This window comes from Pseudophryne corroboree, chromosome 11 (assembly GCF_028390025.1).
Source record: "Pseudophryne corroboree isolate aPseCor3 chromosome 11, aPseCor3.hap2, whole genome shotgun sequence".
Classification (NCBI taxonomy): domain Eukaryota; kingdom Metazoa; phylum Chordata; class Amphibia; order Anura; family Myobatrachidae; genus Pseudophryne; species Pseudophryne corroboree.
In genome coordinates, this window is record NC_086454.1 from 15618646 (window position 1) to 15907003 (window position 288358).

Consider the following 288358-nt stretch of genomic DNA (forward strand, 5'->3'; position numbering starts at 1 on the left):
ATTCCAGCGGGCGTTTCTGGAAGCGCAGTCTCGTGAGGCGGTTCTGTTGCATTGCATTGCGAGAAAAGACACAAAAGAGACACTCAAGGCAGAACAAGTCGCACGGGACCTGGCGCACTGAAAAGGGATGTTCTGCGTGTGTGCAGCGACAGTGTGTGAGGACACATCTGATGGAATATAATTAGTATTATGCGATGTAACCTGTGTGACCTGTTCCCTGTTCTCTTCCTCGCAGATTTTCCTTTTTCCAGTGTGGTTGGTATAGTGTACGTGATGGGGGAAATTTAGCCCCATTTATTATGTGTTTCTGAATGATGAATGAGTAATAAATATTGGGGTCACCCCAATAACCGTAACTATGACACAAAATGTTGTCTTATGACTGACGTGATGGGTAACGAGGCAGAAAAGGTCCCCATATAATTTACTTCTGCCCATCAACATGAGAGAGATACAGGAGCCTATGTATCAAAGCTTGGAGAGAGAAAAAATACAAACCAATCAGCTCCTACCCGTCATCACACAGGCTGTGTTTGACACATGACAGTTAGGAGCTGATTGGTTGGTATTTTATCTCTCTCCGTTTTATTACTCTCCAAGCTTTGATAAATATGCCCCACAGTTCCTTCCATGCTGACAGATCTCTGGTGTGTCTCGTGCCTCCTTCTAACATGTTGCTGTATCTCATTGTGTTGCAGTGCCAACAACACCCCCAAACAGGTAGAAGTTCGCATGCACGAGAGCCAGCTGACCTCAGATGAAACGCATACCAGATCGCCATGCCTGAGAATGTGCGACAAGCTCCTAGGGAACCTCCTGCTGACTCTCACAGTATTTGGTAAGTCTATGATATGAATACCCGTTCTCCACCACTGTGTTGACAGGTTGAGAAAATGGTTTCTGGGTAGCCTGCTCTTATAGAAGATTCTCAGAGTACACACTTGTGTTTTTTTAGGGACTGCCATGGGTGCAGGTAAAGCACCCTTTATCTATATACCCTAGAAGGATTGACTGCTGTGTCTACAGATTGACTAGTGAATATGAAATATATTTTTTTCTGAGCTGCTTAGATATTTCTAAGTGTGATTTGGCTGGAAAAGCTCATTAGCAGAATTAAAGGTGGGCAGACAAAACAGCATTATGGTATATTCAAGTATAATGAAAGTAGCTCTAGAGGGAATTACTGTAGACCAAGGGGACATCTGTAAAGTTAATAAAACCCTACATAAATATGCATAACCATTTCAGGATCTTATCAGAACTAAAGATATTTGGTTAAATTATTATAGTGGGGGGATACTTTCCTATGCACAGCAGACTTTCTGCCTGTAAGCCCTTTGACATATGCTGCAGTCAGCTACTACAAGATAGAAACGTCAGATAACAGAGTACTGTAGCTTGCACTCAGCTGCATACAAGTGTATCTACAATGTGAATGATCTTAGGTAACTCATCCATAGGCTAGCCCGCTGTTAGTGCCCCCAGGTGAAACGTGCACGTGGGCTCCCTTGTGCGATGTCTTGAAAATAATATCAGCTGTTGCGCAATGTATACAAGCCGTATAAGTCTCTCTGCCTTGTCCACAGGTGTTATCATGGGAGCAGTCTGCGGGGGGCTCCTTCGGATGGCAGCCCCCATCCACCCGGACATTGTCATGGTCATCGCCTTTCCGGGAGACATTCTCATGAGAATGCTGAAGATGCTGATTCTGCCTTTAATCATCTCCAGTTTAATCACAGGTAAGTAAGTTGGGACCTGGGGCTTGATTCAGGCTTGTACGCAATTATGAGATTTACGGAGTTGAGCGATTATCAGTTGACTGCGCTTATGTCATATCGTGTCAAAGAGGCACAGCCCCCCCCCCCCAACATGATAAGCCACACCTTCCTTAGGATCATGCTGCATTGAAGGTGGGGATCTGTAATTACCAAAGTTTCATGGCCACACTCCGAACCATGATGCGGCCCTGCCCACTTTACATTGGGGACACAGGGGTGATGTATCAAATCTTTTAAGGAAGACAAGTGGAGGTGTTTCCCATAGCAACCAGATTTTAGGGTGCAAATTAATGTTGGGATTCAGGGATTGACTCACACAATTATATTTCAAAATCAATATAAAAAATCATCAGTTAGTAAATGTGCGTTTTAGCCCATGAAACCCAACAATGAGTAAGTGCAATTTAAAAAAATAATATATAGTTATAAATAATAAAAAAGTAACATCATGAACACAGGGCAAAATATTGTATTGTCAGTGCCCAGAGCCAAATGTGAGTAGGGGCCAAAATATACTGTTCTCATGTCATAGTGAGGCAGATAGTACAGCGCTGTCTGTAAGTTACATTACAGATACCTCATTAGTGAGGCAGATAGTACAGCGCTGTGTGTAAGTTACAGTACAGTAACCTCATTAGTGAGGCAGATAGTACAGCGCTGTCTGTAAGTTACAGTACAGATACCTCATTAGTGATGCAGATAGTACAGCGCTGTCTGTAAGTTACAGTGCAGATACCTCATTAGTGAGGCAGATAGTACAGCGCTGTCTGTAAGTTACAGTACAGATACCTCATTAGTGATGCAGATAGTACAGCGCTGTGTGTAAGTTACAGTACAGATACCTCATTAGTGATGCAGATAGTACAGTGCTGTGTGTAAGTTACAGTGCAGATACCTCATTAGTGAGGCAGATAGTACAGTGCTGTGTGTAAGTTACAGTGCAGATACCTCATTAGTGATGCAGATAGTACAGCGCTGTGTGTAAGTTACAGTACAGTAACCTCATTAGTGATGCAGATAGTACAGCGCTGTGTGTAAGTTACAGTACAGTAACCTCATTAGTGAGGCAGATAGTACAGCGCTGTGTGTAAGTTACAGTACAGTAACCTCATTAGTGAGGCAGATAGTACAGCGCTGTGTGTAAGTTACAGTACAGAAACCTCATTAGTGAGGCAGATAGTACAGCGCTGTCTGTAAGTTACAGTACAGATACCTCATTAGTGATGCAGATAGTACAGTGCTGTGTGTAAGTTACAGTGCAGATACCTCATTAGTGAGGCAGATAGTACAGTGCTGTGTGTAAGTTACAGTGCAGATACCTCATTAGTGATGCAGATAGTACAGCAATGTGTGTAAGTTACAGTACAGATACCTCATTAGTGATGCAGATAGTACAGTGCTGTGTGTAAGTTACAGTACAGATACCTCATTAGTGAGGCAGATAGTACAGTGCTGTGTGTAAGTTACAGTACAGATACCTCATTAGTGAGGCAGATAGTACAGCGCTGTCTGTAAGTTACAGTACAGTTACCTCATTAGTGATGCAGATAGTACAGTGCTGTGTGAGTTACAGTACAGTAACCTCATTAGTGAGGCAGATAGTACAGCGCTGTGTGTAAGTTACAGTACAGTAACCTCATTAGTGAGGCAGATAGTACAGCGCTGTCTGTAAGTTACAGTACAGATACCTCATTAGTGAGGCAGAGATAGTACAGTGCTGTGTGAGTTACAGTACAGTAACCTCATTAGTGATGCGGATAGTACAGCGCTGTGTGTAAGTTACAGTATAGTAACCTCATTAGTGAGGCAGATAGTACAGTGCTGTGTGTAAGTTACAGTACAGTAACCTCATTAGTGATGCAGATAGTACAGAGCTGTCTGTAAGTTACAGTACAGATACCTCATTAGTGAGGCAGATAGTACAGTGCTGTGTGAGTTACAGTACAGTAACCTCATTAGTGATGCAGATAGTACAGCGCTGTGTGAGTTACAGTACAGTAACCTCATTAGTGATGCGGATAGTACAGCGCTGTGTGTAAGTTACAGTACAGTAACCTCATTAGTGATGCAGATAGTACAGCGCTGTGTGAGTTACAGTACAGTAACCTCATTAGTGATGCGGATAGTACAGTGCTGTGTGTAAGTTACAGTGCAGATACCTCATTAGTGATGCAGATAGTACAGCGCTGTGTGTAAGTTACAGTACAGTTACCTCATTAGTGATGCAGATAGTACAGCGCTGTGTGTAAGTTACAGTACAGTTACCTCATTAGTGATGCAGATAGTACAGCGCTGTCTGTAAGTTACAGTACAGTTACCTCATTAGTGATGCAGATAGTACAGCGCTGTGTGTAAGTTACAGTACAGTAACCTCATTAGTGATGCAGATAGTACAGCGCTGTATGTAAGTTACAGTACAGTAACCTCATTAGTGATGCAGATAGTACAGTGCTGTGTGTAAGTTACAGTACAGTATCCTCATTAGTGAGGCAGATAGTACAGCGCTGTGTGTAAGTTACAGTACAGTTACCTCATTAGTGAGGCAGATAGTACAGCGCTGTATGTAAGTTACAGTACAGTAACCTCATTAGTGATGCAGATAGTACAGCGCTGTATGTAAGTTACAGTACAGATACCTCATTAGTGATGCAGATAGTACAGCGCTGTATGTAAGTTACAGTACAGTAACCTCATTAGTGAGGCAGATAGTACAGCGCTGTGTGTAAGTTACAGTACAGTAACCTCATTAGTGATGCAGATAGTACAGCGCTGTGTGTAAGTTACAGTACAGTAACCTCATTAGTGATGCAGATAGTACAGCGCTGTGTGTAAGTTACAGTACAGATACCTCATTAGTGAGGCAGATAGTACAGCGCTGTGTGTAAGTTACAGTACAGTATCCTCATTAGTGAGGCAGATAGTACAGCGCTGTGTGTAAGTTACAGTACAGTTACCTCATTAGTGAGGCAGATAGTACAGTGCTGTGTGTAAGTTACAGTACAGTAACCTCATTAGTGATGCAGATAGTACAGCGCTGTGTGTAAGTTACAGTACAGTTACCTCATTAGTGATGCAGATAGTACAGCGCTGTATGTAAGTTACAGTACAGATACCTCATTAGTGATGCAGATAGTACAGCGCTGTGTGTAAGTTACAGTATAGTAACCTCATTAGTGAGGCAGATAGTACAGCGCTGTATGTAAGTTACAGTACAGTAACCTCATTAGTGATGCAGATAGTACAGCGCTGTATGTAAGTTACAGTACAGTAACCTCATTAGTGATGCAGATAGTACAGCGCTGTGTGAGTTACAGTACAGTAACCTCATTAGTGATGCAGATAGTACAGCGCTGTGTGTAAGTTACAGTACAGATACCTCATTAGTGATGCAGATAGTACAGCGCTGTGTGTAAGTTACAGTACAGTAACCTCATTAGTGATGCGGATAGTACAGCGCTGTGTGTAAGTTACAGTACAGTATCCTCATTAGTGATGCAGATAGTACAGCGCTGTATGTAAGTTACAGTACAGTAACCTCATTAGTGATGCAGATAGTACAGCGCTGTATGTAAGTTACAGTACAGATACCTCATTAGTGATGCAGATAGTACAGTGCTGTGTGTAAGTTACAGTACAGATACCTCATTAGTGATGCAGATAGTACAGCGCTGTGTGTAAGTTACAGTACAGTTACCTCATTAGTGAGGCAGATAGTACAGCGCTGTGTGTAAGTTACAGTACAGTTACCTCATTAGTGATGCAGATAGTACAGTGCTGTGTGTAAGTTACAGTACAGTTACCTCATTAGTGATGCAGATAGTACAGCGCTGTGTGTAAGTTACAGTACAGTTACCTCATTAGTGAGGCAGATAGTACAGCGCTGTGTGTAAGTTACAGTACAGTAACCTCATTAGTGATGCAGATAGTACAGCGCTGTATGTAAGTTACAGTACAGTAACCTCATTAGTGATGCAGATAGTACAGCGCTGTGTGTAAGTTACAGTACAGTTACCTCATTAGTGATGCAGATAGTACAGCGCTGTGTGTAAGTTACAGTACAGTTACCTCATTAGTGATGCAGATAGTACAGTGCTGTGTGTAAGTTACAGTGCAGATACCTCATTAGTGAGGCAGATAGTACAGCGCTGTGTGTAAGTTACAGTACAGTAACCTCATTAGTGATGCAGATAGTACAGCGCTGTGTGTAAGTTACAGTACAGATACCTCATTAGTGATGCAGATAGTACAGCGCTGTATGTAAGTTACAGTACAGTATCCTCATTAGTGAGGCAGATAGTACAGCGCTGTGTGTAAGTTACAGTACAGATACCTCATTAGTGAGGCAGATAGTACAGCGCTGTATGTAAGTTACAGTACAGTATCCTCATTAGTGAGGCAGATAGTACAGCGCTGTGTGTAAGTTACAGTACAGTAACCTCATTAGTGATGCAGATAGTACAGCGCTGTATGTAAGTTACAGTACAGTAACCTCATTAGTGATGCAGATAGTACAGTGCTGTGTGTAAGTTACAGTACAGATACCTCATTAGTGATGCAGATAGTACAGCGCTGTGTGTAAGTTACAGTACAGTAACCTCATTAGTGAGGCAGATAGTACAGCGCTGTGTGTAAGTTACAGTACAGTAACCTCATTAGTGATGCAGATAGTACAGCGCTGTGTGTAAGTTACAGTACAGTAACCTCATTAGTGAGGCAGATAGTACAGCGCTGTATGTAAGTTACAGTACAGTAACCTCATTAGTGAGGCAGATAGTACAGCGCTGTGTGTAAGTTACAGTACAGTATCCTCATTAGTGAGGCAGATAGTACAGCGCTGTGTGTAAGTTACAGTACAGTAACCTCATTAGTGATGCAGATAGTACAGCGCTGTGTGTAAGTTACAGTACAGTAACCTCATTAGTGATGCAGATAGTACAGCGCTGTGTGTAAGTTACAGTACAGTAACCTCATTAGTGAGGCAGATAGTACAGCGCTGTATGTAAGTTACAGTACAGTAACCTCATTAGTGAGGCAGATAGTACAGCGCTGTGTGTAAGTTACAGTACAGTATCCTCATTAGTGATGCAGATAGTACAGCGCTGTGTGTAAGTTACAGTACAGTTACCTCATTAGTGATGCAGATAGTACAGCGCTGTATGTAAGTTACAGTACAGTAACCTCATTAGTGATGCAGATAGTACAGCGCTGTGTGTAAGTTACAGTACAGTATCCTCATTAGTGATGCAGATAGTACAGCGCTGTGTGTAAGTTACAGTACAGTTACCTCATTAGTGAGGCAGATAGTACAGCGCTGTATGTAAGTTACAGTACAGATACCTCATTAGTGAGGCAGATAGTACAGCGCTGTGTGTAAGTTACAGTACAGATACCTCATTAGTGATGCAGATAGTACAGCGCTGTATGTAAGTTACAGTACAGTAACCTCATTAGTGAGGCAGATAGTACAGCGCTGTGTGTAAGTTACAGTACAGTATCCTCATTAGTGAGGCAGATAGTACAGCGCTGTGTGTAAGTTACAGTACAGTTACCTCATTAGTGATGCAGATAATACAGCGCTGTGTGTAAGTTACAGTACAGATACCTCATTAGTGATGCAGATAGTACAGAGCTGTGTGTAAGTTACAGTACAGATACCTCATTAGTGATGCAGATAGTACAGAGCTGTGTGTAAGTTACAGTACAGTAACCTCATTAGTGAGGCAGATAGTACAGCGCTGTATGTAAGTTACAGTACAGTAACCTCATTAGTGAGGCAGATAGTACAGCGCTGTGTGTAAATTACAGTACAGATACCTCATTAGTGATGCAGATAGTACAGCGCTGTGTGTAAGTTACAGTACAGTAACCTCATTAGTTAGGCAGATAGTACAGCGCTGTGTGTAAATTACAGTACAGATACCTCATTAGTGATGCAGATAGTACAGCGCTGTATGTAAGTTACAGTACAGTAACCTCATTAGTTAGGCAGATAGTACAGCGCTGTGTGTAAATTACAGTACAGTAACCTCATTAGTGAGGCAGATAGTACAGCGCTGTGTGTTGTGTGTAAATTACCGTACAGTAACCTCATTAATGAGGCAGATAGTACAGCGCTGTATGTAAGTTACAGTACAGATACCTCATTAGTGATGCAGATAGTACAGCGCTGTATGTAAGTTACAGTACAGTAACCTCATTAGTGATGCAGATAGTACAGCGCTGTATGTAAGTTACAGTACAGTAACCTCATTAGTGAGGCAGATAGTACAGCGCTGTGTGCAATTAAAGGCAGAACATGTGAACTGGATGGGAACATCTGTATTCCTAGTTCTGAGGCGCACAATTAAATCCCTTGTGACAGCTGGAATTAAACCACATAATAATCTGGTAATGAAGGAATGCGAGCCGGGAACAGATATACCCCAGACTGGATAACCCTTTCCCTTACAGGGGATTAGGATCATTTCTTTTGTCTATATCTAGAAATATATAGAAGTAAGCGATAACACAGCAGATGGGATATCTCCTGTGCCACACAGCCAGCTTCCTGAGCAGGGCAGAGCAGTCGCTCCATATCTCCATGGCACTGATTGGTGGCACAGCATCAGTGGTGCAAGTAGAAATATTTTCTTAGTGGTACTGAGTGCCGAAAAATGGGCGTGGTCATGTGCTGTGAGGGGGCGTGCCCACATTCTGCTAGTGGGAGTGGCTACATGACACTAGTGGCGTGGCCACACGACAGCCCTCTTTTTGGGGGGAATCTGGAGACAAGGCTAAACATATATAGTAATGCCTCCAGTATAACAGAAATATATAGTGATACCTCCAGTATAATAGAAATATACAGTAATGCCCCCAATTTAATAACAATATATAGTAATGCCTCCATTATAACAGGAAAATACAGCGACTGTCGCACTCTCAGTAACCCTGACAAAGTGGGAGGAGCCGTCATGCTGCCAAGCACCATGGTCTTGTTGCTTTGTGGCGCATTATAATTGTGGTAATGGCAAAGTGTGTGGCAGGTGGTACTGCGTACCCGCTGCCAAATTCTTAAGGGTACTCCATACCCAAGCGTACCCGCATACTTGCACCGCTGCACAGCATGTAGCATGACTGGTACCTTGAGGTCACATACCCACATGGGTCACCAGCCATCACACCATCTACAGTGCACGATCCCATTCGATCATTATTGAATTGCTCTTGTGCGTGACTTGTAGTAAGGACGTTCCATGGTGCAGGAACTGATGTGCATGCATAACAGTCTCTGTACAGCGCTACGTAATATGTTTGCACTATGCACATAAACGGCATTTAGCCTTAAGTTCAGAGGAACTTGCCAGTGTGCACTGTAAGGCCAGAGGAGGGATCCTTTTCCCACAGGTACTAGCCGGCTAACGCCATCTTAAGATGTGATTATTGAAAATTATGCTCCGGAACCTTTAGTCAATGGGTCTTTAACCTACGTCCCTCCAGCTGTTGTGGAACTACACATCCCAGCATGCCCTTCCTCAGTTTTAGCATGCCATAATAGAAAAACTGTGGCAGGGCATGCTGGGATGTGTAGCTCCACAGCAGCTGGAGGGTCGCAGGTTGAAGACCTATGCTTTAGGCCATAGTGTACATTGTATGGTGGACTGCTGTGCACCACCAAGCTTACATTGACACGGGAGATAGTTTAACCATCTTATCCATTCGGAAACTATTGATCTATAGGACCCCACATCTTTAAAAGATTTTTTAAAAAAGTTTTTAAAAATAAAATTGTTACCGGCAGGCAAGTGGCATTCAATTCTGGGGCCTAATAAAAATAATAAAAACACTTTAACTACAAGAAATGAGTTACAGGTGGGCACTCCCATAACTGTTATTTTCCCTCAACAGTGAACTAATATTATATACTGTAGATCTACACATATTGTTGCTGTACTGGGTAATTTGCTAATATGTACTCACCATGTGAATATGAAGTAACTAATAGCAACCAATAAGCAATACATTTCACTCAGTGCAACAACAGTTGCAGTAATGAAAACAAATATCCGCTATCCCTTTTTTCTCCCTCAGGTCTCAATTTTCTGCACTCATGTTTTTTACTTCCTTATTTAAAAGGCTTCTTCCCCCAGAGCTTCTCTTTCTCTGGCACTCTCGTCCCCTCCCCCAGAACTCTATTCTCCTCCCCCGGAACTTTCTTCCTTTCTCGAAACTCTATTTCCCCACTCCATAGCTTTCTTCCTCTCCCCCACGGCTTTCTTCCCTTCTCTAGTTCTCTGTTCCCCTCTCCCTAGAGCTCTCTTTCCCTGCCCCTAGAACGCTTGTCACCTTCCCCCAGAACTCTCTTCCCTTCCAGAGCTCTTTTCCCTTCCCCCGATGCTTACTTCCCCTGCCTGGAGCTCTGTCGCCCCCTCTGAAGCTTTCTTTCTTTCCCCAGAGCTCTCTTCCTCTCCTTTAAATCTCTTCTCCTTCCCCAGATTATTCCCCAGAAATCTCTTTCTCTCCTTCATAGCTCTATTCCCCTTCCCAGAGCTCTGTTCCCCTCCCCCAGAACTCTATTGCTCTTCTCCATAGCCCTCTTCCCCTCCCCCCAGAGCTGTCTTCCCCTCCGCCAGAACTCTATTGCTCTTCCTCATAGCTCTCTTCCCCTCCCCCCAGAGCTTTCTTCCCCTCCCACAGAACTCTATTGCTCTTCTCCATAGCTCTCTTCCCCTCACCCCAAGAGCTCTCTTCCCCTCCCCAGAACTCTATTGCTCTTCTCCATAGCTGTCTTCCCCTCCCCCAGAACTCTATTGCTCTTCTCCATAGCTTTCTTCCCATCTCACAGAACTCTATTGCTTTTTTCCATAGCTCTCTTCCCCTCCCCCCGGAGCTCTCTTCCCCTCCCCCAGAGCTGTCTTCCCCTCCCCCAGAGCTCTCTTTCCCTCCTGTAGAGCTCTCTTTCCCTCCTGCAGATCTCTCTTCTCCTCCCCCAGAACTCTATTGCTCTTCTCCATAGCTCTCTTCCCCTCCCCTAGAAATCTATTGCTCTACTCCATAGCTCTCCTCCCCTCCCCTCCCCCAGAACTCTATTGCTCTTCTCCATAGCTCTCTTCCCTTCCCCCAGAACTTCTTCTACATAGCTCTTCCCCTCACCCCAAGAGCTCTCTTCCCCTCCCCCAGAACTCTATTGCTCTTCTCCATAGCTGTCTTCCCCTCACCCAGAACTCTATTGCTCTTCTCCATAGCTCTCTTCCCCTCCCACAGAACTCTATTGCTCTTCTCCATAGCTCTCTTCCCCTCCCCCCAGAGCTTTCTTCCCCTCCCACAGAACTCTATTGCTCTTCTCCATAGCTCTCTTCCCCTCACCCCAAGAGCTCTCTTCCCCTCCCCAGAACTCTATTGCTCTTCTCCATAGCTGTCTTCCCCTCCCCCAGAACTCTATTGCTCTTCTCCATAGCTTTCTTCCCATCTCACAGAACTCTATTGCTTTTTTCCATAGCTCTCTTCCCCTCCCCCCGGAGCTCTCTTCCCCTCCCCCAGAGCTGTCTTCCCCTCCCCCAGAGCTCTCTTTCCCTCCTGTAGAGCTCTCTTTCCCTCCTGCAGAGCTCTCTTCTCCTCCCCCAGAACTCTATTGCTCTTCTCCATAGCTCTCTTCCCCTCCCCTAGAAATCTATTGCTCTACTCCATAGCTCTCCTCCCCTCCCCTCCCCCAGAACTCTATTGCTCTTCTCCATAGCTCTCTTCCCTTCCCCCAGAACTTCTTCTACATAGCTCTTCCCCTCACCCCAAGAGCTCTCTTCCCCTCCCCCAGAACTCTATTGCTCTTCTCCATAGCTGTCTTCCCCTCACCCAGAACTCTATTGCTCTTCTCCATAGCTCTCTTCCCCTCCCACAGAACTCTATTGCTCTTCTCCATAGCTCTCTTCCCCTCCCGCCAGTGCTCTCTTCCCCTCCTCCAGAGCTCTCTTCCCTTCCTGCAGAGCTTTCTTCTACTCCCCCCGAACTCTATTGCTCTTCTCCGTATCTCTCTTCCCCTCACCCCAGAGCTCTCTTCCCCTCCCCCAGAACTCTATTGCTCTTCTCCACCGCTCTCTTCCCCTCCCCCAGAAACCTATTACTCTTCTCCATTGCTCTCTTCCTCTCCCCCCAGAGCTCTCTTCCCCTCTGCCAGAGCTGTCTTCCCCTCCCCCAGAACTATGTTCCCCTCCCCCAGAACCCTATTGCTCTTCTCCATAGCTCTCTTCCCCTCCCCCCAAAGCTCTCTTCCCCTCCATCAGAGCTGTCTTCCCCTCCCCCAGAGCTCTCTTACCCTCCCACAGAACTCTGTTACTCTTCTCCATAGCTCTCTTACCCTCACCCCAAGAGCTCTCTTCCCCTCCCCCAAACTCTATTGCTCTTCTCCATAGCTGTCTTACTCTCCTCCAGAACTCTATTGCTGTTCTCCATAGCTCTCGTCCCATCCCCCCAGAGCTCTCTTCCCCTCCCCCAGAACTCTATTGCTCTTCTTTATAGCTCTCTCCCCCTAGCCCAGAGCTCTCTTCCCCTCTCCCAGAACTGAATTGCTCTTCCCCATAGCGCTCTTCCCCTCCCCCAGAGCTTTCTTCCCCTCCACAACTCTATTGCTCTTCTCCATAGCTCTCTTCCCCTCCCCCAGAACTCTATTACTCTTCTCTATAGCTCTCTTCCCCTCCCTCAGAACTCTATTGCTCTTCTCCATAGCTCTCTTCCCCTCCCCCCCAGAACTCTGTTGCTCTTCTCCATACCTGTCTTCCCTCGCCCAGAACTCAGTTGCTTTTCTCCACAGTTCTCTTCCCCTCCCCCAGAGCTATCTTCCTCTCCCCCAGAGCTCTCTTCCCCTCTCCCAGAGCTGTCTTCCTCTCCCCCAGAGCTCTCTTCCGCTCTCCCAGGACTCCTATTGCTCTTCTCCATAGCTCTGTTCCCCTCCCGGCAGAGCTCTCTTCCCCTCCCACAGAACTCTATTGTTTTCTCTTCCCCTCCCCCAGAGCTCTCTTCCCCTCCCCCAGAACTCTATTGTTCTTCTCTATAGCTCTCTTCTCCTCCCCCCAAAGCTCTCTTCCCTCTCCCAGAGCTGTCCTCCTTCCCCCCTGACCTCTCTTCCTCTTCTCCATAGCTCTCTGGCCCTTCCCCAGAGCTTTATTCCTGTCCCAAAAAACTCTCTTTCTCTCCCCCTCTCCCCCAGAGCTATATTCCCCTCCCCACAAAGCACTTTACCTATCCCCCAGAGCTCTCTTCCCCTGCCCAGAGCTCTCTTCCCCTCCCCCAGATCTCTATTGCTCTTCTCTATAGCTCTCTTCCCCTCCCCACAGAGCTCTCTTTTCCGCCACCCAGAGCTCTTTTCCCCTCTCCCAGAGCTGTCTTTCTTTCCTCAAGAGCTCTCTTCCTCTCCTCCATAGCTCTCTGCCCCTTCCCCAGAGCTCTCTTCCCCTCCCCCAGAGCTCTATTCCCCTCCCCCAGAGCTCTATTCTCCTCCCTGAGAACTCTATTGTTCTCCCCCATAGAATCTCTTCCCCTCCACTGGAGCTGTCATCCTTCCCCCAGAACTCTATTGCTCTCCCCCATAGCTCTCTTCCCCTCCCCCAGAGCTCTCTTCCCCTCCCCCAGAACTCTATTGCACCCCCCCATAGCTCTCTTCCCCTCCCCCAGAACTCTATTGCTCTCCTCCATAACTCTTTTCCCCTCCCCCCAGAGATCTCTTCCCCTCCCCTGGAGCTGTCTTCCCCTCTCCCAGAACCATATTGCTCTCCTCCATAACTCTTTTCCACTCCCCCCAGAGTTCTCTTCCCCTCCCCTAGAGCTCTCTTCACCTCCCCCATAACTCTCTCCAGCTCCACCAGAGCTCTCTTCCCTTTCCCAGAACTTTCCCCCACAGAGCTCTCCATCTAGCTTTTTTTAGTTAAAAAAAACCTCTGTACGTAGTTTCCAAGCTCTTTCTCTACTACTCTGCCCCCTCCCCAAGCTCTCTGCATGACCGTGCTCCTTGTGTGTCACCTACAAGCTTTCCTTCATCTCTCCATTGACCGTTGCTCTCCTCCACTCTCTCCCTCCTTCCCACCCTCCTACAGTAATGGACCCCCTGGTCTGATAACTGAGTTCCAGTCACTTGGCAGCAGGCATTTTATTCTGTTTTGACTCCTCAGTGGACTATTACTGCAGGAAGGGGCTAATAGGTCGGCCATGCAGGATGAGGGCTCCACTGGAGCTGTCATCCTTCCCCCAGAACTCTATTGCTCTCCCCTATAGCTCTCTTCCCCTCCCCCAGAGCTCTCTTCCCCTCCCCCAGAACTCTATTGCACCCCCCATAGCTCTCTTCCCCTCCCCCAGAACTCTATTGCTCTCCTCCATAACTCTTTTCCCCTCCCCCCAGAGATCTCTTCCCCTCCCCTGGAGCTGTCTTCCCCTCTCCCAGAACCATATTGCTCTCCTCCATAACTCTTTTCCCCTCCCCCCAGAGTTCTCTTCCCCTCCCCTAGAGCTCTCTTCACCTCCCCCATAACTCTCTCCAGCTCCACCAGAGCTCTCTTCCCTTTCCCAGAACTTTCCCCCACAGAGCTCTCCATCTAGCTTTTTTTAGTAAAAAAAAACCTCTGTACGTAGTTTCCAAGCTCTTTCTCTACTACTCTGCCCCCTCCCCAAGCTCTCTGCATGACCGTGCTCCTTGTGTGTCACCTACAAGCTTTCCTTCATCTCTCCATTGACCGTTGCTCTCCTCCACTCTCTCCCTCCTTCCCACCCTCCTACAGTAATGGATCCCCTGGTCTGATAACTGAGTTCCAGTCACTTGGCAGCAGGCTTTTTATTCTGTTTTGACTCCTCAGTGGACTATTACTGCAGGAAGGGGCTAATAGGTCGGCCATGCAGGATGAGGGCAAGTTGGGAGGGGCTATTACTGGCATTGTGAAGTAGGGGAAAGGGCCACGCCTAGGGAGGCCAATACCTGGCCCTTTTTTTCAATCACGGGTATCGGGATCGAAAAATGGATACCCGGAATTGGGTTGAAGACCCGCCCACCCCACACATATACCATCGTGGGTGGGAACCAGGCTCGTGGGCAGCGAGGTGCGGTCTGGGCGGTCAGACTCACCATTGTGGCTGGGAGGGCTCGCAGGCTGCTGGCGGCGAGGTGCGGTCCAGCCGGTGCGGACGACTGGCGTCAGACTGCTCAGCGTGACTTCTGACATTATGTCACGCTGCGCAGTATGCACTGCTGGGGGCAGGGGGAGCTGGGAGCCAGTAGTGGATCTTGCTACGGGCATGCAGGATTTTTGCCCGGAGGGCGCCTCCACCGTGGCAAGATCCGCTACTGGTGCCCCCAAGTGCTCGGTAGATGCAGTGCTGTGCGGTGCGCGATGAAGTTATCGCACACTGCACTGCATTGTGGGAGCGGCACATAGACACTAGGAGTCATAATTGACCTCTATTGTCTATGCGGTGCTATGGGAGAGACGTCATAACGTCTCTCCCATAGATCAGAGGAGCGGCGCCGGCGGCCGGAGACGGAGGCCAGCAGCGGTCGAGAAGCAGGAGCGGGGATTGTAAGTATTAATTTATTTTTCTTTATTTTTTTATTTTTTAAGCGGCGCAACTAGGGGGCACAACTTTACAGGGGGCACAGTACTGTGGGCACGGCGCTGCTAGTGGGCACAACTCTACAGGGGGCACGGCACAACTAGGGGGCACAACTCTACTGGGGGCACAACTCTACAGGGGGCATAACTGACCACACCCCTTCTCCGTGAAGCCACACCCTATTTTTTCGCCCGGGGCGCCACAAAGTCTAGATCTGGCCCTGCTGGGAGCCTGGTGGCGTCTGAGCATCCTGAGGACGCTCAACGCTGCCTGGCATTAAAAAAACAATGGGGCAAGTAAATCCCAGGATTGAATCCTGGGATTGGCTTCCCTAGCCATGCCCCCTTCCCATCGCTGACCTGGCTTCCCCCTGGAAACGGCAAAGATACCCATTTATTTCCATGCACACACAGCGGTTAACTTGCATGAAAAGCTGAACTACAGTAGACTATATGGGCAGCAATTGGTGAGGGATCTGTACAATATGGTGTCCATAAGTAGGAGAACCTCTGCCATAAATGGTCAGCAGAGACAGTAGATTCCCGGGTAAGATTTACACCCTTCTATTATTGTCATGTTCACATGTAAAAGCATGTTACATCCATGTATTACACAAATAACACCACACCATTTACTGTAGAATACAGTTGTCTTGTCACTTCCCAGGACTGGCCGGTTTGGATGCAAAGTCGAGTGGGCGTCTTGGAACCAGGGCTATGGTGTATTACATGTCCACTACCATCATTGCGGCAGTTTTGGGAGTAATCCTCGTCTTGGCTATACATCCAGGAGACCCCAAGCTGAAGCAGCAACTTGGAAAGGGGCAGGAGAACGATGAGGTCTCCAGTTTAGATGCCTTCTTTGATCTTATCCGCAACCTTTTTCCTGAGAACCTGGTGCAAGCGTGTTTCCAGCAGGTAACCCGTGTTTTCAACCTGGCTTTACCATGTACGTCACACGCGTGATGCTATCTTGCAGTACATTTGTAATCTCTTGTGTTAGATGGGCCTCACAGGAACTAAGCCATCTCCTAGTAGATTTGATGCAACTGGCAGCTGTCTGTGTTATTTGTAGGTTGAATTGGTACGAAAACAAATGACTATATATTATGATAGTAATAATATCAGGGAGACAATCAATAAGTATAGAGAAGGCCAGCCTCCCCGGCTCTGAGAATGGGTTGGGTAACATTGTAGTGGTTAGGATACCAACTACATCCCTTTAATCTAATGAGCAGGCTGATGGAAGATCTATCGGGCCCCAGCTCTAGGGGTGTGGCCCTGTGTAAATGCCAGGTCCATCGGTATGTGTTGCTGAAGGGGGCTTGGCGTCATTTTTTTTATGCATGGCCTGGCACTTTGTACCTTTTACCCCCTCCTCTCAGTGACCCTGGTAATGGAATCCCACCAGCTGGAAGTTCCATAATCTAAGTAGAGTGGAGTGAGATGGATCTCATCACTGCACCAGACCAGGTGCTTAATCCAGCTGTTACGTTACTCTAGGGAAACATCAGTGCTTGATTGCATAGCCTGATCATCGTATGATGGTGATGCTCTCGCATGTTTAGGATTGCCCTGTCCCTACGCAGCCTAGTTGCGAAGTCAGACGGCTACCCACCATGTTTAGGCTCGCAGCAGCTACGTGTGACAAATGGTCCGGACACATCTGCGTTGTCCGGACCTCGCCCCTAAAACGCCACCACAATGCCCCTCCCACCCTGCGAACGCCTCTGCAGAATCTCACTGTGTGCGCATGCGCAGTGCGTCTTCTGCGCATACTGCAAGGGGCTGTCAGAGCAGCGTTCCATGCTGAATTGGGCCCTTGGTCTCGGGAGCATGTTGTCTAGGGCCTTGTGAGATCCTCAGTTGGACACAACGGAGTTCATGAATGGAATCTGCGATTTTATTTTCCAACTTCGCATGTGTCTTTGTCCGAGATTGCACTCTGTGCGTGTATCAGATTAGCAGTCCTAAATCGCATGTATCTCTGTCCGTATGCATTCGCGAGCGGTAACAGATTAGCGTGGAAAGGGCGGATCATTTACACCAAGCAGGATGTAAATACTGATAATGATGGCTACATACATGGACGCTAGCAAAGTGGGCAGGACAGGCTTAGCGCACTCAGTCGCAGGGACTTCTGACACGCCAAGGCAGAGTGTGACAGTCATTTCCTACGATACCCTGAATCTGTGAAAGGGGTCCTGTTAGTCCACCATCCCAGCTGTCTGTAATAGAGGTATGAAGTCATTATCTAGTACACTTTGGGGGTCATTCTGACCCTATCGCACGCTGCAGTTTATCGCAGCGGTGGAATCGGGTCAGAACTGCGTATGCGCCGATGCTGCAGTGCGCCGGCGCATGCCAGACAGCCAAAGGCCATTGGGCCGCTACGATCGCCTCTGCCTGATTGACAGGCAGAGGCGATCGCTGGGCGGGAGGGGGCGGAACGGCGGCGTTTGCCCGCCGTTTCGTGGGTTTGGTCCGGCCAACGCAGGCGTGGCCGGACCGAACGGGGGGCAGGCCGCAGCGGCTGCATGACGTCACACGCAGCCACTGCGGGCTGGGGAGCGATGAGTAGCTCCCGGCCAGCACGCTAAAGCTGCGCTGGTCGGGAGCTACTCTTGAAGTGCAAAGGCATCACCGCTGTGCGATGCCTTTTCACTTCTGCGGGGGGAGGGGGGGCGGCACTGACATGCGGGGTGGGATAGCCCTGCGCTGGGCGTCCCCCCGCATGTCAGTGTGAATGAAGTTTAGAAGTCCCTTGTACAACACATGACAGTTTCGCTGTGCGGCACTTGCGCTCGGTCTATACATTATTACAGAGCAAATGTCCATTATATAGAGCGTGTCTGTGGACAGATGAAGAAGCTATTTATTATCATACCTGATCCTGGTGATACCTGGGTTATTTCAGGAGTAAGAAGACACATCTTAGCACATAGCGTGTGTCCAGCAGTTGGTGCATTCGTTCACGCTTGTTGTCTCTCTGCTTCTAGATTCAGACGGTGACCAAGAAGGTTATCGTGGAGACTCCCACCGAGGAACCTTCCAACGTGACAGACTCCGTCTTCTCCATGATGAACGACACGGTCGTGACCACTACAGAGGAGATTAGTAAGAAACTGGAGTTTAAAGACGGCATGAATGTCCTAGGTATGAAACTCATCATCATCATCATCATTTTCCTCTTCTGGATGGTTATACCTGAGCTCACCTGCCAGTCACTCTTAGCAATGAATGGATGCCCAGCACACTGCCCGCTGCCGATGTTACAGTTCCTTTATAACACAGGTTCTCAAACTCGGTCCTCAGGAGTCAGGACCCCACACGGTTCATGTTTTGCAGGTCACCTGCAGATTTTTAAAATGTGACAGTTGGTGATACACAGTGCACCTGCCAGGTAACCTGGAAAACATGAACCGTGCGGGGTGCTGAGGATCGAGTTTGAGAACCACTGCTCTATAACATTGTAACAGTAACACTTGTATGCTGTACCTGTAGCACAGTCCTCATGGAACTGTAACACGGCATGCTTTCCCGATCATCTAGCTGGGGCACAGGTGTGTCAATGGACTAAAGATACAGGTGGTGCTAATTATTCCTGAGTATACCTTGATAACATGCTCTGTTAGGGTTCTTGAACACAGAGATTGCGAAACGCTGGTGTAGTGTGATAACCACGTATACAGTATTGTTACATGTTTGCTCCTATGTCCAATACACAGAAACAACACTAGAAATATAGGGGGTCATTCCGAGTTGATCGCTCGCTAGCTAGTTTTAGCAGCCGTGCAAACGCTATGCCGCTGCCCACTGGGGAGTGTATTTTAGCTTAGCAGAAGTACGAACGCTTGTGCAGCCGAGCTCTGCAAAATCAGTTTGTGCAGTTTCAGAGTAGCTCTGAACCTACTCAGCGCTTGCGATCACTTCAGCCTATTCGTGTCCGGGTTTGACGTCATACACCCGCCCAGCGAACGCCCGGCCGCGCCTGCGTTTTTGCAGAAACGCCTGCGTTTTTGCAAACACTCCCTGAAAACGGTCAGTTGACACCCAGAAACGCCCCCTTCCTGTCAATCTTCTTGCGGCCGTCAGTGCGAAGGAAAACTTCGCTACAACCTATGCACAACCACAACGGGCTTTGTACCCGTACGACGCGCATGCGGATTGTGGGCCATACGCATGCGCAGAAATGCCGTTTTTTCACCTGATCGCTGCACTGCGAAAATCGGCAGCGAGCGATCAACTCGGAATGACCCCCATAGTTGTAATAATGATTTTTTAATTTTTATTGCCATCCAGGGAACACAGTTTTATGATTATATCTTGCCACTCCTCCCCGAAGTACAATGTTTTCTACCCCAACACTGGGGTAAATTTACTAACATTCGTAATTTTCGGAAAAAGGTCAAAGTTCAATCACGAATGACATCGAAAGTGTAAAACTGCAACTTTTTGAATTGATTACGACTAATTTACTAAGCTGTCGTATTCGGGTTTTTCTTTTGTTCCGATGTCGATGTCATTCGTGTTTTTTTTTCTATTTTTACGGCAGTGATTAGCAAAACACTGCCGACTTTTTAAAAATGAATCTCGGCCGGATCTGTGTGATCCGTGCTGGGGTTCATTTTTTTTTTTTTTTTTAATTAAACAGTGTAAAATAAAAAAAAAATTGCGTGGGGTCCCCCCTCCTAAGCATAACCAGCCTCGGGCTCTTTGAGCCGATCCTGGTTGCAGAAATATGGGGGAAAAAATGACAGGGGTTCCCCCATATTTAAGCAACCAGCATCGGGCTCTGCGCCTGGTCCTGGTTCCAAAAATACGGGGGACAAAAAGAGTAGGGGTCCCCCGTATTTTTAAAACCAGCACCGGGCTCCACTAGCTGGACAGATAATGCCACAGCCGGGGGTCACTTTTATATAGTGCCCTGCGGCCGTGGCATCAAAAATCCAACTAGTCACCCCTGGCCGGGGTACCCTGGGGGAGTGGGGACCCCTTCAATCAAGGGGTCCCCCCCCCAGCCACCCAAGGGCCAGGGGTGAAGCCCGAGGCTGTCCCCCCCCATCCAATGGGCTGCGGATGGGGGGGCTGATAGCCTTTGTTGTAAATGAAAAGATATTGTTTTTAGTAGCAGTACTACAAGTCCCAGCAAGCCTCCCCCGCATGCTGGTACTTGGAGAACCACAAGTACCAGCATGCGGCGGGAAAACGGGCCCGCTGGTACCTGTAGTACTATTACTAAAAAAATACCCAAATAAACACAAGACACACACACCTTGAAAGTAAAGATTTATTACATACATGCACACAAACATACATACATACTTACCTTATGTTCACACGCAGGTCGGTCCTCTTCTCCAGTAGAATCCAAGGGGTACCTGTTGAATAAATTACACTCACCAGATCCAGGGTCCCAGGGTCCGCGGGGCAACCATTTGTAATCCACGTACTTGAATAAAATAACAAAACGGATACCCGAGCCACGAACTGAAAGGGGCCCCATGTTTTCACATGGGACTCCTTTCCCCGAATGCCAGAAACCCACTCTGACTTCTGTCTAAGTGGGTTTCTTCAGCCAATCAGGGAGCTCCACGTTGTAGCACTCTCCTGATCGGCTGTGTGCTCCTGTACTGAGTGACAGGCGGCACACGGCAGTGTTACAATGTAGCGCCTATGCGCTCCATTGTAACCAATGGTGGGAACTTTCTGCTCAGCGGTGACGTCACTTTAGGTCAACCGCAGGGCAGAAAGTTCCCAGCATTGGTTACAATGGAGCGCATAGGCGCTACATTGTAACACTGCCGTGTGCCGCCTGTCACTCAGTACAGGAGCACACAGCCGATCAGGAGAGTGCTACAACGTGGCGCTCCCTGATTGGCTGAGGAAACCCACTTAGACAGAAGTCAGAGTGGGTTTCTGGCATTCGGGGAAAGGAGTCCCATGTGAAAACATGGGGCCCCTTTCAGTTCGTGGCTCGTGTGTCCGTTTTTTTATTTTAATCAAGTACGTGGATTACAAATGGATTTGAAGAGGACCGATCTACACTGGATTTTGTGAGTATCATTTTTTCTACAGGTACCCCTTGGATTCTACTGGACAAGAGGACCGACCTGCGTGTGAACATAAGGTAAGTATGTATGTATGTTTGTGTGCATGTATGTAATAAATCTTTACTTTCAAGGTGTGTGTGTCTTGTGTTTATTTGGGTATTTTTTTAGTAATAGTACTACAGGTACCAGCGGGCCCGTTTTTCCGCCGCATGCTGGTACTTGTGGTTCTCCAATTACCAGCATGCGGGGGAGGCTTGCTGGGACTTGTAGTACTGCTACTAAAAACAATATCTTTTAATTTACAACAAAGGCTATCAGCCCCCCCATCCGCAGCCCATTGGATGGGGGGGGACAGCCTCGGGCTTCACCCCTGGCCCTTGGGTGGCTGGGGGGGCCCTTGATTGAAGGGGTCCCCACTCCCCCAGGGTACCCCGGCCAGGGGTGACTAGTTGGATTTTTGATGCCACGGCCGCAGGGCACTATATAAAAGTGACCCCCGGCTGTGGCATTATCTGTCCAGCTAGTGGAGCCCGGTGCTGGTTTTAAAAATACGGGGGACCCCTACTCTTTTTGTCCCCCGTATTTTTGGAACCAGGACCAGGCGCAGAGCCCGATGCTGGTTGCTTAAATATGGGGGAACCCCTGTCATTTTTTCCCCCATAATTCTGCAACCAGGATCGGCTCAAAGAGCCCGAGGCTGGTTATGCTTAGGAGGGGGGACCCCACGCAATGTTTTTTTTGGAAAAAAAACACTTTCCCACCCCTTCCCACTGATAGACATGCACGGATCTCATGGATCCCTGCATGCCTATGCAATCACGAATATAAAAAGCAGGTCTGCTTTTTTTTAGCACTTTTTTGCGATTTGTAATTTTTCATGCCAGTGTTTTCCTCTTTGGAGATTTGCACTTTTTAGTAAATGACCGAGTTCTACTAATTTGCTGGTGTATTTTGACCGATGGTGTATTCATTCGTATTTTTTTACAACTACTTCCAAAAAAATACGAATGCCCTCATCTCTGCCGTGATTTGAGTTTAGTAAATTACCGAGATGACACTTTGAAGAAAAAACGGCATCTCGGTCAAAATCGGGACCTTAGTAAATTTACCCCACTGTGTCCCTCTCCCACTCTCTTGTCACCCACCCTGGATTTCGGTACGTCTATACAGATGTGTCCTCAGACATCTAGCCGCAATATGCCACGTATTGCGAGATTCCTGGCGGTGGGCAAATATGTGCCTTAGGGGGACATTTACTAAGCAGTGATAAGAGCGGAGAAGTGACCCAATGGAGAAGTTGCCCCCTCAACCAATCAGCACTGAAGTAACATCTATAATTTGCATATTATAAAATAATACAGAGCTGCTGATTGGTTGATGGGGCAACCACAGTGTTGGGGTAGAAAACACTGTACTTCAGGGAGGAGTGGCTCACTTCTCCGCTCTTATTCTCACTTCTCCGCTCTTATCACTGCTTAGTAAATGTCCCTATATGTCACAACGAAATGTGACTAGGACGCATCAGGAGGCTGTGCTGATTAGTGTGATATATGACACCTGTATACTGTGTGTGTCTGAGGCTGTATATGGAGCACAACGGAACTTGGCGTAGAAAAAAGCCGCGCCCGCTGCATCATAGCATTTTATATAGAGATTGACCCCTAAGTCACAAACGGGGTTGGGCCGAAGCCATTTTCAGGGCAGCTGCGTGATGTCAAAAAAATGGCAGCCGACCACCTGACAGTGCAGCCAGGGGTCAACCTTAGTTCCAATGCGTCCGCAATCTAGTTGCAGACGCATCGGGAGGCGCCTCACACATGCTGGATGGCCTTGTCCTGTGCTGGGCGGCCACCAGCATGTGAGGAGATGAACGCAGATCTGGTTGTGTATGCAGCGATCTGCGTTCATCTCTGAATAAAGGGGGTCATTCCGAGTTGATCGTTAGCTGAATTTATTCGCAGGGCAGCGATCAGGCTAAAAAATGGCAGTTCTGCGCATGCGTATGCGGCGCAATGCGCACGCGCGACGTACAGGCACAACGAACGATGCCGTTTTGCACAGGGTCTAGCGATGCATTTCAGTCGCACTGGTGGCCGCAGAGTGATTGACATGAAGTGGGTGTTTCTGGGTGTCACCTGACCGTTTTCAGGGAGTGTTCGTAAAAACGCAAGCGTGCCAGGAAAAACGCAAGCGTGGCTGGGCAAACGCAGGGCGTGTTTGTGACGTCAAATCCGGAATTGAATAGTCTGAAGTGATCGCAAGCGCTGAGTAGGTTTTGAGCTACTCTGAAACTACACAAAAAATATTTGCAGGCGCTCTGCGATACAACCGTTTGCACTTCTGCTAAGCTAAAATACACTCCCAGTGGGCGGCGGCATAGCGTTTGCACGGCTGCTAAAAACTGCTAGCGAGCGATCAACTCGGAATGACCCCCAATGTCCTAAATCCGCATATTAAGGGGGGAAGTGGCAAGCGGGCAGCTTTCGTACGGACGCACGGAATTGATCAGTTTCATGACAGTATCGTGGACATGTAGCCAGAGTCCGTACGTACTCAGCTGGGACGCCCCTTTTAGACGGATCTTTTGCACCCATACCAGGGAGGGCGTTAGTGCAGACATTAGTGATGCCGTATTAGCATGAGATAGTAATCCTGGCAACCACGGATGTCCACACATGCCGGCACTTTGCGTCCGACGCAGGCCCTTATTGTTTACTCATCACCAACACACTACGGGGGCAGCCATGTTGTGGTCTGAGTAATCTTTCATCCCCTCTGTTCACTAGTGACATAAAGCATGTTTGGGGCACCGAGGCACTAGTGAGGTGTTTGGCAACATTCTCGTGAATGGTTTATCACACAAGATGGCTGCCTCACGTGTGTGAACACATTCAATAATTATATCAATTATATATAATTAGAAAACACAAAACTGCACCAGGGTGACCATGTAACACCCTATTAGTGCTGCAATATAATATTATACTGTATTTCCCATCAAAGCAGAAAGCACAGTGAAATAATTATAAAATACTTCCACCATCGAGCAGTCAATGCAGTTTTGGGTCTTTCCCTGGCTGCCATATTTGAGATGTCCGGCACAACATACAAATACTGTATATATCGGTTAAATCCCAGTCACCTAAACACAGAAAGGCAGCCATCTTTGACTAGGCATAAAATGGGCAATGCTGAGTTTGAACCTTGACCTCTGTCATGACCTTTAACACCACTTGTACGCAGGCTTGATTGGTTTCTTCATCGCATTTGGCATCGCTATGGGAAAGATGGGGGAACAGGCCCGGCTGATGGTGGAATTCTTCAGTATCCTGAACGAGATCGTCATGAAACTGGTCACCATGATAATGTGGTGAGTGGACATGGGAGACGTCTTTGCACACTTGTGTGGTAGGAGATTTGGAGGGGTATTTATCAAAGCTTGGCCAGAGATAAAGAGGTGACAGATAAAGTATCAGCCAATCAGCTCCCAACTGCCACGTCACAGGCTGTGTTTAAAAAATGACAGCTGGCAGCTGACTGGTTGGTCCACTTTATCTTTCTCCAAGACTTAGTAAATAGACCCCTCTAGCTCTCTCCACGTTATCTTTACTAGCTTTAATAAATCTGTCCCATAGATTGTAAGCTCCGCAGGTGACACGGACTGATGTGAATGATTAAATATTCTCTGTACAGCACTATTACAAAAACGGTTAATACATTTATAGTATCAAATATTATGCTATAATCCAGCGCTGGAAACATGACATGATGGGGGTTGTAGTACCCCATGCTCAAGCAATGTTGACCTGGCATGCAGAATATGCTGAGGGTCCTGGGACACCTCTTCGGAAAGACGCGTTGGCAGGATATTGTGACAGGATCTGTCTGTTACACCCGGTAGCGCAGAATGCGTTGCACAATCTGTGTCACAGCCTAACAATGACCGTTCTGTCTGCTCCAGGAGCCGCTGCCCATTTTACAGCTTTGTGTGAAACCCGCAGCCCAAGATTCTGGGAGACAATGAGGTCTCTGGGGAAACCTGGACCTGGTACAGGTGGACTGCGTCCATGGTCTGGGAGGAAGCGCTTTCAAGATCTGTCACAACTTTTCTGATGGCTCCTTAAGAAAAGAGCCATTTGGGGAACAGTTTAGCTGGAACAATGAGTTCCCAGTGTAACAAATGACAGCTCCTTCTCTTCCTCCTGGAAGCCCATCTGGTTCCTCGTTGCTGTTTTGATGTTTAGGCTGCGGTTTGTACTCTGTGTCACTTGTTCATTTATTACAGCCGAAATCGCAGACACAGGGAATATACAACGCCTGCCAAATTAGCTGAAGGATAAACTGAATCAGCTGCGTGTTTTGGAAATACAGCAAAATAATAGATGCAGTCCAACCTGGGTTCTGCTGGATGCACGGAATGCTGCAGCGTTACAGCGGTGTCCGCTATGGTCCGGCTTCTCTTAGCATGACCTGTACCCTTATGCAGCAAGTATGGGGGGCTTGGTCTGTCCCTCTGCTACCTAAAGCCAAAAACTGTCTGGTCCCCTTCAGTACAGCTATAAATGTAGATATATTGAGGCGGGATGAATCGAAACCTCCAACGCTATGGGTTGCGCCACAAGGTCGTGGATGAGGAAGGGGAACGGAGAATGGGTATATACAGTAGAGGGAGGGTGGTGCAAATGTGGACATTTTTTTTTAGGAGATGTATACTCATAGCATAAAGAAATATACCCTCAGATCAGTAAGATTAACGGGAAATCTTTTTTTGTTAATTTTCTTTTGTTGTCTTACGGTTGAAATTGATTATTAACATTTATTTATATAGCGCTACTAATTAAACAGCGCTGCACAGAGGATATCTGTCACTCTCGTCAGTCCCTGCCCTATTGGAGCTCTCAGTCTGAATTCACACTCACAATAGCGCACATTTTTAGTAAGAAGCCAATTAACCTACTAGTATGTTTTTGGGGTACAGTAATGGGAGAAACCACGGCACCCCAATTAAACTCACGCAAACACATGACATAAAGAACATATAGACTCCACACAAATAGAGCCCGGTCAGGAATCTAGCTCACAAACCCCAGTGCTATGAGGCATCAATGCTAACCACTGTGCCACTGTGTTGATAGACAACAAGTTGATGCATCAGGTTATTTAAAATACAAAGAGTACGCCGTTTTACTGATTGCTTCTACAACTAATAAAGGATCTGAGGGGGACATTTACTAAGCAGTGACAAGAGCAGAGAAGTGAGCCAGTGGAGAAGTTGCCCATGGCAACCAATCAGCACTGAAGTAACATCTATAATTTGCATACTATAAAATGATACAGAGCTGCTGATTGGTTGATGGGGCAATTTCTCCACTGGCTCACTTCTCCGCTCTTATCACTGCTAATTAAATGTCCCCCTCAGTCTGCTGTTATTCTAGTTTAATGGACATCAGTGAAAGCGCCATACATTGTAAAATGACAGTTAGGAGCTGATTGGCTGGTACTTTATCTCCGTCCACTTTATCTCTCTCCAAGGCTTAGTAAATAGACCCCTAAGTGCAGTCTCTAGTGTTGTGCCCGGAGCGTGATGTTGTGTATGTTGTATGTTCAGCGCACGGTAAGGCTTCACATGTTACTAACCGGAGGTGTTTCGCTGGTCTCCAGGTATTCCCCTCTAGGTATCGCTTGTCTGATCTGCGGGAAAATCATCGCCATTAAAGACCTGGAGCAGGTTGCTAGGCAGCTGGGAATGTACATGATCACCGTCATTGTCGGCCTCATCATCCACGGAGCCATCTTCCTGCCGTCTCTGTACTTTGTGATTACCCGGAAAAGCCCGTTCCCCTTTCTGGCTGGGATTTTCCAGGCTTGGATCACAGCTCTTGGCACAGCTTCCAGGTATGGCCGTCAGCTCTGTAACATGGCTCTGGTATGAATGGTCGACCATGTTAAGGTGGACATTCATTAGGTCGACTACTATTGGTCAACATAGACATGGTCAACATGGACTAATAGTCGACATATGAAAAAAAGGTCGACACGGGGCAGGTCGGCACATGAAAAAGTCGACATGGATTTTTCAACTGTTTTTGGTGTCATTTTTTCCGTAACATGACGAGGAACCCCAATTAGTGCACCGCGTTCCCTTGCATGGCTCACTTCGTTACCGCTGCGCTCGGCACAGGTTACTATTCCCAATCGTAGTCTACGTGGATGCTAAAGTATGAAAAAGTAAAAAATCTATTTAAAAAAAAAAGCCTTTTCATGTGTCGACATGTCGTGTTTCGGCCATTTTCATGTGTCGACCATCCAAACGGATACCCTGTAGCACGTAGCCCCAAAATTACAGTATATCCAGTTATTTGCTGCCATCAACATGAGATATATTCTCTCTGAGACGATGGGTCTGATTCTGCGTGGGAAATGCAGGCGGGTCTGGCAGACCTCTGCGCACTGCACATGCACCATAGGATGAAACCGGCGACTGTGCCGGATCAGGTGTGCAGACGGATTGATCTGTCCATTGATAGAGTACATTATCGGTTAAATTAGCATTTCTGGGACGGTTACTGGGTGGCGACAATGCAAACTGTTCCGCCTCCTGGGCGTGTCCTGGGCGTGTATGCTCGACCGTAGCATTGCAAACAGAAATTGGACGCCGGTGTCAGGTGGATCTCTTGTACGGACCACATGGGGTGGGCACAAGTCACATACTTTTGATGGCGGCAGCGGCCTCGCAAGTAAGAGTGCAGATCTCTTGTATACGCCCGTCGGATTCTCGCATTCCATAAGGAAGTAATTACGCTGCCGCGGCCAGATGGGTGCATCCAGTGTGTATAGGACCATGATATTTGGCTATGACATAAACATCACAGTGTAACTTATCTCCCAATCTCTGGGGGCCTGTGAGGCAGAGCCGGCCCTAGGCATAGGCAAACTAGGCAATTGCCTAGGGCATCTGGTATGCCTAGGGGCACAAGCAGCTTCTGCTGATTAAAATATGTGGCGTGACTATATTCTATGTGTAGCATTTCGTATGCAGATTCAGCTACAGTCGCACACAGTATATATGCACGCCACATATCATTTTAATCAGCAGAAGCTGCTTGTGCATCCTAGCCACATAGCAATGCAAATAAGATGCATTTTCATAAAAAATAGGCACCCGACGTTAGCAGTGCTGCCAGTTGACTCATGCCAGGAACTATATGTGGCATTATGTGTATAAGGGCATTAATAATGTGCGGCATATGTGTAAGGGGCTTTATGTGTGTCATTACGTGTATAAGGGCATTAACAATGTGTGGCATATGTGTAAGGGAAATGATGTGTATAAGGGTATTGATAAGGGTTGGCATAATGTGTAAGGTGCATTATGTTTATAAGGACATTAATAATGTATGTCATATGTGTAAGGGGCATTACTGTGTGGTATTATGTGTATAAATGCATTACCAATGTGTGTGGCATTATGTGTAAAAGGTGCTCTACTGTGTGGCGTAACGTATAGAAAGGGCACTACTGTGTGGTGTAACATATAGAAAGGGCACTACTGTGTGGTCTAATATGAATAAAGAGCAATATGGTGTGGTGTAATGAGAATAAGGAGCAATATGGTGTGGTGTAATGAGAATAAGGAGCAATAAGGTGTGGTGTAATGTGAATAAGGAGCAATATGGTGTGGTGTAATGAGAATAAGGAGCAATATGGTGTGGTGTAATGTGAATAAGGAGCAATTCAGTATGATGTTATGTGAATTAGGGGCACTACTGTGAGGAGTAAAGTATATAAGGTAAAGTGGTACTACTGTGTGATGTAATGTGAATAAGGGACACTATTGCATTATAAATTGTGAATAAAGTTGCACTACTGTGATACATAAGTTGAATTGGGGGTACTATTGTGTGGCCATGCCCCTTGCCAGCAAAAACACATACCTTTTTGAGATGTGCACCGAATGTGCACACTGTTCTTATTTAAATTACAGGGGGTAGGAAAACAAAAAAAGGACTGCTATGGGTGGGGGGTGATGGTGCTGGGAAAAGGGTGCAGGGTCAGAGGCAGAACTAGCGGTGGTGCTAGGGGGCATCAGCCAAAATCTTGCCTAGGGCATCATATTGGTTAGGGCCGGCTCTGCTGTGAGGTGTAAGGTGTAAGTGAGTGTGCAATGTGCTGCTATCAGTGAGGCTGCGATGTGCTGCAGTCAGTGAGTAGTGTCTCTGTGAGTGACGCTGTTGGTCGCAGTTGGGTTTGGTAGCAGATGGTAGTGTGACAGTGGGAAGTGTGCAGCTATGCTGGGAACTGTGCGCTTGTTGGGAAATAATGCATGGTCATGTGACCTAATGTGTCCAATCATGTTAGTGAGTCTTCTGTCATTATACCATGCAATTTCATAAATAAACACAAAAAAATTTTCAAATATATATATACATATACACTAGATGTTCTGGTAATCCAGATGTTCAGACCTAAAGTGCGCACTTATACATGGGTCAATGGGAATGCACACCCGTCACATTGCCGGCGCTGGAATCCCGAAATGGTCAGGACCTATGTAACTATAGCACCTGGGTTAGGTTGAGGGCAGGAGGGTGTTAGCTTAGCCGCCTCCCCCCCCCCCCACCCCCCCCCCCCCCCCGGGAGATTAGGGATAGGCTGCAGGGGATGGTGGGTTAGGGTTAGGCTGCAGGGAGAGGGGGTTAAGGTTAGGCATCCACGGGGACTGTTAGGGTTAGGCTGCGGGGAAGGGCAGGTTAGGGTTAGGCACCACCGCAGGGAGGTTAGGATTAGGCACTATAGGGGAAGGTTAGGATTAGGCTGCGGAGGAGGGGGAGGTTAGGTTTATGCACCGTCGCAGGGAGGTTAGGGTTAGGCACTATAGGGGGAGGTTAGAGTTAGGCACTATAAGGGTAGGCATTATAGGGGGAGGTTAGAGTTAGGCACTATAAGGGTAGGCATTATAGGGGGAGGTTAGGGTTAGGCACTGCCGCAGGGAGGTTAAGGTTAGGCACTATAGGGTTAGGCTAGGGTTAGGCACTATAGGGGGAGGTTAGAGTTAGGCACTATAGGGGGAGGTTAGGGTTAGGCACTATAGGGTTAGGCTAGAGTTAGGCACTATAGGGGGAGGTTAGGGTTAGGCTTCAGAAAGGGAAGGTTAGGGGGTAGGGGAGAGGGTAGAACAGCCCTAACTCCACCCTGTCGGCATTACAACCTTCGGGATCCCGACGTCAGTCTTCTGACCGCAGAAATCCCAAGCTCCGGCATATCATACTGAATCCGGGATAAAGAGATGTATTTATAGTACATACCACCTTTTTTCCATGTTTAAATGACCTTCATTTACTGGTTTATGTACAGTGCGCCCTCCTGCAACTTTACTAAACACAGCGATTTTTGTGGCTTTTGGTATCTTTGAAGTGATATAAAAACACAGACCCCAGTCTGGATCCTGCAGAGCCGGGTCATCCCCCAGGGCACAGACGTAACACAGCTATGTCTGATGATAGTAGCAGATGTATGATAGAGAACAGATGGAAGAGAAGAAGACAGAGCATTGCATCTAGTGGAAGCTACAGAAGATCATGTACTAAACCTCCTAACGGTTGAGGAGAGCGGTGTGTGCAGTGATCATCACCAAATAAAGACACGGACGCATGCATTTGTCAGATAAACGTTAGATGTTTTATTTAAATGGACTATAACTGTCCGCTGTCAGAAGTGATGAGATAGTATGGTGGCCACGAAAGAACAGCTAGAATCAGCCCAAACCAAAGGCACTGTAACCACTATTAACCAGGTAAAAACCTAATAGACTAGACGCAACAAAAGGTATCCACTCCAATCTTCTAACCTGACAATCCGCCCGGTATGGTGCTGAAGTTGCCCCCATCAGGGTGGTGCAGTAGACATAAACAGTCAACGAAGGTGACCACAAATCAAACTACCATATTCTGCCCCATAACAGGCAACCTGCCATTCTTCCCCCCCTGAAAATAGCCAACGAAGAAACCACCAAAGAGTATAAAAGCAGGGAGGAAGGATGGGAAGACAGGAACAGAAGATCCCAGCCTTTGAAGACCTGAGATACTGTTACATTGACCCCCACAAATTCTATAGGACCAGCTGATCCCCTGAAGCCACAAAGGCCTCCAAGGTTTAAAACATTGCATTCTTATACGATCACTCCGTTCCCCAAACTAATGAATTAAAATAATGTTAAAGTAATAACTTTATTTTCAACCACATTAGCCTAATATTATTTTGGATGACCCCACACCATAGTCCTGAGGGGTGGAATTCAGTATACTGGTTGTTGGGATCCCGGCGCACAGTATACCGGCGCCGGAATCCCGACAACCGGCATACCAACACCTTTTAAACCTTTTGGGGGTCCACGATCCCCTTGGAGGGAGCATAGATAGCATGGCGGGCGGGATCCCGAAGTCTGTATGCTGGCCGCCGGCAACTCATACTACACCCGTCCTGCGCAGTGGGGGAACTTGAGAGTGGTGGGCATTGGTATATTACTAAAATGGTGTGGTTGGTGTGTTGGTATATTAGTAAGATGGTGTGGTTGGGGTGTTGGTATATTAGTAAGATGGTATGGTTGGGGTGTTGGTATATTAGTAAGAGGGTGTGGTTGGTGTGTTGGTATATTAGTAAGAGGGTGAGGTTGGGGTGTTGGTATATTAGTAAGATGGTGTGGTTGGTGTGTTGGTATATTACTAAAATGGTGTGGTTGGGGTGTTGGTATATTAGTAAGATGGTGTGGTTGGTGTGTTGGTATATTAGTAAGATGGTGTGGTTGGGGTGTTAGTATATTAGTAAGATGGAGAGGTTGGGGTGTTGGTATATTAGTAAGATGGTGAGGTTGGTGTGTTGGTATATTAGTAAGAGGGTGAGGTTGGGGTGTTGGTATATTAGTAAGATGCTGAGGTTGGTGTGTTGGTATATTAGTAAGATGGTGTGGTTGGTGTGTTGGTATATTAGTAAGATGGTGTGGTTGGTGTGTTGGTATATTAGTAAGATGGTGTGGTTGGGGTGTTAGTATATTAGTAAGATGGAGAGGTTGGGGTGTTGGTATATTAGCAAGATGGTGAGGTTGGTGTGTTGGTATATTAGTAAGAGGGTGAGGTTGGTGTGTTGGTATATTAGTAAGATGCTGAGGTTGGTGTGTTGGTATATTAGTAAGATGGTGTAGTTGGGGTGTAGGTATATTAGTAAGATGGTGTGGTTGGTGTGTTGGTATATTAGTAAGAGGGTGTGGTTGGAGTGTTAGTATATTAGTAAGAGGGTGGGGTTGGGGTGTAGGTATATTAGTAAGATGGTATGGTTGGGGTGTAGGTATATTAGTAAGAGGGTGTAGTTGGGGTGTAGGTATATTAGTAAGATATTGTGGTTGGCATGTTGGTATATTAGTAAGATGATGTGGTTGGAGTTTTGATATATTAGTAAGATGGTGTAGTTGGGGTGTAGGTATATTAGTAAGATGGTGTGGTTGGTATGTTGGTGTGGTTGGGGTGTTGGTATATTAGTAAGAGGGTGTGGTTGGGGTGTTAGTATATTTGTTAGAGGGTGTGGTTGGGGTGTTGGTATATTAGTAAAATGGTGTGGTTGGTGTGTTGGTATATTAGTAAGATGGTATGGTTGGGGTGTTGGTATATTAGTAAGAGGGTGTGGTTGGGGTGTTGGTATATTAGTAAGATGGTATGATTGGAGTGTTGCTATATTAGGAAGATGGTATGGTTGGTGTGTTAGTATATTAGTAAGATGGGAGGTTGCAGTGTTGCGGTGTTGGTACATAAGTAAGATAGTGTGGTTGCGGTGTTGGTATATTAGTAAGAGGGTGAGGTTGGGGTGTTGGCATATTAGTAAGAGGGTGAGGTTGGGGTGTTGTTATATTAGTAAGATTGTGAGGTTGTGGTCTTGGTATATTAGTGAGAGGGTGTGGTTGTGGTGTTGGTATATTAGTAAAATGGTATGGTTGCGATGTTGGTATATTAGTAAGATGCTGTGGTTGCGGTGTTCATATATTAGTAAGAAGGTGAGGTTGGAGTATTGGTATATTAGTAACAGGATGTGGTTGGGGTTTTGGTATATTAGTAAGGGTGTAATTGGGGTGTTGGTATATTAGTAAGATGGTGAGGTTGGGGTGTTGGTATATTAGTAATAGGGTGTGGTTGGTGTGTTGGTATATTAGTAAGATGGTGAGGTTGGGGTGTTGGTATATTAGTAAGATGGCGTGGTTGGGGTGTTGGTATACTAGGAAGATGGCATGATTGGTGTGTTGGTATATTAGTAAAATGGTGTGGTTGGTATGTTGGTATATTAGTAAGATGGTGAGGTTGGGGTGTTGGTATATTAGTAAGATGGTGTGGTTGGGGTGTTGGTATACTAGGAAGATGGTATGATTGGTGTGTTGGTATATTAGTAAAATGGTGAGGTTGTGGTGTTGGTATATTAGTAAGATGGTGTGGTTGGGGTGTTGGTATATGAGTAAGATGGTATGGTTGGGGTGTTGGTATATTAGTAAGAGAGTGTGGTTGCTGTGTTGGTATATTAGTAACATGGTGTGGTTAGGGTGCTATTATATTGGTAATATGGTGAGGTTGGGGTTTTGGTATATTAGGAAGATGGTATGGTTGGGGTGTTGGTATATTAGTAAGAGGGTGTGGTTGCTGTGTTTGTATATTAGTAACATGGTGTGGTTAGGGTGCTATTATATTGGTAATATGGTGAGGTTGGGGTTTTGGTATATTAGGAAGATGGTATGGTTGGGGTGTTGGTATATTAGCAAGAGGGTGTGGTTGGTGTGTTGGTATCTTAGTAATATGGTGTGGTTGGAGTGTTGGTATATTAATAAGATGGTAGGGTTGCAGTGTTGGTATATTAGTAAGATGGTGTGGTTGGGGTGTTGGTATATTAGTAATATGTTGTGTTTGGGGTGTTGGTATATTAGTAAGAGGGTGTGGTTGGTGTGTTGGTATATTAGTAAGATGGTGTGGTTTGGGTGTTAGTATATTAGTAATATATTGTTTGGGGTGTTGGTATATTAGTAAGAGGGTGTGGTTGGTGTCTTGGTATATTAGTAATATGGTGTGGTTAGGGTGCTATTATATTGGTAATATGGTGAGGTTGGGGTTTTGGTATATTAGGAAGATAATATGGTTGGGGTGTTGGTATATTAGTAAGAGGGTGTGGTTGGTGTGTTGGTATCTTAGTAATATGGTGTGGTTGGAGTGTTGGTATATTAATAAGATGGTAAGGTTGTGGTGTTGTTATATTAGTAAGATGGAGAGGTTGGTGTGTTGGTATATTAGGAAGAAGGTGTGATTGTTGTGTTGGTATATTAGTAATATATTGTGTTTGGGGTGTTGGTATATTAGGAAGAAGGTGTGATTGGTGTGTTGGTATATTAGTAAGAGGGTGAGGTTGGGGTGTTGGGTATATTAGTAAGATGGTGAGGTTGGGGTGTTGGTATATTAGTAAGATGGTGTGGTTGGGGTGTTGGTATATAAGTAAGATGGTAAGGTTGCGGTGTTGGTATATTAGTAAGATGGAGAGGTTGGGGTGTTGGTATATTAGGAAGAAGGTGTGATTGGTGTGTTGGTATATTAGTAAGAGGGTGTGGTTGGTGTGTTGGTATATTACTAATATGGTGTGGTTAGGGTGCTATTATATTGGTAATATGGTGAGGTTGTGGTGTTGGTATATTAGTAAGATTGTGAGGTTGGGGTGTTGGTATATTAGTAAGAGGGTGTGGTTGGTGTGTTGGTATATTAGTAAGATGGAGAGGTTGGGGTGTTGGTATATTAGTAAGATGGAGAGGTTGGGGTGTTGGTATATTAGTAAGAGGGTGTGGTTGGGGTGTTGGTATATTAGTAAGAGGGTGTGGTTGGTGTGTTGGTATATTAGTAAGATGGAGAGGTTTTGGTGTTGGTATATTAGTAAGATGGTGTGGTTGGGGTGTTGGTATATTAGTAAGAGGGTGTGGTTGGTGTGTTGGTATATTAGTAAGATGGAGAGGTTGGGGTGTTGGTATATTAGTAAGATGGAGAGGTTGGGGTGTTGGTATATTAGTAAGAGGGTGTGGTTGGGGTGTTGGTATATTAGTAAGAGGGTGTGGTTGGTGTGTTGGTATATTAGTAAGATGGAGAGGTTTTGGTGTTGGTATATTAGTAAGATGGTGAGGTTGGGGTGTTGGTATATTAGTAAGAGGGTGTGGTTGGTGTGTAGGTATATTAGTAAGATGGAGAGGTTGGGGTGTTGGTATATTAGTAAGATGGAGAGGTTGGGGTGTTGGTATATTAGTAAGATGGAGAGGTTGGGGTGTTGGTATATTAGTAAGAGGGTGTGGTTGGTGTGTTGGTATATTAGTAATATGGTGTGGTTAGGGTGCTATTATATTGGTAATATGGTGAGGTTGGGGTGTTGGTATATTAGGAAGAAGGTGTGGTTGGTGTGTTGGTATATTAGTAAGAGGGTGAGGTTGGTGTGTTGGTATATTGGTAATATGGTGAGGTTGGGGTGTTGGTATATTAGGAAGAAGGTGTGGTTGGTGTGTTGATATATTAGTAAGAGGGTGAGGTTGGTGTGTTGGTATATTGGTAATATGGTGTGGTTGGGGTGTTGGTATATTAGGAAGAATGTGTGGTTGGTGTGTTGGTATATTGGTAATATGGTGAGGTTGGGGTGTTGGTATATTAGTAAGATGTTGTGATTGGTGTGTTGGTATATTAGTAAGATGGAGAGGTTGGGGTGTTGGTATATTAGGAAGATGGTGTGATTGGTGTGTTGGTATATTAGTAAGAGGGTGTGGTTGGTGTGTTGGTATATTACTAATATGGTGTGGTTAGGGTGCTATTATATTGGTAATATGGTGAGGTTGTGGTGTTGGTATATTAGTAAGATTGTGAGGTTGGGGTGTTGGTATATTAGTAAGAGGGTGTGGTTGGTGTGTTGGTATATTAGTAAGATGGATAGGTTGGGGTGTTGGTATATTAGTAAGATGGAGAGGTTGGGGTGTTGGTATATTAGTAAGAGGGTGTGGTTGGGGTGTTGGTATATTAGTAAGAGGGTGTGGTTGGTGTGTTGGTATATTAGTAAGATGGAGAGGTTTTGGTGTTGGTATATTAGTAAGATGGTGTGGTTGGGGTGTTGGTATATTAGTAAGAGGGTGTGGTTGGTGTGTTGGTATATTAGTAAGATGGAGAGGTTGGGGTGTTGGTATATTAGTAAGATGGAGAGGTTGGGGTGTTGGTATATTAGTAAGAGGGTGTGGTTGGGGTGTTGGTATATTAGTAAGAGGGTGTGGTTGGTGTGTTGGTATATTAGTAAGATGGAGAGGTTTTGGTGTTGGTATATTAGTAAGATGGTGAGGTTGGGGTGTTGGTATATTAGTAAGAGGGTGTGGTTGGTGTGTAGGTATATTAGTAAGATGGAGAGGTTGGGGTGTTGGTATATTAGTAAGATGGAGAGGTTGGGGTGTTGGTATATTAGTAAGATGGAGAGGTTGGGGTGTTGGTATATTAGTAAGAGGGTGTGGTTGGTGTGTTGGTATATTAGTAATATGGTGTGGTTAGGGTGCTATTATATTGGTAATATGGTGAGGTTGTGGTGTTGGTATATTAGTAAGATTGTGAGGTTGGGGTGTTGGTATATTAGTAAGAGGGTGTGGTTGGTGTGTTGGTATATTAGTAAGATGGATAGGTTGGGGTGTTGGTATATTAGTAAGATGGAGAGGTTGGGGTGTTGGTATATTAGTAAGAGGGTGTGGTTGGGGTGTTGGTATATTAGTAAGAGGGTGTGGTTGGTGTGTTGGTATATTAGTAAGATGGAGAGGTTTTCGTGTTGGTATATTAGTAAGATGGTGTGGTTGGGGTGTTGGTATATTAGTAAGAGGGTGTGGTTGGTGTGTTGGTAAATTAGTAAGATGGAGAGGTTGGGGTGTTGGTATATTAGTAAGATGGAGAGGTTGGGGTGTTGGTATATTAGTAAGAGGGTGTGGTTGGGGTGTTGGTATATTAGTAAGAGGGTGTGGTTGGTGTGTTGGTATATTAGTAAGATGGAGAGGTTTTGGTGTTGGTATATTAGTAAGATGGTGAGGTTGGGGTGTTGGTATATTAGTAAGAGGGTGTGGTTGGTGTGTAGGTATATTAGTAAGATGGAGAGGTTGGGGTGTTGGTATATTAGTAAGATGGAGAGGTTGGGGTGTTGGTATATTAGTAAGATGGAGAGGTTGGGGTGTTGGTATATTAGTAAGAGGGTGTGGGAGGTGTGGGTTTATTAGTAATATGGTGTGGTTAGGGTGCTATTATATTGGTAATATGGTGAGGTTGGGGTGTTGGTATATTAGGAAGAAGGTGTGGTTGGTGTGTTGGTATATTAGTAAGAGGGTGAGGTTTGTGTGTTGGTATATTGGTAATATGGTGAGGTTGGGGTGTTGGTATATTAGGAAGAAGGTGTGGTTGGTGTGTTGATATATTAGTAAGAGGGTGAGGTTGGTGTGTTGGTATATTGGTAATATGGTGTGGTTGGGGTGTTGGTATATTAGGAAGAATGTGTGGTTGGTGTGTTGGTATATTGGTAATATGGTGAGGTTGGGGTGTTGGTATATTAGTAAGATGTTGTGATTGGTGTGTTGGTATATTAGTAAGATGGTGAGGTTGGGGTGTTGGTATATTAGGAAGAAGGTGTGGTTGGGGTGTTTGGTAAATTAGTAAGAGGGTGTGGTTGGGGTGTTGGTATATTAGTAAGAGGGTGTGGTTGGGGTGTTGGTATATTAGTAAGAGGGTGAGGTTGGTGTGTTGGTATATTAGTAAGAGGGTGAGGTTGGGGTGTTGATATATTAGTAAGAGAGTGTGGTTGGGGTGTTGGTATATTAGTAAGAATGAGAGGTTGGGGTGTTGGTATATTAGTAAGAGGGAGGGGTTGGGGTGTTGGTATATTAGTAAGAGGGTGAGGTTGGTGTGTTGGTATATTAGTAAGAGGGTGAGGTTGGGGTGTTGGTATATTAGTAAGATGGTGTGATTGGTGTGTTGATATATTAGTAAGATGGTGAGGTTGGGGTGTTGGTATATTAGGAAGAAGGTGTTGTTGGGGTGTTGGTATATTAGTAAGAGGGTGTGGTTGGGGTGTTGGTATATTAGTAAGAGGGTGTGGTTGGGGTGTTGGTATATTAGTAAGAGGGTGAGGTTGGTGTGTTGGTATATTAGTAAGAGGGTGTGGTTGGTGTGTTGGTATATTAGTAAGATGGTGAGGGTGGTGTGTTGGTATATTAGTAAGAGGGTGTGGTTGGTGTGTTGGTATATTAGTAAGATGGTGTGATTGGGGTGTTGGTATATTAGTAAGATGGAGAGGTTGGGGTGTTGGTATATTAGTAAGAGGGTGTGGTTGGGGTGTTGGTATATTAGTAAGATGGTGTGATTGGGGTGTTGGTATATTAGTAAGATGGAGAGGTTGGGGTGTTGGTATATTAGTAAGAGGGTGAGGTTGGTGTGTTGGTATATTAGTAAGAGGGTGAGGTTGGGGTGTTGGTATGTTAGTAAGAGGGTGAGGTTGGGGTGTTGGTATATTAGTAAGATGGAGAGGTTGGGGTGTTGGTATATTAGTAAGAGGGTGAGGTTGGGGTGTTGGTATATTAGTAAGATGGTGAGGTTGGTGTGTTGGTATATTAGTAAGAGGGTGTGGTTGGGGTGTTGGTATATTAGTAAGATGGTGTGATTGGGGTGTTGGTATATTAGTAAGATGGAGAGGTTGGGGTGTTGGTTTATTAGTAAGAGGGTGTGGTTGGGGTGTTGGTATATTAGTAAGAGCGTGAGGTTGGTGTGTTGGTATATTAGTAAGAGGGTGAGGTTGGGGTGTTGGTATATTAGTAAGATGGAGAGGTTGGGGTGTTGGTATATTAGTAAGAGGGTGTGGTTGGTGTGTTGGTATATTAGTAATATGGTGTGGTTAGGGTGCTATTATATTGGTAATATGGTGAGGTTGGGGTGTTGGTATATTAGGAAGAAGGTGTGGTTGGTGTGTTGGTATATTAGTAAGAGGGTGAGGTTGGTGTGTTGGTATATTGGTAATATGGTGAGGTTGGGGTGTTGGTATATTAGGAAGAAGGTGTGGTTGGTGTGTTGGTATATTAGTAAGAGGGTGAGGTTGGTGTGTTGGTATATTGGTAATATGGTGTGGTTGGGGTGTTGGTATATTAGGAAGGTGTGGTTGGTGTTTTGGTATATTGGTAATATGGTGAGGTTGGGGTGTTGGTATATTAGTAAGATGTTGTGATTGGTGTGTTGGTATATTAGTAAGAATGAGAGGTTGGTGTGTTGGTATATTAGTAAGAGGGTGAGGTTGGTGTGTTGGTATATTAGTAAGAGGGTGAGGTTGGGGTGTTGGTATGTTAGTAAGAGGGTGAGGTTGGGGTGTTGGTATATTAGTAAGATGGAGAGGTTGGGGTGTTGGTATATTAGTAAGAGGGTGAGGTTGGGGTGTTGGTATATTAGTAAGATGGTGAGGTTGGTGTGTTGGTATATTAGTAAGAGGGTGTGGTTGGGGTGTTGGTATATTAGTAAGATGGTGTGATTGGGGTGTTGGTATATTAGTAAGATGGAGAGGTTGGGGTGTTGGTTTATTAGTAAGAGGGTGTGGTTGGGGTGTTGGTATATTAGTAAGAGCGTGAGGTTGGTGTGTTGGTATATTAGTAAGAGGGTGAGGTTGGGGTGTTGGTATATTAGTAAGATGGAGAGGTTGGGGTGTTGGTATATTAGTAAGAGGGTGTGGTTGGTGTGTTGGTATATTAGTAATATGGTGTGGTTAGGGTGCTATTATATTGGTAATATGGTGAGGTTGGGGTGTTGGTATATTAGGAAGAAGGTGTGGTTGGTGTGTTGGTATATTAGTAAGAGGGTGAGGTTGGTGTGTTGGTATATTGGTAATATGGTGAGGTTGGGGTGTTGGTATATTAGGAAGAAGGTGTGGTTGGTGTGTTGGTATATTAGTAAGAGGGTGAGGTTGGTGTGTTGGTATATTGGTAATATGGTGTGGTTGGGGTGTTGGTATATTAGGAAGGTGTGGTTGGTGTTTTGGTATATTGGTAATATGGTGAGGTTGGGGTGTTGGTATATTAGTAAGATGTTGTGATTGGTGTGTTGGTATATTAGTAAGAATGAGAGGTTGGTGTGTTGGTATATTAGTAAGAGGGTGAGGTTGGGGTGTTGGTATATTAGTAAGATGGTGTGATTGGTGTGTTGATATATTAGAAAGATGGTGAGGTTGGGGTGTTGGTATATTAGGAAGAAGGTGTTGTTGGGGTGTTGGTATATTAGTAAGAGGGTGTGGTTGGGGTGTTGGTATATTAGTAAGAGGGTGTGGTTGGGGTGTTGGTATATTAGTAAGAGGGTGAGGTTGGTGTGTTGGTATATTAGTAAGAGGGTGTGGTTGGTGTGTTGGTATATTAGTAAGATGGTGAGGGTGGTGTGTTGGTATATTAGTAATATGGTGTAGTTAGGGTGCTAGTATATTAGTAATATGATGAGGTTGGGGTGTTGGTAAATTAGGAAGATGGTATGGTTGGGGTGTTGGTATATTAGTAAGAGGGTGTGGTTGGTGTGTTGGTATATTAGTAAGAGGGTGAGGTTGGTGTGGTGGTATATTAGTAAGATTGTGAGGTTGGGGTGTTGGTATATTAGTAAGATGTTGTGTTGGTATATTAGTAAGATGGTGAGGTTGGGGTGTTGGTATATTAGTAAGATGGTGTGGTTGGTGTGTTGGTATATTAGTAAGATGCTGTGGTTGTGATGTTGGTATATTAGTAAGATGGTGTGGTTGGGGTGTTGGTATACTAGGAAGATGGGGTGATTGGTGTGTTGGTACATTTGTAAGATGGTGAGGTTGGGGTGTTGGTATATTAGTAAGATGGTGTGGTTGGGGTGTTGGTATATTTGTAAGATAGTGTGATTGGGGTGTTGGTATACTAGGAAGATGGTGTGATTGGTGTGTTGGTATATTAGTAAGATGGAGAGGTTGTTGTGTTGGTATATTAGTAAGATGGTGTGGTTGGTGTGTTGGTATATGAGTAAGGGTGTTGTTGGGGTGTTTGTATATTAGGAAGATGGTATGGTTGGGGTGTTGGTATATTAGTAAGATGGTGTGGTTGGGGTGTTGGTATATTAGTAATATGTTGTGTTTGGGGTGTTTGTATATTTGTAAAATGGTGTGGTTGGTGTGTTGGTATATTAGTAATATGGTGTGGTTAGGGTTCTAGTATATTAGTAATATGGTGAGGTTGGGGTGTTGGTATATTAGGAAGATGGTATGGTTGGGGTGTTGGTATATTAGTAAGAGGGTTTGGTTGGTGTGTTGGTATATTAGTAAGAGGGTGAGGTTGGTGTGTTGGTATATTAGTCAGATGTTAAGGTTGCAGTGTTGGAATATTAGTAAGATGGTGAGGTTGGGGTGTTGGTATATTAGTAAGATGGTGTGGTTGGGGTGTTGGTATATTAAGAAGAAGGTGTGATTGGTGTGTTGGTAAATTAGTAAGAGGGTGAGGTTGGTGTGTTGGTATATTAGTAAGATTGTGAGGTTGGTGTGTTGGTATATTAGTAAGATGTTGTGTTGGTATATTAGTAAAATGGTGAGGTTGGGGTGTTGGTATATTAGGAAGATGGTGTGATTGGTGTGTTGGTATATGAGTAAGGGTGGTGTTGGGGTGTTAGTATTTTAGTAAGATGGTGAGGTTGGGGTGTTGGTATATTAGTAAGATGGTGTGGTTGCGGTGTTGGTATATTAGTAAGATGGTGAGGTTTAGCTATTAGTATAATAGTAAGATGGTGTGATTGGTGTATTGGTATATTAGTAAGATGGTGAGGTTGGGGTGTTTATATATAAGTAAGAAGGTGTGGTTGGTGTGTTGGTATATTGGTAATATGGTGAGGTTGGGGTGTTGGTATATTAGTAAGATGTTGTGATTGGTGTGTTGGTATATTAGTAAGATGGTGAGGTTGGGGTGTTGGTATATTAGGAAGAAGGTGTGGTTGGGGTGTTTGGTAAATTAGTAAGAGGGTGTGGTTGGGGTGTTGGTATATTAGTAAGAGGGTGTGGTTGGGGTGTTGGTATATTAGTAAGAGGGTGAGGTTGGTGTGTTGGTATATTAGTAAGAGGGTGAGGTTGGGGTGTTGATATATTAGTAAGAGGGTGTGGTTGGGGTGTTGGTATATTAGTAAGAATGAAAGGTTGGGGTGTTGGTATATTAGTAAGAGGGAGGGGTTGGGGTGTTGGTATATTAGTAAGAGGGTGAGGTTGGTGTGTTGGTATATTAGTAAGAGGGTGAGGTTGGGGTGTTGGTATATTAGTAAGATGGTATGATTGGTGTGTTGATATATTAGTAAGATGGTGAGGTTGGGGTGTTGGTATATTAGGAAGAAGGTGTTGTTGGGGTGTTGGTATATTAGTAAGAGGGTGTGGTTGGGGTGTTGGTATATTAGTAAGAGGGTGTGGTTGGGGTGTTGGTATATTAGTAAGAGGGTGAGGTTGGTGTGTTGGTATATTAGTAAGAGGGTGTGGTTGGTGTGTTGGTATATTAGTAAGATGGTGAGGGTGGTGTGTTGGTATATTAGTAAGAGGGTGTGGTTGGTGTGTTGGTATATTAGTAAGATGGTGTGATTGGGGTGTTGGTATATTAGTAAGATGGAGAGGTTGGGGTGTTGGTATATTAGTAAGAGGGTGTGGTTGGGGTGTTGGTATATTAGTAAGATGGTGTGATTGGGGTGTTGGTATATTAGTAAGATGGAGAGGTTGGGGTGTTGGTATATTAGTAAGAGGGTGAGGTTGGTGTGTTGGTATATTAGTAAGAGGGTGAGGTTGGGGTGTTGGTATGTTAGTAAGAGGGTGAGGTTGGGGTGTTGGTATATTAGTAAGATGGAGAGGTTGGGGTGTTGGTATATTAGTAAGAGGGTTAGGTTGGGGTGTTGGTATATTAGTAAGATGGTGAGGTTGGTGTGTTGGTATATTAGTAAAGAGGGTGTGGTTGGGGTGTTGGTATATTAGTAAGATGGTGTGATTGGGGTGTTGGTATATTAGTAAGATGGAGAGGTTGGGGTGTTGGTTTATTAGTAAGAGGGTGTGGTTGGGGTGTTGGTATATTAGTAAGAGGGTGAGGTTGGTGTGTTGGTATATTAGTAAGAGGGTGAGGTTGGGGTGTTGGTATATTAGTAAGATGGAGAGGTTGGGGTGTTGGTATATTAGTAAGAGGGTGTGGTTGGTGTGTTGGTATATTAGTAATATGGTGTGGTTAGGGTGCTATTATATTGGTAATATGGTGAGGTTGGGGTGTTGGTATATTAGGAAGAAGGTGTGGTTGGTGTGTTGGTATATTAGTAAGAGGGTGAGGTTGGTGTGTTGGTATATTGGTAATATGGTGAGGTTGGGGTGTTGGTATATTAGGAAGAAGGTGTGGTTGGTGTGTTGGTATATTAGTAAGAGGGTGAGGTTGGAGTGTTGGTATATTGGTAATATGGTGTGGTTGGGGTGTTGGTATATTAGGAAGGTGTGGTTGGTGTTTTGGTATATTGGTAATATGGTGAGGTTGGGGTGTTGGTATATTAGGAAGAAGGTGTGGTTGGTGTGTTGGTATATTGGTAATATGGTGAGGTTGGGGTGTTGGTATATTAGTAAGATGTTGTGATTGGTGTGTTGGTATATTAGTAAGATGGTGAGGTTGGGGTGTTGGTATATTAGGAAGAAGGTGTGGTTGGGGTGTTGGTATATTAGTAAGAGGGTGTGGTTGGGGTGTTGGTATATTAGTAAGAGGGTGTGGTTGGGGTGTTGGTATATTAGTAAGAGGGTGTGGTTGGTGTGTTGGTATATTAGTAAGAGGGTGAGGTTGGGGTGTTGGTATATTAGTAAGAGGGTGTGGTTGGGGTGTTGGTATATTAGTAAGATGGAGAGGTTGGGGTGTTGGTACAGGTTGAGTCTCCCTTATCCAAAATGCTTGGGACCAGAGGTATTTTGGATATGGGATTTTTCCGTAGTTTGGAATAATTGCCTACCATAATGAGATATCATGGTGATGGGACCTAAATCTAAGCACAGAATGCATTTATGTTACATATACACCTTATACACACAGCCTGAAGGTAATTTTAGCCAATATTTTTTTATAACTTTGTGCATTAAACAAAGTATGTATACATACACACAATTAATTTATGTTTCATATACACCTTATACACACAGCCTGAAGGTCATTTAATACAATATTTTTAATAACTTTGTGTATTAAACAAAGTTTGTGTACATTGAGCCATCATAAAACAAAGGTTTCACTATCTCACTCTCCCTCAGAAAAGTCCGTATTTCGGAATATTCCGTATTTCGGAATATTTGGATATGGGATACTCAACCTGTATATTAGTAAGATGGAGAGGTTGGTGTGTTGGTATATTAGTAAGAGGGTGTGGTTGGGGTGTTGGTATATTAGTAAGGTGGTGAGGTTGGGGTGTTGGTATATTAGTAAGATGGTGTGGTTGGGGTGTTGGTATATTAGTAAGAGGGTGAGGTTGGGGTGTTGGTATATTAGTAAGAGGGTGAGGTTGGTGTGTTGGTATATTAGTAAGAGGGTGTGGTTGGGGTTTTGGTATATTAGTAATATGTTGTGTTTTGGGTGTTGGTATATTAGTAAGATGGTGTGGTTGGTGTGTTGGTATATTAGTAATATGGTGTAGTTAGGGTGCTAGTATATTAGTAATATGATGAGGTTGGGGTGTTGGTAAATTAGGAAGATGGTATGGTTGGGGTGTTGGTATATTAGTAAGAGGGTGTGGTTGGTGTGTTGGTATATTAGTAAGAGGGTGAGGTTGGTGTGTTGGTATATTAGTAAGATTGTGAGGTTGGGGTGTTGGTATATTAGTAAGATGTTGTGTTGGTATATTAGTAAGATGGTGAGGTTGGGGTGTTGGTATATTAGTAAGATGGTGTGGTTGGTGTGTTGGTATATTAGTAAGATGCTGTGGTTGTGATGTTGGTATATTAGTAAGATGGTGTGGTTGGGGTGTTGGTATACTAGGAAGATGGGGTGATTGGTGTGTTGGTATATTTGTAAGATGGTGAGGTTGGGGTGTTGGTATATTAGTAAGATGGTGTGGTTGGGGTGTTGGTATATTTGTAAGATAGTGTGATTGGGGTGTTGGTATACTAGGAAGATGGTGTGATTGGTGTGTTGGTATATTAGTAAGATGGAGAGGTTGTTGTGTTGGTATATTAGTAAGATGGTGTGGTTGGTGTGTTGGTATATGAGTAAGGGTGTTGTTGGGGTGTTTGTATATTAGGAAGATGGTATGGTTGGGGTGTTGGTATATTAGTAAGATGGTGTGGTTGGGGTGTTGGTATATTAGTAATATGTTGTGTTTGGGGTGTTTGTATATTTGTAAAATGGTGTGGTTGGTGTGTTGGTATATTAGTAATAAGGTGTGGTTAGGGTTCTAGTATATTAGTAATATGGTGAGGTTGGGGTGTTGGTATATTAGGAAGATGGTATGGTTGGGGTGTTGGTATATTAGTAAGAGGGTTTGGTTGGTGTGTTGGTATATTAGTAAGAGGGTGAGGTTGGTGTGTTGGTATATTAGTCAGATGTTAAGGTTGCGGTGTTGGAATATTAGTAAGATGGTGAGGTTGGGGTGTTGGTATATTAGTAAGATGGTGTGGTTGGGGTGTTGGTATATTAAGAAGAAGGTGTGATTGGTGTGTTGGTAAATTAGTAAGAGGGTGAGGTTGGTGTGTTGGTATATTAGGAAGATGGTGTGATTGGTGTGTTGGTATATGAGTAAGGGTGGTGTTGGGGTGTTAGTATTTTAGTAAGATGGTGAGGTTGGGGTGTTGGTATATTAGTAAGATGGTGTGGTTGCGGTGTTGGTATATTAGTAAGATGGTGAGGTTTAGCTATTAGTATAATAGTAAGATGGTGTGATTGGTGTATTGGTATATTAGTAAGATGGTGAGGTTGGGATGTTTATATATAAGTAAGAAGGTGTGTTTGGGGTGTGGGTATATTAGTAATATGGTGAGGTTGGGGTGTTGGTATATATGTAAGAGGGTGTGGTTGGGGTGTTGGTAAATTAGGAAGATGGTGTGGTTGCGGTGTTTTTTATTAGTAAGAGGGTGTGGTTGGGCTGTTGGTATATTAGGAAGATGGTATGGTTGGTGTGTTGGTATATTAGTAAGGTGGTGTGGTTGCTTTGTTATTATATTAATAAGATGGTGTGGTTGGGATGTTGGTTTATTTGTAAGATGGTGTGGTTGGAGTGTTGGTATATTAGTAAGATGGTGAGGTTGGGGTGTTATTTTATTAGTAAGATGGTGTGTTTGGGGTGTTGGTATATTAGTAAGATGGTGAGGTTGGGGTGTTATTATATTATTAAGATGGTGTGTTTGGGGTGTTGGTATATTAGTAAGATGGTATGGTTGGTGTGTTGGAATATTAGGAAGATGGTATGGTTGCGGTGTTATTATATTAGTAAGATGGTGTGGTTGGGGTGTTGGTATATTAGTAAGATGGTGTGGTTGGGGTGTTGGTATATTAGTAAGATGTTGACGTTGGGGTGTTGGTATATTAGTAAGATGGTGTGGTTGGTGTGTTGGTATATTAGGATGATGGTGAGGTTATGGTATTGGTATATTAGGAAGATGGTGAGGTTGGGGTGTTGGTTTGTTAGTAAGATGGTGTGGTTGGGGTGTTGGTATATTAGTAATATGTTGACGTTGGGGTGTTGGTATATTAGTAAGATGGTGTGGTTGGGGTGTTGGTATATTAGTAAGATGTTGACGTTGGGGTGTTGGTATATTAGGATGATGGTGAGGTTATGGTATTGGTATATTAGGAAGATGGTGAGGTTGGGGTGTTGGTATATTAGTAAGATGGTGTGGTTGGTGTGTTGGTATATTAGTAAGATGGTGTGGTTGGTGTGTTGGTATATTAGGATGATGGTGAGGTTATGGTATTGGAATATTAGGAAGATGGTGAGGTTGGGGTGTTGGTTTGTTAGTAAGATGGTGTGGTTGTGGTGTTTGGTATATTAGTAAAATAATGAGGTTGAGTTATAGGAAACAAAGTGCATATGTACAACTTGTATTTGCCTTAGATTTAGGCTAGTCAAGGGGTCTACTCTACACTAAAATCCACAATTTGGCATCACATCAAAAGCATGCCAATTTATACCTAAGGGTCCGACACCACCCAATGTGTCGTCATCCAGTGACCAACAATAGTAATCATGAATGATGCAAATTCAGCATTCTCTTTGCTAAACAAGCATGGCAGTGGGTGGGATCCTCACATATATTGCCAGGGTACAGGCGATGTCCTCCAGGAGATGTAAGGATGTCTGGTCCTCTGTAGCTAGATGGATTGGTCCTGGTTTTGAGTAAAGCCCCAATATTTCCTCTCCAGTTTCTATCAGCGGGTCCCTATAGCAGCTGTATCTTCTTGCTTCTCATTCTGGCTGTAAATCTAGCTGTGTAGGTCTTGAGAGAGTCACACAAGGCCACCGCCTAACCCTGCAGTGAGTGACATTTGGGAATAACACACAGCAGCCTATCACTAAGGCTGATGTCTGATCCCTCACCATGCTTTCAGACGTTCCCTACTGAGCCCCTAATCTGGTGACTGTTAGTTCAGTAATCTGAGATGCACCCGTGAATGATATTGTGCAGCTGCTTGGTGCTAACTTGTTAATATTACTTGGCATAACAAGTGTGACAGAACCCCCTACCCCTTCCCTCCCCCCCTGGCCCATTGTGTACTGTAAGAGCTTCACGCTTTCCCCTCTTTTAACAAATTTAATTTCATGGCCGGTGTTCACAGGTAATTCTCCCAGCCTTTAAAGTCTTTAAAACGTGTTTTCTTTTGTTTTGATAATCTAAAACATTTGTGCCGACTGGTTTCAATATGAAAGATTTGATCTTCACATAATCGCCCCCGTGTGTGGCAGGCCCCTTCCTGGCGGCACATGACATGTTTAGGATGGGATGGTATTAAAGAATATGATGTGACATCTGCTTCCTATCCGTTGGCTGGTGGTTAGTCCCTTTCTATACCTCATTACAGCGGCTTCTCCTAAGATACACGGCTCACATGGATGGTAGCCACAATTCCAGCTGGTGTGTTGTAAAACTCACGAGGAACACAGTCTCCAGGGTTATAGTCTTTGTAAACGTATCGGAGGTTATTTATAAGTAAAGTGATGGAATTGTATTGTTATTCAATTAAAAAGTGTGTAGTGTTAACTCTGTCCTTGCTGTAAATTCTAGGTATATTATTGTGCACCTGTATACACTCTGTGGAAGCACTCCTGGGTGCTCCAAACTTGCCCACAGGTGTACAGGGGAAATCCTTGGTGGTCCCAACTGACTGAGGGCCACACATCCTGCTCTAGGGTCAATAACTTGGTGGAGCAGGATCATGGATGAACCTGGGCCAACCTCTCTAATGGTTGACCAAGTCCCTCTGGTGGCTGGTCACACCCATTAAGCCTGGGCCCTCACCATTGATTTCTTTGGTGGGCCCTTCATGTCCCTTGCCCGCCACTGGCCTGTTATATGAAGGGCCCACAGGGGTGCAGGGAAAGCCTTAGTGAGCCCCACTGCCTGAGGGTTCCCCCTCCTCTTTAAATGTCGGAATCCCGACAGCCGGCATACTGTCAGTTTTTCTCCCTCGTGGGGGTCCATGACCCCCCTGGAGGGAGAATAAATACCGTGCCAGCAGCATGGCGAGCGCAGCGAACCCACAAGGGGCTCATTTGCGCTCGCCACGCTGTCGGTATGCCGGCGGTCGGGCTTCCGGCGCCGGCATGCTGGTCGCCGGCCGCCGGCATACCATACCACACCCTTTCAGACAGTGTATTAGAATTATACACTGTTACTCTATTACAGTGTCAGTTACCTGGGAGACCAGGAACATAGATGTACGATCCATGTTGTCTGCAGGCTTTGTCCTCTATGACGGTTAGCCAAGCCTTTCCCAGGTGGGCCCATCACACCCCAATCCAGCACTGACCAATGCTCATGAAAATGCACCCTGTACTTTTGCTACAAACTAGTGATGTCACCTAAGAATCTGGGGTGCTACACTGTGTGTAGGCGACAGGTGAGCATTGGGGTTCCGTGACAGTACAGTTACAGAGCCTGTCAGTGACTCAGGGGTCTATTTACTAAGCCATGGACGCAGGTAAAGTACCAGCCAATCAGCTCCTAACTGTCATATTACAGGCTGTGTTTAAAAAATGACAGTAGCTGGTTGGCTGGTACTTCAGCTCTCTCCACTTGATGTCTCTCCAAGGCTTAGTATATACAGTAGACCCCTCTATATGGGTAGGGCATGAAATCACGGCAGATGGGATACCGACAGTCAGAATCCCAACAGATCCCAGTAAATATGTTTACCCTATCCCTAATCCCAGCCCTAACCCTAACCTCCTCCTCCTGCAACCTAGCCCTAACCGCCCCCCAACACCGCAGCCTAACACTAACCCTCCCCCTGCAGCCTAATTCTAACCCTCCCCCTAGGGCCTACCCCTAATCCCAGCCCTAACCCTAACCTCCTCCTCCTGCAACCTAGCCCTAACCGGCCCCCGGCCCCCAACACTGCAGCCTAACACTAACCCTCCCCCTGCAGCCTAATTCTAACCCTCCCCCTAGGGCCTACCCCTAATCCCAGCCCTAACCCTAACCTCCTCCTCCTGCAACCTAGCCCTAACCGGCCCCCAACACTGGAGCCTAACACTAACCCTCCCCCTGCAGCCTAATTCTAACCCTCCCCTAGGGCCTACCCCTAATCCCAGCCCTAACCCTAACCTCCTCCTCCTGCAACCTAGCTCTAACCGGCCCCCAACACCGCAGCCTAACACTAACCCTCCCCCTGCAGCCTAATTCTAACCCTCCCCCTAGGGCCTACCCCTAATCCCAGCCCTAACAATAACCTCCTCCTCCTGCAACCTAGCCCTAACCAGCCCCCAGCCCCCAACACCGCAGCCTAACACTAACCCTCCCCCTGCAGCCTAATTCTAACCCTCCCCCTAGGGCCTACCCCTAATCCCAGCTCTAACCCTAACCTCCTCCTCCTGCAACCTAGCCCTAACTGGCCCCCGGCCCCCAACACTGCAGCCTAACACTAACCCTCCCCCTGCAGCCTAATTCTAACCCTCCACCTAGGGCCTACCCCTAATCCCAGCCCTAACCCTAACCTCCTCCTCCTGCAACCTAGCCCTAACCGCCCCCCAACACCGCAGCCTAACACTAACCCTCCCCCTGCAGCCTAATTCTAACCCTCCCCCTAGGGCCTACCCCTAATCCCAGCCCTAACAATAACCTCCTCCTCCTTCAACCTAGCCCTAACCGGCCCCCGGCCCCCAACACCGCAGCCTAACACTAACCCTCCCCCTGCAGCCTAATTCTAACCCTCCCCCTAGGGCCTACCCCTAATCCCAGCCCTAACCCTAACCTCCTCCTCCTGCAACCTAGCCCTAACCGGCCCCCAACACTGCAGCCTAACACTAACCCTCCCCCTGCAGCCTAATTCTAACCCTCCCCCAGGGCCTACCCCTAATCCCAGCCCTAACAATAACCTCCTCCTCCTGCAACCTAGCCCTAACCGGCCCCCAACACTGCAGCCTAACACTAACCCTCCCCCTGCAGCCTAATTCTAACCCTCCCCCAGGGCCTACCCCTAATCCCAGCCCTAACAATAACCTCCTCCTCCTTCAACCTAGCCCTAACCGGCCCCCGGCCCCCAACACCGCAGCCTAACACTGACCCTCCCCCTGCAGCCTAATTCTAACCCTCACCCTAGGGCCTACCCCTAATCCCAGCCGTAACCCTAACCTCCTTCTCCTGCAACCTAGCCCTAACCGGCCCCCAGCCCCCAACACCGCAGCCTAACACTAACCCTCCCCCTGCAGCCTAATTCTAACCCTCCCCTAGGGCCTACCCCTAATCCCAACCCTAACCCTAACCCTAACCTCCTCCTGCAACCTAGCCCTAACCGGCCCCCGGCCCCCAACACTGCAGCCTAACACTAACCCTCCCCCTGCAGCCTAATTCTAACCCTCCCCCTAGGGCCTACCCCTAATCCCAGCCGTAACCCTAACCTCCTCCTCCTGCAACCTAGCCCTAACCGGCCCCCAACACCGCAGCCTAACACTAACCCTCCCCCTGCAGCCTAATTCTAACCCTCCCCCTAGGGCCCACCCCTAATCCCAACCCTAACCCTAACCTCCTCCTCCTGCAACCTAGCCCTAACCGGCCCCCGGCCCCCAACACCGCTGCCTAACACTAACCCTCCCCCTGCACCCTAATTCTAACCCTCCCCCTAGGGCCTACCCCTAATCCCAACCCTAACAATAACCTCCTCCTCCTGCAACCTAGCCCTAACCGGCCCCCAACACTGGAGCCTAACACTAACCCTCCCCCTGCAGCCTAATTCTAACCCTCCCCCTAGGGCCTACCCCTAATCCCAGCCCTAACAATAACCTCCTCCTCCTGCAACCTAGCCCTAACCGGCCCCCGGCCCCCAACACTGCAGCCTAACACTAACCCTCCCCCTGCAGCCTAATTGTAACCCTCCCCCTAGGGCCTACCCCTAATCCCAGCCATAACCCTAACCTCCTCCTCCTGCAACCTAGCCCTAACCGGCCCCCGGCCCCCAACACCGCAGCCTAACACTAACCCTCCCCCTGCAGCCTAATTCTAACCCTCCTCCTAGGGCCTACCCCTAATCCCAGCCCTAACAATAACCTCCTCCTCCTGCAACCTAGCCCTAACCGGCCCCCGGCCCCAAACACTGGAGCCTAACACTAACCCTCCCCCTGCTGCCTAATTCTAACCCTCCCCCTAGGGCCTAACCCTAATCCCAGCCCTAACCCTAACCTCCTCCTCCTGCAACCTAGCTCTAACCGGCCCCCGGCCCCCAACACCGCTGCCTAACACTAACCCTCCCCCTGCAGCCTAATTCTAACCCTCCCCCTAGGGCCTACCCCTAATCCCAGCCCTAACCCTAACCTCCTCCTCCTGCAACCTAGCCCTAACCGGCCCCCAACACTGGAGCCTAACACTAACCCTCCCCCTGCAGCCTAATTCTAACCCTGCCCCTAATCCCAACCCTAACCTCCTCCTCCTGCAACCTAGCCCTAACCGGCCCCCAACACCGCAGCCTAACACTAACCCTCCCCCTGCAGCCTAATTCTAACCCTCCCCCTAGGGCCTAACCCTAATCCCAGCCCTAACCCTAACCTCCTCCTCCTGCAACCTAGCCCTAACCGCCCCCCAACACCGCAGCCTAACACTAACCCTCCCCCTGCAGCCTAATTCTAACCCTCCCCCTAGGGCCTAACCCTAATCCCAGCCCTAACCCTAACCTCCTCCTCCTGCAACCTAGCCCTAACCGGCCCCCGGCCCCAACACTGCAGCCTAACACTAACCCTCCCCCTGCAGCCTAATTCTAACCCTCCCCCTAGGGCCTACCCCTAATCCCAGCCCTAACCCTAACCTCCTCCTCCTGCAACCTAGCCCTAACCGGCCCCCGGCCCCCAACACTGCAGCCTAACACTAACCCTCCCCCTGCAGCCTAATTCTAACCCTCCCCCTAGGGCCTACCCCTAATCCCAGCCCTAACAATAACCTCCTCCTCCTGCAACCTAGCCCTAACCGGCCCCCGGCCTCCAACACTGGAGCCTAACACTAACCCTCCCCCTGCAGCCTAATTCTAACCCTCCCCCTAGGGCCTACCCCTAATCCCAGCCCTAACCCTAACCTCCTCCTCCTGCAACCTAGCCCTAACCGGCCCCTGGCCCCCAACACTGCAGCCTAACACTAACCCTCCCCCTGCAGCCTAATTCTAACCCTCCCCCTAGGGCCTACCCCTAATCCCAGCCGTAACCCTAACCTCCTCCTCCTGCAACCTAGCCCTAACCGCCCCCCAACACTGCAGCCTAACACTAACCCTCCCCCTGCAGCCTAATTCTAACCCTCCCCCTAGGGCCTACCCCTAATCCCAGCCCTAACCCTAACCTCCTCCTCCTGCAACCTAGCCCTAACCGGCCCCCAACACCGCAGCCTAACACTAACCCTCCCCCTGCAGCCTAATTCTAACCCTCCCCCTAGGGCCTACCCCTAATCCCAGCCCTAACCCTAACCTCCTCCTCCTGCAACCTAGCCCTAACCGGCCCCCGGCCTCCAACACCGCAGCCTAACACTAACCCTCCCCCTGCAGCCTAATTCTGACCCTCCCCCCGAGGCCTAACCCTAATCCCAACCCTGTAATAACCTCCGGGATCTGTTGGGATTCTGACTTTCGGGATTCCGACTGCCCCTTTTGTTGACCGCATCCCGTATATGTTGCGTAAGGAGAGATATTGCATTTGGGTGTAGTCAATCTCCTATCTTATTCTCTGCTAATGAATTGTGCTTAATTATTGAAATCAGTTGCTTTTGTCACGGTATTACACCAGGATGAGATAAATGAAGCCAGGGTGTTTTTTGTTGCAGTGCTGGGACGCTGCCTGTCACATTCCGCTGTCTGGAGGAAAACCTGGGCATCGACAAAAGGGTAACGCGTTTCGTGCTCCCTGTTGGGGCCACAATTAACATGGATGGGACGGCTCTGTACGAGGCTGTGGCGGCCATCTTTATTGCCCAGATGAATGGAGTGGTGCTGGATGGTGGACAGATAGTGACAGTGAGGTGAGGAACAGAACAGTTCAATGATAAGGTTCTTAATTTGTTGTTCTAACTTTATTCTGTGTTTTTCACAAATGCCTTTATATCAACAAGACAGTGTGTTCATTTCAGTTATACTTGGATGCTGTACAGAGTACTGAGTGCAGCGTACTAGGGCCCTCATTCCGAGTTGATCGGTCGCAAGGCGAATTTAGCAGAGTTACACACGCTAAGCCGCCGCCTACTGGGAGTGTATCTTAGCATCTTAAAATTGCGACCGATGTATTCGCAATATTGCGATCACAAACTACTTAGCAGTTTTAGAGTAGCTCCAGACTTACTCTGCCTGTGCGATCAGTTCAGTGCTTGTCGTTCCTGGTTTGACGTCACAAACACACCCAGCGTTCGCCCAACCACTCCCCCGTTTCTCCGGCCACTCCTGCGTTTTTTCCGGAAACGGTAGCGTTTTCAGCCACACGCCCATAAAATGCCGTGTTTCCGCCCAGTAACACCCATTTCCTGTCAATCACATTACGATCGCCGGAGCGATGAAAAAGCCGTGAGTAAAAATACTTTCTTCATAGCAAAGATACTTGGCGCAGTCGCAGTGCGAATATTGCGCATGCGCACTATGCGGAATTTCACTGCGATGCAATGAAAAATACCGAGCGAACGACTCGGAATGAGGGCCTAGGTGCAGCAATGTCTAGAGCAACGGTTCTCAAATGTGGGCCGTAAGACACCCCAACGGTCCAGGTTTTAAGTTTATCCATGCTTGGCCACAGGTGATTTAATTAGATCCTCAGACAATTTGATTTAACTATCTGAGCTGAGCCAAGGATATTCCTAAAACCTGGAGCGTTGGGGTGACTTGAGGGCTGCGTTTGAGAACCTCTGGCCTAGCTTATCTGTATTGTTCGCAACATTGCCAGACATAATTTACCCCTTTAGACATCATATGGCTTATTTTGATCCGAACGCAAAATCACTATTTGCGACCGTAATAGGAAATGTGTTTAATTCAGAATAAGCCCCATCTATGCATTCTGATTTTTGCTAGAATCCTCAAAGAAGTGACAATGTTACATCTTCAGCTATTGGAAAACAGTTTTATTTTACCACATGCAGTATAGTTGAGGTTCTCCGCCCTTGGTTCTGTATTGTCCTCTCCTGCCCTGTTACCGGCAGGATTAGCCCTCAGGGATTATATATCGGTTTAGTAGGGATCATACTCATTTCACTCTGTTTTTTCCATCCTTCGTTTCTAAGCTTGACGGCTACGTTGGCCAGCGTGGGGGCAGCCAGTATCCCCAGTGCAGGTCTGGTCACCATGCTTCTGATTCTGACAGCTGTGGGGCTGCCCACCCAGGACATCAGCCTTCTCGTCGCTGTGGACTGGCTTCTGTAAGTATTATTATTGCTGCCTGAGGGTCGTCATTAGGCATACTATCTTTGTTTAGTGTCATTTTGGTAAATTTAAATGCCAGGATCATATTTATCCCAGATTTCCCAAGAAGGTCCACCTGATAGGAAGCATACTGTAATACTCCAACTTGGAGCCCTAAGTAGGGAGGTCTCTTTACCAGCTGGAAGCATATAGTAGAACCTAGTTGATACCTCTAGTGAACATTAACCTCTGACCACAGCTGGTGGTGTTCCGCCATAATAGTACTGGGCCAAGAGGTTGGCGCTTGATGTCACAACAAAGCGCCACGCTCCCAAGAACAGAAGATACCATCCGGCCAGCCCAAGCTCCACACTAGCTAAGAAGCAGAGCAGGTGGGCCACCAAGGGTGCCCAGGACCCATTCACTGTCTCCTTCTTCTGCTCTTTCCAAGGGACCGTATGAGGACTTCAGTCAATGTGGTGGGCGATTCCTTCGGAGCTGGCATTGTCTACCATTTATCCAAGGCAGAACTGGAAAATCTGGATAAACAGCATGCACAGCAGGAAACTGAAATGACCAAGACTCTGTCCATTTATGACGACATGAAAAACCACAGGGAGAATAACTCCAACCAATGCATTTACGCAGCGCACAATTCTGTGGTAGTCGACGACTGCAAGGTACCGGTGACTTTTATGGATATCGAGACCTGTATATAACTGCATGCTCCTCTCCTGCATCTGCATGCACTGTATATTCACTTGTATTTCTGTAGTGTCGTTACTATTACAACAGGCCAGGTCACCCCCAATATACCGGCCCAGCCTCGGAAGCTTACTATGACGACACTAACATTAAGTGTTGGATTGCTGCAGTGTATCATGGGATAGAGTACGGGTTGCCATGCGTCTGGGGAGTCCTGGGTATGGGGTGCCATGCACCTGGGGAGTCCTGGGTATGGGGTGCCATGCACCTGGGGAGTCCTGGGTATGGGGTGCCATGCACCTGGGGAGTCCTAGGTTTGTGTTTGGAGACGTAGGACAATACAGTAAAACTAATCATCGCTGATATAATTGGTGGCATCAGACAGTATTAAATGAACTCTGTGCTCTGTATATATATTTTTTTTATATAACTGCTGCTATAATTCTCATATAGCATCTCTGTTGTGTATTTTTCATATATTTTATTATTTATTGATAATTTAATGCTCATTTGAAGCAAAGGGAACGTTTTTAATGGGAAACATATATTTGTTTCTATTTTTAATAAGATAACGCAAAAGTTTTAAAAAAAAGTATACAAATAGGTTATACTGTATACAGCAGTTTGGGTACAGGCAATGGCATTAGCCATCACCTCTATATTTTTGATACGCAAATACGTTGATATATTGGTTGAGTCTCGGAGTTTTAATAACAATATTCACCAAGTCTGTTTTGTATTTTTTAAATTTTCAGTATTTTAAAGTGTTTTGTGAACTTCATATTTTATTTTCTTTTTTACGGCGATTGCATCTTAACGGTAGGCAATTTTTTACGTTGTTAGAATTGGTCGCCTGCATGGTGTACTACAGTTATACGTAGCTTTACCATTCCTTTAAATCGGGACACTCATGGATTACACAGGTTCTGTAAACCAGGTAAAATGAAGGCTTGAAGTGCACTAATGATATAATTTGATTAAGCGTTATATACAGTACTCAAGAGCCGCCATGTCTTCCCTACCGGTTGGCATAAGCGCAGTATACACATATGTATGTCTGATGTACGCCTACCGCAGAAATACATTGAAAGCGTCATATACAGACGTAGATGCGCAATTCTTGTGACGCCATTTTTTAAACTTATGTTCCAGGCACAAAACTAAGCTTTAAATGAGGCTCACAGTCCTGGCTCTAGCACTTTAGCTGTTGTTATAAATGGACAAGACGTCTGCGCCCTGTCACCTTTTGGTAATGTGTTGCAATGAAGCGCCAGATTAGTGCATGTCTTGTAACATTAAACTTTTTTTTTTTAAATAAAAAAATATTTTTTTGTGAAAAATATATTCAGTTTGCTAAGAAAAAAAATGCAAAATTTTCGCAATTACAGTAGTGACGGTTTAGCAGATATCTGACTGCAGATGATTTCATGAATATGAAAGTTGCTCAGATGGAAACACAAGGCTGCTCATCTGCAAGGGATAAACGTAACTAACTGATGTTCTTATGTTCTAATACTTGCGTGTTACTCTGGTTGTTTCCACTAGGGCACATACAAGAGCTCTTCCATGATACACTGTAGCACGTGAGCTGTCCTAGTAATGGAAACTGTATGCCCAGCACTGAGAGTACCTCTAGAATTATAACTGTGTGCCTTTTTTGCTGGTTGAGTGGTCCCTAACCTGTTGAAGGACAGTTTAATGCCAACCTCTCCAACAGCAAAGGGGTTATTGCGTTGCCAACGTAATTATGTAGAATATATAGGTAATACTGAACTGAATTGAGGTATACGGGACACCTACATACAATGGAAGCTGCCAATTTGCGGGCCAACCACCCTTTGCAAGGACATGGCCTAATGATTCACTAGGAACTGAAGTGACTGAGGTTTGTGCCTCAAGCCTCAGTGATGTCACTTGTTTCTAGTGACTTGATAGGCTGGATGTTGGTTCGTTCCTCAAAACAGCTGCCATCGCTGTATGTAGGTAACTGGTGCAAATTAACCACTTTGCCAGTAGCCACTGTATTCTGTCTGGTGTCTACCTGGAAATGATTTATTATATTTGGGGTAGAATGGCTAAAATTGCATGATGACTTTTTGTATATTTTTTCTTTTGTATGCTCATCTTGTCATTGTTACTTTGTATATATATTTTCTTTTTGTAATGCATGTATTTCCCTTCCAGTTCTCTAAAGGATGGGAGGGATGTTTATTTTGTAATGTTGGTGCATTTTGTCATGTTTCCATGTTCCCACTGCTCTCACATATACAGTCCTTCCACCGTGTCGAGTACCAGTCGTGTCTCTAAGTGTTGTGTTCACTGCGGGGACCTTAGCGTGTCAGGTAAGACATAGCTGTAGAGTGCTTAGCCTTCTCTTTGTAGTTCTGCAACATAATAGTCTACAAATGCGTATTTCCCACCATCCCCGAGGCAACAGCCGAGCTTTTACACAATCATGCGTTGCGCCTTTGCAGGCGCCACCACGGCGAAAGATGCTAAAGCAGTCTCAGCGGCGTACAACTCAGAATCAGCCCCATGCAGTCATAAAGAGAACAACCCCCGTAACTGTTGTTACTACGTGGAAACAATGTTGCTGCACTCTACAAATTCATTAACCTTTAGTGCTATAAGCATGCTCTTAAGTTTTCTAATGTGAAACAGCAGGTGAAAAATTATAACGATGATGCAAATGGTCTTATTAATAGTAAGAGGATAGTAATATAAAATAAGATCTGTCTTTTAGGCACTTCTATACAATGTGTCTCAGCCTGAGATTCCCATGTAATCAGGGCTGCCATCGGGGTGGGGGGGGGGGGGGGGGGACCGCAGGGACTGTGGTCCCGGGCCCGGACATTAAATATGATAGATTAATATGTTATAATAACACCCAACCCTACTGGCCAACCTTCGACAATTAAAAAAAAAGTTTGCGCCCCTATTGATACCCCACACTGCTGTAGCTCTACCCACATTATCCACAGTTCCACCGTCCTTTTGAGGTTTGAGGGCATTGCCTATTTTGTTAGTCCCGGGCCCCACAATTTCTGATGGCAGCCCTGCATGTCATTAGCACATGCTCAACTTGCAGCTAGCTACATATAGGGGGTCATTCCGAGTTGATCGTAGCTGTGCTAAATTTAGCACAGCTACGATCATTCATACTGACATGTGGGGGGACGCCCAGCACAGGGCTATCCCACCCCACATGTCAGTGCCGCTCCCCCCCACCCCCGCAGAAGTGCAAAGGCATCGCACAGCGGCGATGCCTTTGCACTTCAAGAGTAACTCCCGACCAGCGCAGCTTTAGCGTGCTGGCCGGGAGCTACTGTCGCTCCCCGGCCCGCAGCGGCTGCGTGTGACGTCACACAGCCGATGCGGCCCGCACCCGTTCGGTCCGGCCATGCCTGCGTTTGCCGGACCGTGCCCACGAAATGGCGGACAAACGCCGCCGTTCCGCCCCCCGCCCAGAGACCACCTCTGCCTGTCAATCAGACAGAGGCGATCGTAGCAGCCTGACAGCCTTCAGCCATCTGGTATGCGCAGTTCTGACCCGATCGCACCGCTGCGATAAACTGCAGCGTGCGATTGGGCCAGAATGACCCCCTTAGTTATTTTCACACCACACAAGGGCTGGAAAGCCGGCCGTATATAACTGAATCGGCCATTGCAGAGGTCCTACATAAATACCAGTTTAACACTGAGATGTTATAGTGATACATTCTGCATTTTCTTTTGTGCATTTGTATTAACTCAAGAATGCTCCAGTTCCACTGACACTAAAAAGCAAAACAGAAACATTTAGATGTTATGTGTAAGGGTAAACCAGCTGTATTTGTTCTGTAATGTACATGATTTATCGGTCAATCCTTTGAAGAAGCTGTTTCTTTTCTTTTCTTTTAAAATACATTAAAATACACTTTGCTAGACCCTGCTGGCTGCGTCGCCCTCACTTAAGGCGCCCGCTTTGGGCACGTATGATTCTGCGGCATGTCCTGCATGTGATTAGTGTCTGTGGTTGCTGCCTGCTTGCCTGCTTTCTGTCTGCATGGTATAGAGTAATCTTGCATTTTCCGTAGCCTGTGATTTTTATGATCTTTGTGAGCACTTCCTGCAGAGTAGGCAGCAAAATGCATCCAAAAAAAGTCTCGTAAATCTATCATCTCATATTTTAACAACCAATTAAATACTTGCCACCTGTTTCTAGTGCAGAAAATGAAGGCAGCTATCTTATTGGACAGCATGGTGAACCCCGGCTTATATCCGTTGCACTAGATTTCTTTTGGATTAATAACTGGGGGGTAAATATGAAGATTAAGAATGTTACAATTCTACTGTATATTCTCTTTATGGCATTTGGGGTCTAATTCAGACCTGATCGTAGATGTGCGAGAACATCTGATCAATTTCTTTGACATGCGAGAGCATCACACTGCAGTGATACGATTGCATTTTTAGAGTAGCCCTTTGCCAGCGCAGCCTGCGAAGGCAGACGGCTACCCGCCATGTTATGGGTCACAGCAGCTGTGTGTGGCGTGATGCAGCTGCTGCGGCCTGCCCTACAAACAGTCCGCAGACACCTGGATTGTCCGGACCGCGCCCCTAAAACGGAACATCGACGCCCATAAAACGCGGCATCGACGCCCTGTTTCCGCTCCTCTCCAGGTCTTAAACTGCATTCAGAAGAGAACGCAGTTTAGGACCTTGCACATTCGCATTCCGGCGTACGCGCATGCGCAGGTGTCCAGAAATTGCTTTATAGTCAGGGTCTGAGTTGGCCCCTTAATTTGTGATAATGCACACAAGGATAATCTGGGTCCCAATACACCAGTTTCTTGGGCCCCTCAACTTTGTGTCTGGAGAGGGGGGGGGGGGGGGTCTGCTCTGTCCAATAGGAAGCTATTTATCTGCACAGCCATTTCCCACTTTTTCTCCCCACTTACCCTAAGGGGTAAATTTACTAAAGCTTCTAAAACAGAGAACTGGTGATGTTACCTATAGCAACCAATCAGATGCTGTCTATCATTCTCTAATAGGCAATAGAGAAATGATAGACAGCATCTGATTGGTTGCTATGGGCAACATCACGAATTCTCTGTTTTAGAAGCTTTAGTAAATTTACCCCTTACAGTAAAGTCCCTAGAGCCAGAACTGTGGGCCCATGTGTATCCCATAGTATAATCTGCCACTGCTAATCCCTCATGCAGACCAGGGCAACAGTAATTTTCGTCCCTGCCTGTCTTGGTTCTCTTGCATTCCATTTTATTGCCTCTTTTCCATCTAATACCACAGAAACCAATTAGTGTATTTTGAAGCTACTTAATTTTGTTCCTACTTATTAGCAATACCTGTCACGCTCAGAGAGGCAGCCATTTTGTCAGCTGAACCAGAGAGAATTCAGTAGAAATTACCTCAGCGATGTCACCTATCAAAATGGCTGCCGTAACTGCGCTTCATCATGCCTGGGTGATGCAGATAATAACTGCACATGGTGGTCTAAGAAAAAAAGTGATTTGGGGCCTCTTCCCCATCATTTGTACAAAAAGAAAAAAAACACATTAAAACGGTTTACAGTAATCTAGGCCCATATATATTATATACATTGTTTACCTGTTAGAGGGTGTGATAATCGCAGTCCTTGGATTATTGCATTACCGGTTTGGTTTAAAAGCCTGATGGCTTTTCGTGACTTAGAAATTGGTTCAGCCTTGTCCAGGTTATAAAGTTTCCCCTTTACCGTACACGTCTAGGCCTCTCTATCAAATCAGAAGAATTTGGCCACCCTGGGTGATAGGCAGATTATTTTATGACCTTTCTGTGCTTGTCCAGCAGAGATATTAGAATAACTCAACACACAGAAGTATATTTATGATGCAAACATAATGCTTTACATTGTCCTGCCTCATACACATCTCCTGGTTCCTGGCATTCAGCCAGACCACTGCGGATAAGTAGGGCACTAGTAGATTCAGAAATCGCTATTTGTTCCTACACATTTTCCCCTGGCATTAGGGTCCCTAAGCTAGTGCCAAGTAAAAAAAATCATTTGCTTCAGTTCCCAAGGCCACATTTAGGATCAGGATCACTCTACTGTGGACACTTATTGTACCTGAGGAAGCTTACTGATTCTTGCAAACAATCAGGTAAAATTCTACACCGGCCTTGGATTAGAGTAGGAAAGTTGTGCAAACGTCCAGCCCTAGCTTTGGAAAGACACAATGACACAAGTTGCATGTGTCAACTTCTATATTGAAAATTTGCATGATTCTCCAACGACTCAATTTACAAAGGATTAGCAAACTAAATTCAAAGTGCTAGCTATACTCTTAGCTCGTAAGCTAAAGGGCCACTAATCCTAAATACAAGTCTGACGTTTATGACTCCATGTGCCAATAATTGAAGCTCTGAAAATGTATCATCAGTTTATAAACCCATGCAAAACGCGTTCAGGTTCATTTTCGCAAAAACTGGCAAGATGGTCTGATGCTGCAAGTGACCTGCAAAACAAGTTTCACACAAAATATTTTTGGGTGGACGCGTGCGTGAAAACGTCACGGGTGTGTTTTGGCTTTGCAGCTGCGTTCTCTTTCCCAACAGAGCAGCCACAGTGACCATATCTTGAGAGTGCTACAAGGCGGGGACTTCTTGTGAAGGTTCTGTTGCGACTAATGGTCAATCAATGGCGGAGTAGTCAGATCCACCAGCGCACTGGAGCATTGCTCAATAATACCAAAGTGGGCATTGCTCAATAATACCAAAGTAAACGCAAAGTGGGCATGGCAGGGTTTGCTTAGTCCATCACACGGAAGTACACAAGGGGAATGTTCAAGCTGGCAGGTTGCATATTTCTGCACTTGCATATCCACGAGAAATCGCAGCCATGCATGATTTGTGTGCACCTCTGAATCCATTGTATCAGATTTGATCTAGTAAGAAAATGAGCTCTGGGGGCAATTTTGTCAAGTTGCTGACCAGACAGAGCTGAAGAAACAGTAAGAACATTATATGATCTTTTCGCTGTACTCTGAGCTACTGGATCTGTCCGATGGACAGCAATAGGTCACTGTAACTATACTACCTGCAGATGTGGTTCTTACTTGGCTTGTATTTTGGGTTTAGTTGTCCTTTAATGCTAAAGATCACCTGTCTCCTACAACAGCAGTGGCAGCCATTTTATTTGCTGAAACATGGATGAGCATAAATTGCCATGAACCAGTTGCATCGCTAAGGAACTATACCACCAATATCCATGAGGAAGGGTCAGTATTCACTAGCAAAGGCCAATATTCCTGAGGAATGGCCGATATTACTAAGGAATGGCCAATATTCATGAGGAATGTGCAATATTCGCTAATAACGGGCAATAGTCTCGAATTATGGGCTATAATCTTGAGGAATAGCCAATAATACTAAGGAATGGCCAATATTCATGAGGAATGGCAAATATTCACTAGTAATGGCCAATATTCTCAAATTATGGGCAATAATCTTGAGTTATGGCCAATATTACTAAGGAATGACCAATATTCACTAGGAACGGCCATTATTCTTGAGGAATGTCCAATATTAACAAGTAATGGCCAAAATTCAATAGGAATGGTCAGTATTCATGAGGAAGGGTCAATATTCACTAGGAATAGTCAATATTCATGAGGCATTGATCCCTAAGAAACTAATTAGGGTGTTCTCATGACTGTAAGCCCACAAAATGGCTGCCTCCGCTGTGGATAGGCCACAAGTACTCTTTATACGCTAGCTTTTAGTTTCTTCCTCTCTTACTGTAGTTACATAAGTACAAATAAGCCTAACATGCACGTTGCTTGTACCTCAACTATCTGAGGGGTCTATACTGTTTTCTTTATAAGCTAGACCATAACCGTGATCATTTTCAGGTAACGCTGGCAAACAACAGCAAATCGGCAGACTTCAACGCTGTCGTGGAAGAGAAGCAGGAAGTGTAAGAGTTCAGGAACACCGCTGCCACCACAGCCTGTTGTCGTGAAGAGTGTTAGCGTACAGTATGACTATTCATAACCCATTTACCCAGCTCAACCCTTACAGTCAAAGCACAGAAAACCTTTGGGACATCCATGTTTCGCAATATGCAAAATGGGGGAAACCGGACCAATGACTGATTTGGTCTTGTGGTGTTGAGAATGTATGAATGAGCTGACAACTAGGACTCAGGTACAAAACATGCAGCATTTGGAAGGGTACTGTCTGCGGAACAGTGTTCATTACATTCCGTTCTCTTGCTGGTGTCGTATACGTTCCATGTCAGGATCTAAACTCAGTCCATATTTATGGTATTACATAACTTTTATTACTCCGTAACCAGTACTCAGCGTATATTACTGGCCTGCATCATCTCTTATATGTGTTATAGAGTCACAGTCTACATTGCACAGTCTTCCTGCTCTAGGCCCGGCCTGTTATATTAACATACAATCAGCAATGGAGAACAACCAAGAATATATTTTTTGCTTTTCTAGGTATTTAATTTATAGGATTTATCCTGTGCGCCGTAGTTTGTTACATAGCGCTGATCCCATGTTTTACTTTTTTTTATTTTTGCTGAAAACGTGAAGTGTTCTTTTAATTTTAAAATTGATGAGTTTTTATGTTTTTTGAAATTTGCATATCTATTTTTTAATCCATTTGTAATATGTGAAGGCATTTATGTTACGTACTTTACATGTGACCGTTTTTTTTAATCTATGAATCGTTAGCGTCACTTGCTTCAAGTCAAAACGAAGGAATGTTCTGAGTTTACTGACAATGCACAGGCCAGTTCCTATGACATATTACTAAGATGGTTATTAAAGCACATTTCATGAGATTCTTTAAAATTATATTTCAGAGTTTATATATTCCTGCAATAAAGCTAAAATAATGACCTAGATTTAAATATCCCCCCCCCCCCCCCCCCCAAGGAATTTTTCTATGTGCTTCAACCTTTACTATATCCACTCCGTATACAATAATAATTATGTGCAATACAAACATATGAAATAAATTTGCATACCACAGGGTGGAACTTAAGAATCCAGGTTTTAGAACGCACAATCCAGACTTTAGCACGCAGTTATTTTGCATGCATTATAATAGTACAGTAATGGCTACCGAGTGCGTTATATCAGGATAACGAGATGTTTACACTGTGCAGGTGGTTTCTCTAGGTTTTATACAGATCATATCTACAATGTTGTTCCAAAAGCACAATTAAGTGTTTTGTGGGGTCTCGTAGAGAGATTTTTGTGCAGGCCCCACGACCCATATAGCACAGACTTATCTCCTGGTACCCACAGGGTAATATGGATTAGGCCTAGCAGGTACCCAGGAGACAGTTACCATGACGACCTGTGTAGCACAGCAATGTCTCCTGGTGCTTGCTGGGTAATACGAATTAGGCCTAGTGGTACCCTGGAGACAGTTACCATGACAACCAGATCAGCACCTTCGTCCCCATGGCAGCACAAGCATGAGTGATGCTGCATATAGAAACCACAGGTGATGCTACGGCGTATACATTACACCCCCCACGCCCTCTCCCTTATGTACAGGCTCCAAATGCAGACATGCACGGGTGATAATGGCCCCACTTTCACAAACACGGGTCTGAACAGAGTTTGGCCTGGATAATAAAATTACCAGTTGGTCCTTATGTAGGCTCGTGGACCCTGTGGCTGTCCGGCTGTCGTTGGACTACAAAGCCCAGCATGCTGGGACTTACAGTTCCACAGTAGAGAGCCACAGCTTGTATGTTCTTCCCGGACCGGAGCGGCTTGGACATCCCCGTTCCAACGCTGAACAGTGTAAAATCTTGTCCAATTAGTCATAAACAGACCTTCAGAGTCCTAATTAAAGCACAAAGTAATAGAGAAAGCACAAATATCTATGTATCCTACAGCACAGGCTAATTATACATCATTATTAATTATATCACTGCCAAGGTCTCTAGATTCTAGTGCAGGATTACAGAGATACATTTCCGCTGACAGAATATATAATGTGGCATTTAGAAGGTTTTCATGATTTACAAATCCATTGACGCTTCCAGGCGACTCCGCTCACAGGAAATAAGATGTTCGCAACGACGCATTACGAAACATTACTGTATGTTAACAGATAAGAGACAAGCCGTCAGATAATAATATATCGTGTCATATAGTTTACAGTTTTTCTGACTTTGCCTTTACAATAATGGACCAAATATATTATTAATGGGACCAATGATTTTTGCCCCTCTATAAACGCCCCGGCACGGTGCCAGGCTGGAGGGGCAGAAGCTGGTAGATACATTCCTTTCTGAGCAAACCGTCTTTGGCAGATTTAGCAGCATGATTAAAATTAACCCCCATTCCATTCTCGTCTATAAAAAGGATCTTAAAATATATTTTGTAATTTTTTTGCCAAATGAATATTAATTTAAAGGTGCAATTTATTTCACTAGAAGGAGTATATTTTTTCAGTCATACCCATGTCCCATGAATCCCCCCTGCTTATTAAACATTCAGTGTAGCCGATCGATGATTCTGCTGTGAAAAGCTTTTAGTCCCAGGCGAAACCCCTGCATAGATATCAATAGCAACAGTGGCATGTTTGGTGTGTGAAAATGTACAAGCCAAAATACGCATTATTATTTTTTATTTTTTTTAGATGAACGTTTATTCTTAATTTGCACAACATATAATGATATATACATATTGCAGATCATTTCCCTTTAAGCCTGACCTTGTACAGTTCGCACTGGATGTAGGCAGACTGAGCGACAGTAATGGCCTGTGACACTGCTTGGGAAGCCTAGGCCACAGACTTATCCGACACCACTACCTCAAACACCCTGATCATGAGCCTCATGGTAAGGTCCAGGTTTCCCTGTGACCAGTCCCCAGCCACAAGGCACTAATAGCTGTCAGATGTATAAAGGGAAGTGTCCATCTCGATTGATTGGTGTGAGAATATTAACACCCTTCCAGGAGCGTGACTGAACTTTCCGGGCCCCATTGCTTCTAGAGAGGCACATCTCTCCGCAGCGGTTGATCATGCCCCATAGTAGTGACCCCAGTTCACATTATGCCACACAGTGGTCAAGTTCACATTGGCATGCTACTGCTTACCATGCTCCGCGGCCTCAGCCACGCCTTCCCATTGTGTTCTGCTCGCTCGCTGAATGTGCTGCCCAAAGTCCACCGCAAGACAGCGGGCTGGTGGAACGGGCCAGTTCACAAACCACTTGTCATGATTCTGTGGACGCAAACCAAAAAAAAGCCAGCAACTGGGCAAAGCCATGCTGCTCGCAGGTGGGGCAGGAGTAACATGTGCAGAGAGAGTTAGATTTGGGTGGGTGTGTCCAAATTGAAATCTAAATTGTAGTGTGAAAATAAAGCTGTCTGACATTTGTGGGCTACATGCAAAAGCAGCCAGTATTTACCCCGCTGCCCCGCTCCTCTCTGCCTGCAACTGTTACATCCGCCCCCTCTCTGTCTGCTACTGGCCAGCCCTGACCCTCTCTCTACATTCTCCCTTATCCGATGCCGCCCTTGCTTAACACCCCCCACCCCTCATCCCGCTCCCATACTTACCCCATTACAAGCGGCCAGTCTTCATCCTATGCTTTGTATGTCCCGTCTCCCTGGCAGTGAACGCCGTTGGGTCCCTCTGCGTATGCATGCTGGAGATGGGACAGACCTTACAGAATTATTATATAGCTGTTGCGCCATTGTGAACTTGTGCGCTGAGTGCAGGGGAGACAGGCACCCTAAGCCCATGTGCCCATAGCAATGGCACCTGCTGTAGTTATGCCCCTGGACCCATCACTGTTCTACAATATCACCATGATGATGAAGATGATGATGATGACGATGATGGTGACATTTTTGTTTCTACAGAGCAACCTCATTCTCATGCATTGTGGATCCAGCTTTTCCCAGCAGTTTAATTGATCAATGTAAAAGTGTAGTTTTTGGCATTTAATTTGTTGTGCTGGAGGAAATATACCCCAGTGTCCCCCGGTAATTATTGTTAGATGTAGACGTGTGCTGTTCATGTCTTATGATTCAGATTTTTATTTGACACTTTGTGCCAGCATGCATATCAAGTGCCTCTTGCACTTTAATTAGATAACGGTAGGCATCAACGTGTAATTTAGGTGAACGGTGCATTATAGACGTGTTTATACGATGCGGTAGAAATGTTTCAAATTGTGCTTTTTTTTCTTCGAATTTTTCAAAAACAGACGGAAGATGTTTGCAAATGGCTCCTATTTCTTATTTTGTACGCTCATTTCAGACATTGACCCTGTTCTATCACCTCATGTTTTATTGTGTGTATATATATATTTATATACATATATACAGCTAGCGTGTTGTAAATATATCTGAATGTGTATCACGGTTATGTAGGCAGCAACGCTTTGTGACGTTCCATAACTAACGAGTGACAACTCCGGATTGTGACGTACAATGGCCGTATAATGGAATGTTTTTTATCTATTACTTTTGCTAATCGGTGGCTTAGTGATTTAGATGTGTTATAGAAAAGTGATTAGACTCTAGGTAGAATTGTTATGACGTAACGCGGCATGTAGACGGATATGGTTAGTAAATGTACAGTAGCACACATGTTGGACATTTATAAAGTTGATATGAATTTTGTCATTAACTCTTTCCCTCCTAGGAGAGTGTCGTATTGCACTGGCCTAGAATGGGTTACCTGCAATTGTGGACAGGCTGGTAGTTTTTTATCATTTGCAATATTGTTGGACACATTCTAACTCCCCTTCTTGTTACATTAATGTATACCCCCACAGAATTATTCTCACCCCAAACATATATAGCCCTAACTTTTTTATTTTTTTATTGAATATTATTGTTTTTTTTCCAAATAATCCAATGCAGATTAGCTGGACATGTCCTCCGCCTACACCCCTGCCTCCTATGTGAGCCGTCGGTTTCTCCCATGTGAAGGACCCAGGTATTCCGCCATATAGTGTACTGCGGATTTTCCGCTAAGTCTTAGCGGGGAGGGGAACGTCACCCGCAGTAGATATACAGTATCGGCGCAGGATTGATTTGGTGACTAATAATATTCCATTAAAAAATATATATACAATTTTAGCTTTGCTAATATTTGCATCCTTTTCTTTCTAATTCACGCGTTATCACCTTCATTTGGGAATACGTCTCAGATTTAATGTAGAACCTGGGAAGGTGGATGTCCAGTGTTTGTTCTTGAAATTGGAGTTAGGGTGGCGGCACACAGGGTGCTGGTTCCCTGGGCTAGGCTGGGAAAAGTGGGCCATTAGGTGGCCCATGACCAAAATCTTGTAGCAAAGTCCAGTCCGCTTGTGGTACACAGTTTAGTGGAGGCACTCGCAGTCCTGGGTGGCTCAGTACTAGCTGATTACGACGCTTCCCAGTGAGCTCATAGGCTGATTATTGGGTAACACCACAAATAGTTTTGTGTAGGCCGGGTAGGTACCCTGAGAAATTTTGGTGCCATAGAGTGAACCCATCCTAGAGCCACACTACGAGGCTACTGGTCCATGCACTTATTTTCACTGGCATACAGTCCAGTTTAGATGGCCCTTTGGATTGCCTGGTGCCGCAACGGTCCTACCATAATCTACCACCTCCACGCCCTTTTATGTTCCCAGATCTCTATTATTATACTACATCAAATTAACATTATATTATATATTACGGGGAGTCAAATCAAACGACTCGCTGGTCAGTCTAGGCCAAGTCAACTCAATCAAGTACTACTCATAGGGGGGAATTAAGTTCTAGACAATGTGCGGCTGCATACAGTGTATCAGCGAAAGTTACAGCATACCAACAGCGCACAATTACCTGTGCAAATCTACGGGGTGTGACGTTGGTGGGCGTGAGGCACCACGTTCCAACCTCGGCCGCTAATTGAGTTGTCCCCATGGACAGGACCAGATTGGTGTTGGAGGAAACACGTGGAAGGGGTACACTAACTGCAATACTAGCAGTAGCAGCCACGTTCCACCATTACTAAATATATAAATAATCCAGTGGCCTACAGGGAGTTATAATTGAATTGTTTTTGTGCAAAATGATTGAAGTATATCAAATATGTTTTTCCTGTTTTTTTTTTTTTTTTTGTTAAACTACAAATGCTTCAGTGTGTGCAATGTAATTGGATGGTTAATACGTATGACCCTCCCTGCGTTTCCCGTGCTGACATATAAGACCTCTCCTTTGTGGTGTGCTCTTACTGTGAGTTACCTTCTGCCTTTCAGGTTTATAGAAAGTTGCTCTGATGCTCTCAAACCGTGTCACATCATTTTCTGTAACTTATGTATAAAACTGGAAATTCTTTATACATGACAATATAAATATAATATACTTTGCTAAGTGTTGTACCTCTGTACATATCAATAAATGTTGGTATATAAATTATAAAGTTGTTTGCTTCTGTGTTTTGTCTTGCTTCAGGTATTGCATCTCTTGGGGGGAAAAATTGGTTGTATAAACTTTGTTTCATATATAGGGGACCTTGATACCACAATGCACATCATATCACTGCCCCTGTCACATGCAGCCCTGTCCTCACTGACACATCCCTCATCTCCTGATATACTCTGTGCTGCTGGGGACCCTGCTCCTCCCACTATATAACTCTCAGTCTGTGGCTTCCTGCTGCCACCATTCCCCTCCTCACATCATATCACTGTCCCTGTCACATGCAGCCCTGTCCTCACTGACACATCACTCATCTCCTGATATACTCTGTGCTGCTGGGGATCCTGTTCCTCCCACTATATAACTAAGTCTGTGGCTTCCTGCTGCCTCCATTCCTCTCCTCACATCATGTCACTGCCCCTGTCACATGCAGCCCTGTCCTCACTGACACATCACTCATCTCCTGATATATCCTGTGCTGCTGGGGATCCTGTTCCTCCCACTATATAACTCTCAGGCTGTGGCTTCCTGCTGCCTCCATTCCCCTCCTCACATCATATCACTGCCCCTGTCACATGCAGCCCTGTCCTCACTGACACATCCCTCATCTCCTGATATACTCTGTGCTGCTGGGGATCCTGTTCCTCCCACTATATAACTCTGTCTGTGGCTTCCTGCTGTCTCCATTCTCCCCCTCACATCATGTCACTGCCCCTGTCACATGCAGCCCTGTCCTCACTAACACATCACTCATCTCCTGATATACTCTGTGCTGCTGGGGACCCTGCTCCTTCCACTATATAACTCTCAGTCTGTGGCTTCCTGCTGCCTCCATTCCCCTCCTCACATCATGTCACTGCTCCTGTCACATGCAGCCCTGTCCTCACTGACACGTCACTCATCTCCTGATATACTCTGTGCTGCTGGGGACCCTGCTCCTCCCACTATATAACTCTCAGTCTGTGACTTCCTGCTGCCTCCATTCCCCTCCTCACATCATGTCACTGCCCCTGTCACATGCAGCCATGTCCTCACTGACACATCACTCATCTCCTGATATACTCTGTGCTGCTGGGGATCCTGCTCCTCCCACTATATAACTCTCAGTCTGTGGCTTCCTGTTGCCTCCATTCCCCTCCTCACATCATGTCACTGCCCCTGTCACATGCAGCCCTGTCCTCACTGACACATCACTCATCTCCTGATATACTCTGTGCTGCTGGGGACCCTGCTCCTCCCACTATATAACTCTCAGTCTGTGACTTCCTGCTGCCTCCATTCCCCTCCTCACATCATGTCACTGCCCCTGTCACATGCAGCTCTGTCCTCACTGACACATCACTCATCTCCTGATATACTCTGTGCTGCTGGGGACTTATGAATGGGCATACAGGAACACTGAATAATGCAGTACGCATTTTGTGTATTATTAAGCTATAATGAGCCACTAGTATTAATTAATACCCTCCAGCATGACCCCTGCCGGCAGGTACAGAATCCTCTGCTCCTGGTCTCCCCACGTTATGTATGATCGCTGTCACCCTACTCGTCAGTTACTCAGATCCTCCCAGGTGACGGCACTTAGGGAAGACGGGGAGCAGAGCATTGCGCACCTGGCGGATGGTCACATGTCGGTGGCTCTGCCTGTTATCCCTTATACTGTATGCCTGGTCTATGGCTGTGTGCACGGGGCGGATCAGAGCTTCTCACTCCCGTCCTCCAGCACCACCAGCAGGCGTGTGCACAGGTAAGCTGGTACCACGGGCACACCTGAACGACCTGTCAGAACGATGTAACATATTGTGTCCGCAAACACACGACACGATCTGCCAAACAGCCACACAATATATCCTGACTGGGGTAATGGTGCCGCCTCGTAGGTCGCATCTCCCCTCTGATGGGAGGATGTATCCAGGCGGTCCATCAAACAATGATCTGGGGGTACCCACTATGCGATGACCGGTGTATTAGTGTGTACTCACTGTGTCAGTAATTACCCCACCTGCTTCCACCAATAGAAGTCCTCAGGACCTGTCCTGTAGGTGATACCTGTGCACTGAGGATGAAGAACACTGGGGGCAGATCATCACGCTGGGGCTTATTGTGGTGGATACAGGATTTGAGAGGACCTGCGCGGATCAGTCTTCATGCAGGCTCGTTGCAGTAATAATGTTCCATACTATGCAGCAGGCCAGGATTTCTGGATGGGGGTTTGCTAAGGCTTAATTTTAGAGCGAGCGTGGCCGGTCCATGCAGAGGGCATAATGAGCGCTTAACCAGCTATCATATGTGTCATACAAAGTGCAGTCACTGGGCCTAATTTAGACCTGATCGCTTGCTGGCTACTTTTTGCAGCGCTGCGATCAGATAGTCGCCGCCTATAGGGGAGTGTATTTTTGCTTTTCAAGTGTGCGATCGCATGTGCAGCCGCCCTGTACAAAAACAGCTTGTGCAGTTTCTGAGTAGCTCTGACCTTACTCAGCCGCTGCGATCACTTCAGCCTGTCAGGTCCCGGAATTGACGTCAGACACCCACCCTGCAAACGCTTGTACACGCCTGCATTTTTCCAACCACTCCCAGAAAACGGTCAGTTTTCCCACAAACGCCCTCTTCCTGTCAATCTCCTTGCGACCGGCTGTGCGAATGGATTCTTCGTACTATTCATCGCACAGCAACGATCCGCTTTGTACTCGTGCGACGCGCCTGCGCATTGCGGTGACCTGATCACAGCGCAGCGAAAAATCCTAGCGTGCGATCAGGTCTGAATGACCCCCAATGTCCTAATTCCAATAGCAATACGGGGCCATCCGACCTGAGCTTAATGTTTTTATTTCAGATTTAAGTCCATTCTAGAGCATTAGACCAAGTCTGGAAGTCTGGGGGAGACGCAGAAGAACCTAACACTGCCCTGGACATACAAGTACACATTGGTCTCCTTATGCACTGGATAGTGTATGTTATACAGTATTACTAATTAACTCTATACATGGTCTGTATAGCATTGCTCCCCTAACACTGCATGTTTTCCAGATCTCCTAGTTCGGGCACAGGTTTATTCATTACTGGCTGACACATTTTAAAAGATCCACAGGTGCTAATTATTTTATTTGTGATACTGGGTAGATCTTGAAAATGTGCAGCTGTAGTAAAATTGCATTTTATACTATACATTTTATACTATTACCATTGTGGTCATGGTGAGGGCTGGGGAGGGGGGTTTCCAGGCAACCGGAACCCCCCCCCCCCCCCACCTGCATATGCCCATGCAGACAATTGCAAACATGAGCTTAAAGGATTTAAGAGAGCATGCACGCTTTTCCAGTTAGCCGGTCCGCACAATTACGTTCTTTCTGTACATTCTGTATAGTAGCAGGGACCAGCCACCACCTATTGCTTCATTTTACATAACATGCTGTCCCTGGACTGCCCATCTCACTGTGGAAGGCTGATCTACTCCCCCAAAGTCCAGGACAACCCCACAAAAATTGTGAGTCTCCTGGACATCTGGGGAAAGTAAGCAGGTACGTAATGAATACAGGTAATGGCCACGCTGGAGGCCACGTCTTGGTTTGGTCCAGCACAATCCACAGTGCTTTGGTTTTTCTTACTGTACTGTATATCTGATCAGCCAGGAACCATCTCTTCTCCAGTCCTCTGTAGTACACGATACACAGTTGCATCCGCCATAGAAAAGATTCAGGTACAGTTAAGCCGTAGAAAGCTCTGTGGATCCATGCCATGGTCTCACACCTTCAGCAGAAGTCATGGCATGCCAGCTCTATAAGAGTTAACACCGGAGGGTGCCAGTAGCTCTTGTGTTTATTGCACAGTATTCAGATTTCATCTATGTTCTTCCAAAACCACATTCTTCCACTGGAAGGTTTACTGTCCAGCTGGCACCTGGCCTGGGAAGCGGAGGTTCTGCTCGTGCAACAAGGAAGAACCATTGTTGGTGGCTGCCAGTATGTGATAATGGTGAACGTCAGAGCTTGGATTCATCCTACAAATAGAGCAGATGACACCTCGTTTATTACTGTGGCATGAGGCACAAAGGGTGGTCGGTACGTTTTATAACAAATGTCCAGATTTTTCTGCAGATTTCTCTGGCAACCAACCGAGCTGGTCCTTGCAATGATGCAGCATCACACCATTGCTAACTGTTGTGCGATTGGCTGCTTGAGCCAATTGGCAGCTAAGTTAGAAAAATAATAATGGCAAACATCGCCGGCCGGGACTCACTGGCAGTTGGTGTGGCTCCCCTATTTGGATTTTGGAGCGGCCACTGGTCTGGAGCCTCCTAAAGACGCTCCAAGAGACCCCGACCTATAGGACTGAAGATGTGTGCCCGGAGCACCCACTTCTTCAGCAGGTGTACTGTTTGCCGGGTGCCCTTTCACCTCCAAGCCAAATGCAGGTGCCGTGGGGCAGTGACGGTGCTGTAGGGGTGCATGAGCTGTCTTGCAAAATTTGTGCTCTCAATTCCACCGATATACATGGGAAACGTAAGAGATGAAATTATTTATTTTTTTCAAATATCTAGAAATCCTTAAACATTGAAAAATTGCTTTGGTGAGTGCACAAAACATAACATCAATGCTTTCCATGTAATCCTGAGATGGCGCAACAGAAGCACTGCGGCAACGTCTGTCCTGGGCGAGCCACGGGTATGTGCCACCTGCGCCGAGCGGTGGGAAGAGAGCGTAATTGTCGCAGCACAATCATATGTCACTTTCCTAAGTGCAAAACCACAGCGGTGACAGCCTGCCAGAACTAGCTATGGGGCACTGAACGCAGGCCGGAGGGGAAATGGGAGGTCACCGCCTCTCTTCCTTCCCCAGATCTAGGCAGATACCACACTTGTGATGCAGAGGTCACGGTGCAATAGAATGATGCAAACTATTCCTAGTCATAGTAACGGCCGGAAACCTCTCTGGTCTTGAAAGTAAACTAGGTTACAGTAGGAGGAACTTTCCCTTTTGTGCAGTTAGAACTTATCCCATGGTACCACATAGAGAACCTCATCAGTATTCAGTAACAGGAATGGCAACGGAGAAACAGCGGGGTTCCCCACAATACTGAGTGATAAGGATGTGGGGGCGACACACGGAAGTCCCCACACGTACTTTAGCTTCTCACCTCTTCACCAAACAGGAAACTTGATTTTCTTGCATCTAATTGTTGCTGTAGCTGTAGATGAATGTGTCTCATCGCCTCGGTCGGCTCCCAGTGTTGTGCGCCTGCCGTTGTGTTACCATTTCCATCTGTTGAGTAGGACTATGTAGGTACAAAAGTCAATGGACAACAAATAGTGCGCCCCAATCTGGGTGTCTATACACCGAAGCCCAGATAAATCAGAACTACGTTATAAAGAGGAACTCCGGATTCAGTAAAGATTAAAGGCAGATTTGTTTGTGTTGTCCATGTATATATCGATGCAATCCAGTGGCGGATTCTGAATGAGGCGCTGCAGCATCCGGGGCTGCATCTTTTGCCGCTATTGCTTGTACGACTGTATGCAAATACCGCAATAAGCCCTTCTCTGGTGTACGAGCGTGCGTCTGGCTGTGTCAGGACTGAGGCGACCACTTCAGGGTCTTTAAATACTCAGTTACCGCTTGGGGAAACTTTAGATGTCGCCATTTGTCGCACCATCAAAATTTGCGTCAGCCCCCCATGTTAGGTGCGGCTTCCAATGTGAGCGACTGAGCGTGTTTCTCTGCAACCACTGCAGGGTCACGCCTGCGATATTCCCATACCATGCCCCTGCGCTAACGCATCTAACTGCCCAGGCACCACCCCAACCTCACCCTACTACCACCTCCTGGGCTACAATTTACTGCCCATTGTCCTACTCCGTCATTGGCTAAATCATTTTTATTTATTTTTTAAATGTTGTAATGACAAGAAACAAAAAATCATCACCTGACTAGTGTGCCAACCTTTGATTGGAGCTAATAAATCTTATTTTCTGCAGCGGGGTACACTGGTATTCCACAGGGAATAACATCGGGGCATAGAGTAGGATCTTGATCCAAAGTGCCAACAGGCTAAAAGCTTTGACTGTTCCCAAGATGCTCAGCGCCGCCTCCTCTATAACCCCGCCTCCGTGCACAGGAGCTCAGTTTGTAAGTTGGTGCCTGCAGTGCAGCTAACAGGCAGGGCTGCTCCAGCAGCCCTATGAAGAGCTTTTTAAAGAAGATAGAAGACTTCAAGGGCTGCAGCAGAGGCACTCTAGTGCTAGATATCATTCTGATATCTCCTGCTGCAGCTCCATCACCTCCCCCAGCGGCGCTGTATACTCCCGCGTCCCTGGTTGCCGGGTACTTACAGCGGAAGCTCCGGTTCTTCACCCAGGGCACACACACTAACCGAAGTTCTCCGGCAACGCGTGGCCGCACTCAGAGAGGAGGAAAGAGGGTCCCTTAGGCGGGACCCTCTGGAAATCGCTATCTGCCGTGGCTATTAGGAGGCTGGGCGCACACGCTGGTGTGGACACTGTGGCAGTACAGGGACCCCACTAGACCACCAGGGCAAGGGCACAGGTCGGATTAGGCTATAATCCATTTTATTAAGGCCCGCAGTACCCGGTGGTGAAGTCCAGCAAGGGGATAAGGCTCTGGCCTGTGGTCCCTCCCCCAGCCCCTGGGCGCCATTTAGAGTAAATGTTCCCGCCCTGGAGCTGCATCTCTCTGTCTCCGTCACTCACTGTCAGCGTTTGGGCGTCATTACACACAGCTGCGCTGATTCTGGGACTGCTGGGTGATGCCTCCTCTGTAAAGATACCTGTCTCATCAGCGCTGTGCATTTACAGGACACTCTAATATTCTACATGTCGTTTAGACAGTGTTAGTTAAGAACAAGTGCATACTTCAGGGTTATTTAGTACAAGTACCCTGTGATATTCATCCATTTTTTTCTGTGCATTTATATATCTGTTTATATACATAGCCTTACTCAGTAACAGTATTGCTAGTCAGTGCAGTTTTATTGTTTGTCATAATTCCTGCATTGTACATGTGAGTGTGTGTGTGTGTGTGTGTGTGTGTGTGTGTGTGTGTGTGTGTGTGTGTGTGTGTGTGTGTGTGTGTGCATATAGCTGCTGTGTGATCTCCACTCCGCGTATCTCACTCCTACTGCTATCCCTATATTCTGTAACCTGAGGGGGCTCCGTGCGTCAGGGTTATTAGAAAATATTGGTATTTCACAGGATATACGTATTTTGTATTTTTCTCTGTGTTTTTCAGTCACATTTTACCTCAGAAATCCTCTGTTTGTGCTGTCACACTGCACGGGGGGGTTTGTGTTAGGTATTATATCTGCTGATATTGTACTGTATCGCCCGTGGTTTACGCTTTCATATCATGTCAGCTACAGGGGGCGATGGGTCTGGGGCTGATTCCGACGTGCGCGGTTATGATTTCCCAGATGCATTTGAGGATAACATGGCTGCGGAGGGTTCAGGTTTTGGGGGTTCTGTACCCCCCAGTCAGTTTGTAACAATGGGGACACATCAAGGCCCACCTTGGTCTGCTTTTTCTAATTTACTGACTACGCTGGTAACTAGACTTGTGCCGCTATGGGACCTCCTGTTATCAGCCTTATATGATCCCTGCGGTTAATCCGCCATGGACAGATGCTCTGTCCACTCAGTTACAGCAATTGAATAACTCTTTGGATAAAGGTATTCCTGACCCTCGCCCGCCTAAGACTAAACCTAAGAAGTTCTCTAAGCAGGCTGATACTTCCTCTCAATCCACACATATTCCGGATACCTCTTCCGATGAAGATGGCGTGTATACTGACCCCACAGACTCTGATCATGACGTTTCTGATGGGGAATCTGTTTCACAGGTGGATGTTCCTGATCTATTAGAGGCTATCAGGCTCATTCTTCAGATTGATGATGATCCAGAGCCCGCTACTACATCTAAGAAACCGGACAGGTTCAAACGTCAGAAGGTTACTAAATTGGTTTTACCTCATTCTGACCACTTGGTTGACATACGTCAGGAATCCTGGGAGAACCCAGGAAAGAAATTCACCCCGCACAAGAAGATGCTAGCCCGCTATCCCCTTGCGGCAGAATTGAGTAAAAATTGTGAAACGTCACCGCCGGTGCACTCGCAAATCACTGGTGGTGTCATCTGCTCTGCCTGTCACTACCATCACTCCTCTCAAGGAGCCGACGGATAAGCGTGTGGAGGGCTGCTTAAAAGCTATCTATACTCTTGCAGGGGCTACGCATAGGCCCACCATTGCGGCTACTTGGGCCGCAGAAGCTATTGAGGCGTGGGCTCAGGAAATAGAGGCTGAGTTTCCGTCCAATTTTTCTTATATTATCACGGCATCTCATTACATTAAAGAAGCAGCTTCATATGCAGGTGTTCTGGCCAGTGCCGTTTCTAGCGGCGCGAAGCCCCCACCCCCCCCCCCGAGCAGGAGCGCTCGGGGAGAGGGAGGAGAGGAGATTAGCCTGGAAGGAGGAGGTGGCCGGCGCGAGGGACGTGAGGCGGCGGGACCCGAAGAGCAGGAAGATGTAAGTATTATCTCTATCTTTTCCTCCCCCCCCCACTTGACACCTGCCTGCCGCACTGTGTAAAATGGGGATACCTGCCTGCCGCACTGTGTAAAATGGGGATACCTGCCTGCCGCACTGTGTAAAATGGGGATACCTGCCTGCCGCACTATGTAAAATGGGGATACCTGCCTGCCGCAGTGTGTAAAATGGGGATACCTGCCTGCCGCACTGTGTAAAATGGGGATACCTGCCTACCGCACTGTGTAAAATGGGGACACCTGCCTGCCGCACTGTGTAAAATGGGGGCACCTGCCTGCGTACTGTGTAAAATGGGGATATCTGCCTGCCGTACTGTGTAAAATGGGGATACCTGCCTGCCGCACTTTGTAAAATGGGGGCACCTGCCTGCGTACTGTGTAAAATGGGGATATCTGCCTACCGTACTGTGTAAAATGGGGACACCTGCCTGCCGCGCTGTGTAAAATGGGGATACCTGCCTGCCGCACTTTGTAAAATGGGGACACCTGCCTGCCGCGCTGTGTAAAATGGGGATACCTGCCTGCCGCACTTTGTAAAATGGGGACACCTGCCTGCCGCGCTGTGTAAAATGGGGATACCTGCCTGCCGCACTTTGTAAAATGGGGACACCTGCCTGCCGCGCTGTGTAAAATGGGGATACCAGCCTGCCGCGCTGTGTAAAATGGGGATACCAGCCTGCCGCGCTGTGTAAAATGGGGACACCTGTTTGCCGCGCTGTGTAAAATGGGGACACCTGCCTGCTGTAATGTGTAAAATGGGGACTTTTTTATTTTTATTTTTTTCCCCCTGTGGTGGGCGTGATGATATCAGACGAGGCCACGCCCACTTTAATGAGACCACACCCATTTTAATCAGGCCACACACCCTTGTCGGGAGCGCGCGCGCCTTTGGTTTAATGCTTTTTCTTTTTATAGCTATATGGGGGGGGCACGCAATTTTTTTTTTATAGCAATGGGGGGGGGGCGCATTTTGAAATCTCGCACTGGGAGCCAAATTGTCTAGAAACGGCCCTGGTTCTGGCGGCCAAGGCTGCTACGACATCCATTTTGGCTCGCCGTATTCTCTGGTTGCGGTCCTGGTCAGTGGACTTGGACTCTAAGAAAACCCTGGAGGTGCTCCCATTTAAAGGAAACATCCTTTTTGGTGAGGATCTCAACAAGATTGTTGCTGACTTGGCGTCTGCTAAGACTGCATGTCTACCTAGTACTACTCCTTCGGCCCCGAAGGCTAAGAGTACTTCTTTTCGTTCCTTTCGCCCTCCGGGTAAAGCAAAGGGTCAGGCGTACCCGAAACAGTCTCGCACTTCCAAAACCACCAAGCCCAAGCCTAAACGTGCCTGGGCTGCCCATCAGCCGGCTTCCAAATCTGACAAGCCTGCGGCATGATGGGGCGGGCCTCCCCCTGGGGGATCCCAGGGTGGGAGGCCGACTTCTACAGTTTACCCAGGTATGGTTGAAGACCACTTCAGACGCTTGGGTACGGGAAGTCGTCACTCACGGATACGCGATATCCTTCAAGACACGTCCACATCCTCGCTATTGCCTGATGGCCATCCCTTCGGATCAGGAGAATGCAACAACTCTCCGTTTAGTGGTACAATCCCTCCTGGACACCAGAGTGGTAGTGCCGGTGCCTCTGGCTCAGAGGGGCAGGGGGTACTAGTCAACGCTGTTCCTAGTCCCCAAACCAAATGGTTCCTCCCGGCCCATTCTCAACCTCAAAAGTTTGTGAAAGTCTCCAGGTTTCGTATGGAGACCATTCGCTCTATTGTCCTGGCTTTGGAACCAGGGGACTATATGGTAACCCTGGATATACAGGATGCTTACCTGCATATCCCTATTGCCATGTCACATCAGCAATACCTGCGGTTTGCTATTGGCAATCTCCATTACCAATTCCGGGCCTTACCGTTTGGTCTGACCACGGCTCCGCGAATTTTCACCAAGGTCATGGCAGTTATGACGGCTTCACTCCGCCGTCGGGGCATCCGGATCCTGCCATATCTGGATGACTTGCTGATCCTGGCCAATTCCCCAGAAGTTCTCCTCCGTCATTTGGATCTGACGGTCCAGTTTATGCAAGCCCACGGGTGGCTCATCAACTGGAAGAAATCATCCCTGGTCCCTGCCCAGAGCATGGTGCATCTGGGAGCGTTGTTGGACACACACAACCAGAGGTTGTTTTTGTCATGGGAGAAAGTCCTGAAGCTTCAGGACAAGATACGTTGCTTCCTCTCTCGGCCGCGTGTGTCGATACACTCGGCGATGCAAGTACTAGGACTCGTGGTGTCGGCTTTCGACATGGTGGAGTATGCTCAATTTCAATCCCGCCCTCTGCAGAAACTGATTCTTGCCAAGTGGGACGGCCTACCTCACCGGATCAGGTCTCAAATGATCTCCTTGTCTCCGGAGGTCCGTCTGTCACTGAACTGGTGGCTGCAGGACCAACGATTGAGCAGGGGTCGTCCCTTCTGGATCTCTAACTGGGTCCTTCTGACGACGGATGCCAGTCTGAGGGGTTGGGGCGCGGTGTTGGAGCAACACTCTCTTCAGGGTCGGTAGACCAGGGAGGAGTCTCTCCTCCCGATAAACATTCTGGAATTGCGGGCAGTGTTCAATGCTCTGAAACTGGCCCAGCATCTGGTACTTAACAGGCCTGTTCAAGTACAGTCAGACAACGCCACCACGGTGGCATACATAAATCATCAACGCGGCACTCGAAGCCACATGGCTGTGATGGAAGTGTCAAAGATTCTTCAATGGGCGGAACGCCATCAGCCAGCCATATCGGCAGTGTTCATTCCGGGGGTCCTCAATTGGGAAGCAGACTTCCTCAGTCGTCAGGACATACACGCCGGAGAGTGGAGCCTTCATCCAGAAGTATTTTCAACTCCTAGTGGACAAATGGGGCTTACCAGATGTAGACCTGATGTCATCTCTACACAATCACAAGGTTCCGGTCTTCGGAGCAAGAACAAGGGATCCTCAAGCAGCGTTCGTGGATGCACTGGCACTTCCATGGAACTTTCGGATGCCGTACGTGTTTCCTCAGGTGTCACTCCTGCCCACAGTAGTGAGGAAGTTCAAGCAAGAAGGAGGAATACTACTTCTGATCGCTCTAGCGTTGCCCAGACGGCATTGGTTCTCAGACCTACAGGGTCTCTCACTAGAGCCTCCTCTTCTGCTTCCGCAACGACCAGACCTCCTCGTTCAGGGCCCTTGTGTTTACCAGGATTTGGCCTGACTGGCTTTGACTGCGTGGCTCTTGAAGCTTCCGTATTGAGGGCCAAATGATTTTCTGAGGCGGTCATTCAAACTATGTTGAAGGCCCGTAAGCCGGCTTCTGCTCGGATTTACCATAGGGCCTGGAATTCTTACTTTGCTTGGTGCGCATCTAACAATCATTTACAAGTTTAGTACGGCCAAAACTTTTGGCCTTCCTACAACAGGGCCTGGGCTTGGGCCTTCGGTTGGTTCTGCCTTGTCGATATGGTTTCAGAGAAAAATTGTGACTGATGTTCATACATTCACTCAGGGTGTTTTACGGATTCAACCTCCCTATGTCCCACCTGTGGCTCCTTGGGATTTGTCGGTGGTTCTGGAGGCTTTGCAAGAGTCTCCGTTTGAACCTCTTGAATCTGCGGACCTTAAGTGGCTTTCCCTCAAAGTCTTGTTTCTGCTTGCTATTGCCTCTGCTAGACGGGTATCAGATTTGGGTGCCTTGTCTTGTAGGTCCCCCTATCTGATTTTTCACCGTGACCGGGAGGTTCTTCGGACGCGCCCTGGTTATCTACCTAAGGTGGTGTCTTCTTTCCACCTTAACCAGGAGATTGTGGTTCCGGCCTTTGTCTCTCCGGATTTATCCTCCAAAGAGCGGTCTTTGGATGTGGTACGGGCTCTCTGTATCTATGTGAAGAGGACAGCCTCCATTAGGAAGTCTGATTCTCTATTTGTACAGTTTGGTTTTCACAAACGTTGCTGGCCTGCTCACAAGCAGACCTTGGCCAGATGGATTAGAATGGTGATTGCACATGCTTATGTACAGGTTGGCCTTCCAGCTCTGCTGCCATCAAAACCCTTTCTACTCGGTCTGTTGGACCTTCTTGGGCAGCCCGCCGTGGTGCGACCCTTGAACAATTGTGCAAAGCAGCTACGTGGTCATTAGTGAACACGTTCATAAGGTTCTATGCCTTCGATACTTCCGCCTCCCAGGATGCCTCCTTTGGACACCGGGTTCTTGTGCCCCCTACAGTGCATCCCCTCCCATGAGGAACTGCTTTAGGACAACCCCAATGTTATTCCCTGTGGCATACCAGTGTACCCCGCTGCAGAAAAGGAGATTTATGGTAAAAACTTACTCTTGTTAAATCTCTTCTGCGAGGTACAGTACACTTGATTCCACAAGGTGCCCGCCCTGACGCACTTAGCTTCTTTGGGTTTGTATTGCATTAGCCGCTGATACCTTCTCCTGTTGTGAGAATGTGGTGTATGTGGCTACTAACGATTGTCGTCTCTGGTACCTGCTACTGCATTGGACTGGTTAACGAAACTGAGCTCTTGTGCACGGAGGCGGGGATATAGAGGAGGCGGCGCTGAGCATCTTGGAAACAGTCAAAGCTTTTAGCCTGTTGGTGCCTCGGATCAAGATCCTACGCTACACTACACCCCAATGTTATTCCCTGTGGAATCCCGTGTACCTCGCAGAAAGAGATTTAACAAGGGTAAGTTCTTACCATAAATATCCTTATTTAATTGTTTTTTTATTATTAAGATCCCTTCATGGTAATTAGGAAGATTTTTAGATAACTTTTAGTGCTGCAAATGTTTAACAAATACCACTGCGCGGTACAGGCCTGGGGCGGTGAGAGTACAGTAGCCGCTGTGCCGGGGCAGTTTTCCTATCTGTGTGCGGAAAACCAGTGACGTGCAGTGGAATGGGAGAGAGTAAAAAAAAATACATATCATGTGCATTAAAGTTAGATAAATGAGATAACATGGGTTCCATACCTAAAAAAAAATAGAAGTTTTACCGGACATAATCTATAAATATAAAGCCATTTCTTCCACGCACATCACATTGCGACCGTAATAGACACAGTTTCTCCATCACAGCATGACAGCCAGATGGACGGCGCGCACAGTACCCTTGGGGTTTACTCCTTCTGTATCATCTGTGTCTCAGACTTCATCACTGATTTACTGATATTTATTTTAATTGTGGGTATGAAATGCTGTTTTCCCGTGCACTGAGCGTCCTACGGATGACCTGCGCCACATGCTCAATCTGCGCTATTGTACCCCATTGAGAACAATTCTGGGGGTGATTCTGGGATGGGAGTAAAGCAAAAGAGCAATAAACTTTGCACCTGGGACAAACCATGCTGCCATGCCAGTGGTGCAAATACTGCCCCTCTGTGTGCCGTAATAAACTGGGGTTAAGTGCATGGCACTGGGGTAAGTACAGCACACTAGGGAAAGCACATGGCACTGGGGTAAGTACAGCACAATAGGGAAAGTGAATGGCACTGGGGTAAGTACAGCACACTAGGGTTAAGAACATGGCACTGGGGCAAGTACAGCACACTAGGATTAAGTGCATGGCACTGGGGTAAGTACAGCACACTAGGGTTAAGTACATGGCACTGGGGTAAGTACAGCACACTAGGGTTAAGTACATGGCACTGGGGCAAGTACAGCACACTGGGGTTAAGTACAAGGCACTGGGGTAAGTACAGCACACTAGGGTTAAGTACATGGCACTGGGGCAAGTACAGCACACTGGGGTTAAGTACATGGCACTGGGGAAAGTGCATGGCACTGGGGTAAGTACAGCACACTAGGGTTAAGTGCATGGCACTGGGGTAAGTACAGCACACTGGGGTTAAGTACATGACACTGGGGCAAGTACAGCACACTGGGGTTAAGTACATGGCACTGGGGTAAGTACAGAACACTGGGGAAAGTACATGGCACTGGGGACAGTACATGGCACTGGGGTAAGTACAGCACACTGGGGAAAGTACATGGCACTGGGGTAAGTACAGCACACTGGGGAAAGTACATGGCACTGGGGCAAGTACAGCACACTGGGGATAAGTGCATGGCACTGGGGTAAGTACAACACACTAGGGAATGTACATGGCACTGGGGCAAGTACAGCACACTAGGGAAAGTACATGGCACTTGGGTAAGTACAGCACACTAGGGTGAAGTACATGGCACTAGGGTAAGAACAGCACACTAGGGTTAAGTACATGGCACTTGGGCAAGTACAGCACACTAGGATAAAGTGCATGGCACTGGGGTAAGTACAGCCCACTAGGGTTAAGTACATGGCACTGGGGTAAGTACAGCACACTAGGGTTAAGTACATGGCACTGGGGTAAGTACAGCACACTGGGGATAAGTGCATGGCACTGGGGTAAGTACAGCACACTAGGGAAAGTACATGGCACTGAGGCAAGTACAGCACACTAGGGAAAGTACATGGCACTGGGGTAAGTACAGCACACTAGGGTTAAGTACATGGCACTGGGGTAAGTACAGCACACTAGGGTTAAGTACATTGCACTGGGGCAAGTACAGCACACTAGGATTAAGTGCATGGCACTGGGGTAAGTACAGCACACTAGGGTTAAGTACATGGCACTGGGGTAAGTACAGCACACTGGGGATAAGTGCATGGCACTGGGGTAAGTACAGCACACTAGGGAAAGTACATGGCACTGAGGCAAGTACAGCACACTAGGGAAAGTACATGGCACTGGGGTAAGTACAGCACACTAGGGTTAAGTACATGGCACTGGGGTAAGTACAGCACACTAGGGTTAAGTACATTGCACTGGGGCAAGTACAGCACACTAGGATTAAGTGCATGGCACTGGGGTAAGTACAGCACACTAGGGTTAAGTACATGGCACTGGGGTAAGTACAGCACACTAGGGTTAAGTACATGGCACTGGGGCAAGTACAGCACACTGGGGCTAAGTACATGGCACTGGGGTAAGTACAGCACACTAGGGAAAGTGCATGACACTGGGGTAAGTACACCACACTAGGGTTAAGTACATGGCACTGGGGTAAGTACAGCACACTGGGGTTAAGTACATGGCACTGGGGTAAGTACAGCACACTAGGGTTAAGTACATGGCACTGGGGCAAGTACAGCACACTAGGGTTAAGTACATGGCACTGGGGCAAGTACAGCACACTGGGTTTAAGTATATGGCACTGGGGTAAGTACAGCAAACTAGGGATAGTGCATGGCACTGGGGTAAGTACAGCACACTGGGGAAAGTACATGGCACTGGGGTAAGTACAGCACACTTGGGAAAGTACATGGCACTGGGGTAAGTGCAGCACAGTAGGGTTAAGTACATGGCACTGGGGTAAGTACAGCACACTGGGGAAAGTACATGGCACTGGGGTAAGTACAGCACACTAGGGAAAGTACATGGCACTGGGGTAAGTACAGCACACTAGGGTTAAGTACATGGCACTGGGGTAAGTACAGCACACTGGGGATAAGTGCATGGCACTTGGGTAAGTACAGCACACTAGGGAAAGTACATGGCACTGGGGCAAGTACAGCACACTAGGGAAAGTACATGGCACTGGGGCAAGTACAGCACACTAGGGAAAGTACATGGCACTGGGGTAAGTACAGCACACTAGGGTTAAGTACATGGCACTGGGGCAAGTACAGCACACTGGGGTTAAGTACATGGCACTGGGGTAAGTACAGCACACTAGAGAAAGTGCATGGCACTGGGGTAAGTACAGCACACTGGGGAAAGTACATGGCACTGGGGTAAGTACAGCACACTGGGGAAAGTACATGGCACTGGGGTAAGTACAGCACACTGGGAAAAGTACATGGCACTGGGGTAAGTACAGCACACTAGGGAAAGTACATGGCACTGGGGTAAGTACAGCACACTAGGGTTAAGTACATGGCACTGGGGTAAGTACAGCACACTGGGGATAAGTGCATGGCACTGGGGTAAGTACAACACACTAGGGAATGTACATGGCACTGGGGCAAGTACAGCACACTAGGGAAAGTACATGGCACTTGGATAAGTACAGCACACTAGGGTGAAGTACATGGCACTAGGGTAAGTACAGCACACTAGGGTTAAGTACATGGCACTTGGGCAAGTACAGCACACTAGGATAAAGTGCATGGCACTGGGGTAAGTACAGAACACTAGGGTTAAGTACATGGCACTGGGGTAAGTACAGCACACTAGGAATAAGTACATGGCACTGGGGCAAGTACAGCACACTGGGGTTAAGTACATGGCACTGGGGTAAGTACAGCACACTAGGGAAAGTGCATGGCACTGGGGTAAGTACAGCACACTATGGTTAAGTACATGGCACTGGGGTAAGTACAGCACACTGGGGTTAAGTACATGGCACTGGGGTAAGTACAGCACACTAGGGTTAAGTGCATGGCACTGGAGTAAGTACAGCACACTGGGGTTAAGTACATGACACTGGGGTAAGTACAGCACACTGGGGTTAAGTACATGGCACTGGGGTAAGTACAGCACACTAGGGAAAGTGCATGGCACTGGGGTAAGTACAGCACACTGGGGAAAGTACATGGCACTGGGGTAAGTACAGCACACTGGGGAAAGTACATAGCACTGGGGTAAGTGCAGCACACTAGGGTTAAGTACATGGCACTGGGGTAAGTACAGCACACTGGGGAAAGTACATGGCACTGTGGTAAGTACAGCACACTAGGGAAAGTACATGGCACTGGGGTAAGTACAGCACACTAGGGTTAAGTACATGGCACTGGGGTAAGTACAGCACACTGGGGATAAGTTCATGGCACTGGGGTAAGTACAGCACACTAGGGAAAGCACATGGCACTGGGGCAAGTACAGCACACTAGGGTTATGTACATGGCACTGGGGCAAGTACAGCACACTAGGATTAAGTGCATGGCACTGGGGTAAGTACAGCACACTAGGGTTAAGTACATGGCACTGGGGTAAGTACAGCACACTAGGGTTAAGTACATGGCATTGGGGCAAGTACAGCACACTGGGGTTAAGTACATGGCACTGGGGTAAGTACAGCACACTAGGGTTAAGTACATGGCACTGGGGTAAGTACAGCACACTGGGGATAAGTGCATGGCACTGGGGTAAGTACAGCACACTAGGGAAAGTACATGGCACTGGGGCAAGTACAGCACACTAGGGAAAGTACATGGCACTGGGGTAAGTACAGCACACTAGGGTTAAGTACATGGCACTGGGGTAAGTACAGCACACTAGGGTTAAGTACATGGCACTGGGGCAAGTACAGCACACTGGGGTTAAGTACATGGCACTGGGGTAAGTACAGCACACTAGGGAAAGTGCATGGCACTGGGGTAAGTACAGCACACTAGGGAAAGTACATGGCACTGGGGTAAGTACAGCACACTAGGGTTAAGTACATGGCACTTGGGCAAGTACAGCACACTAGGATAAAGTGCATGGCACTGGGGTAAGTACAGCACACTAGGAATAAGTACACGGCACTGGGGCAAGTACAGCACACTGGGGTTAAGTACATGGCACTGGGGTAAGTACAGCACACTAGGGAAAGTGCATGGCACTGGGGTAAGTACAGCACACTATGGTTAAGTACATGGCACTGGGGTAAGTACAGCACACTGGGGTTAAGTACATGGCACTGGGGTAAGTACAGCACACTAGGGTTAAGTGCATGGCACTGGGGTAAGTACAGCACACTGGGGTTAAGTACATGACACTGGGGCAAGTACAGCACACTGGGGTTAAGTACATGGCACTGGGGTAAGTACAGCACACTAGGGAAAGTGCATGGCACTGGGGTAAGTACAGCACACTGGGGAAAGTACATGGCACTGGGGTAAGTACAGCACACTGGGGAAAGTACATAGCACTGGGGTAAGTGCAGCACACTATGGTTTAGTACATGGCACTGGGGTAAGTACAGCACACTGGGGAAAGTACATGGCACTGTGGTAAGTACAGCACACTAGGGAAAGTACATGGCACTGGGGTAAGTACAGCACACTAGGGTTAAGTACATGGCACTGGGGCAAGTACAGCACACTGGGGTTAAGTACATGGCACTGGGGTAAGTACAGCACACTAGAGAAAGTGCATGGCACTGGGGTAAGTACAGCACACTGGGGAAAGTACATGGCACTGGGGTAAGTACAGCACACTGGGGAAAGTACATGGCACTGGGGTAAGTACAGCACACTGGGAAAAGTACATGGCACTGGGGTAAGTACAGCACACTAGGGAAAGTACATGGCACTGGGGTAAGTACAGCACACTAGGGTTAAGTACATGGCACTGGGGTAAGTACAGCACACTGGGGATAAGTGCATGGCACTGGGGTAAGTACAACACACTAGGGAATGTACATGGCACTGGGGCAAGTACAGCACACTAGGGAAAGTACATGGCACTTGGATAAGTACAGCACACTAGGGTGAAGTACATGGCACTAGGGTAAGTACAGCACACTAGGGTTAAGTACATGGCACTTGGGCAAGTACAGCACACTAGGATAAAGTGCATGGCACTGGGGTAAGTACAGAACACTAGGGTTAAGTACATGGCACTGGGGTAAGTACAGCACACTAGGAATAAGTACATGGCACTGGGGCAAGTACAGCACACTGGGGTTAAGTACATGGCACTGGGGTAAGTACAGCACACTAGGGAAAGTGCATGGCACTGGGGTAAGTACAGCACACTATGGTTAAGTACATGGCACTGGGGTAAGTACAGCACACTGGGGTTAAGTACATGGCACTGGGGTAAGTACAGCACACTAGGGTTAAGTGCATGGCACTGGAGTAAGTACAGCACACTGGGGTTAAGTACATGACACTGGGGTAAGTACAGCACACTGGGGTTAAGTACATGGCACTGGGGTAAGTACAGCACACTAGGGAAAGTGCATGGCACTGGGGTAAGTACAGCACACTGGGGAAAGTACATGGCACTGGGGTAAGTACAGCACACTGGGGAAAGTACATAGCACTGGGGTAAGTGCAGCACACTAGGGTTAAGTACATGGCACTGGGGTAAGTACAGCACACTGGGGAAAGTACATGGCACTGTGGTAAGTACAGCACACTAGGGAAAGTACATGGCACTGGGGTAAGTACAGCACACTAGGGTTAAGTACATGGCACTGGGGTAAGTACAGCACACTGGGGATAAGTTCATGGCACTGGGGTAAGTACAGCACACTAGGGAAAGCACATGGCACTGGGGCAAGTACAGCACACTAGGGTTATGTACATGGCACTGGGGCAAGTACAGCACACTAGGATTAAGTGCATGGCACTGGGGTAAGTACAGCACACTAGGGTTAAGTACATGGCACTGGGGTAAGTACAGCACACTAGGGTTAAGTACATGGCATTGGGGCAAGTACAGCACACTGGGGTTAAGTACATGGCACTGGGGTAAGTACAGCACACTAGGGAAAGTGCATGGCACTGGGGTAAGTACAGCACACTAGGGTTAAGTACATGGCACTGGGGCAAGTACAGCACACTGGGGTTACGTACATGGCACTGGGGCAAGTACAGCACACTTGGGTTAAGTACATGGCACTGGGGTAAGTACAGCAAACTAGGGAAAGTGCATGGCACTGGGGTAAGTACAGCACACTAGGGTTAAGTGCATGACACTGGGGTAAGTACAGCACACTGTGGAAAGTACATGGCACTGGGGTAAGTACAGCACACTGGGGAAAGTACATGGCACTGGGGTAAGTACAGCACACAGGGGAAAGTACATGGCACTGGGGTAAGTACAGCACACTAGGGTTAAGTACATGGCACTGGGGTAAGTACAGCACACTGGGGATAAGTGCATGGCACTGGGGTAAGTACAGCACACTAGGGAAAGTACATGGCACTGGGGCAAGTACAGCACACTAGGGAAAGTACATGGCACTGGGGTAAGTACAGCACACTAGGGTTAAGTACATGGCACTGGGGTAAGTACAGCACACTAGGGTTAAGTACATGGCACTGGGGCAAGTACAGCACACTGGGGTTAAGTACATGGCACTGGGGTAAGTACAGCACACTAGGGAAAGTGCATGGCACTGGGGTAAGTACAGCACACTAGGGAAAGTACATGGCACTGGGGTAAGTACAGCACACTAGGGTTAAGTACATGGCACTTGGGCAAGTACAGCACACTAGGATAAAGTGCATGGCACTGGGGTAAGTACAGCACACTAGGAATAAGTACACGGCACTGGGGCAAGTACAGCACACTGGGGTTAAGTACATGGCACTGGGGTAAGTACAGCACACTAGGGAAAGTGCATGGCACTGGGGTAAGTACAGCACACTATGGTTAAGTATATGGCACTGGGGTAAGTACAGCACACTGGGGTTAAGTACATGGCACTGGGGTAAGTACAGCACACTAGGGTTAAGTGCATGGCACTGGGGTAAGTACAGCACACTGGGGTTAAGTACATGACACTGGGGCAAGTACAGCACACTGGGGTTAAGTACATGGCACTGGGGTAAGTACAGCACACTAGGGAAAGTGCATGGCACTGGGGTAAGTACAGCACACTGGGGAAAGTACATGGCACTGGGGTAAGTACAGCACACTGGGGAAAGTACATAGCACTGGGGTAAGTGCAGCACACTATGGTTTAGTACATGGCACTGGGGTAAGTACAGCACACTGGGGAAAGTACATGGCACTGTGGTAAGTACAGCACACTAGGGAAAGTACATGGCACTGGGGTAAGTACAGCACACTAGGGTTAAGTACATGGCACTGGGGTAAGTACAGCACACTGGGGATAAGTTCATGGCACTGGGGTAAGTACAGCACACTAGGGAAAGCACATGGCACTGGGGCAAGTACAGCACACTAGGGAAAGTACATGGCACTGGGGTAAGTACAGCACACTAGGGTTAAGTACATGGCACTGGGGTAAGTACAGCACACTAGGGTTATGTACATGGCACTGGGGCAAGTACAGCACACTAGGATTAAGTGCATGGCACTGGGGTAAGTACAGCACACTAGGGTTAAGTACATGGCACTGGGGGAAGTACAGCACACTAGGGTTAAGTACATGGCACTGGGGCAAGTACAGCACACTGGGGTTAAGTACATGGCACTGGGGTAAGTACAGCCCACTAGGGAAAGTGCATGGCACTGGGGTAAGTACAGCACACTAGGGTTAAGTAAATGCACTGGGGCAAGTACAGCACACTGGGGTTAAGTACATGGCACTGGGGCAAGTACAGCACACTGGGGTTAAGTACATGGCACTGGGGTAAGTACAGCAAACTAGGGAAAGTGCATGGCACTGTGGTAAGTACAGCACACTAGGGTTAAGTGCATGACACTGGGGTAAGTACAGCACACTGGGGAAAGTACATGGCACTGGGGTAAGTACAGCACACTGGGGAAAGTACATGGCACTGGGGGTAAGTACAGCACACTAGGGAAAGTGCATGGCACTGGGGTAAGTACAGCACACTAGGGAAAGTACATGGCACTGGGGTAAGTACAGCACACTAGGGTTAAGTACATGGCACTGGTGTAAGTACAGCACACTGGGGATAAGTGCATGGCACTGGGGTAAGTACAGCACACTAGGGAAAGTACATGGCACTGGGGCAAGTACAGCACACTAGGGAAAGTACATGGCACTGGGGTAAATACAGCACACTAGGGTTAAGTACATGGCACTGGGGCAAGTACAGCACACTGTGGTTAAGTACATGGCACTGGGGTAAGTACAGCACACTAGGGAATGTGCATGGCACTGGGGTAAGTACAGCACACTATGGTTAAGTACATAGCACTAGGGTAAGTACAGCACACTGGGGTTAAGTACATGGCACTGGGGTAAGTACAGCACACTGGGGTTAAGTACATGGCACTGGGGTAAGTACAGCACACTAGGGTTAAGTGCATGGCACTGTGGTAAGTACAGCACACTGGGGTTAAGTACATGACACTGGGGCAAGTACAGCACACTGGGGTTAAGTACATGGCACTGGGGTAAGTACAGCACACCAGGAAAAGTGCATGGCACTGGGGTAAGTACAGCACACTGGGGAAAGTGCATGACACTGGGGTAAGTACAGCACACTAGGGTTAAGTACATGGCACTGGGGTAAGTACAGCACACTGGGGTTAAGTACATGGCACTGGGGTAAGTACAGCACACTAGGGTTATGTACATGGCACTGGGGCAAGTACAGCACACTGGGTTTAAGTATATGGCACTGGGGTAAGTACAGCAAACTAAGGATAGTGCATGGCACTGGGGTAAGTACAGCACACTAGGGTTAAGTGCATGGCACTGGGGTAAGTACAGCACACTAGGGAAAGTGCATGGCACTGGGGTAAGTGCAGCACACTAGGGTTAAGTACATGTCACTGGGGTTAGTACAGCACACTGGGGAAAGTACATGGCACTGGGGTAAGTACAGCACACTAGGGAAAGTACATGGCACTGGGGTAAGTACAGCACACTAGGGTTAAGTACATGGCACTGGTGTAAGTACAGCACACTGGGGATAAGTGCATGGCACTGGGGTAAGTACAGCACACTAGGGAAAGTACATGGCACTGGGGCAAGTACAGCACACTAGGGAAAGTACATGGCACTGGGGTAAGTACAGCACACTAGGGTTAAGTACATGGCACTGGGGTAAGTACAGCACACTAGGGAAAGTGCATGGCACTGGGGTAAGTACAGCACACTGGGGAAAGTACATGGCACTGGGGTAAGTACAGCACACTTGGGAAAGTACATGGCACTGGGGTAAGTGCAGCACAGTAGGGTTTAGTACATGGCACTGGGGTAAGTACAGCACACTGGGGAAAGTACATGGCACTGGGGTAAGTACAGCACACTAGAGAAAGTACATGGCACTGGGGTAAGTACAGCACACTAGGGTTAAGTACATGGCACTGGGGTAAGTACAGCACACTGGGGATAAGTGCATGGCACTGGGGTAAGTACAGCACACTAGGGAAAGTACATGGCACTGGGGCAAGTACAGCACACTAGGGAAAGTACATGGCACTGGGGTAAGTACAGCACACTAGGGTTAAGTACATGGCACTGGGGCAAGTACAGCACACTGGGGTTAAGTACATGGCACTGGGGTAAGTACAGCACACTAGGGAAAGTGCATGGCACTGGGGTAAGTACAGCACATTAGGGAAAGTACATGGCACTGGGGTAAGTACAGCACACTAGGGTTAAGTACATGGCACTGGTGTAAGTACAGCACACTGGGGATAAGTGCATGGCACTGGGGTAAGTACAGCACACTAGGGAAAGTACATGGCACTGGGGCAGGTACAGCACACTAGGGAAAGTACATGGCACTGGGGCAAGTACAGCACACTGGGGTTAAGTACATGGCACTGGGGTAAGTACAGCACACTAGGGAAAGTGCATGGCACTGGGGTAAGTACAGCACACTATGGTTAAGTACATGGCACTGGGGTAAGTACAGCACACTGGGGTTAAGTACATGGCACTGGAGTAAGTACAGCACACTAGGGTTAAGTGCATGGCACTGGGGTAAGTACAGCACACTGGGGTTAAGTACATGACACTGGGGCAAGTACAGCACACTGGGGTTAAGTACATGGCACTGGGGTAAGTACAGCACACTAGGGAAAGTGCATGGCACTGGGGTAAGTACAGCACACTGGGGAAAGTACATGGCACTGGGGTAAGTACAGCACACTGGGGAAAGTACATAGCACTGGGGTAAGTGCAGCACACTAGGGATAAGTTCATGGCACTGGGGTAAGTACAGCACACTAGGGAAAGCACATGGCACTGGGGCAAGTACAGCACACTAGGGAAAGTACATGGCACTGGGGTAAGTACAGCACACTAGGGTTAAGTACATGGCACTGGGGTAAGTACAGCACACTAGGGTTATGTACATGGCACTGGGGCAAGTACAGCACACTAGGATTAAGTGCATGGCACTGGGGTAAGTACAGCACACTAGGGTTAAGTACATGGCACTGGGGGAAGTACAGCACACTAGGGTTAAGTACATGGCACTGGGGCAAGTACAGCACACTGGGGTTAAGTACATGGCACTGGGGTAAGTACAGCACACTAGGGAAAGTGCATGGCACTGGGGTAAGTACAGCACACTAGGGTTAAGTAAATGCACTGGGGCAAGTACAGCACACTGGGGTTAAGTACATGGCACTGGGGCAAGTACAGCACACTGGGGTTAAGTACATGGCACTGGGGTAAGTACAGCAAACTAGGGAAAGTGCATGGCACTGTGGTAAGTACAGCACACTAGGGAAAGTACATGGCACTGGGGTAAGTACAGCACACTAGGGTTAAGTACATGGCACTGGGGTAAGTACAGCACACTGGGGTTAAGTACATGGCACTGGGGTAAGTACAGCACACTGGGGAAAGTACATGGCACTGTGGTAAGTACAGCACACTAGGGAAAGTACATGGCACTGGGGTAAGTACAGCACACTAGGGTTAAGTACATGGCACTGGGGTAAGTACAGCACACTGGGGATAAGTTCATGGCACTGGGGTAAGTACAGCACACTAGGGAAAGCACATGGCACTGGGGCAAGTACAGCACACTAGGGAAAGTACATGGCACTGGGGTAAGTACAGCACACTAGGGTTAAGTACATGGCACTGGGGTAAGTACAGCACACTGGGGTTAAGTACATGGCACTGGGGTAAGTACAGCACACCAGGAAAAGTGCATGGCACTGGGGTAAGTACAGCACACTGGGGAAAGTGCATGACACTGGGGTAAGTACAGCACACTAGGGTTAAGTACATGGCACTGGGGTAAGTACAGCACACTGGGGTTAAGTACATGGCACTGGGGTAAGTACAGCACACTAGGGTTATGTACATGGCACTGGGGCAAGTACAGCACACTGGGTTTAAGTATATGGCACTGGGGTAAGTACAGCAAACTAAGGATAGTGCATGGCACTGGGGTAAGTACAGCACACTAGGGTTAAGTGCATGGCACTGGGGTAAGTACAGCACACTAGGGAAAGTGCATGGCACTGGGGTAAGTGCAGCACACTAGGGTTAAGTACATGTCACTGGGGTTAGTACAGCACACTGGGGAAAGTACATGGCACTGGGGTAAGTACAGCACACTAGGGAAAGTACATGGCACTGGGGTAAGTACAGCACACTAGGGTTAAGTACATGGCACTGGTGTAAGTACAGCACACTGGGGATAAGTGCATGGCACTGGGGTAAGTACAGCACACTAGGGAAAGTACATGGCACTGGGGCAAGTACAGCACACTAGGGAAAGTACATGGCACTGGGGTAAGTACAGCACACTAGGGTTAAGTACATGGCACTGGGGTAAGTACAGCACACTAGGGAAAGTGCATGGCACTGGGGTAAGTACAGCACACTGGGGAAAGTACATGGCACTGGGGTAAGTACAGCACACTTGGGAAAGTACATGGCACTGGGGTAAGTGCAGCACAGTAGGGTTTAGTACATGGCACTGGGGTAAGTACAGCACACTGGGGAAAGTACATGGCACTGGGGTAAGTACAGCACACTAGAGAAAGTACATGGCACTGGGGTAAGTACAGCACACTAGGGTTAAGTACATGGCACTGGGGTAAGTACAGCACACTGGGGATAAGTGCATGGCACTGGGGTAAGTACAGCACACTAGGGAAAGTACATGGCACTGGGGCAAGTACAGCACACTAGGGAAAGTACATGGCACTGGGGTAAGTACAGCACACTAGGGTTAAGTACATGGCACTGGGGCAAGTACAGCACACTGGGGTTAAGTACATGGCACTGGGGTAAGTACAGCACACTAGGGAAAGTGCATGGCACTGGGGTAAGTACAGCACATTAGGGAAAGTACATGGCACTGGGGTAAGTACAGCACACTAGGGTTAAGTACATGGCACTGGTGTAAGTACAGCACACTGGGGATAAGTGCATGGCACTGGGGTAAGTACAGCACACTAGGGAAAGTACATGGCACTGGAGCAGGTACAGCACACTAGGGAAAGTACATGGCACTGGGGCAAGTACAGCACACTGGGGTTAAGTACATGGCACTGGGGTAAGTACAGCACACTAGGGAAAGTGCATGGCACTGGGGTAAGTACAGCACACTATGGTTAAGTACATGGCACTGGGGTAAGTACAGCACACTGGGGTTAAGTACATGGCACTGGAGTAAGTACAGCACACTAGGGTTAAGTGCATGGCACTGGGGTAAGTACAGCACACTGGGGTTAAGTACATGACACTGGGGCAAGTACAGCACACTGGGGTTAAGTACATGGCACTGGGGTAAGTACAGCACACTAGGGAAAGTGCATGGCACTGGGGTAAGTACAGCACACTGGGGAAAGTACATGGCACTGGGGTAAGTACAGCACACTGGGGAAAGTACATAGCACTGGGGTAAGTGCAGCACACTAGGGATAAGTTCATGGCACTGGGGCAAGTACAGCACACTAGGGAAAGTACATGGCACTGGGGTAAGTACAGCACACTAGGGTTAAGTACATGGCACTGGGGTAAGTACAGCACACTAGGGTTATGTACATGGCACTGGGGCAAGTACAGCACACTAGGATTAAGTGCATGGCACTGGGGTAAGTACAGCACACTAGGGTTAAGTACATGGCACTGGGGGAAGTACAGCACACTAGGGTTAAGTACATGGCACTGGGGCAAGTACAGCACACTGGGGTTAAGTACATGGCACTGGGGTAAGTACAGCACACTAGGGAAAGTGCATGGCACTGGGGTAAGTACAGCACACTAGGGTTAAGTAAATGCACTGGGGCAAGTACAGCACACTGGGGTTAAGTACATGGCACTGGGGCAAGTACAGCACACTGGGGTTAAGTACATGGCACTGGGGTAAGTACAGCAAACTAGGGAAAGTGCATGGCACTGTGGTAAGTACAGCACACTAGGGAAAGTACATGGCACTGGGGTAAGTACAGCACACTAGGGTTAAGTACATGGCACTGGGGTAAGTACAGCACACTGGGGTTAAGTACATGGCACTGGGGTAAGTACAGCACACTGGGGAAAGTACATGGCACTGAGGTAAGTACAGCACACTAGGGAAAGTACATGGCACTGGGGTAAGTACAGCACACTAGGGTTAAGTACATGGCACTGGGGTAAGTACAGCACACTGGGGATAAGTTCATGGCACTGGGGTAAGTACAGCACACTAGGGAAAGCACATGGCACTGGGGCAAGTACAGCACACTAGGGAAAGTACATGGCACTGGGGTAAGTACAGCACACTAGGGTTAAGTACATGGCACTGGGGTAAGTACAGCACACTAGGGTTATGTACATGGCACTGGGGCAAGTACAGCACACTAGGATTAAGTGCATGGCACTGGGGTAAGTACAGCACACTAGGGTTAAGTACATGGCACTGGGGGAAGTACAGCACACTAGGGTTAAGTACATGGCACTGGGGCAAGTACAGCACACTGGGGTTAAGTACATGGCACTGGGGTAAGTACAGCACACTAGGGAAAGTGCATGGCACTGGGGTAAGTACAGCACACTAGGGTTAAGTAAATGCACTGGGGCAAGTACAGCACACTGGGGTTAAGTACATGGCACTGGGGCAAGTACAGCACACTGGGGTTAAGTACATGGCACTGGGGTAAGTACAGCAAACTAGGGAAAGTGCATGGCACTGTGGTAAGTACAGCACACTAGGGTTAAGTGCATGACACTGGGGTAAGTACAGCACACTGGGGAAAGTACATGGCACTGGGGTAAGTACAGCACACTGGGGAAAGTACATGGCACTGGGGTAAGTACAGCACACTGGGGAAAGTACATGGCACTGGGGTAAGTGCAGCACACTAGGGTTAAGTACATGTCACTGGGGTTAGTACAGCACACTGGGGAAAGTACATGGCACTGGGGTAAGTACAGCACACTAGGGAAAGTACATGGCACTGGGGTAAGTACAGCACACTAGGGTTAAGTACATGGCACTGGTGTAAGTACAGCACACTGGGTTTAAGTATATGGCACTGGGGTAAGTACAGCAAACTAAGGATAGTGCATGGCACTGGGGTAAGTACAGCACACTAGGGTTAAGTGCATGGCACTGGGGTAAGTACAGCACACTAGGGAAAGTGCATGGCACTGGGGTAAGTGCAGCACACTAGGGTTAAGTACATGTCACTGGGGTTAGTACAGCACACTGGGGAAAGTACATGGCACTGGGGTAAGTACAGCACACTAGGGAAAGTACATGGCACTGGGGTAAGTACAGCACACTAGGGTTAAGTACATGGCACTGGTGTAAGTACAGCACACTGGGGATAAGTGCATGGCACTGGGTTAAGTACAGCACACTAGGGAAAGTACATGGCACTGGGGCAAGTACAGCACACTAGGGAAAGTACATGGCACTGGGGTAAGTACAGCACACTAGGGTTAAGTACATGGCACTGGGGTAAGTACAGCACACTAGGGAAAGTGCATGGCACTGGGGTAAGTACAGCACACTGGGGAAAGTACATGGCACTGGGGTAAGTACAGCACACTTGGGAAAGTACATGGCACTGGGGTAAGTGCAGCACAGTAGGGTTAAGTACATGGCACTGGGGTAAGTACAGCACACTGGGGAAAGTACATGGCACTGGGGTAAGTACAGCACACTAGAGAAAGTACATGGCACTGGGGTAAGTACAGCACACTAGGGTTAAGTACATGGCACTGGGGTAAGTACAGCACACTGGGGATAAGTGCATGGCACTGGGGTAAGTACAGCACACTAGGGAAAGTACATGGCACTGGGGCAAGTACAGCACACTAGGGAAAGTGCATCGCACTGGGGTAAGTACAGCACACTAGGGTTAAGTACATGGCACTGGGGCAAGTACAGCACACTGGGGTTAAGTACATGGCACTGGGGTAAGTACAGCACACTAGGGAAAGTGCATGGCACTGGGGTAAGTACAGCACACTAGGGAAAGTACATGGCACTGGGGTAAGTACAGCACACTAGGGTTAAGTACATGGCACTGGTGTAAGTACAGCACACTGGGGATAAGTGCATGGCACTGGGGTAAGTACAGCACACTAGGGAAAGTACATGGCACTGGGGCAAGTACAGCACACTAGGGAAAGTACATGGCACTGGGGCAAGTACAGCACACTGGGGTTAAGTACATGGCACTGGGGTAAGTACAGCACACTAGGGAAAGTGCATGGCACTGGGGTAAGTACAGCACACTATGGTTAAGTACATGGCACTGGGGTAAGTACAGCACACTGGGGTTAAGTACATGGCACTGGGGTAAGTACAGCACACTAGGGTTAAGTGCATGGCACTGGGGTAAGTACAGCACACTGGGGTTAAGTACATGACACTGGGGCAAGTACAGCACACTGGGGTTAAGTACATGGCACTGGGGTAAGTACAGCACACTAGGGAAAGTGCATGGCACTGGGGTAAGTACAGCACACTGGGGAAAGTACATGGCACTGGGGTAAGTACAGCACACTGGGGAAAGTACATAGCACTGGGGTAAGTGCAGCACACTAGGGTTTAGTACATGGCACTGGGGTAAGTACAGCACACTGGGGAAAGTACATGGCACTGTGGTAAGTACAGCACACTAGGGAAAGTACATGGCACTGGGGTAAGTACAGCACACTAAGGTTAAGTACATGGCACTGGGGTAAGTACAGCACACTAGGGTTAAGTACATGGCACTGGGGTAAGTACAGCACACTGGGGATAAGTTCATGGCACTGGGGTAAGTACAGCACACTAGGGAAAGCACATGGCACTGGGGCAAGTACAGCACACTAGGGAAAGTACATGGCACTGGGGTAAGTACAGCACACTAGGGTTAAGTACATGGCACTGGGGTAAGTACAGCACACTAGGGTTATGTACATGGCACTGGGGCAAGTACAGCACACTAGGATTAAGTGCATGGCACTGGGGTAAGTACAGCACACTAGGGTTAAGTACATGGCACTGGGGGAAGTACAGCACACTAGGGTTAAGTACATGGCACTGGGGCAAGTACAGCACACTGGGGTTAAGTACATGGCACTGGGGTAAGTACAGCACACTAGGGAAAGTGCATGACACTGGGGTAAGTACAGCACACTAGGGTTAAGTAAATGCACTGGGGCAAGTACAGCACACTGGGGTTAAGTACATGGCACTGGGGCAAGTACAGCACACTGGGGTTAAGTACATGGCACTGGGGTAAGTACAGCAAACTAGGGAAAGTGCATGGCACTGTGGTAAGTACAGCACACTAGGGTTAAGTGCATGACACTGGGGTAAGTACAGCACACTGGGGAAAGTACATGGCACTGGGGTAAGTACAGCACACTGGGGAAAGTACATGGCACTGGGGTAAGTACAGCACACTGGGGAAAGTACATGGCACTGGGGTAAGTACAGCACACTGGGGAAAGTACATGGCACTGGGGTAAGTACAGCACACTAGGGAAAGTACATGGCACTGGGGTAAATACAGCACACTAGGATAAAGTGCATGGCACTGGGGTAAGTACAGCACACTAGGAATAAGTACATGGCACTGGGGCAAGTACAGCACACTGGGGTTAAGTACATGGCACTGGGGTAAGTACAGCACACTAGGGAAAGTGCATGGCACTGGGGTAAGTACAGCACACTATGGTTAAGTACATAGCACTAAGGTAAGTATAGCACACTGGGGTTAAGTACATGGCACTGGGGTAAGTACAGCACACTGGGGTTAAGTACATGGCACTGGGGTAAGTACAGCACACTAGGGTTAAGTGCATGGCACTGGGGTAAGTACAGCACACTAGGGAAAGTGCATGGCACTGGGGTAAGTGCAGCACACTAGGGTTAAGTACATGTCACTGGGGTTAGTACAGCACACTGGGGAAAGTACATGGCACTGGGGTAAGTACAGCACACTAGGGAAAGTACATGGCACTGGGGTAAGTACAGCACACTAGGGTTAAGTACATGGCACTGGTGTAAGTACAGCACACTGGGGATAAGTGCATGGCACTGGGGTAAGTACAGCACACTAGGGAAAGTACATGGCACTGGGGCAAGTACAGCACACTAGGGAAAGTACATGGCACTGGGGTAAGTACAGCACACTAGGGTTAAGTACATGGCACTGGGGTAAGTACAGCACACTAGGGAAAGTGCATGGCACTGGGGTAAGTACAGCACACTGGGGAAAGTACATGGCACTGGGGTAAGTACAGCACACTTGGGAAAGTACATGGCACTGGGGTAAGTGCAGCACAGTAGGGTTAAGTACATGGCACTGGGGTAAGTACAGCACACTGGGGAAAGTACATGGCACTGGGGTAAGTACAGCACACTAGGGAAAGTACATGGCACTGGGGTAAGTACAGCACACTAGGGTTAAGTACATGGCACTGGGGTAAGTACAGCACACTGGGGATAAGTGCATGGCACTGGGGTAAGTACAGCACACTAGGGAAAGTACATGGCACTGGGGCAAGTACAGCACACTAGGGAAAGTACATGGCACTGGGGTAAGTACAGCACACTAGGGTTAAGTACATGGCACTGGGGCAAGTACAGCACACTGGGGTTAAGTACATGGCACTGGGGTAAGTACAGCACACTAGGGAAAGTGCATGGCACTGGGGTAAGTACAGCACACTAGGGAAAGTACATGGCACTGGGGTAAGTACAGCACACTAGGGTTAAGTACATGGCACTGGTGTAAGTACAGCACACTGGGGATAAGTGCATGGCACTGGGGTAAGTACAGCACACTAGGGAAAGTACATGGCACTGGGGCAAGTACAGCACACTAGGGAAAGTACATGGCACTGGGGCAAGTACAGCACACTGGGGTTAAGTACATGGCACTGGGGTAAGTACAGCACACTAGGGAAAGTGCATGGCACTGGGGTAAGTACAGCACACTATGGTTAAGTACATGGCACTGGGGTAAGTACAGCACACTAGGGTTAAGTGCATGGCACTGGGGTAAGTACAGCACACTGGGGAAAGTACATGGCACTGGGGTAAGTACAGCACACTGGGGAAAGTACATAGCACTGTTGTAAGTGCAGCACACTAGGGTTTAGTACATGGCACTGGGGTAAGTACAGCACACTGGGGAAAGTACATGGCACTGGGGTAAGTACAGCACACTGGGGAAAGTACATAGCACTGGGGTAAGTGCAGCACACTAGGGTTTACTACATGGCACTGGGGTAAGTACAGCACACTGGGGAAAGTACATGGCACTGTGGTAAGTACAGCACACTAGGGAAAGTACATGGCACTGGGGTAAGTACAGCACACTAGGGTTAAGTACATGGCACTGGGGTAAGTACAGCACACTGGGGATAAGTTCATGGCACTGGGGTAAGTACAGCACACTAGGGAAAGCACATGGCACTGGGGCAAGTACAGCACACTAGGGAAAGTACATGGCACTGGGGTAAGTACAGCACACTAGGGTTAAGTACATAGCACTAGGGTAAGTACAGCACACTGGGGTTAAGTACATGGCACTGGGGTAAGTACAGCACACTGGGGTTAAGTACATGGCACTGGGGTAAGTACAGCACACTAGGGTTAAGTGCATGTCACTGGGGTTAGTACAGCACACTGTGGAAAGTACATGGCACTGGGGTAAGTACAGCACACTAGGGAAAGTGCATGGCACTGGGGTAAGTGCAGCACACTAGGGTTAAGTACATGTCACTGGGGTTAGTACAGCACACTGGGGAAAGTACATGGCACTGGGGTAAGTACAGCACACTAGGGTTAAGTACATGGCACTGGGGTAAGTACAGCACACTAGGGTTAAGTGCATGGCACTGGGGTAAGTACAGCACACTAGGGAAAGTGCATGGCACTGGGGTAAGTGCAGCACACTAGGGTTAAGTACATGTCACTGGGGTTAGTACAGCACACTGGGGAAAGTACATGGCACTGGGGTAAGTACAGCACACTAGGGAAAGTACATGGCACTGGGGTAAGTACAGCACACTAGGGTTAAGTACATGGCACTGGTGTAAGTACAGCACACTGGGGATAAGTGCATGGCACTGGGGTAAGTACAGCACACTAGGGAAAGTACATGGAACTGGGGCAAGTACAGCACACTAGGGAAAGTACATGGCACTGGGGTAAGTACAGCACACTAGGGTTAAGTACATGGCACTGGGGTAAGTACAGCACACTAGGGAAAGTGCATGGCACTGGGGTAAGTACAGCACACTGGGGAAAGTACATGGCACTGGGGTAAGTACAGCACACTTGGGAAAGTACATGGCACTGGGGTAAGTGCAGCACAGTAGGGTTAAGTACATGGCACTGGGGTAAGTACAGCACACTGGGGAAAGTACATGGCACTGGGGTAAGTACAGCACACTAGGGAAAGTACATGGCACTGGGGTAAGTACAGCACACTAGGGTTAAGTACATGGCACTGGGGTAAGTACAGCACACTGGGGATAAGTGCATGGCACTGGGGTAAGTACAGCACACTAGGGAAAGTACATGGCACTGGGGCAAGTACAGCACACTAGGGAAAGTACATGGCACTGGGGTAAGTACAGCACACTAGGGTTAAGTACATGGCACTGGGGCAAGTACAGCACACTGGGGTTAAGTACATGGCACTGGGGTAAGTACAGCACACTAGGGAAAGTGCATGGCACTGGGGTAAGTACAGCACACTAGGGAAAGTACATGGCACTGGGGTAAGTACAGCACACTAGGGTTAAGTACATGGCACTGGTGTAAGTACAGCACACTGGGGATAAGTGCATGGCACTGGGGTAAGTACAGCACACTAGGGAAAGTACATGGCACTGGGGCAAGTACAGCACACTAGGGAAAGTACATGGCACTGGGGCAAGTACAGCACACTGGGGTTAAGTACATGGCACTGGGGTAAGTACAGCACACTAGGGAAAGTGCATGGCACTGGGGTAAGTACAGCACACTATGGTTAAGTACATGGCACTGGGGTAAGTACAGCACACTGGGGTTAAGTGCATGGCACTGGGGTAAGTACAGCACACTGGGGAAAGTACATGGCACTGGGGTAAGTACAGCACACTGGGGAAAGTACATAGCACTGGGGTAAGTGCAGCACACTAGGGTTTAGTACATGGCACTGGGGTAAGTACAGCACACTGGGGAAAGTACATGGCACTGTGGTAAGTACAGCACACTAGGGAAAGTACATGGCACTGGGGTAAGTACAGCACACTAGGGTTAAGTACATGGCACTGGGGTAAGTACAGCACACTGGGGATAAGTTCATGGCACTGGGGTAAGTACAGCACACTAGGGAAAGCACATGGCACTGGGGCAAGTACAGCACACTAGGGAAAGTACATGGCACTGGGGTAAGTACAGCACTCTAGGGTTAAGTACATGGCACTGGGGTAAGTACAGCACACTAGGGTTATGTACATGGCACTGGGGCAAGTACAGCACACTAGGATTAAGTGCATGGCACTGGGGTAAGTACAGCACACTAGGGTTAAGTACATGGCACTGGGGGAAGTACAGCACACTAGGGTTAAGTACATGGCACTGGGGCAAGTACAGCACACTGGGGTTAAGTACATGGCACTGGGGTAAGTACAGCACACTAGGGAAAGTGCATGGCACTGGGGTAAGTACAGCACACTAGGGTTAAGTAAATGCACTGGGGCAAGTACAGCACACTGGGGTTAAGTACATGGCACTGGGGCAAGTACAGCACACTGGGGTTAAGTACATGGCACTGGGGTAAGTACAGCAAACTAGGGAAAGTGCATGGCACTGTGGTAAGTACAGCACACTAGGGTTAAGTACAGCACACTGGGGAAAGTACATGGCACTGGGGTAAGTACAGCACACTGGGGAAAGTACATGGCACTGGGGTAAGTACAGCACACTGGGGAAAGTACATGGCACTGGGGTAAGTACAGCACACTAGGGAAAGTACATGGCACTGGGGTAAATACAGCACACTAGGGTTAAGTACATGGCACTGGGTTAAGTACAGCACACTGGGGATAAGTGCATGGCACAGGGGTAAGTACAGCACACTAGGGAATGTACATGGCACTGGGGCAAGTACAGCACACTAGGGAAAGTACATGGCACTGGGGTAAGTACAGCACACTAGGGTTAAGTACATGGCACTGGGGCAAGTACAGCACACTAGGATTAAGTGCATGGCACTGGTGTAAGTACAGCACACTAGGGTTAAGTACATGGCACTGGGGTAAGTACAGCACACTGGGGTTAAGTACATGGCACTGGGGTAAGTACAGCACACTAGGGAAAGTACATGGTACTGGGGCAAGTACAGCACACTGGGGTTAAGTACATGGCACTGGGGTAAGTACAGCACACTGGGGTTAAGTACATGGCACTGGGGTAAGTACAGCACACTGGGGTTAAGTACATGACACTGGGGCAAGTACAGCACACTGGTGTTAAGTACATGGCAATTGGGTAAGTACAGCACACTGGGGAAAGTACATGGCACTGGGGACAGTACATGGCACTGGGGACAGTACATGGCACTGGGGTAAGTACAGCACACTGGGGAAAGTACATGGCACTGGGGTAAGTACAGCACACTGGGGAAAGTACATGGCACTGGGGTAAGTACAGCACACTGGGGAAAGTACTTGGCACTGGGGTAAGTACAGCACACTAGGGAAAGTACATGGTACTGGGGTAAGTACAGCACACTAGGGTTAAGTACATGGCACTGGGGTAAGTACAGCACACTGGGGATAAGTGCATGGCACTGGGGTAAGTACAGCATACTAGGATTAAGTGCATGGCACTGGGGTAAGTACAGCACACTAGGGTTTACTACATGGCACTGGGGTAAGTACAGCACACTAGGGTTAAGTACATGGCACTGGGGTAAGTACAGCACACTAGGGTTAAGTACATGGCACTGGGGCAAGTACAGCACACTGGGGTTAAGTACATGGCACTGGGGTAAGTACAGCACACTAGGGAAAGTGCATGACACTAGGGTTAAGTACATGGCACTGGGGTAAGTACAGCACACTGGGGTTAAGTACATGGCACTGGGGTAAGTACAGCACACTAGGGTTAAGTACATGGCACTGGGGCAAGTACAGCACACTGGGTTTAAGTATATGGCACTGGGGTAAGTACAGCAAACTAAGGATAGTGCATGGCACTGGGGTAAGTACAGCACACTAGGGTTAAGTGCATGGCACTGGGGCAAGTACAGCACACTAGGGAAAGTGCATGGCACTGGGGTAAGTACAGCACACTAGGGAAAGTGCATGGCACTGGGGTAAGTGCAGCACACTAGGGTTAAGTACATGGCACTGGGGTTAGTACAGCACACTGGGGAAAGTACATGGCACTTGGGTAAGTACAGCACACTAGGGAAAGTACATGGCACTGGGGTAAGTACAGCACACTAGGGTTAAGTACATGGCACTGGTGTAAGTACAGCACACTGGGGATAAGTGCATGGCACTGGGGTAAGTACAGCACACTAGGGAAAGTACATGGCACTGGGGCAAGTACAGCACACTAGGGAAAGTACATGGCACTGGGGTAAGTACAGCACACTAGGGTTAAGTACATGGCACTGGGGTAAGTACAGCACACTAGGGTTAAGTACATGGCACTGGGGCAAGTACAGCACACTGGGGTTAAGTACATGGCACTGGGGTAAGTACAGCACACTAGGGAAAGTACATGGCACTGGGGTAAGTACAGCACACTAGGGTTAAGTACATGGCACTGGTGTAAGTACAGCACACTGGGGATAAGTGCATGGCACTGGGGTAAGTACAGCACACTAGGGAAAGTACATGGCACTGGGGCAAGTACAGCACACTAGGGAAAGTACATGGCACTGGGGTAAGTACAGCACACTAGGGTTAAGTACATGGCACTGGGGTAAGTACAGCACACTAGGGTTAAGTACATGGCACTGGGGCAAGTACAGCACACTGGGGTTAAGTACAGCACACTGGGGTAAGTACAGCACACTGGGGAAAGTACAGCACACTGGGGAAAGTACAGCACACTGGGGAAAGTACAGCACACTGGGGTAAGTACAACACACTGGGAAAAGTACATGGCACTGGGGTATGTACAGCACACTAGGGTTAAGTACATGGCACTGGTGTAAGTACAGCACACTGGGGATAAGTGCATGGCACTGGGGTACGTACAGCACACTAGGGAAAGTACATGGCACTGGGGCAAGTACAGCACACTAGGGAAAGTACATGGCACTGGGGTAAGTACAGCACACTAGGGTTAAGTACATGGCACTGGGGTAAGTACAGCACACTAGGGTTAAGTACATGGCACTGGGGCAAGTACAGCACACTGGGGTTAAGTACATGGCACTGGGGTAAGTACAGCACACTAGGGAAAGTACATGGCACTGGGGTAAGTACAGCACACTAGGGTTAAGTACATGGCACTGGTGTAAGTACAGCACACTGGGGATAAGTGCATGGCACTGGGGTAAGTACAGCACACTAGGGAAAGTACATGGCACTGGGGCAAGTACAGCACACTAGGGAAAGTACATGGCACTGGGGTAAGTACAGCACACTAGGGTTAAGTACATGGCACTGGGGTAAGTACAGCACACTAGGGTTAAGTACATGGCACTGGGGCAAGTACAGCACACTGGGGTTAAGTACAGCACACTGGGGTAAGTACAGCACACTGGGGAAAGTACAGCACACTGGGGAAAGTACAGCACACTGGGGAAAGTACAGCACACTGGGAAAAGTACATGGCACTGGGGTATGTACAGCACACTAGGGTTAAGTACATGGCACTGGTGTAAGTACAGCACACTGGGGATAAGTGCATGGCACTGGGGTAAGTACAACACACTAGGGAATGTACATGGCACTGGGGCAAGTACAGCACACTAGGGAAAGTACATGGCACTGGGGTAAGTACAGCACACTAGGGTTAAGTACATGGCACTTGGGCAAGTACAGCACACTAGGATAAAGTGCATGGCACTGGGGTAAGTACAGCACACTAGGAATAAGTACATGGCACTGGGGCAAGTACAGCACACTAGGGTTAAGTACATGGCACTGGTGTAAGTACAGCACACTGGGGATAAGTGCATGGCACTGGGGTAAGTACAGCACACTAGGGAAAGTACATGGCACTGGGGCAAGTACAGCACACTAGGGAAAGTACATGGCACTGGGGTAAATACAGCACACTAGGGTTAAGTACATGGCACTGGGGCAAGTACAGTACACTGGGGTTAAGTACATGGCACTGGGGTAAGTACAGCACACTAGGGAAAGTGCATGGCACTGGGGTAAGTACAGCACACTAGGGAAAGTACATGGCACTGGGGTAAGTACAGCACACTAGGGTTAAGTACATGGCACTGGTGTAAGTACAGCACACTGGGGATAAGTGCATGGCACTGGGGTAAGTACAGCACACTAGGGAAAGTACATGGCACTGGGGCAAGTACAGCACACTAGGGAAAGTACATGGCACTGGGGTAAGTACAGCACACTAGGGTTAAGTACATGGCACTGGGGTAAGTACAGCACACTAGGGTTAAGTACATGGCACTGGGGCAAGTACAGCACACTGGGGTTAAGTACATGGCACTGGGGTAAGTACAGCACACTAGGGAAAGTACATGGCACTGGGGTAAGTACAGCACACTAGGGTTAAGTACATGGCACTGGTGTAAGTACAGCACACTGGGGATAAGTGCATGGCACTGGGGTAAGTACAGCACACTAGGGAAAGTACATGGCACTGGGGCAAGTACAGCACACTAGGGAAAGTACATGGCACTGGGGTAAGTACAGCACACTAGGGTTAAGTACATGGCACTGGGGTAAGTACAGCACACTAGGGTTAAGTACATGGCACTGGGGCAAGTACAGCACACTGGGGTTAAGTACAGCACACTGGGGTAAGTACAGCACACTGGGGAAAGTACAGCACACTGGGGAAAGTACAGCACACTGGGGAAAGTACAGCACACTGGGGTAAGTACAGCACACTGGGAAAAGTACATGGCACTGGGGTAAGTACAGCACACTAGGGTTAAGTACATGGCACTGGTGTAAGTACAGCACACTGGGGATAAGTGCATGGCACTGGGGTAAGTACAACACACTAGGGAATGTACATGGCACTGGGGCAAGTACAGCACACTAGGGAAAGTACATGGCACTGGGGTAAGTACAGCACACTAGGGTTAAGTACATGGCACTTGGGCAAGTACAGCACACTAGGATAAAGTGCATGGCACTGGGGTAAGTACAGCACACTAGGAATAAGTACATGGCACTGGGGCAAGTACAGCACACTGGGGTTAAGTACATGGCACTGGGGTAAGTACAGCACACTAGGGAAAGTGCATGGCACTGGGGTAAGTACAGCACACTATGGTTAAGTACATGGCACTGGGGTAAGTACAGCACACTGGGGTTAAGTACATGGCACTGGGGTAAGTACAGCACACTGGGGATAAGTGCATGGCACTGGGGTAAGTACAACACACTAGGGAATGTACATGGCACTGGGGCAAGTACAGCACACTAGGGAAAGTACATGGCACTAGGGTAAGTACAGCACACTAGGGTTAAGTACATGGCACTTGGGCAAGTACAGCACACTATGATAAAGTGCATGGCACTGGGGTAAGTACAGCACACTAGGAATAAGTACATGGCACTGGGGCAAGTACAGCACACTGGGGTTAAGTACATGGCACTGGGGTAAGTACAGCACACTAGGGAAAGTGCATGGCACTGGGGTAAGTACAGCACACTATGGTTAAGTACATGGCACTGGGGTAAGTACAGCACACTGGTGTTAAGTACATGGCACTGGGGTAAGTACAGCACAATGGGGTTAAGTACATGGCACTGGGGTAAGTACAGCACACTAGGGTTAAGTGCATGGCACTGTGGTAAGTACAGCACACTGGGGTTAAGTACATGACACTGGGGCAAGTACAGCACACTGGGGTTAAGTACATGGCACTGGGGTAAGTACAGCACACCAGGGAAAGTGCATGGCACTGGGGTAAGTACAGCACACTGGGGAAAGTGCATGACACTGGGGTAAGTACAGCACACTAGGGTTAAGTACATGGCACTGGGGTAAGTACAGCACACTGGGGTTAAGTACATGGCACTGGGGTAAGTACAGCACACTAGGGTTAAGTACATGGCACTGGTGTAAGTACAGCACACTGGGGATAAGTGCATGGCACTGGGGTAAGTACAGCACACTAGGGAAAGTACATGGCACTGGGGCAAGTACAGCACACTAGGGAAAGTACATGGCACTGGGGTAAGTACAGCACACTAGGGAAAGTGCATGGCACTGGGGTAAGTACAGCACACTATGGTTAAGTACATGGCACTGGGGTAAGTACAGCACACTGGGGTTAAGTACATGGCACTGGGGTAAGTACAGCACACTGGGGATAAGTGCATGGCACTGGGGTAAGTACAACACACTAGGGAATGTACATGGCACTGGGGCAAGTACAGCACACTAGGGAAAGTACATGGCACTAGGGTAAGTACAGCACACTAGGGTTAAGTACATGGCACTTGGGCAAGTACAGCACACTATGATAAAGTGCATGGCACTGGGGTAAGTACAGCACACTAGGAATAAGTACATGGCACTGGGGTAAGTACAGCACACTAGGGAAAGTACATGGCACTGGGGTAAGTACAGCACACTAGGGTTAAGTACATGGCACTGGTGTAAGTACAGCACACTGGGGATAAGTGCATGGCACTGGGGTAAGTACAGCACACTAGGGAAAGTACATGGCACTGGGGCAAGTACAGCACACTAGGGAAAGTACATGGCACTGGGGTAAGTACAGCACACTAGGGTTAAGTACATGGCACTGGGGCAAGTACAGCACACTGGGGTTAAGTACATGGCACTGGGGTAAGTACAGCACACTAGGGAAAGTGCATGGCACTGGGGTAAGTACAGCACACTAGGGAAAGTACATGGCACTGGGGTAAGTACAGCACACTAGGGTTAAGTACATGGCACTGGTGTAAGTACAGCACACTGGGGATAAGTGCATGGCACTGGGGTAAGTACAGCACACTAGGGAAAGTACATGGCACTGGGGCAAGCACAGCACACTAGGGAAAGTACATGGCACTGGGGTAAGTACAGCACACTAGGGTTAAGTACATGGCACTGGGGTAAGTACAGCACACTAGGGTTAAGTACATGGCACTGGGGTAAGTACAGCACACTAGGGTTAAGTACATGGCACTGGGGCAAGTACAGCACACTGGGGTTAAGTACATGGCACTGGGGTAAGTACAGCACACTAGGGAAAGTGCATGGCACTGGGGTAAGTACAGCACACTGGGGTAAGTACAGCACACTGGGGAAAGTACAGCACACTGGGGAAAGTACAGCACACTGGGGAAAGTACAGCACACTGGGGTAAGTACAGCACACTGGGAAAAGTACATGGCACTGGGGTAAGTACAGCACACTAGGGTTAAGTACATGGCACTGGGGTAAGTACAGCACACTGGGGATAAGTGCATGGCACTGGGGTAAGTACAACACACTAGGGAATGTACATGGCACTGGGGCAAGTACAGCACACTAGGGAAAGTACATGGCACTGGGGTAAGTACAGCACACTAGGGTTAAGTACATGGCACTTGGGCAAGTACAGCACACTAGGATAAAGTGCATGGCACTGGGGTAAGTACAGCACACTAGGAATAAGTACATGGCACTGGGGCAAGTACAGCACACTGGGGTTAAGTACATGGCACTGGGGTAAGTACAGCACACTAGGGAAAGTGCATGGCACTGGGGTAAGTACAGCACACTATGGTTAAGTACATGGCACTGGGGTAAGTACAGCACACTGGGGTTAAGTACATGGCACTGGGGTAAGTACAGCACACTGGGGATAAGTGCATGGCACTGGGGTAAGTACAACACACTAGGGAATGTACATGGCACTGGGGCAAGTACAGCACACTAGGGAAAGTACATGGCACTAGGGTAAGTACAGCACACTAGGGTTAAGTACATGGCACTTGGGCAAGTACAGCACACTATGATAAAGTGCATGGCACTGGGGTAAGTACAGCACACTAGGAATAAGTACATGGCACTGGGGCAAGTACAGCACACTGGGGTTAAGTACATGGCACTGGGGTAAGTACAGCACACTAGGGAAAGTGCATGGCACTGGGGTAAGTACAGCACACTATGGTTAAGTACATGGCACTGGGGTAAGTACAGCACACTGGTGTTAAGTACATGGCACTGGGGTAAGTACAGCACAATGGGGTTAAGTACATGGCACTGGGGTAAGTACAGCACACTAGGGTTAAGTGCATGGCACTGTGGTAAGTACAGCACACTGGGGTTAAGTACATGACACTGGGGCAAGTACAGCACACTGGGGTTAAGTACACGGCACTGGGGTAAGTACAGCACACCAGGGAAAGTGCATGGCACTGGGGTAAGTACAGCACACTGGGGAAAGTGCATGACACTGGGGTAAGTACAGCACACTAGGGTTAAGTACATGGCACTGGGGTAAGTACAGCACACTGGGGTTAAGTACATGGCACTGGGGTAAGTACAGCACACTAGGGTTAAGTACATGGCACTGGGGCAAGTACAGCACACTGGGTTTAAGTATATGGCACTGGGGTAAGTACAGCAAACTAAGGATAGTGCATGGCACTGGGGTAAGTACAGCACACTAGGGTTAAGTGCATGGCACTGGGGTAAGTACAGCACACTAGGGAAAGTGCATGGCACTGGGGTAAGTGCAGCACACTAGGGTTAAGTACATGGCACTGGGGTTAGTATAGCACACTGGGGAAAGTACATGGCACTGGGGTAAGTACAGCACACAAGGGAAAGTACATGGCACTGGGGTAAGTACAGCACACTAGGGTTAAGTACATGGCACTGGTGTAAGTACAGCACACTGGGGATAAGTGCATGGCACTGGGGTAAGTACAGCACACTAGGGAAAGTACATGGCACTGGGGCAAGTACAGCACACTAGGGAAAGTACATGGCACTGGGGTAAGTACAGCACACTAGGGTTAAGTACATGGCACTGGGGCAAGTACAGCACACTGGGGTTAAGTACATGGCACTGGGGTAAGTACAGCACACTAGGGAAAGTGCATGGCACTGGGGTAAGTACAGCACACTAGGGTTAAGTACATGGCACTGGTGTAAGTACAGCACACTGGGGATAAGTGCATGGCACTGGGGTAAGTACAGCACACTAGGGAAAGTACATGGCACTGGGGCAAGTACAGCACACTAGGGAAAGTACATGGCACTGGGGTAAGTACAGCACACTAGGGTTAAGTACATGGCACTGGGGTAAGTACAGCACACTAGGGTTAAGTACATGGCACTGGGGTAAGTACAGCACACTAGGGTTAAGTACATGGCACTGGGGCAAGTACAGCACACTGGGGTTAAGTACATGGCACTGGGGTAAGTACAGCACACTAGGGAAAGTGCATGGCACTGGGGTAAGTACAGCACACTGGGGAAAGTACAGCACACTGGGGAAAGTACAGCACACTGGGGAAAGTACAGCACACTGGGGTAAGTACAGCACACTGGGAAAAGTACATGGCACTGGGGTAAGTACAGCACACTAGGGTTAAGTACATGGCACTGGGGTAAGTACAGCACACTGGGGATAAGTGCATGGCACTGGGGTAAGTACAGCATACTAGGGTTAAGTACATGGCACTGGGGTAAGTACAGCACACTGGGGTTAAGTACATGGCACTGGGGTAAGTACAGCATACTGGGGTTAAGTACATGACACTGGGGCAAGTACAGCACACTAGGGTTAAGTACATGGCACAGGGGTAAGTACAGCACACTAGGGAAAGTGCATGGCACTGGGGTAAGTACAGCACACTAGGGTTAAGTACATGGCACTGGGGTAAGTACAGCACACTAGGGAAAGTACATGGCACTGGGGTAAGTACAGCACACTGGGGTTAAGTACATGGCACTGGGGTAAGTACAGCACACTTGGGAAAGTACTTGGCACTGGGGTAAGTACAGTACACTGGGGTTAAGTACATGGCACTGGGGTAAGTACAGCACACTAGGGAAAGTACTTGGCACTGGGGTAAGTACAGTACACTGGGGTTAAGTACATGGCACTGGGGTAAGTACAGCACACTAGGGAAAGTACATGGCACTGGGGTAAGTACAGCACACTAGAGAAAGTACTTGGCACTGGGGTAAGTACAGTACACTGGGGTTAAGTACATGGCACTGGGGTAAGTACAGCACACTAGGGAAAGTACATGGCACTGGGGTAAGTACAGCACACTAGGGAATTTTTCCGCTGGTTTGCGCATGCTTAGTAGAAACATCCCAGAAAGCAGAGCGCAGGCGCCATGTTCCCGGAGACCTACGCATGTGCTGTAGACTCTACACACAGGCGGCCTCCTCTTTTAGGCCCTCATTCCGAGTTGTTCGCTCGCTAGCTGCCTTTAGCAGCAGTGCACACGCTAAGCCGCCGCCTACTGGGAGTGAATCTTAGCTTTGCAGAATTGCGAATAGAATAGCGATCAGAAATTTCTTTGCAGTTTCCGAGTAGCTCGAGACTTACTCTGCCACTGCGATCAGTTCAGTCAGTTTCGTTCCTGGTTTGACGTCACAAACACACCCAGCGTTCGCCCAGACACTCCCCCATTTCTCCAGCCACTCCCGCGTTTTTCCCAGAAACGGTAGCGTTTTTTCACACACTCCCATAAAACGGCCAGTTTCCGCCCAGAAACACCCACTTCCTGTCAATCACACTACGATCACCAGAACGAAGAAAAAACCTCGTAATGCCGTGAGTAAAATACCTAACTGCATAGCAAATTTACTTAGCGCAGTCGCACTGCGGACATTGCGCATGCGCATTAGCGACTAATTGCTCCGTTGCGAGAAAAAAATAACGAGCGAACAACTCGGAATGACCCCCATAGTATGTGTTGTTTATACTTACCGACCTTTAGGCTACCCCTTGGTGGCGCAAATGTGTCATCACGTGCCCCTCCTCCTTCCGCTACACAATTCCGCAATTACCGACATTGTGAAGTGGGGGTGGGTGGGTATGATGACGTGATTGAAGGCGAATTACGTCAGCTGTTTGTAACGCGGGACCTGGGTGTGAACGGCCTCGGGAGACTTGCCCACTGTTCCAAGCTGCCGGGAATAACAGACGATTTTCGGGAGCTGTTCTGGGAGAGCAGGCAGGTGTGACGATGCGTAAGAGCCTACAGATCACACTGTCCGGCGGAGAGGAGCCAGTACTGGTGGGCGGGCGTTAGATATTCCACTGTGGTAACCCCCCTCCCACCATCGCAATCCCGTGTGATGGTGGGAGGGGGACTGACTGTCACTGGTAAATCAAACCTATATATGGGCAGAGGTTTCAAAGAAGAAAAAGAAGGTAAGGAGGACGAGGCTGATTGTGCATCTATTGGTGGTCGCCTGTCTGCGACATTATGCAAATGGCGATATAAAGCCCTTCCCTCGTGCACATCCACGTGTATGAACACGCAAGGACTGAGACGCCCACTGTGAGCGTCTATAGATGCACCATGAGTCACACCAGCTCTATGGCGGGTAAAGTTTCTCCGTCCAAGTGCGTCCACCTACGTGCGTGGTCGAGCATCTGTGTACCCAGCCACTTTCACCGAAACTCTCATAACACACCCATAAGCCCCCAGTACGTACTCTAAGGCGCCTCCCTGTCACCTCTCCCAATACATTGTCTGTACACTTCTCTGTGCAAGCTTCTTAGAACTGCCACTCCGTACAGACTCGATCGGGAAGCATGTGGGGAGCGAATAATTGCTCCACTGCGCCCGACAGTGCGCCCACCTCTGCATCAGGTCGTACATGTATTGGCGCTGCAGATAAGGGGGAGACATCATTGTAGACTGAGCGCAGGGTACCGGTTCTCTACTGAAACTGTTGTTTTTCCATGAAATAATACCAACCATAAAAGCCAATCTCCCGGATTCATGGGCTGCGCTAAGGCGATAGATCGCAGGCCAGGGTGTCAGCCGCCACATCAGCAGTAACCTCAGCTCCATCGGTATGTATGGGAGATCTGTCTGTCTGCCATGCTAGGCAGGGGAGGAAGATCTACACAACGCACAGACAGCTGGAATGTATAGGGGTAATCTGAAACATCTGCGCGTTACTGCTCTAAATTCCACATCGCTCTATTCTGCTAATCTGCTGAAACTATAGGGAAGGTGTGCGGTGATGGATGGCCTGGCGAAAGAAAAATATATGTATATATACACTATAATGTGTTCATTATGCGCCAGCATGCGGCTTTTTCTTTGCCAAACATGTGAAAATTATGGATAACATGCTGCAAACGCTTGTTGGAGTGTCTGTATGGTGAGCTGAGAGATGCCAGTACGCTCAATATTACATTGCAGGATCTGCTTCCTCCAGTGAGGTCACAGCGCAGTAATGCAGTGATGTCACAATGCAATAATATAGTGATGTCATAATGTAGTAAAACAGTGATGTCACTGCGCAGTAATACAGTGATGTCATAGTGCAGTAATACAGTGATGTCATAGTGCAGTAATACAGTGATGCCACTGCGCCGTAATACAGTGATGTCACAGCGCAGTAATACAGTGATGCCACTGCACAGTAATACAGTGATGTCACAATGCAATAATATAGTGATGTCATAATGTAGTAAAACAGTGATGTCACTGCGCAGTAATACAGTGATGTCATAGTGCAGTAATACAGTGATGTCATAGTGCAGTAATACAGTGATGCCACTGCGCCGTAATACAGTGATGTCACAGCGCAGTAATACAGTGATGTCACAGTGCAGTAATACAGTAATGCCACTGCGCAGTAATACAGTGATGTCACAATGCAATAATATAGTGATGTCATAATGTAATAAAACAGTGATGTCACAGTGCAGTAATACAGTAATGCCACTGCGCAGTAATACAGTGATGTCACAGTGCAGTAATACAGTGATGTCACAGTGCAGTAATACAGTGACGTCACAGTGCAGTAATACAGTGATGTCATTGTGCAGTAATACAGTAATGTCACGGTGCAGAAATACAGTGATGTCACAGCGCAGTAATACAGTAATGCCACTGCGCAGTAATACAGTGATGTCACAGTGCAGTAATACAGTGACGTCACAGTGCAGTAATACAGTGATGTCATTGTGCAGTAATACAGTAATGTCACAGCGCAGTAATATAGTGATGTCATAATGTAGTAATACAGTGATGTCACTGCGCAGTAATACAGTGATGTCATAGTGCAGTAATACAGTAATGCCACTGCGCAGTAATACAGTGATGTCACAGTGCAGTATTATAGTGATGTCACAGTGCAGCAATACAGTAATGCCACTGTGCAGTAATACAGTGATGTCACAGTGCAGTAAATACAGTGATGTCACAGTGCAGTAATACAGTGATGTCATTGTGCAGTAATACAGTGATGTCACGGTGCAGTAATACAGTGATGTCACAGTGCAGTAATATAGTGATGCCACTGCGCAGTAATACAGTGATGTCCCAGTGCAGTAATACAGTGATGTCACAGTGCAGTAATACAGTGACGTCACAGTGCAGTAATACAGTGATGTCATTGTGCAGTAATACAGTAATGTCACGGTGCAGTAATACAGTGATGTCACAGCGCAGTAATATAGTGATGTCATAATGTAGTAATACAGTGATGTCACTGCACAGTAATACAGTGATGTCATAGTGCAGTAATACAGTAATGCCACTGCGCAGTAATACAGTGATGTCACAGTGCAGTATTATAGTGATGTCACAGTGCAGTAATACAGTAATGCCACTGCGCAGTAATACAGTGATGTCACAGTGCAGTAATACAGTGATGTCACAGTGCAGTAATACAGTGATGTCATTGTGCAGTAATACAGTGATGTCACGGTGCAGTAATACAGTGATGTCACAGCGCAGTAATATAGTGATGTCATAGTGCAGTAATACAGTAATGTCATGGCGCAGTAATACAGTGATGTCATTGTACAGAAATACATTAATGTCATAGTGCAGTAATATAGTGATGTCACAGCGTATTAATATAGTGATGTCATAGTGCAGTAATATAGTGATGTCACTGCGCAGTAATATAGTGATGTCATAGTGCAGTAATACAGTGATGTCTCAACGCAGTAAAACAGTGATGTCACAGCGCCGTAATATAGTGATGTCATAGTGCGGTAATACAGTGATGTAATTGTGTAGTAATACAGTAATGTCAGTGCAGTAATACAGTGATGTCACAGTGCAGTATTATAGTGATGTCATAGCGCAGAAATATAGTGATGTCATAGTGCAGTAATAAAGTGATGTCACAGCACAGTAAAACAGTTATGTCACAGCGCGGTAATATAGTGATGTCATAGTGCAGTAATACAGTGATGTCACAGTGCAGTAATACAGTGATGTCACAGTGCAGTAATACAGTGATGTCATTGTGCAGTAATACAGTGATGTCACAGCGCAGTAAAACAGTGATGTCACAGCGCGGTAATATAGTGATGCCATAGTGCAGTAATACAGTAATGCCACTGCGCAGTAATACAGTGATGTCACAGTGCAGTATTATAGTGATGTCATAGTGCAGTAATACAGTAATGCCACTGCGCAGTAATACAGTGATGTCACAATGCAATAATATAGTGATGTCATAATGTAATAAAATAGTGATGTTACTGCGCAGTAATACAGTGATGTCACAGTGCAGTAATACAGTAATGCCACTGCACAGTAATACAGTGATGTCACAGTGCAGTAATACAGTGATGTCACAGTGCAGTAATACAGTAATGCCACTGCGCAGTAATACAGTGATGTCACAGCGCGGTAATATAGTGATGTCATAGTGCAGAAATTCAGTGATGTCACAGTGCAGTAATACAGTGATGTCACAGTGCAGTAATACAGTGATGTCATTGTGCAGTAATACAGTGATGTCACAGCGCGGTAATATAGTGATGTCATAGTGCAGTAATACAGTGATGTCACAGTGCAGTAATACAGTGATGTCACAGTGCAGTAATACAGTGATATCACAGTGCAGTAATACAGTGATGTCACAGCGCGGTAATATAGTAATGTCATAGTGCAGTAATACAGTAATGTCACAGCGCAGTAATACAGTGATGTCACAGTGCAGTAATACAGTGATGTCACGGCGCAGTAATACAGTGATGTCAGAGCGCAGTGCTCCAGCAGGAATCAGTAATCTGAAAGGCTCCTGTAATCTGTTAAACAGGCCATTCCAGGGCTGAAGGAGAATGGCGGTTTGGCTCTGGTGGCGATGGATGTGCCGGTTATATCGGAGGGGCTTTTTGGGTTCTGCAAATGTGACTTTTATTGCTGACACATTCTATAACTTTCTGCTTTAAAGCAACACTCCTGGATGAGATGTCAGACATGAAGCCGGTACTGCATTGTGTTTTATTACTGGCTCATCACCTTATGAATAAGAAAGAAATAATAACTAACACAGAATAAATAATGGGCATCATGTTTCAAACCTGTTTGCACCTAACACTTAATCAAAAATATATTGAAAAAAAAAAAAAAAAACCCAAGCAACCAATGATCCAATCAAATGTTTGCTTTCGTTGTCTAACTTGCGCTGCACGTATTGAAGCAAATTGCTGATTGGCTGATACAGTTCAGTACAAATGTTATATATGAATCCACTGCTGGTACATTACACTTATCTAACCCATCTGGGTGGCAAGAAGTGCGCAGAGTCCGGGCACAGTACACCGATAAGCCCCCCCGGTGTGTGCCCTGCAGACCCGTACTGTGTGTCACATTGCAGCATTGCACAATTTCTATCCGCCGGACATTCTAGCCACAAGATCTTATTGAGAAAGAGAATTGCAGCAAGCCGGCCTGACAGGCACATACAATGCATGGAAACAGACAATGAGCAGCCATGGAGAATGAGTCAGTCCTACAGATGCAGCTTCTGTACTATATAATGAGGAACCTTCTTACCCAGACGCTGAGTACTGGGATAGGGTGTGACCATGACATGCTAAGACAATGCACAGTCAGGCATTTCCCAAACAATCTTCTATCGTCCCATAAAATAATATTTCATTGCCAGTTCAAATCTCTCATACTGAAACATGTAAATGAAGATTTGCAGCATTCCTGGGGCCTGGCGTCATTTCATCAGTGTACCGGCTCCCGATGTGATGCAACGTTCATTACACAGTGTTCTTTATACAATGTAATATGGTTCCAGTTTATGGGGCATTATATACAGTATTATGGGGATTTATATATTATGAGGGAGCACAGTGGCAAACGCAGGATTTCTAGGGGGGGTTTCCAGATGCAATCCACTATCTCCCACTCTGCGGAACATGGGATACACTTAATATTTAACACAGATGGTCTATAGCAGGCATTCCCAACCACGGTCCTCAAGGCACACCAACAGTGCAGGTTTTAGTGATATCCAGGCTGCAGCACAGATGGTTAAATCAAAATAACTGAGCTACTAATTAAGTCACCTGTGCTGAAGCCTGGATATCACTAAAACCTGCACTGTTAGTGTGCATTGAGGACCGTGGTTGGGAATGCCTGGTCTATAGTATAGGCTGTATCAAACATATTTAATATAAATAAGATAATGTAAGTGGTCAGGAAAAGGTTAAACATACCATAATAAATAAATACACAAACATAATAGAACCAGTACTGCACTTTCTAAGCACACATTCTCCCACCTCATGGAAAGGCTCCTGTCTCTTCTTCATGGTAGCTGCTCTCTGTTCCAGTGCACTGACTGAGGCCTCAGAAGCAGAAGAAGCTTCTACCCCTGGGCATGTGCAGCAGCTTAAACTGAATGATGTGGCAGCAGCTCTAGTAATTGTATTATATACCATTGCAATGGTCATAATTTGACCCACTTGCCAAGAGGAGGGGGGTTTCCAGGCAACCGGAAACCCCCCCCCCCCCCCCCCCCTGCTTTTGCCTATGGTGCCACTGCATACTGTATGTCAGAGATACCTGTAGCAATCCCTTGGTTTCCGGCACAAAAGCCGTCCCTTTAGCTTTCTATGGGGACTGTAAAAATGCCCAATTTACCACTCTGAACAACAAAGCGTTTCGGAACGTGTCCCGCCATCCTATAGGCGCATTTTCATCAATTTTCTTATTTTGGGGGATAAGGATGGGAATGTTCGTGTTCCTCTCCCGCAGCCCACATTGTACATACTGGGCGCAGCATGTTGGGTGTAAAGTCACGGTAGCTGGGAACAAACTATCACTTTACCCTTTAATCCGCATTGGGACCGGCGTTTATTGAACCCACTGTCTTGCTAACAGAATTTCCATAAATTGCAAACATATATTGTGGTTGTGATGCAGCAAGCGTCGCATTTTGCCTGTGATACATCCCGCTAAAGATCGCACGCATAGCAGCGTTTAGTGACGCAATGCGCTAGTACCATTGTGTGTGAGTAAGAGAGATCTCCCGATAAGAGCTGTACTTTGCAATTAAGCAGGCAGAGATCCGCATAGGCTCGAAGCCACATAAGCACCCGGAATTTTTGTGACATGTGTTGAGGATAGGCAGGGCTAGCCTTAGTGATGGACAGTTGTGGTCAGGTGACCGATAGGTGCCTATGAGGGATGGGTAGGAGGAGTATACGCAGGGGTATATAGTCCTGGGATTAGGCAGCCATCTTCCTCTTGCCAGTTTTTCCTTGGATGTGGTAAGGTGTATTACAGTATAGCTGTTTAGTGTTTGCCTCCTTTCACCCTCTAACTCAATTCCACACTGTTCCAGTTGTTTATAATCCCCTTGCTAGCGCTATGCCCCGTCCCCGTAGGTCAGCAGCCCCTCCCCGCCGCCTGGCTGAGGCCGCCCGTCCGCTCGCAGCGGCTGGCTACCGCCGCCGCCCGCTGGAGACATGGTGCTGCTCTCCACGGGTGGCGGGGTCTCGCCTGCGACTGCCGCTCCCGGAGCCCGGCGTGGCCGAAGTGTCGCGCGCGCCGGGTCTCCGGCCTCTCTGGGCGGTCAGGCACTTTTTCCCACTGCCGCGGTGAGCGTGTCCGGGGACCCGCCGAGCAGGCCCTGTGACGCCGCTCAAGGGCGCATGCTGCCGGGGCTCTCACCAGCCGGCTCCCCTGCGGGGGCATGGCTGGTACACGATGTAGTCGCGTTACCAGCGGCGTCGGGCGCAGTGCGGAGGGCCGGGCCCGCGCTCACACACACTTATGGGGGTGGTTTGGATACCCTTTTCCCCCCAGCCGTTCCCATGGTTTCCACCGCCGCAGTGGGCATGGGGTCGCCGGGTGTAGGCGGCCAGGCATCTGTGATTCTCCCGGGGGCGCTCCCGGTGTCCCAGATCCTGCTGCCGCCGATCAGTGGCCTGTGGCCCAGTGAGGTGACGCCATCTGCTGGCCAACTCATGGTACAGCAGATGGGGTCAGGGCACAGTTCCATGGCCGCTTCATTTGCATCCCAGGGTGGTGCGTATCACGCGGTGCCCGGGGGTTTCCTGCCGGCTGCGTCGGTGTCGGTTGCCTGGTCGGGTGCGCTGCAATTCCCGGTCATGACTTCCGGGGTGGCACCTGATTTCCGAGGGGGTCGGGTCACTTTGTCATCCCCTTACCTGCCACCGGCGTTTACGCACTCGCAGGGCGGGGTGACATCTTGGCCTGCGCCGAGTGGTCCGGGGTTTGCCCCGTTTGCAGGCTCTTACGGTGGCGGTTTTATTTCCGGGGCTCACCCGCAGACGCCTTACTGGGCGGCGCCGTTTTCTCAGGCTCCGTATAATTGGCACTCTGGTTTTACCGCCCCGGCCACATGGCCTCCGGCTTTTGGTGCGGCCGGGGGCTCGGCGAGCCCAGCGGCTGTGGACATGCCTGCCCCCCGTTCCCAGACCACAATTTCTGCTTCCCCCCCTCCGTTGCCTCCGGTCCCCCCCCCCCCCCCCGGAGGCTGCCGTTTTTGTGCCCCCCCTTCTTTTTCCCCATCAGGTGGCGGCGTGTCCGGGGGGATCTCTCCCCCGGTCGGATCATCTGGTGCCGGGCAGCAGCAACATCCAGTGAAGCGCAGACGGGAGTGGTGACGCAGGCCGAGCAAGTGGGAACGGGCGCAGTTGGGGGACCTCGGGTCCCTGAAGAGGTGCCGTCCGGCCCCGCCGCCACGTCCGAAGAAGTGGGCGGTCCTTCTGGAACTGGTGAGACAGTTAATTTTTCTTCTGATTGTTCTTCTTCCAGCTCTGCTTCGGATACTAGGTCTTCCGGGTCCCCTAGGCGCCCGCGTAAATAAGCCAAGCTCATTGCGCATCGCTTGCATAAAAGAGATAGGAAGGCTAAGGGCACGGTTTCGGCGGTCACGCCGGACCCTCCGCGTTTTACGGAAATGGTGCACTGCGCAAACACTGCGGTCACCAGGGGTTTGCGTAAACGGATGAGGGAAAAAATTAGGAAGGGTAAATACGTCGACATGTTCACCCTTACGGATGACATGAGGAAGGCGTTCGATAAGGCCAAGAAGGTCGGGGGCATTGGTGAGAATGCGTTTCGCAATTTTCATCAGTGGCTCCAGGGGTTTTTAGTGTTCACAGCGTGTTACGCGGAGACGCGGCCGAAGGAGTATCATAACACGGTCAAATATTTGTTCTTGGTGCACGAGATGTACTTGACCTCCAAGGGTTACGCGTGGCGGGACTACGACGAGAAATTCCGTCGTAAACAAGACGGTAACCCGACACTACCCTTGGGGTTTAAGGACGTTGAAGTCTGGTTGGAGGTCACTCAACATAATAGGCCCCTCGCGGAGGCCCAGGGCGGCAAGCCGGGTGTGGGTGCCCGGCCGACCCCGCCTCTAGGGAATAAAGGGAAATGCTTCGCTTTCAACGGGGGCAAGTGTCCCCGGGGTTCTAACTGCCGTTTTCGCCACTCCTGCAAAGTGTGCGGCGGTGGACACCCGGCCAAAGATTGCCCGTCCCCTTCCGGGTCCCGGCCCAAGCGGCCGAGGTGCCTGGAAGTGGAAAGTAAGGCGTTTTCCCCCATTAACGTCCCTGAATTGACCAGATGGTTGGGTGCTTACCCTGACGTCACTTCAGGGTTGTTTTTGTTGGAGGGTTTCCGTAACGGTTTCAGGCTCCCCATCCCGGATTCGGTCCTCGTGGTCTCCAGGCGAAATTTGAAATCCGCACGCAATTTCCCCTCAGTTGTCTCCCATAAGGTGCAGGCTGAAATCAACTTGGGACGCATGTGCGGCCCTTTCCCGTCCCCTCCAGTGCCCCGGCTGTGCATCTCTCCATTGGGGGTGGTTCCCAAGAAGGCCCCGGGTCAATTCCGCCTCATTCAACATTTGTCGCACCCCCGGGGTGGCTCAGTCAACGATGCCATCCCGGAGGACGCTTGCAGGGTGAGATATCAATCCTTTGATGAGGCTCTGCGGTTAGTCAAAGGGGCTGGTCCAGGCGCCCTCATGGCTAAGCTGGACATCGAGTCCGCTTTCCGCCTCCTGCCCATTCACCCCGATTCCCTCCGTTTCCTAGGTTTCCGGTTAGGGGGTGGATTTTACGTTGACAGGTGCTTGCCCATGGGTTGTTCCATCTCTTGTGCCTACTTTGAGAAATTCAGTTCGTTCTTGCATTGGTGCGTGGTGTTAGCCTCCGGCCACCCGGGGGTTGCCCACTACTTAGACGATTTTCTCTTCGTGGGTCCAAGGGATGAGTCGGTTTGCGGGGACGTGCTGAGTTTAGCCCAGAGTTTATTCGGTCGTTTAGGCGTTCCCGTGGCCTCGGATAAGACCGAGGGGCCCACGGTGTGTCTCAGTTATTTGGGCATTGAAATCGATTCGGAGGCCGGTTGCTGCTGGCTTCCCGCCGATAAAGTGCAAAAATTGCTGGTGCTCATAGAGCAATGCCTCCTCAGTCGTAGGGTCAGATTACAGCGGTTACAGTCGTTGCTTGGATCTTTCAATTTTGCGTGCAGGATCATACCCATGGGTCGCGTTTTCTGCCGTAAACTTGAGAGGTCCATAGCAGGGGTTCGGAAACCTCACCATACGGTTTACATTTCGCGGGGAAATAGGGAGGATTTAAGAATCTGGTCCACTTTTTTGGTTTCCTTTAACCGGGAGGTGTTATGGCTGGCGGAACGTTGTTCCAACGCCGCCCTGCAACTTTTTACCGATGCCGCCGGGGGTACGGGCTTTGGGGCGTTTTTCAAGACAGAGTGGTGCGCCGCGCATTGGCCTTCAGCATGGGTTTCCCGAGGTTATACAAAGAACTTGCTTCTTTTGGAATTGTTCCCTTTGATAGTGGCCGTCGAATTGTGGGCACTCAGCTTGTCGGATCGGAGCATTGTGTTCCGCTGCGATAATCTGGGTGTCGTGCACGCGGTCAATAACCAACGCTCGTCCTCACCGGAAGCGCTGCGATTGTTACGTTATTTAGTGCTTAAGTGCTTGAGGTTTAATATTCATTTCACGGCTGCGCATGTCCCGGGTGTGGACAATAGAATCGCTGACGCACTGTCACGTTTTGAGTTCAATAAGTTTAGGGAACTGGTTCCTGATGCTGCTGTTGGGGGTTTATCGGTTCCGCCCTTCCTGTGGAATCTCGTTGACTAAGGCGGCAGGTTTGCCTCGTCGACGGTATGTGGGCAGGTTGGGTGATGGGTTTAACACCGCCTCGGTGAGTGGGTCTTGCCTATGCGGGCAAGATACCGTCTTGGGTATTGAAGCCCGGTCTCATTTGGCTGGGCTTGCGCCCTGGTTATGGAGTGTTGTTATCTGTGTTGTTTCACTGCGCCTGTTGCGCAAACCCGGAAACGTGTTTTACCCGTCGGTTCTTGAACGGCTAGCGTTCAGGAATGGGGGGTGTGAAGTGAATTTTTACATTTTCCTTCAAGGGGGCCGAATTACAATTGGCATCACTCACGGTCCACGGGAGGTTTTTTGAGTTTTCTCCTTCACTCGGGTTCTTTAGATGCATGATTTGTTTGTTACTGTAATGTGTATAAGTTGCTGACGGTAGGAATTTTCTTTTGCAGCTGCTTTGGACGTCTCGGATCAGATTTGGCTTATTGGCCATTCTTTCATTTTTTGGGCGGAGAGGCATCCTATGGCAGGGCGAACAGGCAATTTTTTGGGGGACAAGGTAGTTAGATGGTTGGGCGTTAGAGGTTTGCGTTGGATGGGTTTACTTCGCTTGCTGTTTCGCCATGAGCGAAGGTGGGGGCGGCCCGGCTGGATTGTCATTCACCTCGGGGGGAATGATATGGGTCGAGTCAAAGGCATCGACCTTATCCTGAGTATCAAGGCGGACTTAGTGGCGTTACGGGCATCCTGGCCCCGGGTGATAGTTGTGTGGTCTGACATGGTGCCCTGTTTTCACTGGCGGGGTGCTGTTCGTTTTTCTGCAATTGAGAAAGCGAGGAAGAAAGTTAATTCCGCGGTGTCAGTATACGTGCGGGCGATAGGGGGTTTAGTAGTTAGGCACCCGCTCTTGGTTCTGCGCAATGTACAGTTTTATAGGGAGGACGGTGTTCACCTTTCCCCTGCGGGTATTGGTGTGTTCTTGGAAAGTATCTTCAGAGTAGTGTCGGGTTGAGTCTTTTCTTTTGGTTTTGGTTGGATTGCGGTCTGCGGGTTTTGTTAAAATCCTTGTTGTGGCGGAAAGTCGCTACCAGCCAGCGGTCAAAGTTACATAAGTGGTCACTGTGGGGCACCCCCTTTTGATTGAACAGCGAGTGTGCCCTCCCCTTGCGGGTGGACTACGGATGTTCCTGTGCGGGTTCGTCCACGGCTCTGCTAAAGTAAGGGGGGTGAGTCCTGCGCAGTGCGGGTTATGTTAAGGAGGCGGTTGTGAGGCCCCTCCTATTTTATGGTTTATTATAGTTGACTGGTGCTGGTGAGTTGGTAGCGCCTTTTCTCGCCATCCTCCAATATTCTTAGTTTAAACGACAGGTCATCAAACAATAAATATATGTTTGACCTTTTAAATCTAGCAGTTGGTGTCTGTGTGGTTATTTCTTAGTGATAAGCTAGCTAGTTATAAATGTTAAGTGCGTCAGAATAAAGTCATGGGTGGCTTATAGGACTTCCAGAGTCCTCCTGTGCATTCGTGGCTGCCGGCTAGCTGCCGTTCAAACTGCGCCGCATACTGGGAGGGATCCGCCCCCTGTCTTATTTCTGCAATATGCTGCAATTAGAAATGGTAGTTATGGGGGGCAATTTACAGTGGTAGAGAAATCTGCCCCTTATATGTGTATTGGATGGTATCTAACTCCAGTATTCTGCTTTCCTTCCAGCTGGCTCTCAGGTATATTACTGCAGCACCATGTGGTTATATATACTCCTTATTTTGAAGGGAAGTTAAAATAACGCCCGTCATTTTTTACGAACCATCTGCACAGCATCAATACTAATTGAATCTTACTGTACTTGTTGTTATGTCTGTTGTATGTATATAATTTAAGACTAATAATTCCCAAATATGGATCATGTATTAAGTATGTCAGGAACATACAATGGGGGTAATTCAGACCCGACTGCTAGGCTGCGTTTTCGTACAGCCTGCGATCAGGTCCAAACTGCGTATGCGTATGCACCGCAATGCGCAGGCGCGTCGCATGGGTACAAAGCGGATCGCCGCTCAGCGATGGGTTTGTGCGATTAATCCGTTTGCACGGGCGTACGCAAGGAGATTGACAGGAAGAGGGCGTTTGTGGGTGTCAACTGACCGTTTTCTGGGAGTGGTTGGAAAAACGCGGGCGTGTCCAAGCGTTTGCAGGGCGGGTGTCTGACGTCAATTCCGGGACCGGACAGGCTGATGTGATCGCAGCGGCTGAGTAAGTCCTGGGCTGCGCAGAGACTGCACAAGATCTGTTTGTACAGCTCTGCTACACATGCGATCGCACACTTACACAGCTAAAATACACTCCCCCTGTAGGCAGCGACTATCTGATCGCAAGGATGCAAAAATCACCTGCTAGCGATCAGGTCTGAATTAGGCCCATTGTCCAGTGTTATCCCATCTTTACGCCATCGCCAATAGGGGTCTCCTGACTGTTGGCAAGAATGAAGAAGGGGGAGGATGGAGGCCACAGTGCACAGACAGAGGTGGTGGTGGTAGTGGGGGGGAATTGTGGCATTCCAACGTCACTGAGATGCCTGTATCATGTGCCATGTAACTGTGGTTGCTATGGCAATCACATAATATTGTGCATGATTATATAGCATTTACAGAAGACTGAGGAAACAAACCGTGGAAAGATGATAATTGCTGATGTTCTTCTTACAGCCTGTCGCAGTGAATTATGTAAAGAAAAGAAATAAATAAAAGCACCTCCATTGTCCCCAGCGCTGCCTGAACATATCTCTGTGACTTTACAAGCTCTCCAGCCCCACGCACACAACCTGTGGCTTCTTGTAATGATGTAACGTTTCCAGGGAGCGGAAGGTGGGGGTGCACCTCAAAACGCTTGCTTAGTGAGTAGAGACACTTGTGCCCATTAGAACCAGCGCAGGTAATCACGTCTTACAGCCCATAAACCCTGTTGGGGAAAGAGCGCTATATAAATAAAATTATTATTATTATTAATGACCATTAGGGGCGCACCTTGATATTAATCTAATACTAAACTGTATACATTAGCTTCCTATTGGGATACAATGTCGAAAGAAAACTTCAACCCAAATACAGAATGATATTACCGTGGTCGCCAACTGGTGCCTCTGAAGCTGCTGTGGAACTACAAATCACAGTATGTCTTGCCATAGGTTGGCATGGCATTCTGGGATATTTATCTGCATTATGAATGTTTATGATGACCAGTGGGGAATTTGTAATTAATACGATGGGAAATGAATGAGCAGTTAAGGACTGCTGGCACGTAATACACTATACAGAGAGTACGGGGCTGGACATAGAAGACTGTGGTCAGGAATTATTATGGGTTATAAGAATAGAGCAGGGATATTTCAGAATGGAAACTATTACTGTAACCATTACTTATACAGGCTGCTCTTGTCTGGTGTCTGCTGGGATTCCACCTCCGCTCAGCTAAGGGAAGCTCCAGCATTTGTACTCACGCCTGGAATGTGGACTAGTTACTGAGACAATGAATAAAACACTATGAGCCTCTAATTGTCCCGCCAGCCAATCAGGGAGCGCCACGTCATGGCGCTCTCTGATTGGCTGGCGGGATCTCCAGTGACAGTAGTCACGGGGGGTCCCGGCATTCAGAAAAAGGGGTTTCATGTGTAAACATGGAACCCCTTTAGGGCGAGGGTTCGGGTTGTGTCGTTTTTTGTTTTTTTTTAACCCCCTGGATGCTACATGGACTGAAGAGGACAGAACTACACCGGATAATAGGTGAGTATTTTGGGCATCTTTTAACAGGTCCACCGTGGATTCTACGGGACAAGGGGACCGAGGGGCTCCGTGGGGCAGTAGGTAAGTATGTGAGTGTGTAAGTGTGCATGTATGAAAAATAAAGCTTTACTTTCACGGTGTGTGTGTTGTGTTTTTTTGGGGGTATTTTTTTTGTAGTAGAACTACAGGTACCAGAGGGCCCCTTATTTCCCCGCATGCTGGTACTTGTGGGTCTCCAAGTACCAGCTTGCAGGGGAGGCTTGCTAGAACTTGTAGTCCTACCACAAAAAAACAATATTCTATTTTTTACACAAAGGCTATCAACCTCCCATCCACCGCCCACGGATGTGGGGGACAGCCTCAGGCTTCACTCCTGGCCCTTGGGTGGCTGGAGGGGGCTTAATTTAGGGGGTCTTCACTCCTCCAAGGTCCCCCGGCCAGGGGTGACTAGTTGGGGGGGTAATGCCACAGCCGCAGGGACCTATATAAAAGTGTCCCTGGCTGTGGCATTATCTCTCTGGCTAGTGGAGCCCGGTGCTGGTTTGGAAAATATGGGGGACCCCTGCATCTTTTGTTCCCCGTATTTTTTGAACCAGGACCGGACGCAGAGCCCGGTGCTGGTTGTATAAATATGGGGGGACCCCAGTAATTTTTTCCCCTGTATTTTGACAACCAGGACCGGCTCAAGGAGCCCGAGGCTGGTTATGCTTAGGAGGGGGGACCACACGCAATTATTTTTTTTAACATTTTTAACCTAAACAGACCAGGAAAAAGCAGATCAATTTTTTTGCTGCTGCTTTTTTTTTACTATTAGCAAAAAAAATACAACCGCATTTGAACATTCAGGGACAAACACCAAAATACGAATGAATAGTAAATTCCCGTGTTGTATGAACAAACAGCCGCGTTTGACCGATGGTCTTTTCATTCGTATTCTGCCCTCTACCGTGAAAACCATTACGAATACAGCCAACACTGCCGAGATTTGTGCTTAGTAAATTCCCGAGATGATACTTAGAAAAAAAAAAACTCGGACAAAATCGGAACCTTAGTAAATATACCCCCCGGAATCCAGCGTGGAAGTTACTTGTAATTACTAATTCAATAAACAATTTGATACAAAGCGGTTTCTTGCTCCTTAATCTCTGTCTCTGTACGTTCTGTGTTGTTACATCCTCCATCTGTTTCTCATTATGAGATGTGCTTCATAGACCCCCCCCCCCCCCCTCTCTTTCTCTCTCTCTCTCTCTCTCAGGTTTCTCACTGACTGTCTCTCAGTGATATATGTCACTTACATGTCTCAGGAATGTTCCTCTATTCTCTCTGTCTCTTTCTAGTCCCCAGTCCCTCATCTCCGTCCCTCTCTCTTACGCCCCATGTCTGACTTTCTGCTCCCTCTTGTCTATCCCTCTGTACACTTACCGTAGAGCCAGGTGGGTGGGCACTGTGGCTGCTGGAGCCCCCTCGTTATCTGCTGTCACGCTGTCGCTTATCATGTCTCAGTCATATATGGGGTATAAAATTTTAAAGTTGGCTCTTTTGACGCTCATCATGGTCCTATTTATCATTCAATATTTGCAGCATACGCCCTGAAAACACCCGCTTTCTGTGGATACCCGCAAGTATGGAGTGAACGCTAATGCAAATTGCACATTGAATGTGGACTAGTTAGTGAGACAATGAGGAAACCTTACTAGCCTGCAATTGTAGGAGGAGCCTTACATAGCCCCTCCCATAGCGTTATCACATGTACCCCATGACCCCTGAGTCTGAGGTGAGAGCCTAGGCTGCCTATTGGGATCATTTCACTCCCTGACACATCGCAGGGACGGGATCCTGTCAGAGCCTTGGTCTTTGAAGTGTGTTTTTACATTCAGGCGAATATTAATTCAATATCTAAATCACTACGAAATTACAATTATTGGGTCTAAAACCCAGTAATTGATAAATATGCTCCTCAGCGTGTACGGCTGATTAACTCCGCAGCCCGTCTCTCATCCTTTCCTTTCATCACTAGGCATCCTTCAGTTTATCACCGTTCAGCCACTTGTGGCTCTGCCAGACGAGACCCCATGCTTCTTACCGATTGGCTGTACAAGTGGGCCCAGCAGTGCCACTGGGAAATCTGTTGGGGCCTGGTACTAGGGGTGTGGCAAGAATTTGGGGGGAGGGCACTATCCCATTGCGAATAGCAGGGCCCTCTCTTCACAGCAGGGGACTTTGGTGACTAATAACAGGTCTATTCATAAAGCAGTGAAAAGAGTGGAGAAGTTGCCCATGGTAACCAATCAGGTTTGAAGTAACATTTATCAAGTGCATTCTATACAATTTTAGGTAGCAGCTGATTGGTTGCCATGAGCAACTTCTCCACTGGCTCACTTCTCCACTCTTATCACTGCTTCATGAATAGACCCCTTGGTTGTGCATCCTGAGGGCATATCTGTGACTGTCCCAGGACACCATATAAAATGTTTTTGGAATAATTTGTCCCCCAAATACCCAATTTCTACCAATTCCTCTGCCAATGGAGCATTCATACATATCTACTTCCAGAAATGGGAGTCCCTGCGCATTGGGGGTCATTCCGAGTTGATCGCTAGCTGTATTCGTTCGCTGTGCAGCGATGAGGCAAAAAAATGCCACTTCTGCGCATGCATATGTGGCGCAATGCGTACGCGCAACGTACTTTTATAATGGCTGATGTAGTTTCACACAGGGTCCAGCGAAGCTTTTCAGTCGCACTGTTGGCCGCAGAGTGATTGACAGGAAGTGGGCGTTTCTGGGTGGCAACTGACTGTTTTCAGGGAGTGTTCGTAAAAACGCAGGCATGCCAGGAAAAACGCAGGCGTGGCTGGGCGAACGCAGGGCGTGTTTGTGACGTCAAATCAGGAACTGAACAGTCTGAAGTGATCGCAAGCGCTGAGTAGGTCTGGAGCTACTCTGAAACTACACAAAATAATTTTGTAGACGCTCTGCGATTCTTTCGTTCGCACTTCTGCTAAGCTAAAATACACTCCCAGTGGGCGGCGGCATAGCGTTTGCACGGCTGCTAAAAACTGCTAGCGAGCGATCAACTCGGAATGATTGACCACCATTGTCTTTTTAAATCTTCTTTAAATACAGGTATGAACAACTGACCCCTTGTCCTCAACTAGCCGGCCTAATTTGTCACCTTTATGGTAACGTTTTCTTTAATCTGCTGAAAATTATTTTAAAAAGATTAAAAATGTCACCCAATTTTCCATAAGTAAGCCCCTCCCACAATCCTAGGCGCAGTCCCCCTGAGAACTCAGTTTACTGCTGGCCCAAATCTCCGTCTACAAGTAATTCATGTCTGGAATGACAGGGAGGCACCGTGTAATGCGTCCCTGAGGTGATGCGCTGCGTAGGGACAGGCTTTGATCCTGCTCTCTGTTCTTATTATGATACTGGAAGAGCTTTTATTGAAGCTGCTATTATCTGCTTTTGAAGTTCACATATATAAATGGTAGAGTGTCGGAGTGACTTATATCTGATTCATTTCTGGTTCCCTAAGGTGGCGACTGTGCCATCTAACCATTGGCATTTTCTCCTAATACTAACGCATGTGCCATGTCCATCTCCCACCTTGTACCCCTGGTCCAAATCCTGGATTTTGCCCACATGGCTGTTAGAACCCTATGGAGAACCCACGTCCAACCATAAGAATTCATTTTGATCCTATGCCCCCCCCCCCCCTTCTCCTTGAGAGACGAGTTTGCAAAATGTTTTATCTAGTAACCTAATTGTACATTGAAATGTATTGAAAAATGTGGTAATTAAAATGATTAACAATTAGGATTACTTTCTAAGTCATAGCAACTTGAGTGAAAGCCCCCACACTATCAAGGATCCGCCCCTTGCGCAATGTTGCAAAATGCTTGATTGGGCATGGTCAACCCACCTGGAAGGGACGTTCATAAGAGGGCACGTCTGCCAAGAAGTGGCATACAGTATGCACAAAGGCCTGGAACGGGCACACTGCGGCCTAGGGGAGGTTATTCCGAGTTGATCGCTAGCTGCATTGGTTCGCTGTGCAGCAATGAGGCAAAAAAAGGCACTTCTGCGCATGCGGCGCAATGCGCACACATGACGTACTATTACAACGAACGATGTAGTTTCACACAGGGTCTAGCGATGCTTTTCAGTCGCACTGCTGGCCGCAGAGTGATTGACAGGAAGAGGGTGTTTCTGGGTGTCAACTGACCGTTTTCAGGGAGTGTTCGGAAAAACGCAGGCGTGCCAGGAAAAACGCAGGCGTGGCTGGGCGAACGCAGGGCGTGTTTGTGACGTCAAAACAGGAACTGAACAGTCTGAAGTGATCGCAAGCGCTGAGTAGGTTTAGAGCTACTCTGAAACTGCACAAAAAAATTGTCCCCGCTCTGCTAACCTTTCGTTCGCACTTCTGCTAAGCTAAAATACACTCCCAGTGGGCGGCGTCATGGCGTTTCCACGGCTGCTAAAAACTGCTAGCGAGCAGACAACTCGGAATGACCACCTAGGTTAGCAGCATACAATCCCACGGCCACCCACCGGTCACTCCCAGCAATGAGCACATTTTCCTCTATAGAAAGACAAGAGTCGGACAGTTTCAAAGCTTTTATATACAGTACGCAGGTGAACTATATGTACAAAACACATATCTGCCAGGCATCTAGCTTCACTGTTTAACCCATCAGTTGCCAGCAGAACCTTTAAACCTGATTGTAGGTTCCATTTTGGAGCAAACAGGTTAAGTTTACATTCGCTTGTTTACACAACGGCATCAAATGTTCATCCAATAAAATATTCCTAGGCTTTGAATCATTTATCTAGTGCTTTCCACGTCTATCGTCCCTAAGCGTTACATCTGAGCGAGCGACTCTAAGGCAATTCCGCAAATTGTTATGTTTTTTAGTAATCTACCTCCGCTTCTCAGACACTCGGCAGAGGCGCCAGCAGCACGGAGATGCGGCATTATATTGTCACCTCAGTGACGTGTCACGTATTCTCAATGCCGTCACCTGAAATTGCAGGAACTGCGCTACCCAGTGATAGGACAGATAATCAGCAGTGAAAGGGTCTCACCCAAACATTAACCCCTCGTTTTCCCTCCCCTGCAGAGCTGTGCAAACCGGAGGAAGTTGCCAGTTTGGTTTCTCTGTAATACTTTGCCAGCGGTACAATGCGTCGTCTGCAAATAAAATAAATACGCTGCAACTCGTCTTATAAAAGCACAGCTGCCCACAGTCCCTATTTCCAAGGATGGTCCCAGGTATTAAAGGTATGTCCCTATTTTTCAGTGCAACTTTGCTTCTTTTTCCTATCGGTTTGATACTGTATAATTCTTACCATCGATTCTCATTCTGTGGGTTTTATAAGCTGAGACTATAGAGAAATATACATCGGAATAAGATTCAGTAAGCAGGGCTTGATGGGAGTTGTAGTTCTCCAATGTGCATGGAGACAGTGTGATGTGCTTAGATAGATACACAGGCTGTGCAGCAAAATGTCCCAGGAAATACATCTAATGTTGCCAGGTAAGTTAAATATAATATGTCATTTGTTCTATTTACATCATGTTAATAAACAAGCTTCAAAATGAGGGTGGGGGTGGGGGTGCGGAACGTCTGGGCAACCTTTATCCTTATGTCCCGCTGTCCTTGTGTAGCAATCAGGTGGGGGTCTCTTGCCAGGTGCCGGACCACCCCACTTATAAGAAAGCAATGGCGTCAGTGACTCGAGTGCGCCAATCTGTACCCAGCCTGGCCTCCTCTACTAACACGCCCACATAATTACTACACGGGGTACAGGATATAAAGTGTAAAAGTGTGTGTCTGTATATATATATATATATATATATATATATATATATATATATATATATAATTATAGTTAGAGTTCCTTTCTATGTAGACGTTGTATCACTGTCCCAGTAACATAGGGGACTCTGATTGATGCGGACTCCCTGAAATCTCTTCGCCCCTGGATTATACATGTATTTCTATATGATGTATGTGTGCCTATATACTATGGTGACAGCGCTGGCTGCAGGGGACGAGGCCGGAACGTGGGAGATGAAGTGGGACCCCCAGTCGCCTGTCTCATACGTTTTATACATTCACTGTGCCTGGGGTAATTCTGCTGCATGTACAAGCTTATCTATTATAAATATGGGTCCCCCCTTTCCTTACAGTGCACCTCTGGGCCTATATATGTCTCAGCGTGTTCATGTTTCTGTGGAGCCTATAAAATTACTGTGATCCAATCATTATATCACCCGTATCGCTTATAAACCACTCTGGCCACTGACTTTGGACCACGGCGACGCGTTCTCATGTTTTGCGCCTGATGTTTGCACATCTCTGGTTTTCCGACATCCACCCGCCTTCTACTCCTATCACCAGAATCCGAGCGGGAAGCGCCTGCCCTCCCGCCAACAGCGGGCGGGAGGGGGGGGGGGGGGGGCAAGTCGTTTGTGGCTTGAAGTGGCAACATAAAGCAACACAGAATTCTGTCAGTGGCTCATTATAATAGTTCGGTCCCAGTCCTTTTAATTTCCAAGAGCGTACCCACCCCTCCCCCCCATTGTCTGAGGAAACGCGAGTCTAGACTCCAATTTTCATGTCCACGTCCTTTGCGTTTCTGTGTTCCTCCTGCGACATGGCGTCACCTCCATGGTTGCTGGACTGGTCCTGCGACACCAACTGCACCATCTCCTGAGACTTCACAGTGTCTCCATTTTGCTCCATGACGACGCCATCTTCCAGGGACCCTTTGTTGCCGTTTATGATCAGTTTCTTCTTATGGCCGCATCTGAGGAAAATACGCCATTAGTCAGTGGTTGAATAACAAGGACAAAGTGCACCCCCTTCTCCCCCACCCCCGAGTGCTGACAGCAGCCATTTTGTGGGCTGAACCAATATTCACGAGGGTGCGCCTCATCTATTCACTAAGAGCTAGCTATGTCTCTGTGGCATGAGGCACAAAACACCTCATGGCTTAGTGACAGTACTAGTTTGGTTGGTGCCTCCTAATAATTACCTTCACTGTATGGAGGTGACAGGTACATAAAAATAAAGAATAAAACAATTAAAATACCACAAGGTCCTGTCTCAGACAATGGTGGTCATTCTGAGCTGATCGCTTGCTGCATTTGTTCGCAGCTAAAAACTGCTAGCAAGCGATTAACTCGGAATGACCCCCAATGACACTGTCAGATTCACAGATTCTTCACATTTTAAACGCACATCAACAACAATTTTAAAAACGTTCCTACACAATGTGCAGACGCCATTTTCTTGGAGACTAGGAGATGTATTTACTAAAGTGCGGGTTTATAGAAGTGGTGATGTTGCCCATAGCAACCAGAGTCTATTATCTTCTAGAAGGTGCTAGATAAATAAGTAGAATCTGATTGGTTGCCATGGGAAACATCTCCACTTTAGTAAATATACCCCTTCGACTCTGATCATGTGAATAAAACACTCAGCAATTTCCTGACTACCGAGAGATCGCTGTTATCCGGAGACGCCGATCTGCACCGCCATGAAGAAATATTGTGTATTAGGAGTGAGATCATCGAGACGGTGACTGAAATACATATTGGTTTAAGCCGGTTTAATTGTCTCGTTATGTTTATTGGCTGTTCTAGTCAGGACTATGAAGCCTAGTCTCCAGCTATTGTAGCACCGTATACAGCTGCCCAGTAAGCTCTTCCATGCCAGAGGCATGCTGGGATTTGTAGTCCACTACAGCTCTGTCCGACGGAGCGCTGTTATATTTTGCAAAAATTTGCAATCAGTCGCAATTGAGAACAATTCTTAGAGAATATTACAGTTACAGTAAATATGAAAGTGAAAACTAAATTTCAGCAGCACAGAGTATTTAAACAATGTCAAACTGATCTTCAAAGATATGGCCCAGATTTATCAAGCCTTGGAGAGAAGTAAATTGCACAGTGATAAAGTCCCAACCAATCAGCTCCTAACTGTCATTTTTCAAACCCATCCTGTAACATGGCAGTTAGGAGCTGATTGGCTGGTATTTTATCACCGTTCTCTTTATCACTCTCCAAGGCTTGATAAATCTGGGCCACGGTGTCATACGTAACTCCATGAGAAAGGAGATCCGTCCGGTCTACTTCCTGCTACCTGTACTTCACATATTGACATTATAATTGCGTTACATTGAGCCTCCGCTGACTGTTCCGTGTCTGAAGTATGACACACGCTTCGTGTTGCTGAATCATGTAGTAATGTGTAATACTGGCTGGAAGTAACATTTTATAATGTAGCCCTGTATGTTCCCACAGGTGAGACAGATGAAAGGGCTCATTATCAGTGGGAAGGAACGACGCAGAACACGGAGGCCTCTCCTAGGGTGTCATTAACTGTTTGAAGGCTTCTGTAATACATAAAGTGACTCCTACAGTAATTAGTACTTTAATGTAATAGGCCAATAAAAGTTCATTTTACTCTAGAACTTGCTGCTGTTACGGATGTGTCACGAAACCGGCGATGCCCATCTGTTATTCTCCGGGAACGCAGGCCCTTTTATCCCCCCCATGAGGGGCAGAGATAGGAATGTGCTGTAAAAGGCTCTTACCTCCGACAAATGGGCCACTTGCCCGGGTTACTTTGTTTTGGCTCATTTTATCAGTAATGGGCCTGATTGAGGGACGGATGCTGCTGCGTCTGCATTAGCAGCCCCTGACGGAACTGTGGGGGCTATAATATGTAAATGCTCATCACCCTTGATTATTTTATTTTCCCCCTAAAACTATTATCGTGCAATTGTTTTACAATCTCAGAAACTGAAGCGGAATCGTTGATGTGAAGCAGAAGCTTTTACAGAGTCAGATTCCAGCTGCTGAGGAAACCCCCTCCCTCCCCCCTCCCTCCACCATTTACCCCCAGACTCCTTGGCTTCCTGCAATTCTCTATGATGGGAATGTTTCCAGCCAGGGCCTGAGCATTGTACACATACCAGGGTGACCGGCCTCACGTCTGCAGCGTACATCTGTTTTGACAATTGACTTGTTTCCACAGCAGCAATAAACTCCGGGATCATAAGCAAAAGCCGATCTGCGCTTCATTCACTCCAGATCCGGGGCTTAATAGGTTCCCGGTGTCACTGGAAGAATCGCACATCTCCGAGGATCATCATACTGCACCACACTGCGACTTAATGTGCGCTGCACCACGCTGAGACTTAATGTGCGCTGCACCACGCTGCGACTTAATGTGCACTGCACCACGCTGAGACTTAATGTGCACTGCACTACACTGCGACTTAATGTGCACTGCACTACACTGCGACTTAATGTGCACTGCACCACGCTGAGACTTAATGTGCACTGCACCACGCTGTGACTTAATGTGCACTGCACCACGCTGAGACTTAATGTGCGCTGCACCACGCTGAGACTTAATGTGCACTGCACCACGCTGAGACTTAATGTGCACTGCACCACGCTGCGACTTAATGTGCACTGCACTACACTGCGACTTAATGTGTGCTGAACCACGCTGCGACTTAATATGCGCTGCACCACGCTGTGACTTAGTGTGTGCTGCACCACGCTGCGACTTAATGTTCACTGCACCACGCTGCGACTTAATGTGCGCTGCACCACGCTGCAACTTAATGTGCGCTGCACCACGCTGTGACTTAATGTGCGCTGCACCACGCTGTGACTTAGTGTGCGCTGCACCACGCTGAGACTTAATGTGCGCTGCACCACGCTGCGACTTAATGTGCACTGCACCACGCTGTGACTTAATGTGTGCTGCACCACGCTGTGACTTAGTGTGTGCTGCACCACGCTGCGACTTAATGTGCCCTGCACCACACTGCGACTTAATGTGCGCTGCACCACGCTGCGACTTAATGTGCACTGCACCATGCTGCGACTTAATGTGTGCTGCACCACGCCGCGACTTAATGTGCACTGCACCACGCTGCGACTTAATGTGCACCGCACCACGCTGCAACTCAATGTGCGCTGCACCACGCTGCGACTTGATGTGCACTGCACCACGCTGCGACTTAATGTGCGTTGCACCATGCTGCGACTTAATGTGCACTGCATCACTCTGCGACTTAATGTGCACTGCACCACGCTGCGACTTAATGTGCACTGCATCACTCTGCGACTTAATGTGCACTGCACCACGCTGCTACTTAATGTGCACTGCACCACGCTGCGACTTAATGTGCACTGCACCACACTGCGACTTAATGTGCACTGCACCACACTGCGACTTAATGTGCACTGCTCCATGCTGCGACTTAATGTGCACTGCATCACTCTGCGACTTAATGTGCACTGCATCACTCTGCGACTTAATGTGCACTGTACCACGCTGCGACTTAATGTGCACTGTACCACGCTGCGACTTAATGTGCACTGCTCCACACTGCGACTTAATGTGCACTGCATCACTCTGCGACTTAATGTGCACTGCATCACTCTGCGACTTAATGTGCACTGTACCACGCTGCGACTTAATGTGCACTGCATCACTCTGCGACTTAATGTGCACTGTACGACGCTGCGACTTAATGTGCACTGCATCACTCTGCGACTTAATGTGCACTGCATCACTCTGCGACTTAATGTGCACTGCATCACTCTGCGACTTAATGTGCACTGCATCACTCTGCGACTTAATGTGCACTGTGCCACGCTGCGACTTTATGTTGCTTTTAGCTAATTTTGACGTTCCCCCCCCACACACACACCCCCACCCCCACGCATCCCTTTGATTGAATTAGGAGGCATGGCTTACATTCTACCGGCGTTGAGTGCGATGCAGACGGAGAAGATGAGTCCCAGGCACACCAGCGAGACGCACACAATTAGCCACTCTGTAAAGAAAATAAGATCTTCAGTTTACAGCGACACAGAGTCAGGAGTATGTTCTGTGGTCTGAAGCAATAGTCATGAGGATGCAGCCTATCAAATACACACCGCTGACCAGGGGCATAGTAATAGAGGAGGGGGCCCGTATGCAGTCTCTGTCCGGGCCCCTACTCTCTAGGCTGAAGGGCAGCAGAGCCTGAGTACTAGGGTCCCTGGTAGACCCTGCAGGGGAAATAGCGTTGCGGCCCTGGGGAAGATGTATTAAACCTTCAAGAGAGATAAAGAGGAGAAGTTGCCTGTAGCAACCATGAGTTTCTAGCTGTCATTTATCTAGAACAGTCTATAAAATGACCGGTAGAAGCGGATTGGTTGCAACGGGCAGTTTTTATCTCTCTCCGAGCTTTGATACAACTTCCTAAGTGTGTGGTCCCAGTAGAATCAATAGTAAATGTGATCAGCAAAGGAGCGTTTAGGCTTTTATAGGCAGTCCTCTTCTGACTAATGGGCCCCAGTGACACCAGAAGAAACATTGGCGTACCTCGTTATTACCACGTATGCTCCATGCAGACACCGCTCCTATCACTAAGCGCGCCGGCCCAGCGACAAGACCAGGCCAGCTCCAGGGATTGGATTTACTGAACAAAATGTTCTACAGCAAATATATAATTAAATGGAGGCGCCAAGTGGCGTATATACAGTGCAGCGTGCGCGGCGCACAGAGGGCCCATGGGTCAAGGGGGGCCTAGCGCGAAACACCCTGCACTAAGGACAGATTTGCTGTTGCGGTGACAAATTTAGAAAGATGAAAAATAGCAAAGACTCTGGGAACTTCTGCAAATGTCGCAACTTTCCAAAGACATCCAGACATCGATAGCAACAGGTATGGCAGGGAAGCCTGCTGCTCAGAATTGGGGCCCATTGCACAGAACTAGGGCCTCCCGCACAGAACTAGGGCCCGCTTCACAGAACTAGGGCCCGCTGCACAGAACTAGGGCCCACTGCACAGAACTAGGGCCTCCTGCACAGAACTAGGGCCCGCTTCACAGAACTAGGGCCCGCTGCACAGAACTAGGGCCTCCTGCACAGAACTAGGGCCTCCTGCACAGAACTAGGGCCTCCTGCACAGAACTAGGGCCTCCTGCACAGAACTAGGGCCCGCTGCACAGAACTAGGGCTCGCTGCACAGAACTAGGGCCTGCTGCACAGAACTAGGGCCCGCTGCACAGAACTAGGGCCCGCTGCCCTCCTGCACAGAACTAGGGCCTCCTGCACAGAACTAGGGCCCGCTTCACAGAACTAGGGCCCGCTGCACAGAACTAGGGCCTGCTGCACAGAACTAGGGCCTCCTGCACAGAACTAGGGCCCGCTGCACAGAACTAGGGCACACTGCACAGAACTAGGGCCCGCTGCACAGAACTAGGGCCCGCTGCACAGAACTAGGGCCTGCTGCACAGAACTAGGGCCCGCTGCACAGAACTAGGGCCTCCTGCACAGAACTAGGGCCCGCTGCACAGAACTAGGGCACACTGCACAGAACTAGGGCCCGCTGCACAGAACTAGGGCCCGCTGCACAGAACTAGGGCCTGCTGCACAGAACTAGGGCCCGCTGCACAGAACTAGGGCCCGCTGCACAGAACTGGGGCCTCCTGCACAGAACTAGGGCCCGCTGCACAGAACTAGTGCCCGCTGCACAGAACTGGGGCCCGCTGCACAGAACTAGGGCCTGCTGCACAGAACTAGGGCCCGCTGCACAGAACTAGGGCCCGCTGCACAGAACTGGGGCCTCCTGCACAGAACTAGGGCCCGCTGCACAGAACTGGGGCCTCCTGCACAGAACTAGGGCCCGCTGCACAGAACTAGTGCCCGCTGCACAGAACTGGGGCCTGCTGCCTCCCACCCATTCTTCATCTCTTAACATGGCCGTGGAGGAAAACATTACATCCATAATACAAGTAATGAACTTGCTGCTTAGCTATTTAATGACGTTGATTGCGGATAAGTAGGACTCATCCACCTGCGTTTATTGTCGTTCCCGCTGGATTACGTCTACATCGTTATTTCACTCCTAAAGGACGGATCTGAAGTTTATTCTGCCAGCGTGGGAGAAAGAATAACCCTCGGTGCTTGTTCAGCGAATAATGTCGTGTTTGGGGGCTGGCGTGGAGGTCGGTGACTAATTATCGCAGTTGATTTTGTTTTACGGTCTCTTATCTTTAGTTAACTCCGCAAGCGTGAAATATTTAATTCATCCTTGCAGCTATTCCCTGCAGTTTATAATATCTATGCAAATCCGCCCTTTAGCGGAGGAGAGAAGGGATTATATTATTATGTGTCTGGATTTACAACATTTTGATGAAACATTGGGCCTAATTCTGAGTTGATCGCAGCAGCAAATTTGTTAGCAGTTGGGCAAAACCATGTGCACTGCAGGTGGGGCAGATCATGTAACATGTGCAGAGAGAGTTAGATTTGGGTGGGGTGTGTTCAAACTGAAATCTAAATTGCAGTGTAAAAATAAAGCACTCAGTATTTACCCTGCACAGAAACAAAATAACCCACCCAAATCTAATTCTCTCTGCACATGTTACATCTGCCTCCCCTGCAGTGCACATGGGTGGCCATTCCGAGTTGTTCGCTCGCTAGCTGCTTTTAGCAGCATTGCACACGCTAGGCTGCCGCCCACTGGGAGTGTATCTTAGCTTAGCAGAAGTGCTTAGAAAAAATTTCATGCCGGTTCTGAGTAGCTCCAGACCTACTCCTAGAGTGCGATCAGCCCAGTCCGTTTAGTTCCTGGTTTGACGACATAAACACGCCCTGCGTTCGGCCAGCCACTCCCCCGTTTCTACATGGCACGCCTGCGTTTTTTAGCACACTCCCGGAAAACGCTCAGTTACCACCCAGAAACGCCCCTTTCCCGTCACTCACTCACTCACCGATCAGCAGTGCGACTGAAAAGCGCCGCACGAACAACAACAAAACGACTAAGTTTTGTGTTAAATAACTTAGCACATGCGCGCTGCGTACCATGCGCATGCGCACTTTCAACCTGATCGCAGCACAGCGAAAAACGGAAGCGAGCCAACAACTCGGAATGACCACCATGGTTTTGCCCAATTGCTAACAAACTTGCTGCTGCGATCAACTCAGAATTACCCCCAATGGGCCATAGCGAATGTCACATAGCTGGTGGAATTACAGCAAGGCCTTTCTGCACCAGAGAGCGCCTGTTACTGGGAGAACTGGTGATGGGGCTTCTGTGAACTGGGGAGTGGTCTGCAAGGATTGTGGGTGGGGCTTTGTTTGATTCTGGTGTCGTCCAGGTAAATGTCGGAAGACAGAACGGTAAAAAAAACATGGATGGGAGACAGAAAGGTACAAGTCAGTCATTCTTGTGACTTTCTAGGAGGTCATGTACTAATGGAAGAATGAAGTTGTCTGAAGGTGGACCCCCTTTGTTTTTAGTGAATTTCTCTTTTTTAAAGATTTTTATAAAAAAAATCTTCAATTCTGTTTACTAATACATTTACACTCACTAATATGTTTTATTTCAAGTTAACAAATCTGCTCCTACAGAGGGGCGTTAACATTCCAGCCCAACAGACCTTTCCTTTACCTGTCCGCTCCGCGCTAGACAGACATTTGCCGATTACTCATTTATCGCTATGGTTTAGCGCATATTTGCAATCTTAGTACATTTTCACAATGTCTGTTAAACACGCCCAAGGTGGTTCCCAAACGTAGAAATCAGGACATCGTTTTGAGACCCACGGGGAAATTTGTGGACATGTGCCACGCCCCTATATATATGTAAAAAGCGCTGCACAGGGATCTTCGGTGGATGCATGGGGGGCTTCGGTGGATGCACGGGGGGCTTCGGTGGATGCACAGGGGGACATAAGTCCCCATTATCAGCTGATTCAGGGCCCCACCAACAATTAGTATCCCCCCCCACCCCAGCGCCCCTGGAGACCCAGGAGAGATGTATCAAACCTCCAAGAGAGATAAAGTGGAGAAGTTGCTCGTAGCAACCAGCTTCCAACTGTCATTTCATAGACTGTGCCGGATAAATGATAGCTGAGGGCAAATTCTTTACTGTATCTCTCTCAGAGGTTTGATACATCTCCCCCTGGGTCCCAAAGCAATCTCCAATTTTGGAACCACCTTGGGCATGTTAAACAGATACTGAGAAAAATGCGGTGTGCACTAAGGCAGGCGGGCGCTGCACCCCTTCAGCTGGGATTCACCACCCAATCTCCAGCCCAACTGGCATAAAGCTTCCCCTCAAAGTGGGACTGCCCTACCTAAGTTGGGCCAGCTGGGCGGTACAGTACGCTATTATACGTGGCGCCATTCATTATCTCACCTGGTATCGCCGCCTTCCTCTTTGTTTTGGTCTGATTGGAGCCCGATGATTCATCAGCTGGTCCAGCAACCGCTTCCTCTTCATCTCTCAACTTTTTACCATCCGTCTGATCGTCATGGCCATGTATGTGTGTGTTGTCTGTGGGGTAAGCACATGGAGCAGGGTGAGAAATATAGCCGAGGGTTCTGCGACAAGCTAATTCTGCTACAAAACATTATATGAAGATGCTTAATAGCGGGGCAGCAAGTGACCCATGGCAGCGCCACCAGACTGACAGCAGTCTCTGCATTCTCTAGAAACCAGGGACATCCTGTACAATGTTATTTATCTATAAACTAGCAGGCAGTGAGGTCCCCTGGATTTAGGGTTTACTCACAACCTAGCAGACAGGTTACATGCTAGGTGAGTGCAGTATAATTATACCTAGTAAGGGGGTAACTAGTAACTACCGAGGTAGAAGGTAGGTGTGCTGATCTTGGGCCATGAACTGGTTGGCTTTAAAACAAAATACCAGTAAGATCCTCAGTGGGGAGTTACTGGGAGGGGATGGGGGGGTGTGGTATGGAAGGTAGATAGTAACTAGGTCGACAGTGTCTAGGTCGACCACTATTGGTCGACAGTAACTAGGTCGACAGGGTCTAGGTCGACAGGTGAAAAGGTCGACATTAGTTTTTCATGTTTTTTTTTGTGTTGTTTTGCTTCGTAGAGTGACCGGAAACCCCAATTAGTGCACCGTGTCGCTCGCCATGCTTCGGGCAAGGTGCCTCGCTCCGCAACCGCTTCGCTCGGCACAGATTGCCGTTCCAATCGTAGTCCACGTGGATCGTTAAGTATGAAAAGGTTCAAAAAAAGAAAAAAATCGTCAATAACTCATGTCGACCTTTTGACTTGTCGACCTAGAAACCCTGTCGACCTAGTTACTGTCAACCAATAGTGTCAACCTAGTTACTGTCGACCTAGAGACCGGATCCTGGGATGGGGGTTGCCATTCACACTTTACTAGAACCCACAGACAGCACAGTATACAATGCAGAGCACTTTCCCGTGGCTAGTAATATAAGCTGATCCCAGTTTGGTTCTTAGGTTGTTTGTATACACAGCTGAGCACACTCTGGTGGCTAGTGCACAGAGCTAAGGCCAATCTATACAGTGGAGACCCAGAATCCAGTGGTTAGTGTAGAAAACTGTGCGCAGTCTGGTGACCAGCTTGCAAAGCAGAACCAAAGCCGGTAAGAAAGAAACCCATAGGCTAGTGTAGAAAGCAGCCCCTCAACCTGGCGGCTAGCGCACAAACCTCGGTCTAGAATGGCGGATGTAAACCTTAGCAACTGCGCCACTTACAGCAAATTTTCCGTCCCCACAGTTACTCTGTTGTTATTAAGTGTCACCGTTGCTGTTCTTCCAAATAGCGCCATCAAGCCAAGCCAAACTTAGTGAACACCGATTGGGCAGGAGCGTGATGTCGCAGTCAGCGTAACCATACAACATGCCGCACTCACTTGATTATGCCAATGATGCCAAATCTCGAAAATCTCTTTTCACACATCTCCTGGAGGCCAGGCATATATAGGATGGTATTTGAGAAGGGGCTTATTCTGAGAGAGAGACATCTGAATCCATTGTCCTTTTGAGGTATTGGGCATACATTGGGCAAGTTCAGCTGGCATACGATATTACGTCTCCCAAAAGCAATCTGACCACCGAACCATAGAATTATATTATACATACTCACCTTTCACAAATGGTAACTTATACAACGCAAAATGAAGAACAAAAAACATATATAAAATTGTCCATAGACCAATATTAAATAGTAACATTTCCTTGGACCAAAGGTGTCTAGGAACAGATCTATAACTACTGACACCATCATTGGCTGCTATATGCAGTTCTAAGCGTTCTACCAATGCAAAGTATTTGATCTTTGCATCGTACTATTGATATACTATCTTAACTAATGCCCAAGGTCGGGCACCCTCCTACCATAGATGGAAGCTGAATCCTGGAGAACAGACGGTTCTGTAGATGCCGCAAGGTCATCTTCCGGCTCGTTGGACTGAACTGGGATCAGATCGTCGGGGTTAGTATTGCTGACATATACAACACTGTCGTCAGTACTAATATAAGAATCCTTTGTGTCGCCTTCTTCGCTTGCTCCCGGGTGGTCGCCTGAATGAGCGGGCTGTTCAGTAGATGTCATAGGCTCCGTGGTACCTTCCTCCAAATTATTTCCTTGCTCAGGATTTTCAGTATTTATGTCAAGGCCAGGGTGAGTAGCACTCACGTCACTGGACTCAGTATCATTGAAGGCTCCTAACATGCAGGAAGAGAGTAAGGAAGTACTTGCTAAGTAATAAGTATTCCCTAGAGACATGTAGGGTTTCAATTTCCGTAAGGTTCACCCGTCACCTGCACACAGTGCACAATGCAGCGACCCCTCAGTTCCCCTGAGACAAACTGAGGCACTTCCTGTGGCATATAGCGGAGGCAGCCATTTTGTGCCAAGACCAGTAACACATGGTAGACTGTGCTCCCAAAATGGCCGCCTCCTCTGTGTGTAAGTGACAAGTGCACTCTGATTAGACAGACAAAACACAGTGGAATGCAATGGGGTCACATTTTCTATGAATAAGCCTGTCCTCTTCAGCATGTTGGCTTCCCCCTGGCAGGCAGGGAGTCGCCAACATACATGTAGCGTAGACTGAGCAGTAGGTCGGAGTTCGGATACACTCGCCACAAAACTATGGAGGAAGGGGCTGCAGCGCATTTCGCTGTGGATTTTATTCATTTTACATAAACTGAGTGTTCACTACATGGTTTCCCCATAAATGCTATCGCTCCCGGCAACTGTGGTTAGTGCTATGGAGTTTTCAGTTTTTTGGGGGGGGTTTTGTTGTTGAAAAGACAAACCTTCCTCTTCAGTGGGATCATAGGACGGCACACTCTTATTGCTGTAATCATACTGCTCGCAGTTCTTGTCGCTAGTCTCTGCGCAAAAAGAAAAAAGAAAGAAACCATTTTTAGCAGAGATGCAACAGGTATCAGCATAAAACGATAAATGATATAGGCCTTATTCGGAGCTGTATGCAACGCCGACGCAATGTCAATGCAACGGTAAATGACAGGTGGCTAGTAATGCATGTGCAGTGTGGGGGGGAGCGAGTACTACTGACTTGGGCCCAGGCCTGTCGGATGAGGTCCCGCCGCTGCTACCAACTACCCCCCCTTCCCACGTTGCAGGCAGCAGCTGAGAAGAGACTGCTGCGCACTGGGCTGGGGAGAGAGGCTGCTGCAGAAGCAGTCGGTCTTCTATTTTCCTGAGTTGGCCACGCCCCCTCCTAGTACTGGGGCCCGGCGGAGCTGTCAGTGTCCCTGCATATTATGGTAGTGTCGCGGGCGGTGACACCAATCACCCTAAATCATTTCACTGGACAACTGGGCTTCCCACTTCATTTGGGGAGTGGGAGGATCCACAAGGCTGGTCTCCTCTCCCAGGAGTCTCTGATATAGCTCTCCATGCTCTTAGCAACACAAGCAAGATGGAGGATCACCGGCCAGCATCCCCATTTATACAGGGATCGTGCCACAGGCTAGGAGGTGTCCTAGGAAGCTATATACACTATGTAGATGTTAGTGGTGATTTACTCCTGGCTTTGTGTTTCCCCTCAATGCCAGGCGCTTGTAATAGGCAGGTGATATCTGATACTTTAAAAAATTACCCCCACAAATGCGCAGAACCCCTACGCATTGAGCGGATGTATCCTAGGGATCAAGTTGTGTTGTTAGACCCTGTTTCTGACATCCAAATGTTCAAATCCTGGGTAATTTGTTAACCCACAGTGTATACAGTATATGCTGCAATTTGTGCCCTGTTAGGTTTAACACTGTCTGACTGGATCGCAGCGTGTTGCGGCACGTTCAGCCATGTCATTGAGATTTACACCCTCCCTTATGTAAATATGTGCTCTCCTGTTAAGGCTGGTAGTGTATGCAGTGCTGGACCCTGTGAAGGCTGGTAGTGTATGCAGTGCGGGACCCTGTTAAGGCTGGTAGTGTATGCAGTGCTGGACCCTGTGAAGGCTGGTAGTGTATGCAGTGCTGGACCCTGTGAAGGCTGGTAGTGTATGCAGTGCTGGACCCTGTGAAGGCTGGTAGTGTATGCAGTGCGGGACCCTGTGAAGGCTGGTAGTGTATGCAGTGCGGGACCCTGTTAAGGCTGGTAGTGTATGCAGTGCTGGACCCTGTGAAGGCTGGTAGTGTATGCAGTGCTGGATTTCCCACTAGGCATGTGACGAAGCGTTCCTACAGTATGTGCAATCTGGGAGCCGGAATGATTAATTATCCAGAACAACACAGGTAGCTGAAGGGGGCAGAATCACAATAATATTGTGCCCTGGGGGTGGCCTGACCCCTAAACCCTTCCCTGAGGGTATGCTGAGACGTATAGTCCCCACTGCAGCTGGCTATCCACAGATTACTTGAGTGTGACATTTTCAGCTACATGACTGGCTAACGCGTTTCACTGGCCCATCCCGGAAATCTCACCAGAGATTTTCCATGATTTCCAAGACATTGCCAGCCCTCCCCTGTCTCCATACAGTCTGTAGTCAGGTGTGTGTATCGCAGGTGACCCTGAGTGTTACATCATTACATGTGAATAATGTGCGGCAGCTTCTTCAAACAACTGAAAACTAAGCAGGCGTGAAGCAATGGGAAGCCGCAGAGCATAGTTCTGTGCACACCTGGAACGTGTTGTCTTACAGGCAGCCGCCAGCTGCACATAGCAGGGTTGTGTGGAGCCCCGGAAGTTCTGCTCGCCACGATTCACACTGAGGGGTCTATTTATAAAGCTGGGAAAAGCCACAGGGTACATTGGGACACCGGCATCTGGGCAGTACCTGACCACATTAGAGCTCCGTTGTCAGGAGAATGCTTGGCCACATTGGGGCACCAGGGAATGGGCACTACATGGTACCTGCTACAGGAACTGGGCTCTGTGTGGGATCTGGGATAGCAGAGGTCCGTCTGCAATGGAGTCTAGTGAGTCTTCTTATGTGCACTGTATACACCTATGTGTGTGCCTATATCTGGTACAGCGTGTGGTGTATAACGCAGCTCAGTATGTTGTGCGTAGTGTAGTGTATTGCATTGTACAGTATAGCACTGTATAGAATGAGTTATTGCACCACCAGCCCCCACAAGTATTCTACAATCATATCACAAACAATACATAAGAGACAGTGTTACTGACCTGTGGCATTGTAGCAGTAGACATCATATTGAGTAGTGAAATTAGAATGAATTACAATGACACCAACGTAATTGGCAGCACATTTGGGATTCTTTGTGATACGAGGGATGAGTACTGTGCCGTTATCCACCCAGCCGTACCTGGGAAAAGAGACAACATGTAAACCTTGCAAAGCTATGCTAAAAACCGTCATCTGCAGGGATTTTCCAAATGGCAGCGGTAATTTTCAAGCACAGTAAGAGACACTGTAGTGCTGCGGTGACCACGGAGACACAGTAAGAGACACTGTAGTGCTGCGGTGACCACTGAGACACAGTAAGAGAAACTGTAGTGCTGCGGTGACCACTGAGACACAGTAAGAGACACTGTAGTGCTGCGGTGACCACGGAGACACAGTAAGAGACACTGTAGTGCTGCGGTGACCACGGAGACACAGTAAGAGACACTGTAGTGCTGCGGTGACCACTGAGACACAGTAAGAGACACTGTAGTGCTGCGGTGACCACTGAGACACAGTAAGAGACACTGTAGTGCTGCGGTGACCACTGAGACACAGTAAGAGACACTGTAGTGCTGCGGTGACCACGGAGACACAGTAAGAGACACTGTAGTGCTGCGGTGACCACGGAGACACAGTAAGAGAGACTGTAGTGCTGCGGTGACCACTGAGACACAGTAAGAGACACTGTAGTGCTGCGGTGACCACGGAGACACAGTAAGAGACACTGTAGTGCTGCGGTGACCACTGAGACACAGTAAGAGACACTGTAGTGCTGCGGTGACCACGGAGACACAGTAAGAGACACTGTAATGCTGCGGTGGCCGCTGAGACACAGTAAGAGACACTGTAGTGCTGCGATGATCACTGAGACACAGTAAGAGATACTGTAGTGCTGCGGTGATCACTGAGACACAGTAAGAGACACTGTAGTGCTGCAGTCACCACGGAGACACAGTAAGAGACACTGTAGTGCTGCGGTGATCACTGAGACACAGTAAGAGACACTGTAGTGCTGCGGTGGCCGCTGAGACACAGTAAGAGACACTGTAGTGCTGCGGTGGCCACTGAGACACAGTAAGAGACACTGTAGTGCTGCAGTGGCTACTGAGACACAGTAAGAGACACTGTAGTGCTGCGGCGGCCGCTGTGACACAGTAAGAGACACTGTAGTGCTGCGGTGGCCACTGAGACACAGTAAGAGACACTGTAGTGCTGCAGTGGCCGCTGAGACACAGTAAGAGACACTGTAGTGCTGCGGTGACCACTGAGACACAGTAAGAGACACTGTAGTGCTGCGGTGGCCGCTGAGACACAGTAAGAGACACTGTAGTGCTGCGGTGGCCGCTGAGACACAGTAAGAGACATTGTAGTGCTGCTGAGCAGTCCACTGTCACTGTTACGCATTTCGCCTCCAACAACCAGTATTTTTTTAAAGTAGGGACACTGGACCAATAGGTGCATTTATGCATTAAAACATGACCGGGGTTTCAACGTTCTCCACTGTTCTTCTAACGTACGTATTCTGTTGTAACCTGCATGTAACCGCTGTACGTTCAGCAAAGTGGCCAGACTAATATGCTTGTACTAGGTGATTTATCGCGCCCTACGGGCGCTCTTCACACCGTCGTAAGGGGCTATGCCCCCTTACTCTTTCATACCCTTGTGGCGTGCAATATTTGTATTATATGGAGTATTACCTCCAATCATAATTGTGTGAGTGGTTAAATATTGCACGGACAAAGGGTGTGCGATGGTTAAGGGGTCGTAGCCCCTTGCAATGGCGTGAACAGCGCACGCAGGGCCTGATGAATCCCCTAGTAGGTGCTGTGGTTGGGGGAGTGGCGGGTGCGGGGGAGATGCGGATGGGGGAGGGGGTGCGGGGGTGCCGCGGGTGAGGGAGGGGTGGTTGCGGGGGTGCCGCGGGTGGGGAAGGGGTTTGTGTGGTGGTGGGGGAGGGGCGGGTGCCGCGGGTGGGGGTCCGGAGCCACCGCGGCTGCGGGGATGCCGCGGTTGGTGGAGGGGCAGGTGCTGTGGTGCAGCGGGTGGGGGAGGGGGTGCTGTGGGTGGGGGAGGGGTTTGGAGCCACCATGGGTGGTGGAGGGGGGGTTGTGCGGGTGCCGCGGATGGGACCCGGAGGTACTGCGAGTGGGGGAGGGGCGGATAATGCTTCTCCTGCTTCTCCTGGAAGCAGCTAAGCTGCTGTCCTCGCTTTGGCAGTGGCTCTCCCGGAGACTCGCACAGCAGCCAGTCACTATTGTTAGTGCCGATGTCCTAAGGCGCCACATTACAGGGAAGAAGATGCACTCAATAAACTACAGCTCCCAGCAGGCCTTAGCGCCGGAATGCGTCGGCGCTAAGGGCTGCTGGGAGCTGTAGTTTATTTAGTGCATCTACTTCCCTGTAATCCGGCGCATTGGGACACCGGCGCTAACAAAAGTGACTGGCTGGCAGAACTGACTGACTGGCTGAATCAATGTAAAAGGTGAGAGTGCTGTGCAGTGTCAGTGACACTGCACACCCACTGCACTGCACAGCACTGTCACCTTTTACATTGATTCAGCGTCCAGACATTACCCTCCGCGATATCACCCTCTCTATCCGTTACATTAGCCATCTCGGGGCTTCCAGGCTGGCAGCCCAGGTGCTGTAACGCGGAGTCAGGGCCTCTGGGGATCTGGGCGCGGTTGTGGCGGGGAGGCACTTCTGTGACATCACGTGCAGAGGAGGCTCCAGGGCTCAGAGAGTATGTGGCGCAGGGAGGGCTATGAAAGCCTTCCGCTGCGCCGCTTTCATACACATCTATGCCGGTGGCCGCAGCAGCTTTTGTTCCACCTGCGCCGCGGCTAGGGAGTGGGGATTGTTGATGCCGGAGGGGGCAGGTGGACTGGCAGCAGGACACAGGGGGTCATTCCGACCTGATCGTAGCTGTGCTAAATTTAGCACAGCTACGATCACATACACTGACATGCGGGGGGACGCCCAGCACAGGGCTAGTCCTCCCCGCATGTCAGGCCGGCCCCTCCCCACACAAGTACAAAAGCATTGCACAGCGGCGATGCTTTTGTACTTGAAGAGTAACTCTTAGCCAGCGCAGCTCCTGCAGCTGACCGGGAGTTACTCGTCGCTGACTGGGTCGCAGCGGCTGCGTGTGACGTCATGCAGACGCTGCGGGCCGCAGCGTGCCCACAAAACGGCGGGCAAACGCCACCGTGCCGCCCCCTCCCGCCCCTGCCTCAGACAGTGGCGATCGCTAGGCAACGTCAGCCATGCGCCGGCGCACTGTGGTGCCGGGGCATGCGCAGTTCTGACCTCATCGCTGCGCTGTGATGAACTGCAGTGAGCGATTAAGTCAGAATGACCCCCATAGGACGCTGCAGTAAAAAGGTTTTTCTTCCCTATCTTCAGTGCAGAGACTTACTTCATACCCTCCAGCTGCACCTTTCTGGCAGGTACAGGACCTTTTACCTTTTTTTTTATGGTCTGTACTGATTTCTGGCTCTTCAAACTTCCATTGAAAGTATAGGAAAAGGGGCGTGGCCACGGCACTGTACACGTGGCCACGCCCCCTTCTGGAATTTGTCCCGATTTTATGCATAAAGGCCCTCATTCCGAGTTGATCGGTCGCAAGGCGAATTTAGCAGAGTTACACACGCTAAGCCGCCGCCTACTGGGAGTGTATCTTAGCATCTTAAAATTGCGACCGATGTATTCGCAATATTGCGATCACAAACTACTTAGCAGTTTTAGAGTAGCTCCACACTTACTCTGCCTGTGCGATCAGTTCAGTGCTTGTCGTTCCTGGTTTGACGTCACAAACACACCCAGCGTTCGCCCAACCACTCCCCCGTTTCTCCGGCCACTCCTGCGTTTTTTCCGGAAACGGTAGCGTTTTCAGCCACACGCCCATAAAACGCCGTGTTTCCGCCCAGTAACACCCATTTCCTGTCAATCACATTACGATCGCCGGAGCGATGAAAAAGCCGTGAGTAAAAATACTATCTTCATAGCAAAGATACTTGGCGCAGTCGCAGTGCGAATATTGCGCATGCGCACTAAGCGGAATTTCACTGCGATGCGATGAAAAATACCGAGCGAACGACTCGGAATGAGGGCCCAAGTGTTGGAGGGTGTGTTGCTGCAGATGCAGTGGGCCTATTTTGGGTTGTGGACCTGGAGCTGCAGGCCCCATTGTTAATCCTGCTCTGGGAACACACAGCAGACAAAGGGCAGAGCCTCCCATTGGATATAACCTGTGTGGGAGGGCGTTTCTCGCCCAATCAGCTGTGGACTGGGTGTGATAGACCTGCCACTACACTAACCCAATGAGAGCTCCTAGCCACGCCCAGCGTTATACACACAGTCACAGAGTGACAGATCTGGGCTATTATATAGGAGATTAGATAACACAGCAGAAAGGTAAAGCTATACCTGTAGGTCTCAAGCCCAACACCATGCGCTATGTCCACCTGCTCCGCTATCTACTATACCAGGGGCTAAAGCGGCGCGGCGTGAGCAGCATTCAGGCCTGGTTTACAGGTCTGTGTGCTCCGCTATCTCTACCGCTAACGTCACTTCCGGGGCAGCGGGGACGCTGCTCTGTTGCCATAGTAACGCGCTAACATAAACAGCTATCGATTCATTGTGATACTAGTGGTGGCAACTTAAATATAAAGTATAAAAACGAAACAAATAGGTTACGTGTGTACCTAGGTAGCTAATAAGGTGTCTGCCCATAACACAAGGGATTTATAGTGCACAGAAATAGTCACAATGTCCATTGGGGGAAAATCATAGGGGTCAGACCCCTAATATAGACAAAAAGAGGTATAATAGGAGCCTGGGAGTAGAGTAACACATATCAATGTCACAAAGATCACACAGTATAGGGAAATAAAGAGAAATATTAGTGTGGTAATGTAAATATATATTAGGTTACAGAGGTATATTGAATAGAGCAGATAAATGACGCAGAGAGACGAGATAAAGTTCTCCAAACTAGCATTACTATTAAACCATTAGGTGTAGATGAAATAGAACAGATAGATAGTCTCTGGACCAGAAAAAGGACTTGTATCAATATCAGAGGACCAAATAGTGGCCCTCATTCCGAGTTGTTCGCTCGGTAAATTTCATCGCATCGCAGCGATTTACTGCTTAGTGCGCATGCGCAATGTCCGCACTGCGACTGCGCCAAGTAAATTTGCTATGAAGGTAGTATTTTTACTCACGGCTTTTTCTTCGCTCCGGCGATCGTAGCGTGATTGACAGGAAGTGGGTGTTTCTGGGCGGAAACAGGCCGTTTTATGGGCGTGCGGGAAAAAACGCTACCGTTTCTGGGAAAAACGCGGGAGTGGCTGGAGAAACGGAGGAGTGTCTTGGCGAACGCTGGGTGTGTTTGTGACGTCAAACCAGGAACGACAAGCACTGAACTGATCGCAGATGCCGAGTAAGTCTGAAGCTACTCTGAAACTGCTAAGAAGTTTGTAATCGCAATATTGCGAATCTTTCGTTCGCAATTTTAAGAAGCTAAGATTCACTCCCAGAGGGCGGCGGCTTAGCGTGAGCAACTCTGCTAAAATCGCCTTGCGAGCGAACAACTCGGAATGACCCCCTATATTCACATAAGGAATAGACATAAGCATGATGTCACTAGAGCTATAAAGAATTTATGAGACTATGGAGGACATGTACTAAGCAGTGATAAAAGTGGAGAAGTGAGCCTGTGGAGAAGTTGCCCATGGCAACCAATCAGCTGCTCTGTATGTGTTTATAGTATGGAAATTATAAATGTTACGTCAAGGCTGATTGGTTGCCAGGGGCAACTTCTCCACTGGCTCACTTCTCCACTTTTATCATATCACTGCTTAGTATATATCTATATATATATATATATATATATATATATATAATTTCTTATATATGGGAACTACAGGACAGATTACCAAAGAATAAAACTCAATGCTGGATCGAGTAAATGACCAAGCGTGGTGTTACTTGAGGAAGATGGATAATGGGTTATTCTCATTCATTCCTCTAGGTGCAATGGTGTCTAACCGGTAGATCCAATAGCTCTCCTTCTTCTGCAGCAGCAATGCTCAATCACCTCCGCGAGGTAGTGGGGGGATCCGGTCAATAAGTTTACAACATAAGTTGGAGACTTGATGCTGCTGGGACAGGAAATGTCTTGGCACAGGTTGTTCCGCTGTCCCTGATTCTAGTGCCTGATGTATAGAAGTTTAAACTACATTGCACTATGAAATATTTATATCCTCACTTGCCCATGTGGCCTCTATTATGTGGGCATGACTACAAGGTGCTTTAGGGACCGGATGGCTAGCCATCGGACTTCTATACATCAGGCACTAGAATCAGGAACAGCGGAACAACCTGTGCCAAGACATTTTCTGTCCCAACAAGCATCAAGTCTCCAACTTACGTGCAATATTTTTATTATATGGAGTATTACCTCCAATCATAATTTTGTGAGTGGTCAAATATTGCACGGACAAAGGGCGTACGATGGTTAAGGGGCCATAGCCCCTTACGACGGCGTGAACAGCGCACGCAGGGCACGATGAATCACCTAGTAGGTGCTGTGGTTGAGGGAGTGGCGGGTGCGGGGAGGGGGTCCGGAGACACCGTGGGTGTGGGAGGGACAGGTGCAGGGGTGCCGCGGATGGGGGAGGAGGTCCAAAGGTGCTGCGAGTGGGGGAGGGGCGGGTAATGCTTCTCCTCCTGGAAGCAGCTAAGCTGCTTACGTTTGTTGGTGCTCCCTGCAGCAGGCGGTGAAGGCTCCTGTTCCCGGCCCAGGCACCGCAGCTTCCCCCCCAACGGCGAGTCCCTCTGCAGCCAAGTAGAGTCCAGGGAACACACAGCAGACAAAGGGCAGAGCCTCCCATTGGATGTAACCTGTGTGGGAGGGCCTTTCTCGCCCAATCAGCTGTGGACTGGGTGATAGACCTGCTGCTAACCCAATGAGAGCTCCTAGCCACGCCCAGCGTTATCCACACAGGCACAGAGTCACAGATCTGGGCTATTATATAGGAGATTAGATAACACAGCAGAAAGGTAAAACTATACCTGCAGGTCTCAAGGCCAACTCCATGCGCTATGTCCACCTGCTCCTTGGTCGCTATCATGGCGTCTAGTTCAGTACACGCTTTCCTGGCGTCCTCATACAGCAGACTGTATCTGATTTCTTTCTCCACATGGAAAACTCCCCGGAAACGACAGCTGATCACTGAAATCAAAAGAACACGGTTTAGACCAATCAACCGGCGGATGCACCGAGCGATCGTTAGAGAGGAATTGTTACTATAGAAATCGCTGCTGAATAAAGCTACATTTAGCACAGCTACGATCATTTTCCCAGACAGACGGGGGGACGCCCAGCACGGGGCTAGCCAGCCTCGCATGTCTGTCGCCCCCCCCCCCCCCCTCCCACACACACAAGTACAAAAGCCTCGCTGGTTGAGTAATTCCCGGCCAGCGCAGTTCCTACGGCTGGCTGGGAGTTTGCCCGTCGCTGCCCCTGGTCGCAGTGGCTGCGTGTGACATCACGCAGTTGCTGCGGCCCGCCCCCCGCGCGGTCCAGCCACGCCTGCGTTGGCTGGACCGCGCCCCCAAAACGGCGGCCAAACACCGCTGTGCCGCCCCCTCCCGCCCAGCGACTGCCTCTGCCTGTCAATCAGGCAGAGGCGATCGCTAGGGAATGACGGTGATTAACTGCAGCGAGCGATCGGGTCGGAATGACCCCACTAGAACCATCTGGTTACTTTTTATTGGCTGTCAGTGTCACTGTCTCTTCTTTTTCTTTCAGGAATAGCAACACTTCCACCTGTACAAGCAGCAATACCCCACACACTGACAAATGCGGGAATATAATACAGAAACAAATTACAATCAGATTTTTTTGTTTACAATAAAATGAACTAGTTTATATTCATATATTCTGCAAAATCTATTCAGTTACACTGGATTCATAAATATGCCTTAATATCTCAGACCCGATACTGAACAGAAGAGTATTTCCACATGCACAACATGGCTCCTATCAGTGACTCTATTACTGCCATAATAATGGCTAGCTACACCGCTATAATGACAATGGACAGAGACCTTCAGGGACTAAGGTAGAGTAAAGGCCCATATAGACGGGCCGATGCATGAGAGATGTCTGCTGAGCGAACCGCTCAGCACACATCTCTCCCGCCGCTCAGCACAGCGCGATCTGTGCTGAACATGCGGGGGGGAGACGGGGGGCCGCTCACTTCACCCAGCGGGTGAAGTGAGCGACCCGCTAGATTGGCCTGCATGCAGGCCAATCTAGCAGCAGCGATAGCGATGTGCGGGGCCGCACATCACTATAGTTGAGGGGGCTACACACGGAGCGATTATGCTGATATTCTAAGCAATCTAGTCAGATTGCTTAGAATATCACTCCGTGAGTACCCCCCTTAAGACATATTTTGCAGCAAAAATGTACCATATTATGCCAGGAGAGAGCAGTAGTATATTGCACCAGGAGAGAACAGTAGTATATTGCACCAGGAGAGAACAGTAGTATATTGCACCAGGAGAGAACAGTGGTATATTGCACCAGGAGAGAACAGTAGTATATTGCACCAGAAGAGAACAGTAGTATATTGCACCAGGAGAGAACAGTAGTATATTGCACCAGGAGAGAACAGTAGTATATTGCACCAGGAGAGAACAGTGGTATATTGCACCAGGAGAGAACAGTAGTATATTGCACCAGAAGAGAACAGTAGTATATTGCACCAGGAGAGAACAGTAGTATATTGCACCAGAAGAGAACAGTAGTATATTGCACCAGGAGAGAACAGTAGTATATTGCACCAGGAGAGAACAGTAGTATATTGCACCAGGAGAGAACAGTGGTATATTGCACCAGGAGAGAACAGTAGTATATTGCACCAGAAGAGAACAGTAGTATATTGCACCAGAAGAGAACAGTAGTATATTGCACCAGGAGAGAACAGTAGTATATTGCACCAGAAGAGAACAGTAGTATATTGCACCAGGAGAGAACAGTGGTATATTGCACCAGGAGAGAACAGTAGTATATTGCACCAGGAGAGAACAGTGGTATATTGCACCAGGAGAGAACAGTAGTATATTGCACCAGAAGAGAACAGTAGTATATTGCACCAGGAGAGAACAGTAGTATATTGCACCAGTAGTGAACAGTAGTAGTATATTGCACCAGGAGAGAACAGTAGTATATTGCACCAGGAGAGAACAGTAGTATATTGCACCAGGAGAGAACAGTAGTATATTGCACCAGGAGAGAACAGTAGTATATTGCACCAGGAGAGACCAGTAGTATATTGCACCAGGACAGAACAGTAGTATATTGTACCAGGAGAGAACAGTAGTATATGGGGCGGGAGAGAACAGTAGTATAAGGGCAGGGAAAGAGAATAGTGGTATATGGGCCGGGAGAGAACAGTGGTATATGGGCGGGGAGAGAACAGTGGTATATGGGCGGGGAGAGAACAGTAGTATATGGGCAGGGAGAGAACAGTAGTATATGGTCCGGGAGAGAACAGTGGTATATGAGCGGGGAGAGAACAGTAGAATATGGGCGGGGAGAGAACAGTAGTATATGGGCAGGGAGAGAACAGTAGAATATGGTCCGGGAGAGAACAGTAGAATATGGGCGGGGAGGGAACAGTGGTATATGGGCGGGAGAGAACAGTGGTATATGGGCGGGGAGAGAGGAGTAGTATATGGGGCGGGAGAGAACAGTAGTATATGGGCCGGGAGAGAACAATGGTATATGGGCGGGGAGAGAGTAGTATATGGGGCGGGAGAGAACAGTAGTATATGGGCGGGGACAGAACAGTGGTACATGGGCGGGGAGAAAACAGTAGTATATGGGCCGGGAGAGAACAGTAGAATATGGGCGGGGAGAGAACAGTGGTATATGGGCGGGGAGAGAACAGTGGTATATGGGCGGGGAGAGAACAGATGTATATGGGCGGGGAGAGAACAGTAGTATATTGGCCGGGAGAGAACAATGGTATATGGGCCGGGAGAGAACAGTGGTATATGGGCCGGGAGAGAACAGTGGTCTATGGGCCAGGAGAGAGCAATAGTATTTGGGCCGGGAGAGAACAGTAGTATATGGGCCGGGAGAGAACAGTAGTATATGGGCCGGGAGAGAACAGTAGTATATGGGCCGGGAGAGAACAGAAGAATATGGGCCGGGAGAGAACAGTGGTATATGGGCCGGGAGAGAACAGTAGTTTATGGGCGGGGAGAGAACAGTAGTATATGGGCGGGGAGAGAACAGTAGTATATGGGCGGGGAGAGAGGAGTAGTATATGGGCCGGGAGAGAACAGTAGTATATGAGCGGGGAGAGAACAGTGGTATATGGGCCGGTAGAGAACAGTAGTTTATGGGTGGGGAGAGAACAATAGTATATGGGCGGGGAGAGAACAGTAGTATATGGGGCGGGAGAGAACAGTAGTATATGGGGCGGGAGAGAACAGTAGTATATGGGTGGGGAGAGAACAGTGGTATATGGGCCGGGAGAGAACAGTGGTCTATGGACTGGGAGAGAGGAGTAGTATATGGGCGGGGAGAGAACAGTAGTATATGGGCAGGGAGAGAACAGTAGTATATGGGCGGGGAGAGAACAGTAGTATATGGGCCGGGAGAGAACAGTAGTATATGGGCCGGGAGAGAACAGTAGTATATGGGCCGGGAGAGAACAGTAGAATATGGGCCGGGAGAGAACAGTAGAATATGGGCCGGGAGAGAACAGTGGTATATGGGCGGGAAGAGAGGAGTAGTATATGGGCCGGGAGAGAACGGTAATATATGAGCGGGGAGAGAACAGTGGTATATGGGCCGGGAGAGAACAGTAGTATATGGGCGGGAAGAGAACAGTGGTCTATGGGCGGGTAGAGAGGAGTAGTATATGGGACGGGAGAGAACAGTAGTATATGGGCGGGGAGAGAACAGTGGTATATGGGCGGGTAGAGAACAGTGGTATATGGGCCGGGAGAGAACAGTGGTATATGGGCGGGTAGAGAACAGTGGTATATGGGACGGGAGAGAACAGTGGTATATGGGCTGGGACAGAACAGTAATATATGGGTCGGGAGAGAACAGTGGTATATGAGCGGGGAGAGAACAGTGGTATATGGGCCGGGAGAGAACAGCAGTATATGGGCGGGGAGAAAACAGTAGTATATGGGCAGGGAGAGAACAGTGGTATATGGGCGGGGAGAGAACAGGGGTATATGGGCCGGTAGAGAACAGTGGTATATGGGCCGGGAGAGAACAGTAGTATATGGGCGGGGAGAGAACAGTGGTATATGGGCGGGGAGAGAACAGTAGTATATGGGCAGGGAGAGAACAGTGGTATATGGGCCGGGAGAGAACAGTAGTATATGGGCGGGGAGAGAACAGTGTTATATGGGCGGGGAGAGAACAGTGGTATATGGGCGGGGAGAGAACAGTGGTATATGGGCGGGGAGAGAACAGTGGTATATGGGCGGGGAGAGAACAGGGGTATATGGGCAGGGAGAGAACAGTGGTATATGGGCGGGGAGAGAACAGTGGTATATGGGCGGGGAGAGAACAGGGGTATATGGGCAGGGAGAGAACAGTGGTATATGGGCGGGGAGAGAACAGTGGTATATGGGCGGGGAGAGAACAGGGGTATATGGGCCGGTAGAGAACAGTGGTATATGGGCCGGGAGAGAACAGTGGTATATGGGCGGGGAGAGAACAGTGGTATATGGGCGGGGAGAGAACAGTAGTATATGGGCAGGGAGAGAACAGTGGTATATGGGCCGGGAGAGAACAGTAGTATATGGGCGGGGAGAGAACAGTGGTATATGGGCGGGGAGAGAATAGGGGTATATGGGCCGGTAGAGAACAGTGGTATATGGACGGGGAGAGAACAGTGGTATATGGGCCGGGAGAGAACAGTAGTATATGGGTGGGGAGAGAACAGTGGTATATGGGCCGGGAGAGAACAGTGGTCTATGGACTGGGAGAGAGGAGTAGTATATGGGCGGGGAGAGAACAGTAGTATATGGGCAGGGAGAGAACAGTAGTATATGGGCGGGGAGAGAACAGTAGTATATGGGCCGGGAGAGAACAGTAGTATATTGGCCGGGAGAGAACAGTAGTATATGGGCCGGGAGAGAACAGTAGTATATGGGCCGGGAGAGAACAGTAGAATATGGGCCGGGAGAGAACAGTGGTATATGGGCAGGAAGAGAACAGTGGTCTATAGGCAGGAAGAAAACAGTGGTCTATAGGCGGGAAGAGAGGAGTAGTATATGGGCCGGGAGAGAACAGTAATATATGAGCGGGGAGAGAACAGTGGTATATGGGCCGGGAGAGAACAGTGGTATATGGGCCGGGAGAGAACAGTAGTATATGGGCGGGAAGAGAACTGTGGTCTATGGGCGGGTAGAGAGGAGTATTATATGGGACGGGAGAGAACAGTAGTATATGGGCCGGGAGAGAACAGTGGTATATGGGCGGGTAGAGAACAGTGGTATATGGGCGGGTAGAGAACAGTAGTATATGGGCAGGGAGAGAACAGTGGTATATGGGCCGGGAGAGAACAGTAATATATGAGCGGGGAGAGAACAGTGGTATATGGGCCGGGAGAGAACAGTAGTATATGGGCGGGAAGAGAACAGTGGTCTATGGGCGGGTAGAGAGGAGTAGAATATGGGACGGGAGAGAACAGTAGTATATGGGCCGGGAGAGAACAGTGGTATATGAGCGGGGAGAGAACAGTGGTATATGGGCCGGGAGAGAACAGCAGTATATGGGCGGGGAGAAAACAGTAGTATATGGGCAGGGAGAGAACAGTGGTATATGGGCGGGGATAGAACAGGGGTATATGGGCCGGTAGAGAACAGTGGTATATGGGCCGGGAGAGAACAGTAGTATATGGGCGGGGAGAGAACAGTGGTATATGGGCGGGGAGAGAACAGTGGTATATGGGCCGGGAGAGAACAGTTGGATATGGGCCGGGAGAGAACAATGGTATATGGGCGGGGAGAGAACAGTGGTATATGGGCGGGGAGAGAACAGTGGTATATGGGCGGGGAGAGAACAGTGGTATATGGGCGGGGAGAGAACAGTAGTATATGGGGCGGGAGAGAACAGTGGTATATGGGCGGGGAGAGAACAGTGGCATATGGGCCGGGAGAGAACAGTGGTATATGGGCGGGGAGAGAACTGTGGTATATGGGCGGGGAGAGAACAGTGGTATATGGGCGGGGAGAGAACAGAAGTATATGGGCGGGGAGAAAACAGTAGTATATTGGCCGGGAGAGAACAATGGTATATGGGCCGGGAGAGAACAGTGGTCTATGGGCCGGGAGAGAACAGTGGTATATAGGTGGGGAGAGAACAGTGGTATATGGGCGGGGAGAGAACAGTGGTATATGGGATGGGAGAGAGCAATAGTATTTGGGCCGGGAGAGAACAGTAGAATATGGGCCGGGAGAGAACAGTGGTATATGGGCGGGGAGAGAACAGTAGTATATGGGCGGGGAGAGAACAGTAGTATATGGAGCGGGAGAGAACAGTGGTATATAGGCGGGGAGAGAACAGTGGTATATGGGCGGGGAGAGAACAGTGGTATATGGGCGGGGAGAGAACAGTAGTATATGGTCCGAGAGAGAACAGTAGTATATGGGCAGGGAAAGAGAACAGTGGTATATGGGCGGGGAGAGAACAGTAGTATATGGGGCGGGGAGAGAACAGTAGTATATGGGCGGGGAGAGAACAGTAGTATATGGGGCGGGAGAGAACAGTAGTATATGGGGCGGGGAGAGAACAGTAGTATATGGGCCGGGAGAGAACAGTGGTCTATGGGCTGGGAGAGAGGAGTAGTATATGGGCGGGGAGAGAACAGTAGTATATGGGCGGGGAGAGAACAGTAGTATATGGGCCGGGAGAGAACAGTAGTATATGGGCCGGGAGAGAACAGTGGTATATGGGCGGGGAGAGAACAGTAGTATATTGGCCGGGAGAGAACAGTAGAATATGGTCCGGGAGAGAACAGTGGTCTATGGGCGGGGAGAGAACAGTGGTATATGGGCCGGGAGAGAACAGTGGTATATGGGCCGGGAGAGAACAGTAGTATATGGGCGGGGAGAGAACAGTGGTCTATGGGCGGGGAGAGAGGAGTAGTATATGGGACGGGAGAGAACAGTAGTATATGGGCGGGGAGAGAACAGTGGTATAAGGGCGGGGAGAGAACAGTGGTATATGGGCCGGGAGAGAACAGTGGTTTATGGACGGGGAGAGAACAGTAGTAAATTGGCCGGGAGAGAACAATGGTATATGGGCCGGGAGAGAACAGTGGTATATGGGCCGGGTCAGAACAGTAATATATGGGTCGGGAGAGAACAGTGGTATATGAGCGGGGAGAGAACAGTGGTATATGGGCCGGGAGAGAACAGTAGTATATGGGCCGGGAGAAAACAGTAGTATATGGGCGGGGAGATAACAGTAGTATATGGGCCGGGAGAGAACAGTAGTATATGGGCGGGGAGAGAACAGTGGTATATGGGCGGGGAGAGAACAGTGGTATATGGGCGGGGAGAGAACAGTGGTATATGGGCCGGTAGAGAACAGTGGTATATGGGCCGGGAGAGAACAGTGGTATATGGGCGGGGAGAGAACAGTGGTATATGGGTCGGGAGAGAACAGTGGTATATGGGCGGGGAGAAAATAGTGGTATATGGGCGGGGAGAGAACAGGGGTATATGGGCCGGGAGAGAACAGTTGGATATGCCCGGGAGAGAACAGTGGTATATGGGCGGGGAGAGAACAGTGGTATATGGGCCGGGAGAGAACAGTGGTATATGGGCCGGGAGAGAACAGTGGTATATGGGCGGGGAGAGAACAGTGGTATATGGGCCGGGAGAGAACAGTGGTATATGGGCCCTCATTCCGAGTTGTTCGCTCGGTAAAAATCTTCGCATCGCAGCGATTTTCTGCTTAATGCGCATGCGCAATGTCCGCACTGCGACTGCGCCAAGTAAATTTGCTATGCACTTAGTAATTTTAATCACGGCTTTTTCATCGGTCTGGCGATCGTAATGTGATTGACAGGAAATGGGTGTTACTGGGCGGAAACAGGCCGTTTTATGGGCGTGTGGGAAAAAACGCTACCGTTTCCGGAAAAAACGCAGGAGTGGCCGGAGAAACGGAGGAGTGTCTGGGCGAACGCTGGGTGTATTTGTGACGTCAAACCAGGAACGTCAAGCACTGAACTGATCGCAGATGCCGAATAAGTCTGAAGCTACTCAGAAACTGCTACGAGGTGTGTAATCGCAATATTGCGATTACTTCGTTCGCAATTTTAAGATGCTAAGATTCACTCCCAGTAGGCGGCGGCTTAGCGTGAGCAACTCTGCTAAAATCGCCTTGCGAGCGAACAACTCGGAATGACCTCCATGGGCCAGGAGAGAACAGTAGTATATTTGCCAGAAGTGAACAGTAGTATACAGTGGTCATTCCGAGTTGTTCGCTCGCAAGGCGATTTTAGCAGAGTTGCTCACGCTAAGCCGCCGCCTACTGGGAGTGAATCTTAGCATCTTAAAATTGCGAACGAAGTAATCGCAATATTGCGATTACACACCTCGTAGCAGTTTCTGAGTAGCTTCAGACTTATTCGGCATCTGCGATCAGTTCAGTGCTTGACGTTCCTGGTTTGACGTCACAAACACACCCAGCGTTCGCCCAGACACTCCTCCGTTTCTCCGGCCACTCCTGCGTTTTTTCCGGAAACGGTAGCGTTTTTTCCCACACGCCCATAAAACGGCCTGTTTCCGCACAGTAACACCCATTTCCTGTCAATCACATTACGATCGCCAGACCGATGAAAAAGCCGTGATTAAAATTACTAAGTGCATAGCAAATTTACTTGGCGCAGTCGCAGTGCGGACATTGCGCATGCGCATTAAGCGGAAAATCGCTGCGATGCGAAGATTTTTACAGAGCGAACAACTCGGAATGAGGGCCCATGTTGTACAGTACCTGGGCTGCACACATATCCCAGGGCTGCACACATACCCCAGGACTGCACTGTACCCAAGCTGCACATGTACCCCAGCGCTGCACTGTACCCCAGGCTGTACCTGGGTTGCAAACATACCCTAGGGCTGCACACATACCCCAGGGCTGGACTGTATCCCAGACTGTACCAGGGCTGCACACGTACCCCAGTGTTAGTTTCTGAGCTACTTTTGCCTTATTGGTAGAGCTATGTATACACAACACAATATCCTAGAATAAGAGACCTCAGTGACTCTGACAGGCCAGGGGTGGCTGCTGAGACATTGAATCACTAGCCTCATGTGCAGATGAAACTGTGAGGGAAAGGCTTCATCACACACAAGGCCAGCCTGGAGGACACCAGCTTCTCCTGGAGTGTGATGTCCGTGCTTCCATGACACATAAAGGCAAAGTACTGAGCGGCTCTGACGCAGACACTGATATTAGATGCTGAGGCTCTGACGCAGACACTGATATTAGATGCTGAGGCTCTGACGCAGACACTGATATTAGATGCTGAGGCTCTGACGCAGACACTGATATTAGATGCTGAGGCTCTGACGCAGACACTGATATTAGATGCTGAGGTTCTGATGCAGACACTGATATTAGATGCTGAGGCTCAGATGCAGACACTGATATTAGATGCTGAGGCTCTGACGCAGACACTGATATTAGATGCTGAGGTTCTGACGCAGACACTGATATTAGATGCTGAGGCTCTGATGCAGACACTGATATTAGATGCTGAGGCTCTGACACAGAAACTGATATTAGATGCTGAGGCTCTGACGCAGACACTGATATTAGATGCTGAGGTTCTGACGCAGACACTGATATTAGATGCTGAGGTTCTGACGCAGACACTGATATTAGATGCTGAGGCTCTGACGCAGACACTGATATTAGATGCTGAGGCTCTGACGTAGACACTGATATTAGAGGCTGAGGCTCTGACGCAGACACTGATATTAGATGCTGAGGCTCTGACGTAGACACTGATATTAGAGGCTGAGGCTCTGACGCAGACACTGATATTAGATGCTGAGGTTCTGACGCAGACACTGATATTAGATGCTGAGGCTCTGACGTAGACACTGATATTAGAGGCTGAGGCTCTGACGTAGACACTGATATTAGAGGCTGAGGCTCTGACGCAGACACTGATATTAGATGCTGAGGCTCTGACGTAGACACTGATATTAGAGGCTGAGGCTCTGACGCAGACACTGATATTAGATGCTGAGGCTCTGACGTAGACACTGATATTAGAGGCTGAGGCTCTGACGCAGACACTGATATTAGATGCTGAGGCTCTGACGCAGACACTGATATTAGATGCTGAGGCTCTGACGCAGACACTGATATTAGATGCTGAGGCTCTGACGTAGACACTGATATTAGAGGCTGAGGCTCTGACGTAGACACTGATATTAGATGCTGAGGCTCTGACGCAGACACTGATATTAGATGCTGAGGCTCTGACGCAGACACTGATATTAGATGCTGAGGCTCTGACGCAGACACTGATATTAGATGCTGAGGCTCTGACGCAGACACTGATATTAGATGCTGAGGCTCTGACGCAGACACTGATATTAGATGCTGAGGCTCTGACGCAGACACTGATATTAGATGCTGAGGCTCTGACGCAGACACTGATATTAGATGCTGAGGCTCTGACGCAGACACTGATATTAGATGCTGAGGCTCTGACGCAGACACTGATATTAGATGCTGAGGCTCTGACGCAGACACTGATATTAGATGCTGAGTCTCTGATGCAGACACTGATATTATATGCTGAGGCTGACGTAGACACTGATATTAGAGGCTGAGGCTCTGATGCAGACACTGATATTAGATGCTGAGGCTGACGTAGACACTGATATTAGATGCTGAGGCTGACGCAGACACTGATATTAGATGCTGAGGCTCTGACGCAGACACTGATGTTAGATGCTGAGGCTCTGATGCAGACACTGATATTAGATGCTGAGGCTCTGATGCAGACACTGATATTAGATGCTGAGGCTCTGACGCAGACACTGATATTAGATGCTGAGGCTCAGATGCAGACACTGATATTAGAGGCTGAGGCTCTGACGTAGACACTGATATTAGATGCCGAGGCTCTGACGCAGACACTGATATTATATGCTGAGGCTCTGACGCAGACACTGATATTAGATGCTGAAGTTCTGATGCAGACACTGATATTAGAGGCTGAGGCTCTGATGCAGACACTGATATTAGATGCTGAGGCTCAGATGCAGACACTGATATTAGATGCTGAGGCTGACGCAGACACTGATATTTAGATGCTGAGGCTCTGATGCAGACACTGATATTAGATGCTGAGGCTCAGATGCAGACACTGATATTAGATGCTGAGGCTGACGCAGACACTGATATTAGATGCTGAGGCTCTGACGTAGACACTGATATTAGATGCTGAGGCTCTGACGCAGACACTGATATTAGATGCTGAAGTTCTGATGCAGACACTGATATTAGAGGCTGAGGCTCTGACGCAGACACTGATATTAGATGCTGAAGTTCTGATGCAGACACTGATATTAGATGCTGAGGCTGAGATGCAGACACTGATATTAGATGCTGAGGCTCTGATGCAGACACTGATATTATATGCTGAGGCTCTGATGCAGACACTGATATTAGAGGCTGAGGCTCTGACGTAGACACTGATATTAGATGCTGAGGCTCTGATGCAGACACTGATATTAGATGCTGAGGCTCTGATGCAGACACTGATATTAGATGCTGAGGCTCTGATGCAGACACTGATATTAGAGGCTGAGGCTCTGACGCACACACTGATATTAGATGCTGAGGCTCTGACGCAGACACTGATATTAGATGCTGAGGCTCTGACGTAGACACTGATATTAGATGCTGAGGCTCTGATGCAGACACTGATATTAGATGCTGAGGCTCTGACGCAGACACTGATATTAGATGCTGAGGCTCTGATGCAGACACTGATATTAGATGCTGAGGCTCTGATGCAGACACTGATATTAGATGCTGAGGCTCTGATGCAGACACTGATATTAGATGCTGAGGCTCTGATGCAGACACTGATATTAGATGCTGAGGCTCTGATGCAGACACTGATATTAGAGGCTGAGGCTCTGACGTAGACACTGATATTAGATGCTGAGGCTCTGATGCAGACACTGATATTAGATGCTGAGGCTCTGACGCAGACACTGATATTAGATGCTGAGGCTCTGACGCAGACACTGATATTAGATGCTGAGGCTCTGACGCAGACACTGATATTAGATGCTGAGGCTCTGACGCAGACACTGATATTAGATGCTGAGGCTCTGACGCAGACACTGATATTAGATGCTGAGGCTCTGACGTAGACACTGATATTAGATGCTGAGGCTCTGACGTAGACACTGATATTAGATTCTGAGGCTCTGACGTAGACACTGATATTAGATTCTGAGGCTCTGACGCACACACTGATATTAGATGCTGAGGCTCTGACGCACACACTGATATTAGATGCTGAGTCTCTGACGCAGACACTGATATTAGATTCTGAGGCTCTGACGTAGACACTGATATTAGATGCTGAGGCTCTGACGCAGACACTGATATTAGATGCTGAGGCTCTGACGCAGACACTGATATTAGATGCTGAGGCTCTGACGCAGACACTGATATTAGATGCTGAGGCTCTGATGCAGACACTGATATTAGAGGCTGAGGCTCTGATGCAGACACTGATATTAGAGGCTGAGGCTCTGATGCAGACACTGATATTAGAGGCTGAGGCTCTGGTGCAGACACTGATATTAGATGCTGAGGCTCTGATGCAGACACTGATATTAGATGCTGAGGTTCTGATGCAGACACTGATATTAGATGCTGAGGCTCTGACGCAGACACTGATATTAGATGCTGAGGCTCTGATGCAGACACTGATATTAGATGCTGAGGCTCTGACGCAGACACTGATATTAGAGGCTGAGGCTCTGACGCAGACACTGATATTAGATGCTGAGGCTCTGACGCAGACACTCATATTAGATGCTGAGGCTCTGATGCAGACACTGATATTAGATGCTGAGGCTCTGACGCAGACACTGATATTAGATGCTGAGGCTCTGACGCAGACACTGATATTAGATGCTGAGGCTCTGACGCAGACACTGATATTAGATGCTGAGTCTCTGATGCAGACACTGATATTATATGCTGAGGCTGACGTAGACACTGATATTAGAGGCTGAGGCTCTGATGCAGACACTGATATTAGATGCTGAGGCTGACGTAGACACTGATATTAGATGCTGAGGCTGACGCAGACACTGATATTAGATGCTGAGGCTCTGACGCAGACACTGATGTTAGATGCTGAGGCTCTGATGCAGACACTGATATTAGATGCTGAGGCTCTGATGCAGACACTGATATTAGATGCTGAGGCTCTGACGCAGACACTGATATTAGATGCTGAGGCTCAGATGCAGACACTGATATTAGAGGCTGAGGCTCTGACGTAGACACTGATATTAGATGCCGAGGCTCTGACGCAGACACTGATATTATATGCTGAGGCTCTGACGCAGACACTGATATTAGATGCTGAAGTTCTGATGCAGACACTGATATTAGAGGCTGAGGCTCTGATGCAGACACTGATATTAGATGCTGAGGCTCAGATGCAGACACTGATATTAGATGCTGAGGCTGACGCAGACACTGATATTTAGATGCTGAGGCTCTGATGCAGACACTGATATTAGATGCTGAGGCTCAGATGCAGACACTGATATTAGATGCTGAGGCTGACGCAGACACTGATATTAGATGCTGAGGCTCTGACGTAGACACTGATATTAGATGCTGAGGCTCTGACGCAGACACTGATATTAGATGCTGAAGTTCTGATGCAGACACTGATATTAGAGGCTGAGGCTCTGACGCAGACACTGATATTAGATGCTGAAGTTCTGATGCAGACACTGATATTAGATGCTGAGGCTGAGATGCAGACACTGATATTAGATGCTGAGGCTCTGATGCAGACACTGATATTATATGCTGAGGCTCTGATGCAGACACTGATATTAGAGGCTGAGGCTCTGACGTAGACACTGATATTAGATGCTGAGGCTCTGATGCAGACACTGATATTAGATGCTGAGGCTCTGATGCAGACACTGATATTAGATGCTGAGGCTCTGATGCAGACACTGATATTAGAGGCTGAGGCTCTGACGCACACACTGATATTAGATGCTGAGGCTCTGACGCAGACACTGATATTAGATGCTGAGGCTCTGACGTAGACACTGATATTAGATGCTGAGGCTCTGATGCAGACACTGATATTAGATGCTGAGGCTCTGACGCAGACACTGATATTAGATGCTGAGGCTCTGATGCAGACACTGATATTAGATGCTGAGGCTCTGATGCAGACACTGATATTAGATGCTGAGGCTCTGATGCAGACACTGATATTAGATGCTGAGGCTCTGATGCAGACACTGATATTAGATGCTGAGGCTCTGATGCAGACACTGATATTAGAGGCTGAGGCTCTGACGTAGACACTGATATTAGATGCTGAGGCTCTGATGCAGACACTGATATTAGATGCTGAGGCTCTGACGCAGACACTGATATTAGATGCTGAGGCTCTGACGCAGACACTGATATTAGATGCTGAGGCTCTGACGCAGACACTGATATTAGATGCTGAGGCTCTGACGCAGACACTGATATTAGATGCTGAGGCTCTGACGCAGACACTGATATTAGATGCTGAGGCTCTGACGTAGACACTGATATTAGATGCTGAGGCTCTGACGTAGACACTGATATTAGATTCTGAGGCTCTGACGTAGACACTGATATTAGATTCTGAGGCTCTGACGCACACACTGATATTAGATGCTGAGGCTCTGACGCACACACTGATATTAGATGCTGAGTCTCTGACGCAGACACTGATATTAGATTCTGAGGCTCTGACGTAGACACTGATATTAGATGCTGAGGCTCTGACGCAGACACTGATATTAGATGCTGAGGCTCTGACGCAGACACTGATATTAGATGCTGAGGCTCTGACGCAGACACTGATATTAGATGCTGAGGCTCTGATGCAGACACTGATATTAGAGGCTGAGGCTCTGATGCAGACACTGATATTAGAGGCTGAGGCTCTGATGCAGACACTGATATTAGAGGCTGAGGCTCTGGTGCAGACACTGATATTAGATGCTGAGGCTCTGATGCAGACACTGATATTAGATGCTGAGGTTCTGATGCAGACACTGATATTAGATGCTGAGGCTCTGACGCAGACACTGATATTAGATGCTGAGGCTCTGACGCAGACACTGATATTAGAGGCTGAGGCTCTGACGCAGACACTGATATTAGATGCTGAGGCTCTGACGCAGACACTCATATTAGATGCTGAGGCTCTGATGCAGACACTGATATTAGATGCTGAGGCTCTGACGCAGACACTGATATTAGATGCTGAGGCTCTGACGCAGACACTGATATTAGAGGCTGAGGCTCTGGTGCAGACACTGATATTAGATGCTGAGGCTCTGACGCAGACACTGATATTAGATGCTGAGGCTCTGACGCAGACACTGATATTAGATGCTGAGGCTCTGACGCAGACACTGATATTAGATGCTGAGGCTCTGATGCAGACACTGATATTAGATGCTGAGGCTCTGATGCAGACACTGATATTAGATGCTGAGGCTCTGATGCAGACACTGATATTAGATGCTGAGGCTCTGACGCAGACACTGATATTAGAGGCTGAGGCTCTGACGCAGACACTGATATTAGATGCTGAGGCTCTGACGCAGACACTGATATTAGATGCTGAGGCTCTGACGTAGACACTGATATTAGAGGCTGAGGTTCTGACGTAGACACTGATATTAGATGCTGAGTCTCTGACGCAGACACTGATATTAGATTCTGAGGCTCTGACGTAGACACTGATATTAGATTCTGAGGCTCTGACGCACACACTGATATTAGATGCTGAGGCTCTGACGCACACACTGATATTAGATGCTGAGGCTCCGATGCAGACACTGGCCCTCATTCCGAGTCGTTCGCTCGTTCTTTTTTTTCGCATCGCAGTGAAAATCAGCTTAGAGCGCATGCGCAATGTTCGCACTGCGACTGCGCTAAGTAATTCTGCTATGAAGAAAGGATTTTTACTCACGGCTTTTTGTTCGCACCGGCGAACGTAGTGTGATTGACAGGAAATGGGTGTTACTGGGCGGAAACACGGCGTTTTATGGGCGTGTGGATGAAAACGCTACCGTTTCCGGAAAAAACGCAGGAGTGGCCGGAGAAACGGGGGAGTGTCTGGGCGAACGCTGGGAGTGTTTGTGACGTCAAACCAGGAACGACAAGCACTGAACTGATCGCACAGGCAGAGTAAGTCTGGAGCTACTCTAAAACTGCTAAGTTTTTTTTGTTCGCAATATTGCGTAAACTTCGTTCGCACTTTTAAGATGCTAAGATACACTCCCAGTAGGCGTAGACTAAGCGTGTGTAACTCTGCTAAATTCGCCTTGCGACCGATCAACTCGGAATGAGGGCCACTGATATTAGATGCTGAGGCTCTGGTGCAGACACTGATATTAGATGCTGAGGCTCTGACGCAGACACTGATATTAGATGCTGAGGCTCTGACGCAGACACTGATATTAGATGCTGAGGCTCTGATGTAGACACTGATATAAGATGCTGAGGCTCTGACGCAGACACTGATATTAGATGCTGAGGCTCTGACGCAGACACTGATATTAGATGCTGAGGCTCTGACGCAGACACTGATATTAGATGCTGAGGTTCTGACGCAGACACTGATATTAGATGCTGAGGCTCTGACGCAGACACTGATATTAGATGCTGAGGCTCTGACGCAGACACTGATATTAGATGCTGAGGCTCTGACGCAGACACTGATATTAGATGCTGAGGCTCTGACGCAGACACTGATATTAGATGCTGAGGTTCTGACGCAGACACTGATATTAGATGCTGAGGCTCTGATGCAGACACTGATATTAGATGCTGAGGCTCTGACGCAGACACTGATATTAGATGCTGAGGTTCTGACGCAGACACTGATATTAGATGCTGAGGTTCTGACGCAGACACTGATATTAGATGCTGAGGCTCTGACGCAGACACTGATATTAGATGCCGAGGCTCTGACGCAGACACTGATATTAGATGCTGAGGTTCTGACGCAGACACTGATATTAGATGCTGAGGTTCTGACGCAGACACTGATATTAGATGCTGAGGTTCTGACGCAGACACTGATATTAGATGCTGAGGTTCTGACGCAGACACTGATATTAGATGCTGAGGTTCTGACGCAGACACTGATATTAGATGCTGAGGCTCTGATGTAGACACTGATATTAGATGCTGAGGTTCTGACGCAGACACTGATATTAGATGCTGAGGTTCTGACGCAGACACTGATATTAGATGCTGAGGTTCTGACGCAGACACTGATATTAGATGCTGAGGTTCTGACGCAGACACTGATATTAGATGCTGAGGTTCTGACGCAGACACTGATATTAGATGCTGAGGCTCTGATGTAGACACTGATATTAGATGCTGAGGTTCTGACGCAGACACTGATATTAGATGCTGAGGCTCTGACGCAGACACTGATATTAGATGCTGAGGCTCTGACGCAGACACTGATATTTGATGCTGAGGTTCTGACGCAGACACTGATATTAGATGCTGAGGCTCTGACGCAGACACTGATATTAGATGCTGAGGCTCTGACGCAGACACTGATATTAGATGCTGAGGCTCTGACGCAGACACTGATATTAGATGCTGAGGCTCTGACGCAGACACTGATATTAGATGCTGAGGCTCTGATGCAGACACTGATATTAGAGGCTGAGGCTCTGACGTAGACACTGATATTAGATGCTGAGGCTCTGACGCAGACACTGATATTAGATGCTGAGGCTCTGACGCAGACACTGATATTAGATGCTGAGATTCTGACGCAGACACTGATATTAGATGCTGAGGCTCTGACGCAGACACTGATATTAGATGCTGAGGTTCTGACGCAGACACTGATATTAGAGGCTGAGGCTCTGACGCAGACATTGATATTAGAGGCTGAGGCTCTGACGCAGACATTGATATTAGATGCTGAGGCTCTGACGTAGACACTGATATTAGAGGCTGAGGCTCTGACGCAGACATTGATATTAGATGCTGAGGCTCTGATGCAGACACTGATATTAGAGGCTGAGGCTCTGACGTAGACACTGATATTAGATGCTGAGGCTCTGACGCAGACACTGATATTAGATGCTGAGGCTCTGACGCAGACACTGATATTAGATGCTGAGGCTCTGACGCAGACACTGATATTAGATGCTGAGGCTCTGATGCAGACACTGATATTAGAGGCTGAGGCTCTGACGTAGACACTGATATTAGATGCTGAGGCTCTGGTGCAGACACTGATATTAGATTCTGAGGTGAAGGCGCGCCTGTTTGCAGAGCGTCTCTTGTGTGTTTCCACATTGCACATGCTCCAGAGCTAAGCGTACACAAGTATACATGATACATGAAGAGCATTCAAGTCTCCCGCAGCTACCCACCACTCACCAGGCGCCCGGGTACAGTTGGTGGTCCCGGCAGCTGATGACTCGATTTTTGCCATGGCAGCTACGCTCTCTGCTTTACAATGCTGGTACTCTCAATATTGTACATTGGGTGGACAGGGCCATGAGGACATGATCGCACCCCACCCCACGCACCGCTCACCTATGCAGCACCATGCTCCCTGCTCAGCCCACGCTGTGCCGACCTGGATGTCCCCTGCCTGGCTGCTCCCTCCCTCCCGGAGTCAGCAAGTATGCCACACGCATTTCAGTCGCCTCCACAACTGAAGAGGCGGTACAGGGCTGCAATAGAGTGTTCTCATGTAGGTAAAGTGAGGGCACACTGATGGACCTGAAGGTAAGTCTGAACGCAACAGTTTCCTGTATAATCTGGTTACCAAAAGCACCGTCTCGATATAAGGCGGGCCCAAGTGCTAGAGGGGCGTGGCCAACAAGGAGGAGTGGACACAGGCACTCATTAAAACTTTGAGTTAAAAAAACATAAGTGCAGGACACATTTACAGATGGAACCACGTTCATCTTGGCTTTTCTGCTGTGCCTAGGTGCACCATGGTTTATTAGAATAAGCCCTTCATCTATTGTTCTCAGCTGCAATACAATACAGAGAGAACAATACAGGCGGATCAGCGTCGCTGGGGCAACATCGCAGTGTCAGTTCCTTGTAAAATCAACTTTTCTTTATTTGTTTTGTTTTGTAAGGGTTCCTCTCTCACAGCTAAACCTGTATGTCCCATCGGAATGTCATTGTACTGTACAAAGCAAAGCAACAGCTGCGTATTGATGAGATCATGTTCCAGATGGGCCATAGCTTATTGTGGGAAGGCGGAATCTCGCACAGCGAGCGAGGCACGAGGTACTGCTGGATTGTGTGCGTACTGTGCTGTGGCTTTCACCATACTGACCAGTGCAAAAGATAATGTACAAACAGCGTAAGCCACAAATTGTCCTAAATACAAACCTGGGGGCGTTATGTCTTTATAACCTGAAATCTAAGTAGGAATCGCAGTGGCGAGTTATCATCGGATCGGTTTGGGTGCATTAGGAATCCACGCCGTCCTCATTTAAAATCAGCAGTGCAAGAGTTGGGCATAACATGGGCAGAAATTACTGTAATATACATTAACTTCAGAAATTGCTTATATCCTTATGCTGGGATCGATATGCGTTCCGCACGGCAGTGGTTGCATATACTCCTGGCTTACGCCAAACTCTAGTCACAGGAGCTTACAGCAGCGCCATTTTAACATAAAGGCACACTGGACAGCTGCCCATGGACCCACAATTCTAGGGGGCTTCGAACACGGGTGGGTGGTGGTCACACAATCAGAACAGTGAGGCATCACCTCTACCTGCCCCCCAGCCTGCAGCCATACAGTGAATGGCTGTCAGCATGTGGATTGGTGGATGGCTGGAGCTATCCACCAATCAGACTGCAGCATTTTCTACCTGCCCCCCAGCCTGTAGTCAGACAGTAAATGGCTGTCAGCATTTCGATTGGTGGATGGCTGGATCTATCCACTAATCAGACTGCAGCATTTTCTACCTGACCCCCAACCTGCAGCCAGACAGTGAATGGTTGGAGCTATCCACCAATCGAGAGTGCTGACAGCCATTCACTGTATGGAAGCATGTGGAGAGACGATGCAGGACCTCAGGAGGGGTAAGTTAGGATTCATTTCTTTTATAATTGGTTCCCATGAATGGGTGTGTAGGGGCCCCAGTGCATTGCTTTGCCCAGGGCCTACAGTGCTGTTGTCTAACTGTGTTAGGTTTTGCACAAGCACTCCCCTACAATACTCTCCATAGGTTACCTTACCCTCGCCCTGCCCTATTCTGCTCATCTACCCACAGGCAGATGTACAGTAAGTGGCAGAATCTCGCAGTCTACATGGGCCCTTATGTGTGTGCCATTGTTCTGGGTATGCAAGAGATTTCATGCCAACAAGCACACTCTGCATCAGTCTGAAAGTGAGCTTAGGGTGAGGGGGCTCGCCAAGAGCGGGACTACAGTGAGTGCAGGGGAAAGTGAGCTTGGGGTGAGGGGGCTCACCAAGAGCAGGACTACAGTGAGTGCAGGGGAAGTGAGCTTGGGGTGAGGGGACTCACCAAGAGCGGGACTACAGTGAGTGCAGGGGAAAGTGAGCTTGGGGTGAGGGGGCTCGCCAAGAGCGGGACTACAGTGAGTTCAGGGGAAAGTGAGCTTGTGGTGAGGGGGCTCGCCAAGAGCGGGACTACAGTGAGTTCAGGGGAAAGTGAGCTTGGGGTGATGGGGCTCGCCAAGAGCGGTACTACAGTGAGTTCAGGGGAAAGTGAGCTTGTGGTGAGGGGGCTCGCCAAGAGCGGGACTACAGTGAGTGCAGGGGAAAGTGAGCTTGGGGTGAGGGGGCTCACCAAGAGCAGGACTACAGTGAGTGCAGGGGAAGTGAGCTTGGGGTGAGGGGACTCACCAAGAGCGGGACTACAGTGAGTGCAGGGGAAAGTGAGCTTGTGGTGAGGGGGCTCGCCAAGAGCGGGACTACAGTGAGTTCAGGGGAAAGTGAGCTTGGGGTGATGGGGCTCGCCAAGAGCGGGATTACAGTGAGTTCAGGGGAAAGTGAGCTTGGGGTGATGGGGCTCGCCAAGAGCGGGACTACAGTGAGTGCAGGGGAAAGTGAGCTTGTGGTGAGGGAGCTCGCCAAGAGCAGAACTACAGTGAGTTCAGGGGAAAGTGAGCTTGGGGTGAGGGGGCTCGCCAAGAGCGGGACTACAGTGAGTGCAGGGGAAAGTGAGCTTGGGGTGAGGGGGCTCGCCAAGAGCGGGTCTACAGTGAGTGCAGGGGAAAGTGAGCTTGGGGTGAGGGGGCTCGCCAAGAGCGGGACTACAGTGAGTTCAGGGGAAAGTGAGCTTGGGGTGAGGGGGATCCCCAAGAGCGGGACTACAGTGAGTTCAGGGGAAAGTGAGCTTGGGGTGAGGGGGCTCGCCAAGAGCGGGACCACAGTGAGTGCAGGGGCTTCAGGCTGCCTGCTGATCGCTTGCATGTGAATTCTCAGACCGTTCCCACACTCTGATGTCCTGGGAAGCTAGAGCGCCATCATGGGGCCACTACCCAAATATTGCTATACAGTAAATTGCCCTTCCCCTGGGGCTTGTATTTGTATAGGTTTACTAGGCGGTGTTCTCGCTGTGTATTGCAATTCCGTGCAGTATAAGGCTTGCTGTGTATAGTAACAGAGGCCCAGGGTAGGTATGAAAGGACTGAAGGAGGTTGTATGAGGGGCTGATCATCCGGCTCCTTAACAATGGGGGTAATTCCAAGTTGATCGCAGCAGGAATTTTGTAAGCAGTTGGGCAAAACCATGTGCACTGCAGGGGAGGCAGATGTAACATGTGCAGAGAGAGTTAGATTTGGGTGTGGTGTGTTCAATCTGCAATCTAATTTGCAGTGTAAAAATAAAGTAGCCAGTATTTACCCTGCACAGAAACAAAATAACCCACCCAAATCTAACTCTTTCTGCACGTTATATCTGCCTCCCCTGCAGTGCACATGGTTTTGCCCAACTGCTAACAAAATTCCTGCTGCGATCAACTCGGAATGAGGGCCAATATCCAGCGCCTACGAATTAAAAAGTCATTTTTAGCCTTTAATTACAGAGACAGAACGGAGTGATAAGTGGCTGTACACGTTGTACGATGCAGGACGTTGTGTAATCAGATTTTATCGGACACTTTTAGGATTATTCATTAAACCTTAATAATGTAGATGAATAATAACTGGCTGCAGCCACCGGTACATAATGACCCACATAAAGCTGCCTGAGGCTGGCGGCTATATATGGGCATCTTCAGTCTTCTGGCCAAAAGACATAGAAATAACAGTGACCTAACACGGGTTCTGCCATGTCCTGCAGGCTGCTGTTTATCCGGGCATGCAGGGAGTTGTAGTCCAACAGTGCATCCTAAGGTGGTCATTCCGAGTTGATCGCTAGCTGCATTTGTTCGCAGCGCAGCGATCAGGCTAAAAAATGGCAGTTCTGCGCATGCGTATGCGGCGCAATGCGCACGCGCGACGTATGGGCACAACGAACGATGCAGTTTTGCGCAGGGTCTAGCGATGCATTTCAGTCGCACTGGTTGCCGCAGAGTGATTGACATGAAGTGGGCATTTCTGGGTGGCAACAGGGAGTGTTTGGAAAAACGCTGGCGTGCCAGGGAAAACGCAGGCGTGGCTGGGTGAACACTGGGCGGGTATGTGACGTCAAATCCGGAACTGAATAGTCTGAAGTGATCGCAAGCGCTGAGTAGGTTTTAAGCTACTCTGAAACTACACAAAAATTTTTTGCAGGCGCTCTGCGATAAAAACGTTTGCACTTCTGCTAAGCTAAAATACACTCCCAGAGGGCGGCGGCATAGCGTTTGCACGGCTGCTAAAAACTGCTAGCGAGCGATCAACTCGAAATGACCTCCTAAGCCATAGATAGCGGATGACGCACCATTACTATTCACTGTCCATCACGAGCAGTTGAACGGCGTCAGTTTGGCCACCGTGAGAATAGTTTTACTATAGATAATAATTCTCGGACACCGCTAATCCCACTTTCTCAGAAACTATATATTTTATTAGCTGCTTGTACCCCAAATAATTAGCATTTGCCATTTAATTACTCCAGGTGTTTCGACCTTCATTCTGGCACATCCTGGTGATACAAACCCTCACAATACCCCGGTATGACTTCCAATCTCTTTTCTTCTAGACTCCCGGAATTACATTATCCGCTAATTAATGATATTAATACTGAGTCTCCTTTTTTAACCCCTCTCAGGTTGGATTCCTTTCTCTCCAACTGGCACCAATGATTTTAACAAATGTCAGCACGGTTGGCGTAGTGTCAGTACACCTCTGTTTTGAGGAATGCTCCCTGTCTCCACCCCAAACACTTGCAGCATGGTGTTCATTCTGCAGCATTCAGGGCACAGGTGTCGCAGTAACATCGCAGAACATGCGCACTGCGGCTCCGGTGCAGGGGCGGACTGTATGCCGGCATGAATCAGACCCATCGACTGTAAGCTCCACTGGGGAAGAAAGTGATGTGAATGGCTGAAATATTCTCTGTACCACGCTGCAGAATAGGTGGGCACTATATAAATAACTAATAAATATTCAATGACTGTAAAGAGGAAGATCCGAGGACTTCATTACTACAGGCCCCGATCCTTTATACACAGGTATCATTCACTTGTACCCGCTGTATCAGCCGCTATAGTCCAGTAGTTCCCCGAGCGCACATTTATTTTTATCCCCTCTTTGCAGGCATTCATAAGATCCCAATTCCTGGCGGATTCCCTGGGTTTTCCTCTGAAATAATACTGGTGCCTGGGGAAGATGAGAGACGATCTGACCTGCCCAGTGCTACACATGGAGACCATACTAGGAATGGCAGCGGGGGCTCCAGTGTTTGGTATATAACTAATGTCCTAATCCACTGGGCTACACTCACATCAGTGCGCTCATTAGTTTCCTCTGTAAAAGTCTTTTTTATATAAAAATTCGAAGCATCAAACACATGTATACACACACACACACACACACACACACACACACACACACACACACACAAACAAACACACACAACACAAGTATACAAACATACAAACAAACAAACAAACAAACAAACACATGTATACTACAAACACATGTATACAAACACACACAAACAATCAAACAAACACATGCATGCAAATACACAAACACATGTATACTACAAACACACACAAAGACATGCATGCAAATACACAAACACATGTATACAAACAAACACACACACACACACACACACACACACACACACACACACATGCAAATACACAAACACATGTAATTAACACATGCATGGGAATACACAAACACATGTATATTGACAAACACGTAATCAAACATACACTAACACATGTACACAAACACACAAACAAACAAACAAACACATGTATACTACAAACACACACAAACCGACAGACAAACAAACAAACAAACACATGCATGCAAATACACAAACACATGTATACTACAAACACACACAAAGACATGCATGCAAATACACAAACACATGTATACAAACAAACACACACACACACACACACACACGCATGCAAATAGACAAACACATGTAATTAACACATGCATTCAAATACACAAACACATGTATATTGACAAACACATGTAATCAAACATACACTAACACATGTACACAAACACACACCACTTGGGCACGAACATACAGTACAAACACATATATATAGTACAAATACAAACACACACACACATATATATATATATATATATACACACACATATATACAAACACGCAAACACACACAAGTACATAAACACGTTCTCAAACAAACACAGAAACTAATATACGCAAATACACAACGAGCATGAAAAACATATAACAACATTTACATAACATGAATCTATGACACACTCCCATGAATCCTGCAATTAGGTCGTCTTATGGATATTACGTAACGCTGACAGAACGCTGACAGAACGCTGACTGTTACAAGACAACACAAAAATATATATATATTTTTTTTTTACCAAACCACCGACACAAAATAGTTATCGTTATCGTTGTCCCTCTACACTTCTTAGGCTACTGTAACCTATTTACCACAAACTGATTACATTGCAGTTATCCTATATAATAACAAGCTGACGCTGCTGCTCACCTCTATGGGAGAATTCAAGTGTTTTGCACGCCGGCGGCCACTAGACGGCGCCTGATGTAGCAATTCAATTGTTGCTCCATTCAGGTGCGCACAGCCGTTGGCGCTGACATTACCGTTATGTTGTTCCATCATGTTGACGTGCCGGTAACTAGAGCAATAATATTATTGCAACATCTATTCATCCACCACATTCACACATACGGTAGGATGTAACGGCGTGTGAGATCCCCGGAGGTGTGGGATGTTTTATTAAAGCGGTGTGTGTGTGGGGGGGGTAGTATAAGCATACCGGGATCCGGTCTCTAGATCGACAGTAACTAGGTCGACACTATCTAGGTCGACCACTATTGGTCGACAGCGTTTCTAGGTACCAGTGAGCAAATATTACCAGATTTTAGCGTATTCCCAATGCAAGGGAGAATGTTTGCTGTCATCTACGAGTCGTGTTTCCTATCAATTCAGATGACTTGAGCTTACACATAGATTCCTTTTCAATGCAACAAAGTTATCCTGTTACCTCCTGATGGGGGAGCTCCTAATAGGGGGCCACTTACTGGAGGCCACTGTCGGCAGCTGTCTCAGGCAGACGGTTTTAGGGTGCAGCAAAATTAATGAATGACTGGTTTTCTTGGTAGGTTACTTGCAGAAGCGCCAGTACTTGCCTGTACAAGTGCACATAAGTCATATAAAAGTATCATTGTGTATACTAGACATCAGAGTGGCTCTGCACGCCCCGGCTTCTGAGTATTTATTGCTGGTGTAACTCACGTATAGCAACGCTGATGCTGAGTGTATACCCTTTGATCTTCAGGATACAGGAAATAGGTTATTAAAGTCAAGATATCATATACAGAACTCCCACGAACTGAGAGAATTGTATATGTATGAAAATGTTCTGCTAAATATTTGCCTTATTGTGTATTTGGCCATGAAATATTGTATATTTCACCAGCAGGATTTGTCCGTGGCTGTTCCCAAACATGTCCCATACCTCCCACTGGTATACATGAAAGTGTGCAGAGCTTACAGTCTGTAGCATGCTCGCTATATTATATGGGGGTCACTGGGATAATCTCTGTATTGTTTAGCGGTCAAAAGCATGTACTCTGTGTCGTAACATGTACTCTGTGTTATAGCATGTACTCTGTGTCGTAAGTAACATGTACTCTGTGTAACATGTACCCTGTGTCGTAACATGTACTCTGTGTTGTAACATGTACTCTGTGTCGTAACATGTACTCTGTGTTGTAGCATGTACTCTGTGTTGTAACATGTACTCTGTGTTGTAACATGTACTCTGTGCTGTAACATGTACTCTGTGCTGTAACATGTACTCTGTGCCGTAACATGTACTCTGTGCCGTAACATGTACTCTGTGCCGTAACATGTACTCTGTGTCGTAACATGTACTCTGTGTCGTAGCATGTACTCTGTGTCGTAGCATGTACTCTGTGTCGTAGCATGTACTCTGTGTTGTAACATGTACTCTGTGTTGTAACATGTACTCTGTGTTGTAGCATGTACTCTGTGTTATAACATGTACTCTGTGTTGTAGCATGTATTCTGTGTTGTAGCATATACTTTGTGTCGTAACATATACTCTGTGTAACATGTACTCTGTGCTGTAGCATGTACTCTGTCGTAACATGTACTCTGTGTTGTAGCATGTACTCTGTGTTGTAGCATGTACTCTGTGTCGTAGCATGTACTCTGTTGTAACATGTACTCTGTGTCGTAGCATGTACTCTGTTGTAACATGTACTCTGTGTCGTAACATGTACTCTGTGTTGTAACATGTACTCTGTGTTGTAACATGTACTCTGTATCCGTGTCGTAGCATGTACTCTGTGTCGTAGCATGTACTCTGGGTCGTAGCATGTACTCTGGGTCATAGCATGTACTCTGGGTCGTAGCATGTACTCTGTATCCGTGTCGTAGCATGTACTCTGTGTCGTAGCATGTACTCTGGGTCGTAGCATGTACTCTGGGTCATAGCATGTACTCTGGGTCGTAGCATGTACTCTGTGTCCGTGTCGTAACATGTACTCTGTGTTGTAGCATGTACTCTGTGTCGTAACATGTACTCTGTGTCATAACATGTACTCTGTGTCATAACATGTACTCTGTGCTGTAACATGTACTCTGTGCTGTAACATGTACTCTGTGTCGTAGCATGTACTCTGTGTCGTAGCATGTACTATGTGTCGTAGCATGTACTCTGTGTCGTAACATGTACACTGTGTCCGTGTCGTAACATGTACTCTGTGTTGTAACATGTACTCTGGGTCGTAGCATGTACTCTGGGTCGTAGCATGTACTCTGTGTCCGTGTCGTAACATGTACTCTGTGTCGTAGCATGTACTCTGTGTCGTAGCATGTACTCTGTGTCGTAACATGTACTCTGTGTCGTAGCATGTACTCTGTGTCGTAACATGTACTCTGTGTCGTAACATGTACTCTGTGTCGTAACATGTACTCTGTGTCCGTGTCGTAACATGTACTCTGTGTTGTAACATGTACTCTGGGTCGTAGCATGTACTCTGGGTCGTAGCATGTCCTCTGTGTCCGTGTTGTAGCATGTACTCTGTGTCGTAGCATGTACTCTGTGTCGTAGCATGTACTCTGTGTCGTAACATGTACTCTGTGTCGTAGCATGTACTCTGTGTCGTAACATGTACTCTGTGTCGTAACATGTACTCTGTGTCGTAGCATGTACTCTGTGTCGTAACATGTACTCTGTGTCGTAACATGTACTCTGTGTTGTAACATGTACTCTGGGTCGTAGCATGTACTCTGTGTCCGTGTCGTAACATGTACTCTGTGTGGTAACATGTACTCTGTGTCGTAACATGTACTCTGTGTCGTAACATGTACTCTGTGTCCGCGTCGTAGCATGTACTCTGTGTCGTAGCATGTACTCTGTGTCGTAGCATGTACTCTGTGTCGTAACATGTACTCTGTGTCCGTGTCGTAACATGTACTCTGTGTCGTAGCATGTACTCTGTGTCGTAGCATGTACTCTGTGTCGTAACATGTACTCTGTGTCGTAACATGTACTCTGTGTCGTAGCATGTACTCTGTGCTGTAACATGTACTCTGTGTCGTAGCATGTACTCTGTGTCGTAACATGTACTCTGGGTCGTAGCATGTACTCTGGGTCGTAGCATGTACTCTGTGTCCGTGTCATAACATGTACTCTGTGTTGTAGCATGTACTCTGTGTCGTAGCATGTACTCTGTGTCGTAGCATGTACTCTGTGTCGTAACATGTACTCTGTGTCGTAACATGTACTCTGTGCTGTAACATGTACTCTGTGTCGTAGCATGTACTCTGTGTCGTAGCATGTACTCTGTGTCGTAGCATGTACTCTGTGTCCGTGTCGTAACATGTACTCTGTGTTGTAGCATGTACTCTGTGTCGTAGCATGTACTCTGTGTCGTAGCCTGTACTCTGTGTCGTAACATGTACTCTGTGTCGTAGCCTGTACTCTGTGTCGTAACATGTACTCTGTGTCGTAGCATGTACTCTGTGCTGTAGCATGTACTCTGTGTCGTAGCATGTACTCTGTGTCGTAACATGTACTCTGTGTCGTAACATGTACTCTGTGTTGTAGCATGTACTCTGTGTCCGTGTCGTAACATGTACTCTGTGTCGTAACATGTACTCTGTGTTGTAACATGTACTCTGTGTCCGTGTCGTAGCATGTACTCTGTGTCGTAGCATGTACTCTGTGTCGTAACATGTACTCTGTGTCCGTGTCGTAACATGTACTCTGTGTCGTAACATGTACTCTGGGTCGTAGCATGTACTCTGGGTCGTAGCTTGTACTCTGTGTCCGTGTCGTAACATGTACTCTGTGTCGTAGCATGTACTCTGTGTCATAACATGTACTCTGTGTCGTAACATGTACTCTGTGTCGTAGCATGTACTCTGTGCTGTAACATGTACTCTGTGCTGTAGCATGTACTCTGTGTCGTAGCATGTACTCTGTGTCGTAGCATGTACTCTGTGTTGTAGCATGTACTCTGGGTCGTAACATGTACTCTGGGTCGTAGCATGTACTCTGGGTCTTAGCATGTACTCTGGGTCGTAGCATGTACTCTGTGTGTAACATGTACTTTGTGTCGTAGCATGTACTCTGTGTCGTAGCATGTACTCTGTGTCGTAACATGTACTCTGTGTCGTAGCATGTACTCTGTGTTGTAGCATGTACTCTGTGTCATAGCATGTACTCTGTGTCGTAGCATGTACTCTGTGTCGTAACATGTACTCTGTGTCGTAGCATGTACTCTGTCTTGTAGCATGTACTCTGTGTCGTAGCATGTACTCTGTGTCGTAGCATGTACTCTGTGTCGTAGCATGTACTCTGTATTGTAGCATACTTTATTTATTATGTGGCAGTCACTAGAATTCTCTTTGTATTGCATGGTGGTTACTGTCATGCTTTCTGCATTGTATGGCAGTTACTGGGATGCTCTCTGTACTGTATAGCAGTCACTGTGATGCTCTGTGTATTCTATGGTCATCACTCAGCTGACCTCTGTTTTGTATGTCACAATGATAGTCTGAGCAAGAATGTAACTAGGCTTCTGCAAGTGGTGCTGTCGCCCAGAGCACAGGATCCTGGGGGTGGCTCCATTGCTGGCCAATGGCACCTGCATTTGGCTTGCAGAGGGCCTATATTTGAACCCTGCAGCCAGTAGCATTGGTATATAGGTGCATGAAGCGTCCAATGGAGAGTTCTAAGGATGCTCTACTTTCTGGTGCTGGTGGCCCCGGTCCATTAGGTGCATACTTGCCTACATATTATTTCTTCTTTCTGGGAGAAGCTCGGAGAAGAGACACTGTACTGCTGGGAACTTCGGGGGGTGGGGCCGGACTTTAACATCATCAAGCCCTGCCCCCACTTTGGAAAACGCAGCGATTCATGGGTGCGCGAGAATGGGGTGGGGCTAAAATGACGCAATACAGCAGTTACCATTAGTCATAGACCATCGATTTTAAATCATCGATGAACTATGGCCATCCCTACTCCCCATGCACACGTGAATGCTGGTGATTATCTATCCATCCTGCCTGCTTTAGTAGGGTGCGGGCAGGATGCAGGAGGTCTGTCTGCGTTTCCGGGGGTGTGGGAGGATACCCAAAAAATTGTGAGCCTCCCGCAACTTCTGGGAGAGTAGGTAAGTATGCTTAGGCGTGACCTCACATCATCACATGTTCGGGGGCAGGGCTGGCACAATGACCCGCCCCAGCACTGGCTCCAAGTTTTGAGTACAGTTAGGCATATGATTTATTTTTGTTGGTTAACAATGCTAGGGAAAATTTATTTTAACCCCACCTACTTTTATGTTGGCTCCACCCACAGTTTATTTGGTTCGGTCTACATGAGGCAACTATGAGAATTTTTGCAAGTTCCCTGTAACTCCCCCATCTGCCCCTGACAACGTAGCACACTGAATGGAGCACCGTCGCCCAGGAAATATCCAGACTATAAATTCTGTGAAATGCAAATTTACAAACGCAGCACCGAGTGGCGTCCGGCAGAACGCGCAGTTCCCAAAGATTGCATGGAGAAAACCTTGCAGCTCTGCAACGTCTCTTGTGCGGCTGTAACACCTGGTTACACAGTCGCTGCCTCTAATCAAATCTATTCAACGTATCTTTGCTTCAGAATGTATCTCTCGGTTTTGGTTTGCAGTAAATGTTCCTCCTCGGAAACGTTCTGTAAGCACATCTGCTAGGAGACGGTTGCTATGCGGTGTATCCTGAGACAGTACAGCGGCAGCTCATTAATTGTGGGTGACTTTCCTCTAAGGCTCTTGTAAATTAATTGTTATTTTTATCTTCTTCAGTCTCTGAAGAATAAAACAAACTTCAAAATGTTTCTGGTCAAAGTACAGCTGTCCGGGATACAGTTGTGGAGCCAGGAGCCGCGTCCTGTCATGGCCTCAGTTGCTCACGTCCGACATCATGATACGGCACACAAATTTTTAAACTAACTTTTTATGTATTTAGGAACATTAAATAAAATACGCTGCAACTAATTACCGGCCCGTCAAAATGATGGAACAACAGTAATGTCAGCACCGCTGTGCGCGACCTATCGGAGCAACAGTTGTATTGCTCCGTCGGGCGGCATCTAATGGCAGCCGGCGCGCAAAACACTTGAATTTCCCCCATAGAGGTGAGGAGCAGCGTTAGCCTTTTATTATATAGGATGCAGCGTTCTTGAGTACTCAAAGCTCAGTGAGGTTGTGTTTGGGGGTACAGGGTATAGAGTGATGGGGATGAGGGCCTCCCGGCGCTCAGCTCGGCCACCCAGCAACAGAGAGATGTGGGGGAAGGGGGGTGCCGCGAAGCCAGGACTCCCAGCATGCCTTGTAGAACACAGGTAGAGCGACACACCCCGTGAGACATGGCCCTGCCCCCATGAGATGAGGCCACACCCCTTTCAGGTGCACAAGACGGTATAATGCCAGGGCTGTCCCCAGTCCGTCTACGTATAGGTGGAAATACGACGTGTGACCCTCCCCTGTTAATCCTTTGGGTCCTGATGACATTTGATCAGCCGAGAGGAATGTCCTGTAATATTCCACTGGCTTCTTACTGTCATTAAGATTCCACCGGATACCCCAGGGGCAGGGGGTAATTATATCCATGCAGCATAGAAACAGGTGTGTAGCCTTTGCCTGGCAGTGACAGTGTTTCACCATACCCGCTTGTACCTTGCATAATGCCACCGTGTGACACCCATGTCTGAGAACGCACTCACCTCTAGCAGGACTAAACTGATTTTTTTGTTTTTGTACCCAGCCACAAAACCCTTCAGCTGGTCCCAGGCACGTGGCTGGTAAACACAGACCCAGCGTGTTCCTGAAAGGAGAACTTCACGTTATAGAATTGCTAGGATAAATGTGTCCGGTCGTCATACCAGTGGGTTTCTGTTATTACGGCAGGGATGTGTCCCTGGGCGCGGGGAGGGCCCACAACGAACACCCTGCACCCATTGAATATACCTACTCTGTGCGGAGGCTGTGGTGGCGCCATTTTACCCAGGATGTGCGCATGCGCAATAGAGAAATCACTTGGAAAATAGAGCCAGTGCCTTTTCCCCGTAGATACGTGCATGCATGGAAGACTCAGCCACAGTACCAGAGACGTGCGGGCAACAGAGATTACTTGTAGGCGCGCCACTGCCGGGCGGAGCAGCACGCGGTCACTTTAGGGCTGACCCTGAGGGGGGAGTAAAGCAAAAACAGCAAGTAACTGTCCGCCTGGGCAATCCAGGATGCGATTGTATTGCATGGGGGGCAAATACATTTAATTGTTTTGCAGGCAGGGTAATTACTGGATGCTTTTGCATGTAGCCCACAAGTGCTGGACAGCTTCATTCTGCGATTTAGATGTGATCTAGGACACACCCCTCCCACATCCAATTCTCTCTGCACATGTTACATCTGCCCCACCTACAGTGCAAGGAGCAAAGCTACTGGCTTCTACTTTGCTTTGCTTCCTACTCTGAATCAGCCTTATTGTGTCTGGACAGGAGGAATACTGAATAATAGACTGTATACCGTGTAAGATACAACTAAATCTCAGTATAACATAAAAGTACTAAACTCAACAAAACACAAATTTTTCCCTTGCTATGAACTCAGAATCAGCCTCTTCTCCTCCACAAAATGATTTTACTGATTTCCTTGGAGCTGATTGGATCTCGCTGTATGTAATGTAATGTGATGATTGTGCGTCTTCTAGCTGAGAAAAGCATTTTTGTTGCTGAACTTTTGCAAAACCCCAAATGCATTAAACAAAGACAATTCACGTGTTGTATTTGTTCAGCAAATTAGTTACAATTTTAGCACTTTTTTTGATCTTTGGAGACTTTGGGCCTAATTCAGACCTGATTGCAGCACCCAAATCTAACTCTCTCTGCACATGTTACATCTACCCTACCTGCACTGCACATGGTTCTGACCAACTGCTAACAAATTTGCTGCTGCGATCAACTCTGAATGATCCCATTTACAGTATATCCTATCCATACGCTAAGGTGTACAGTATCTGTAATTTGCAGAGAGAAGTACTGTAGGTGTCTCCTCCTATATGCGCTGAGTGGACTAACTAGAAGCAAATGTGAAAGCTAACGCGTTTTTCGAGGTTGGCGCATTTCACAAATGAGGTCCCGTGTGAGCACAAACTGAAGGGTAAATGTATAATATTCTCATGCATTTCCCTTACACTATAGACACTTTTTACATTATATATTAAACAAGCCAATAACAGGTCTGAGGAACCCTAGGCAATACAGTGCAGTGGAGAATAATCTAACCAACTCTTGCTGTCCAATTTCAATTACTTAAAAAGAAAAGAAAAAAATGTATTCTCATACAATAAGGAGATGGAACTGCGAGTGGAAAATCTAACCACAAAGTAAATATGCTTTTATTTGCTATTTAATTTAATCTGCATATCCTGACTCCTTAATCCCCCCCCCCTTCCCCCCGTCCCTCTAACCTTGAACATCCCTTCCGCCCCTAATCCAAATTTGTTTACTGTTAAGTTTTAAACATTCTGGTTGCGACACATTATACAGCTGGGCGGGCGTAAGGTAGCGCGGCATGGAGGGATAGGGTGTCACGGGCTATTGTTCTATAGAACCCTAGTGTGATTTGCCAGATATCTTGTGATCAGGTATCTAATGAAGCCATGTCTATATCTGTCCAGTGGGATAGCTAATGATGACACAGCTCTATGTTAGGAAAAAACATCTTAAGAAATTCTGCACATTTTAAAAATAAGTTTCCAAAACTTGATTTCTAGACTTTCAACGTGAAATCAAAAGCACCAGCTAAGATTTACTTATTCTACACAATAGAAGCCATTAAGGCATCGCCCTTAGCAACCAATAAGAATCTAGCTATTATTTTCTATAATTTGCTAGGTAAATGATAGCTACAATCTGATTGGTTGCTTTGGTCCACTTTTCCTTTTTTTAGATGTTTTAGAAAATTTACTCTGCAATCTTATAGTCACCTGATAGCTTAAAAGGTTAATAGATGTTTATGCAGATATGGGGTCTTATACCCAACCCTTATGGGCCCTACACATTTGTCGATCCGCCGCTGAGCTGCCCAACAGCGTATGCGGCCAACGGGCAATCCGGCGGTGGGGGGGCAGTGCCAGGGGGAGTGAAGTCTCTTCACTCCCCCCGTCACCCGGCCCCATAGCAGTGCAGGCAAATATGGACGAGATCGTTCATATCTTTCAGTATTCTCGCCCAGAGTGCAGGGCCCATTACTCAGGCTCTTAGGGGTTACAAGATCACACCATTGTTTAAAGCAGTGGTTCTGACACTGTGTGCCGTGGCACACAGGGGTGTCTCGGGACACTTGCAGGGGTGCCCTGGATTCATACTTGCCTAACTTCCTGGAATGGCCGGGAGGCTCCCGAAAATCGGGTGCCCCTTCCGGTCCCCTTGAAGGTAGGCAAGTCTCCTGCAGCACCGCTCCCCCCCTCCCTTCGGCTGCCCACTTGCAGAGCACAAGTGGGCGGTCCAAGGGGACCCGATGACGCGATTCCTACTAAATTGCGTCATCGTAGCCCCACCCCCCACTGTTCAGTGCCTGTAATATGGGCTATGTATAGCGAGGGCTTGGCCAGAGTGACGCGACCGCAAGCTCCACGCCTCAGCTACATAGGCACGCCCATGCCACACCCACATGAGACATCACGTCCGCCCTCTCCGCCCCCTGCTGTGCCCTCTTCAGGAGGGGGCAGTCAGACAGACTGCAACACTGCTTCGATTGGTGGTCCAGGACCAATTCTAAATTATTTATGGTCAATGTAATAGGCAAAACCAGAGCTGGTGGCTGCAATCATAACATATGGGACAAACAGAAGCAAATCCTGTCCCTCACCACATGATTGAACTTAACGATGACATATAAACACGGTTTAGTTAATTTAATATTTCTTTCTAAATTTCTCAATAAGAAACTTTTGGCCTGGGGGTGGCATAAAAAAATTCTGATACTCTAGGGTTTCAAAAAAGTTTGGGAAGCACTGGTTTAAAGTGTTCCTGATAATAAGTTCCTTTCTAATACTTTCTACAGGAGTGACGGGGGGAGGGCAGTGGCGCACCCAGGGGGGGGGGGGGGGGGGAGGTTCCGAGCACCCAGAAACCCCCCTCCACCCAAAAAAAAAAAAAAAATGTTTTGTTTTTTTTTGCTGCATGAGTATTATTAATGGCTGCCTAGCGTCCTCTGCAGCCTGCTGTCTTCCTGGTGGCACTTGTATGTGCTTAATAAAAGTTTACTGTATTTTAATTATAGTACATATATATCCATGTGCATACATATATACACACACATGTATATACATACATATAAACACACACACACATATGATATATATACATGCGTATATACATGTACTGTATGTATGTGTATATATACATATATAGAGATATATATATGCATGCATGTTTAATATGCTATGTGTATATGTATATGTGTTTATGTATGTGTGTATATATATATATATATATATATATATATAGGTGTATATATACGGTGTATATATATGTGTGTAAATATATATATACACAGACACACTAGTTTTACGGACCCAGCATATACTGGGTCACCTCAGTCCCCACCCCCGTGCTTGGCTCCACCCAGTTCCGGAAACCCACCCATGCAAATCCTGCGTTTGCCACTGGAGGGAGGCACCAAATTTGTTGACCACAGCCCTCCCTTCCCCCCCAGTACTTGGGCATGTGGCCGCTCTTGCCATCCTCTGCGCACAACTAGCGTGGCGATAAACGCCTGACTGCATGAGAAAGACAAGTACAATAGCAGTAGTTACAGACACACGTTTGGAGGTATAGCCAAAAGTCCCTATTTCCTCCCAAATGATCTTACTTATTATATAGGTCATTTATTCCTTTTTTTCCTAAAATTCTTCATTTGCCATTTAAATTCACAGTACCATTAACTCTTTATATCATAGCCTGTTTTTGTGGTTTAACCACCAGGGTTGTGTTGAATTTTGAAGTACCCCATTATGAACATAAATTGTGGGTCAATAGATGAAATACACTTAAGACAGTTTTCCAAGAGTGTTACGTTCAGCACCCTTACCAAATGATATAAAAATATATATAAGGTGATCAATAATATTTGATAGCCATAATAAAGTGATATGTACCAATATGATATACAGTATATAAGATTGGTTAGTAATGAAACAGAAAATAATAGTTTTATTCACCAGTAAAAATGAAACATAGAAATGACTAAAAGTGAAACATCTATATTTACAGTCATAATTTACATGGAAATTCCCTAAGTTATAGTCTTGCACTTTTGACCCATTGCATTACTTCCAGTTGCTGCGCCCTTTGTCCCCGCGCAGTGCTGCTACGGCGGACCGGTAAGCAGAATCTGGTTTATGTGGCCGCTCTGACACCTCAAACCGAAAGCAATGGAAAGCGCATAGAACCACATTAATGTCCCCAAAGTCTCATCTTTCCATAACTATAATATTTTAAAATAGGTTGTTGTTTTTTAAATTTACAGATCAGAATAAGGTCAAAAGGGCACATTTGATAACTTGTTGCAGAGATGTGGCGCAACCAATCATACACCAGCTTGCCGCAATCCAGAGAAGTCCCACTAATAAAAGCTATTATCTGATTGGATACTTGGCAACATTTTGTATTACATTCCTAGTACATCATGTGTACATAATTAAATGACAATATAGCTTTTTAATGATTCTACAATAAACATTAAATGTACCGCCTACAGGAAAATTAATAATTGCCAGCAATGGTGGTCATTCCGAGTTGTTCGCTCGTTTGCTGCTTTTAGCAGCATTGCACACGCTAGGCCGCCGCCCTCTGGGAGTGTATCTTAGCTTAGCAGAATAGCGAACGAAAGATTAGCAGAACTGCTACTAAATAATTATTTGCAGTTTCTGAGTAGCTCCAAACCTACTCCTAGATTGCGATCACCTCAGTCCATTTAGTTCTTGGTTTGACGTCACAAACACGCCCTGCGTTCGGCCAGCCACTCCCCCGTTTCTCCAGCCACTCCTGCGTTTTTACCTGGCACGCCTGCGTTTTTTAGCACACTCCCTGAAAACGTCAAGTTGCCGCCCAGAATCAGCCACTTCCTGTCAATCACACTACGATCACTCGAGCGTTGAAAAAACGTCGCTCGAGCTTGTGTAAATCTCCAAAGTTTTGTGTTAAATTACTTAGCACATGCGCGCTGCGTACCATGCGCATGCGCATTTTCCACCTAATCGCTGCGTTGCAAAAAACGGCAACAAGCGAACAACTCGGAATGACCACCAATATATGTACAAGTAAACGCAGAAAAGAGAAGTGTGTAAATTAAATAGGGACAAATCTTTAAACCCTTGGGGCTGTCCCTGGCATTTTATTGCAGCTGGCAACTGTGTTATAGGTTGCTATGCGTTACTGCACATTTGATATCAGTATGCGGCATTACTATGAGTTACAGGCTCTTATTCTTATTTTATTTTTTTACTATTTGGTATTTCACTATTTATTACCCTGAAGCAGCCAACCCTAACACATGGGCCCCCGTTTTTCGCAGCCGCTGCATTATCGAGGCTAATTGGATGCCCCCCTTATTGATTACCTTTTGTTAGTAAATTGTCCTGATAGCCACAGTATACAGTATACAGAGGAGCGGTTAGGTCCCAATAACATGTGCAACACGCTGCGCCAACTTTTCTGTACCAACTCCAGGGCTGGGCCATTCCCCAACGGGACCTTTATGGGAAATGGTGCAAAGTCAACATGTGGTGTCACCCACGGCAACCGGATTCTGTCAGGTTTCTAGAGATATAGAAATCTAACGATTGGTTGGCTGCTTTGAGTAGCAATAGCTTTATCTATTACAAGCAGACGCCTCCCGGTGCAGCAATGACCCCACATACGTCCTAAGACGCAGCATCGGATTACTCACCATCGGGCGGCTTGCGGCACCCACGGGGAAGTTATTGTAAAATGTCAGCAGTTGTCCAATCAGGTATCAGCTTTCATTAGTGGACGGATACAAGCTGGTGTGTGATTGGTTGCACCAAATCTTTGTACCGTTATATTAAATGAGCTCCTTTCTGTGTCATTTATTTTCCATTGTGGATAATTGTGTTTATTTGTGAAGCTCTGAGCGTTTAGGGCAGTATATTGTGGTTCTATACGCTTTACATCATTTCTGTCTGACCGGCCACATAAACCAGCTCTGCTTCTTATTCGCTGTTGTAGCAACACAATGTATAGGGAACAATGAGCTTAGCAGCTGGAAGTAATGCAGAGTGGAGAGGAAGAAATCCATTACGCAGGGAATTCCCATGTGAGTGTAAATACTGCATATTGTGATTTCAATGTTTTATCTTTACTAGAGAAATAAAATGTTACTTCCTATCTCAGTACATACTAACTAGCCAATCTTATACAGTATGTCATGTTGGTGCATTATTACTTTATTCTATAAGATATACTTGAACAGTTTTTTTAGTCCTTTTTACTACAATTTGTAGGGATTATTACCGTTCCCGGGAGCCTGCGTTAGACGTAATTAAAGCTAATGACCCACCATTTAAAGGTTAATAAAGATATATTTAGAATTTCCTATAAAAAGACACAGCATGGTAAACTCTGAGCAGCAAAATCTCCTATTCACTAAGGGGAGATTTATCAAGTCTTGGAATTACGAACCAGACAGCTCCTGTCATCTTTCAGACACGGCCTGTGATGCCGCTTTCAGACTTAAGAGCCGGGAATTTGCCGGGTCAAGCAGCTGGGAAATTCCCGGGTCTCAGTTCCGGGGTCGTGGTGTTTCCTTCTACACATGCAGTAATCCCGGCTTGATGTGTGTTCATGTGCAAAAACCCGGGATATAGCTGCATATGTTAAAGGGGTATAACATGACAGTTGGGAGCTGATTGGTTGGTACAGGTCGAGTATCAGGAATGCTCGGGACCAGGAGCATTCCAGATATGCAATTATTTTTCTGGATAACAGAATACCTGGGGTCCGCAGTGGGTCCAGTGCATTAGAGGGGGGGTCCCGGGGGCCCACGGTGGGGGAGGGGGGGGGGGGGGGGTCTGGCAGTAGTGACGGTAAGGGAATGGCTGCAAAGCCACTCCCCCACCTGCCTGTGATTGGCTGGGGACTCCAGTGACGTCATGAGGCCGGCCACGGTTTTCTGAATATTTCGGTTAACGGGTAACCTGGATAACAGATACCCAACCTGTACTTTATCGCTCTTCACTTTTCTTCTCTCAGAGATTTGATAAATCATCTGCTATGTCACATTATAATATAGTTGCCAGACAGACAACTTTAGGAAATAAGCTTCCCATATAATAATTAATGTCAGATCCAACAGGACAGATCACTTGGAAAGAGCGGACAGAGGAATTTAAGTTTAATGGACGGACATTTGGATCCCTCACTGGGATGAGACAGAAGAGGACTGGGAATGGGGGGTAAGTGAAACTGAGCAGGAGGGGAGGGAAGCGGTTGAGGTGACCAAGCAAATTCCGGGTCCATTTATTTACAAGTGTACATACAATACTGTTGTCATTTTGGAATAATGGGGGTCATTCCGAGTTGATCGCTCGCTAGCAACTTTTTGCAGCGCTGCGATCAGGTTCATTCTCTGCAAAACTGCGCATGTGTATGCACCACAATGCGCAGGCGCGTCGTACGGGTACAAAGAGGATCGATGCTGGGCGATGGATTTGACGAAGAATCCATTCGCACAGCCGATTGCAAGGAGATTGACGGGAAGAAGGCGTTTGTGGGTGTCAACTGACCGTTATCAGGGAGTGGTTGGGGAAATGCAGGCGTGTCCAAGCGTTTGCAGGGCGGGTGTCTGACGTCAGTTCCAGGACCAAAAAGACTGAAGTGATCGCAGCGGCTGAGTAAGTCCAGAGCTACTCAGGAACTGCAAAACACTTTTTTGTGCCGTCGGCTGCAACAGCGTTCGCACACTTGCAAAGCGAAAATACACTCCCCCGTGGGCGGCGACTATCTGATCGCAGCACAGCAAAAAGTTGCTGGCGAGCGATCAACTCGGGATGACCCCCAATGCACATTGCTGTTGCAGCTACAATACTTGTTTAATCCTGGAACAATGTACATTTCTGCTTCACTCTTGGAACATGTTGCAATCCAGCTGCAACTTTAGAAGAATGTATAATGTTCCAGTTACGTTGGCTGCCATACTGGCTTGCGCGTGGGCATAAGAACCGCACGCTGAAACTGCAACGTAGTCCTCCGGCAAATCTTTATGTGAAGTTATATAACTGTGTTATTGTGTATCACCCTCTCCCATCCCATGTTGTATCATACAGTTCTGTCACATATTCCTGTTGTAGTGTCTCTCACTTTATCTTTGCCCCAGTAAGTGTTTCAGCGGCTGGCCTGTCATAGGGGGTCATTCCGAGTTGTTCGCTCTGTAATTTTCTTCGCATTGCAGCGATTTTCCGCTAACTGCGCATGCGCAATGTTCGCACTGCGCCAAGTAAATTTGCTATGCAGTTAGGTATTTTACTCACGGCATTACAGGGTTTTTTCTTCGTTCTGGTGATCGTTGTGTGATTGACAGGAAGTGGGTGTTTCTGGGCGGAAACAGGCCGTTTTATGGGAGTGTGTGAAAAAACGCTACCGTTTCTGGGAAAAACGCGGGAGTGTCTGGAGAAACGGGGGAGTATCTGGGCGAACGCTGGGTGTGTTTGTGACGTCAAACCAGGAACGACAAGCACTGAACTGATCGCACTGGAAGAGTAAGTCTCGAGCTACTCAGAAACTGCACAGAGAAGTCTTTTCGCAATATTGCAAATCTTTCGTTCGCAATTTTGCTAAGCTAAGATTCACTCCCAGTAGGCGGTGGCTTAGCGTGTGCAATGCTGCTAAAAGCAGCTTGCGAGCGAACGACTCGGAATGAGGGCCATAGTTCTTCCCAGCAAATCCCCTGGAAATGAAGAGAGAACTGACGCTGATTGAAGTCATGCTGTTTTTGTATCATTAAATGTGCGTGTCCCTGGAAAACCCAATTAACAAAACACAACACAAAGGAAGAAGGAAAAATCCACCTACTTAGAAGGTGGGTGCGTCACGCTTGTTATTATTCCAGTCTTCACAGATAAATGTCACTTTTTAAACTCTGGGTGTGGGCGGCTGAAATAAGGATCCCAGAACCAATGCCAGATGCTGCGGAGAGAGCACGAATATGTGATCTGTGGCAGAAGTCATGTGTGCCAACAGCGTCACGCCAAGGACACGGGAGCTGAGGGAGAGTGGAACGTACGCCCGTTTGGTGAATTCACGATACTCAGTAAATGAGAGCACACAATTAAGAGAATGCAGAATTAAGGATACTTAATTCAAATTGAGCGATTATTGAACGTTTGCGCATGCGTAGCGTTCACATTGCGCACATTCGAAGGGTATTAGCGACAGATATTGCGTACAGATCGTAATCGCAATGTATCCGCTGTTTGACAGGAAGTCAGCGTTTCTGGGTGGAAACCTGCTATTTTCTGGGTGTGTCAGAAAAAATGCAGGCGTGCCAAGTCGGTTTTGGGGAGGGTCTCTGATGTCAGCGCAGACCACTTGCAGCCCGTCTCAGTCACAGATTAGTAGCAGCCTCAGACCTACTCACTTTTGCTCAGACGACAAAGATTCTTCGATGACACGGGAATTGCGTATGCATCTGCGAGTGGATAGCAAACTGCGATGCATTCACATTGTAGTGCCCTCAGTTCTCACCATGTCACATTGTAGTGCCCTCAGTTCTCACTATGCCATATTGTAGTGACCCCAGTTCTCACTATGCCATATTGTAGTGCCCCCAGTTCTCACTATGTCACATTGTAGTGACCCCAGTTCTCACTATGCCACATTGTAGTGACCCCAGTTCTCACTATGCCACATTGTAGTGCCCCCAGTTCTCACTATGTCACATTGTATTGCCCCAGTTCTCACTATGCCACATTGTAGTGACCCCAGTTCTCACTATGCCACATTGTAGTGACCCCAGTTCTCACTATGCCACATTGTATTGCCCCAGTTCTCACTATGTCACATTGTAGTGCCCCTAGTTCTCACTATGCCACATTGTATTGTCCCAGTTCTCACTATGCCACATTGTAGTGACTCCAGTTCTCACTATGCCATATTGTAGTGCCCCCAGTTCTCACTATGTCACATTGTAGTGACCCCAGTTCTCACTATGCCACATTGTAGTGACCCCAGTTCTCACTATGCCACATTGTAGTGCCCCCAGTTCTCACTATGTCACATTGTATTGCCCCAGTTCTCACTATGCCACATTGTAGTGACCCCGAGTTCTCACTATGCCACATTGTAGTGACCCCAGTTCTCACTATGCCACATTGTATTGCCCCAGTTCTCACTATGCCACATTGTAGTGACCCCAGTTCTGACTATGTCACATTGTAGTGCCCCTAGTTCACACTATGCCACATTGTAGTGTCCCAGTTCTCACTATGCCACATTGTAGTGCCCTCAGTTCTCACTATGCCACATTGTAGTGACCCCAGTTCTGACTATGTCACATTGTAGTGCCCCTAGTTCACACTATGCCACATTGTAGTGCCCCAGTTCTCACTAAGCCACATTGTAGTGCCCTCAGTTCTCACTATGCCACATTGTAGTGCCCTCAGTTCTCACTATGCCACATTGTAGTGCCCCCAGTTCTCACTATGCCACATTGTAGTACCCCCAGTTCTCACTATGTCAGATTGTAGTGCCCCTAGTTCCCACTATGCCACATTGTAGTGCCCCAGTTCTCACTATGCCACATTGTAGTGACCCCAGTTCTCACTATGCCACATTGTAGTGCCCCAGTTCTCACTATGCCACATTGTACTTCCCCCAGTTCACATTATGCCACATTGTAGTACCCCTTCCTCTCACGATGCCACACTGTAGTGCCCCAGTTCTCACAATGCCACATTGTAGTTCGCCCCGTTCTCACTATGCTACATTTTAGTGCACCCAGTTCACACTATGCCACATAGTGCCCAGTTCACATTATGCCACAGCCCAAGCAGACCAGCATGTAACGTTTATACGCCGGGTAGGTGGTGTTACTCCTGCACCAAGTATGGAGCAGCTGCAGTGAAGTATGCAGTGACATTGAAGCAGAGAGCATCCCAAGGTACCTATCGCTCAACATATGTGCAATAACCGCTATTTTTCTGTGCATGCTTCATGTACACCCATATTAAATCACAGTGACATCATTCATGTCTGAAAGGGGTACACGCAGTACTAGTTGTCACTGCATCTATCCATATTGGAGGTACGCAGGGCGAATATTCCTCTGTGCGCTACAGGGAGCATTATGCAATATTGGGCTATTTCATTTATTACAAGATAAAAAATATATATATTTACATATACATTGTTTATATATTTTTTACAATGGATTGAGGTTTTTTTACATTTCATACTGTATACATATATATTTACTTAAATAAAAAAATGAAAGACAATTTTGTGCAGTTTAACGGCCACAATAAAAAAAAAAAACTTGTGTAAAATGTAAATTTTCCATAATGTTCTGCTCCATCTTACAGGACAGTGATGACATACTGTAGCTGGTCCTGTGTTTCGCCATTTACTCAGGCTCCCTTGTGCTGCTGCCAAGACTGGCAAATCATTCTTCACTAGGGACGAAAAGGACTTTAAAGGGGAAATTTCACCTAAATTTTGATCCTGTGCTAAAAAAAAGGTGGAATTTGGCTGATTATTCAGACAAACGTATTTGTACTTGTTATCACGGAAAGCAGATGCTGGGCCAAAATTAATAAGCACTGCACGGCAGGCTAACATTTACTTTCTCCATTACTCTGCGGGAAGATGGTGACTGGACATGATTACTGGCCGCACTGTGCAGTGCACTATACGTTTCTAAACGCACTTAGGGGGTCATTCCGAGTTGATCGCTAGATAAAAATGTTCACAGCGCAGCTATTAAGTGAAAAAGCGGCACTTCTGCGCATGCGTATGTGGCGCAATGCGCACGCGCGACGTACTTTCACAACAGCCGATGTAGTTTTACACAAGATTTAGTAAGGCTTTTCATTCGCAATGTCCGCCGCAGAGTGATTGACAGGAAGAGGGCGTTTCTGGGTGTCAACTGACCGTTTTCAGGGAGTGTTCGGAAAAACGCAGGCGTGTCAGGGAAAACGCAGGCGTGGCTGGGCGAACGCAGGGCGTGTTTGTGACGTCAAATCCGGAACTGAATGGTCTGAAGTCATCGCAATCGCTGAGTAGGTCTGGAGCTACTCTAAAACTGCACAATTTTTTTTTGTAGCCGCTGTGCGATCCTTTCGTTCGCACTACTGCTAAGCCAAAATACACTCCCAGTGGGAGGCGGCATAGCGTTTGCGCGGCTGCTAAAAACTGCTAGCGAGCGAACAACTCGGAATGACCCCCTATGCCACATATCTTTGCAGAGGTTTCCTTACAGTACTTACCTTCCCCAAAATTCTCTCAGAGACTCCTGATCTGGAGATTGGTCAATTTGGCAAGTTAGCCGCCTCTTTAGCAATCTATGGAGGCTGTTTTTGTCCCTATCTCGCTGAAATCAGCTGCGCCCCATTCATACATCCTGGAGATACTCAGATTTTGCAGCCGTTTTGGGGGGATTTCCTGCAAAATTCCTTTGATAAATATGCCCCTTTATGTAGAATGCAGCTGTTCATTCATTTCAATGTGATTAAAGGGTATTATTTCAGTTGTACATCCACATTCTATACTGGCGGGAGGTCATATTGTAAAATTCTGGTGGGGTTAGACAGTCATTACAGCACAAAGTCAAGCTGTATAAAAACTAGAGATGAGCGCCTGAAATTTTTCGGGTTTTGTGTTTTGGTTTTGGGTTCGGTTCCGCGGCCGTGTTTTGGGTTCGAACGCGTTTTGGCAAAACCTCACCGAATTTTTTTTGTCGGATTCGGGTGTGTTTTGGATTCGGGTGTTTTTTTCAAAAAACACTAAAAAACAGCTTAAATCATAGAATTTGGGGGTCATTTTGATCCCAAAGTATTATTAACCTCAAAAACCATAATTTCCACTCATTTTCAGTCTATTCTGAATACCTCACACCTCACAATATTATTTTTAGTCCTAAAATTTGCACCGAGGTCGCTGTGTGAGTAAGATAAGCGACCCTAGTGGCCGACACAAACACCGGGCCCATCTAGGAGTGGCACTGCAGTGTCACGCAGGATGTCCCTTCCAAAAAACCCTCCCCAAACAGCACATGACGCAAAGAAAAAAAGAGGCGCAATGAGGTAGCTGTGTGAGTAAGATTAGCGACCCTAGTGGCCGACACAAACACCGGGCCCATCTAGGAGTGGCACTGCAGTGTCACGCAGGATGTCCCTTCCAAAAAACCCTCCCCAAACAGCACATGACGCAAAGAAAAAAAGAGGCGCAATGAGGTAGCTGACTGTGTGAGTAAGATTAGCGACCCTAGTGGCCGACACAAACACCGGGCCCATCTAGGAGTGGCACTGCAGTGTCACGCAGGATGTCCCTTCCAAAAAACCCTCCCCAATCAGCACATGATGCAAAGAAAAAGAAAAGAAAAAAGAGGTGCAAGATGGAATTGTCCTTGGGCCCTCCCACCCACCCTTATGTTGTATAAACAAAACAGGACATGCACACTTTAACCAACCCATCATTTCAGTGACAGGGTCTGCCACACGACTGTGACTGATATGACGGGTTGGTTTGGACCCCCCCCAAAAAAGAAGCAATTAATCTCTCCTTGCACAAACTGGCTCTACAGAGGCAAGATGTCCACCTCATCTTCACCCTCCGATATATCACCGTGTACATCCCCCTCCTCACAGATTATCAATTCGTCCCCACTGGAATCCACCATCTCAGCTCCCTGTGTACTTTGTGGAGGCAATTGCTGCTGGTCAATGTCTCCGCGGAGGAATTGATTATAATTCATTTTAATGAACATCATCTTCTCCACATTTTCTGGATGTAACCTCGTACGCCGATTGCTGACAAGGTGAGCGGCGGCACTAAACACTCTTTCGGAGTACACACTTGTGGGAGGGCAACTTAGGTAGAATAAAGCCAGTTTGTGCAAGGGCCTCCAAATTGCCTCTTTTTCCTGCCAGTATAAGTACGGACTGTGTGACGTGCCTACTTGGATGCGGTCACTCATATAATCCTCCACCATTCTATCAATGTTGAGAGAATCATATGCAGTGACAGTAGACGACATGTCCGTAATCGTTGTCAGGTCCTTCAGTCCGGACCAGATGTCAGCATCAGCAGTCGCTCCAGACTGCCCTGCATCACCGCCAGCGGGTGGGCTCGGAATTCTGAGCCTTTTCCTCGCACCCCCAGTTGCGGGAGAATGTGAAGGAGGAGATGTTGACAGGTCGCGTTCCGCTTGACTTGACAATTTTGTCACCAGCAGGTCTTTCAACCCCAGCAGACCTGTGTCTGCCGGAAAGAGAGATCCAAGGTAGGCTTTAAATCTAGGATCGAGCACGGTGGCCAAAATGTAGTGCTCTGATTTCAACAGATTGACCACCCGTGAATCCTTGTTAAGCGAATTAAGGGCTGTATCCACAAGTCCCACATGCCTAGCGGAATCGCTCCCTTTTAGCTCCTTCTTCAATGCCTCCAGCTTCTTCTGCAAAAGCCTGATGAGGGGAATGACCTGACTCAGGCTGGCAGTGTCTGAACTGACTTCACGTGTGGCAAGTTCAAAGGGCATCAGAACCTTGCACAACGTTGAAATCATTCTCCACTGCACTTGAGACAGGTGCATTCCACCTACTATATCGTGCTCAATTGTATAGGCTTGAATGGCCTTTTGCTGCTCCTCCAACCTCTGAAGCATATAGAGGGTTGAATTCCACCTCGTTACCACTTCTTGCTTCAGATGATGGCAGGGCAGGTTCAGTAGTTTTTGGTGGTGCTCCAGTCTTCTGTACGTGGTGCCTGTACGCCGAAAGTGTCCCGCAATTTTTCTGGCCACCGACAGCATCTCTTGCACGCCCCTGTCGTTTTTTAAAAAATTCTGCACCACCAAATTCAAGGTATGTGCAAAACATGGGACGTGCTGGAATTTGCCCATATTTAATGCACACACAATATTGCTGGCGTTGTCCGATGCCACAAATCCACAGGAGAGTCCAATTGGGGTAAGCCATTCCGCGATGATCTTCCTCAGTTGCCGTAAGAGGTTTTCAGCTGTGTGCGTATTCTGGAAAGCGGTGATACAAAGCGTAGCCTGCCTAGGAAAGAGTTGGCGTTTGCGAGATGCTGCTACTGGTGCCGCCGCTGCTGTTCTTGCGGCGGGAGTCCATACATCTACCCAGTGGGCTGTCACAGTCATATAGTCCTGACCCTGCCCTGCTCCACTTGTCCACATGTGCGTGGTTAAGTGGACATTGGGTACAACTGCATTTTTTAGGACACTGGTGACTCTTTTTCTGAGGTCTGTGTACATTTTCGGTATCGCCTGCCTAGAGAAATGGAACCTAGATGGTATTTGGTACCGGGGACACAGTACCTCCAACAAGTCTCTAGTTGGCTCTGCAGTAATGATGGATACCGGAACCACGTTTCTCACCACCCAGGATGCCAAGGCCTCAGTTATCCGCTTTGCAGTAGGATGACTGCTGTGATATTTCATCTTCCTCGCAAAGGACTGTTGAACAGTCAATTGCTTACTGGAAGTAGTACAAGTGGGCTTACGACTTCCCCTCTGGGATGACCATCGACTCCCAGCGGCAACAACAGCAGCGCCAGCAGCAGTAGGCGTTACACGCAAGGATGCATCGGAGGAATCCCAGGCAGGAGAGGACTCGTCAGAATTGCCAGTGACATGGCCTGCAGGACTATTGGCATTCCTGGGGAAGGAGGAAATTGACACTGAGGGAGTTGGTGGGGTGGTTTGCGTGAGCTTGGTTACAAGAGGAAGGGATTTACTGGTCAGTGGACTGCTTCCGCTGTCACCCAAAGTTTTTGAACTTGTCACTGACTTATTATGAATGCGCTGCAGGTGACGTATAAGGGAGGATGTTCCGAGGTGGTTAACGTCCTTACCCCTACTTATTACAGCTTGACAAAGGGAACACACGGCTTGACACCTGTTGTCCGCATTTCTGTTGAAATACCTCCACACCGAAGAGCTGATTTTTTTGGTATTTTCACCTGGCATGTCAACGGCCATATTCCTCCCACGGACAACAGGTGTCTCCCCGGGTGCCTGACTTAAACAAACCACCTCACCATCAGAATCCTCCTGGTCAATTTCCTCCCCAGCGCCAGCAACACCCATATCCTCCTCATCCTGGTGTACTTCAACACTGACATCTTCAATCTGACTATCAGGAACTGGACTGCGGGTGCTCCTTCCAGCACTTGCAGGGGGCGTGCAAATGGTGGAAGGCGCATGCTCTTCACGTCCAGTGTTGGGAAGGTCAGGCATCGCAACCGACACAATTGGACTCTCCTTGTGGATTTGGGATTTCGAAGAATGCACAGTTCTTTGCTGTGCTGCTTTTGCCAGCTTGAGTCTTTTCATTTTTCTAGCGAGAGGCTGAGTGCTTCCATCCTCATGTGAAGCTGAACCACTAGCCATGAACATAGGCCAGGGCCTCAGCCGTTCCTTGCCACTCCGTGTGGTAAATGGCATATTGGCAAGTTTACGCTTCTCCTCCGACAATTTTATTTTAGGTTTTGGAGTCCTTTTTTTACTGATATTTGGTGTTTTGGATTTGACATGCTCTGTACTATGACATTGGGCATCGGCCTTGGCAGACGACGTTGCTGGCATTTCATCGTCTCGGCCATGACTAGTGGCAGCAGCTTCAGCACGAGGTGGAAGTGGATCTTGATCTTTCCCTAATTTTGGAACCTCAACATTTTTGTTCTCCATATTTTAATAGGCACAACTAAAAGGCACCTCAGGTAAACAATGGAGATGGATGGATTGGATACTAGTATACAATTATGGACGGGCTGCCGAGTGCCGACACAGAGGTAGCCACAGCCGTGAACTACCGCACTGTACTGTGTCTGCTGCTAATATATAGACTGGTTGATAAAGAGATAGTATACTCGTAACTAGTATGTATGTATAAAGAAAGAAAAAAAAACCACGGTTAGGTGGTATATACAATTATGGACGGGCTGCCGAGTGCCGACACAGAGGTAGCCACAGCCGTGAACTACCGCACTGTACTGTGTCTGCTGCTAATATATAGACTGGTTGATAAAGAGATAGTATACTCGTAACTAGTATGTATGTATAAAGAAAGAAAAAAAAACCACGGTTAGGTGGTATATACAATTATGGACGGGCTGCCGAGTGCCGACACAGAGGTAGCCACAGCCGTGAACTACCGCACTGTACTGTGTCTGCTGCTAATATAGACTGGTTGATAAAGAGATAGTATACTCGTAACTAGTATGTATGTATAAAGAAAAAAAAACCACGGTTAGGTGGTATATACAATTATGGACGGGCTGCCGAGTGCCGACACAGAGGTAGCCACAGCCGTGAACTACCGCACTGTACTGTGTCTGCTGCTAATATATAGACTGGTTGATAAAGAGATAGTATACTCGTAACTAGTATGTATGTATAAAGAAAGAAAAAAAAACCACGGTTAGGTGGTATATACAATTATGGACGGGCTGCCGAGTGCCGACACAGAGGTAGCCACAGCCGTGAACTACCGCACTGTACTGTGTCTGCTGCTAATATAGACTGGTTGATAAAGAGATAGTATACTACTAATATTATATATACTGGTGGTCAGGTCACTGGTCACTAGTCACACTGGCAGTGGCACTCCTGCAGCAAAAGTGTGCACTGTTTAATTTTAATATAATATTATGTACTCCTGGCTCCTGCTATAACCTATAACTGGCACTGCAGTAGTGCTCCCCAGTCTCCCCCACAATTATAAGCTGTGTGAGCTGAGCAGTCAGACAGATATATAATATATATAGATGATGCAGCACACTGGCCTGAGCCTGAGCAGTGCACACAGATATGGTATGTGACTGACTGAGTCACTGTGTGTATCGCTTTTTTCAGGCAGAGAACGGATATATTAAATAAACTGCACTGTGTGTCTGGTGGTCACTCACTATATAATATATTATGTACTCCTGGCTCCTGCTATAACCTATAACTGGCACTGCAGTAGTGCTCCCCAGTCTCCCCCACAATTATAAGCTGTGTGAGCTGAGCAGTCAGACAGATATATATAATATTATATATAGATAATAGATGATGCAGCACACTGGCCTGAGCCTGAGCAGTGCACACAGATATGGTATGTGACTGAGTCACTGTGTGCTGTGTATCGCTTTTTTCAGGCAGAGAACGGATTATAAATAAAACTGGTGGTCACTATCAGCAAAACTCTGCACTGTACTGAGTACTCCTAATGCTCCCCAAAATTAGTAAATCAAGTGTCTCTCTAATCTATTCTAAACGGAGAGGACGCCAGCCACGTCCTCTCCCTATCAATCTCAATGCACGTGTGAAAATGGCGGCGACGCGCGGCTCCTTATATAGAATCCGAGTCTCGCGATAGAATCCGAGCCTCGCGAGAATCCGACAGCGTCATGATGACGTTCGGGCGCGCTCGGGTTAACCGAGCAAGGCGGGAAGATCCGAGTCGCTCGGACCCGTGAAAAAAAACATGAAGTTCTGGCGGGTTCGGATTCAGAGAAACCGAACCCGCTCATCTCTAATAAAAACAGCGCAGAATCACCGTGCATTGAGATATTTATCATCCACTTACACTGGAGCCATTGATATGTTATAATAACTGCGCCAATAAACGTGACATACAGAGATTTATAGAGGGGCGTGTTCATACAGCTGTACGGCATACTGTGACTATGATGCTGCAGATATGGGAGCTTCAGACACCAAGATCAACCGGCCAGTGGGATAAAGACGCATACTGAATATTGCACAACCTCAGGTCACGCGCAGTTATTACAGCTCATTACTGTTACTACCACAAGTTATATAATTATATTTATTATCAGCGATCAGTGAGGGAGTATGGGGGGTCATTCCGAGTTGATCGCTAGCTGCCGTTGTTCGCAGCGCAGCGATTAGGTAAAAAAACTGCAAATCTGCGCATGCGTATGGGACGCAATGCGCACGCGCGTCGTACTTTCACAAAACCCGACGTAGTTTCACACAAGGTCTAGCGACGCTTTTCAGTCGCACTGCTCGCCCCACAGTGATTGACAGGAAGTGGGTGTTTCTGGGCGGAAACTGACCGTTTTCGGGGAGTGTGAGAAAAAACGCAGGCGTGTCGGATAAAAACGCAGGAGTGGCTGGGGAAACGTAGGCGTGGCTGGCCGAACGCAGGGCGTGTTTGTGATGTCAAAACAGGAACTAAACATTCTGCAGTGATCGCTAGCTAGGAGTAAGTATCGAGCTACTCAGAAACTGCACAATCTTTTTTTGTAGCAGCGCTGCGATCCTTTCGTTCGCACTTCTGCTAAGCTAAGATACACTCCCAGAGGGCGGCGGCTTAGCGTTTGCACTGCTGCTAAAAGCAGCTAGCGAGCGAACAACTCGGAATGAGGGCCTATGAGAGGCTGAAATACCCCCTAGGATGGGAAATGTGTCTGGAATGTTAAAGGGGCAAGAATCCGTCTTGGACTGGATAGGAAAGTCAGCCATTGCGCTCACCTCTAACCATGGCAACCACTTCAGCTGAGGCTAGGCGGTGGCCATATTGTAATGCAGCCTGGGCATCCTACTGCTATAATGTTGTCATTTTCTTATTTGGAAACTCAACATGAATGGGAAATGCTCTTCTATCCCACGGTATAAAGATGAATGGGAAATGCTGTTCCCCTATCACACGGTATAAACATGAATGGGAAATGCTCTTCCCCTATCCCATGGTAGATGAATGGGAAATGCTCTTCCCCTATCCCATGGTATAAAGATGAATGGGAAATGCTCTTCCCCTATCCCATGGTATAAAGATGAATGGGAAATAATCTTCCCCTATCCCACGGTATAAAGATGAATGTGAAATGCTCTTCCCCTATGCCACGGCATAAAGATGAATGGGAAATGCTCTTCCCCTATCCCACGGTATAAAGAATTAATTTGAAATGCTCTTCCCCTATACCACGGTATAAAGATGAATGGGAAATGTTCTTCCCCTATCCCATGGCATAAAGATTAATGGGAAATGCTCTTCCCCGATACCATGGTATAAAGATGAATGGGAATTGCTCTTCCCCTATTCCACAGTATAAACATGAATGAGAAATGCTTTTCCCCTATCCCACGATATGAACATGAAATGGAAATGCTCTTCCCCTATCCCACGATATAAACATGAATGGGAAATGCTCTTCCCCTATCCCACCGTATAAACATGAATGGGAAATGTTCTTCCCCTCTCCCACCGTATAAACATGAATGGGAAATGCTCTTCCCCTATCCCACGATATAAACATTAATGGGAAATGCTCTTCCCCTCTCCCACCGTATAAACATGAATGGGAAATGCTCTTCCCCTCTCCCACGGTAGCCAATGAGATCTGCAGATGTTTTCTGAGCGCCATCACACCCACAGGGGATTACCCATTCACTTCAGAGTGTCAGACTGGAGCCATCTGAGCTTTTATAGCTGCAGAGCTCTAGCGTTTCTAGGCCCATCTGGCACCACCGTAATCACGATCAGCTTTGTTTTACAAAGAGCTTAAATACGGTATTAATAAAGTAAATAAGTAACAGATGACTTGGCTGATTGCAAAGTTCTAATGTCGCCTTATAAGCTCCACACTTACTGTTTATTTACCTGTTCCTGTAGATCGTAAGCTCCTATTGTTATTGTGGGGGAGATTTAGCAAAGCTTGGATATAAAGTGGAGAGAGATAAAGTACCAACTAATCAGCTCCTTGCTGCCATGTTTCAGGCTGTGTTTGAAAAAGGAGATGATTGGTAGGTAGTTTATCTCTCTCCCCTTTATTTCTCTCCAAGCTTTGATAAATCTCCCCCTGTGTCTCTATATTTGTGTAAGTAGAAGACGTCAGAGCTTTATAAACACTAATAATAGAATATAATATAATATAATATAATGTAATATAATAAGGAAGGGATGTGAGATCTCTGACCACTATCTTTACAAACTGATTTGGCAAAAGGTCAAGTGTACTGTCCAGCTCACAAGTAGATAGTTCAGAAACAACTTAAACATACTGTATGCCAACGTTTCTACCAGACGGTAGCCGAAAGGCCAAGAGCGACCGTTTAGAAGCTCCTTGTCCTCAGTTCTATATCCATGTATTAATGCTGGGACTGGGAGCTACGTGTGAGCGCCAGCTACACATCGCACACATGAAATATCCAGGGGTATCCTACAATGGGTGACAGGTAGATTGTGAGCGAGGGGCACGCACGCAGAGCACGGCTACGGCTCAGGAAATGATCTGCATGAAGGCTGCATAAAGGCCGTATCAAATGGATGTGAAAGACATCGCAGTGTTTTCATTGGAGTTTTAACTGTACTCCTGCATAAAAATTCCTCACATACAGTATGTGTGACCAGCCCCAAGGGCAGGGACAGAACAGGGGTACGGTACTTCACTTTGCCAGCATATGGCGGCTGAAAACCCAGCCCGTTTCCCAATCTCTACTCACTGAGAACTGCGCAGCGTGCCCCGCTGCTCATTCCAGAGAGAGAGAGAGAGAGATCTGTCATGTGTGCTTCACATTAATAAGTGTATGAGGGATTTAGGGGTCTATGGGGGTCATTCAATCCGATCGCTTGCTGCAGTTTATTGCAGCACAGCAATCGGGTCGGAACTGCGCACATGCCGGCACCGCAGTGTTGACAGGCAGAGGAGGTTGCTGGACGGGAGGGGGCGGCACGGCGGCGTTTGGCCGCCGTTATGGGGGCACGGTCCGGCCAATGCAGGCGTGGCCGGACAGTGCGGGGGGTGGGCCGCAGCGGCTGCATGACGTCACATGCAGTCGCTGCGACCAGGGGCAGCGACGATCAACTCTGTGCTGGGCATCCCCCCGCATGTCATGGAAGATGATCGTAGCTGTGCTAAATTTAGCAAGGCTACGATCAACTCAGAATGACCCCCTATGTACTAAGCCTTGGAGAGAGATAAAGTGCATGGAGATAAAGTACCAGCGAATCAGCTCATAACTGTCTTTTTAAAAAAAACAGCCTGTAACATGACAGTTAGGAGCTGATTGGCTGGTACTTTATCTCCATCCACTTTATCTCTCACCAAGGTTTAGCACACAGGGGGTCATTCCGAGTTGATCGCTCGCTGACGATTTTCGCAGCGATCAGGTGAAAAATCGTCATTTCTGCGCACGCGTATGGACCGCAATGCGCACGTTCGTCGTACGGGTACAAAGCTCTTTGTGCTTGTGCTCAGGTTCTAGTGAAGTTTTCAATCGCACTGACGGCCGCAAGAAGATTGACAGGAAGGGGGTGTTTCTGGATGTCAACTGACCGTTTTCAGGGAGTGTTTGCAAAAACGCAGGCGTGTCTGAAAAAACGCGGACATGGCTGGGGGGGGGGGGGGTATGACGTCAAATCCGGACACGAATAGGCTGGAGTGATCGCAAGCGCTGAGTAGGTTCAGAGCTACTCTAAAACTGCACAAACTGTTTTTGCAGACCTCGGCTGCACGGGTGGTATTCATGTGACCGCCGGTCAGCTGACCGACAGTCACATGACCTCCTCCACGAGCCCGACGGCTCACTATCCCAATGGTCGGCATGCCGACCAACAGGGACTATTTCCACTCGTGGGTGTCCACGACACCCATAGAGTGGGAATAGAACCCGTGGCGAGCGCAGGTCGCCACCGAGCCCGCAAGGGGCTTGCAGCACTCGCCCCTTCCCGCCGGGATCCCGGCGTCGGTAAGCTGACCGCCGGTCACCAGTACTACACCCCGGCTGCACATGCGTTCGCACTTCTGCTAAGCTAAAATACACTCCCCAGTGGGCGGCGGCATAGCGTTTCCACGGCTGCTAAAACTAGCTAGCGAAAACTAGCTAAACTTGGAATGACCCCCATAGACATCCCTCATCACATTCTTGAAACGCTGCATTTGATTGGTCAATATTTCGACATTCCTGTCACTTACGCGCACTGCAGGCGGACATTTTGTAAGCTGACCTGATTTTCCAGCATTATCTGGGCTACTCAGCGTTTTCTCTGATGCATTTCCACCAAGCACTATGTGTATGCGCGCGGTTATTTGGCCTAGTTATAATAAAACAGTAGGCAACTGGTACAATGATTGGTTTTATACAAATCACAAATCAAAGCTCAGTTTATTAAAAAGTTAAGCAAAACTTACTGCTTAGTACATATCACTGCTATGGGGAGAGTACGACTCTTAGTACATATCACTGGTATGGGGAGAGTACGGCTCTTAGTCTTAGTACATATCACTGGTATGGGGAGAGTACGGCTCTTAGTTCATATCACTGGTATGGGGAGAGTACGGCTCTTAGTACATATCACTGCTATGGGGAAAGTTCGGCTGCGCACACAATGGTTTCTGGAATGCGTATTTTCTTTTACTGCTATTTTTTGTGTTTAGAAAATACAAGTTGAAAAAAGTTTGTGAAGATTTGTCTGTGACAAAAGAGGAAGCCGTTATCTTGTTCCAGCCACATACATAAGGAAACACAGATATAAAGATTCTTAACCACATCCCATTGCATATACAGCGCAGAACTGTAATGTCTGCGTGCACGTAGCCCTACGGTCGTCTCCCTATCTGGAGGGAGTAGAAATGTTTGTGGAAAATTCTCCCCAAACTTTCACCCAATTACTGGATCTTATCACTGGCAGTGGTGGATTTTGCTTACTGGTGTCCATTGATGGCGATATAAGTAAACATCGATGGCTGCCAACTATAGTGGAGGACCATCAATAGTTTCCACAAGCGATGGTCATCACTGTTTTTTTACTGACTGACCCATGGGCCAATCAGAACACGGGACGGGGCTTCGCGGGTGTCTGGGGGCAAAGCTATGCTCGGTGTCCCGGCACATCATTAAAAAAGAAAAAAATCTTTGTCTATGGCTTTCCATCGATGAAGGGAAACTATCTGGTTCTCCTTCATCGATGGCAAAAGTATTCTACATCGGCCATAAACCATCGATGATTTGGAATCATTGATGCTCGTTGGCCATCCCTACTGTGAACTACATCGTATAGATGCCGGGACCCAGCCGGCGGCGGGGACAAGGGAGGAGATTCCTAGCAGCACGACCAGCGGCAGCCCCCCTCCCGCTGACGCTCTTCTGTGTAGACTTCAATGTGCTCTTTGGGAGAGGGAAGAGGGACATCAAAGAAAACCATAAGAAAACACAACATCGCAGTATTAGAGATAGGAGAAATAGTGACAAACGTAAGTGCGGGCAGGAAAACATTTCCCAAAAGACGTATAGTGCGCACTGCAAACATTCCCTCTATTATTCATGTTGTATTTGGATATTTTGATCCTTATTTAGGGGTTTATTCATGAAGCAGTGAAAAGTGTGGAGAAGTGAGCCTGTGGAGAAGTTGTCCATGGCAACCAATCAGCTGCTCCGTACAATTGTACAGTATGCAAATTATAAATGTTACTTCAATGCTGATTGGCTGCCATGGGCAACTTCTCCACTGGCTCACTTCTCCACACTTTTCACTGCTCCATGAATAGACCCCTTAGGGTCTTATTCAAACCTAATCGCAGCCGCTGCGATCGCACAAATGGCTGCTTACCGGCCGTCTGCGCAGCGGCTGCAGTGCGCGTGCAGGAGCTATCATGATGTGATCGCATCCTGGAAAAATGTTCTCACATCATGACGATGGGCATCTGGAGGCGGCGATGCAGCGTTGGGGGGAGTGTCGCGGTAAAAACAGGCACGTCATAGGTGTTTCCGGGGCCGGCCGATGAAGTCGTCTGCGTTTCCTGCGAGTGGAAACATGGCGGCGGTGCCATGCTGTGTAGGTAGGGGTTAACCTCTATTTGAGGCTTTTGCGAGGCAGCACATTTGCACAGGTGTCATCTTTGACTGTGATGCGTCGCTATTGTCACCCAGCTGAGGAACTATTTTACCGCGAGACGAGAACTTTCTTATTAATAAACAAACAGAGTATCTACGTACGACCCCCATTTCTTCCGTTATCTATTTCTCCAGCTACTCCGCAATACTCAGAAACATGGACCTAGCTGCAGTTCCATTTCCACCTTCCCTCTGCAACCTAGTTCACCCTCTACAACAACCATAACATGTGGTAAACCCCAGTAACGGGCCGCAGTAACCAGGATGTGTATGACGCTTGCAGAGGTCAATACTGAGGCTGATATGTGGTTAGCTGGGGTGCTTGCAGTAAGCATTCAGCCGGCGCTCTGGGGCCTGTCGCTGGTGCGGTTTATAGCGCAGCCTCCAGGCTCGGCTGTGGTGGAACAAGGCTTCTTGCAGAGCTGGTCCTGACTGCACAGCTTACAGACTCTCGCTGGATTGTGGAACCAATACCATTATATACAGGAGGTGGCACAGAGCTGCACTGTGATGAAATGACTTAGATATTGTAACACCCAACATAGGAAAGGCCAGCGAGTACACACATGTGTTTTCATATGGTGCAGATACCACAGTATAAATTACCATAAGACTACGGGAGCATATGCAATCGTGTTCCAGTTTGCCGGAGGTGCGGGATGGCGCGAGTTCGCAGACGTTTTTTTAAAGCGGCAAATCGTTTACAAGGCAAACCCGGGGGGAATATCACGTTCCCCTCTCAGCATAAGTTTAAAGACCTAGAATGCTAGCTTGTTGGCACGCCTTTCTGAGGAATCCAATGCCGTACCGTGGCAGCGGTCACACAACCGGGAGCTCAATAAGTTAAAAACTTATAACAAAGTATATATCTCTTAAATAGCAGGCGCCTCAAGGTGTAGGCAGTGACGTACAAGAGGTAGACAAATGTAATATACAACAATGTAAAGGTGCATATACACTGAGAACTTTCCCCCGTGTCCAGTGATGTCAGCAAGGCAGAGCGGCTTTCCATAGCTGGACGCTATGCAAAGCCATCCACCCGCCGTTCATCTACTGGTAATATAAGCAGAAGAACGGCGGCCGCCGGCGATGAAGCGGGAGCGTGCATCAGTGCTCATGGCTGGGCGGTTTTGAGCTGAAAGCAGCTCAACACACCAAAAGTGACCTGCTCTCAGCTCAACATCGCCCAGTGTGTATGAGCCTTATGTGTAGCGACAGAGACAAGCTGGCCCCCTCCAGCACTAGGAGTTGTAGCAATTGTGCTATAATACTATGAGGGGTGGTTGTGTCATTGCACCAAGTAGTGTAGTATCAGTGGCAGAGCCGGGCACACAGGGGCAGATTTATTAAGCCTTGTGAAGTGATAAAGTGGAAGGTGATAAAGTACCAGCCAATCAGCTCCTGTCATGTTACAGAGTGGGTTTGAAAAATGACAGGAGCTGAATGGCTGCGTTATCACCTCCCACATTATCACTTCATCAGGCTTAATACATCTGCCCTTCAGTTACTAGTCCCAGCACCGATGTGCAATACAGCGAATGAGTCTACATGTTATTATGGTACATCCTCCTCCTTCTGGGCTCCGCTCCCAGCCTCTCTACTTCTGCAGTCCCGGGCGCCTGTCCCCGCCATGTGCTTCATCTCCTGAGGAACTGACAGAGGCAAATGCTGAGGGGGTGAGGGCAGGGTAATTGATTCCTGAAATACACCTCAAGGCATGAGGCATTACAATGGGGCTCTGTTTCAGCCAAGCAGCCCCTAGCCCCCGGCCCCTGGCCCCCAGCAGCAGGCCCACGTGCTGGTAGCCTGCGCTACACTGGAGCCACATCTGTAAAACAGGAGAGAGCCCTTCTCCCTAATAACCTCTGCTTAGCCATAAGACAGTATACAGCACTGCAGGGGTTAATGCTGCACGCTGCATTTTAATGGAAAAGCAGAGAAAACATTTATTAGGGAAAGTTTTATTTGATGTCTGTGCGGCTCCTGTGACAATGGCGTCCTACCGTCTGCCGAGAAGCGTACAGTCCTTCCTGCTAATGTACTGGAATTAGTCTGCCAGCCTAGAACTAAGGTGTAACAACGTACTTACCTACAGTCTCTGTGATAAAGGTGTAAAGAGTGATAAGTGACCAGCCAATCAGCTCATACCTGTCATGTTACAGGCTGTGTTTGAAAAATGACAGTGAGGAGCTGATTGGCTGGTCACTTATCACTCTTTATCCATCTTCACTTTATCACTTTTTAATGCTTAATACATTTGGGCCCATATTCCTTCCGCCGCATATTCATGAATACTGCCCCAAATTCTCTTGTCCTTTGTTTGCTCCACTAGCTGCTAAATGTTCCCCCCGAGGTGGGAGGGGGCTGGTGGGTACAAATTACCCAGGAATGCAGGGCAGCTACAACCAGGTCCCCACAATGCCGCAAAACCCCCCTCAAGCATCCTATATGTACATAAGGGGGCACAGCCGCACCCCTACAGTGGTGACTCTGGGGATAAAGTATGGTATAAGCGTGTTAGATCTAAAAGGGGGGGGGTTCAGGGACCATATAAAGACACAGAATTGCTGAGCAATTATAAAGCTAAACATAATACGCTGGTATAAAACATAATACGCTGGTATATATATATATATATATATATATTAACAAATAAATAAGACCAGGTTATGTATATCCAAGGTGACTAGTAATATACATTATAATTGACATCAGATGAGGTTTATTCCTTATGCAAATATGCAAATGATACAGACGCCTGGATTTACATTGAGACGCCCACCAGCGGTCTCGGCCGTCTCGCAGATCCAAGCACCAGCGAACAAACACGCAGCGGCAGACGCAGATCCTTCGCTGATCCACTCCCCAAGTGAGCCTACGGTCGTGCAGAATGGCCGCGGGATCTGAGGCGCTGGCGTCATGTTTTATGCGTACAGGATCGCAGTTGTGGGCTGAAACATTCCGCCCAAAAAAGTCGCAATACGCCTGAGTCTTTGAAGCCACTCCCTGTTACCCCTCCCAATCGCTCCCTGGGGTATATTTATTAAAGGTCGATTTCGGATTGATCTTAATCGATGCTGGACTTCCAGGGTAAAAACACTCATTTACTGACATTTACAAATGTACATAAAAAAATCATCTGCTGATAGATGTGTGTTTTAACCCTGGAAGACCAACATCGATTAAACTCCATCTGAAAGTGACCAAAATCAGCTTAAAAAGTATGAAGTCTGAAGTATCCCTCTTGGGCCATTGTAAATGATGGGAGTACAGTAATTAAGGACACATGTAACGCACACTTCAGAGGCAAGCAGAACGATTAAGGTCTCTCCAGCTACCGGCCCCCTCCCTAATGCTGCAGCGGCGGATCAATCACCCAGCACTCCGACTCCTATTACTGTCAGGAGAACATGGAGCAGGGATGGCAGCAGAGGACCATATGGTGCACCCCAATCCCACCTTCCACGCTCCCCCCCCCCCCCCCCCCTGGTACTGACACTGCATGCTCCTGCATAGGACACTGTATAGCACAACCATTCCTTACATTCCATTACTATATATTGCTCCCAGGGGCAGGTTTACAGCAGAGGGGTATTTTATCCCTGGCCTCCAACTCCACCAGGGTCCATGATATGAGTATAATGCCTTATGGGGAAAGTTGTGCTTGTTCAGTGGAGAAGTTTGATGAAAGTTCTATTTTGTTAATCTGAGTGCAGGGTCTACTGCTTTCCCGTTGTCCCTCTTCCTCTAGAGCATGGGTCTTCAACCTGCGGCCCTCCAGCTGCTGTGAAACTACACATCCCAGCATGCCCTGTCACAGTTTTGCTATTAAGGTATGCTAAACCTGGGGCAGGGCATGCTGGGATGTGTAGTTCCACAGCAGCTGGAGGGCCACAGGTTGAAGATCCATGCTCTAGACCAGCTGTGGCCAACCCGCGGCTCTCGAACCGCATGCGGCTCTTTCATCTGCCGCACGTGGCTCGGTCAGCTCCTGGCCACTGCTGCCCCCAGCCCCAGACACACGCACGCTTCTCCGGCGGCGGTGTCTCTCTTCAATTCGGCACTGGCCCATGAGCCAATAAGAGCTTGCGGACCGGCAGCTAAGGCTCCTGATTGGCTGCCGGACCGCGAGCTTTGATTGGCTCACGGACCGGCGCCTAATTGAATAGAGACACTGCCGCCGGAGAATGAGCAGCAGCGCGGTGAGCGGGCGCCGGGGGGGGAGGGGGGGGGGCTCGTGAGCACTGTGGCGACATGTGTAGCAGGGACTGGGGGCATAGCAGGCACTGGGGGTATATCTGGCACTTGGGGAATAGCAGGCACTGTGGGGACATGTATATTTGGCACTGTGGGGACATGTGTATCTGGCACTGGGGGCATAGCTGGCACTGTGGGGGCATGTGTATCTGGCACTGGGGGCATAGCTGGCACTGTGGGGACATGTGTATCTGGCACTCGGGGCATAGTTGGCACTGTGGGGACATGTGTATCTGCCGCTGGCGGCATAGCTTGCACTGTGGGGACATGTGTATCTGGCACTGGGGGCATAGCTGGCACTGTGGGGACATGTGTATCTGGCACTCGGGGCATAGTTGGCACTGTGGGGACATGTGTATCTGCCGCTGGCGGCATAGCTTGCACTGTGGGGACATGTGTATCTGGCACTGTGGGGGGCATATGTGTATCTGGCACTAAAGGCATATATGTATCTGGCACTGTGGGGGCATACATGTATCTGGCACTGTGCGGGCATATATGTATCTGGCACTGTGGAGGCACCCATTTTTTGGCGTTTTTATATGTATGTGGCACTGTACTGGGGCATTATATGTATGTGGCACTGTACTGGGGCATTATATGTATGTGGCACTGTACTGGGGCATTATATTTATGTGGCACTGTACTGGGGCATTATATGTATGTGGCACTGTACTGGGGCATTATATGTATGTGGCACTGTACTGGGGCATTATATGTATGTGGCACTGTACTGGGGCATTATATGTATGTGGCACTGTACTGGGGCATTATATTTATGTGGCACTGTACTGGGGCATTATATGTATGTGGCACTGTACTGGGGCATTATATGTATGTGGCACTGTACTGGGGCATTATATGTATGTGGCACTGTACTGGGGCATTATATGTATGTGGCACTGTACTGGGGCATTATATGTATGTGGCACTGTACTGGGGCATTATATGTATGTGGCAATGTACTGGGGCATTATATGTATGTGGCACTGTACTCGGGCATTATATGTATGTGGCACTGTACAACATGACTAAAAACGGGGTTATGACATGAGGTCATACTTCTGCAAACGTCATACCGAAAGGTGTGCGCACAAAAATGGGGTGTGGCTTTGTGACAACTAGACCACGCCCCCACATTTGCGCGCTTGCCTTTGCTTTTGACTACAGATCTTTTCTGGCTCTTTGCCTCAGACTGGTTGGCCACCCCTTCTCTAGACAATGCCCCCACCCCCAATCATTCCATCACTGAGCAAGGTGAGACTGAATTAGGAGCCAGAAAGATATTTTTCCATTTAGTAACCAAGTTTAAATAAGTACATTTCATTAAAGTAGCCCCAAAAGCTGGAAAGAACAGGCTGGGGAAAGGCTGATGGTTATCAGGATGGCAGCACGGTGGGTGTAATGGTTAGCATTACTTCCTCACAGCACTGGGGTCATGGGTTTGAGTCCCACCATGACCCTAACTGTGTGAAGTTTGTATATACTCCCCGTACTTGCGTGGGTCTCCTCTGGGTACTCCGGTTTCCTCCCACACTCCAAAAATATACTGGTAGGTTAATTGGCTCCCAACAAAATTAACCCTAGCGTGAATGTGTGTACATGTGATAGGGAATATAGAGTGTAAGCTCCACTGGGGCAGGGACTGATGTGAATGGCCAAATATTCTCTGTACAGCGCTGCGGAATATGTGTGCGCTATATAAATAACTGATAATAATCAGGATTGAGCATGCAGAATTGGGTGCACTTTTCTGGAAGCTCCCGAGCATCACCCACACACCCTATCTAGTATTCCGCAATATCCCCCATATTGGTGCATGTCTGTATTTATGTCCCAGACGACATCCAGATCCCATCAGTATACATAGAATGTCCCATATGTAATCAGACTATTAGCTGCCTTCTTAGGTGGTAGATACGGCATCCAGTCTCTAGGTCGACCACTATTGGTCGACATGCATTAGGCTGACATGGTTTCTAGGTTGACTTGAGTTTTTCAATTTTATTTCCATTTTTTTTTACTTTTTCATACTTTACGATCTACGTGGACTACAATTGGGAACGGTAACCTGTGCCGAAGCGCAGCGGTAGCGGAGCGTGTCACCTTGCCCGGAGGAGACACAGTACACTAATGGGGTTCCCCTTCACTTTACGAAGAATACGACACTCATTTAAAAAACAAACAAAAAAAACCTCATGTCGACCTAATGCTTGTGTCGACCTATTTTGGGTGTCGATTTAGTTACTGTCGACCAAGTGTAGTCGACCCTATGAACCACACCCCGTAGATACTTTCTATGCTTGTTAGGACTCGGAGCACGTGCGCTCTGGCTGCAAGACCCTGCTGCTGTGAGATACACCCACTCTGAGTGTCCCCTCCACGCCATGCACACTGGAGATAGTTTCACTTAAATATAAATATATATAATTCCACATTATATATATATATATATATATATATATACACAGTGTATATACAGGGTATGTATAATTCCATGCCGCATAGCCGCTGTGTGCATGCACTAAGTACAGTCATGCAGAATGCACGTTTACAGAAGGTTTATAGCAGGCTTAGGGGCAGATGTACTAAAGCGAGAGAGATAAAATACCAGCCAATCAGCTCCCAACTGCCATAGCTGTGTTTGAAAAATGTCAGGAGCTGATTGGTTGGTACTTTATCTCTCTCCACTTAAGCTCTCTCCAAGTCTTATTACATCTGCCCTATCATCAATATTAGCCAGCTTTGGTAGAACTACAAGTTCCAGCCTGACCTGCCAGACTCCAGCCAGAAGATGTCCATCTCCGGCTTGGCACAAACCTATCTGCATCATAGTGAACGGGCTGACTCACATCTCACATTGAAAAAGACAATACACAAGAGACTCCACCACATGAAGCTAAGAAAATCCTAAGAAGGCAATGGTATTCAGGTATCCTGTGCGGAGGCTGTGCAGTGCAACTCTGCCTTTCATCTGACTCAATGCAGCCAGCACCCCACAAGAGAGGACCACAAAGCCAATGACACAATCATTCTCTCAGGGTAACCCTAAACCCCAAACCTCGCTACAGACCCCACAAGGGGGTCCCTCTCCCTGTGAGATGCTGGTGGGCTAGGCTACATGCATGTACCCTCAGGGCAGCCACTGCTGCAAGTTACATTGTAACAAAGAAACTTCTGCAGATCACAGTCCATAGGGGCTGCATACTGTCCTGGCACCAGTGCCCCCATGTGTAACATATGTCCCTGCCATAGGCTGAGCATCTTACCTATCTTCGCCTGGCAAACACTCATCCAGCAGCATAATCCAACAGAGACAATCCACAGCAGTTTGGTCATTTTCCTGACTCAGAAATCTGGGGGTTCCAACCAGAAGCTCCAATCCAGCCACTGTGCTGCAACAAGGCGCTTGTAACTTTGCTGGACTTATTATTCGGATTCAAAGGAACTAATGTTGTGTCATAACTGGGAGGGAATGAAAGTCACACCCATAGAGAGGAAAGCAGAGCAGCCTTAGCAGACAGAGGGAACCCAACTTTCCTCAGTGTCCTATCTGTGGTGCAGAGGCTGAGGTCTGGGGAAGGGGTGTCCCCCCTGAGTGGGAACTTGTGGGAGTTACAGACAAGTAATCTGACACAGGAAGCATCAGTCAATCTGTTTGCATCCATCAGGGTTGCAAAGAAAAAACTTTTAACCCTAAGAAGGGTTAATCACAAAGCCTTTCTTATTTTAGCGCGCCGTGGAGGCTCCATTCAAAACCAGGGAAGCTTTGTGCGCCAGGATAGAACACTCATTTTGGTAACAAAAAATATCTGATTATTACATTAATATTTTTATAATTTTTGGGGTCTCGTGGTGCAGAGTTTATAGTCTACACACAAGGTCTCCCAGTGATCAGGAAATATAGCGGAAGGCTCGTGGTATTTAAAGTCTCTCTCACTCATCTTTATTTCTGTTTTATCAACTGCAAACATCAGCGTCTTTCGTGCAGTGAGAGATGCACCATGGGCCGGTGGCGGAAATGTATCTGCTGTTATTTGGCCTGATTAAGAGATGGACCCAAATTCGAGGTTTTTGCAATTGAGCAATTTCCGGCTGACTGAGCATGCGTCTAAAGACCCCCATTCACTAGTGCGAAGTATCATATGTGAACCGCGCATGCGATACCTCACCAACTCACCCATGAGCTCCCGGGCGGCTGGACTGCATACGATACATCGTATACAGTTCTTTTGCATACGTTGTATCGTATGCGATCCCAGTCATGGCTGCGGGATCAGACAAATCCTTGTGTCAGCCATGGCTATCTGTGACTCCGATCCGAGGAGCACGGGAACGCGCCTCGGATCGGAGTCGAAGGAAAATGACATGCTATGTGACACTTTTCATCCGATCCCTCAATCTGAAAGCTCGGAATCGGATAAAAAATGGCAATATTGCACTAGTGGATGGGGCCTTAAAGGCGCGTACACACTGGCAGATGCATCTGTCCAATCTGTCTGGTGAGAACAAAAATCTGGTAATGTGTGGGAGCAAATGACAATCGACCATTTTCTCCCGAACACTGGAAAATGGATTAAAATAATTGTTTGGATAAATTTGTTAACTCAAACTGATTTAACCTATTTGTTTGAACAACCATTGTCTGTTTTCCAGTGGTTGGGAACAGATTCTGCCTATTCTCTGCCCCCGGGATGAATTACATCATGACATAAAGCACACGGAATGAGAGGTGTACGGATCCGGTGTATAGGAAGCTCTGATAAGATGACGGGGGGGGGGCTCAGTGTCCAGACAAATCTCTCCCCCAATTCGGAGAGTTACAGGATATACAAAGGGTGGATTCCCAGTGTGATGTGAATATAAATTACAACTACTGCATCACAGAGGCACACAAGGGATCGCCACGGGCGCAATAAAAGCTGCACTTTTGTGTCAAATGTATCTTGTGTGCACCCCAAGCAGCATCTATGGGCCTAATTTAGATCTGATCGCAACAGCAAAAATTTTCTCTAATGGGCAAAACCATGCTGCACTGCAGGTTGGGCAAATGTAACATGTGCAGAGAGAGTTAGATCTGGGTGAGGTGTGTTCAAACTGAAATCTAAATTGCAGTGTAAGAATAAAGCAGCCAGTATTTACCCTGCACAGAAACAATATAACCCACCCAAATCTAGCTCTCTCTGCACATGTTACATCTGCCCCACCTGCAGTGCACATGGGGGGTCATTCAGACCTGATCGCTAGGGTGTGTTTTTTGCATCCCTGCGATCAGATAGTCGCCACCTACAGGGGGAGGGTAAAATCGCTGTGCAAGTGTGCGATCGCATGTGTTGTAGCGCTGCACAAAAATCAGTTTGTGCGGTCACTGCGCAGCCCAGGACTTACTCTTCCAGTGCGATACAATCCTGCTGATCAGGGCCGGAGCTGACGTCAGACACCCCCCCTGAAAACGCTTGGTCCCACCTGCATTTTTCTGGACACTCCCTGAAAACGGTCAGTTGCCACCCACAAATGGCCTTTTCCTGTCAATCAACTGGCGAACGCCCGTGCAAATGTATCCTTCGCACCATCCCGTTGCTGACAGGCTAAACCCGTTGTAGCCGTCCGACACACCTGCGCATTGCGGTGCATACACATTCGCAGTTCGGATCTGGTCACCCGCTGGACGAAAACGCACAGCAGCGAACAGATCCCCCCATGGTTTTGCCCGTTAGAGAAAGATTTTGCTTTTGTGATCAGGTCTGAATTAGGCCCTATAATCTGTGCTACAACTGTACGACCTGAATACACTGGCACTGGAAGTAACTCAGATGGGCGCAATCCCAATCTTTCGCAGTTGAGCGATTTTCGGTGGTCTGCGCCTTTCTACTATGTCCCACTGTGCATGTGGCGGTAATGGGGTGTAGTGCCCCAAACGCAGGTGTGTCGTGACTGTTTGGGGTGCGTATTTCAGGGTGCTGCCGCAATCCCGTACGCACAAACCAAAACCAAACCAAAACATTTGAGGGTGGTTTTGCCAAAACCAAAACACGAGAGTCTGCGCACATCTCTACGTGGTAAGAGAACCTCATGGCCACCGTTACAGTTTGGGTTTTCTGATCTTGCTGACACCTAATGTATGTACAGTAAGTAGTAGACGCTCTCCCAACTGTCTGGCAACTTACATCCCTCCCAGACGTTCAAGGGTTTGATGGATCAAGCAGTGAAAGAGAGTAGAGAAGTTGCCCATAGCAACAAATAAGCTTTGAGGCAGCATTTATCAAGTACATTCTATAGAATGATGAGTAGACGCCGATTTCACTGCTTGTACTTTTCACAGCTTGATACATTAGAGAAAAATGTTGCTGTTACAATGAGGTTTGAATTAGGCCCTTGGTAACATGATCTGGGTCCTTTTGCTTTTAGGATAAAGGTTAGTCGGGCTAAGAAGACTGTCAGCTCTTTGGGCTACTTTTTTTTAATTTAATGATTACATCCAACAAGATACGGCTCCGCAATGGCTACAGTATAAGAGTAGGAGTCTATTTACTAAGCCTTGGATGGAGTTAAAGTGGACAGAGATAAGGTACCAGCCAATCAGCTCCTGTCATTTTTGAAACCCAGCCTGTGACCTGGCAGCTAGAAGCTGATTGACTGGTACTTTATCTTCATCCAAGGCTTAGTAAATAGACCTCCTAGATCATTAGCCCCCCAGTCTATGGTAATCTTATGGGCTGATAGATCTGCAAACCCTGCCACTGGTGCATTATCGGCGTGTCATGCAGAGCCATCCATAGGCATAGGCAAACTAGGCAATTGCCTAGGGGATTTGATATGCCTAGGGGCATCAGCAGCTTCTGCTGATTAAAATGATATGCGGCATGCCTATATTCTGTATGTAGCATTTCATATGCAGATACAGCCACAGTCTCACACAGTATATAGGCATGCTGCATATCAGTTTAATCAGCAGAATCTGCTTGTGCATCCTAGCCACATAGCAATGCAAATAAGATACATTTTCATTAAAAAAAATGTGCCCGACATTAGCATTGAGACAATATTTATGAGGACACATCTGTATCCAAGCAGAGGCAGAGGTCACAGTGTTAGTGGCAGTGTGAGTGCTGTGTACATGTGAGTGGGTTGGTTGTGCAGTAGTGTTCGGAATATGTGTAAGGAGCATTATGTGTGTCATGTAAAAATGCATTAATAATGTGCAACATATGTGTAAGGGGCACTATGAGTGTTATTATGTGTATAAGGGCATTAATAATGTGCGGCAAATGTGTAAGGGACATTATGTGTAAAAGGGCATTAATAAAGATTGTCATAATGTGTAAAGCGCATTATGTTTATAAGGACATTAATAATGTGTCTCATATGTGTAAGGGGCATTACTGTGTGGAATTATGTTTATAAATGCATTACTAATGTGTGACATTATGTGTATAAGGTGCTCTACTGTGTGGCGTTGCATATAGAAAGGGCACTACTGTGTCGTCTAATGTGAATAAAGAGCAATAGGGTGTGGTGTAATGTGATTAAGGAGCAATTCAGTGTGATGTAATGTGAATAAGGGGCTCTACTGTAAGGAGTAATGTTTAAGGTAAAGTGATACTACTGTGGGATGTAATATGAATTATGAACACTATCGCATGATCAAATGTGAATAAAGTTGCAGTACTGTGTGGCATAATTGGAATTGGGGTTACTTTTGTGTGGCCATGCCCCTTGCCAGCAAAAACACACCCCTTTTTGGTCTGTGCGCCGAATGTGCAATCTGTTCCTATTTAAAATATAGGGGGTACAAACACCAAAATAAGGACTGCTATGGGTGAGGGGTGATGGTGCTGGGAAAGAGGTGCAAGGTCAGAGGCGGAACCAGCGGTGGTGCTAGGGGGCACCAGCCAAAATCTTGCCTAGGGCATCATATTGGTTAGGGCCGGCTCTGGTGTCATGGCCGCAGTTGCCAGCTCCAGCGTATGAAGGTGTTTTGTTTTTTCATCTTCCTATCATTTTGGACCACAACTAGTTTGTGTTGCGTGACTTCACGGAACTAATGTTGTGAGGAAACTGAAAGCAGCCAGTGTGTAAGCCACGGAAGCCTGACGCGCGGACAATGGTGGCAGTGTTGTGAGGCTTTGGTGGAGGACATTGGAAGATAGACGCCTCTTTGTGCTCTACGCTCAGAAGACATCTTCTCGTATGAAGTGGCCGGATCCTTTTATTCAGAAGACAAATCGATTCATTATTCCAACACTTGGCAGCGATTTGAAAGTATCAAACATGTAACAAATTTGCAGGATGTATGAAAATGTATTTGTGACCTATTCCTGAGTTGTTCACACCCTCACGAGGAGCTGGGATAACAAGCGGGCCCTTTGGGGACGGACCCCCAGGCTGGCCTAACATGAAAGACTCAGAAAATGTGGATTACTAATGAGTAAATAAATAAAAGAAATAAACAATTAGATTGTTATTCCCAGATGAAGAACTGAAGAAATCTATCTTCATACTGCCCCAACCTGACATTAGAGGAGGGGGTGGAGCCCTCAGCGAGTTATGCCCACTAGGGATTTCCCCTGTACTCTAGTGGGCCAGTCTGACTGCATACTTACCTACTTTGCTGCCTCCTCCTCCGGGAGGAGGCAGCGTTGTAGGTGTATAGGGGCGTGGCCGGCAGCAGGACGGGCGGTTCGGGGGGGTGGCCGGCAGCAGGACGGGCGGTTCGGGGGCGTGGCCGGCAGCAGGATGGGTGGTTCGGGGGCGTGGCCGGCAGCAGGATGGGCGGTCCGGGGGCGTTGCATCAAGGTCGCGTCATCGTGACTCCACCCCCCGCTGTGCTGTGCCGAGAAACGAGGCGCTGCATAGCGGGGGGCGGAGCTACGATGACGCGATTCAGCGCGAATCGCGTCATCGGACCCCCTCGGGCAGCCCACTTGTTCTCTGCTGCGAGCGGCCGAGGGGGAGAGGGGGAAAGCGGGAGGCTTGCCCACCTTTCCGGGGGGCCGGGAGGGTCACCCGATTTTCGAGAGCATCCCGGCCATTCCGGGAGGGTAGGCAAGTCTGACTTTGTGGTTGAGTGATGAGTGATGTGGACAGTCTAATCAGGGTAGTGTCATTTTTTCCCAAGTTATCTTTAAGAAACAATTATGAGCCTCGCATCTTGCTATGTCAGGGTGAGCTCAGAAGCTCCTTTAAGGAACTGATTACTCATGTCAGTAAAACGATGTGTCGGCTATTGGGAAAGGACATACAGTAGGATGCGTATCGGTGCACTGAAACAGCCAGTGTACGAGGCTTTTTTGAATGATTAACACTTTATTGTGTAGTTATAACTTATGGTCATGTGACAGGAGCCCCCAGAACAAAGGTGGTCATTCCGAGTTGATTGCTAGCTGCATTCGTTCGCTGTGCAGCGATGAGGCAAAAACCCGGTACTTCTGCGCTTGCGTATGCGGCGCAATGCGCACGTGCAACGTACTATTACAACAAACGATGTCGTTTCACACAGGGTCTAGCAAATCTTTTCAGTCGCACTGCTGGCCGCAGAGTGATTGACAGGAAGAGGGCGTTTCTGGGTGTCAACTGACCGTTTTCAGGGAGTGCTCAGAAAAAGGCAGGCGTGCCAGGAAAAACGCAGGCGTGGCTGGGCGAACGCAGGGCGTGTTTGTGACTTCAAAACAGGTACTGAACAGTCTGAAGTGATCGCAAGCGCTGAGTAGGTTTAGCGCTACTAAGAAACTGCACCAAACAACTTTGTCGCCATTCTGCGATCCTTTCATTCGCACTTCCGCTAAGCTAAAATGGGCGGCGGCATAGCGTTTGCACGGCTGCTAAAAACTGCTAGTGAGCGATCAACTCGGAATGACCCCCAATATTTTTTGACCAAATCGGGGCTGATGAAAGCTGAAAGCAAAACTGGATCATACATGTAAATATCCTAATATTTCGCAGTGCGTGTATAATTACAGCCGACTGGCTTTTACCTCTGTATCGACCGCAATCTGTCCATCTGCGACATTCTGCAAATTATTCTTTCCACATACTGTATGTTTAAAACACTGGATACCCATCTGAAATCACGTGTCGCCCTCTTCATTACGCGTTACCGGCACAGTCTGTAGGCAGGGGCATGCGGTCAGGATTCCGACACTAGCTATGTCACCAGTGGCTATGGGGTCCATTCATGAAGCAGTGAAAAGTGTGGAGTGGAGAAGTTGCCCATAGCAACCAATTAGCATTGATGTAACGTTTATAATTTCCATACTATAAAATTATACAAAGCAGCCGATTAGTACATAACCACTCTGACTTGTGGGAGGGTCATAGGAGCACTAGCGCAAGTCGTTTTTAGTTTTTCCTGGTGTCCCCGCATCACGCCCCCGTTTCTCGGCACTCTGGCAGGCGCTGCAGACCCCTTGTGGCGCCAAGTAAATAAAGGATAATAATAATGTTGGGGAAATCTGATCCATCAGCTCCTGAAAGCGAATCTGTATGTTGTGTTGTGAATCCCCTGGCTCACGCTCTCAAGCGGATCCTTCTCCCTTGAATTAAGATTTTATACATATTTAGTTGATGTCGTCGCCTCTCCCCCTCTCCTCTTCTCTCACTCTTCCTCTGACTCTTCCGCTGAGTCAGATACCCACTCATTTCTTGGCAGGAGCTACATCTTGAAAGTCCCATCGTCTGAGTGTCCACACCCCTCCTGGGTGCAGAAAATAAGGACTGTTGCCAGATAGATGAAATATATGAATATAATAAAAGGAATAAAACCTGTCCCCACATGGAGCCTATCATATGGCCCAGTTTGGCCCCCTGGTGCAGGGCCAGCGACATATTGGTGACACCATTGCTCTAACAAATCCCAAACCATGCATGGAGAGTGCAGCAAGCCACGCAAAGGGGACACGGTGCACTAATCCTGGTGCACTGCACGGAGAAAACGGCACAAAAAAACCGTCATGTCGACCTTTTGACCTGTCGACCTAGACCATGTCGAACTAGAGACCCTGTCGACCTAGAGATCCTGTCGACCTAGACACTGTCGCATAGCCAGATTAAAGGGGGGATGCAGGGCATACTGTACCCCAGGCCCCCTTTGTCAGAGGGCCCCCCGGCCAGAACACACTGACATCACTAGCTTTCCCTCTTAAGCAGCAGCAGAACCAGCAGCCAGAATGCTAGCAGGACAGTATGCAGTGAAGGCAGAGACACAGGAATATCATGTTTTATGAGCTACCAACAGAGCTTTCCGACCAGAGGAGAGATAGGAGGGTGGAGAGAGCTGTAAGTGACACAGGGGTCCCAGCTTATCCTCCTCCCCGTCTGGGTGTCTGAGTCTTGTGTAAACTGTTATGCAACTAAACCATTTGGGTCTAGAGATAGAGACACACAGTCCTCCTGAGTCCTGTCCCAGTGTGTAAGTAGTACAGAGGCTGCTGCTATTCTTGCATGTGACAAGATAAATTATTTTATTTTTCTGTGTGTATTTTAAGGTTAAGTTGTCTTTGCTCCACTACAATAAAAGTTTATAAAATAGTTGTCTTTCAATTAGGTGGAGCTATAAACAGTACCCAGGCATTATTACACTATTAGTTTCAAACTAATATACATAGGTTTAAATGTATTATACACAATCTATACCTCACACCATGACCCATTCCAGGAGGGACAACATGCTCTCTACCTGGACTTCCGTCCTAATTTATGATTGCAATCACCTGTGTTGAAATGCCTTTTGTTATCAATTAAATAGTTCAACACAGGTGACGCCAATCATATATTAAGTGGGAAGTCTAGGTAAAGAGCATTTTGTCCCTCCTGGAATGGGTCATGTTGGGAGGTATGCACAATCTAATATACACCCCCACCTTCCACCGGGGCCCCCCTGTCTTAAGTGCCCCGGGCACCCCCAAGGCTTAATCCGGCCCTGCACTGTTGACCTTCCATACTACACCCGTAATATCTCACACCAGTAAAATACGCAGCCTTTTGTCCGAGCAGCCGATTAGATTTCTTTCACTGTTCCCCCTAGAGAAATAAAATCTGCTTACGGCCTCTGTGTCAGTGGACGGTTTATTTAACGAGACGTTTAGCTATAATAATCCATGTTTAGAGTCCTCTCTCTGCATTTAGTTTGGTGAGGGGGAAGAGAGGGGAGGCAGCGCCCTGTAAGGGAATAATTCCCAGCTGTTGTGGAAGGTGATTTCAGGGCACAGAGAATAAAACTGTGTAAGAAACGCACCCGTCCATTTGTAACGAGAGAAGGGAGCGTAAGCTCTTGAGAGCAGGGCCCTCACTTCCTGTGTCCCTACGTAATTATGTACGTAAATACTGTATGCAGATTGGAATTATGGGGGTAATTCAGACTTGATCGTAGCAGCAAATTTGTTAGCAGTTGGGCAAAACCACAGTGGTCATTCAGACCTGATCACACGCTAGGATTTTTCGCTGCGCTGCGATCAGGTCAGAACTGCGCATGCGTATGCACCGCAATGCGCAGGCGCGTCGCATGGGTACAAAGCGGATCATTGTTGTGCAATGGGTTTTACGAAGAATCAATTCGCACAGCGAATCACAAGGAGATTGACAGGAAGAAGGCGTTTGTGGGTGTCAACTGACCGTTTTAGGGCCTGGACAGGCTGAAGTGATCGCAGCGGCTGAGTAAGCCCTGGGTAACTCAGAAACTGCACAAAACTTTTTTTGTAGTGCTCGGCTGCACATGCGATCGCACACTTGCATAGCAAAAATACACTCCCCTATGGGCGGCGACTAGGTCTAAATTAGGCCCCATGTGCACTGCAGGTGGGGCAGATGTAACATGTGCAGAGAGAGTTAGATTTGGGTGGCGTATATTCAAACTGAAATCTAAATTGCAGTGTAAAAATAAAGCAGCCAGTATTTACCCTGCACAGAAACACTATTACCCACCCAAATCTAACTCTCTCTGCAAATGTTTTATCCCCCCGCACTGCACATGGGGGGTAATTCCAAGTTGATCGCAGCAGGACATTTTTTAGCAGTTGGGCAAAACCATGTGCACTGCAGGGGGGCAGATATAACATGTGCAGAGAGAGTTAGATTTGGGTGGGTTATAGTGTTTCTGTGCAGGGTAAATAGTACTGGCTGCTTTATTTTTACACTGCAAATTAGATCTCAGTTTGAACACACCCCACCCAAATCTTACCCTCTCTGCACATGTTACATCTGCCCCACCTGCAGTGCACATGGGGCCCAATTCAGATCTGTTCGCTCGCTAGCGTTTTTCGCTGTGCAGCAATTAGGTAACTACAGCGCATGCGTATGCACCGCAATGCGCAGGCACACTGTACAGTTACACAGCAGATCGTTGTTGTGCACTGGTTCTAGCGAAGAAACCATTTGCACAGCCGTTCGCAGGGATATTGACAGGAAGAAGGGGTTTGTGGGTGGCAACTGACCGTTTTCTAGGAGTGGTTGGAAAACGGCAGGCGAGTCCAAGCGTTTGCAGGGCGGGTGTCTGACGTCAATTCCGGGCTCGAATAGGCTGAAGTGATCACAGCGGCTGAGTAAGGTCAGAGCTACCAACTGCACAAACTGTTTTTGTACAGGGCGGCTGCACATGCGATCGCACACTTGCAAAGCTAAAATACAGTACACTACCCTATAGGCGGTGCCTATCTGTTCGCAGCGCTGCAAAAAGTAGCTAGCGAGCGAACAGATCTGAATTAGGCACATGGTTTTGCCCAATTACTAACAAATTTGCTGCTACGATCAGGTCTGAATTACCCCCTATGTTATTACATATATTTGTATATCTGCAAAGTCTATTTTATTTATTTATTAACAGTTTCTCATATAGCGCAGCAAATTCCGTTGCGCTTTACAATTGAAAAAAGTTGTGAATTTGTTTCTATAACTGTCCTGTTTAGTCTCCCGTTGACTATATAGATTTTGTTGTATGTTCCATACATTTATGTTCAGCGCTATGGAACCCTTGTTTCACCTTGTAAGTAAAAGTGTCAGATTGTCGCGTTATGGATCAGGGGGGGTCATTCTGACCTGATCGCACGCTAGGTTTTTTTGCAGCACTGCGATCAGGTCAGAACTGTGCATGCGTATGCACCGCAATGCTCATGCGCATCGTACGGGTGCAAAGCGGATTGTTGCTGTGCGATGGATTTAACAAAGAATCCATTCGCACAGCCGATCGCAGATTGACAGGAAGAAGGCGTTTGTGGGGGGCAACTGACCGTTTTCTGGAAGTGTTTGGAAAAATGCAGGCGTGTCCAAGCGTTTGCAGGGCGGGTGTCTGACGTCAATTCCGGGACCAGACAGGCTGAAGTGATCGCAGCGGCTGAGTAAGTTCTGGGCTACTCAGAAACTGCACAAAACTTTTTAGTACCGCTCGGCTGCACAATCGTTTGCACACTTGCAAAGTGAAAATACACTCCCCTATGGGCGGCGACTATCTGATCGCAGCGCTGCAAAAAGTAGCTAGCGAGCGATCAACTTGGAATGACCCCCTAGATTCGGATTTGAAAGTTAAGCAAAAAGCAAGTAATGTTTGCATCTGAGCGAAACCATGCTGCACTGCAGGTGGGGCAGACGTAACATGTGCAGAGAGTTAGATTTCGGGGGTATCCTAGCTGAAATCTAAATTGCAGTGTAAAAATAAAGCTGTCTAACATTTGTTTGCTGCATGCAAAAGCAGCCAGTATTTACCCTGCTCAGAAAAAATATAAATGTGTTTACACCCCTTGCATGGCAACATGGTTTGTTCCGGCCACAAAGGGGGGGATTCAGATTGGATCGCTACTGTGTGCTTTCACACAGCGGGCGATCAGGTCATAACAGCGCATGCACGGCAATGCGCAAGTGCTTCGGACAACAACAACAGGCATTGCCGGTCAGCGACGGGATGGTGCGAAAAATCAGTTCGCACGGGCGTCCGCAAGGTGATTGACAGAAGGCGGCCATTTGTGGGTGGTAACTGACCATTTTCAGGGAGTGTCCGGAAAAACGCAGGCGTTCCCAAGCGTTTTCAGGGAGGGTGCCTGACATCAGCTCCGGCCCCGATCAGCCTGATTCTCTATTGCATTGGAAGAGTAAGTCCTGGGCTGCGCAGAGACTGCACACACAGAATATTAGCAGCTCGGCGTACACACTTGCACGGCGAAAATACACTAACACTGTAGGTTGCGACTATCTGAATGCAGGCAGCAAAAAACGCAGACCAGCGATCAGATCTGAATTTGCTTTTTTTTGGCTTTACTTCCAAATCAGAATCAGGCTCTATGTTTGCAGCTTTATTGATTTTGCTAATCACTTTGGCTTTCTTAAGGGGGGTACTCACAGAGCGATCACTGCTTAAAATCTAAGCAATCTGACTAGATTGCTTAGATTTTAAGCATGATTGCTCCGTGTGTACCCCCCACAGCGTTAGCGATGCGCAGCCCCGCGCATTGCTATCGCTGGTGCTAGATTGGCCTGCCATGTAGGCCAATCTAGCAGGTCGAGCAGCCCCCCCCCCGTCTCCTCCCCGCACGCTCAGCACACATCGCGCTGTGCCGAGCGGGGGGAGAGATGTGGTTCAGAGTCGGACGCAGACGGATGCTGTGGTATACTTTGTTCTTAATGAGATGCCCACCTGTGGGATGAATCGTTAGACCCACCATTGGAGGCACCATTGGAAATTGGCCGGCACAGTTCTCCATCTGAACATATCTTCCATTGGAGCAGATCTGTGTCTTGTGACACGCCCGCGTCTTTCAAGCCAACTCCGCTACCTCCCAGGAACACCCACTCTCTGTGTCCAAATTCGTTCTGCTTCTCATTGCGGCAACCATCGGTGCAACTCTGACGCATGCGCAGTTCTTAAAACATCGGCCAACTGCGTCCGTAACAACATTGCGTCCTGTTAGGGTGTAACTCTGGAGAAGGGCGTAGATGTAGATTTATCTGTAAAGCTTGATGCAGTAATTGGGTGGCAGCCAACAGAGAAGCTCTTCATGATAGAACAGACGCCTGTAGTCTTCAAGAACTTGAACACAGAAGAAAGGCCACCGAGGAAAAGCAGGGGCCCATAAAATAACCCACTGTTTCAGGAGTCGTGATCAGAGGTGGCCATTGTTGATTAATAGCCATTGGTGGTGTGATATCGATGGTGGTTTTACCATTGATGGATGATCACTGATGGAGAACAATGGCTGCAGAGGTTCGATGTTGGACAGCGTCTACAGGCAGCGCATGGGCGGCTGTGGTCTGCATGTGCATAATCTGAGGCCACCCCCTAGTCATCATCCGTCTATATAAGGCCATGAAGGAGTAGCTAGTGCTTAAATAGTCCCAGACACCGTCCAGCTCAGGTCATGAAGTGCTGTGATGTACTGGTCAGGGCCCTCAGACAGTGGGGCCCACTGGGTCTCTCAGGGACGCTGCTTGAGCAGAGGGTGATTGGTGAAAGACGTCAGCACAGAGTTATATGCGGGTTTCCTTCTGAACAGATAGCTTGTGTTTTACAGTATAAGTAGATGTCACATTGTAAAGCGCAACAGAATTTGCTGAGCTATATAAGAAACTCTTAATAATGAATAAATAAATAACTAATGTCATTCAATCCAGCCAATATTACACCATTATCTATTCATAGAGACGTGAGTGCGGGATTGTGTAATGGTGGCTGGATCAATGCCGTCATTGCCTTGTAATCCCCCTTTATAGATCAGAGCTGGTGAGATGTCCCTGCGATGTGTAATAGGTTGGATCATACAGAGCTGTATACACACCCAGGAGCCGTATCAGCTGTGTTACTCTCCGCAGTCACACTGAGGTAATGCTGTCACACTGAGGTAAAGCTGTCACACTGAGGTAATGCTGTCACACTGAGGTAAAGCTGTCACACTGAGGTAAAGCTGTCACACTGAGGTAAAGCTGTCACATTGAGGTAAAGCTGTCACACTGAGGTAAAGTTGTCACACTGAGGTAAAGTTGTCACACTGAGGTAATGCTGTCACACTGAGGTAAAGCTGTCACATTGAGGTAAAGTTGTCACACTGAGGTAAAGCTGTCACACTGAGGTAAAGCTGTCACACTGAGGTAAAGCTGTAATACTAAGGTAATGCTGTCACACTGAGGTAAAGCTGTCACACTGAGGTAAAGTTGTCACACTGAGTTAATGCTGTCACACTGAGGTAAAGCTGTCACACTGAGGTAAAGCTGTCACATTGAGGTAATGCTGTCACACTGAGGTAAAGTTGTCACACTGAGGTAAAGCTGTCACACTGAGGTAATGCTGTCACACTGAGGTAAAGCTGTCACATTGAGGTAATGCTGTCACACTGAGGTAAAGCTGTCACATTGAGGTAATGCTGTCACACTGAAGCACAGCCAGAGCCTCTTCTCACCCTCAGGAATGGCCGGATGTAGGCCACAATGGGAAATGCATACAGTATGCAGTCTGTAGTCAGCCTGGTAGTTTGGTACACAGCCATTATCTGAGTGGAACCAATATTCACCCAATTGATTCCCTGGGAACCAGTGACATCACTGAGGCACGAGGCACAAAGTGCTTAGTGAACAGATGCCTGCACTGTGTGTGCAGGCTACAGGAAAACGCTCATTCACTATATGCAGCGTGATTGTAATGTAGTCCTGCAGTCTTTGGGCCTGATTAGGGGGGTAATTCAGATCTGATCGCTGCTGTACGTTTTCACACAGCGGGCAATCAGATCCAAACTGCGCATGCACTGCAATGCACAAGCGCGATGGACGGCTGCAACGGGGATCGCCAGCCAGGGCTGGCAACAGAAATCTTGAGGACCGGTGCAGTGATATCTCTGGGGCCCCTTAGAGATTTTATATTTATATGTATATACACACACACACACACACACACACACACACACACACACACGGAATCGCGCTCATCTGAGGTGGCTCCATCGCATACCAGCGTTCCCAGCGTGACTAGGCGATCCGTCCGCCTAGTCACGCCGGGAGCGCACAGAGATGCTCCCAATCAAGTGAATGGGGCACGTGCGCGCCCCAGATGCGGCGGTAGTCACACCCGGGCGAGCGCGCCCAGGCACAGATGGAGCCACGATTAGCGTGGCTCCATCTGTATATATTACAGTGCTACGGAATTTGCTGTGCTATATAAGAAACGTTATATATATATATATATATATATATATATTTATTTATACACATATATAAATATGTATATCTCTACTTCCTCGCCCCCTACACCCCACAGTCTGCCTCTCCCCAATGACTCCATGCTGCATCCCCAGCTCCCCCAGCCGATGCCAAAGCCCTGTATCCCCCCCTCCCCAATCCACCCCTCCCCCAGGGAGATACTCACCTGCGCTGCACTTCACAGTATCCAGACCCAAACACTGCCCAGCAGACCCCAGAAAACACACAGAAAAAATCCTGGTCAGCGGAGCTGCTGCCATGTCCCGTAACTGCCTGCACCAGAGCTGGACCCGGAAGAGCGGGCGCACACTCATGCCGCACAGTCACTGTGTGTGAGAGGCTCCTGCCACTCTGAGGCTGCGCCCACACCGCCTACAGCTCGTTGCCCTATTTGGACAAGACGGCTCACATCCCTGCAGGGCACTAAGTGGCATATCCTTGGGCTCCTCTGTTCCTTGGGGCCCAGTACAGTTGTCCCCTTTGACACCCCGTCGCTAGCCCTGTTGCTGGCCAGCAACGGGATTGTGCGAAGGATCTATTTGCACGGGCGTTCGCAAGGAGATTGACAGGAAGAGGCCGTTTGTGGGTGGCAACTGGCCGTTTTCAGGGAGTGTCCGAAAAAAAGCAGGCGGGACTAAGCTTTTGAAGGGAGGGACTCTGACGTCAAATCCGGTCCCGAACAGCCTGACGTGATCGCAGCGTCTGAGTAAGTCCTGGGCTGCGTAGAGACTGCACAAGATCTGTTTGTACAGCTCTGCTACACATGCGATCGCACACTTGCACAGCTAAAATACACTCCCCTATGGGCAGCGACTATCTGATTGCAGGACTGCAAAAATCGCTTGCTAGCGATCACATCTGAATTAAGCCCTAGATTTGGAGGTGATCTGGAACCTGTGCAATAATTCAGTTGCAAAGGTAGCAGTCATGTGAGTGTACCTGCAGCAGCAGCAGGTAGCCCCATATAGGCCCAGATGAAAGCACTGACGTATTTCTGCGGCAGGCATATGTCAGGCGTACAAATGCATATACTTACATCAACGATTTGCTACATTTATGTGCACATGCCCTAACTGTAGTACACTGGGTTGAGTATGCGTGACCGGTGGTCAGGATCCCGGCGTCGAGAGGAGGCAGGAGGGGGGCGAGCGCAACAAGCCCCTTTGTGGGAATAGTCCCCGCTAGACTGTCGGGATTCTAAGGGGGCAGGATGTAGGGGGAGGTGTTGTGACCGCAGGTCACAATACTACATCCCATATATCTATATACACACACAAATGATGATACACACCCACCCAGACCACTCATCCTCCAGGACCCACACACCAAACACACCCACCCAGAACACTCATCCTCCTAGACCCGCACACCAAACCCACCCACCCAGAACACTCATCCTCCAGGACCCGAACACCAAACCCACCCACCCAGAACACTCATCCTCCAGGACCCGCACACCAAACACCCCCACCCAGAACACTCATCCTCCAGGACCCACACACCAAACACACCCACCCAGAACACTCATCCTCCAGGACCCGCACACCAAACACACCCACCCAGAACACTCATCCTCCAGGACCCACACACCAAACACACCCACCCAGAACACTCATCCTCCAGGACCCGCACACCAAACACACCCACCCAGAACACTCATCCTCCAGGACCCGCACACCAAACACACCCACCCAGAACACTCATCCTCCAGGACCCGCACACCAAACACACCCACCCAGAACATTCATCCTCCAGGACCCGCACACCAAACACACCCACCCAGAACACTCATCCTCCAGGACCCGCACACCAAACACACCCACCCAGAACACTCATCCTCCAGGACCCGCACACCAAACACACCCACCCAGAACACTCATCCTCCAGGACCCGCACACCAAACACACCCACCCAGAACACTCATCCTCCAGGACCCGCACACCAAACACACCCACCCAGAACACTCATCCTCCAGGACCCGCACACCAAACACACCCACCCAGAACACTCATCCTCCAGGACCCACACACCAAACACACCCACCCAGAACACTCATCCTCCAGGACCCACACACATACCACTAGATGTTTATGTTTTAGCCCAGCCTGTTTTATACCACTGGGCCGTGATAATTTACTGTTAGAGGAGCGCTCTCCCCAGCGTTAGCCGGCAGGCACTAGGACCCAGCATGGTTCTCTCCTCACCATTCCCACGACTGGACGTGCCCCTGAGTGTCTCCAGGCTATTGTCACTACAAGTGGACGCCCCACAGACGTTGTACCACCACCGCTCAGCTTTACACGCACTGCCACCATAGTGTACAAACAGCGATTACTGTGCATGCTGCACCTGACGCACTACAACGCCCAGCACACCCCATACACTCCAGGTTGCAACTGTGCCTGCTACTGAGCCCGTGTCATACACTACCTGTTATTATTACCTGGTTAATAAATAAATTCCCTGATCAGGACAAATCGGCTACATGGTCTCCCCTCCATTCGCGGTCCCACTGCGCATTGACCACTCCTAAACGCTGCCAATACTTAGAATTTTGCCTTTATCATTATTTCGTTTTTATTTTTTCCATCCATATATCCTACTGTTGCATTCTTTCCACTTCTGTGGAATTCTTCTCGCATATTCTGCTTTCAATTGCATTTTTCCAGTGTTGTTCCATTTCCAAATTTTATTACACTGTTTTTGCCAAATGGATCTGTTAGCGACTAAGAAATGTAAGTATTGCCTCCCCCCCCCACCCCCCAAATATACCAACACCCGTTTCCTCTCATGCAGACATTCCGCCAGCTTCTATCACGCACGTGTCTCTTCTAGCTTATAGTGCCACGTTTCTGTGCCTCCTGTGCCTCACTATCAGATGTCTCTCATCATGCTTACCTGGCATGGCATCACCATGGCACAACGTTGCAGCAGGTGGGGTCTGCACCGTAGACTGGAACGTGGGCATAGATTAGGAGGATATGCCTGGGAGAATGTTTCCACAGATAAGGTGCTGGATGTATGTGGACCTCTTTTCTCCTGGATAAATGTTGGGAGGCATGCCATAGTCTTACTTGCCATGAGAATGACTGACTTAAAGGTGTACTCTACACCAATCAGTGCTTGCACAGACCCTAATCCAGGAGATGCAGATGGGACTACAAAACGGAAATCTGTCAGTCCTAGGGACAAATGTAAAATGTTATTATGTTATCATATCATATTATGGATACCTGAATAAACAAATAAACATTTTGGCCTAGGCAGCACCCCACCACTTTCCAACCTTTGGCTAAAGTCATGTTCCAAGATTTTTTAATACAAACATGTAGTATATACCTTGATGAGAACTTGATTTATTTCCCAGATATTGTAATACACTACTGACTTGTTTGGATAATACGGTAAGGCGGTGACCCTTTCAGCAGGTCATCAAGATGATGGCCCCATGGTTATATTTCTAGGTCAGATTATTACTTCTGATGGCCTTCAGGAATAAGGCAATTGGTGGTTGACCATTACCTAAGGATGTAAAGGTGGTACAATGGGTATGGACAATTTGTATGCACCCTATCAGTTATTATCTCCCCATTTCCTATCCTGGCTATACAGGGAATGAATATCCAGTTGCCCACCTCTCAGGCTTTCACTAAACACAAGTTCCAGCCGCTCTCTTCTTTGTTGGCACATCCAGATCACAGGCAACTTCTGTGCTGAAGGTTGATGCATTAAGACAGAGTGCAGCAGGCAACCGGTCCCAGAGGAACTGACTCCATTTGAAGCTCCTCCTGAGTTCCTTGCCCTGACCCCATCTCATGCTATTCCTGCCATACTTCTCTACACATATTGGGGACGGGGTTTCAGAGATCTGTGCACACAAGCTGGGCAATCTAAGCCCCTTCCTCCCCACTGTCCACCAAGTATGTGCCATGCTCCCTTCAATTCTGACTTTTCAGACTCTGATCCTAAATGTGAAGTTCTACCTGGTCTCCGAGTCCGCTGACCAATTCTCATCAGAGGTACTTTAATGCATACTTCCCAACATGACCCTCTCCAGGAGGGACACAATGTTCTGCTCCTGGACTTCCCTCTTAATGTATGATTGCTAGCACCTGTGTTGAATATGGTTAATGGATAAGAAAGGTGTTTCACCAGAGGTGATGGCAATCATACAGTAAGAGGGAAGAGCAGGAGCAGAGCATTGTGTCTTCCTGGAGAGGTCATGTTGGGAGGTATGACATAGGTATGAGCACTGGGTCAGTATTAGGGTACAGCACAGGTGATGGTAATCATACAGTAAGAGGGAGTGCAGGAGCAGAGCATTGCGTCCTCCTGGAGAGGTAATGTTGGGAGGTATGACATAGGTATGAGCACTGGGTCAGTATTAGGGTACAGCACAGGTGATGGTAATCATACAGTAAGAGGGAAGAGCAGGAGCAGAGCATTGTGTCCTCCTGGAGAGGTCATGTTGGGAGGTATGACATAGGTATGAGCACTGGGTCAGTATTAGGGTACAGCACAGGTGATGGCAATCATACAGTAAGAGGGAAGAGCAGGAGCAGAGCATTGTGTCCTCCTGGAGAGATCATGTTGGGAGGTATGATGTATGTATGAGCACTGGGTCAGTATTAGGGTACAGCACAGGTGATGGTAATCATACAGTAAGAGGGAAGTGCAGGAGCAGAGCATTGTGTCCTCCTGGAGAGGTCATGTTGGGAGGTATGACATAGGTATGAGCACTGGGTCAGTATTAGGGTACAGCACAGGTGATGGCAATCATACAGTAAGAGGGAAGAGCAGCAGCAGAGCATTGTGTCCTCCTGGAGAGGTCATGTTGGGAGGTATGACATAGGTATGAGCACTGGGTCAGTATTAGGGTACAGCACAGGTGATGGTAATCATACAGTAAGAGGGAAGAGCAGGAGCAGAGCATTGTGTCCTCCTGGAGAGGTCATGTTGGGAGGTATGACATAGGTATGAGCACTGGGTCAGTATTAGGATACAGCACAGGTGATGGTAATCATACAGGAAGAGGGAAGAGCAGGAGCAGAGCATTGTGTACTCCTGGAGAGGGTCATGTTGGGAGGTATGACATAGGTATGAGCACTGGGTCATTATTAGGATACAGCACAGGTGATGGTAATCATACAGTAAGAGGGAAGAGCAGGAGCAAACCATTGTGTCCTCCTGGAGAGGTCATGTTGGGAGGTATGACATAGGTATGAGCACTGGGTCAGTATTAGGGTACAGCACAGGTGATGGTAATCATACAGTAAGAGGGAAGTGCAGGAGCAGAGCATTGTGTCCTCCTGTAGAGGTCATGTTGGGAGGTATGACATAGGTATGAGCACTGGATCAGTATTAGGGTACAGCACAGGTGATGGTAATCATACAATAAGAGGGAAGTGCAGGAGCAGAGCATTGTGTCCTCCTGGAGAGGGTCATGTTGGGAGGTATGACATAGGTATGAGCACTGGGTCAGTATTAGGGTACAGCACAGGTGATGGTAATCATACAGTAAGAGGGAGGAGCAGGAACAGAGCATTGTGTCCCTCCTGGAGAGGTTATGGTGGGAGGTATGACATTACATAGGTATGAGCACTGGGTCAGTATTAGGGTACAGCACAGGTGATGGTAATCATACAGTAAGAGGGAAGAGCAGGAGCAGAGCATTGTGTCCTCCTGGAGAGGGTCATGTTGGGAGGTATGACATAGGTATGAGCACTGGGTCAGTATTAGGATACAGCACAGGTGATGGTAATCATACAGTAAGAGGGAAGAGCAGAAGCAGAGCATTGTGTCCTCCTGGAGAGGTCATGTTGGGAGGTATGACGTAGGTATGAGCACTGGGTCAGTATTAGGGTACAGCACAGGTGATGGTAATCATACAGTAAGAGGGAATAGCAGGAGCAGAGCATTGTGTCCTCCTGGAGAGGTCATGTTGGGAGGTATGACACAGGTATGAGCACTGGGTCAGTATTAGGATACAGCACAGGTGATGGTAATCATACAGTAAGAGGGAAAAGCAGAAGCAGAGCATTGTGTCCTCCTGGAGAGTGTCATGTTGACATAGGTATGAGCACTGGGTCAGTATTAGGGTACAGCACAGGTGATGGTAATCATACAGTAAGAGGGAAGAGCAGGAGCAGAGCATTGTGTCCTCCTGGAGAGGTCATGTTGGGAGGTATGACATAGGTATGAGCACTGGGTCAGTATTAGGGCACAGCACAGGTGATGGTAATCATACAGTAAGAGGGAAGAGCAGGAGCAGAGCATTGTGTCCTCCTGGAGAGGGTCATGTTGGGAGGTATGACATAGGTATGAGCACTGGGTCAGTATTAGGGTACAGCACAGGTGATGGTAATCATACAGTAAGAGGGAAGAGCAGGAGCAGAGCATTGTGTCCTCCTGGAGAGGTCATGTTGGGAGGTATGACATAGGTATGAGCACTGGGTCAGTATTAGGGTACAGCACAGGTGATGGTAATCATACAGTAAGAGGGAAGAGCAGAAGCAGAGCATTGTGTCCTCCTGGAGAGGTCATGTTGGGAGGTATGACGTAGGTATGAGCACTGGGTCAGTATTAGGGTACAGCACAGGTGATGGTAATCATACAGTAAGAGGGAATAGCAGGAGCAGAGCATTGTGTCCTCCTGGAGAGGTCATGTTGGGAGGTATGACACAGGTATGAGCACTGGGTCAGTATTAGGATACAGCACAGGTGATGGTAATCATACAGTAAGAGGGAAGAGCAGAAGCAGAGCATTGTGTCCTCCTGGAGAGTGTCATGTTGACATAGGTATGAGCACTGGGTCAGTATTAGGGTACAGCACAGGTGATGGTAATCATACAGTAAGAGGGAAGAGCAGGAGCAGAGCATTGTGTCCTCCTGGAGAGGTCATGTTGGGAGGTATGACATAGGTATGAGCACTGGGTCAGTATTAGGGCACAGCACAGGTGATGGTAATCATACAGTAAGAGGTAAGTCCAGGAGCAGAGCATTGTGTCCCTCCTGGAGAGGTCATGTTGGGAGGTATAACATAGGTATGAGCACTGGGTCAGTATTAGGGTACTGCACAGGTGATGGTAATCATACAGTAAGAGGGAAGAGCAGGAGCAGAGCATTGTGTCCTCCTGGAGAGGTCATGTTGGGAGGGATGACATAGGTATGAGCACTGGGTCAGTATTGGGGTACAGCACAGGTGATGGTAATCATACAGTAAGAGGGAAGAGCAGTAGCAGAGCATTGTGTCCCTCCTGCAGAGGTCATGTTGGGAGGTGTGACATAGGTATGAGCACTGGGTCAGTATTAGGGTACAGCACAGGTGATGGTAATCATACAGTAAGAGGGAAGAGCAGGAGCAGAGCATTGTGTCCTCCTGGAGAGGTCATGTTGGGAGGTATGACATAGGTATGAGCACTGGGTCAGTATTAGGGTACAGCACAGATGATGGTAATCATACAGTAAGAGGGAAGACCAGGAGCAGAGCATTGTGTCCTCCTGGAGAGGTCATATTGGGAGGTATGACATAGGTATGAGCACTGGGTCAGTATTAGGGTACAGCACAGGTGATGGTAATCATACAGTAAGAGGGAAGAGCAGGAGCAGAGCATTGTGTCCTCCTGGGGAGGTCATGTTGGGAGGTATGACATAGGTATGAGCACTGGGTCAGTATTAGGGTACAGCACAGGTGATGGTAATCATACAGTAAGAGGGAAGAGCAGGAGCAGAGCATTGTGTCCTCCTGGAGAGGTCATGTTGGGAGGTGTGACATAGGTATGAGCACTGGGTCAGTATTAGGATACAGCACAGGTGATGGTAATCATACAGTAAGAGGGAAGAGCAGGAGCAGAGCATTGTGTCCCTCCTGGGGAGGGTCATGTTGGGAGGTATGACAGGTATGAGCACCGGGTCAGTATTAGGGTACAGCACAGGTGATGGTAAGCATACAGTAAGAGGGAAGAGCAGGAGCAGAGCATTGTGTCCTCCTGGAGAGAGTCATGTTGGGAGGTATGACATAGGTATGAGCACTGGGTCAGTATTAGGGTACAGCACAGGTGATGGTAATCATACAGTAAGAGGGAAGTCCAGGAGCAGAGCATTGTGTCCTCCTGGAGAGGTCTTGTTGGGAGGTATGATATAGGTATGAGCACTGGGTCAGTATTAGGGTACAGCACAGGTGATGGTAATCATACAGTAAGAGGGAAGAGCAGGAGCAGAGCATTGTGTCCTCCTGGAGAGGTCATGTTGGGAGGTATGACATAGGTATGAGCACTGGGTCAGTATTAGGGTACAGCACAGGTGATGGTAATCATACAGTAAGAGGGAAGTCCAGGAGCAGAGCATTGTGTCCTCCTGGAGAGGTCATGTTGGGAGGTATGATATAGGTATGAGCACTGGGTCAGTATTAGGGTACAGCACAGGTGATGGTTTTCATACAGTAAGAGTGAAGTCCAGGAGCAGAGCATTGTGTCCTCCTGGAGAGGGTCATGTTGGGAGGTATGACATAGGTATGAGCACTGGGTCAGTATTAGGGTACAGCACAGGTGATGGTAATCATACAGTAAGAGGGAAGTCCAGGAGCAGAGCATTGTGTCCTCCTGGAGAGGTCATGTTGGGAGGTATGATATAGGTATGAGCACTGGGTCAGTATTAGGGTACAGCACAGGTGATGGTTTTCATACAGTAAGAGTGAAGTCCAGGAGCAGAGCATTGTGTCCTCCTGGAGAGGGTCATGTTGGGAGGTATGACATAGGTATGAGCACTGGGTCAGTATTAGGGTACAGCACAGCTGATGGTAATCATACAGTAAGAGGGAAGAGCAGGAACAGAGCATTGTGTCCTCCTGGAGAGGTCATGTTGGGAGGTATGATATAGGTATGAGCACTGGGTCAGTATTAGGGTACAGCACAGGTGATGGTTTTCATACAGTAAGAGTGAAGTCCAGGAACAGAGCATTGTGTCCTCCTGGAGAGGTCATGTTGGGAGGTATGATATAGGTATGAGCACTGGGTCAGTATTAGGGTACAGCACAGGTGATGGTTTTCATACAGTAAGAGTGAAGTCCAGGAACAGAGCATTGTGTCCTCCTGGAGAGGTCATGTTGGGAGGTATGACATAGGTATGAGCATTGGGTCAGTATTAGGGTACAGCACAGGTGATGGTTATCATACAGTAAGAGGGAAGAGCAGGAGCAGAGCATTGTGTCCTCCTGGAGAGGTCATATTGGGAGGTATGACATAGGTATGAGCACTGGATCAGTATTAGGGTACAGCACAGATGATGGTAATCATACAGTAAGATGGAGGTGCAGGAGCAGAGCATTGTGTCCTCCTGGAGAGGTCATGTTGGGAGGTATGACATAGGTATGAGCACTGGGTCAGTATTAGGGTACAGCACAGGTGATGGTTTTCATACAGTAAGAGGGAAGAGCAGGAGCAGAGCATTGTGTCCTCCTGGAGAGGGTCATGTTGGGAGGTATGACATAGGTATGAGCACTGGGTCAGTATTAGGGTACAGCACAGGTGATGGTTTTCATACAGTAAGAGTGAAGTCCAGGAACAGAGCATTGTGTCCCTCCTGGGGAGGGTCATGTTGGGAGGTGTGCTTTAATGATAAATACATCGTTTGCCCCAATACTTGATTGGAGAGTCTATTGCTGAAGTCCAGATGAGTTCTATTTATTGCTCTCTGCCGTCCTCCTTACATGCAGGCACCACGAGTGAATCGATGTAGAAGATATAGGACTGTCTCAGGAAAACCCAAGTCCAACCTTATACCATTTTATAACTACAACTACCTCTACAAGAGGCACTTACTGAGGAGCAGAACGCTGGCGACAGAGTGGGGAGTAGACTGGAGTGTACATGTAATGTGGGAAATACAAGGCATTGACTTTGATATAATCCCCGTAGATAACAGATCCCAAACAGTAGATCTTGTACCGGTATAACGGAGTAATAGTAGCAACCATGTGCTGAGGTATTCCCCATGCAATAATAGTGAGGGCAGGATATAGTGCAGATTGGGAGTTTCTCTGGATCCCTGCGCAGTAACCGCTCCTGTGGTCTCACGCTGGAAGACATGGCGCAGAGCCACGCTAAGCAGACACTTACAGTAGTGAGCAATGTGTAGGAGGAACCGAACCAGAGGAGGGGGAACAATAACACGTCACAACACATCACAGTCACATTGCTGCAACAGAGGCTGCGGTTAGTTTCCAGTTTGGAAACACAATCTTCAGGCCTTTAGGGGAACGTTTCCAGCAAACGACAGGGCCCACAGCGGAGGGGGTGGTGTGTGTGTGTGTGTGTGTGTGTGTGTGTGTGTATGTGTGTGTGTGTGTGTTTGTGTGTGTGTGTGTGTGGGGGGGGGGGGCAGTGTAACTATTCGCTGGGTAAAACTTAAGGAAACTATTCTGCTCTGTACAGCAGATAAAGGACCAGTGACTGCAGATTACTATAGGTACCCGAGTACTCACGCTGCTGAATAAAATTGGATGGATGTATTTATGTATAGGAGCATTATAGCATATTGGGGGTCATTCCGAGTTGATCGCTAGCTGAAAATGTTCGCTGCACAGCGATGAAGCAAAAATCCGGCACTTCTGCACATGCGTATGCGGCGCAATGCGCACGCGCGACGTACTATTACAACGAACGATGTAGTTTCACACAGGGTCTAGCGATGCTTTTCAGTCGCACTGCTGGCCACAGAGTGATTGACATGAAGTGGGCGTTTCTGGGTGTCAACTGACCGTTTTCAGGGAGTGTTCGGAAAAACGCAGGCGTGCCAGGAAAAACGCAGGCGTGGCTGGGAGAACGCAGGGCATGTTCATGACGTCAAAACAGGAACTGAACAGTCTGAAGTCATCGCAAGCGCTGAGTAGGTCTGAAGCTACTCTGAAACTGCACAAAATTATTTTGTAGCCGCTCTGCGATCCTTTCTTTCGCACTTCTGCTAAGCTAAAATACACTCCCAGTGGGCGGCAGCATAGCGTTTGCACGGCTGCTAAAAACAGCTAGCGAGCGAACAACTTGGAATGACCCCCATTATCAGATTATTACATAGGCAACACTGAGCTGGTTATCAGAGCCATGACCTTACTAATGATTAGGATATGCAGTATACATTTGTTACGTTACATAGATAACAGTTATTTTCTAATAATTCTATATATATAAAAAAACATAAACAAAACACGTTTTTACTAAACATACGCTTCTGTATATAACGACAAAAAATGCCCTGTTCTGTATATTGAATAACATGTACTTTAAATATAAAGATATTGGAACAAATATGGTTATTGCTCCTAGGGTTAGGAGAATGAATAAAGAATTACATATATGCTACAGTTGGTCAGGAACAATCACAGTATATACACGGCGTGATGACCACACGGACAGGAGTTTAGGCAGCATGGCGTAATACATAGCACCTTAACAGATGAAGGCACACAGCATATCATCGGCCAGTTGCTTTTGTTTAGTAGATGTAATGTTATACGCTGGCAGGACTTCTGGGCCAAAAATGTATTTAGGTTTTGTTTTTTGAAGCTTCATGTACACGTTGGACAGCTTGTATTTGGATCAAAGAGTAGAAATTCCTTTTTATCTACTGCAATTATTTAAAAGTATAAAAAAAGATCTGGAATAAACAGAAGATCATTGCGCAGTTATAGAATGATGCAGGAGAAAGGAGGGGTTCAGTATGATTTACCGGCGGCTTGGATGCCGATTGTCAGTATGCCGACAGTGGCATCCCGGCTACCAGTATGTCGGCAGCAGGGCGAGCGTTAGAAAGCCTCTTACGGGCTCGGTGGCTCTCTGCGCTCGCCACAGGTTATATTCTCCCTCTATGGGTGTCGTGGACACCCACAGAGGGAGAGTAGCCTGTGTCGGCATTTCACCACTTGTCGGGATTCTGGCGTCTGTATTGTGATCACCAGGATCTAGACCGGCTGTATTTTAACCGCTTCCCGAAAGGAGCTTAGTTATAGATGTGATAACAATCAGAGTAACAATTGGGACGTGTATAATGTGTATACTAATCTGCTATTCTGTATATACCCCAGTGTACGGTGTGTATGAATGTACTACATATCAGCAGGGAAGGGCCATTATGCGCAGTGGGTGTGGCCAAGCAATGTGTGAATCATGGACCCTATTTATGAGTAGGTTCTGTGTCATTGGATCGGGCGTTACACTCTGGTTCCCCAACAGGCTAAACTGTCCCAAACTCCTCTTCCCATGGCCAGGAATGAGGGGCATTAACGCCTATTGCCTAGTTACAGACGACTGTACTTGAAAAGTGGAGAGTGCGGATACAGACTGTTATTCCTGATATAATAGAGAACCTGAAGAATCATAAAGAAGAAAAAAAGGATAACATAAGAATACAATTCAGCAGCACCCCTGTAACTTTACTGCCCCCGGAGCCTTTATTCTGCCTATTCCGACGCCTTTCATTCTCAGTCCTGCCGAGGGATCATTGTAGATGAATACACCCTATGTCGGCTGTCACTTGTAGCATAGAACATATTTTTAAACTTACAGATTTTCAGTTAAATAATAATAAAAAACTAATTTATTCAAAATAACGTTAACAAGCATAATTATGTTATTAATATATTTGTGTGAATTGTTGTAATGATTATGGGGCTAATTCAGGTTGGATAGCAAATCGCGATCCAACCGGAATTTTTACGATCGCGCCGCAGGTGCATGTGCAGTGCCCATCCTGCGCTCACACTTTCTGCGGGGCGGCTGCAGAAAATGCGATCGCCTCTGCCTGTTAATCAGGGAGAGGTGGTTGCGGGGCGGGTGGGGGGGAAGGGCGGGCAGTGCTCCGTTTCCAGGGAGGAGACGGAGCATTGCGGGAGCGGTGTGGCGCGAACAGGGGACTTGTCGGGGGTGTGATCATGGTGGCTGTGTGAAGTCACGCGTAGCTGCCGCAATCGAGAAGATGACAGCGGGCCTCCTGATGAAGCAGAAATTGTGAGGTGACCCCCAGCATGCTAGGAGAAGGTTTGCAAATTCTGCTAATTAGAAGAATTTGCAATCCTTACTGAATCAGACCCTATGCCAAAGACACTCCTCCAAACCAAATAATCGTCACACAGCAATCCACGCCTCTAATGGGGAAGTGTGGTGAAAAACTTCTCTTTATGATTTCTTTTAGGCTTCCTATCCAATACCGATCTTATTTATTTGCACTACTGTAGACGGACTGTTACAGCATAGCTGGTCCAGGACCTAGAGCGTGGTGAACGTGTGCCCAAAAAAGGTGCGGAGCCTCGTGGCTTCCCTGTACACATGACTGTGGGGGCATTCCCAGCACTCTCCAAGTGCCCCAACGCTCTACCTGCACTACGAATAGATGCAGAGCTCCTCCCCGCCTTTCTCTCCTGCGGGACAACACGGCCCACGGGTGGGACAGTCCCAGAAAAAATGTGACTGTTCCGCTCAAAGTGGGACAGTTCGGAGGAATGGGTAAGGCCATACAGAGCAGTCCGGAATTGGCTGGTTGAGGATTGGGATGAGTTACTACATTGCACACCTCCCAACACGACCCTCTCCAGGAGGGACAAAATGCGCTGTTCCTGAACTTGCCTCTTAATTTATGATTGTCATCACCTGTGCTGAAACACCTTTCTTATCCATTTAACCTGTTCAACACAGGTGATGGCAATCATAAATGAAGAGGGAAGTCCAGGAGCAGAGCATTGTCCTCCTGGAGAGGTCATGTTGGGAGGTATGACATAGGTATGAGCACTGGGTCAGTATTAGGGTACAGCACAGGTGATGGTAATCATACAGTAAGAGGGAAGTCCAGGAGCAGAGCATTGTGTCCTCCTGGAGAGGTCATGTTGGGAGGTATGACATAGGTATGAGCACTGGGTCAGTATTAGGGTACAGCATAGGTGATGGTAATCATACAGTAAGAGGAAAGAGCAGGAGCAGAGCATTGTGTCCTCCTGGAGAGGTCATGTTGGGAGGTATGACATAGGTATGAGCACTGGGTCAGTATTAGGGTACAGCACAGGTGATGGTAATCATACAGTAAGAGGGAAGAGCAGGAGCAGAGCATTGTGTCCTCCTGGAGAGGTCATGTTGGGAGGTATGCATTGGAATAACCTTTATGTGCAACATTTTCACAAAACCATATCAACCAATCAGACCACCTTACTTTTAGTAGTGATGAGCGGGTTCGGATCCTCGGAATCCGACCCGCCCGAACTTCACCTTTTTTTTACACGGGTCCGAGCGACTCGGATCCTCCCGCCTTGCTCGGTTAACCTGAGCGCGCCCGAACGTCATCATCCCGCTGTCGGATTCTCGCGAGACTCGGATTCTATATAAGGAGCCGCGCGTCGCCGCCATTTTCACACGTGCATTGAGATTGATAGGGAGAGGACGTGGCTGGCGTCCTCTCCGTTATAGTAGAACACAGAGTGACTTAGTTAGTTATAATTGTGGGGAGGATTGGGGACGGGGAGCAGCTGTTAGGGAGTACAGTGCAGGGTTTTGATTATACCACCAGTGAGTTTAATCCTTTGTTTCTCTGCCTGAAAAAAACGCTCCGACCACCATATCTGTGCTCACTCAGTGTGCTGCACTGCTGCATGATATATCTGTGCTGAGTGCACTGCTCTGCTCACACTGCCTAATTGTGGGGACTGGGGAGCAGTTATAGCAGGAGTACAGTGCACAGTTTTGCTGACAGTGACCACCAGTCCAGTATACGTTTGTCTGCCTGAAAAACACTCCTGTGTTTTTTGTTTTTTTCTTCATACTAGTTTAGCAGTCTGCTGACAGTGTCCACCAGGTCCGTTATACAGTATATTATATATAAGCAGCAGTACGGTAGGCCACGGCTGTACCTACCTCTGTGTCGTCAGTGCACTCGTCGTCCATAAGTAATATAATACTATACTATCCATCCATCTACATTGTATACCTGTGGTGTTTTTTTTTTCTTCATACTAGTTTAGCAGTCTGCTGACAGTGTCCACCAGGTCCGTTATACAGTATATTATATATATAAGCAGCAGTACGGTTGGCCACGGCTGTACCTACCTCTGTGTCGTCACTCGTCGTCCATAAGTAATATAATACTATACTATCCATCCATCTACATTGTATACCTGAGGTGTTTTTTTTTTCTTCATCCTAGTTTAGCAGTCTGCTGACAGTGTCCACCAGGTTCGTTATACAGTATATTATATATATAAGCAGCAGTACAGTAGGCCACGGCTGTACCTACCTCTGTGTCGTCACTCGTCGTCCATAAGTAATATAATACTATACTATCCATTCATCTACATTGTATACCTGTGGTGTTTTTTTTTTCTTCATCCTAGTTTAGCAGTCTGCTGACAGTGTCCACCAGGTCCGTTATACAGTATATTATATATATGAGCAGCAGTACGGTAGGCCACGGCTGTACCTACCTCTGTGTCGTCACTCGTCGTCCATAAGTAATATAATACTATACTATCCATCCATCTACATTGTATACCTGTGGTGTTTTTTTTTCCTTCATACTAGTTTAGCAGTCTGCTGACAGTGTCCACCAGGTCCGTTATACAGTATATTATATATATAAGCAGCAGTACGGTAGGCCACGGCTGTACCTACCTCTGTGTCGTCACTCGTCATCCATAAGTAATATAATACTATACTATCCATCCATCTACATTGTATACCTGTGGTGTTTTTTTTTTCTTCATACTAGTTTAGCAGTCTGCTGACAGTGTCCACCAGGTCCGTTATACAGTATATTATATATATAAGCAGCAGTACGGTAGGCCACGGCTGTACCTACCTCTGTGTTGTCACTCGTCGTTCATAAGTAATATAATACTATACTAACCATCCATCTACATTGTATACCTGTGGTGGCTTTTAGTTGTGCGCAAAATATGGAGAACAAAAATGTGGAGGTTAAAAAAATAGGGAAAGATCAAGATCCACTTCCACCTCGTGCTGAAGCTGCTGCCACTAGTCATGGCCGAGACGATGAAATGCCATCAACGTCGTCTGCCAAGGCCGATGCCCAATGTCATAGTACAGAGCATGTAAAATCCAAAACACAAAAGATCAGTAAAAAAATGACCCAAAAATCAAAATTAAAAGCGTCTGAGGAGAAGCGTAAACTTGCCAATATGCCATTTACGACACGGAGTGGCAAGGAACGGCTGAGGCCCTGGCCTATGTTCATGGCTAGTGGTTCAGCTTCACATGAGGATGGAAGCACTCATCCTCTCGCTAGAAAAAAGAAAAGACTTGCGGCAAAAGCACAGCAAAGAACTGTGCGTTCTTCGAAATCACAAATCCCAAAGGAGAGTCCAATTGTGTCGGTTGCGATGCCTGACCTTCCCAATACTGGACGGGAAGAGCTTGCGCCTTCCACCATTTGCACGCCCCCTGCAAGTGTTGAAAGGAGCACCCGCAGTCCAGTTCCTGATAGTGAAATTGAAGATGTCAGTGTTGAAGTACACCAGGATGAGGATATGGGTGTTGCTGGCGCTGGGGAGGAAATTGACAAGGAGGATTCTGATGGTGAGGTGGTTTGTTTAAGTCAGGCACCCGGGGAGACACCTGTTGTCCGTGGGAGAAATATGGCCATTGACATGCCTGGTGAAAATACCAAAAAAATCAGCTCTTCAGTGTGGAAGTATTTCAACAGAAATGCGGACAACAGGTGTCAAGCCGTGTGTTGCCTTTGTCAAGCTGTAATAAGTAGGGGTAAGGACGTTAACCACCTCGGAACATCCTCCCTTATACGTCACCTGCAGCGCATTCATAATAAGTCAGTGACAAGTTCAAAAACTTTGGGCGACAGCGGAAGCAGTCCACTGACCAGTAAATCCCTTCCTCTTGTAACCAAGCTCACGCAAACCACACCACCAACTCCCTCAGTGTCAATTTTCTCCTTACCCAGGAAAGCCAATAGTCCTGCAGGCCATGTCACTGGCAAGTCTGACGAGTCCTCTCCTGCCTGGGATTCCTCCGATGCATCCTTGAGTGTAACGCCTACTGCTGCTGGCGCTGCTGTTGTTGCTGCTGGGAGTCGATCGTCATCCCAGAGGGGAAGTCGGAAGACCACTTGTACTACTTCCAGTAAGCAATTGACTGTCCAACAGTCCTTTGCGAGGAAGATGAAATATCACAGCAGTCATCCTGTTGCAAAGCGGATAACTGAGGCCTTGACAACTATGTTGGTATTAGACGTGCGTCCAGTATCCGCCGTTAGTTCACAGGGAACTAGACAATTGCTTGAGGTAGTGTGCCCCCGTTACCAAATACCATCTAGGTTCCACTTCTCTAGGCAGGCGATACCGAGAATGTACACGGATGTCAGAAAAAGACTCACCAGTGTCCTAAAAAATGCAGTTGTACCCAATGTCCACTTAACCACGGACATGTGGACAAGTGGAGCAGGGCAGACTCAGGACTACATGACTGTGACAGCCCACTGGGTAGATGTATTGCCTCCCGCTGCAAGAACAGCAGCGGCGGCACCAGTAGCAGCATCTCGCAAACGCCAACTCGTTCCTAGGCAGGCTACGCTTTGTATCACCGCTTTCCAGAATACGCACACAGCTGAAAACCTCTTACGGCAACTGAGGAAGATCATCGCAGAATGGCTTACCCCAATTGGACTCTCCTGGGGATTTGTGGCATCGGACAACGCCAGCAATATTGTGCGTGCATTACATCTGGGCAAATTCCAGCACGTCCCATGTTTTGCACATACCTTGAATTTGGTGGTGCAGAATTATTTAAAAAACGACAGGGGCGTGCAAGAGATGCTGTCGTGGCCAGAAGAATTGCGGGCCACTTTCGGCGTACAGGCACCGCGTACAGAAGACTGGAGCACCACCAAAAACACCTGAACCTGCCCTGCCATCATCTGAAGCAAGAGGTGGTAACGAGGTGGAATTCAACCCTCTATATGCTTCAGAGGATGGAGGAGCAGCAAAAGGCCATTCAAGCCTATACATCTGGCCACGATATAGGCAAAGGAGGTGGAATGCACCTGTCTCAAGCGCAGTGGAGAATGATTTCAACGTTGTGCAAGGTTCTGCAACCTTTTGAACTTGCCACACGTGAAGTCAGTTCAGACACTGCCAGCCTGAGTCAGGTCATTCCCCTCATCAGGCTTTTGCAGAAGAAGCTGGAGGCATTGAAGGAGGAGCTAAAACAGAGCGATTCCGCTAGGCATGTGGGACTTGTGGATGGAGCCCTTCATTTGCTTAACCAGGATTCACGGGTGGTCAATCTGTTGAAATCAGAGCACTACATTTTGGCCACCGTGCTCGATCCTAGATTTAAAACATACGTTGGATCTCTCTTTCTGGCAGACACAAGTCTGCAGAGGTTCAAAGAACTGCTGGTGAGAAAATTGTCAAGTCAAGCGGAACGCGACCCGTCAACATCTCCTCCTTCACATTCTCCCGCAACTGGGGGTGCGAGGAAAAGGCTCAGAATTCCGAGCCCACCCGCTGGCGGTAATGCAGGGCAGTCTGGAGCGACTGCTGATGCTGACATCTGGTCCGGACTGAAGGACCTGCCAACGATTACTGACATGTCGTCTACTGTCACTGCATATGATTCTCTCACCATTGAAAGAATGGTGGAGGATTATATCAGTGACCGCATCCAAGTAGGCACGTCAGACAGTCCGTATGTATACTGGCAGGAAAAAGAGGCAATTTGGAGGCCCTTGCACAAACTGGCTTTATTCTACCTAAGTTGCCCTCCCTCCAGTGTGTACTCCGAAAGAGTGTTTAGTGCCGCCGCTCACCTTGTCAGCAATCGGCGTACGAGGTTACTTCCAGAAAATGTGGAGAAGATGATGTTCATTAAAATGAATTATAATCAATTCCTCCATGGAGACATTCACCAGCAGCAATTGCCTCCAGAAAGTACACGGAGACCTAAGATGGTGGATTCCAGTGGGGACGAATTAATAATCTGTGAGGAGGGGGATGTACACAGTGAAAGGGGTGATGAATCGGACGATGATGATGAGGTGGACATCTTGCCTCTGTAGAACCAGTTTGTGCAAGGAGAGATTGCTTCTTTTTTGGTGGGGGCCCAAACCAACCAGTCATTTCAGTCACAGTCGTGTGGCAGACCCTGTCGCTGAAATGATGGGTTGGTTAAAGTGTGCATGTCCTGTTTATACAACATAAGGGTGGGTGGGAGGGCCCAAGGACAATTCCATCTTGCACCTCTTTTTTCTTTCATTTTTCTTTGCGTCATGTGCTGTTTGGGGAGTATTTTTTGGAAGGGCCATCCTGCCTGACACTGCAGTGCCACTCCTAGATGGGCAAGGTGTTTGTGTCGGCCACTAGGGTCGCTTAGCTTACTCACACAGCTACCTCATTGCGCCTCTTTTTTTCTTTACGTCATGTGCTGTTTGGGGAGTATTTTTTGGAAGGGCCATCCTGCGTGAGATGGGCCAGGTGTTTGTGCCGGCCACTAGGGTCGCTTAGCTTACTCACACAGCTACCTCATTGCGCCTCTTTTTTTCTTTGCGTCATGTGCTGTTTGGGGAGTATTTTTTGGAAGGGACATCCTGCCTGACACTGCAGTGCCACTCCTAGATGGGCCAGGTGTTTGTGTCGGCCACTAGGGTCGCTTAGCTTATTCGTCACACAGCTACCTCATTGCGCCTCTTTTTTTCTTTGCGTCATGTGCTGTTTTTGGAGTATTTTTTGGAAGGGCCATCCTGCCTGACACTGCAGTGCCACTCCTAGATGGGCCAGGTGTTTGTGTCGACCACTTGTGTCGCTTAGCTTAGCCATCCAGCGACCTCGGTGCAAATTTTAGGACTAAAAATAATATTGTCAGGTGTGAGGTGTTCAGAATAGACTGGAAATGAGTGTAAATTATGGTTATTGAGGTTAATAATACTATGGGATCAAAATGACCCCCAAATTCAATGATTTAAGCTGTTTTTTAGGGTTTTTTGAAAAAAACACCCGAATCCAAAACACACCCGAATCCGACAAAAAAAAACACGGCCGCGGAACCGAACCCAAAACCAAAACACAAAACCCGAAAAATTTCCGGTGCACATCACTAACTTTTAGTTGACAGATGAAAGCTGATTGCTGATTGGCCAGATCAGTGCAAACTTTGCGCCTAACTGCGACATTATAAATGAGGGTGCTGAAGTCAGTTCTGTTATTTCTTAGTTTGAGGACTGAACACAATTTCCCAACACATAATTAGCTGCAGTCTGCAGAGAGAAGCAGCAACTCCTACACTGCTAATTACAAGCTGCCATTAAGCGCCCAGTCACATGTCGGGTCAGATGAGAATAATTCTTTAAAAAGAAAAAAATGCATAGATGAAGAATAATTGGTGCTGAGAAATGGGAGTAATTACAGCATTGGGTAATTCAAAGGAGAGGCGCTGATTAGTACAGATAGCTGCGCTCCCGTGGACGGAGTGTAAATACGGCTCATTTATACGAATAAAACATCGCAGAACAGACACAAACACATTTCATTGTAAATTAGATCTTTGGCTGAATCTGCTTGCTACTGCTTGGCTGATGATAGGGATCGGTCACAGGTCCATAGGGATTTTCCTGTGCATATTGACTGAATTCCTAATCTATTTTCAATGTTATAACAAAAGGTAGATGAACTCTCTGCAGCCGCTCTGCTCCAAAAGCCCAGCTACAGCCGCTAGCCACACACCCCGGCCCTTTAACGTGGAGTGCTTCATTATTATCACACATGTTGCCCTGTACTTGTCCTATATTGTCCTATATACTTGTCCTTCACTCCCCCCGTCACTGCTCTCCCATTCCCCCCGTCGCCGGGTCACCCGTCGGCCGTATCCGCCGTCGGGCAGCTCGGCGGTGGATCGTTAAATGTGTAGGGCCCTTAAGTCTACCATGGTCCACTTGTGACCTTTCTTGGTGGGGTCTGCAGTATTTAAAGGGTCCATACAAATACAAGTTTAATAATAACTAGTTGTATAATCGAGGTGACTCAGTTGTAGTAGGGCTCTGCAAACACAGAAGACTGAGATTATGGGGGAGATGTGTCAAACATTGGAGAGAGATAAAGTACCAACCAGTCAGCTCCTAACTGTCAATTTACATACTGTGCATGAAAAAGGACAGAAGTTGTTTAGGACCTTATCTCTCTCTCCAAGGTAAGATAAATTCCCCGCTAGACATACTTGCCTACCTGATCCTCTCCATGAGGGAGAAAATGCTCTGTTCCTGGACTCTCCTGGTAATGTATGATTGCCATCACCTGTGGTGAGCTAGATAATTGATAAGAAAGGTGTTTCACCACAGGTGATGGCAATCATACATTACCAGGAAAGTCCAGGAACAGAGCATTTTCTCCCTCATGGAGAGGGGCAGGTAGGAAAGTATGCCCCTAGGGTCAGAGCTGGCCCTAACCAATATGATGCCCTAGGCAAGATTTTGGCTGGTGCCCCCTAGCACCACCGCTGGTTCCGCCTCTGACCTTGTACCCCCTATATTTTAAATAGGAAAAGTTCGCACATTTGGCGCACAGCCCAAAAAGGGGTGTGTTTTTGCTGGCAAGAGGCATGGCCACACAATAACCCCAATTCCAATTACGCCACACAGTACTACAACTTTATTCACATATGATCATGCGATAGTGTCCATAATTCATATTACATCCCACAGTAGTATCACTTTACCTTATAAACGTTACTCCTCACAGTAGAGCCCCTTATTCACATTACATCACACTGAATTGCTCATTCTCATTACACCACACCCTATTGCTTTTTATTCACATTAGACGACACAGTAGTGCCCTTTCTATACGCAACGCCACATAGTAGAGCACCTTATACACATAATGCCACACATTAGTAATGCATTTACACACATTCCACACAGTAATGCCCCTTACACATATGACATACATTATTAATATCCTTATAAACATAATGTGCCTTACACATTATGCCAACCTTTATTAATGCCCTTTTACACATAATGTCCCTTACAAATATGCTGCACATTATTAATGCCCTTATACACATAATGACACACATAGTGCCCCCTATACAATTGCTGCACATTATTAGTGCCCCTATACACATAATGAAACACATACAGTAGTACCCTGTTACACATATGCCGCACATTATTAATGCCCTTATACACAAAATGGCACACATAGTGCCCCTTACACATATGTTGCACATTATTAATGCATTTTTACATGACACACATAATGCTCCTTACACATATTCCGAACACTACTGCACAACCAACCCACTCACATGCACCCAGCACTCACACTGCCACTAACACTGTGACCACTGCCTCTGCTTGGATACAGATGTGTCCTCATAAATATTGCCTCAATGCTAACATAGGGCACCTTTTTTTTATGAAAATGCATCTTATTTGCATTGCTATGTGGCTAGGATGCATAAGCAGCTTCTGCTGATTAAACTGATATGCAGCATGCCTATATACTGTGTGAGACTGTGGCTGTATCTACATATGAAATGCTACACACAGAATATAGGCATGCCACATATCATTTTAATCAGCAGAAGCTGCTGATGCCCCTAGGCATATCAAATGCCCTAGGCAATTGCCTAGTTTGCCTATGCCTATGGCCGGCTCTGCCTAGGGTTATAAGTATTTTTTGCAAGCCAGTTTTGACCCTGAAATATAAACTGGCAATAATATAAATATAAAACACGTCTGGTTTTGCATGTAATAATATTGCCTTTTTAAATGTTGGTATCACAACCGCCGCTTAGTAAATGTAGACCCATCTCATTTTGAAACCACACTCAGAGTTGGCACTGGCTCACTTTGGGGATTGTCCCTCTATGTCTCCACCTGTATTGTCTCACCAGGTCTGTCTGTCCTACCTTGTTCAGGTAGGTAGCAGACTTCACAGGTACCTAGGTTCCTGTGACCCCTAATCGTTTGGCTTGGGGCACCACCAGTCCTAGCACGTAAGCTAGGAGCCTCTTTCTACATATCACAATATCAATTAAGCCAATTGCCACGACTCAACCCCTACCAAATAGCGTCTAATAAATAAGGTCACAGATCCCAATACAGCAGCTCCTCTCTATATAAATCAGACCTTCTTTGATTAAATCATTAACCTCATTATATAACCCCCCTTCCCGGTTAATATAAACGTCTCCATCTCAATTAATGACACTTGCTGCCAGCAAATTATCCGGTTCCACATAGCTGTTCTGGCCTGGTGATTTAACAATGGAATAGGAAAATGTGATTGTATTAGCGTATAATGTGATTTGATACCAGGTCAGCCATCTCTGACATTACATCTCTTTGCACTTACTATGACATGAAAGTGTAGGGGTGACGGAGGGGGGTAGAAAGCAGAACAGTGTAACAGGATTAACGTTAAATATAGTCCTGGTCTTTAGCTGGGATCTAATTCTAATAAAAAAAGTTGGGTTCATTTGTCCTAAACCTTTTAAAGTTATTTTTGTATCTTGGCAAAAGTGGACGATGATAAATCACAAGCCAATCAGCTCCTAACAGCCATGTTACAGGCTGTGTTTGAAAAATGACAGTTGGGAGCTGATTGTTTGGCACTTTATCTCTCTCCAAGGCTTAGTACATAGATCCCATAATTACTACTGTGTTTTGGATTTTATTTATTTTCTTTTTTGTTTATCCCAGAGATCGCTCAAAGTCATTTCATCTTTTTTTTCCCAGGAAAAGCCGACGCTTTTCATACATCGCCAGATATCTGGCAGGTATTCAAGATCTATTATTATATCTCTCATTTCTTTCTTTCTTATTTATTTTTTGGCGTGCCATTTGTACGGAGGAATCTGGCAGCAGGCAGCGCGAATGTTCCAGACCCCCCAGGGGAGCAGCCTTTATACTGGATCGGGAGGCATGAATTCCAGCCTGGGTTGTATTAGAGGAGTTTGTATACTGATGCAGAACATAGAGCAGCACAAACAAGTCCGTGTGCTGCTAAAATAGTCAAAGTTTTATGCAAAAAAATGTTGTATTGATATTTGTACAATTATTATATAGACACAATATTCTGGTAACACGGGGTTGCTAGAAGGCAGGGGCGGTTATACTGTGATTGCAGGCGTCCAGCAATGGAGTGCTACTGTATGCCTTTGCTAGTAGGCCTGATGGCACGGCTCACTATGCATTACAGGTGCCGTTGTCTTCCTTCTCTTCCTCTTTCACTTTAGCTCCACTAGAACTCTAATTGCAATTACAATCTATGCTGAAAGAGGGCTACTTCGGCATGGATTGCAAATGCAATCCATAGCAATGCAAATGCAGTAGTAGGTGTATTCACACCTCCTTGCTGCATTTGCGATTGCATCGATGCGACGGGATCAAACATTGCAACCATCGGTCCCAATGTTTATCTGCGATGGCAAGCTGGGTAAGCACCCGCACCCTCCCCTGTCCCTCCCTCCAAACGCCTCTGCCTGTCAGTCAGGCAGGGGCGTTCTCAATCCTGCAATGTGATCGCAGGACCCGTTCTGCACATTGCATAAGCGATCCAAGCTGAATGACCCCCTATATTTGTTACACTGTACATGCTCACACCTTTGGTGACAAACACAATCCGCTAACAATACTGGAACGCTGGGTAAGCTCCATTACACATACACTTTGTAGCTGCTGGTCTTCCTCTGGTGCGAGGGTCTGACTCAGAGATGGACGCAGGAGACCCAGTTATTGCATGCGCAGAATGGGCCTTGCGATGTCGCCCATAGTTCCCTTCTGCCACTGCCTGATTGACAGGCAGCAGTGTTGAGTGGTTGGGAAGAGGGCAGGGGGAGGGCCTGCGTTCTCAGAAATGGGGGTGTTCCCCCGTTTTATGGGAGGGAAGATCCAAGGGTCTACACATCACCACGCAGACTTCCTGGCCTTGCAGACCTCCCCCCATTCGTTGGTCAGCTGCGTAAGCGACCGATGGTTGCAGTGTTAGATCCCAGCTTGTGACAGTTGTTGCAATGTTGGGATAGCAGCTACATGCAGGAGGCGTCTCTTCTACTGAGATGTCTCCTGCACTTTACCTTCTTCAAATCGGACGGTAATTCTAAGCTGCTCACAAGCGGCTTTGATCTACCGTCCATCTATCAGGCCCAGAATCCAGTTCAAGCCTCCGATTCCAGTCAGCTCCAGTTGTACTTTCTCCAGTTCCAGTCTGGTTCAGCTTTCCAATTCCAGTCTGGTTAGATGTCTCCAGTTCCAGTCTGGTTCAGCTTTCCAGTTCCAGTCTGGGTAGATGTCTCCAGTTCCAGTCTGGGCAGATGTCTCCAGTTCCAGTCTGGTTCAGCTGTCCAGTTCCAGTCTGGGCAGATGTCTCCAGTTCCAGTCTGGTTCAGCTTTCCAGTTCCAGTCTGGTTAGATGTCTCCAGTTCCAGTCAGGTTCAGCTTTCCAGTTCCAGTCTGGTTAGATGTCTCCAGTTCCAGTCTGGTTTAGCTTTCCAGTTCCAGTCTGGTTAGATGTCTCCAGTTCCAGTCTGGTTAGATGTCTCCAGTTCCAGTTTGGTTCAGCTTTCTAGTTCCAGTCTGGTTAGATGTCTCCAGTTCCAGTCTGGTTCAGCTTTCCAGTTCCAGTCTGATTTAGCTTTCCAGTTCCAGTCTGGGTAGATGTCTCTAGTTCCAGTCCGTCTCAAGCTACTGTTCACCTCCATTCCCATTCTAGTTCAAGCTCCAGTTCCAGTCCGGTTCACTGTGCATTGTATTGACTGTGTCCATTATTCTGGATCCAGTCTGATCCAGCCTGTCAACTACTTCATGTCCCAGCATATGCAGGTACCTAAAGTATCCCTAAAGACTATCATTGTGCTTGTATAGCCAGTCTTCTGGTGTCCTGACTTCCTGAAAGTCCTCTGTATAGACCTGCCTGCTCATTGCGGCTTCAAGTGGACTATTTCTAGCTACACTTCAGCAGGTACTACAGCTCAGTGAGACCTTGCCTTCCCTGTATTGCGGCTCCTACCTGTCTCTGGGACTCTCTGCTCTCCAAACCATCAGTGTCACCATTGTCGATGGTGGTTGCTGTCCTCTCTCTGGGTGCTGGCGTTCATACTGAGTCTCCTCTGGTGTGATCACTGGGTACTGGATCTTTACTCCTATTTGAGAATGTAGGCTCAGCCATCCAGCTCTGGTAGTTGGTTGGAATCATAGTTGAATTTCAGGTCGGCTACTGATTACTGTATTACTTGCTGTGCCGTTCCTTGTGTTCTTCAACACTGGTCACGTCCCCTAACTCCTGCGTTCAGGGTTAGGGGTTGAATGTCAATCCACTGGTTCCAGGGTTGGTCAATTAGCCTTCCAGTTCTCACCAACTTCTCTGACGGCATCAGGCATATACCATATGGGCCGCCCTCGACCGTTAGTAGACATCTTATCCAGCCACCTAGGTTCCTGTATGACTCGTCAGCCCAGTTCACAAATCCTGACTTGGATCTGAAATCTCAAAACGTGACACTAACTCTTAATTATACCCTTTGGTACTGATACAGAGCTTGAAGTAAACTAAGTTTACTGGTACTAAGATCACACATGGTGGAGTAACCGCTTCTGTAGAGCTGAATGGTCATAAGATCATTCATGGAGTCACCCATTCTATAGTGCTGAACCGATACTAAGATCATACGTGGTGGAGTCCTCCATTCTATAGAGCTGGATTGGAACTAAGATTGATTATGGTGGGTGACATGGTTCATAAATATAAGTTTAAATTCATAATTTAGATGTAAACCTAAATCTGATTTTCCTGTACTGCTATCACTTATGCGGCACAAGAGATATCTGTACTCCACTAATGAGTATTGCTATACCAATGACAGGACCAGTAGCCGGCCACAGTCCATTGAAGGTCTTTCTGTATGACCTGCACTGCAGGGGAAGATGACTATGTTCATACAGTTCCTCTTCACGTACAGTCAGTGCAAGCGCGCACATCTGGTTGTAATAACAAAACATTCATCCGTAGTTACCGGGCACAAATATTCTTTCATGCTACAGACTTCCCTAGTTACGCCGCACAGGGTTTATGTACATCTTCTGCACAGTCAGAGTGGAAAATGTGTAACTCTTATCTTCCTCTTTCTGGTGAATGTAATATGTCACCATGGTCTACGGAATGGAGAGTTATATATAGAGCAAACGTGTGTGGTGTGGTGTGTGTGTGTGTGTGTGTGTGTGTGTGTATGTATATATACTGTAACATGGGTACTTGAAATAAGGACCTGCAGGCAGGTGTTCCGGTTACAACACAGCGTCTTTACTGGTAGCAGACGCTGTGGAGAGTATATTCCGGCTTGGGCCTGGTCACGCGTGTACAAACAGAAAAATAAAACCACAAACATAAAAAGTCCTAGCACTTCTTGTGCTCCATCATCAGTCCTCTGTAGTGGCTTGCAGCCACACTCATGCCATGCTCTCCTGGCACGGCCAATGTCCAACGTCTCTGGCGCTGCAAACTGATCCATGCTTACTGGCCCCTAAAAGGCATCAGCGCAATGCACTGTGGGTGTTTGGGAGTTTTAAACCCCTCCTCTGCACCTGACTTCCTGCTGTCTCTGGAAAACCCAAACCTCTGTTTCTCCAGTGGCAGCTGTGCAGGACTTGGGTTCTTCTCCCTTCGGAGCTGATCCCACCAGCATGTGGGCAATTGTGGTGATAAACAATATTATATCTATCTATCTATCTATCTATCTATCTATCTATCTATCTATCTATCTATCTATCTATCTCTATATGTATATCTCTATATATATATATATCTCTATATATATATATATATATATATATATTGTAAAAGGTCTAACACCAAAGAACGAGTCGTCACTCAGGTTGCTCTGCCAGGTGGCTTCTGTATTCCTCACAAATGTTGTCACATCACATTTGTTCAGCAAACATGGCTTCATGGCCACTAGCTAAGACCAAACTGGCCCTCTCTGTCATACGGCCACTATCTGGCATCAGAAGCCCCACCCAATAATTTCTGCAAACCTTTATTCCTTCACGACTAGTCACACCCACGTATTGCAGATGTGTGTATTGTCACTATGCCCCTCACTAGGCGCCAGTCTGCCCAACACCTGGAGGTAATGTGGCTTAATTTTGAGACAAATTACTTATGCCATGTGCATTGAATAGAAATGGCCCTTAATATTGGATGTGGTCCATTTTGGCTAGCTACTAGAAGGCTGCATAATAATTTGCTCCGAGACGATCCCTCACGTGATTTGGAAATGGGATATTGACCCTTGGGTTATCAACAAGAGCGTAAGGAAGGTTAAAAAGCACCGGATTATCTCAGGATTTAATATAAAGTAATGAGATGAGAATGATTTCACAGTGGAGGCAAAATTCACAAGAACAAAAAGGGGGTAATTCAGACCTGATCGCACGCTAGCTTTTTTCACTGCGCTGCGATCAGGTCAGAACTGCGCATGCGTATGCACCGCAATGCGCAGGCACGTCGCTCGGGTACAAAGCGGATCGTTGCTGTGCGATGGGTTTTACGAAGAATACATTTGCACAGCCGATCGCAAGGAGATTGACAGGAAGAAGGCGTTTGTGGGTGGCAACTGACCGTTTTCAGGGAGTGGTTGGAAAAATGCAGACGTGTCCAAGCGTTTGCAGGGCGGGTGTCTGACGTCAATTCCGGTCCCGGAGAGGCTGAAGTGATCGCAGCGGCTGAGTAGATCCTGGGCTACTCAGAAACTGCAAAAGATCTTTTTGTACCGCTCGGCTACACATGCGTTCGCACACTTGCACAGCTAAAATACACTCCCCTGTGGACGGCGACTATCTGATCGCAGCAGTGCAAAAAAACCCTAGCGAGCGATCAGGTCTGAATTAGGCCCAAAGTGCGATGTGTAAAAAAATGTACAGAATCACGTTAGTTGTAACATCGCAGTAATTCGGAACAATTCTATGGTGGCAAGTACAAACTAGATTCCACAAAGTCATAATCTGCCAATGCAATTTTTTATACCCAACCCTGATCATTTATGAGCAGAATTCTGAGGTATGTTGACCTGAAAATTTAGGACGTCATTTATGAAGTGGGGAAAAAAAAACACCTACAGGGCCACAGTGCAAGAACCTCTGTGGCGAAGGTCACCAGCCTCGGTTTGTACTGTTGTGCCCAGTTTTACACTAACGCACATGTGTTTGTGGCGCAATAGGTGGTGTTGACCCCAGCCGATGGTGGGAGTCAGTGAAGGTACCTTGACTAGTTTTCTGCGCCTAGTCACAACATGACTTATTAGCATAAACCCTTCATCTATTGTTCTCAGCTGCAATACAATACATAGAACAATACAGCAGCGGATTAAGTCATTAAAGGAGGGGATTAAGTCCGCCTTAATCTTATTAAAGGTCAAGATAAATGTGGACCCATCTGTATGTGCACAGTAGGAGCGAGGGTAAGTCAGATTTGGTGGACCTGTGTAAAATACTTTGTTTTGTGGATTTATAATAAAATAAGCAAAAGGGTTAGAGAGTGAAGACCATTTTCCATGAAGATCGCGTAGCAATAGCCACACTGCAAATAAATCACACTGAGGGCCCAATTATTATTACATTTTTGTGGCTTATTCCCCCCAAAAATAAGGCGTTTTTTTGTTTGTTTTTTTGTAAAGGGGGGGGGGGTGTAAGCACAGATACTATTTAGTATCGCCCTAATGTATGATTGAGGGACTGCAGCAGATACCACCATCATCTGCTGTGATCCCTCCATTTCTGACATCTATGGTGGGATGCGAGGCTGGCAGATTTACCAAGCTCCGGCGTCAGTCTGTTGAAACCTATGGCCTACGACGTCGATGGGCTACAGTTCACAGAACGACCGGGAGAGGGTTCCTCCAGAACCCTCCCCAGCAACAGCAGACCACACATACACCAGAGTCCCAGCACTGGAATGGACACATCACAGGGAACGGGTTCCATTCAGAGCCCCTGTCCCTGTGTCTGCCGCTTCATACATGCTGGAGGTATAATCATATCCTGCTATGCAATTCTGGGTGCTAATATCACGCCCAAGCCTCATTGCAAACGTGATAGTGATAAATGGGCCCCTAAAGACATTATTTTATCATGCCACAGATTTTTTAAATTGAGCATTTTCATTGATCAGCAGAACAGGGAATTGGGCCATAGAAACAGTATATGGCCCATATCAGACCTGTTAAACTCCTTAGTAGCTTACAGCAAAACATCAGACCAGCACAATAATTAACACCAAAATCTACTGTTAACATAGCATACTAATAATACCAAATGATGATAAATAAAGAGACAGAGAGGGGTATTGGCGTACTGACAGAACAAACTATCTAACAACTAAACAACCAACACAATCGCAGCTGAACCACCCTTCCTCCTAGACAACTTGTGGTGGACCCATACGGGCGAGTGGTGCAGCACCCATCAAACTAAAAGAGGGCGTACCCATTTAAAACATAACTAAAATCAGCCTACAACACAGCCGTTTAGGCCACCTCAAACCAAAACCCAAACTGAAAAAACACATACAAGCCATAAAGAAAACTAATCAACTAAGGCGGACGGGAGGAAAACACCTCAGGACAACGATAGTTCACAGTAACTCGAGCTCCCAGATAACCGACTAGAATAAACACACCCCTTCTCAAAACAACCAATCACAGACACTAGAACAAAACTGTGCATCTACACAGCAGTAAAAAACTAAATCCTAACCACCCCACCCGGGGAAAGACATGGTCATGTCTCCTAATGAGTCACGGCCTTGAGGTTCATCTACCCTCAGGTTTACATAAAAACCTTCAGTTCAGTAATTGGTCATAGATGTGGGGGATTCCATAGGCCCTGATGGGAGGTGGGATAGGTCCTCCCAGAGAGATAGGAGGGTAGATGTCCCTCAAACGTTTGAGGGACATAACATGGAGGTTACCCAGAGCACCCAATGAGCTTCTAGCTCAACTATCAACTTTTTCTTGGTCCCTCTGGTGGGACTGGCGGAGCGTCATGTGTGCGGGTGCCAGTGGCGGCTGAGCTTGGTATCACCATATCCCAGCATCCTTAGTATTTGGTACCCAGTGTAGATGGTATTGTATCCCATGGCAGCCAATTGTAGATAGTCTTTTATTTTGTAGAGAAACACGGTGGTCACTACGGGTTACAGCACATCCTCCTGGGCAGCTTGCGCTCCCCAAAATGTCAATATTGAAACTAAAATAGAGTTTCTGGTGGAAGATCAAGTTTTCAGAGAGGAGACAAAATCTTTTAGAAGAATCAAATAAAGATGATGAATACAATTGTTATTTGTAAATATAAAAAAAGTGAAATAAATCGTTGGGTTTGTTATCAGCGATATTTGTTCTGCTGGATACTGGTAGCTGAGTTTTATGTCATTACTATCTGTGGTGCCTACCGCAAGCCTATCATTATGTATAATATTGAGGGGTGTACGGACTTTGCAATACACAGGGTGTGTGCGCTCTCTCCCAGGCATGGCGCTTTAATTACACTGTGCATGGTGATGGCAGTATTGCAATATATCAAGGGTTATTACTAACACTATATTTAGAGGCAGTAAAACACAGCAACCAATATCATCCAATCTTAGTAAATAGTCTTCTCTTGTCAGGGATGATCACCTGTCTGTCATTAGGCCTGGGGCCCCCAACGTGTCTTGCTGTGCATATAGGGGAGGGGAGGCCCCGGTCTCTGGTCTGGCAGACATTTTGGACTTTTCCAGTGGCTGTCCTGTTGCTATTAGCAGAGATCAGCCCACTGGTTTAGGCTTACCATACCATCCCTTTAATCCGGGACACTGTGTAATTCATGAGTGTCCTGGTTTAAAGGGACAGTATGGTAAGCCGACCCTGACTTGCACAGGCAATAAGGGCTAGAGGCAGCTCAGGATAGAAGGTGTCTCCTTGATGTCCAGCTGGCTTCCCCCCACTGTCTTTCTGCTCATCCGCATGGTCCAGACTGTACAAGACAAAGACAAGGTAGTCTTTCACCCATTAGGGCTTATTCAGCGATGGATGCAGATGCGCCCACAGCTGTGGCCTCTTTAGGAAATGTGGAGGTTATTAATGTAATGTAAATACATAGTAGAGACAGTGCAATATAGAGCCTCTGTATTAAATGTGGGGGCTAAGGATTAAATGACGGAGTGAATTAGGGGAAGTACATATTAAATGCAGAGTTTATTGATATAATGTCAGGGCTGGTTGACTGGAGGGAGGCCTGGAGTGGTCTCTCATTGCTCTGCTTTCCAGGAGCTAAACAGTATTGATCCCTTTTCTAGACAGGGCCCCCACATTCCAGCACTCAGCCAAGGAAGGACAGGTGTAGGACGCCTGTGGCAACAGATGGTGGGAGCTGCCAGGACAGGTAGCAGCTCAGTCTGTCACCTGCCTTGATGCCCAATTCAGGGAAATGTTGTATAGTGTGTTACGGCCAGCTTCCATCCCATGGCTGGTCTACCTGCGCAGAGCGCTGCTGACATCATCAGTGGGAGTCACCTGCACAAAGTTCCTTCTCCACTGCAGCCGGTAGCCTATTGTGCTAATAACCTATTAAAAAGATTTTTGTTTGTACTGATTTATATATACAGCATACAGAACTGCTGTGTGGGAAACGCACAACCATAAGTGTACAGGAAATCTATGTCCAGCATATATAAATCAGTCAAAAATAAAATCATACTGTATAAACACTGTATAATCTATGCATAACACCACTCCCTAAACGCAGTTGGTAAGCGCCAAACTCGCACTGTGTGAGCTAACCCCGCCCTCTGCACAGGCTGACCGCACCCCCCTCATCACGTAACATGATATGACATGCACCCCTTCAATTAGTTCCCTCTTTGGGGCTTTCTTGGTCCAGTCCAACACAGTTTAATGATATCCATTGTGATTATGTATCTACAAAAAGAATCCAAGTAAGAGCTACTAAAGCGGTCTATGCTACATAACACCAGGAAAGGGCAGGGATTATCCATTAGGGAAACCAGGGGAAGAGTGACTTTGCCTGGAGGGTAGTGTATGGGTGGGGTCGTCTTCCAGCAGAGGTGGTAGAGACAACTGCCACAGGGGAATTTATACATCTGTGGAATAGGTATTTCCTGAATCTGGAACAGAAGCAAGAGGCAAATAGGGTCTGCGGTGTCAGGAATAGGTATGGGAAGGCTATAGGGGCTTATCTGAAAGTTTCTGGGACAGCAGATCTGGTATTGGTAGGAGGTATACGCTGCTCACAGCTCCTCGCCATGTCTGTGTACTGAATGAGTACTTCTTGGAGGGCTGACACCTCGCCAGATGCAACTTTGCATTTATCACAAGTTCTAGCTGGAAACAGAACAAGGTGTGAAAGCTGCATACTGTACAAGTGTATTTCCTCTGGCCCTGCACAGAGAGATGACGCACAGTCATGTTTGTATTGTGGTGACTGAAGAGATCTGATGCCACAGACACAGGTGGAGATGCCAACTGCAAACGGCATGGCATGGAAATGTATTACCCGTCGTTATGGGGAAGAAGCGGTATCAGCGCACGTTATGTGTGCTATACCACTTCTCCCCCATGTATGAAGGCAGCGGTGCAGGCACCGTGACATGCGCCCCGTCCATATCGGTGCTGCTATCTAAAAGATAGAGGGACGATAAGCGTGGGCAATGTATGAATGGTCAGCATCGCTGACCGTTCCTACACCTACAGCTGTCGATTTCGACAGCTGCAGGTGGCGATGCCCATTCACCACAGGAGGGACAGAGCTGGCCCTGCCTGTGGTGGGTGCCGGCTTCGGAGTGTGCAGGAGATCTCATGTGAGTAGAGCCGGCTGGAACAGGGAGACACAGCGCGTCGGCACTGAGCTGAAGCGCTCTGTGCTCGGGGGACATCACCGGAGGAGGGAGCTTCGGCAGACAAGATGTTAGTACATGTTGTTGATGTCCCTTCCTGCTTCTCCTCGGTAATGAGCCTGGAGAAGTGATAAAGTGAAAGGATAACGCACCAGCCAATCAGCTCCTAACTGTCATGTTCCAGGCAGGGTTTGAAAAATGACAGTTAGGAGCTGACTGGCTGCTGCATTATCACCTTCCACTTTATCACTTCTCCAGGCTTAATACATCTGCCCCACAGCCTGTGACGTGACAGTTATGAGCTGATTGGCTGGTACTTTATCTCTCTTTATCTGTCTACAATTCATCACTTTTTAAGGCTTAATACATTTGGGCCATAATCCCTCTGGGTCCATCCTTTACCCGCCTCCTTATAGCATAGCAAAACCCTTACCCATTCTCTCCCGCATTAATACTGCAACCCCTGCTCCCTGGCCTTCCCCTCGCCCATCAGTCCCCGCTACAGTCATCCTGAGCTTCCTCTCACGCTGCTCCACATCCGCTTCACCAGTATGCCATGTATTAGCGCTTTGTTTATTAACAGTAATTTATATAGCGCACACATATGCTGCAGTCAGGGCCATGGTGGGAGTTGAACCTAAGACCTCAGTGCTGTGAGGCAGTAATACTAACCACTATGCACACCATGGTGCCAAATCCCTAAAATATGTCCCCAGTATCTTCAGAATCCAGATCAAGCTATTCACCTTCAAAGCTGTCAGCAGCCCCTCTTCCTCATCATGTATCTCTGCCCTTATCACCAGATACCCTGTCACCAGCCCGGCGTTCTCTTACCAGGCCCATCTGCGCTGTTCCCCGCAGCATGTGTCTGTTAAGCCGGCGTTTCGCTCCACATGTTAGAGCGGGTGTCCTGCTTTGCTGTATGGGTTAACGCAGCCTCTCTGGGTGTTTTTAAGTGTAATCATGTGACCGCTGAGATCAGACTGACGACAAATTTACACCACCCTGGCAGCAGGGCCGGCTCCAAGCCTACTAGCACCCCGAGCGAGAAAATTTTGAAGCGCCCGATACCCCCATCCCCTCCCTCTCCGTACGCTCCTGGAAAAGTGGGCGTGACCTCGCAACTTCATATTATAAAACTATAAATATCTTTTCACACCCCCTCTACGCTCACAATTAGCAGCCTTACACAAAACAGCGACAGTAGTGTTCCTTACACATAATGGCCCTCATTCCGAGTTGTTCGCTCGGTAAAAATCTTCGCATCGCAGCGATTTTCCGCTTAATGCGCATGCGCAATGTCCGCACTGCGACTGCGCCAAGTAAATTTGCTATGCACTTAGTAATTTTACTCACGGCTTTTTCATCGTTCTGGCGATCGTAATGTGATTGACAGGAAATGGGTGTTACTGGGCGGAAACAGGCCGTTTTATGGGCGTGTGGGAAAAAACGCTACCGTTTCCGGAAAAAACGCAGGAGTGGCTGGAGAAACGGGGGAGTGTCTGGGCGAACGCTGGGTGTGTTTGTGACGTCAAACCAGGAACGACAAGCACTGAAATGATCGCAGATGCCGAGTAAGTCTGGAGCTACTCAGAAACTGCTACGAGGTGTGTAATCGCAATATTGCGAATACATCGTTCGCAATTTTAAGATGCTAAGATTCACTCCCAGTAGGCGGCGGCTTAGCATGAGCAAATCTGCTAAAATTCACTTGCGAGCGAACAACTCGGAATGAGGGCCAATGTCTCCAGTATAGTGCCCGATACACAAAATGTCTCCAGTATAGTGCAAGATACACACAATGTCTCCAGTATAGTGCCAGATACACATAATGTCTCCAGTATAGTGCCAGATACACATAATGTCTCCAGTATAGTGCCAGATACACATAATGTCTCCAGTATAGTGCCGGATAAACAAAATGTCTCCAGTATAGTGCAAGATACACACAATGTCTCCAGTATAGTGCTAGATACACATAATGTCTACAGTATAGTGCCAGATACACATAATGTCTCCAGTATAGTGTCAGATACACATAATGTCTCCAGTATAGTGCCAGATACACATAATGTCTCCAGTATAGTGTCAGATACACATAATGTGTCCAGTATAGTGCTAGATACACATAATCTCTCCAGTATAGTGCCAGATACACATAATGTCTCCAGTATAGTGCCAGATACACATAATGTCTCCAGTATAGTGCCAGATACACATGTCTCCAGTATAGTGCTAGATACACATAATGTCTCCAGTATAGTGCCAGATACACATAATGTCTCCAGTATAGTGCCAGATACACATAATGTCTCCAGTATAGTGTCAGATACACATAATGTCTCCAGTATAGTGCCAGATACACATAATGTATCCAGTATAGTGCCAGATACACATAATGTCTCCAGTATAGTGCCAGATACACATAATGTCTCCAGTATAGTGCCAGATACACATAATGTATCCAGTATAGTGTCAGATACACACAATGGAGGTCATTCCGAGTTGTTCGCTCGCAAGGCGATTTTAGCAGAGTTGCTCACGCTAAGCCGCCGCCTACTGGGAGTGAATCTTAGCATCTTAAAATTGCGAACGAAGTAATCGCAATATTGCGATTACACACCTCGTAGCAGTTTCTGAGTAGCTTCAGACTTACTCGGCATCTGCGATCAGTTCAGTGCTTGTCGTTCCTGGTTTGACGTCACAAACACACCCAGCGTTCGCCCAGACACTCCTCCGTTTCTCCGGCCACTCCTGCGTTTTTTCCGGAAACGGTAGCGTTTTTTCCCACACGCCCATAAAACGGCCTGTTTCCGCCCAGTAACACCCATTTCCTGTCAATCACATTACGATCGCCAGACCGATGAAAAAGCCGTGAGTAAAATTACTAAGTGCATAGCAAATTTACTTGGCGCAGTCGCAGTGCGGACATTGCGCATGCGCATTAAGCGGAAAATCGCTGCGATGCGAAGATTTTTACAGAGCGAACAACTCGGAATGAGGGCCAATGTCTCCAGTATAGTGCCAGATACACATAATGTCTACAGTATAGTGCCAGATACACATGTCTCCAGTATAGTGCCAGATACACATAATGTCTCCAGTATAGTGCCAGATACACATAATGTCTCCAGTATAGTGCCAGATACACATAATGTCTCCAGTATAGTGCCAGATACACATAATCTCTCCAGTATAGTGCCAGATACACATAATGTCTCCAGTATAGTGCTAGATACACATAATCTCTCCAGTATAGTGCCAGATACACACAATGTCTCCAGTATAGTGCTAGATACACATGTCTCCAGTATAGTGCCAGATACACATAATGTCTCCAGTATAGTGCCAGATACACATAATGTCTCCAGTATAGTGCCAGATACACATAATCTCTCCAGTATAGTGCCAGATACACATAATGTCTCCAGTATAGTGCTAGATACACATAATCTCTCCAGTATAGTGCCAGATACACACAATGTCTCCAGTATAGTGCTAGATACACATAATGTCTCCAGTATAGTGCCAGATACACATAATGTCTCCAGTATAGTGCCAGATACACACAATGTCTCCAGTATAGTGCCAGATACACATACTGTCTCCAGTGTAGTGCCAGATACACATAATGACCCCAGTAGTGCAGTGCCAGATAGACACGGCATGCCCCTCAGCAGTGCCAGATAGACACAACATGCCCCCCAGCACTGCCAGATAGACATGACTTGACCCCAGCATTGCCAGATAGACACAACATGCCCCCCAGCACTGCCAGATAGACATGACTTGACCCCAGCATTGCCAGATAGACACAACATGCCCCCCAGCACTGCCAGATAGACATGACTTGACCCCAGCATTGCCAGATAGACACGACATGCCCCCCAGCACTGCCAGCTACACATGATATGCCCCCCAGCAGTGCCAGATACACATGATATGCTCCACAGCAGTGCCAGATACACATGATATGCCCCCAGCAGTGCCAGATACACATGGTATGCCCCCAGCAGTGCCAGATACACATGACATGCCCCCCAGTGCCACATACATATATGCCCCACAGTGCTAGATACATATATGCCCCACAGTGCCAGATACATATATGCCCCACACAGTGCCAGATATGCCCCCAGTGCCAGATACACATGTCCCCATAGTGCCAGATATGTCCCCAGTGCAAGATACACAGTGGCAGATATCCCCCCTCCCCCCGTGCTGCTCGCTGCGCGTCTCTTCTGAAGTGCAGGGAGGCTGAGGCTGCTGCTGCTCTTTAGCTGAGGGCGGGGAGGAGAGCGCAGCGTGCGCCTCTCCTGCCCCTCAGTCTCCGGCAGTCGTGGCGGTGTGTAGCTCCAACTAGGCGCCGGTCCGCGAGCCAATCAAAGCTCGTGGTCCGGCAGCCAATCAGGAGCCTCAGCTGCCGGACAGCGCCCTGTTCGGCCGCTCTATTGGAACATGCCTGGAGCCCATCCTGCATGTCAGCATCTCGTCCAGAGAACTAGGCTCACACCCCTTACTCCTGTCCTGATACCTGATAGTTTCTGACTAGATCTGACTACTGTCTCCGCAGATGTTGTACTGCAGGTGGGGCAGATGTAACATGTGCAGAGAGAGTTAGATTTGGGTGTGGTGTGTTCAAACTGAAATCTAAATTGCAGTGTAAAAATAAAGCAGCCAGTATTTACCCTGCACAGAAACAAAATAACCCACCCAAATCTAACTCTCTCTGCACATGTTACATCTGCCACACCTGCAGTTCACATGGTTTTGCCCACACTCAAAAGTAACTGTAATAAACTGCAAGGACATCCCACACATAGCTAACGAATATACAGATTACACCTGGGAAGAGGAGAGGGGGGGGGGGGGGGGGTAGTATTGGGGACCCTGGTGTATTCTCTCCCATCCTACGCCTCCCCTAGATTTGCTGTCACACTTTTATTCTGTATAAATATTTATCATTGTGATCTGTACTGGCTATTACATTGGGGATATTAATGCCCGTATTTATCAATGAGTGATAAATGTCACTGTGAGTGATAAATTGCACCAGCCAATCAGCTCCTGTCATTTTTCAAACACAGCCTGTGTCATGGAAGTTAGGTGCTGATTGGCTGGTGCAATTTATCACTCACAGTGACATTTATCACTCATTGATAAATATGGGCATAAGTCTCCTGGCGTTGTGGCCACCATCTTTCATCCCAGCAGGGAAGGGCGCGCACGACTTGCGAGGGGTGCTATGGATTGCCCCACCCTTTATCCCAGCCCCCTCCTGCAAATCAGACTAGTATGTTCCTTTCTGCGTGTTACATGGAGCCTTCCTGTTTCCATAACAACACAGCGACTCACAGTGATGGATGAAAGGTGAGGAGCGGGCCGCTACCGTCTTATACCCCAGGGACAGATGTTTATTATAGAGACTGGGAGCGCAGAAGTGAACATATAGCTAACCCAGAGTCCTGGACAGCGCTGTCATTTATCCCGAAAGAGATGTTCAAATGTAGGTTTTATTTAAAAAAATAAATATCTATGAATATTGGGCCGGATTCGCACACAACTCCATATGCGGCCGCATCTAGCGATTGTTACACTTCTTACGCATTGCTCCCGGCAACGCTTACATCTATGCAAAAATACGCACAACATGGATCTCATCCCGTTACTCTGCGGGCGATAAAACGGGCGTTTCTGGGTGGTAACAGTGCTAACTCCTGCAGGGGAACCCACTCATGGGTGTGCCGGGGTGTATTGTGGGCATTTAGCCCCAATTACGATTCTGAGTTGTGCATTCTGGGCGCCAGATTCAGACAGATTTTATGCGCCCAACATGGAGTTCCGGTGATAATGGTGACGGTTAGATGGAAAAGCGGGACGGTGCGATTGCACAGATGCGCACGCTTTAGGACGTATGTATGAAATAGGTATTCCGTAAGCAATCCATTTGCATTCACAATGAGTCCGCATTCAGACAGCGTGTGAATCAGGCCCAGTAAGATCATGGGGGTCTATTTACTAAGCTTTGGATGGAGATAAAGAGGACGGAGATAAAGTACCAGACAATCAGCTCCTCACTGTCATGTCACAGGCTGGGTTTGAAAAATAACAGTTAGGAGCGGATTGCCTGGTACTTTATCTCTCTCCACTTTATCTCTCTCCAAGGCTTAGTACATAGGGCCTCATTCCGAGTTGATCGCTCGCTAGCTACTTTTAGCAGCCGTGCAAACGCATAGTTGCCACCCACGGGGAGTGTATTTTCGCTTTGCAGGAGTGCGAACGCCTGTGCAGCAGAGCGGCTGCAAACACATTTCTCATACGTCCTAGAGGATGCTGGGGTCCACTTCATGACCATGGGGGTATAGACGGTTCCGCAGGAGCCATGGGCACTCTTAAGACTTTTCAATGGGTGTGAACTGGCTCCTCCCTCTATGCCCCTCCCCCAGACCTCAGTTTTAGAAATGTGCCCAGGCAGACTGGATGTACTCTGAGGAGCTCTACTGAGTTTCTCTGAAAAGACTTATGTTAGGTTTTTTATTTTCAGGGAGATCTGCTGGCATCAGACTCCCTGCTTCATGGGACTGAGGGGGCAGAAGTAGGAACCAACTTCCTGAAGAGTTTCATGGCTCTGCTTCTGGCTGACAGGACACCATTAGCTCCTGAAGGGAACTGAACACTAGCTGCGGCTACACGCTCACTCCCACAGCACGCCGTCACCCCCCTCACAGAGCCAGAATAAAGAAGACAGGTGAGTAGAAGAAGACAGATCTTCTATCAAGTAAAGTGACGGCTGAGGTACAGCGCGGCTGGCGGGAGCGCAGCGCGCCACTGCTGCCAACACACACAGGCACTGCAGGGTGCGCGGGGGAAGGCGGGGCGCCCTGGGCAGCAAAAACACCTCTATAAACTGGCAAAAATGGGGCAAAAGATGCCCAGGCACAGCCCTAGCCCCGCCAGTATAAATATTCTGGAAAGTTTCTGAGGTAAAAACGCGGCATTGTGGGGGTGGAGCTTCTTCCTCAGGCAGCCAGCACACTGCTCAGCGCCATTTTCTCTCTCTTCAAGCTGCAGAGACATCGCTGGTCCTCCTTCACTTCTGACTACAAGTATCAGGGTGCAAAACAGAGGGGGGCACAAGCGAATTTGGTGCTTTACAAGTGTGTTTACTGTGTAAAAAGCGCTGCATGTCAGTGGGCATTCTGTGTTCACAGGCATTAGATACAGGCGCTGGGGTGGTGAACTGGCTGCTCCTGAACTGTGTCCCTCTGACAGATTTTACTGTGGGTCTGTCCCCTATAAGTCCCAGTGTGTCTGTGTGTGTGTTGTACACGTGTGTAAGACATGTCAGAGGCAGCGAGTTCCTCCCCGGAGGAAACCATTTTAGGGACACAGAAGTGTAATGTGGTGGCGCTGCCGGCACACCAAGAGCCTGCATGGGTGAAAGAAATACGTGATAGTATGCATCATATCAGTTGGAGATTAGATAAGTCTGAATCTCATGCTGAGTGCTGGAGAAAATCTGTGGAAGATGTGATTTTTCAGGGCTCTGTTCTTCCATCCACAGGCGACCCCTCTGGGTCACATAAGAGACCATTTGCGAATATTGTGAATACTGATACCGACACGGACACTGATTCTTGTGTCGACGATAGTGACTCCAGAGAAATAGATCATAAATTGGCAAAAAATATACAATATATGATTGTAGCTATAAGGGAAGTACCTCAGGAGAAGGCTTATTTTTATAAAGAAAAGAAATCTAAGGTCACTTTCCCTCCTTCCCACGAGCTTAATACTCTCTTTGAAGGGATGTGGGTGAATCCCGAAAAGAAATTTCGTATTCCCAAGAGAATTCAGATAGCTTATCCTTTCCCGGTGGAGGACAGGAAAAGATGGGAGTCACCCCCTGTGTTAGACAGTGCACTGTCCAGGTTGACAAAGAAGGTAATTCTCCCTGCACCTGGCACGGCTTCACTAAAAGAGCCGGCAGACCGAAAGATGGACACTACATTGAAATCCATTTATGTTACCAATGGTACGTTGATCAGGCCCACAGTTGCTTGCGCGTGAGTGAGTCGCGCTATTGAAAAATGGTCAGAAAGCGTGTAAGTTAGTGAATATCAAAGACGCTGCCGCATACATGCTAGAAGCGATGAAAGATATTGGACTCTTGAGTTCACAAGCCGCTACCATGGCAGTATCGGCTCGGCGGGCGTTGTGGATTCGCCAGTGGAACGCGGATGCAGATTCCAAAAGAAATATGGAGGCTCTCCCATATAAAGGTGAGGCCTTATTTGGCGATGGACTGGATGCGTTAGTCTCGGCGGCTACCGCAGGTAAGTCGACATTTTCGCCCTCTGCGCCTGCACCAGCAAAAAAGACATATCTCCCTCACATGCAGTCCTTTCAGCCCAATAAATACAAAAAAGCGAGAGGTTCCCCCTTCTTTGCAGGTAGGGGAAGGGGAAAGAAAAGAAGTCCACAGAGGCTTCAGGTTCCCAGGAGCAGAAGTCTACCCCTACTTCTGCCAAATCTTCAGCATGACGCTGAGGCTCCTTTGCGGGAGGCCGCTCGGGTGGGGGCACGTCTCAAACTGTTCAGCCAAGGTTGGATTCTGTCTGGCCTGGATCCCTGGGTGTTGCAAATAGTGTCCCAGGGATACAAGCTGGAGTTTCAACACGTTCCCCTATGCCGATTTTTCAAATCGACCTTGCCAGCTTTCCTTCCGGAAAGGGAAGCAGTAACAGCGGCAATCCAAAAATTATGTCAGGATCAGGTCATAGTCCTGGTACCTTTGTCACAACAAGGGGAGGGGTTTTATTCAAGCCTTTTTGTAGTTCCGAAGCCAGACGGCTCGGTCAGACCGATCCTAAACCTGAAAAATCTGAATCTCTACTTGAAACGATTCAAGTTCAAAATGGAATCACTGAGGGCAGTGATTTCCAGTCTGGAGGAGGGGGATTACGTGGTGTCTGTAGACATAAAGGATGCTTACCTGCATGTTCCCATTTACCCCCCTCACCAGGCTTATCTGAGATTCGCGGTTCAGGATTGCCATTACCAATTCCAGACGTTACCTTTCGGTCTCTCCGCGGCGCCGAGGGTATTCACCAAGGTGATGGCGGAGATAATGGTTCTCCTGCGTCAAAAAGGAGTCAATATAATTCCTTATCTGGACGATCTCCTGATAAAGGCGAGATCCAGGGAGCAGTTGTTACAAAACATCACACTCTCCCTGTCAATGCTCCAACAACACGGTTGGATCATAAATTATCCAAAGTCACAGTTGGAACCGACGACAAGATTGTCTTTTCTCGGGATGATTCTGGACACAGAAGTTCAGAGAGTGTTTCTTCCGGTGGAAAAGGCTCTGGAAATCCAGAAAATGGTAAAACAGATATTGAAACCATCGAGTGTGTCGATCCATCAGTGCATTCGGTTGTTGGGGAAGATGGTTGCGGTCTACGAGGCCATACAGTTGGGCAGGTTTCATGCCAGAGTATTCCAGTGGGACCTGTTGGACAAGTGGTCGGGATCCCACCTACACATGCACCGGAAGATAATCCTGTCATCAAAAGCCAGGATTTCACTCCTGTGGTGGCTACACAGTTCTCACCTACTAGAGGGACGCAGGTTTGGGATTCAGGACTGGGTCCTGGTAACCCCGGATGCAAGTCTCCGATGCTGGGGAGCTGTCACTCAGGGGGAAAGCTTCCAAGGAAAATGGTCAAGTCAGGAAGCCTGCCTTCACATCAACGTGCTGGAATTGAGAGCCATTTACAACGGCCTTCAACAAGCGGTACATCTTCTTCACAGGGACGTGCAGTCAGGGGAGGCAGGGGAGGCAGTGCTTCCCCTGTCATTAATGATTAAGATAATACAAAGAAGATGCATATGACACATATTCTGTGTCATATGTATCTTCTTAATATTATTCTTAGGATTGCTCCCCTCTGTATGTGTTTGGGAGGCACCGATCGTGGTGCCTCCCGTTGTCACTGGGGAAAGTATGGGAGCGGGGGGCGGGCACGGGCGGGGACTAGCCTTGGGATGTAAAAGCCCATTGAAAATATATGGGAAAGCGGCACCATTAGTGGTGCCGCTTTCATACAGGGACGTGCTTTCAACCTATGAAAGCACGTCCCTGTCAGTGAGGCCACAGTGATTGGCCAGCGGATCCGTCACTGGATCCGCTGTCAATCACTGTGTGGGCGACGCTGGCGGAGGAGGTGCGGGCGGCTGGATGCGGCGATGGTGCGGGCGGCGGGATGCGGCGGTGGTGCGGGCGGCGGCGGTGCGGCTTGCGGCGGCAGTGCGGCGGCGGAAATGTACCTTTATCCAGCAGAGTTTGGCAGCGGAGCGGTTCCAGTTTCAAAAATGGCGCCTCAGCGTCATTTTTGAAATTCAAGATGGCCGCCGCGAGTCAATCACGGCTCGCCACGTCATCGCCCCGCCCCCTCCGACTGACTTATTTAAGTCAGCGCGAGGCGGAGGGGAGTCAGTCCGACGGCGGAGGAGGAGCTGTGAAGAGCTCCTGAAGAAAGAAGACGCCGCAAGTCCTGGCTGGGCGGCGGCTATGCAAAAGAGCTTAGCAGCCGCCGCCCACCAGGTGAAGACGCTGGAAGCCCTGGGGAGGTGGCGCCCCCCCCCAGGTGAAGACGCCGGAAGCCACGCAAAAGAGCTTAAAGGCCGCCGCCCCCAGGTGAAGGTCCGGTTTAATAAAGCTTATTTTCAAGACGTGTGGTTTTTATTTTAATATTTTCTTTACAGGTGGACTACAGGTGCCAGCGGGCCCTTTATGTCCGGGCATGCTGGCACTTGTGGTTCTCCAAGTGCCAGCATGCTGGGGCAGGCTTGCTGGGACCTGTAGGATACCTGTAAAGAACAATATTACTATTCTTTGCAGGTGGACTACAGGTGCCAGCAGGCCCTTTATGATCGGGCATGCTGGCACTTGTGGTTCTCCAAGTGCCAGCATGCTGGGGCAGGCTTGCTGGGACCTGTAGGCCACCTGTAAAGAACAATATTAACACAATGAACCCCGCACCCACCGCCACCAGGGGTGCGGGGCATAGCACTAGGCTATCAGCCCAGTGCTGGTTATTGCTCAGGAGGGGGGACCCCATTTTTATTTTTTGGGGTTCCCACTTTCCGAGGAATTCCAACCCTGGGCTGACTGGCTGGGGGGGGCAGATTAATGTTACGGCAGGGGGACCCCACACTGAGCGTCTCCCCTGCTATGGCATTACTCCCCCTGGCTGGTTCTGCCTAGTGCTGGTTTTACTGATGTGTCGGGGGACCACACTTTTTTTTTTTTTCGGGGGGGGGGGGGGGCTTGTTAGCTGCCAGTGCCTCCCCAACCAGTGACCTCACCGCACGTCACTGCTTCTTCAAGATCATCCCATGCAGATCCAGTCGGACAATGTAACACCAGTCGCATACATAAAAAGGCAGGGCGGAACGAAAATCAGAGTGGCAATGGCAGAGGTGACGAAGATTCTCCTCTGGGCACATGTAAAGGCTCTGTCAGCAATTTTCATTCCAAGAGTAGACAACTGGGAAGCAGACTTCCTCAGCAGACACGATCTCCATCCAGGAGAGTGGGGCCTCCACCAAAAAGTCTTCGCAGAGGTGACAAGCCTTTGGGGAGTCCCTCAAGTAGACATGATGGCATCTCGTCTCAACAAGAATCTTCAGAAATATTGTTCCAGGTCGAGAGACCCTCAAGCAATAGTAGTGGATGCGCTAGTGGCCCAGTGGGTGTTCCGGTCGGTGTATGTCTTCCCTCCACTTCCGCTGATCCCAAAAGTGTTCAGGATCATAAGAAGAACAAGAGTTCGAGCAATCTTCATTGCCCCAGACTGGCCAAGGAGGGCTTGGTACCCAGATCTTCAGGAGTTGCTCATAGAAGATCCTCGGCCTCTTCCTCTTCGCGAGGACCTGCTGCAGCAGGGGCCGTGCGTGTATCAAGACTTACCGCGGCTACGTTTGACGGCATGGCTGTTGAGCGCCGGATCCTAGCCCGAAAGGGTATTCCCAAGGAAGTCATCCCCACCCTTATTCAGGCCACCGTATTTGGAGAAAATATGTGTCTTGGTGTGAATCCAAGAAGGCTCCTACGGAATAGTTTCAGTTTGGCAGTTTTCTCCATTTTCTGCAGGCTGGTGTGGAGGCGGGCCTCCGATTGGGGTCAATCAAGGTCCAGATTTCGGACTTGTCAGTGTTCTTCCAAAAACAATTGGCCTCTCTTCCAGAGGTTCAGACCTTTGTGAAAGGGGTTCTGCACATCCAGCCTCCATTTGTGTCTCCGGTGGCACCATGGGACCTTAATGTGGTGTTGCAGTTCCTTCAATCGGATTTGTTTAAGCCTCTACAAGATAGAGTTGAAGTTTCTCACTTAGAAAGTGGTGATGCTTTTGGCATTGGCATCCGCACGGCGGGTGTCTGAATTGGGGGCCTTGTCTCACAAGAGCCCTTACCTGATCTTCCATGAAGATAGGGCAGAGTTGAGAACTCGTCAACATTTTCTTCCAAAGGTGGTTTCGTCTTTCCACATAAACCAACCTATTGTGGTGCCAGTGGCTACTGACACGTTCACTGAGTCAAAGTCTCTAGATGTGGTTAGGGCTTTGAAGATTTATGTCGCTAGAACAGCTCGAATACGGAAAACAGAGTCTTTGTTTGTCCTGTATGCTCCCAACAAGATTGGGTGTCCTGCTTCCAAGCAGATTATTGCGCGTTGGATCAGAAGTACGATTCAGCACGCTCATACTATGGCTGGATTGCGGTTACCGACGCCGGTGAAGGCCCATTCCACTAGGAAGGTGGGCTCATCCTGGGCGGCTGCCCGGGGGGTCTCGGCATTGCAACTTTGCCGAGCAGCTATTTGGTCGGTGTCAAACACATTTGCAAAATTCTACAAGTTTGACACCTTGGCCGATGAAGACCTCGGGTTCGGTCAATCGGTGCTGCAGGGTCATCCGCACTCTCCCGCCCGTACTGGAGCTTTGGTATAAACCCCATGGTCATGAAGTGGACCCCAGCATCCTCTAAGACGTATGAGAAAACAGTATTTTGATACCTACCGGTAAATCCTTTTCTCCTAGTCTGTAGAGGATGCTGGGCGCCCTGCAGTTTTGTTATTAGAGTAACACAAGTTGTGTTATATTAGTTTCAGCATGTTGCTGTAATTGGTTCATGCCTGTTGGCGTGTGTTCTGTTGAATGTCATGTTGTGCGGCATGGTTGAGGTGTGAGCTGGTATGTATCTCACCACTAGTATTAAAGTAAATCCTTTCCTCGAAATGTCCGTCTCCCTGGGCACAGTTCCTATAACTGAGGTCTGGAGGAGGGGCATAGAGGTAGGAGCCAGTTCACACCCATTGAAAAGTCTTAAGAGTGCCCATGGCTCCTGTGGAACCGTCTATACCCCATGGTCATGAAGTGGACCCCAGCATCCTCTACGGACTAGGAGAAAAGGATTTACCGGTAGGTATCAAAATCCTGTTTTTGTGCAAAACAAGAACAGCCCTGTAGTTACTTATTCTGTGCGATGATTGGTGCGACGAATGACACGGTAATGACGTCAGATACCCGCCCAGCAAACTCCCGGCCACGCCTGCGTTTTTCCAAACACTTCCAGAAAACGGTCAGTTGACACCCGGAAACTCCCACTTCTTGTCAATCTCCTTGCATCCGCCAGTGCTACTGAAAGCGTCGCTAGAACCTGTGCAAAACCACGATGCTCTTTGACCCGTACGCCGCGTGTGCGCATTGCGCTGCATACGCATGCGCAGATTAGCCGTTTTTTTTAAAATGATCGCTACGCAGCGAACAACGTCAGCTAGCGATCAACTCGGAATGAGGGCCATAGATAGACCCCGTATGTTCAGTGGTTGATCAGAATGGACAAATACAGACTCTTTCCCGAATGTAGGAATATTTTGCCTCTGCTTTTCCATCCTATTGTAATAACAGGAGCTGAATAAAATGTTTGTAACCAATTACCGTATTATCACTCCACGCATTACTGCAAATGGAGAAATACTGTGCGAGGGGGAGAGAATATAGAGTGTGAGATCCAATGGGGCAGAGGCTAATGCGAGTCTACAAATATTCTCTGCAAAGTGCTCTGTAATATGGAGGTGTTATATAAATGTTAATAAACAATTGGGGAAATAAGGGCCCTCATTCCGAGTTGTTCGCTCGCAAGCGGATTTTAGCAGATTTGCTCATGCTAAGCCGCCGCCTACTGGGAGTGAATCTTAGCATCTTAAAATTGTGAACGATGTATTCGCAATATTGCGATTACACACCTCGTAGCAGTTTCTGAGTAGCTTCAGACTTACTCGGCATCTGCGATCAGTTCAGTGCTTGTCGTTCCTGGTTTGACGTCACAAACACACCCAGCGTTCGCCCAGACACTCCTCCGTTTCTCCGGCCACTCCTGCGTTTTTTCCGGAAACGGTAGCATTTTTTCCCACACGCCCATAAAACGGCCTGTTTCCGCCCAGTAACACCCATTTCCTGTCAATCACATTACGATCGCCAGAACGATGAAAAAGCCGTGAGTAAAATTCCTAACTACATAGCAAATTTACTTGGCGCAGTCGCAGTGCGGACAATGCGCATGCGCATTAAGCGGAAAATCGCTGCGATGCGAAGATTTTCACCGAGCGAACAACTCGGAATGAGGGCCAAGGAGTTAACCGTTATCACACTGTGGAAGGTGGAGCGGGCCGTTACCATTGTGGGAACCCTAAGAATGGAGGAATATTGGTGGTCATTCCGAGTTGTTCGCTCGGTATTTTTTTTTGCATCGCAGCGATTTTCCGCTAACTGCGCATGCGCAATGTTCGCACTGCGACTGCGCCAAGTAAATTTGCTATGCAGTTAGGTATTTTACTCACGGCATTACGAGGTTTTTTCTTCGTTCTGGTGATCGTAATGTGATTGACAGGAAGTGGGTGTTTCTGGGCAGAAACAGGCCGTTTTATGGGAGTGTTTGAAAAAACGCTACCGTTTCTGGGAAAAACGCGGGAGTGGCTGGAGAAATGGAGGAGTGTCTGAGCGAACGCTGGGTGTGTTTGTGACGTCAAACCAGGAACGACAAGCACTGAACTGATCGCACTGGAAGAGTAAGTCTCGAGCTACTCAGAAACTGCACAGAGAAGTCTTTTCGCAATATTGCGAATCTTTCGTTCGCAATTTTGGTAAGCTAAGATTCATTCCCAGTAGGCGGCGGCTTAGCGTGTGCAAAGCTGCTAAAAGCAGCTTGCGAGCAAACAACTCGGAATGAGGGCCATTGTGCAGTGAGGAGCTCGTTAGTATTTTTCATGGATGACACAAAACGAGCAGCGACTTCAACAGTCTCTGTAGAATATCATATAAGATGTTGCTAATTAAGGAAGCGATGTGGCCCACGCATGTGCTATAAATGATCGCTCTCACACGTGTCCTGATTGCATCTTACCTTGGTGACCTTACCCGGGTGATCAATGACAGAACTCAATACAGGGAAATGTCAGATAGATAATTACAGCGAGCACTTCTAATGAGGAAATTCCTTTTGCGGATCAAATCGGACTGTTCCAAGTAACCGCATCGCTAAATGTCACCAGCAGGGTCCGGAGCGCTGTGTACAACACAATATACATAAACTACAAACAATAATAATTATTACAATTTTACAGCAGACATTGGGCAAGTGTCATCTTATGTACATTCTGAGTTGATCGCTAGCTGCTTTCGGTCGCTGCGCACCGATCAGGCAAAAAAATGGCACTTCTGCGCATGCGTATGCGGTGCAATGCGCACGCGCGTCATACTATTACAACGAGCGATGTAGTTTCACACAAGGTCTAGCGAAGCTTTTCAGTCGCACTGCTGGCCGCAGAGTGATTGACATGAAGTGGGCGTTTCTGGGTGTCAACTGACCGTTTGAATAGTCTGAAGTGATCGCAAGCGCTGAGTAGGTCTGGAGCTACTCTGAAACTGCACAAAATTATTTTGTAGCCGCTCTGCGATCCTTTCGTTCGCACTTCTGCTAAGCTAAAATACACTCCCAGTGGGCGGCGGCATAGCGTTTGCATGGCTGCTAAAAACAGCTAGCGAGCAATCAACTCGGAATGACCCCCACAGACTTCCAATATCCGTTCTGCACAATGGATCATCACTGTGACGGATGGTGATGTCAT

General features: G+C 47.8%; 2 protein-coding genes across 5 annotated transcripts in view; one reads left to right on the forward strand and one right to left on the reverse strand.

Annotated features, from left to right (window-relative positions):
- SLC1A2 (solute carrier family 1 member 2) overlaps positions 1–70609 on the forward strand; it is a 176199-nt gene extending 105590 nt beyond the window's left edge. For 2 of the 3 annotated variants that reach the window (XM_063946295.1, XM_063946297.1), the window contains exons 2-11: positions 699–838; positions 1587–1739; positions 16011–16261; positions 18343–18499; positions 24640–24766; positions 27058–27291; positions 53917–54111; positions 55357–55491; positions 55926–56154; positions 64069–70609. In XM_063946295.1, coding sequence (XP_063802365.1) covers positions 699–838; positions 1587–1739; positions 16011–16261; positions 18343–18499; positions 24640–24766; positions 27058–27291; positions 53917–54111; positions 55357–55491; positions 55926–56154; positions 64069–64137 — 1690 coding nt within the window. In that variant the 3' untranslated portion in view covers positions 64138–70609. Of the gene's footprint in view, positions 1–698; positions 839–1586; positions 1740–16010; positions 16262–18342; positions 18500–24639; positions 24767–27057; positions 27292–53916; positions 54112–55356; positions 55492–55925; positions 56155–58450; positions 58522–64068 lie in introns of all 3 variants that reach the window. The other variant, XM_063946296.1, reaches the window with a different exon arrangement.
- A 64723-nt stretch (positions 70610–135332) lies between these two features.
- Positions 135333–223671, reverse strand: CD44 (CD44 molecule (IN blood group)). Of its 2 annotated transcripts, XM_063946298.1 has the most exons (8): positions 223382–223671; positions 158290–158449; positions 151209–151348; positions 148868–148945; positions 147941–148270; positions 145958–146095; positions 141521–141599; positions 135333–137543 (listed from the first exon to the last, which is right to left on the reverse strand). In XM_063946298.1, the coding sequence occupies exons 1-8, from the start codon at positions 223449–223451 to the stop codon at positions 137336–137338; spliced, it is 1203 nt and encodes a 400-aa protein (XP_063802368.1). In that variant the 5' UTR covers positions 223452–223671; the 3' UTR covers positions 135333–137335. The 2 variants fall into 2 exon arrangements, with proteins under 2 accessions (XP_063802368.1, XP_063802369.1); XM_063946299.1 differs by lacking the exon at positions 147941–148270 and having other exon boundaries at positions 223382–223667.
- Between the last annotated feature and the right edge of the window lie 64687 nt (positions 223672–288358).

Bases quoted from the DNA above. Each gene is read 5' to 3' on its own strand.
- CD44 (XM_063946298.1), bottom strand. From the start codon at position 223,451: ATGACCAAACTGCTGTGGATTGTCTCTGTTGGATTATGCTGCTGGATG. The intron at 158,450-223,381 runs GTAAGATGCTCA...TTTTGATTTCAG, and splicing joins TGTTTGCCAGGCGAAGATAG to TGATCAGCTGTCGTTTCCGG. The intron at 148,946-151,208 runs GTCAGTAACACT...CTTTTTGCGCAG, and splicing joins CTACTGCTACAATGCCACAG to AGACTAGCGACAAGAACTGC.